Source organism: Euprymna scolopes, chromosome 9 (assembly GCF_053919585.1).
Source record: "Euprymna scolopes isolate OS-2025 chromosome 9, ASM5391958v1, whole genome shotgun sequence".
Classification (NCBI taxonomy): Eukaryota; Metazoa; Mollusca; class Cephalopoda; order Sepiida; family Sepiolidae; genus Euprymna; species Euprymna scolopes.
Window position 1 is genome coordinate 137,883,432 of NC_136490.1, and position 270,465 is coordinate 138,153,896.

At 35.3% G+C, this 270,465-nt stretch overlaps 1 protein-coding gene and 240 non-coding genes across 251 annotated transcripts in view; 120 read left to right on the plus strand and 121 right to left on the minus strand.

The window, feature by feature from the left end:
• Positions 1–6,801: 6,801 nt before the first annotated feature.
• On the plus strand, positions 6,802–6,874 carry Trnav-cac (transfer RNA valine (anticodon CAC)). Its single transcript has one exon. It is a non-coding gene; the product is annotated as a tRNA-Val (tRNA).
• A 408-nt stretch (positions 6,875–7,282) lies between these two features.
• Positions 7,283–7,355, minus strand: Trnav-aac (transfer RNA valine (anticodon AAC)). Its single transcript has one exon. It is a non-coding gene; the product is annotated as a tRNA-Val (tRNA).
• A 1,098-nt stretch (positions 7,356–8,453) lies between these two features.
• Positions 8,454–8,526, plus strand: Trnav-cac (transfer RNA valine (anticodon CAC)). The gene has a single exon. It is a non-coding gene; the product is annotated as a tRNA-Val (tRNA).
• Positions 8,527–8,934: 408 nt separating this feature from the next.
• Trnav-aac (transfer RNA valine (anticodon AAC)) lies at positions 8,935–9,007 on the minus strand. Its single transcript has one exon. It is a non-coding gene; the product is annotated as a tRNA-Val (tRNA).
• A 1,097-nt stretch (positions 9,008–10,104) lies between these two features.
• On the plus strand, positions 10,105–10,177 carry Trnav-cac (transfer RNA valine (anticodon CAC)). Its single transcript has one exon. It is a non-coding gene; the product is annotated as a tRNA-Val (tRNA).
• Positions 10,178–10,588: 411 nt separating this feature from the next.
• On the minus strand, positions 10,589–10,661 carry Trnav-aac (transfer RNA valine (anticodon AAC)). Its single transcript has one exon. It is a non-coding gene; the product is annotated as a tRNA-Val (tRNA).
• Positions 10,662–11,766: 1,105 nt separating this feature from the next.
• On the plus strand, positions 11,767–11,839 carry Trnav-cac (transfer RNA valine (anticodon CAC)). Its single transcript has one exon. It is a non-coding gene; the product is annotated as a tRNA-Val (tRNA).
• A 408-nt stretch (positions 11,840–12,247) lies between these two features.
• Positions 12,248–12,320, minus strand: Trnav-aac (transfer RNA valine (anticodon AAC)). The gene has a single exon. It is a non-coding gene; the product is annotated as a tRNA-Val (tRNA).
• A 1,106-nt stretch (positions 12,321–13,426) lies between these two features.
• Positions 13,427–13,499, plus strand: Trnav-cac (transfer RNA valine (anticodon CAC)). The gene has a single exon. It is a non-coding gene; the product is annotated as a tRNA-Val (tRNA).
• Positions 13,500–13,909: 410 nt separating this feature from the next.
• Trnav-aac (transfer RNA valine (anticodon AAC)) lies at positions 13,910–13,982 on the minus strand. The gene has a single exon. It is a non-coding gene; the product is annotated as a tRNA-Val (tRNA).
• A 1,097-nt stretch (positions 13,983–15,079) lies between these two features.
• Trnav-cac (transfer RNA valine (anticodon CAC)) lies at positions 15,080–15,152 on the plus strand. Its single transcript has one exon. It is a non-coding gene; the product is annotated as a tRNA-Val (tRNA).
• A 408-nt stretch (positions 15,153–15,560) lies between these two features.
• Trnav-aac (transfer RNA valine (anticodon AAC)) lies at positions 15,561–15,633 on the minus strand. The gene has a single exon. It is a non-coding gene; the product is annotated as a tRNA-Val (tRNA).
• Positions 15,634–16,739: 1,106 nt separating this feature from the next.
• On the plus strand, positions 16,740–16,812 carry Trnav-cac (transfer RNA valine (anticodon CAC)). Its single transcript has one exon. It is a non-coding gene; the product is annotated as a tRNA-Val (tRNA).
• Positions 16,813–17,220: 408 nt separating this feature from the next.
• Positions 17,221–17,293, minus strand: Trnav-aac (transfer RNA valine (anticodon AAC)). Its single transcript has one exon. It is a non-coding gene; the product is annotated as a tRNA-Val (tRNA).
• Positions 17,294–18,399: 1,106 nt separating this feature from the next.
• On the plus strand, positions 18,400–18,472 carry Trnav-cac (transfer RNA valine (anticodon CAC)). Its single transcript has one exon. It is a non-coding gene; the product is annotated as a tRNA-Val (tRNA).
• A 408-nt stretch (positions 18,473–18,880) lies between these two features.
• Positions 18,881–18,953, minus strand: Trnav-aac (transfer RNA valine (anticodon AAC)). The gene has a single exon. It is a non-coding gene; the product is annotated as a tRNA-Val (tRNA).
• A 1,096-nt stretch (positions 18,954–20,049) lies between these two features.
• Positions 20,050–20,122, plus strand: Trnav-cac (transfer RNA valine (anticodon CAC)). The gene has a single exon. It is a non-coding gene; the product is annotated as a tRNA-Val (tRNA).
• A 408-nt stretch (positions 20,123–20,530) lies between these two features.
• On the minus strand, positions 20,531–20,603 carry Trnav-aac (transfer RNA valine (anticodon AAC)). Its single transcript has one exon. It is a non-coding gene; the product is annotated as a tRNA-Val (tRNA).
• Positions 20,604–21,709: 1,106 nt separating this feature from the next.
• Trnav-cac (transfer RNA valine (anticodon CAC)) lies at positions 21,710–21,782 on the plus strand. The gene has a single exon. It is a non-coding gene; the product is annotated as a tRNA-Val (tRNA).
• A 408-nt stretch (positions 21,783–22,190) lies between these two features.
• On the minus strand, positions 22,191–22,263 carry Trnav-aac (transfer RNA valine (anticodon AAC)). The gene has a single exon. It is a non-coding gene; the product is annotated as a tRNA-Val (tRNA).
• A 1,095-nt stretch (positions 22,264–23,358) lies between these two features.
• Positions 23,359–23,431, plus strand: Trnav-cac (transfer RNA valine (anticodon CAC)). The gene has a single exon. It is a non-coding gene; the product is annotated as a tRNA-Val (tRNA).
• A 408-nt stretch (positions 23,432–23,839) lies between these two features.
• Positions 23,840–23,912, minus strand: Trnav-aac (transfer RNA valine (anticodon AAC)). Its single transcript has one exon. It is a non-coding gene; the product is annotated as a tRNA-Val (tRNA).
• Positions 23,913–25,008: 1,096 nt separating this feature from the next.
• On the plus strand, positions 25,009–25,081 carry Trnav-cac (transfer RNA valine (anticodon CAC)). Its single transcript has one exon. It is a non-coding gene; the product is annotated as a tRNA-Val (tRNA).
• Positions 25,082–25,489: 408 nt separating this feature from the next.
• On the minus strand, positions 25,490–25,562 carry Trnav-aac (transfer RNA valine (anticodon AAC)). The gene has a single exon. It is a non-coding gene; the product is annotated as a tRNA-Val (tRNA).
• Positions 25,563–26,668: 1,106 nt separating this feature from the next.
• Trnav-cac (transfer RNA valine (anticodon CAC)) lies at positions 26,669–26,741 on the plus strand. Its single transcript has one exon. It is a non-coding gene; the product is annotated as a tRNA-Val (tRNA).
• A 408-nt stretch (positions 26,742–27,149) lies between these two features.
• Trnav-aac (transfer RNA valine (anticodon AAC)) lies at positions 27,150–27,222 on the minus strand. The gene has a single exon. It is a non-coding gene; the product is annotated as a tRNA-Val (tRNA).
• Positions 27,223–28,328: 1,106 nt separating this feature from the next.
• Positions 28,329–28,401, plus strand: Trnav-cac (transfer RNA valine (anticodon CAC)). Its single transcript has one exon. It is a non-coding gene; the product is annotated as a tRNA-Val (tRNA).
• Positions 28,402–28,808: 407 nt separating this feature from the next.
• Trnav-aac (transfer RNA valine (anticodon AAC)) lies at positions 28,809–28,881 on the minus strand. Its single transcript has one exon. It is a non-coding gene; the product is annotated as a tRNA-Val (tRNA).
• A 1,106-nt stretch (positions 28,882–29,987) lies between these two features.
• On the plus strand, positions 29,988–30,060 carry Trnav-cac (transfer RNA valine (anticodon CAC)). The gene has a single exon. It is a non-coding gene; the product is annotated as a tRNA-Val (tRNA).
• A 407-nt stretch (positions 30,061–30,467) lies between these two features.
• On the minus strand, positions 30,468–30,540 carry Trnav-aac (transfer RNA valine (anticodon AAC)). Its single transcript has one exon. It is a non-coding gene; the product is annotated as a tRNA-Val (tRNA).
• Positions 30,541–31,646: 1,106 nt separating this feature from the next.
• Positions 31,647–31,719, plus strand: Trnav-cac (transfer RNA valine (anticodon CAC)). The gene has a single exon. It is a non-coding gene; the product is annotated as a tRNA-Val (tRNA).
• A 408-nt stretch (positions 31,720–32,127) lies between these two features.
• Trnav-aac (transfer RNA valine (anticodon AAC)) lies at positions 32,128–32,200 on the minus strand. The gene has a single exon. It is a non-coding gene; the product is annotated as a tRNA-Val (tRNA).
• A 1,097-nt stretch (positions 32,201–33,297) lies between these two features.
• Trnav-cac (transfer RNA valine (anticodon CAC)) lies at positions 33,298–33,370 on the plus strand. The gene has a single exon. It is a non-coding gene; the product is annotated as a tRNA-Val (tRNA).
• Positions 33,371–33,778: 408 nt separating this feature from the next.
• Trnav-aac (transfer RNA valine (anticodon AAC)) lies at positions 33,779–33,851 on the minus strand. Its single transcript has one exon. It is a non-coding gene; the product is annotated as a tRNA-Val (tRNA).
• Positions 33,852–34,957: 1,106 nt separating this feature from the next.
• Trnav-cac (transfer RNA valine (anticodon CAC)) lies at positions 34,958–35,030 on the plus strand. The gene has a single exon. It is a non-coding gene; the product is annotated as a tRNA-Val (tRNA).
• A 408-nt stretch (positions 35,031–35,438) lies between these two features.
• Positions 35,439–35,511, minus strand: Trnav-aac (transfer RNA valine (anticodon AAC)). The gene has a single exon. It is a non-coding gene; the product is annotated as a tRNA-Val (tRNA).
• Positions 35,512–36,607: 1,096 nt separating this feature from the next.
• Trnav-cac (transfer RNA valine (anticodon CAC)) lies at positions 36,608–36,680 on the plus strand. The gene has a single exon. It is a non-coding gene; the product is annotated as a tRNA-Val (tRNA).
• A 408-nt stretch (positions 36,681–37,088) lies between these two features.
• On the minus strand, positions 37,089–37,161 carry Trnav-aac (transfer RNA valine (anticodon AAC)). The gene has a single exon. It is a non-coding gene; the product is annotated as a tRNA-Val (tRNA).
• A 1,096-nt stretch (positions 37,162–38,257) lies between these two features.
• On the plus strand, positions 38,258–38,330 carry Trnav-cac (transfer RNA valine (anticodon CAC)). Its single transcript has one exon. It is a non-coding gene; the product is annotated as a tRNA-Val (tRNA).
• A 408-nt stretch (positions 38,331–38,738) lies between these two features.
• Positions 38,739–38,811, minus strand: Trnav-aac (transfer RNA valine (anticodon AAC)). The gene has a single exon. It is a non-coding gene; the product is annotated as a tRNA-Val (tRNA).
• A 1,097-nt stretch (positions 38,812–39,908) lies between these two features.
• Positions 39,909–39,981, plus strand: Trnav-cac (transfer RNA valine (anticodon CAC)). The gene has a single exon. It is a non-coding gene; the product is annotated as a tRNA-Val (tRNA).
• Positions 39,982–40,392: 411 nt separating this feature from the next.
• On the minus strand, positions 40,393–40,465 carry Trnav-aac (transfer RNA valine (anticodon AAC)). Its single transcript has one exon. It is a non-coding gene; the product is annotated as a tRNA-Val (tRNA).
• A 1,105-nt stretch (positions 40,466–41,570) lies between these two features.
• Trnav-cac (transfer RNA valine (anticodon CAC)) lies at positions 41,571–41,643 on the plus strand. The gene has a single exon. It is a non-coding gene; the product is annotated as a tRNA-Val (tRNA).
• A 409-nt stretch (positions 41,644–42,052) lies between these two features.
• On the minus strand, positions 42,053–42,125 carry Trnav-aac (transfer RNA valine (anticodon AAC)). Its single transcript has one exon. It is a non-coding gene; the product is annotated as a tRNA-Val (tRNA).
• Positions 42,126–43,231: 1,106 nt separating this feature from the next.
• Trnav-cac (transfer RNA valine (anticodon CAC)) lies at positions 43,232–43,304 on the plus strand. The gene has a single exon. It is a non-coding gene; the product is annotated as a tRNA-Val (tRNA).
• A 409-nt stretch (positions 43,305–43,713) lies between these two features.
• Trnav-aac (transfer RNA valine (anticodon AAC)) lies at positions 43,714–43,786 on the minus strand. Its single transcript has one exon. It is a non-coding gene; the product is annotated as a tRNA-Val (tRNA).
• Positions 43,787–44,892: 1,106 nt separating this feature from the next.
• Positions 44,893–44,965, plus strand: Trnav-cac (transfer RNA valine (anticodon CAC)). Its single transcript has one exon. It is a non-coding gene; the product is annotated as a tRNA-Val (tRNA).
• A 408-nt stretch (positions 44,966–45,373) lies between these two features.
• Positions 45,374–45,446, minus strand: Trnav-aac (transfer RNA valine (anticodon AAC)). The gene has a single exon. It is a non-coding gene; the product is annotated as a tRNA-Val (tRNA).
• A 1,117-nt stretch (positions 45,447–46,563) lies between these two features.
• Trnav-cac (transfer RNA valine (anticodon CAC)) lies at positions 46,564–46,636 on the plus strand. The gene has a single exon. It is a non-coding gene; the product is annotated as a tRNA-Val (tRNA).
• Positions 46,637–47,044: 408 nt separating this feature from the next.
• On the minus strand, positions 47,045–47,117 carry Trnav-aac (transfer RNA valine (anticodon AAC)). Its single transcript has one exon. It is a non-coding gene; the product is annotated as a tRNA-Val (tRNA).
• Positions 47,118–48,223: 1,106 nt separating this feature from the next.
• Positions 48,224–48,296, plus strand: Trnav-cac (transfer RNA valine (anticodon CAC)). Its single transcript has one exon. It is a non-coding gene; the product is annotated as a tRNA-Val (tRNA).
• A 409-nt stretch (positions 48,297–48,705) lies between these two features.
• Positions 48,706–48,778, minus strand: Trnav-aac (transfer RNA valine (anticodon AAC)). The gene has a single exon. It is a non-coding gene; the product is annotated as a tRNA-Val (tRNA).
• A 1,106-nt stretch (positions 48,779–49,884) lies between these two features.
• Trnav-cac (transfer RNA valine (anticodon CAC)) lies at positions 49,885–49,957 on the plus strand. Its single transcript has one exon. It is a non-coding gene; the product is annotated as a tRNA-Val (tRNA).
• A 408-nt stretch (positions 49,958–50,365) lies between these two features.
• Positions 50,366–50,438, minus strand: Trnav-aac (transfer RNA valine (anticodon AAC)). Its single transcript has one exon. It is a non-coding gene; the product is annotated as a tRNA-Val (tRNA).
• A 1,117-nt stretch (positions 50,439–51,555) lies between these two features.
• Trnav-cac (transfer RNA valine (anticodon CAC)) lies at positions 51,556–51,628 on the plus strand. The gene has a single exon. It is a non-coding gene; the product is annotated as a tRNA-Val (tRNA).
• A 408-nt stretch (positions 51,629–52,036) lies between these two features.
• Trnav-aac (transfer RNA valine (anticodon AAC)) lies at positions 52,037–52,109 on the minus strand. Its single transcript has one exon. It is a non-coding gene; the product is annotated as a tRNA-Val (tRNA).
• Positions 52,110–53,215: 1,106 nt separating this feature from the next.
• Positions 53,216–53,288, plus strand: Trnav-cac (transfer RNA valine (anticodon CAC)). Its single transcript has one exon. It is a non-coding gene; the product is annotated as a tRNA-Val (tRNA).
• A 408-nt stretch (positions 53,289–53,696) lies between these two features.
• Positions 53,697–53,769, minus strand: Trnav-aac (transfer RNA valine (anticodon AAC)). The gene has a single exon. It is a non-coding gene; the product is annotated as a tRNA-Val (tRNA).
• Positions 53,770–54,875: 1,106 nt separating this feature from the next.
• Positions 54,876–54,948, plus strand: Trnav-cac (transfer RNA valine (anticodon CAC)). The gene has a single exon. It is a non-coding gene; the product is annotated as a tRNA-Val (tRNA).
• A 408-nt stretch (positions 54,949–55,356) lies between these two features.
• Trnav-aac (transfer RNA valine (anticodon AAC)) lies at positions 55,357–55,429 on the minus strand. The gene has a single exon. It is a non-coding gene; the product is annotated as a tRNA-Val (tRNA).
• Positions 55,430–56,994: 1,565 nt separating this feature from the next.
• On the minus strand, positions 56,995–57,067 carry Trnav-aac (transfer RNA valine (anticodon AAC)). The gene has a single exon. It is a non-coding gene; the product is annotated as a tRNA-Val (tRNA).
• Positions 57,068–58,173: 1,106 nt separating this feature from the next.
• Positions 58,174–58,246, plus strand: Trnav-cac (transfer RNA valine (anticodon CAC)). The gene has a single exon. It is a non-coding gene; the product is annotated as a tRNA-Val (tRNA).
• A 408-nt stretch (positions 58,247–58,654) lies between these two features.
• On the minus strand, positions 58,655–58,727 carry Trnav-aac (transfer RNA valine (anticodon AAC)). Its single transcript has one exon. It is a non-coding gene; the product is annotated as a tRNA-Val (tRNA).
• A 1,099-nt stretch (positions 58,728–59,826) lies between these two features.
• Trnav-cac (transfer RNA valine (anticodon CAC)) lies at positions 59,827–59,899 on the plus strand. Its single transcript has one exon. It is a non-coding gene; the product is annotated as a tRNA-Val (tRNA).
• A 408-nt stretch (positions 59,900–60,307) lies between these two features.
• Positions 60,308–60,380, minus strand: Trnav-aac (transfer RNA valine (anticodon AAC)). The gene has a single exon. It is a non-coding gene; the product is annotated as a tRNA-Val (tRNA).
• A 1,104-nt stretch (positions 60,381–61,484) lies between these two features.
• Trnav-cac (transfer RNA valine (anticodon CAC)) lies at positions 61,485–61,557 on the plus strand. Its single transcript has one exon. It is a non-coding gene; the product is annotated as a tRNA-Val (tRNA).
• Positions 61,558–61,965: 408 nt separating this feature from the next.
• Positions 61,966–62,038, minus strand: Trnav-aac (transfer RNA valine (anticodon AAC)). Its single transcript has one exon. It is a non-coding gene; the product is annotated as a tRNA-Val (tRNA).
• Positions 62,039–63,138: 1,100 nt separating this feature from the next.
• Trnav-cac (transfer RNA valine (anticodon CAC)) lies at positions 63,139–63,211 on the plus strand. Its single transcript has one exon. It is a non-coding gene; the product is annotated as a tRNA-Val (tRNA).
• Positions 63,212–63,619: 408 nt separating this feature from the next.
• On the minus strand, positions 63,620–63,692 carry Trnav-aac (transfer RNA valine (anticodon AAC)). The gene has a single exon. It is a non-coding gene; the product is annotated as a tRNA-Val (tRNA).
• Positions 63,693–64,792: 1,100 nt separating this feature from the next.
• Positions 64,793–64,865, plus strand: Trnav-cac (transfer RNA valine (anticodon CAC)). Its single transcript has one exon. It is a non-coding gene; the product is annotated as a tRNA-Val (tRNA).
• Positions 64,866–66,444: 1,579 nt separating this feature from the next.
• Trnav-cac (transfer RNA valine (anticodon CAC)) lies at positions 66,445–66,517 on the plus strand. Its single transcript has one exon. It is a non-coding gene; the product is annotated as a tRNA-Val (tRNA).
• Positions 66,518–66,925: 408 nt separating this feature from the next.
• On the minus strand, positions 66,926–66,998 carry Trnav-aac (transfer RNA valine (anticodon AAC)). The gene has a single exon. It is a non-coding gene; the product is annotated as a tRNA-Val (tRNA).
• Positions 66,999–68,104: 1,106 nt separating this feature from the next.
• Positions 68,105–68,177, plus strand: Trnav-cac (transfer RNA valine (anticodon CAC)). Its single transcript has one exon. It is a non-coding gene; the product is annotated as a tRNA-Val (tRNA).
• A 408-nt stretch (positions 68,178–68,585) lies between these two features.
• Positions 68,586–68,658, minus strand: Trnav-aac (transfer RNA valine (anticodon AAC)). Its single transcript has one exon. It is a non-coding gene; the product is annotated as a tRNA-Val (tRNA).
• Positions 68,659–69,764: 1,106 nt separating this feature from the next.
• Positions 69,765–69,837, plus strand: Trnav-cac (transfer RNA valine (anticodon CAC)). Its single transcript has one exon. It is a non-coding gene; the product is annotated as a tRNA-Val (tRNA).
• Positions 69,838–70,245: 408 nt separating this feature from the next.
• Positions 70,246–70,318, minus strand: Trnav-aac (transfer RNA valine (anticodon AAC)). The gene has a single exon. It is a non-coding gene; the product is annotated as a tRNA-Val (tRNA).
• A 1,106-nt stretch (positions 70,319–71,424) lies between these two features.
• On the plus strand, positions 71,425–71,497 carry Trnav-cac (transfer RNA valine (anticodon CAC)). The gene has a single exon. It is a non-coding gene; the product is annotated as a tRNA-Val (tRNA).
• Positions 71,498–71,905: 408 nt separating this feature from the next.
• On the minus strand, positions 71,906–71,978 carry Trnav-aac (transfer RNA valine (anticodon AAC)). Its single transcript has one exon. It is a non-coding gene; the product is annotated as a tRNA-Val (tRNA).
• Positions 71,979–73,084: 1,106 nt separating this feature from the next.
• Trnav-cac (transfer RNA valine (anticodon CAC)) lies at positions 73,085–73,157 on the plus strand. Its single transcript has one exon. It is a non-coding gene; the product is annotated as a tRNA-Val (tRNA).
• A 408-nt stretch (positions 73,158–73,565) lies between these two features.
• On the minus strand, positions 73,566–73,638 carry Trnav-aac (transfer RNA valine (anticodon AAC)). The gene has a single exon. It is a non-coding gene; the product is annotated as a tRNA-Val (tRNA).
• A 1,097-nt stretch (positions 73,639–74,735) lies between these two features.
• Trnav-cac (transfer RNA valine (anticodon CAC)) lies at positions 74,736–74,808 on the plus strand. The gene has a single exon. It is a non-coding gene; the product is annotated as a tRNA-Val (tRNA).
• Positions 74,809–75,216: 408 nt separating this feature from the next.
• Positions 75,217–75,289, minus strand: Trnav-aac (transfer RNA valine (anticodon AAC)). Its single transcript has one exon. It is a non-coding gene; the product is annotated as a tRNA-Val (tRNA).
• Positions 75,290–76,389: 1,100 nt separating this feature from the next.
• Trnav-cac (transfer RNA valine (anticodon CAC)) lies at positions 76,390–76,462 on the plus strand. Its single transcript has one exon. It is a non-coding gene; the product is annotated as a tRNA-Val (tRNA).
• A 1,579-nt stretch (positions 76,463–78,041) lies between these two features.
• Trnav-cac (transfer RNA valine (anticodon CAC)) lies at positions 78,042–78,114 on the plus strand. Its single transcript has one exon. It is a non-coding gene; the product is annotated as a tRNA-Val (tRNA).
• A 408-nt stretch (positions 78,115–78,522) lies between these two features.
• Trnav-aac (transfer RNA valine (anticodon AAC)) lies at positions 78,523–78,595 on the minus strand. Its single transcript has one exon. It is a non-coding gene; the product is annotated as a tRNA-Val (tRNA).
• A 1,106-nt stretch (positions 78,596–79,701) lies between these two features.
• Trnav-cac (transfer RNA valine (anticodon CAC)) lies at positions 79,702–79,774 on the plus strand. Its single transcript has one exon. It is a non-coding gene; the product is annotated as a tRNA-Val (tRNA).
• Positions 79,775–80,182: 408 nt separating this feature from the next.
• Trnav-aac (transfer RNA valine (anticodon AAC)) lies at positions 80,183–80,255 on the minus strand. The gene has a single exon. It is a non-coding gene; the product is annotated as a tRNA-Val (tRNA).
• A 1,095-nt stretch (positions 80,256–81,350) lies between these two features.
• Trnav-cac (transfer RNA valine (anticodon CAC)) lies at positions 81,351–81,423 on the plus strand. The gene has a single exon. It is a non-coding gene; the product is annotated as a tRNA-Val (tRNA).
• Positions 81,424–81,831: 408 nt separating this feature from the next.
• On the minus strand, positions 81,832–81,904 carry Trnav-aac (transfer RNA valine (anticodon AAC)). Its single transcript has one exon. It is a non-coding gene; the product is annotated as a tRNA-Val (tRNA).
• A 1,097-nt stretch (positions 81,905–83,001) lies between these two features.
• Positions 83,002–83,074, plus strand: Trnav-cac (transfer RNA valine (anticodon CAC)). The gene has a single exon. It is a non-coding gene; the product is annotated as a tRNA-Val (tRNA).
• Positions 83,075–83,482: 408 nt separating this feature from the next.
• On the minus strand, positions 83,483–83,555 carry Trnav-aac (transfer RNA valine (anticodon AAC)). Its single transcript has one exon. It is a non-coding gene; the product is annotated as a tRNA-Val (tRNA).
• A 1,097-nt stretch (positions 83,556–84,652) lies between these two features.
• Trnav-cac (transfer RNA valine (anticodon CAC)) lies at positions 84,653–84,725 on the plus strand. The gene has a single exon. It is a non-coding gene; the product is annotated as a tRNA-Val (tRNA).
• A 408-nt stretch (positions 84,726–85,133) lies between these two features.
• Positions 85,134–85,206, minus strand: Trnav-aac (transfer RNA valine (anticodon AAC)). The gene has a single exon. It is a non-coding gene; the product is annotated as a tRNA-Val (tRNA).
• A 1,106-nt stretch (positions 85,207–86,312) lies between these two features.
• Positions 86,313–86,385, plus strand: Trnav-cac (transfer RNA valine (anticodon CAC)). The gene has a single exon. It is a non-coding gene; the product is annotated as a tRNA-Val (tRNA).
• Positions 86,386–86,793: 408 nt separating this feature from the next.
• Trnav-aac (transfer RNA valine (anticodon AAC)) lies at positions 86,794–86,866 on the minus strand. The gene has a single exon. It is a non-coding gene; the product is annotated as a tRNA-Val (tRNA).
• A 1,106-nt stretch (positions 86,867–87,972) lies between these two features.
• On the plus strand, positions 87,973–88,045 carry Trnav-cac (transfer RNA valine (anticodon CAC)). The gene has a single exon. It is a non-coding gene; the product is annotated as a tRNA-Val (tRNA).
• A 408-nt stretch (positions 88,046–88,453) lies between these two features.
• Positions 88,454–88,526, minus strand: Trnav-aac (transfer RNA valine (anticodon AAC)). Its single transcript has one exon. It is a non-coding gene; the product is annotated as a tRNA-Val (tRNA).
• Positions 88,527–89,623: 1,097 nt separating this feature from the next.
• On the plus strand, positions 89,624–89,696 carry Trnav-cac (transfer RNA valine (anticodon CAC)). Its single transcript has one exon. It is a non-coding gene; the product is annotated as a tRNA-Val (tRNA).
• A 408-nt stretch (positions 89,697–90,104) lies between these two features.
• Positions 90,105–90,177, minus strand: Trnav-aac (transfer RNA valine (anticodon AAC)). The gene has a single exon. It is a non-coding gene; the product is annotated as a tRNA-Val (tRNA).
• Positions 90,178–91,283: 1,106 nt separating this feature from the next.
• Trnav-cac (transfer RNA valine (anticodon CAC)) lies at positions 91,284–91,356 on the plus strand. The gene has a single exon. It is a non-coding gene; the product is annotated as a tRNA-Val (tRNA).
• A 408-nt stretch (positions 91,357–91,764) lies between these two features.
• On the minus strand, positions 91,765–91,837 carry Trnav-aac (transfer RNA valine (anticodon AAC)). The gene has a single exon. It is a non-coding gene; the product is annotated as a tRNA-Val (tRNA).
• Positions 91,838–92,943: 1,106 nt separating this feature from the next.
• Trnav-cac (transfer RNA valine (anticodon CAC)) lies at positions 92,944–93,016 on the plus strand. Its single transcript has one exon. It is a non-coding gene; the product is annotated as a tRNA-Val (tRNA).
• A 418-nt stretch (positions 93,017–93,434) lies between these two features.
• Trnav-aac (transfer RNA valine (anticodon AAC)) lies at positions 93,435–93,507 on the minus strand. Its single transcript has one exon. It is a non-coding gene; the product is annotated as a tRNA-Val (tRNA).
• Positions 93,508–94,604: 1,097 nt separating this feature from the next.
• Positions 94,605–94,677, plus strand: Trnav-cac (transfer RNA valine (anticodon CAC)). The gene has a single exon. It is a non-coding gene; the product is annotated as a tRNA-Val (tRNA).
• A 408-nt stretch (positions 94,678–95,085) lies between these two features.
• On the minus strand, positions 95,086–95,158 carry Trnav-aac (transfer RNA valine (anticodon AAC)). Its single transcript has one exon. It is a non-coding gene; the product is annotated as a tRNA-Val (tRNA).
• A 1,097-nt stretch (positions 95,159–96,255) lies between these two features.
• Positions 96,256–96,328, plus strand: Trnav-cac (transfer RNA valine (anticodon CAC)). The gene has a single exon. It is a non-coding gene; the product is annotated as a tRNA-Val (tRNA).
• Positions 96,329–96,737: 409 nt separating this feature from the next.
• On the minus strand, positions 96,738–96,810 carry Trnav-aac (transfer RNA valine (anticodon AAC)). The gene has a single exon. It is a non-coding gene; the product is annotated as a tRNA-Val (tRNA).
• Positions 96,811–97,916: 1,106 nt separating this feature from the next.
• On the plus strand, positions 97,917–97,989 carry Trnav-cac (transfer RNA valine (anticodon CAC)). Its single transcript has one exon. It is a non-coding gene; the product is annotated as a tRNA-Val (tRNA).
• Positions 97,990–98,397: 408 nt separating this feature from the next.
• Positions 98,398–98,470, minus strand: Trnav-aac (transfer RNA valine (anticodon AAC)). Its single transcript has one exon. It is a non-coding gene; the product is annotated as a tRNA-Val (tRNA).
• Positions 98,471–99,576: 1,106 nt separating this feature from the next.
• On the plus strand, positions 99,577–99,649 carry Trnav-cac (transfer RNA valine (anticodon CAC)). The gene has a single exon. It is a non-coding gene; the product is annotated as a tRNA-Val (tRNA).
• A 408-nt stretch (positions 99,650–100,057) lies between these two features.
• Positions 100,058–100,130, minus strand: Trnav-aac (transfer RNA valine (anticodon AAC)). The gene has a single exon. It is a non-coding gene; the product is annotated as a tRNA-Val (tRNA).
• A 1,106-nt stretch (positions 100,131–101,236) lies between these two features.
• Trnav-cac (transfer RNA valine (anticodon CAC)) lies at positions 101,237–101,309 on the plus strand. The gene has a single exon. It is a non-coding gene; the product is annotated as a tRNA-Val (tRNA).
• Positions 101,310–101,718: 409 nt separating this feature from the next.
• Positions 101,719–101,791, minus strand: Trnav-aac (transfer RNA valine (anticodon AAC)). The gene has a single exon. It is a non-coding gene; the product is annotated as a tRNA-Val (tRNA).
• A 1,106-nt stretch (positions 101,792–102,897) lies between these two features.
• Trnav-cac (transfer RNA valine (anticodon CAC)) lies at positions 102,898–102,970 on the plus strand. Its single transcript has one exon. It is a non-coding gene; the product is annotated as a tRNA-Val (tRNA).
• A 408-nt stretch (positions 102,971–103,378) lies between these two features.
• Trnav-aac (transfer RNA valine (anticodon AAC)) lies at positions 103,379–103,451 on the minus strand. The gene has a single exon. It is a non-coding gene; the product is annotated as a tRNA-Val (tRNA).
• A 1,100-nt stretch (positions 103,452–104,551) lies between these two features.
• On the plus strand, positions 104,552–104,624 carry Trnav-cac (transfer RNA valine (anticodon CAC)). Its single transcript has one exon. It is a non-coding gene; the product is annotated as a tRNA-Val (tRNA).
• Positions 104,625–105,032: 408 nt separating this feature from the next.
• On the minus strand, positions 105,033–105,105 carry Trnav-aac (transfer RNA valine (anticodon AAC)). The gene has a single exon. It is a non-coding gene; the product is annotated as a tRNA-Val (tRNA).
• A 1,106-nt stretch (positions 105,106–106,211) lies between these two features.
• On the plus strand, positions 106,212–106,284 carry Trnav-cac (transfer RNA valine (anticodon CAC)). Its single transcript has one exon. It is a non-coding gene; the product is annotated as a tRNA-Val (tRNA).
• Positions 106,285–106,692: 408 nt separating this feature from the next.
• Trnav-aac (transfer RNA valine (anticodon AAC)) lies at positions 106,693–106,765 on the minus strand. The gene has a single exon. It is a non-coding gene; the product is annotated as a tRNA-Val (tRNA).
• A 1,108-nt stretch (positions 106,766–107,873) lies between these two features.
• Positions 107,874–107,946, plus strand: Trnav-cac (transfer RNA valine (anticodon CAC)). The gene has a single exon. It is a non-coding gene; the product is annotated as a tRNA-Val (tRNA).
• Positions 107,947–108,357: 411 nt separating this feature from the next.
• Trnav-aac (transfer RNA valine (anticodon AAC)) lies at positions 108,358–108,430 on the minus strand. The gene has a single exon. It is a non-coding gene; the product is annotated as a tRNA-Val (tRNA).
• Positions 108,431–109,536: 1,106 nt separating this feature from the next.
• Positions 109,537–109,609, plus strand: Trnav-cac (transfer RNA valine (anticodon CAC)). The gene has a single exon. It is a non-coding gene; the product is annotated as a tRNA-Val (tRNA).
• Positions 109,610–110,017: 408 nt separating this feature from the next.
• Trnav-aac (transfer RNA valine (anticodon AAC)) lies at positions 110,018–110,090 on the minus strand. Its single transcript has one exon. It is a non-coding gene; the product is annotated as a tRNA-Val (tRNA).
• Positions 110,091–111,187: 1,097 nt separating this feature from the next.
• Trnav-cac (transfer RNA valine (anticodon CAC)) lies at positions 111,188–111,260 on the plus strand. Its single transcript has one exon. It is a non-coding gene; the product is annotated as a tRNA-Val (tRNA).
• Positions 111,261–111,678: 418 nt separating this feature from the next.
• Positions 111,679–111,751, minus strand: Trnav-aac (transfer RNA valine (anticodon AAC)). The gene has a single exon. It is a non-coding gene; the product is annotated as a tRNA-Val (tRNA).
• Positions 111,752–113,323: 1,572 nt separating this feature from the next.
• Positions 113,324–113,396, minus strand: Trnav-aac (transfer RNA valine (anticodon AAC)). Its single transcript has one exon. It is a non-coding gene; the product is annotated as a tRNA-Val (tRNA).
• Positions 113,397–114,963: 1,567 nt separating this feature from the next.
• On the minus strand, positions 114,964–115,036 carry Trnav-aac (transfer RNA valine (anticodon AAC)). The gene has a single exon. It is a non-coding gene; the product is annotated as a tRNA-Val (tRNA).
• A 1,106-nt stretch (positions 115,037–116,142) lies between these two features.
• On the plus strand, positions 116,143–116,215 carry Trnav-cac (transfer RNA valine (anticodon CAC)). The gene has a single exon. It is a non-coding gene; the product is annotated as a tRNA-Val (tRNA).
• Positions 116,216–116,623: 408 nt separating this feature from the next.
• On the minus strand, positions 116,624–116,696 carry Trnav-aac (transfer RNA valine (anticodon AAC)). The gene has a single exon. It is a non-coding gene; the product is annotated as a tRNA-Val (tRNA).
• A 1,106-nt stretch (positions 116,697–117,802) lies between these two features.
• On the plus strand, positions 117,803–117,875 carry Trnav-cac (transfer RNA valine (anticodon CAC)). The gene has a single exon. It is a non-coding gene; the product is annotated as a tRNA-Val (tRNA).
• A 408-nt stretch (positions 117,876–118,283) lies between these two features.
• Trnav-aac (transfer RNA valine (anticodon AAC)) lies at positions 118,284–118,356 on the minus strand. The gene has a single exon. It is a non-coding gene; the product is annotated as a tRNA-Val (tRNA).
• Positions 118,357–119,462: 1,106 nt separating this feature from the next.
• Trnav-cac (transfer RNA valine (anticodon CAC)) lies at positions 119,463–119,535 on the plus strand. The gene has a single exon. It is a non-coding gene; the product is annotated as a tRNA-Val (tRNA).
• A 408-nt stretch (positions 119,536–119,943) lies between these two features.
• Positions 119,944–120,016, minus strand: Trnav-aac (transfer RNA valine (anticodon AAC)). Its single transcript has one exon. It is a non-coding gene; the product is annotated as a tRNA-Val (tRNA).
• Positions 120,017–121,122: 1,106 nt separating this feature from the next.
• Trnav-cac (transfer RNA valine (anticodon CAC)) lies at positions 121,123–121,195 on the plus strand. The gene has a single exon. It is a non-coding gene; the product is annotated as a tRNA-Val (tRNA).
• Positions 121,196–121,603: 408 nt separating this feature from the next.
• On the minus strand, positions 121,604–121,676 carry Trnav-aac (transfer RNA valine (anticodon AAC)). The gene has a single exon. It is a non-coding gene; the product is annotated as a tRNA-Val (tRNA).
• Positions 121,677–122,781: 1,105 nt separating this feature from the next.
• Positions 122,782–122,854, plus strand: Trnav-cac (transfer RNA valine (anticodon CAC)). The gene has a single exon. It is a non-coding gene; the product is annotated as a tRNA-Val (tRNA).
• A 408-nt stretch (positions 122,855–123,262) lies between these two features.
• Trnav-aac (transfer RNA valine (anticodon AAC)) lies at positions 123,263–123,335 on the minus strand. Its single transcript has one exon. It is a non-coding gene; the product is annotated as a tRNA-Val (tRNA).
• A 1,097-nt stretch (positions 123,336–124,432) lies between these two features.
• On the plus strand, positions 124,433–124,505 carry Trnav-cac (transfer RNA valine (anticodon CAC)). The gene has a single exon. It is a non-coding gene; the product is annotated as a tRNA-Val (tRNA).
• Positions 124,506–124,913: 408 nt separating this feature from the next.
• Positions 124,914–124,986, minus strand: Trnav-aac (transfer RNA valine (anticodon AAC)). Its single transcript has one exon. It is a non-coding gene; the product is annotated as a tRNA-Val (tRNA).
• A 1,097-nt stretch (positions 124,987–126,083) lies between these two features.
• On the plus strand, positions 126,084–126,156 carry Trnav-cac (transfer RNA valine (anticodon CAC)). The gene has a single exon. It is a non-coding gene; the product is annotated as a tRNA-Val (tRNA).
• A 411-nt stretch (positions 126,157–126,567) lies between these two features.
• On the minus strand, positions 126,568–126,640 carry Trnav-aac (transfer RNA valine (anticodon AAC)). The gene has a single exon. It is a non-coding gene; the product is annotated as a tRNA-Val (tRNA).
• A 1,100-nt stretch (positions 126,641–127,740) lies between these two features.
• Trnav-cac (transfer RNA valine (anticodon CAC)) lies at positions 127,741–127,813 on the plus strand. The gene has a single exon. It is a non-coding gene; the product is annotated as a tRNA-Val (tRNA).
• Positions 127,814–128,221: 408 nt separating this feature from the next.
• On the minus strand, positions 128,222–128,294 carry Trnav-aac (transfer RNA valine (anticodon AAC)). The gene has a single exon. It is a non-coding gene; the product is annotated as a tRNA-Val (tRNA).
• A 1,097-nt stretch (positions 128,295–129,391) lies between these two features.
• On the plus strand, positions 129,392–129,464 carry Trnav-cac (transfer RNA valine (anticodon CAC)). The gene has a single exon. It is a non-coding gene; the product is annotated as a tRNA-Val (tRNA).
• Positions 129,465–129,875: 411 nt separating this feature from the next.
• Trnav-aac (transfer RNA valine (anticodon AAC)) lies at positions 129,876–129,948 on the minus strand. The gene has a single exon. It is a non-coding gene; the product is annotated as a tRNA-Val (tRNA).
• A 1,096-nt stretch (positions 129,949–131,044) lies between these two features.
• On the plus strand, positions 131,045–131,117 carry Trnav-cac (transfer RNA valine (anticodon CAC)). Its single transcript has one exon. It is a non-coding gene; the product is annotated as a tRNA-Val (tRNA).
• A 408-nt stretch (positions 131,118–131,525) lies between these two features.
• Trnav-aac (transfer RNA valine (anticodon AAC)) lies at positions 131,526–131,598 on the minus strand. The gene has a single exon. It is a non-coding gene; the product is annotated as a tRNA-Val (tRNA).
• A 1,097-nt stretch (positions 131,599–132,695) lies between these two features.
• Positions 132,696–132,768, plus strand: Trnav-cac (transfer RNA valine (anticodon CAC)). Its single transcript has one exon. It is a non-coding gene; the product is annotated as a tRNA-Val (tRNA).
• A 407-nt stretch (positions 132,769–133,175) lies between these two features.
• On the minus strand, positions 133,176–133,248 carry Trnav-aac (transfer RNA valine (anticodon AAC)). The gene has a single exon. It is a non-coding gene; the product is annotated as a tRNA-Val (tRNA).
• A 1,101-nt stretch (positions 133,249–134,349) lies between these two features.
• Positions 134,350–134,422, plus strand: Trnav-cac (transfer RNA valine (anticodon CAC)). The gene has a single exon. It is a non-coding gene; the product is annotated as a tRNA-Val (tRNA).
• A 407-nt stretch (positions 134,423–134,829) lies between these two features.
• On the minus strand, positions 134,830–134,902 carry Trnav-aac (transfer RNA valine (anticodon AAC)). Its single transcript has one exon. It is a non-coding gene; the product is annotated as a tRNA-Val (tRNA).
• Positions 134,903–135,995: 1,093 nt separating this feature from the next.
• Positions 135,996–136,068, plus strand: Trnav-cac (transfer RNA valine (anticodon CAC)). Its single transcript has one exon. It is a non-coding gene; the product is annotated as a tRNA-Val (tRNA).
• Positions 136,069–136,483: 415 nt separating this feature from the next.
• On the minus strand, positions 136,484–136,556 carry Trnav-aac (transfer RNA valine (anticodon AAC)). Its single transcript has one exon. It is a non-coding gene; the product is annotated as a tRNA-Val (tRNA).
• A 1,093-nt stretch (positions 136,557–137,649) lies between these two features.
• On the plus strand, positions 137,650–137,722 carry Trnav-cac (transfer RNA valine (anticodon CAC)). The gene has a single exon. It is a non-coding gene; the product is annotated as a tRNA-Val (tRNA).
• A 411-nt stretch (positions 137,723–138,133) lies between these two features.
• Positions 138,134–138,206, minus strand: Trnav-aac (transfer RNA valine (anticodon AAC)). Its single transcript has one exon. It is a non-coding gene; the product is annotated as a tRNA-Val (tRNA).
• Positions 138,207–139,310: 1,104 nt separating this feature from the next.
• On the plus strand, positions 139,311–139,383 carry Trnav-cac (transfer RNA valine (anticodon CAC)). Its single transcript has one exon. It is a non-coding gene; the product is annotated as a tRNA-Val (tRNA).
• Positions 139,384–139,794: 411 nt separating this feature from the next.
• Trnav-aac (transfer RNA valine (anticodon AAC)) lies at positions 139,795–139,867 on the minus strand. The gene has a single exon. It is a non-coding gene; the product is annotated as a tRNA-Val (tRNA).
• A 1,096-nt stretch (positions 139,868–140,963) lies between these two features.
• Trnav-cac (transfer RNA valine (anticodon CAC)) lies at positions 140,964–141,036 on the plus strand. Its single transcript has one exon. It is a non-coding gene; the product is annotated as a tRNA-Val (tRNA).
• Positions 141,037–141,454: 418 nt separating this feature from the next.
• On the minus strand, positions 141,455–141,527 carry Trnav-aac (transfer RNA valine (anticodon AAC)). Its single transcript has one exon. It is a non-coding gene; the product is annotated as a tRNA-Val (tRNA).
• Positions 141,528–142,624: 1,097 nt separating this feature from the next.
• Positions 142,625–142,697, plus strand: Trnav-cac (transfer RNA valine (anticodon CAC)). The gene has a single exon. It is a non-coding gene; the product is annotated as a tRNA-Val (tRNA).
• Positions 142,698–143,105: 408 nt separating this feature from the next.
• On the minus strand, positions 143,106–143,178 carry Trnav-aac (transfer RNA valine (anticodon AAC)). Its single transcript has one exon. It is a non-coding gene; the product is annotated as a tRNA-Val (tRNA).
• Positions 143,179–144,264: 1,086 nt separating this feature from the next.
• On the plus strand, positions 144,265–144,337 carry Trnav-cac (transfer RNA valine (anticodon CAC)). The gene has a single exon. It is a non-coding gene; the product is annotated as a tRNA-Val (tRNA).
• Positions 144,338–144,755: 418 nt separating this feature from the next.
• On the minus strand, positions 144,756–144,828 carry Trnav-aac (transfer RNA valine (anticodon AAC)). Its single transcript has one exon. It is a non-coding gene; the product is annotated as a tRNA-Val (tRNA).
• Positions 144,829–145,928: 1,100 nt separating this feature from the next.
• On the plus strand, positions 145,929–146,001 carry Trnav-cac (transfer RNA valine (anticodon CAC)). The gene has a single exon. It is a non-coding gene; the product is annotated as a tRNA-Val (tRNA).
• A 418-nt stretch (positions 146,002–146,419) lies between these two features.
• Positions 146,420–146,492, minus strand: Trnav-aac (transfer RNA valine (anticodon AAC)). The gene has a single exon. It is a non-coding gene; the product is annotated as a tRNA-Val (tRNA).
• Positions 146,493–147,592: 1,100 nt separating this feature from the next.
• Trnav-cac (transfer RNA valine (anticodon CAC)) lies at positions 147,593–147,665 on the plus strand. Its single transcript has one exon. It is a non-coding gene; the product is annotated as a tRNA-Val (tRNA).
• Positions 147,666–148,083: 418 nt separating this feature from the next.
• Positions 148,084–148,156, minus strand: Trnav-aac (transfer RNA valine (anticodon AAC)). The gene has a single exon. It is a non-coding gene; the product is annotated as a tRNA-Val (tRNA).
• Positions 148,157–149,256: 1,100 nt separating this feature from the next.
• Trnav-cac (transfer RNA valine (anticodon CAC)) lies at positions 149,257–149,329 on the plus strand. Its single transcript has one exon. It is a non-coding gene; the product is annotated as a tRNA-Val (tRNA).
• A 418-nt stretch (positions 149,330–149,747) lies between these two features.
• On the minus strand, positions 149,748–149,820 carry Trnav-aac (transfer RNA valine (anticodon AAC)). The gene has a single exon. It is a non-coding gene; the product is annotated as a tRNA-Val (tRNA).
• A 1,097-nt stretch (positions 149,821–150,917) lies between these two features.
• On the plus strand, positions 150,918–150,990 carry Trnav-cac (transfer RNA valine (anticodon CAC)). The gene has a single exon. It is a non-coding gene; the product is annotated as a tRNA-Val (tRNA).
• Positions 150,991–151,408: 418 nt separating this feature from the next.
• Positions 151,409–151,481, minus strand: Trnav-aac (transfer RNA valine (anticodon AAC)). Its single transcript has one exon. It is a non-coding gene; the product is annotated as a tRNA-Val (tRNA).
• A 1,100-nt stretch (positions 151,482–152,581) lies between these two features.
• On the plus strand, positions 152,582–152,654 carry Trnav-cac (transfer RNA valine (anticodon CAC)). Its single transcript has one exon. It is a non-coding gene; the product is annotated as a tRNA-Val (tRNA).
• A 418-nt stretch (positions 152,655–153,072) lies between these two features.
• Positions 153,073–153,145, minus strand: Trnav-aac (transfer RNA valine (anticodon AAC)). The gene has a single exon. It is a non-coding gene; the product is annotated as a tRNA-Val (tRNA).
• Positions 153,146–154,242: 1,097 nt separating this feature from the next.
• Positions 154,243–154,315, plus strand: Trnav-cac (transfer RNA valine (anticodon CAC)). Its single transcript has one exon. It is a non-coding gene; the product is annotated as a tRNA-Val (tRNA).
• Positions 154,316–154,733: 418 nt separating this feature from the next.
• Positions 154,734–154,806, minus strand: Trnav-aac (transfer RNA valine (anticodon AAC)). The gene has a single exon. It is a non-coding gene; the product is annotated as a tRNA-Val (tRNA).
• Positions 154,807–155,903: 1,097 nt separating this feature from the next.
• Positions 155,904–155,976, plus strand: Trnav-cac (transfer RNA valine (anticodon CAC)). The gene has a single exon. It is a non-coding gene; the product is annotated as a tRNA-Val (tRNA).
• Positions 155,977–156,387: 411 nt separating this feature from the next.
• On the minus strand, positions 156,388–156,460 carry Trnav-aac (transfer RNA valine (anticodon AAC)). Its single transcript has one exon. It is a non-coding gene; the product is annotated as a tRNA-Val (tRNA).
• Positions 156,461–157,557: 1,097 nt separating this feature from the next.
• Trnav-cac (transfer RNA valine (anticodon CAC)) lies at positions 157,558–157,630 on the plus strand. The gene has a single exon. It is a non-coding gene; the product is annotated as a tRNA-Val (tRNA).
• Positions 157,631–158,047: 417 nt separating this feature from the next.
• Positions 158,048–158,120, minus strand: Trnav-aac (transfer RNA valine (anticodon AAC)). Its single transcript has one exon. It is a non-coding gene; the product is annotated as a tRNA-Val (tRNA).
• Positions 158,121–159,170: 1,050 nt separating this feature from the next.
• Positions 159,171–159,243, plus strand: Trnav-cac (transfer RNA valine (anticodon CAC)). Its single transcript has one exon. It is a non-coding gene; the product is annotated as a tRNA-Val (tRNA).
• A 417-nt stretch (positions 159,244–159,660) lies between these two features.
• Positions 159,661–159,733, minus strand: Trnav-aac (transfer RNA valine (anticodon AAC)). The gene has a single exon. It is a non-coding gene; the product is annotated as a tRNA-Val (tRNA).
• A 1,050-nt stretch (positions 159,734–160,783) lies between these two features.
• Positions 160,784–160,856, plus strand: Trnav-cac (transfer RNA valine (anticodon CAC)). Its single transcript has one exon. It is a non-coding gene; the product is annotated as a tRNA-Val (tRNA).
• Positions 160,857–161,274: 418 nt separating this feature from the next.
• Positions 161,275–161,347, minus strand: Trnav-aac (transfer RNA valine (anticodon AAC)). The gene has a single exon. It is a non-coding gene; the product is annotated as a tRNA-Val (tRNA).
• A 1,097-nt stretch (positions 161,348–162,444) lies between these two features.
• Trnav-cac (transfer RNA valine (anticodon CAC)) lies at positions 162,445–162,517 on the plus strand. The gene has a single exon. It is a non-coding gene; the product is annotated as a tRNA-Val (tRNA).
• Positions 162,518–162,928: 411 nt separating this feature from the next.
• Trnav-aac (transfer RNA valine (anticodon AAC)) lies at positions 162,929–163,001 on the minus strand. The gene has a single exon. It is a non-coding gene; the product is annotated as a tRNA-Val (tRNA).
• Positions 163,002–164,098: 1,097 nt separating this feature from the next.
• On the plus strand, positions 164,099–164,171 carry Trnav-cac (transfer RNA valine (anticodon CAC)). Its single transcript has one exon. It is a non-coding gene; the product is annotated as a tRNA-Val (tRNA).
• Positions 164,172–164,588: 417 nt separating this feature from the next.
• On the minus strand, positions 164,589–164,661 carry Trnav-aac (transfer RNA valine (anticodon AAC)). Its single transcript has one exon. It is a non-coding gene; the product is annotated as a tRNA-Val (tRNA).
• Positions 164,662–165,711: 1,050 nt separating this feature from the next.
• Positions 165,712–165,784, plus strand: Trnav-cac (transfer RNA valine (anticodon CAC)). The gene has a single exon. It is a non-coding gene; the product is annotated as a tRNA-Val (tRNA).
• Positions 165,785–166,203: 419 nt separating this feature from the next.
• Positions 166,204–166,276, minus strand: Trnav-aac (transfer RNA valine (anticodon AAC)). The gene has a single exon. It is a non-coding gene; the product is annotated as a tRNA-Val (tRNA).
• A 1,050-nt stretch (positions 166,277–167,326) lies between these two features.
• On the plus strand, positions 167,327–167,399 carry Trnav-cac (transfer RNA valine (anticodon CAC)). Its single transcript has one exon. It is a non-coding gene; the product is annotated as a tRNA-Val (tRNA).
• Positions 167,400–167,817: 418 nt separating this feature from the next.
• Positions 167,818–167,890, minus strand: Trnav-aac (transfer RNA valine (anticodon AAC)). The gene has a single exon. It is a non-coding gene; the product is annotated as a tRNA-Val (tRNA).
• Positions 167,891–168,983: 1,093 nt separating this feature from the next.
• Trnav-cac (transfer RNA valine (anticodon CAC)) lies at positions 168,984–169,056 on the plus strand. Its single transcript has one exon. It is a non-coding gene; the product is annotated as a tRNA-Val (tRNA).
• A 418-nt stretch (positions 169,057–169,474) lies between these two features.
• Positions 169,475–169,547, minus strand: Trnav-aac (transfer RNA valine (anticodon AAC)). Its single transcript has one exon. It is a non-coding gene; the product is annotated as a tRNA-Val (tRNA).
• Positions 169,548–170,647: 1,100 nt separating this feature from the next.
• Trnav-cac (transfer RNA valine (anticodon CAC)) lies at positions 170,648–170,720 on the plus strand. Its single transcript has one exon. It is a non-coding gene; the product is annotated as a tRNA-Val (tRNA).
• Positions 170,721–171,138: 418 nt separating this feature from the next.
• On the minus strand, positions 171,139–171,211 carry Trnav-aac (transfer RNA valine (anticodon AAC)). The gene has a single exon. It is a non-coding gene; the product is annotated as a tRNA-Val (tRNA).
• A 1,100-nt stretch (positions 171,212–172,311) lies between these two features.
• Positions 172,312–172,384, plus strand: Trnav-cac (transfer RNA valine (anticodon CAC)). Its single transcript has one exon. It is a non-coding gene; the product is annotated as a tRNA-Val (tRNA).
• Positions 172,385–172,802: 418 nt separating this feature from the next.
• Trnav-aac (transfer RNA valine (anticodon AAC)) lies at positions 172,803–172,875 on the minus strand. The gene has a single exon. It is a non-coding gene; the product is annotated as a tRNA-Val (tRNA).
• A 1,093-nt stretch (positions 172,876–173,968) lies between these two features.
• Positions 173,969–174,041, plus strand: Trnav-cac (transfer RNA valine (anticodon CAC)). The gene has a single exon. It is a non-coding gene; the product is annotated as a tRNA-Val (tRNA).
• Positions 174,042–174,459: 418 nt separating this feature from the next.
• Trnav-aac (transfer RNA valine (anticodon AAC)) lies at positions 174,460–174,532 on the minus strand. The gene has a single exon. It is a non-coding gene; the product is annotated as a tRNA-Val (tRNA).
• Positions 174,533–175,629: 1,097 nt separating this feature from the next.
• Trnav-cac (transfer RNA valine (anticodon CAC)) lies at positions 175,630–175,702 on the plus strand. The gene has a single exon. It is a non-coding gene; the product is annotated as a tRNA-Val (tRNA).
• Positions 175,703–176,120: 418 nt separating this feature from the next.
• On the minus strand, positions 176,121–176,193 carry Trnav-aac (transfer RNA valine (anticodon AAC)). The gene has a single exon. It is a non-coding gene; the product is annotated as a tRNA-Val (tRNA).
• A 1,094-nt stretch (positions 176,194–177,287) lies between these two features.
• On the plus strand, positions 177,288–177,360 carry Trnav-cac (transfer RNA valine (anticodon CAC)). The gene has a single exon. It is a non-coding gene; the product is annotated as a tRNA-Val (tRNA).
• A 418-nt stretch (positions 177,361–177,778) lies between these two features.
• On the minus strand, positions 177,779–177,851 carry Trnav-aac (transfer RNA valine (anticodon AAC)). The gene has a single exon. It is a non-coding gene; the product is annotated as a tRNA-Val (tRNA).
• Positions 177,852–178,948: 1,097 nt separating this feature from the next.
• On the plus strand, positions 178,949–179,021 carry Trnav-cac (transfer RNA valine (anticodon CAC)). The gene has a single exon. It is a non-coding gene; the product is annotated as a tRNA-Val (tRNA).
• A 418-nt stretch (positions 179,022–179,439) lies between these two features.
• Trnav-aac (transfer RNA valine (anticodon AAC)) lies at positions 179,440–179,512 on the minus strand. Its single transcript has one exon. It is a non-coding gene; the product is annotated as a tRNA-Val (tRNA).
• A 1,096-nt stretch (positions 179,513–180,608) lies between these two features.
• Trnav-cac (transfer RNA valine (anticodon CAC)) lies at positions 180,609–180,681 on the plus strand. The gene has a single exon. It is a non-coding gene; the product is annotated as a tRNA-Val (tRNA).
• A 419-nt stretch (positions 180,682–181,100) lies between these two features.
• On the minus strand, positions 181,101–181,173 carry Trnav-aac (transfer RNA valine (anticodon AAC)). Its single transcript has one exon. It is a non-coding gene; the product is annotated as a tRNA-Val (tRNA).
• Positions 181,174–182,270: 1,097 nt separating this feature from the next.
• Trnav-cac (transfer RNA valine (anticodon CAC)) lies at positions 182,271–182,343 on the plus strand. The gene has a single exon. It is a non-coding gene; the product is annotated as a tRNA-Val (tRNA).
• A 418-nt stretch (positions 182,344–182,761) lies between these two features.
• Trnav-aac (transfer RNA valine (anticodon AAC)) lies at positions 182,762–182,834 on the minus strand. The gene has a single exon. It is a non-coding gene; the product is annotated as a tRNA-Val (tRNA).
• Positions 182,835–183,931: 1,097 nt separating this feature from the next.
• On the plus strand, positions 183,932–184,004 carry Trnav-cac (transfer RNA valine (anticodon CAC)). The gene has a single exon. It is a non-coding gene; the product is annotated as a tRNA-Val (tRNA).
• A 418-nt stretch (positions 184,005–184,422) lies between these two features.
• On the minus strand, positions 184,423–184,495 carry Trnav-aac (transfer RNA valine (anticodon AAC)). The gene has a single exon. It is a non-coding gene; the product is annotated as a tRNA-Val (tRNA).
• A 1,096-nt stretch (positions 184,496–185,591) lies between these two features.
• On the plus strand, positions 185,592–185,664 carry Trnal-caa (transfer RNA leucine (anticodon CAA)). Its single transcript has one exon. It is a non-coding gene; the product is annotated as a tRNA-Leu (tRNA).
• Positions 185,665–186,083: 419 nt separating this feature from the next.
• Positions 186,084–186,156, minus strand: Trnav-aac (transfer RNA valine (anticodon AAC)). Its single transcript has one exon. It is a non-coding gene; the product is annotated as a tRNA-Val (tRNA).
• A 1,097-nt stretch (positions 186,157–187,253) lies between these two features.
• On the plus strand, positions 187,254–187,326 carry Trnav-cac (transfer RNA valine (anticodon CAC)). Its single transcript has one exon. It is a non-coding gene; the product is annotated as a tRNA-Val (tRNA).
• A 418-nt stretch (positions 187,327–187,744) lies between these two features.
• Trnav-aac (transfer RNA valine (anticodon AAC)) lies at positions 187,745–187,817 on the minus strand. Its single transcript has one exon. It is a non-coding gene; the product is annotated as a tRNA-Val (tRNA).
• A 1,097-nt stretch (positions 187,818–188,914) lies between these two features.
• On the plus strand, positions 188,915–188,987 carry Trnav-cac (transfer RNA valine (anticodon CAC)). Its single transcript has one exon. It is a non-coding gene; the product is annotated as a tRNA-Val (tRNA).
• A 418-nt stretch (positions 188,988–189,405) lies between these two features.
• On the minus strand, positions 189,406–189,478 carry Trnav-aac (transfer RNA valine (anticodon AAC)). The gene has a single exon. It is a non-coding gene; the product is annotated as a tRNA-Val (tRNA).
• A 1,097-nt stretch (positions 189,479–190,575) lies between these two features.
• Trnav-cac (transfer RNA valine (anticodon CAC)) lies at positions 190,576–190,648 on the plus strand. The gene has a single exon. It is a non-coding gene; the product is annotated as a tRNA-Val (tRNA).
• A 418-nt stretch (positions 190,649–191,066) lies between these two features.
• Positions 191,067–191,139, minus strand: Trnav-aac (transfer RNA valine (anticodon AAC)). Its single transcript has one exon. It is a non-coding gene; the product is annotated as a tRNA-Val (tRNA).
• A 1,096-nt stretch (positions 191,140–192,235) lies between these two features.
• Positions 192,236–192,308, plus strand: Trnal-caa (transfer RNA leucine (anticodon CAA)). Its single transcript has one exon. It is a non-coding gene; the product is annotated as a tRNA-Leu (tRNA).
• A 419-nt stretch (positions 192,309–192,727) lies between these two features.
• Positions 192,728–192,800, minus strand: Trnav-aac (transfer RNA valine (anticodon AAC)). The gene has a single exon. It is a non-coding gene; the product is annotated as a tRNA-Val (tRNA).
• A 1,097-nt stretch (positions 192,801–193,897) lies between these two features.
• Positions 193,898–193,970, plus strand: Trnav-cac (transfer RNA valine (anticodon CAC)). Its single transcript has one exon. It is a non-coding gene; the product is annotated as a tRNA-Val (tRNA).
• Positions 193,971–194,388: 418 nt separating this feature from the next.
• Trnav-aac (transfer RNA valine (anticodon AAC)) lies at positions 194,389–194,461 on the minus strand. The gene has a single exon. It is a non-coding gene; the product is annotated as a tRNA-Val (tRNA).
• A 1,097-nt stretch (positions 194,462–195,558) lies between these two features.
• Trnav-cac (transfer RNA valine (anticodon CAC)) lies at positions 195,559–195,631 on the plus strand. The gene has a single exon. It is a non-coding gene; the product is annotated as a tRNA-Val (tRNA).
• Positions 195,632–196,049: 418 nt separating this feature from the next.
• Trnav-aac (transfer RNA valine (anticodon AAC)) lies at positions 196,050–196,122 on the minus strand. Its single transcript has one exon. It is a non-coding gene; the product is annotated as a tRNA-Val (tRNA).
• Positions 196,123–197,218: 1,096 nt separating this feature from the next.
• On the plus strand, positions 197,219–197,291 carry Trnav-cac (transfer RNA valine (anticodon CAC)). The gene has a single exon. It is a non-coding gene; the product is annotated as a tRNA-Val (tRNA).
• A 420-nt stretch (positions 197,292–197,711) lies between these two features.
• Trnav-aac (transfer RNA valine (anticodon AAC)) lies at positions 197,712–197,784 on the minus strand. The gene has a single exon. It is a non-coding gene; the product is annotated as a tRNA-Val (tRNA).
• Positions 197,785–198,889: 1,105 nt separating this feature from the next.
• On the plus strand, positions 198,890–198,962 carry Trnav-cac (transfer RNA valine (anticodon CAC)). Its single transcript has one exon. It is a non-coding gene; the product is annotated as a tRNA-Val (tRNA).
• Positions 198,963–199,370: 408 nt separating this feature from the next.
• On the minus strand, positions 199,371–199,443 carry Trnav-aac (transfer RNA valine (anticodon AAC)). The gene has a single exon. It is a non-coding gene; the product is annotated as a tRNA-Val (tRNA).
• A 1,227-nt stretch (positions 199,444–200,670) lies between these two features.
• Positions 200,671–200,743, plus strand: Trnav-uac (transfer RNA valine (anticodon UAC)). The gene has a single exon. It is a non-coding gene; the product is annotated as a tRNA-Val (tRNA).
• A 433-nt stretch (positions 200,744–201,176) lies between these two features.
• On the minus strand, positions 201,177–201,249 carry Trnav-aac (transfer RNA valine (anticodon AAC)). The gene has a single exon. It is a non-coding gene; the product is annotated as a tRNA-Val (tRNA).
• Positions 201,250–203,736: 2,487 nt separating this feature from the next.
• Positions 203,737–203,809, plus strand: Trnav-uac (transfer RNA valine (anticodon UAC)). The gene has a single exon. It is a non-coding gene; the product is annotated as a tRNA-Val (tRNA).
• A 431-nt stretch (positions 203,810–204,240) lies between these two features.
• Positions 204,241–204,313, minus strand: Trnav-aac (transfer RNA valine (anticodon AAC)). Its single transcript has one exon. It is a non-coding gene; the product is annotated as a tRNA-Val (tRNA).
• A 1,217-nt stretch (positions 204,314–205,530) lies between these two features.
• On the plus strand, positions 205,531–205,603 carry Trnav-uac (transfer RNA valine (anticodon UAC)). Its single transcript has one exon. It is a non-coding gene; the product is annotated as a tRNA-Val (tRNA).
• Positions 205,604–206,033: 430 nt separating this feature from the next.
• On the minus strand, positions 206,034–206,106 carry Trnav-aac (transfer RNA valine (anticodon AAC)). Its single transcript has one exon. It is a non-coding gene; the product is annotated as a tRNA-Val (tRNA).
• Positions 206,107–207,321: 1,215 nt separating this feature from the next.
• On the plus strand, positions 207,322–207,394 carry Trnav-uac (transfer RNA valine (anticodon UAC)). The gene has a single exon. It is a non-coding gene; the product is annotated as a tRNA-Val (tRNA).
• A 435-nt stretch (positions 207,395–207,829) lies between these two features.
• On the minus strand, positions 207,830–207,902 carry Trnav-aac (transfer RNA valine (anticodon AAC)). Its single transcript has one exon. It is a non-coding gene; the product is annotated as a tRNA-Val (tRNA).
• A 1,204-nt stretch (positions 207,903–209,106) lies between these two features.
• Trnav-uac (transfer RNA valine (anticodon UAC)) lies at positions 209,107–209,179 on the plus strand. The gene has a single exon. It is a non-coding gene; the product is annotated as a tRNA-Val (tRNA).
• Positions 209,180–209,603: 424 nt separating this feature from the next.
• Trnav-aac (transfer RNA valine (anticodon AAC)) lies at positions 209,604–209,676 on the minus strand. The gene has a single exon. It is a non-coding gene; the product is annotated as a tRNA-Val (tRNA).
• Positions 209,677–210,903: 1,227 nt separating this feature from the next.
• Trnav-uac (transfer RNA valine (anticodon UAC)) lies at positions 210,904–210,976 on the plus strand. The gene has a single exon. It is a non-coding gene; the product is annotated as a tRNA-Val (tRNA).
• A 52,530-nt stretch (positions 210,977–263,506) lies between these two features.
• The window catches only part of LOC145284872 (chymotrypsin-like protease CTRL-1), a 157,223-nt gene continuing 150,264 nt past the window's right edge, over positions 263,507–270,465 (minus strand). For all 11 annotated transcript variants that reach the window (XM_080133892.1, XM_080133883.1, XM_080133889.1 and 8 more), the window contains one exon: positions 263,507–264,653. In XM_080133892.1, the coding sequence (XP_079990018.1) occupies positions 264,330–264,653 (324 nt within the window). In that variant the 3' untranslated portion in view covers positions 263,507–264,329. The remainder of the gene's footprint in view (positions 264,654–270,465) is intronic.

A 270,465-nucleotide genomic window follows, 5' to 3' on the forward strand; every position in this document is an offset into this window, starting at 1 on the left:
TATTCTGCGATCATTATTTGATAAATACTATAATTTTCATTAAAATTAATTAATTTCCTGATTTTTGGTGAATTTTTAAGTAAAGGGAGGGGTCAAAATGTTTATACACTTTGACCGTCGGCATTCATTTTGTCTGTACCTACCATTTTTCGAAGAATATTTGATAGGAAAGCGACCACATGTGGTTAATTTAAATTTAATTTCAATCACATGGTTACATTACCAATAATCATGTGATTAAACCCATTGAAAACTTACCGATATTGTAAACACATTCTGTTTACATTAAGCCTGTAGTGTTGGGACCAAAATATCCTTTTCGTGATGCAGTGTTGGCAACTGAGATTTAAAAAAAAACCCGCGAGATCAGGAGAAAGAAATGTCCAGAAAATCGCTAGATTTTTAACTTTTATCATCTGAAATTTTCAAAAATCGCTAATTCTCCCCCCTCCAACTCCATATTTTAAGTTCCTACCATAAAAAAATTATAAATATAGTATATTCAATATATAAAATGTTCCGTTGAAGTGGTTAGCTCCCCAGAAGGCTTACATATTTTATCAGCTAGTTTTACCTGTTTTTTCAGAGAGGGTATTTTTTTTTGCAGGAAACAAATCGTAAACTCAAACTTTTTATAATAAAAGTTGAATTGAAATATACTGCAAATTAAACGTCACAACAATGGTGCAAAATATTTTGAAATTAGAAAAAAAAAACAAAAAAAAAAAAACTTTGTTTTAGCGTGTTAAAAGTATTTAGGTTGGTAGATAATTAAATTCTACTGTATTGGTATACGTTTTTTTTTGTTTGCTGTTGTTTCTTGCTTTTTACAATTTTCGACTAAATACTTCTAAATTAAGCGTGATTGCTTAGATTGCATTTTAAACTAAACTTCGGAGGTTGGAATGCCCCCAACCCCACCTAAAATGTACTTGGAAAAATCGATTTTATAGCGAGATTTAAGAATGGTTAGCCGAAAAAAGGTGAAAAACAGAAGAAATAATCAATAAATAATTGTTACCAAAGGAAATAAATGCTAATTTTTTTACTTACATGAATGAGTTTATTTTATGTTTTAAAGTAATTTCAAGCGCTTTTCTTTATTTTTTAATCTAAAATTGCGGGTGTGTGGGTGCGAAATATCTCCAGATTTTCTAGAATTCTCCACTAGATTGCAAACGAAATCTCCAGATCTAGCAGGAAAACCGCTAAATTGGAAACACTGGTCACGTGACAGGAAGCGGTAATAAATAATTGTCCCTAAATAAAAAAAATTGGTCTATCGGTACAAAGAAAACTACCTATTTATCATAGAAAAATTAAGTATAATGTTATAATTAAAAAGAACTATATAAAAACACACATGCATATAGTCAACATATTATACCAAAACGTGGAAGCCATCCGTCCAGTAGTTTTTTAGACTATTAATTGCGAACGAACCAAAAGTTACATTTTATATATATATATATATATATATATATATATATATATATATATATATATAGATAGATAGATAGATAGATAGATAGATAGATAGATAGATAGATAGATAGATAGATATATATATATAGATAGATAGATAGATATATAGTAGATAGTTATATAGATAGATTAAACAAAAATATATACGTATATAAATATATATGGAAACAATTTTGTGTTTGCTGTAACCTTTTTACGCAAATATTATGCAAGTATAAATCAAGTAGAATATCTGCATGAATATAACTACCCGTAATAGTTAACTAAATATGATCATCCCATTAGAACACCGAAAGAACTAATAGGGAATTAATTAAAATGAATGTTTAAAATAATATGCAAATTAGCTAAATCTTTTGCAGATGAATGCAATTCATCGACCCAGATATAAGCAAACTGTATTTCCTTTTTCAAAAAATGGAAAAGAGACTTGCCTTTTTTCTGTTGTTCTTGGCCTTCGGGTCGGGATCAAAGTGTAGTATCTGTTCCGGCAGATGCTGCAAGCTATGACTAGCTATGACTAGCTATGACTAGCAAAGACCAGATGTGGGGGCAACCCCACATGCCTGACCATTAACCAGCTCCCATTTCCCACCTCTCGGGAGCTGGTCCCCTTTTCCCCTCCCCCCTCCCTTCACTCCTCACATTAAAAATCGGCCTTGTGCCTAATTTGCTCGGTGGGGGAGCAAATAAATACCATCTGTTTCGGCAGATGCTGCACTTAAGATAATATGTACCAGTCAATGGAGGGGAAACCCTCTATACTGGGACAATTATTATTTTTGGTAACCAGAGTGCCCCCTTTTTGCCTACTTTTAGGGGAGCTGGTTTTTACCTCACATTAAAAACGGCCTTGTGCCTAATTTGCTCAGTGGGGGAGCAAATAAATACCATCTGTTTCGGCAGATACTGCAAGCAAAGACCAGATGTGGGGGCAACCCCACATACCTGATCTTTAACCAGCCCCTATTTCCCACCTCTTGGGAACTGGTCCCCTTTTTCCCTTCCCTCTCCCTTCATTCCTCACATTAAAAATTGGCCTTGTGCCTAATTTTCTCGGTGGGGGAGCAAATAAATACCTACTGCAAGCAAAGACCATATGTGGGGTTCCCCCCACATATAAGACCTTGGCCAATGTAGGGGAAACCCTTCATAGCAATTGTCACTATCCAGCTCCCCTACTCCCCGGGGAGTTGGTCCCCATTTCCCCTTCACATCTTTTTTTTAATGGAGAGTAGATAATGCAGTGGATGTGTTATCGGCAGCTCCAGTAACTCTCGCTTCTCCTTTTTTGTCCCTCAGTCCTCATTCAAGTGAGTGATTTTTCTGTCCCTCAGTCCTCATTCAAGTGAGTGATTTTTCTGACAAAGCTGCTTTAAAGGTCGGTAGTACTTGTTGAACAGTAGTCTGAGATGTCGGAAATTTTCTATCTCTATGTCTATCCTTGTGGCCATGTCACCAGTAAGGGTGCTGGAGATAAACGTTTTGTCTGGGCTGACGTTATCCGCCTGATAGTCAGGGACCTGAACCTTGAATTAATCACTAAGGAGGCTGTCCTATCAGCAGGCGCAAAGTACTGGGACTGCTGTATTGCCATTTGGTGAATGGATTCTGGACCATGCAGTAGTCTCTGGTGGGGCCTCTCGATGCCATATTAGTAGGTAATTGTTACGGCTTTACATTTTCATGTGCTACAAAAAAATCCTGTCTTTTTCTCTCTTACTTTCCCTCTCTGTACTGTTCTAACCAAGTATGCCAACCTGTTCCACAAATCCCAAAAGCTCAACATAAATTATCTCCAGAAAAAAAAAACTCGAATAAACCTAGAACCCAATCTTCCAACGTAGACCCCTACTACCAGGTCTCCTTCTCCAACATCAGGGGTCTACGTTCCAACCTTCCAGGGGTTGAAACACAATTACAGGAGACGAAACCGGACATATTCTTTCTAAGTGAAACTGGAATAGGGCTGACCACTTCCCTAGATGAGTTCATAATTAACGGATACTCTAACTTAACATCTAAGTCTGACCCCCAAGATCGCCATGGGCATGGAATATGTGCCTACATTAAGGATGGCTTCCCGTGTGGCAGGGGTATCTCTAGAGAAGATCCTAACTTACCCTATATGAGCTTCCGGGGTGCACTTGCTTACACCACTGCATTTATATTTGCACTCTATCGGCCCCATAACAGCAGAGTTACTATCTTTAAAAGTATATCTGAGAAAATAGACCACATCCTGGCTGCACATCCCTCAGCTAACATCCACATCTGTGGTGACTTCAACATGGAATGGCTGACCCATTCAAATAAGACAGATGACGAGGAGAGGTTTTGTCATGATTTTGCCATTGCCTATGACCTCACTCAGATTGTTCGCGAGCCCACCCGTGTGCCCGATACTACTGGTCAATATGCAAGCCTCCTAGACCTTTTTCTCTCAACTTCCCCTGAGCTATGTTCATGTTCCGTTCATTCTCCTCTAGGATCCTCCGACCACTCCGTCGTATCAGTTAAGATAAAAATTAAATATAATAAGTCCCCAGACGTACCTCTCCACCATACTGTATAGCGATACTCTATGGCTGACTGGGACAGCTCCCGTACATTCATATCTGATTTACCTCTGCATTCCATGTTTAAAAAGCATGTGTCCTCGCTAGTATCAGATCTGACCGAATGGTTAATTGTAGGCATAGACCAATTCATACCATCTAAAAAATTCCGACAAAAACCTAACAGCCAGCCATGGTTCTCCCCAGAATGTGCTGCTGCTATCGCGCACAGAAATCACTTTTTCAATAGCTACCAACATAATAGATGCACTGAGACTAAAGCTGCTTTCAGGAACGCCAGCAACCACTGTAAAAGAGTAATAAAAAATGCAAGAGAGCTATATGCCCAGTCTGTTAAATCCAAAGTAGCTGATCAGCGGCTTGGTTCCCACCAGTTTTGGCAAATAACAAATAGGATCCTGAACAGAAGTGTGCGTTCTATCCCAACCATTATCAATGGACCAGAGGTCATCTCGTCAGCATCAGACAAGGCCAAACAATTTGCCAAGAATTTTGCAGCTAATTCTACCCTATCCGACGAAGGCCATCAACTCCCCATATTTCCTCCTATAACACAGAAAACACTAGGTAACATACAAATATCTGTGCATGAGGTCGCCAAGCTAATCAAGAACCTTGATTCCAGTAAAGCAACTCGCCCTGACGGAATCCCAATTATAGTGTTAAAAAAGCTTCAACCAGAACTTGCTCCCATACTTACGACACTGTTTAAGCTTTGCCTTAAGGAGAAGTGCTTTCCGACTCCCTGGCAAACCTCATCAGTATGCCCTGTATTTAAGAATTCAGGTGATAAGTCATCTCCCTCTCAGTACAGACCAATAAGCCTCTTCTGTGTTATGAGTAACTTGCTGGAATCCATATTAAATAGAGAAATAGTCAACCACCTCAGCAGAAACAATCTTCTTAGTGACACACAATATGGTTTCGGTTCTGCAAGATCTACCGCAGATGTGCTAACGGTTATATCTCACAGGATTAGTGAATCTTTTGACAAAGGCTTCCTTTCTAGGGCAATTGCTCTTGACATATCAAAGGCCTTCGATAAGGTATGGCATAAGAGCCTACTTCACAAGATTTCCAGCTACGGTATAACAGGAAATGTTTTCTCAATCATTAAATCATTTCTCTCCGATAGGCTCATAAGAGTAGTGGTCGATGGACAAAAATCAGAAGCCTGCAGTATTAATGCTGGAGTCCCTCAAGGGTCAATCCTGGGCCCAACTCCCTTCCTGATCTACATCAATGACCTCCCTAAACACATACTTAAATCATTCATTGACATCTATGCTGATGGCACGACCATCTACGGCAACACATCAAAGGCTGTAAATGACAAAGTTCTCTCTGATTCTCTCTCCTCTAATCTCGAGCGCGTAGTTCAGTGGGGGAAGTCCTGGCTGGTTACCTTTAATGCATCTAAAACCAAACTCCTATCTTTACAACATCAACGCTCTGATCCCCATCTGGCATCAATTGAAATGGATGGCTCTCGTCTGGGTGAGACCCCGTGTTTTGACAAGCTTCTGGGTTTGTCCTTTACTCCTGATCTGAAATGGAACACGTACATCAAGTCTGTTGCCAAGGTCGCTGGAAAGATGGTGGGATCCTTCTACCGCTCCAGAAGATATCTCACTACTGATGCAATTCTCTATCTATATAAAAGCCAAGTGCGTCCAAGGATGGAATACTGTTGCCATATCTGGGCAGGACTGCCTAAAAACAGCCTATCCTGCCTTGACAGAGTACAAAATAGACTTCGTGGCTTAGTGAGAGATGCCCTTTTCTCTACCCTGCAACCTCTCTCCCACAGAAGAGACGTTGCGAGCCTATCCTTGTTTTATCGTTATTTCCATGGCAGGTGCTCGTCTGAACTCCAATCTCTGGCCCTCCTCGCCAATCTTTCACGAAAAACACCCGTCTAGCTGAATCCACTGTGAAAAATTTCCCCCACTCTTTATCTGTGCCTAAATCAAAACGTGGATTCCATGAACAAAGCTTCTTTCTTAGAACTGCACGCCTGTGGAACTCTGTTCCGTCCGCCTGCTTCCCACCACACTACAACTTGGATGTCTTCAAGTCAAAATTTAACAAATTCCTAATGAACCGCCCCCTTAAGTAAACACTTCATCAAATCTCCACACTAAAGTACTGAACTTGCAATCACCCTTATCCCTGAGTGGCTTCCGGGCCTTGATAAGTGGTGACCACCGTGTAAAAAAAACAAAACATTAAAAATCGGCCCAGTTCCTAATTTGTTCTCGGCCTTCGCACCGGGATCAAAGTGTAGTACCTGTTCAGGCAGATACTGCAAGCAAAGACAATATGTGGGGGTTATTTATTTATTATTATTACTATTATATATAGAATAACGGTAGATCTAAAAGAGTATATAGATCTAGAATAAATGTACACTCCTGCTATGTGTAGAAAACAACTGTTTGTAAATTGAACTTATACAGTTCTTATTCTATCGAACAAAGTATCGTATGTTGTGGTTTTGTTTTTATGATGCTGATTACTAGTGCTCATTTACATAGATAAGGACATGAGTTTATGCTTTTGATTTCGAAACACATTTAGAAAGAAAAGTTGATTTGTAAATACTTGAAAATATGCTAGTGTATGTGTGCATGTATGTGTCGATGTTGGTTCACTAAGTAGACGTAATCCTTGAGTAGTTCCTAGATATATTTTTGTAGAGAGGACATGAAAACTGTACATAACGGATGGTATGTCCGGTTCCGTAGTGTAGTGGTTATCACGTCTGCTTCACACGCAGAAGGTCGCGAGTTCGAAACTCGCCGGAACCTTGAACAGTGTCAATTATTGTATTTTTTTTTTCGATTATGACAGAATAATATTCGAACTACTATGATCCTAATGAAATGGGGACTGTGTAAGTTTACGTAATATATTGTTTATTAAGATTGAGTTAGCTTGAAAGAAATATTACAGCTTGATAACAAAAACAATTTTAGTTGTAAGCAATTGCAATGCGGTTGAATCGTTTGTTGAAATAATTTCTAACATCTTTCAACGTTTATAGATTATTGGAACCGTCGCGTTTGCAGTGATGTAACATCAGTCGTTAGCATAGTGTGTCTTTCTCAACGTGAGAATACTTACTGTAACTGGAGAACCGTTGTATTTTTGCGATCAACTTACAGAAAAACAAGAGTGTCGCGGAAGAGAATATCAAAATAAAATTTAATCGGTCTAGGTTCCGGCGAGTTTCGAACTCGCGACCTTCTGCGTGTTAAGCAGACGTGATAACCACTACACCACGAAACCTTAACACTTACAACGTATTGTATACACAATTCTAACTCTCGTATCGTGACCTCATTGTCTCACATTCATTTGTCTTTATACATTTACAATAGAGTACGTTAAGTACACGTTATTTCGAACTACAGGACGCCCGCCCCTTTCATAGCTGGTAAAAGTCGGCAAGGTCAACAACCTGCTGGCTGCACTCACGAAACTATTGTTACTAATTTTAGTTTGTATTTACTGTAAGTGTCCAAGTTCCTGTTGAAATGAAAGTGCAAAATGAAACGTTCAGCCCGTAAATTTGTTTTTGGATTAAAATCACAACTATTTTTACGTAAACTTCAATGAATTTATTTTATTTAATCAAGTGTGAAACCGGTGTGAAACCGGTGTAAAGCGAAGTTGTCCCGATTATTGTTTTATGCCCTGCGGTGATGACGGATGGAGTCATAGTAGTTAGAAGATAAAAGGGGGTACACCTTAACCTTCCTCTGAAATATGTTTGCAAAGAGATTACTCCAACCCGGACAAAAACGAAAAATCGAAGAAAGTGAGTACAATTAAGGTGTTGTATCCGAAGTCTACACAATCTCATGCGTCAGAAATCACAAAGTACAAAGCTTTGGCAATGTGATCTTTCTTATCGAAGCTATCATGCACCAAGGAAAAGTGGAACAACGTACTTAAATTTATAGATTTATTATTTTATTTATTTATTTATTACTATTACTATTATATATAGAATAACGGTAGATCTAAAAGAGTATATAGATCTAGAATAAATGTACACTCCTGCTATGTGTAGAAAACAACTGTTTGTAAATTGAACTTATACAGTTCTTATTCTATCGAACAAAATATCGTATGTTGTGGTTTTGTTTTTTATGATGCTGATTACTAGTGCTCATTTACATAGATAAGGACATGAGTTTATGCTTTTGATTTCGAAACACATTTAGAAAGAAAACTTGATTTGTAAATACTTGAAAATATGCTAGTGTATGTGTGCATGTATGTGTCGATGTTGGTTCACTAAGTAGACGTAATCCTTGAGTAGTTCCTAGATATATTTTTGTAGAGAGGACATGAAAACTGTACATAACGGATGGTATGTCCGGTTCCGTAGTGTAGTGGTTATCACGTCAGCTTCACACGCAGAAGGTCGCGAGTTCGAAACTCGCCGGAACCTTGAACAGTGTCAATTATTGTATTTTTTTTTTCGATTATGACAGAATAATATTCGAACTACTATGATCCTAATGAAATGGGGACTGTGTAAGTTTACGTAATATATTGTTTATTAAGATTGAGTTAGCTTGAAAGAAATATTACAGCTTGATAACAAAAACAATTTTAGTTGTAAGCAATTGCAATGCGGTTGAATCGTTTGTTGAAATAATTTCTAACATCTTTCAACGTTTATAGATTATTGGAACCGTCGCGTTTGCAGTGATGTAACATCAGTCGTTAGCATAGTGTGTCTTTCTCAACGTGAGAATACTTACTGTAACTGGAGAACCGTTGTATTTTTGCGATCAACTTAGAGAAAAACAAGAGTGTCGCGGAAGAGAATATCAAAATAAAATTTAATCGGTCTAGGTTCCGGCGAGTTTCGAACTCGCGACCTTCTGCGTGTTAAGCAGACGTGATAACCACTACACCACGGAACCTTAACACTTACAACGTATTGTATACACAATTCTAACTCTCGTATCGTGACCTCATTGTCTCACATTCATTTGTCTTTATACATTTACAATAGAGTACGTCAAGTACACGTTATTTCGAACTACAGGACACCCTCCCCTTTCATAGCTGGTAAAAGTCGGCAAGGTCAACAACCTGCTGGCTGCACTCACGAAACTATTGTTACTAATTTTAGTTTGTATTTACTGTAAGTGTCCAAGTTCCTGTTGAAATGAAAGTGCAAAATGAAACGTTCAGCCCGTAAATTTGTTTTTGGATTAAAATCACAACTATTTTTACGTAAACTTCAATGAATTTATTTTATTTAATCAAGTGTGAAACCGGTGTGAAACCGGTGTAAAGCGAAGTTGTCCCGATTATTGTTTTATGCCCAGCGGTGATGACGGATGGAGTCATAGTAGTTAGAAGATAAAGGGGGGTACACCTTAACCTTCCTCTGAAATATGTTTGCAAAGAGATAACTCCAACCCGGACAAAAACGAAAAATCGAAGAAAGTGAGTACAATTAAGGTGTTGTATCCGAAGTCTACACAATCTCATGCGTCAGAAATCACAAAGTACAAAGCTTTGGCAATGTGATCCTTCTTATCGAAGCTATCATGCACCAAGGAAAAGTGGAACAACGTACTTAAATTTATAGATTTATTATTTTATTTATTTATTTAATATTATTACTATTATATACAGAATAACGGTAGATCTAAAAGAGTATATAGATCTAGAATAAATGTACACTCCTGCTATGTGTAGAAAACAACTGTTTGTAAATTGAACTTATACAGTTCTTATTCTATCGAACAAAATATCGTATGTTGTGGTTTTGTTTTTATGATGCTGATTACTAGTGCTCATTTACATAGATAAGAACATGAGTTTATGCTTTTGATTTCGAAACACATTTAGAAAGAAAACTTGATTTGTAAATACTTGAAAATATGCTAGTGTATGTGTGCATGTATGTGTCGATGTTGGTTTACATAGTAGACGTAATCCTTGAATAGTTCCTAGATATATTTTTGTAGAGAGGACATGAAAACCGTACATAACGGATGGTATGTCCGGTTCCGTAGTGTAGTGGTTATCACGTCTGCTTCACACGCAGAAGGTCGCGAGTTCGAAACTCGCCGGAACCTTGAACAGTGTCAATTATTGTATTTTTTCTTTTTTCGATTATGACAGAATAATATTCGAACTACTATGATCGTAATGAAATAGGGACTGTGTAAGTTGACGTAATATATTGTTTATTAAGATTGAGTTAGCTTGAAAGAAATATTACAGCTTGATAACAAAAACAATTTTAGTTGTAAGCAATTGCAATGCGGTTGAATCGTTTGTTGAAATAATTTCTAACATCTTTCAACGTTTATAGATTATTGGAACCGTCGCGTTTGCAGTGATGTAACATCAGTCGTTAGCATAGTGTGTCTTTCTCAACGTGAGAATACTTACTGTAACTGGAGAACCGTTGTATTTTTGCGATCAACTTACAGAAAAACAAGAGTGTCGCGGAAGAGAATATCAAAATAAAATTTAATCGGTCTAGGTTCCGGCGAGTTTCGAACTCACGACCTTCTGCGTGTTAAGCAGACGTGATAACCACTACACCACGGAACCTTAACACTTACAACGTCATGTATACACAATTCTAACTCTCGTATCGTGACCTCATTGTCTCACATTCATTTGTCTTTATACATTACAATAGAGTACGTTAAGTACACATTATTTCGAACTACAGGACACCCTCCCCTTTCATAGCTGGTAAAAGTCGGCAAGGTCAACAACCTGCTGGCTGCACTCACGAAACTATTGTTACTAATTTTAGTTTGTATTTACTGTAAGTGTCCAAGTTCCTGTTGAAATGAAAGTGCAAAATGAAACGTTCAGCCCGTAAATTTGTTTTTGGATTAAAATCACAACTATTTTTACGTAAACTTCAATGAATTTATTTTATTTAATCAAGTGTGAAACCGGTGTGAAACCGGTGTAAAGCGAAGTTGTCCCGATTATTGTTTTATGCCCAGCGCCCCCAGCGGTGATGACGGATGGAGTCATAATAGTTAGAAGATAAAGGGGGGTACACCTTAACCTTCCTCTGAAATATGTTTGCAAAGAGATAACTCCAACCCGGACAAAAACGAAAAATCGAAGAAAGTGAGTACAATTAAGGTGTTGTATCCGAAGTCTACACAATCTCATGCGTCAGAAATCACAAAGTACAAAGCTTTGGCAATGTGATCTTTCTTATCGAAGCTATCATGCACCAAGGAAAAGTGCAACAACGTACTTAAATTTATAGATTTATTATTTTATTTATTTATTTATTATTATTACTATTATATATAGAATAACGGTAGATCTAAAAGAGTATATAGATCTAGAATAAATGTACACTCCTGCTATGTGTAGAAAAAAACTGTCTGTAAATTGAACTTATACAGTTGTTATTCTATCGAACAAAATATCGTATGTTGTGGTTTTGTTTTTATGGTGCTGATTACTAGTGCCCATTTTCATAGATAAGAACATGAGTTTATGCTTTTGATTTCGAAACACATTTAGAAAGAAAAGTTGATTTGTAAATACTTGAAAATATGCTAGTGTATGTGTGCATGTATGTGTCGATGTTGGTTCACTAAGTAGACGTAATCCTTGAGTAGTTCCTAGATATATTTTTGTAGAGAGGACATGAAAACTGTACATAACGGATGGTATGTCCGGTTCCGTAGTGTAGTGGTTATCACGTCTGCTTCACACGCAGAAGGTCGCGAGTTCGAAACTCGCCGGAACCTTGAACAGTGTCAATTATTGTATTTTTTTTTTCGATTATGACAGAATAATATTCGAACTACTATAATCCTAATGAAATGGGGACTGTGTAAGTTTACGTAATATATTGTTTATTAAGATTGAGTTAGCTTGAAAGAAATATTACAGCTTGATAACAAAAACAATTTTAGTTGTAAGCAATTGCAATGCGGTTGAATCGTTTGTTGAAATAATTTCTAACATCTTTCAACGTTTATAGATTATTGGAACCGTCGCGTTTGCAGTGATGTAACATCAGTCGTTAGCATAGTGTGTCTTTCTCAACGTGAGAATACTTACTGTAACTGGAGAACCGTTGTATTTTTGCGATCAACTTAGAGAAAAACAAGAGTGTCGCGGAAGAGAATATCAAAATAAAATTTAATCGGTCTAGGTTCCGGCGAGTTTCGAACTCGCGACCTTATGCGTGTTAAGCAGACGTGATAACCACTACACCACGGAACCTTAACACTTACAACGTATTGTATACACAATTCTAACTCTCGTATCGTGACCTCATTGTCTCACATTCATTTGTCTTTATACATTTACAATAGAGTACGTCAAGTACACGTTATTTCGAACTACAGGACACCCTCCCCTTTCATAGCTGGTAAAAGTCGGCAAGGTCAACAACCTGCTGGCTGCACTCACGAAACTATTGTTACTAATTTTAGTTTGTATTTACTGTAAGTGTCCAAGTTCCTGTTGAAATGAAAGTGCAAAATGAAACGTTCAGCCCGTAAATTTGTTTTTGGATTAAAATCACAACTATTTTTACGTAAACTTCAATGAATTTATTTTATTTAATCAAGTGTGAAACCGGTGTGAAACCGGTGTAAAGCGAAGTTGTCCCGATTATTGTTTTATGCCCAGCGCCCCCAGCGGTGATGACGGATGGAGTCATAATAGTTAGAAGATAAAGGGGGGTACACCTTAACCTTCCTCTGAAATATGTTTGCAAAGAGATAACTCCAACCCGGACAAAAACGAAAAATCGAAGAAAGTGAGTACAATTAAGGTGTTGTATCCGAAGTCTACACAATCTCATGCGTCAGAAATCACAAAGTACAAAGCTTTGGCAATGTGATCTTTCTTATCGAAGCTATCATGCACCAAGGAAAAGTGCAACAACGTACTTAAATTTATAGATTTATTATTTTATTTATTTATTTATTATTATTACTATTATATATAGAATAACGGTAGATCTAAAAGAGTATATAGATCTAGAATAAATGTACACTCCTGCTATGTGTAGAAAAAAACTGTCTGTAAATTGAACTTATACAGTTGTTATTCTATCGAACAAAATATCGTATGTTGTGGTTTTGTTTTTATGGTGCTGATTACTAGTGCCCATTTTCATAGATAAGAACATGAGTTTATGCTTTTGATTTCGAAACACATTTAGAAAGAAAAGTTGATTTGTAAATACTTGAAAATATGCTAGTGTATGTGTGCATGTATGTGTCGATGTTGGTTCACTAAGTAGACGTAATCCTTGAGTAGTTCCTAGATATATTTTTGTAGAGAGGACATGAAAACTGTACATAACGGATGGTATGTCCGGTTCCGTAGTGTAGTGGTTATCACGTCTGCTTCACACGCAGAAGGTCGCGAGTTCGAAACTCGCCGGAACCTTGAACAGTGTCAATTATTGTATTTTTTTTTTTTCGATTATGACAGAATAATATTCGAACTACTATAATCCTAATGAAATGGGGACTGTGTAAGTTTACGTAATATATTGTTTATTAAGATTGAGTTAGCTTGAAAGAAATATTACAGCTTGATAACAAAAACAATTTTAGTTGTAAGCAATTGCAATGCGGTTGAATCGTTTGTTGAAATAATTTCTAACATCTTTCAACGTTTATAGATTATTGGAACCGTCGCGTTTGCAGTGATGTAACATCAGTCGTTAGCATAGTGTGTCTTTCTCAACGTGAGAATACTTACTGTAACTGGAGAACCGTTGTATTTTTGCGATCAACTTAGAGAAAAACAAGAGTGTCGCGGAAGAGAATATCAAAATAAAATTTAATCGGTCTAGGTTCCGGCGAGTTTCGAACTCGCGACCTTATGCGTGTTAAGCAGACGTGATAACCACTACACCACGGAACCTTAACACTTACAACGTATTGTATACACAATTCTAACTCTCGTATCGTGACCTCATTGTCTCACATTCATTTGTCTTTATACATTTACAATAGAGTACGTCAAGTACACGTTATTTCGAACTACAGGACACCCTCCCCTTTCATAGCTGGTAAAAGTCGGCAAGGTCAACAACCTGCTGGCTGCACTCACGAAACTATTGTTACTAATTTTAGTTTGTATTTACTGTAAGTGTCCAAGTTCCTGTTGAAATGAAAGTGCAAAATGAAACGTTCAGCCCGTAAATTTGTTTTTGGATTAAAATCACAACTATTTTTACGTAAACTTCAATGAATTTATTTTATTTAATCAAGTGTGAAACCGGTGTGAAACCGGTGTAAAGCGAAGTTGTCCCGATTATTGTTTTATGCCCTGCGGTGATGACGGATGGAGTCATAGTAGTTAGAAGATAAAGGGGGGTACACCTTAACCTTCCTCTGAAATATGTTTGCAAAGAGATTACTCCAACCCGGACAAAAACGAAAAATCGAAGAAAGTGAGTACAATTAAGGTGTTGTATCCGAAGTCTACACAATCTCATGCGTCAGAAATCACAAAGTACAAAGCTTTGGCAATGTGATCTTTCTTATCGAAGCTATCATGCACCAAGGAAAAGTGCAACAACGTACTTAAATTTATAGATTTATTATTTTATTTATTTATTTATTACTATTACTATTATATATAGAATAACGGTAGATCTAAAAGAGTATATAGATCTAGAATAAATGTACACTCCTGCTATGTGTAGAAAACAACTGTTTGTAAATTGAACTTATACAGTTCTTATTCTATCGAACAAAATATCGTATGTTGTGGTTTTGTTTTTATGATGCTGATTACTAGTGCTCATTTACATAGATAAGGACATGAGTTTATGCTTTTGATTTCGAAACACATTTAGAAAGAAAAGTTGATTTGTAAATACTTGAAAATATGCTAGTGTATGTGTGCATGTATGTGTCGATGTTGGTTTACTAAGTAGACGTAATCCTTGAGTAGTTCCTAGATATATTTTTGTAGAGAGGACATGAAAACTGTATATAACGGATGGTATGTCCGGTTCCGTAGTGTAGTGGTTATCACGTCTGCTTCACACGCAGAAGGTCGCGAGTTCGAAACTCGCCGGAACCTTGAACAGTGTCAATTATTGTATTTTTTTTTTCGATTATGACAGAATAATATTCGAACTACTATGATCCTAATGAAATGGGGACTGTGTAAGTTTACGTAATATATTGTTTATTAAGATTGAGTTAGCTTGAAAGAAATATTACAGCTTGATAACAAAAACAATTTTAGTTGTAAGCCATTGCAATGCGGTTGAATCGTTTGTTGAAATAATTTCTAACATCTTTCAACGTTTATAGATTATTGGAACCGTCGCGTTTGCAGTGATGTAACATCAGTCGTTAGCATAGTGTGTCTTTCTCAACGTGAGAATACTTACTGTAACTGGAGAACCGTTGTATTTTTGCGATCAACTTACAGAAAAACAAGAGTGTCGCGGAAGAGAATATCAAAATAAAATTTAATCGGTCTAGGTTCCGGCGAGTTTCGAACTCGCGACCTTATGCGTGTTAAGCAGACGTGATAACCACTACACCACGGAACCTTAACACTTACAACGTATTGTATACACAATTCTAACTCTCGTATCGTGACCTCATTGTCTCACATTCATTTGTCTTTATACATTTACAATAGAGTACGTCAAGTACACGTTATTTCGAACTACAGGACACCCTCCCCTTTCATAGCTGGTAAAAGTCGGCAAGGTCAACAACCTGCTGGCTGCACTCACGAAACTATTGTTACTAATTTTAGTTTGTATTTACTGTAAGTGTCCAAGTTCCTGTTGAAATGAAAGTGCAAAATGAAACGTTCAGCCCGTAAATTTGTTTTTGGATTAAAATCACAACTATTTTTACGTAAACTTCAATGAATTTATTTTATTTAATCAAGTGTGAAACCGGTGTGAAACCGGTGTAAAGCGAAGTTGTCCCGATTATTGTTTTATGCCCAGCGCCCCCAGCGGTGATGACGGATGGAGTCATAGTAGTTAGAAGATAAAGGGGGGTACACCTTAACCTTCCTCTGAAATATGTTTGCAAAGAGATAACTCCAACCCGGACAAAAACGAAAAATCGAAGAAAGTGAGTACAATTAAGGTGTTGTATCCGAAGTCTACACAATCTCATGCGTCAGAAATCACAAAGTACAAAGCTTTGGCAATGTGATCTTTCTTATCGAAGCTATCATGCACCAAGGAAAAGTGCAACAACGTACTTAAATTTATAGATTTATTATTTTATTTATTTATTTATTATTATTACTATTATATATAGAATAACGGTAGATCTAAAAGAGTATATAGATCTAGAATAAATGTACACTCCTGCTATGTGTAGAAAACAACTGTCTGTAAATTGAACTTATACAGTTCTTATTCTATCGAACAAAATATCGTATGTTGTGGTTTTGTTGTTATGATGCTGATTACTAGTGCTCATTTACATAGATAAGAACATGAGTTTATGCTTTTGATTTCGAAACACATTTAGAAAGAAAACTTGATTTGTAAATACTTAAAAATATGCTAGTGTATGTGTGCATGTATGTGTCGATGTTGGTTCACTAAGTAGACGTAATCCTTGAGTAGTTCCTAGATATATTTTTGTAGAGAGGACATGAAAACTGTACATAACGGATGGTATGTCCGGTTCCGTAGTGTAGTGGTTATCACGTCTGCTTCACACGCAGAAGGTCGCGAGTTCGAAACTCGCCGGAACCTTGAACAGTGTCAATTATTGTATTTTTTTTTTCGATTATGACAGAATAATATTCGAACTACTATGATCCTAATGAAATGGGGACTGTGTAAGTTTACGTAATATATTGTTTATTAAGATTGAGTTAGCTTGAAAGAAATATTACAGCTTGATAACAAAAACAATTTTAGTTGTAAGCAATTGCAATGCGGTTGAATCGTTTGTTGAAATAATTTCTAACATCTTTCAACGTTTATAGATTATTGGAACCGTCGCGTTTGCAGTGATGTAACATCAGTCGTTAGCATAGTGTGTCTTTCTCAACGTGAGAATACTTGCTGTAACTGGAGAACCGTTGTATTTTTGCGATCAACTTACAGAAAAACAAGAGTGTCGCGGAAGAGAATATCAAAATAAAAGTTAATCGGTCTAGGTTCCGGCGAGTTTCGAACTCGCGACCTTATGCGTGTTAAGCAGACGTGATAACCACTACACCACGGAACCTTAACACTTACAACGTATTGTATACACAATTCTAACTCTCGTATCGTGACCTCATTGTCTCACATTCATTTGTCTTTATACATTTACAATAGAGTACGTCAAGTACACGTTATTTCGAACTACAGGACACCCTCCCCTTTCATAGCTGGTAAAAGTCGGCAAGGTCAACAACCTGCTGGCTGCACTCACGAAACTATTGTTACTAATTTTAGTTTGTATTTACTGTAAGTGTCCAAGTTCCTGTTGAAATGAAAGTGCAAAATGAAACGTTCAGCCCGTAAATTTGTTTTTGGATTAAAATCACAACTATTTTTACGTAAACTTCAATGAATTTATTTTATTTAATCAAGTGTGAAACCGGTGTGAAACCGGTGTAAAGCGAAGTTGTCCCGATTATTGTTTTATGCCCAGCGCCCCCAGCGGTGATGACGGATAGAGTCATAGTAATTAGAAGATAAAGGGGGGTACACCTTAACCTTCCTCTGAAATATGTTTGCAAAGAGATAACTCCAACCCGGACAAAAACGAAAAATCGAAGAAAGTGAGTACAATTAAGGTGTTGTATCCGAAGTCTACACAATCTCATGCGTCAGAAATCACAAAGTACAAAGCTTTGGCAATGTGATCTTTCTTATCGAAGCTATCATGCACCAAGGAAAAGTGCAACAACGTACTTAAATTTATAGATTTATTATTTTATTTATTTATTTATTATTATTACTATTATATATAGAATAACGGTAGATCTAAAAGAGTATATAGATCTAGAATAAATGTACACTCCTGCTATGTGTAGAAAACAACTGTTTGTAAATTGAACTTATACAGTTCTTATTCTATCGAACAAAATATCGTATGTTGTGGTTTTGTTTTTATGACGCTGATTACTAGTGCTCATTTACATAGATAAGAACATGAGTTTATGCTTTTGATTTCGAAACACATTTAGAAAGAAAAGTTGATTTGTAAATACTTGAAAATATGCTAGTGTATGTGTGCATGTATGTGTCGATGTTGGTTCACTAAGTAGACGTAATCCTTGAGTAGTTCCTAGATATATTTTTGTAGAGAGGACATGAAAACTGTACATAACGGATGGTATGTCCGGTTCCGTAGTGTAGTGGTTATCACGTCTGCTTCACACGCAGAAGGTCGCGAGTTCGAAACTCGCCGGAACCTTGAACAGTGTCAATTATTGTATTTTTTTTTTCGATTATGACAGAATAATATTCGAACTACTATGATCCTAATGAAATGGGGACTGTGTAAGTTTACGTAATATATTGTTTATTAAGATTGAGTTAGCTTGAAAGAAATACTACAGCTTGATAACAAAAACAATTTTAGTTGTAAGCAATTGCAATGCGGTTGCATCGTTTGTTGAAATAATTTCTAACATCTTTCAACGTTTATAGATTATTGGAACCGTCGCGTTTGCAGTGATGTAACATCAGTCGTTAGCATAGTGTGTCTTTCTCAACGTGAGAATACTTACTGTAACTGGAGAACCGTTGTATTTTTGCGATCAACTTACAGAAAAACAAGAGTGTCGCGGAAGAGAATATCAAAATAAAATTTAATCGGTCTAGGTTCCGGCGAGTTTCGAACTCACGACCTTCTGCGTGTTAAGCAGACGTGATAACCACTACACCACGGAACCTTAACACTTACAACGTAATGTATACACAATTCTAACTCTCGTATCGTGACCTCATTGTCTCACATTCATTTGTCTTTATACATTACAATAGAGTACGTTAAGTACACATTATTTCGAACTACAGGACACCCTCCCCTTTCATAGCTGGTAAAAGTCGGCAAGGTCAACAACCTGCTGGCTGCACTCACGAAACTATTGTTACTAATTTTAGTTTGTATTTACTGTAAGTGTCCAAGTTCCTGTTGAAATGAAAGTGCAAAATGAAACGTTCAGCCCGTAAATTTGTTTTTGGATTAAAATCACAACTATTTTTACGTAAACTTCAATGAATTTATTTTATTTAATCAAGTGTGAAACCGGTGTGAAACCGGTGTAAAGCGAAGTTGTCCCGATTATTGTTTTATGCTCTGCGGTGATGACGGATGGAGTCATAGTAGTTAGAAGATAAAGGGGGGTACACCTTAACCTTCCTCTGAAATATGTTTGCAAAGAGATTACTCCAACCCGGACAAAAACGAAAAATCGAAGAAAGTGAGTACAATTAAGGTGTTGTATCCGAAGTCTACACAATCTCATGCGTCAGAAATCACAAAGTACAAAGCTTTGGCAATGTGATCTTTCTTATCGAAGCTATCATGCACCAAGGAAAAGTGGAACAACGTACTTAAATTTATAGATTTATTATTTTATTTATTTATTTATTACTATTACTATTATATATAGAATAACGGTAGATCTAAAAGAGTATATAGATCTAGAATAAATGTACACTCCTGCTATGTGTAGAAAACAACTGTTTGTAAATTGAACTTATACAGTTCTTATTCTATCGAACAAAATATCGTATGTTGTGGTTTTGTTTTTATGATGCTGATTACTAGTGCTCATTTACATAGATAAGGACATGAGTTTATGCTTTTGATTTCGAAACACATTTAGAAAGAAAAGTTGATTTGTAAATACTTGAAAATATGCTAGTGTATGTGTGCATGTATGTGTCGATGTTGGTTCACTAAGTAGACGTAATCCTTGAGTAGTTCCTAGATATATTTTTGTAGAGAGGACATGAAAACTGTACATAACGGATGGTATGTCCGGTTCCGTAGTGTAGTGGTTATCACGTCTGCTTCACACGCAGAAGGTCGCGAGTTCGAAACTCGCCGGAACCTTGAACAGTGTCAATTATTGTATTTTTTTTTTCGATTATGACAGAATAATATTCGAACTACTATGATCCTAATGAAATGGGGACTGTGTAAGTTTACGTAATATATTGTTTATTAAGATTGAGTTAGCTTGAAAGAAATATTACAGCTTGATAACAAAAACAATTTTAGTTGTAAGCAATTGCAATGCGGTTGAATCGTTTGTTGAAATAATTTCTAACATCTTTCAACGTTTATAGATTATTGGAACCGTCGCGTTTGCAGTGATGTAACATCAGTCGTTAGCATAGTGTGTCTTTCTCAACGTGAGAATACTTACTGTAACTGGAGAACCGTTGTATTTTTGCGATCAACTTAGAGAAAAACAAGAGTGTCGCGGAAGAGAATATCAAAATAAAATTTAATCGGTCTAGGTTCCGGCGAGTTTCGAACTCGCGACCTTATGCGTGTTAAGCAGACGTGATAACCACTACACCACGGAACCTTAACACTTACAACGTATTGTATACACAATTCTAACTCTCGTATCGTGACCTCATTGTCTCACATTCATTTGTCTTTATACATTTACAATAGAGTACGTCAAGTACACGTTATTTCGAACTACAGGACACCCTCCCCTTTCATAGCTGGTAAAAGTCGGCAAGGTCAACAACCTGCTGGCTGCACTCACGAAACTATTGTTACTAATTTTAGTTTGTATTTACTGTAAGTGTCCAAGTTCCTGTTGAAATGAAAGTGCAAAATGAAACGTTCAGCCCGTAAATTTGTTTTTGGATTAAAATCACAACTATTTTTACGTAAACTTCAATGAATTTATTTTATTTAATCAAGTGTGAAACCGGTGTGAAACCGGTGTAAAGCGAAGTTGTCCCGATTATTGTTTTATGCCCAGCGCCCCCAGCGGTGATGACGGATGGAGTCATAGTAGTTAGAAGATAAAGGGGGGTACACCTTAACCTTCCTCTGAAATATGTTTGCAAAGAGATAACTCCAACCCGGACAAAAACGAAAAATCGAAGAAAGTGAGTACAATTAAGGTGTTGTATCCGAAGTCTACACAATCTCATGCGTCAGAAATCACAAAGTACAAAGCTTTGGCAATGTGATCTTTCTTATCGAAGCTATCATGCACCAAGGAAAAGTGCAACAACGTACTTAAATTTATAGATTTATTATTTTATTTATTTATTTATTATTATTACTATTATATATAGAATAACGGTAGATCTAAAAGAGTATATAGATCTAGAATAAATGTACACTCCTGCTATGTGTAGAAAACAACTGTCTGTAAATTGAACTTATACAGTTCTTATTCTATCGAACAAAATATCGTATGTTGTGGTTTTGTTGTTATGATGCTGATTACTAGTGCTCATTTACATAGATAAGAACATGAGTTTATGCTTTTGATTTCGAAACACATTTAGAAAGAAAACTTGATTTGTAAATACTTAAAAATATGCTAGTGTATGTGTGCATGTATGTGTCGATGTTGGTTCACTAAGTAGACGTAATCCTTGAGTAGTTCCTAGATATATTTTTGTAGAGAGGACATGAAAACTGTACATAACGGATGGTATGTCCGGTTCCGTAGTGTAGTGGTTATCACGTCTGCTTCACACGCAGAAGGTCGCGAGTTCGAAACTCGCCGGAACCTTGAACAGTGTCAATTATTGTATTTTTTTTTTCGATTATGACAGAATAATATTCGAACTACTATGATCCTAATGAAATGGGGACTGTGTAAGTTTACGTAATATATTGTTTATTAAGATTGAGTTAGCTTGAAAGAAATATTACAGCTTGATAACAAAAACAATTTTAGTTGTAAGCAATTGCAATGCGGTTGAATCGTTTGTTGAAATAATTTCTAACATCTTTCAACGTTTATAGATTATTGGAACCGTCGCGTTTGCAGTGATGTAACATCAGTCGTTAGCATAGTGTGTCTTTCTCAACGTGAGAATACTTACTGTAACTGGAGAACCGTTGTATTTTTGCGATCAACTTACAGAAAAACAAGAGTGTCGCGGAAGAGAATATCAAAATAAAATTTAATCGGTCTAGGTTCCGGCGAGTTTCGAACTCGCGACCTTATGCGTGTTAAGCAGACGTGATAACCACTACACCACGGAACCTTAACACTTACAACGTATTGTATACACAATTCTAACTCTCGTATCGTGACCTCATTGTCTCACATTCATTTGTCTTTATACATTTACAATAGAGTACGTCAAGTACACGTTATTTCGAACTACAGGACACCCTCCCCTTTCATAGCTGGTAAAAGTCGGCAAGGTCAACAACCTGCTGGCTGCACTCACGAAACTATTGTTACTAATTTTAGTTTGTATTTACTGTAAGTGTCCAAGTTCCTGTTGAAATGAAAGTGCAAAATGAAACGTTCAGCCCGTAAATTTGTTTTTGGATTAAAATCACAACTATTTTTACGTAAACTTCAATGAATTTATTTTATTTAATCAAGTGTGAAACCGGTGTAAAGCGAAGTTGTCCCGATTATTGTTTTATGCCCAGCGCCCCCAGCGGTGATGACGGATGGAGTCATAGTAGTTAGAAGATAAAGGGGGGTACACCTTAACCTTCCTCTGAAATATGTTTGCAAAGAGATAACTCCAACCCGGACAAAAACGAAAAATCGAAGAAAGTGAGTACAATTAAGGTGTTGTATCCGAAGTCTACACAATCTCATGCGTCAGAAATCACAAAGTACAAAGCTTTGGCAATGTGATCTTTCTTATCGAAGCTATCATGCACCAAGGAAAAGTGCAACAACGTACTTAAATTTATAGATTTATTATTTTATTTATTTATTTATTATTATTACTATTATATATAGAATAACGGTAGATCTAAAAGAGTATATAGATCTAGAATAAATGTACACTCCTGCTATGTGTAGAAAACAACTGTTTGTAAATTGAACTTATACAGTTCTTATTCTATCGAACAAAATATCGTATGTTGTGGTTTTGTTTTTATGACGCTGATTACTAGTGCTCATTTACATAGATAAGAACATGAGTTTATGCTTTTGATTTCGAAACACATTTAGAAAGAAAAGTTGATTTGTAAATACTTGAAAATATGCTAGTGTATGTGTGCATGTATGTGTCGATGTTGGTTCACTAAGTAGACGTAATCCTTGAGTAGTTCCTAGATATATTTTTGTAGAGAGGACATGAAAACTGTACATAACGGATGGTATGTCCGGTTCCGTAGTGTAGTGGTTATCACGTCTGCTTCACACGCAGAAGGTCGCGAGTTCGAAACTCGCCGGAACCTTGAACAGTGTCAATTATTGTATTTTTTTTTTCGATTATGACAGAATAATATTCGAACTACTATGATCCTAATGAAATGGGGACTGTGTTAGTTTACGTAATATATTGTTTATTAAGATTGAGTTAGCTTGAAAGAAATATTACAGCTTGATAACAAAAACAATTTTAGTTGTAAGCAATTGCAATGCGGTTGAATCGTTTGTTGAAATAATTTCTAACATCTTTCAACGTTTATAGATTATTGGAACCGTCGCGTTTGCAGTGATGTAACATCAGTCGTTAGCATAGTGTGTCTTTCTCAACGTGAGAATACTTACTGTAACTGGAGAACCGTTGTATTTTTGCGATCAACTTACAGAAAAACAAGAGTGTCGCGGAAGAGAATATCAAAATAAAATTTAATCGGTCTAGGTTCCGGCGAGTTTCGAACTCACGACCTTCTGCGTGTTAAGCAGACGTGATAACCACTACACCACGGAACCTTAACACTTACAACGTAATGTATACAAAATTCTAACTCTCGTATCGTGACCTCATTGTCTCACATTCATTTGTCTTTATACATTACAATAGAGTACGTTAAGTACACATTATTTCGAACTACAGGACACCCTCCCCTTTCATAGCTGGTAAAAGTCGGCAAGGTCAACAACCTGCTGGCTGCACTCACGAAACTATTGTTACTAATTTTAGTTTGTATTTACTGTAAGTGTCCAAGTTCCTGTTGAAATGAAAGTGCAAAATGAAACGTTCAGCCCGTAAATTTGTTTTTGGATTAAAATCACAACTATTTTTACGTAAACTTCAATGAATTTATTTTATTTAATCAAGTGTGAAACCGGTGTGAAACCGGTGTAAAGCGAAGTTGTCCCGATTATTGTTTTATGCCCTGCGGTGATGACGGATGGAGTCATAGTAGTTAGAAGATAAAGGGGGGTACACCTTAACCTTCCTCTGAAATATGTTTGCAAAGAGATTACTCCAACCCGGACAAAAACGAAAAATCGAAGAAAGTGAGTACAATTAAGGTGTTGTATCCGAAGTCTACACAATCTCATGCGTCAGAAATCACAAAGTACAAAGCTTTGGCAATGTGATCTTTCTTATCGAAGCTATCATGCACCAAGGAAAAGTGGAACAACGTACTTAAATTTATAGATTTATTATTTTATTTATTTATTTATTACTATTACTATTATATATAGAATAACAGTAGATCTAAAAGAGTATATAGATCTAGAATAAATGTACACTCCTGCTATGTGTAGAAAACAACTGTTTGTAAATTGAACTTATACAGTTCTTATTCTATCGAACAAAATATCGTATGTTGTGGTTTTGTTTTTATGATGCTGATTACTAGTGCTCATTTACATAGATAAGGACATGAGTTTATGCTTTTGATTTCGAAACACATTTAGAAAGAAAAGTTGATTTGTAAATACTTGAAAATATGCTAGTGTATGTGTGCATGTATGTGTCGATGTTGGTTCACTAAGTAGACGTAATCCTTGAGTAGTTCCTAGATATATTTTTGTAGAGACGACATGAAAACTGTACATAACGGATGGTATGTCCGGTTCCGTAGTGTAGTGGTTATCACGTCTGCTTCACACGCAGAAGGTCGCGAGTTCGAAACTCGCCGGAACCTTGAACAGTGTCAATTATTGTATTTTTTTTTTCGATTATGACAGAATAATATTTGAACTACTATGATCCTAATGAAATGGGGACTGTGTAAGTTTACGTAATATATTGTTTATTAAGATTGAGTTAGCTTGAAAGAAATATTACAGCTTGATAACAAAAACAATTTTAGTTGTAAGCAATTGCAATGCGGTTGAATCGTTTGTTGAAATAATTTCTAACATCTTTCAACGTTTATAGATTATTGGAACCGTCGCGTTTGCAGTGATGTAACATCAGTCGTTAGCATAGTGTGTCTTTCTCAACGTGAGAATACTTACTGTAACTGGAGAACCGTTGTATTTTTGCGATCAACTTACAGAAAAACAAGAGTGTCGCGGAAGAGAATATCAAAATAAAATTTAATCGGTCTAGGTTCCGGCGAGTTTCGAACTCGCGACCTTCTGCGTGTTAAGCAGACGTGGTAACCACTACACCACGGAACCTTAACACTTACAACGTATTGTATACACAATTCTAACTCTCGTATCGTGACCTCATTGTCTCACATTCATTTGTCTTTATACATTTACAATAGAGTACGTCAAGTACACGTTATTTCGAACTACAGGACACCCTCCCCTTTCATAGCTGGTAAAAGTCGGCAAGGTCAACAACCTGCTGGCTGCACTCACGAAACTATTGTTACTAATTTTAGTTTGTATTTACTGTAAGTGTCCAAGTTCCTGTTGAAATGAAAGTGCAAAATGAAACGTTCAGCCCGTAAATTTGTTTTTGGATTAAAATCACAACTATTTTTACGTAAACTTCAATGAATTTATTTTATTTAATCAAGTGTGAAACCGGTGTGAAACCGGTGTAAAGCGAAGTTGTCCCGATTATTGTTTTATGCCCAGCGCCCCCAGCGGTGATGACGGATGGAGTCATAGTAGTTAGAAGATAAAGGGGGGTACACCTTAACCTTCCTCTGAAATATGTTTGCAAAGAGATAACTCCAACCCGGACAAAAACGAAAAATCGAAGAAAGTGAGTACAATTAAGGTGTTGTATCCGAAGTCTACACAATCTCATGCGTCAGAAATCACAAAGTACAAAGCTTTGGCAATGTGATCTTTCTTATCGAAGCTATCATGCACCAAGGAAAAGTGCAACAACGTACTTAAATTTATAGATTTATTATTTTATTTATTTATTTATTATTATTACTATTATATATAGAATAACGGTAGATCTAAAAGAGTATATAGATCTAGAATAAATGTACACTCCTGCTATGTGTAGAAAACAACTGTCTGTAAATTGAACTTATACAGTTCTTATTCTATCGAACAAAATATCGTATGTTGTGGTTTTGTTGTTATGATGCTGATTACTAGTGCTCATTTACATAGATAAGAACATGAGTTTATGCTTTTGATTTCGAAACACATTTAGAAAGAAAAGTTGATTTGTAAATACTTAAAAATATGCTAGTGTATGTGTGCATGTATGTGTCGATGTTGGTTCACTAAGTAGACGTAATCCTTGAGTAGTTCCTAGATATATTTTTGTAGAGAGGACATGAAAACTGTACATAACGGATGGTATGTCCGGTTCCGTAGTGTAGTGGTTATCACGTCTGCTTCACACGCAGAAGGTCGCGAGTTCGAAACTCGCCGGAACCTTGAACAGTGTCAATTATTGTATTTTTTTTTTCGATTATGACAGAATAATATTCGAACTACTATGATCCTAATGAAATGGGGACTGTGTAAGTTTACGTAATATATTGTTTATTAAGATTGAGTTAGCTTGAAAGAAATATTACAGCTTGATAACAAAAACAATTTTAGTTGTAAGCAATTGCAATGCGGTTGAATCGTTTGTTGAAATAATTTCTAACATCTTTCAACGTTTATAGATTATTGGAACCGTCGCGTTTGCAGTGATGTAACATCAGTCGTTAGCATAGTGTGTCTTTCTCAACGTGAGAATACTTACTGTAACTGGAGAACCGTTGTATTTTTGCGATCAACTTACAGAAAAACAAGAGTGTCGCGGAAGAGAATATCAAAATAAAATTTAATCGGTCTAGGTTCCGGCGAGTTTCGAACTCGCGACCTTATGCGTGTTAAGCAGACGTGATAACCACTACACCACGGAACCTTAACACTTACAACGTATTGTATACACAATTCTAACTCTCGTATCGTGACCTCATTGTCTCACATTCATTTGTCTTTATACATTTACAATAGAGTACGTCAAGTACACGTTATTTCGAACTACAGGACACCCTCCCCTTTCATAGCTGGTAAAAGTCGGCAAGGTCAACAACCTGCTGGCTGCACTCACGAAACTATTGTTACTAATTTTAGTTTGTATTTACTGTAAGTGTCCAAGTTCCTGTTGAAATGAAAGTGCAAAATGAAACGTTCAGCCCGTAAATTTGTTTTTGGATTAAAATCACAACTATTTTTACGTAAACTTCAATGAATTTATTTTATTTAATCAAGTGTGAAACCGGTGTGAAACCGGTGTAAAGCGAAGTTGTCCCGATTATTGTTTTATGCCCAGCGCCCCCAGCGGTGATGACGGATGGAGTCATAGTAGTTAGAAGATAAAGGGGGGTACACCTTAACCTTCCTCTGAAATATGTTTGCAAAGAGATAACTCCAACCCGGACAAAAACGAAAAATCGAAGAAAGTGAGTACAATTAAGGTGTTGTATCCGAAGTCTACACAATCTCATGCGTCAGAAATCACAAAGTACAAAGCTTTGGCAATGTGATCTTTCTTATCGAAGCTATCATGCACCAAGGAAAAGTGCAACAACGTACTTAAATTTATAGATTTATTATTTTATTTATTTTTTTATTATTATTACTATTATATATAGAATAACGGTAGATCTAAAAGAGTATATAGATCTAGAATAAATGTACACTCCTGCTATGTGTAGAAAACAACTGTCTGTAAATTGAACTTATACAGTTCTTATTCTATCGAACAAAATATCGTATGTTGTGGTTTTGTTGTTATGATGCTGATTACTAGTGCTCATTTACATAGATAAGAACATGAGTTTATGCTTTTGATTTCGAAACACATTTAGAAAGAAAACTTGATTTGTAAATACTTAAAAATATGCTAGTGTATGTGTGCATGTATGTGTCGATGTTGGTTCACTAAGTAGACGTAATCCTTGAGTAGTTCCTAGATATATTTTTGTAGAGAGGACATGAAAACTGTACATAACGGATGGTATGTCCGGTTCCGTAGTGTAGTGGTTATCACGTCTGCTTCACACGCAGAAGGTCGCGAGTTCGAAACTCGCCGGAACCTTGAACAGTGTCAATTATTGTATTTTTTTTTCGATTATGACAGAATAATATTCGAACTACTATGATCCTAATGAAATGGGGACTGTGTAAGTTTACGTAATATATTGTTTATTAAGATTGAGTTAGCTTGAAAGAAATATTACAGCTTGATAACAAAAACAATTTTAGTTGTAAGCAATTGCAATGCGGTTGAATCGTTTGTTGAAATAATTTCTAACATCTTTCAACGTTTATAGATTATTGGAACCGTCGCGTTTGCAGTGATGTAACATCAGTCGTTAGCATAGTGTGTCTTTCTCAACGTGAGAATACTTACTGTAACTGGAGAACCGTTGTATTTTTGCGATCAACTTAGAGAAAAACAAGAGTGTCGCGGAAGAGAATATCAAAATAAAATTTAATCGGTCTAGGTTCCGGCGAGTTTCGAACTCGCGACCTTATGCGTGTTAAGCAGACGTGATAACCACTACACCACGGAACCTTAACACTTACAACTTATTGTATACACAATTCTAACTCTCGTATCGTGACCTCATTGTCTCACATTCATTTGTCTTTATACATTTACAATAGAGTACGTCAAGTACACGTTATTTCGAACTACAGGACACCCTCCCCTTTCATAGCTGGTAAAAGTCGGCAAGGTCAACAACCTGCTGGCTGCACTCACGAAACTATTGTTACTAATTTTAGTTTGTATTTACTGTAAGTGTCCAAGTTCCTGTTGAAATGAAAGTGCAAAATGAAACGTTCAGCCCGTAAATTTGTTTTTGGATTAAAATCACAACTATTTTTACGTAAACTTCAATGAATTTATTTTATTTAATCAAGTGTGAAACCGGTGTGAAACCGGTGTAAAGCGAAGTTGTCCCGATTATTGTTTTATGCCCAGCGCCCCCAGCGGTGATGACGGATGGAGTCATAGTAGTTAGAAGATAAAGGGGGGTACACCTTAACCTTCCTCTGAAATATGTTTGCAAAGAGATAACTCCAACCCGGACAAAAACGAAAAATCGAAGAAAGTGAGTACAATTAAGGTGTTGTATCCGAAGTCTACACAATCTCATGCGTCAGAAATCACAAAGTACAAAGCTTTGGCAATGTGATCTTTCTTATCGAAGCTATCATGCACCAAGGAAAAGTGCAACAACGTACTTAAATTTATAGATTTATTATTTTATTTATTTATTTATTATTATTACTATTATATATAGAATAACGGTAGATCTAAAAGAGTATATAGATCTAGAATAAATGTACACTCCTGCTATGTGTAGAAAACAACTGTCTGTAAATTGAACTTATACAGTTCTTATTCTATCGAACAAAATATCGTATGTTGTGGTTTTGTTGTTATGATGCTGATTACTAGTGCTCATTTACATAGATAAGAACATGAGTTTATGCTTTTGATTTCGAAACACATTTAGAAAGAAAACTTGATTTGTAAATACTTAAAAATATGCTAGTGTATGTGTGCATGTATGTGTCGATGTTGGTTCACTAAGTAGACGTAATCCTTGAGTAGTTCCTAGATATATTTTTGTAGAGAGGACATGAAAACTGTACATAACGGATGGTATGTCCGGTTCCGTAGTGTAGTGGTTATCACGTCTGCTTCACACGCAGAAGGTCGCGAGTTCGAAACTCGCCGGAACCTTGAACAGTGTCAATTATTGTATTTTTTTTTCGATTATGACAGAATAATATTCGAACTACTATGATCCTAATGAAATGGGGACTGTGTAAGTTTACGTAATATATTGTTTATTAAGATTGAGTTAGCTTGAAAGAAATATTACAGCTTGATAACAAAAACAATTTTAGTTGTAAGCAATTGCAATGCGGTTGAATCGTTTGTTGAAATAATTTCTAACATCTTTCAACGTTTATAGATTATTGGAACCGTCGCGTTTGCAGTGATGTAACATCAGTCGTTAGCATAGTGTGTCTTTCTCAACGTGAGAATACTTACTGTAACTGGAGAACCGTTGTATTTTTGCGATCAACTTACAGAAAAACAAGAGTGTCGCGGAAGAGAATATCAAAATAAAATTTAATCGGTCTAGGTTCCGGCGAGTTTCGAACTCGCGACCTTATGCGTGTTAAGCAGACGTGATAACCACTACACCACGGAACCTTAACACTTACAACTTATTGTATACACAATTCTAACTCTCGTATCGTGACCTCATTGTCTCACATTCATTTGTCTTTATACATTTACAATAGAGTACGTCAAGTACACGTTATTTCGAACTACAGGACACCCTCCCCTTTCATAGCTGGTAAAAGTCGGCAAGGTCAACAACCTGCTGGCTGCACTCACGAAACTATTGTTACTAATTTTAGTTTGTATTTACTGTAAGTGTCCAAGTTCCTGTTGAAATGAAAGTGCAAAATGAAACGTTCAGCCCGTAAATTTGTTTTTGGATTAAAATCACAACTTTTTTTACGTAAACTTCAATGAATTTATTTTATTTAATCAAGTGTGAAACCGGTGTGAAACCGGTGTAAAGCGAAGTTGTCCCGATTATTGTTTTATGCCCAGCGCCCCCAGCGGTGATGACGGATGGAGTCATAGTAGTTAGAAGATAAAGGGGGGTACACCTTAACCTTCCTCTGAAATATGTTTGCAAAGAGATAACTCCAACCCGGACAAAAACGAAAAATCGAAGAAAGTGAGTACAATTAAGGTGTTGTATCCGAAGTCTACACAATCTCATGCGTCAGAAATCACAAAGTACAAAGCTTTGGCAATGTGATCTTTCTTATCGAAGCTATCATGCACCAAGGAAAAGTGCAACAACGTACTTAAATTTATAGATTTATTATTTTATTTATTTATTTATTATTATTACTATTATATATAGAATAACGGTAGATCTAAAAGAGTATATAGATCTAGAATAAATGTACACTCCTGCTATGTGTAGAAAACAACTGTCTGTAAATTGAACTTATACAGTTCTTATTCTATCGAACAAAATATCGTATGTTGTGGTTTTGTTGTTATGATGCTGATTACTAGTGCTCATTTACATAGATAAGAACATGAGTTTATGCTTTTGATTTCGAAACACATTTAGAAAGAAAACTTGATTTGTAAATACTTAAAAATATGCTAGTGTATGTGTGCATGTATGTGTCGATGTTGGTTCACTAAGTAGACGTAATCCTTGAGTAGTTCCTAGATATATTTTTGTAGAGAGGACATGAAAACTGTACATAACGGATGGTATGTCCGGTTCCGTAGTGTAGTGGTTATCACGTCTGCTTCACACGCAGAAGGTCGCGAGTTCGAAACTCGCCGGAACCTTGAACAGTGTCAATTATTGTTTTTTTTTTTTCGATTATGACAGAATAATATTCGAACTACTATGATCCTAATGAAATGGGGACTGTGTAAGTTTACGTAATATATTGTTTATTAAGATTGAGTTAGCTTGAAAGAAATATTACAGCTTGATAACAAAAACAATTTTAGTTGTAAGCAATTGCAATGCGGTTGAATCGTTTGTTGAAATAATTTCTAACATCTTTCAACGTTTATAGATTATTGGAACCGTCGCGTTTGCAGTGATGTAACATCAGTCGTTAGCATAGTGTGTCTTTCTCAACGTGAGAATACTTACTGTAACTGGAGAACCGTTGTATTTTTGCGATCAACTTACAGAAAAACAAGAGTGTCGCGGAAGAGAATATCAAAATAAAATTTAATCGGTCTAGGTTCCGGCGAGTTTCGAACTCGCGACCTTATGCGTGTTAAGCAGACGTGATAACCACTACACCACGGAACCTTAACACTAACAATGTATTGTATACACAATTCTAACTCTCGTATCGTGACCTCATTGTCTCACATTCATTTGTCTTTATACATTTACAATAGAGTACGTCAAGTACACGTTATTTCGAACTACAGGACACCCTCCCCTTTCATAGCTGGTAAAAGTCGGCAAGGTCAACAACCTGCTGGCTGCACTCACGAAACTATTGTTACTAATTTTAGTTTGTATTTACTGTAAGTGTCCAAGTTCCTGTTGAAATGAAAGTGCAAAATGAAACGTTCAGCCCGTAAATTTGTTTTTGGATTAAAATCACAACTATTTTTACGTAAACTTCAATGAATTTATTTTATTTAATCAAGTGTGAAACCGGTGTGAAACCGGTGTAAAGCGAAGTTGTCCCGATTATTGTTTTATGCCCTGCGGTGATGACGGATGGAGTCATAGTAGTTAGAAGATAAAGGGGGGTACACCTTAACCTTCCTCTGAAATATGTTTGCAAAGAGATTACTCCAACCCGGACAAAAACGAAAAATCGAAGAAAGTGAGTACAATTAAGGTGTTGTATCCGAAGTCTACACAATCTCATGCGTCAGAAATCACAAAGTACAAAGCTTTGGCAATGTGATCTTTCTTATCGAAGCTATCATGCACCAAGGAAAAGTGGAACAACGTACTTAAATTTATAGATTTATTATTTTATTTATTTATTTATTACTATTACTATTATATATAGAATAACGGTAGATCTAAAAGAGTATATAGATCTAGAATAAATGTACACTCCTGCTATGTGTAGAAAACAACTGTTTGTAAATTGAACTTATACAGTTCTTATTCTATCGAACAAAATATCGTATGTTGTGGTTTTGTTTTTATGATGCTGATTACTAGTGCTCATTTACATAGATAAGGACATGAGTTTATGCTTTTGATTTCGAAACACATTTAGAAAGAAAAGTTGATTTGTAAATACTTGAAAATATGCTAGTGTATGTGTGCATGTATGTGTCGATGTTGGTTCACTAAGTAGACGTAATCCTTGAGTAGTTCCTAGATATATTTTTGTAGAGAGGACATGAAAACTGTACATAACGGATGGTATGTCCGGTTCCGTAGTGTAGTGGTTATCACGTCTGCTTCACACGCAGAAGGTCGCGAGTTCGAAACTCGCCGGAACCTTGAACAGTGTCAATTATTGTATTTTTTTTTTCGATTATGACAGAATAATATTCGAACTACTATGATCCTAATGAAATGGGGACTGTGTAAGTTTACGTAATATATTGTTTATTAAGATTGAGTGAGCTTGAAAGAAATATTACAGCTTGATAACAAAAACAATTTTAGTTGTAAGCAATTGCAATGCGGTTGAATCGTTTGTTGAAATAATTTCTAACATCTTTCAACGTTTATAGATTATTGGAACCGTCGCGTTTGCAGTGATGTAACATCAGTCGTTAGCATAGTGTGTCTTTCTCAACGTGAGAATACTTACTGTAACTGGAGAACCGTTGTATTTTTGCGATCAACTTACAGAAAAACAAGAGTGTCGCGGAAGAGAATATCAAAATAAAATTTAATCGGTCTAGGTTCCGGCGAGTTTCGAACTCGCGACCTTATGCGTGTTAAGCAGACGTGATAACCACTACACCACGGAACCTTAACACTTACAACGTATTGTATACACAATTCTAACTCTCGTATCGTGACCTCATTGTCTCACATTCATTTGTCTTTATACATTTACAATAGAGTACGTCAAGTACACGTTATTTCGAACTACAGGACACCCTCCCCTTTCATAGCTGGTAAAAGTCGGCAAGGTCAACAACCTGCTGGCTGCACTCACGAAACTATTGTTACTAATTTTAGTTTGTATTTACTGTAAGTGTCCAAGTTCCTGTTGAAATGAAAGTGCAAAATGAAACGTTCAGCCCGTAAATTTGTTTTTGGATTAAAATCACAACTATTTTTACGTAAACTTCAATGAATATATTTTATTTAATCAAGTGTGAAACCGGTGTGAAACCGGTGTAAAGCGAAGTTGTCCCGATTATTGTTTTATGCCCAGCGCCCCCAGCGGTGATGACGGATGGAGTCATAGTAGTTAGAAGATAAAGGGGGGTACACCTTAACCTTCCTCTGAAATATGTTTGCAAAGAGATAACTCCAACCCGGACAAAAACGAAAAATCGAAGAAAGTGAGTACAATTAAGGTGTTGTATCCGAAGTCTACACAATCTCATGCGTCAGAAATCACAAAGTACAAAGCTTTGGCAATGTGATCTTTCTTATCGAAGCTATCATGCACCAAGGAAAAGTGCAACAACGTACTTAAATTTATAGATTTATTATTTTATTTATTTATTTATTACTATTACTATTATATATAGAATAACGGTAGATCTAAAAGAGTATATAGATCTAGAATAAATGTACACTCCTGCTATGTGTAGAAAACAACTGTTTGTAAATTGAACTTATACAGTTCTTATTCTATCGAACAAAATATCGTATGTTGTGGTTTTGTTTTTATGATGCTGATTACTAGTGCTCATTTACATAGATAAGGACATGAGTTTATGCTTTTGATTTCGAAACACATTTAGAAAGAAAAGTTGATTTGTAAATACTTGAAAATATGCTAGTGTATGTGTGCATGTATGTGTCGATGTTGGTTCACTAAGTAGACGTAATCCTTGAGTAGTTCCTAGATATATTTTTGTAGAGAGGACATGAAAACTGTACATAACGGATGGTATGTCCGGTTCCGTAGTGTAGTGGTTATCACGTCTGCTTCACACGCAGAAGGTCGCGAGTTCGAAACTCGCCGGAACCTTGAACAGTGTCAATTATTGTATTTTTTTTTTCGATTATGACAGAATAATATTCGAACTACTATGATCCTAATGAAATGGGGACTGTGTAAGTTTACGTAATATATTGTTTATTAAGATTGAGTTAGCTTGAAAGAAATATTACAGCTTGATAACAAAAACAATTTTAGTTGTAAGCAATTGCAATGCGGTTCAATCGTTTGTTGAAATAATTTCTAACATCTTTCAACGTTTATAGATTATTGGAACCGTCGCGTTTGCAGTGATGTAACATCAGTCGTTAGCATAGTGTGTCTTTCTCAACGTGAGAATACTTACTGTAACTGGAGAACCGTTGTATTTTTGCGATCAACTTACAGAAAAACAAGAGTGTCGCGGAAGAGAATATCAAAATAAAATTTAATCGGTCTAGGTTCCGGCGAGTTTCGAACTCGCGACCTTATGCGTGTTGAGCAGACGTGATAACCACTACACCACGGAACCTTAACACTTACAACTTATTGTATACACAATTCTAACTCTCGTATCGTGACCTCATTGTCTCACATTCATTTGTCTTTATACATTTACAATAGAGTACGTCAAGTACACGTTATTTCGAACTACAGGACACCCTCCCCTTTCATAGCTGGTAAAAGTCGGCAAGGTCAACAACCTGCTGGCTGCACTCACGAAACTATTGTTACTAATTTTAGTTTGTATTTACTGTAAGTGTCCAAGTTCCTGTTGAAATGAAAGTGCAAAATGAAACGTTCAGCCCGTAAATTTGTTTTTGGATTAAAATCACAACTATTTTTACGTAAACTTCAATGAATTTATTTTATTTAATCAAGTGTGAAACCGGTGTGAAACCGGTGTAAAGCGAAGTTGTCCCGATTATTGTTTTATGCCCTGCGGTGATGACGGATGGAGTCATAGTAGTTAGAAGATAAAGGGGGGTACACCTTAACCTTCCTCTGAAATATGTTTGCAAAGAGATAACTCCAACCCGGCAAAAACGAAAAATCGAAGAAAGTGAGTACAATTAAGGTGTTGTATCCGAAGTCTACACAATCTCATGCGTCAGAAATCACAAAGTACAAAGCTTTGGCAATGTGATCTTTCTTATCGAAGCTATCATGCACCAAGGAAAAGTGCAACAACGTACTTAAATTTATAGATTTATTATTTTATTTATTTATTTATTATTATTACTATTATATATAGAATAACGGTAGATCTAAAAGAGTATATAGATCTAGAATAAATGTACACTCCTGCTATGTGTAGAAAACAACTGTTTGTAAATTGAACTTATACAGTTCTTATTCTATCGAACAAAATATCGTATGTTGTGGTTTTGTTTTTATGACGCTGATTACTAGTGCTCATTTACATAGATAAGAACATGAGTTTATGCTTTTGATTTCGAAACACATTTAGAAAGAAAAGTTGATTTGTAAATACTTGAAAATATGCTAGTGTATGTGTGCATGTATGTGTCGATGTTGGTTCACTAAGTAGACGTAATCCTTGAGTAGTTCCTAGATATATTTTTGTAGAGAGGACATGAAAACTGTACATAACGGATGGTATGTCCGGTTCCGTAGTGTAGTGGTTATCACGTCTGCTTCACACGCAGAAGGTCGCGAGTTCGAAACTCGCCGGAACCTTGAACAGTGTCAATTATTGTATTTTTTTTTTCGATTATGACAGAATAATATTCGAACTACTATGATCCTAATGAAATGGGGACTGTGTTAGTTTACGTAATATATTGTTTATTAAGATTGAGTTAGCTTGAAAGAAATATTACAGCTTGATAACAAAAACAATTTTAGTTGTAAGCAATTGCAATGCGGTTGAATCGTTTGTTGAAATAATTTCTAACATCTTTCAACGTTTATAGATTATTGGAACCGTCGCGTTTGCAGTGATGTAACATCAGTCGTTAGCATAGTGTGTCTTTCTCAACGTGAGAATACTTACTGTAACTGGAGAACCGTTGTATTTTTGCGATCAACTTACAGAAAAACAAGAGTGTCGCGGAAGAGAATATCAAAATAAAATTTAATCGGTCTAGGTTCCGGCGAGTTTCGAACTCACGACCTTCTGCGTGTTAAGCAGACGTGATAACCACTACACCACGGAACCTTAACACTTACAACGTAATGTATACACAATTCTAACTCTCGTATCGTGACCTCATTGTCTCACATTCATTTGTCTTTATACATTACAATAGAGTACGTTAAGTACACATTATTTCGAACTACAGGACACCCTCCCCTTTCATAGCTGGTAAAAGTCGGCAAGGTCAACAACCTGCTGGCTGCACTCACGAAACTATTGTTACTAATTTTAGTTTGTATTTACTGTAAGTGTCCAAGTTCCTGTTGAAATGAAAGTGCAAAATGAAACGTTCAGCCCGTAAATTTGTTTTTGGATTAAAATCACAACTATTTTTACGTAAACTTCAATGAATTTATTTTATTTAATCAAGTGTGAAACCGGTGTGAAACCGGTGTAAAGCGAAGTTGTCCCGATTATTGTTTTATGCCCTGCGGTGATGACGGATGGAGTCATAGTAGTTAGAAGATAAAGGGGGGTACACCTTAACCTTCCTCTGAAATATGTTTGCAAAGAGATTACTCCAACCCGGACAAAAACGAAAAATCGAAGAAAGTGAGTACAATTAAGGTGTTGTATCCGAAGTCTACACAATCTCATGCGTCAGAAATCACAAAGTACAAAGCTTTGGCAATGTGATCTTTCTTATCGAAGCTATCATGCACCAAGGAAAAGTGGAACAACGTACTTAAATTTATAGATTTATTATTTTATTTATTTATTTATTACTATTACTATTATATATAGAATAACGGTAGATCTAAAAGAGTATATAGATCTAGAATAAATGTACACTCCTGCTATGTGTAGAAAACAACTGTTTGTAAATTGAACTTATACAGTTCTTATTCTATCGAACAAAATATCGTATGTTGTGGTTTTGTTTTTATGATGCTGATTACTAGTGCTCATTTACATAGATAAGGACATGAGTATATGCTTTTGATTTCGAAACACATTTAGAAAGAAAAGTTGATTTGTAAATACTTGAAAATATGCTAGTGTATGTGTGCATGTATGTGTCGATGTTGGTTCACTAAGTAGACGTAATCCTTGAGTAGTTCCTAGATATATTTTTGTAGAGAGGACATTAAAACTGTACATAACGGATGGTATGTCCGGTTCCGTAGTGTAGTGGTTATCACGTCTGCTTCACACGCAGAAGGTCGCGAGTTCGAAACTCGCCGGAACCTTGAACAGTGTCAATTATTGTATTTTTTTTTTCGATTATGACAGAATAATATTCGAACTACTATGATCCTAATGAAATGGGGACTGTGTAAGTTTACGTAATATATTGTTTATTAAGATTGAGTTAGCTTGAAAGAAATATTACAGCTTGATAACAAAAACAATTTTAGTTGTAAGCAATTGCAATGCGGTTCAATCGTTTGTTGAAATAATTTCTAACATCTTTCAACGTTTATAGATTATTGGAACCGTCGCGTTTGCAGTGATGTAACATCAGTCGTTAGCATAGTGTGTCTTTCTCAACGTGAGAATACTTACTGTAACTGGAGAACCGTTGTATTTTTGCGATCAACTTAGAGAAAAACAAGAGTGTCGCGGAAGAGAATATCAAAATAAAATTTAATCGGTCTAGGTTCCGGCGAGTTTCGAACTCGCGACCTTCTGCGTGTTAAGCAGACGTGATAACCACTACACCACGGAACCTTAACACTTACAACGTATTGTATACACAATTCTAACTCTCGTATCGTGACCTCATTGTCTCACATTCATTTGTCTTTATACATTTACAATAGAGTACGTCAAGTACACGTTATTTCGAACTACAGGACACCCTCCCCTTTCATAGCTGGTAAAAGTCGGCAAGGTCAACAACCTGCTGGCTGCACTCACGAAACTATTGTTACTAATTTTAGTTTGTATTTACTGTAAGTGTCCAAGTTCCTGTTGAAATGAAAGTGCAAAATGAAACGTTCAGCCCGTAAATTTGTTTTTGGATTAAAATCACAACTATTTTTACGTAAACTTCAATGAATTTATTTTATTTAATCAAGTGTGAAACCGGTGTGAAACCGGTGTAAAGCGAAGTTGTCCCGATTATTGTTTTATGCCCAGCGGTGATGACGGATGGAGTCATAGTAGTTAGAAGATAAAGGGGGGTACACCTTAACCTTCCTCTGAAATATGTTTGCAAAGAGATAACTCCAACCCGGACAAAAACGAAAAATCGAAGAAAGTGAGTACAATTAAGGTGTTGTATCCGAAGTCTACACAATCTCATGCGTCAGAAATCACAAAGTACAAAGCTTTGGCAATGTGATCCTTCTTATCGAAGCTATCATGCACCAAGGAAAAGTGGAACAACGTACTTAAATTTATAGATTTATTATTTTATTTATTTATTTAATATTATTACTATTATATACAGAATAACGGTAGATCTAAAAGAGTATATAGATCTAGAATAAATGTACACTCCTGCTATGTGTAGAAAACAACTGTTTGTAAATTGAACTTATACAGTTCTTATTCTATCGAACAAAATATCGTATGTTGTGGTTTTGTTTTTATGATGCTGATTACTAGTGCTCATTTACATAGATAAGAACATGAGTTTATGCTTTTGATTTCGAAACACATTTAGAAAGAAAACTTGATTTGTAAATACTTGAAAATATGCTAGTGTATGTGTGCATGTATGTGTCGATGTTGGTTTACTAAGTAGACGTAATCCTTGAATAGTTCCTTGATATATTTTTGTAGAGAGGACATGAAAACCGTACATAACGGATGGTATGTCCGGTTCCGTAGTGTAGTGGTTATCACGTCTGCTTCACACGCAGAAGGTCGCGAGTTCGAAACTCGCCGGAACCTTGAACAGTGTCAATTATTGTATTTTTTCTTTTTTCGATTATGACAGAATAATATTCGAACTACTATGATCGTAATGAAATAGGGACTGTGTAAGTTGACGTAATATATTGTTTATTAAGATTGAGTTAGCTTGAAAGAAATATTACAGCTTGATAACAAAAACAATTTTAGTTGTAAGCAATTGCAATGCGGTTGAATCGTTTGTTGAAATAATTTCTAACATCTTTCAACGTTTATAGATTATTGGAACCGTCGCGTTTGCAGTGATGTAACATCAGTCGTTAGCATAGTGTGTCTTTCTCAACGTGAGAATACTTACTGTAACTGGAGAACCGTTGTATTTTTGCGATCAACTTACAGAAAAACAAGAGTGTCGCGGAAGAGAATATCAAAATAAAATTTAATCGGTCTAGGTTCCGGCGAGTTTCGAACTCACGACCTTCTGCGTGTTAAGCAGACGTGATAACCACTACACCACGGAACCTTAACACTTACAACGTATTGTATACACAATTCTAACTCTCGTATCGTGACCTCATTGTCTCACATTCATTTGTCTTTATACATTACAATAGAGTACGTTAAGTACACATTATTTCGAACTACAGGACACCCTCCCCTTTCATAGCTGGTAAAAGTCGGCAAGGTCAACAACCTGCTGGCTGCACTCACGAAACTATTGTTCCTAATTTTAGTTTGTATTTACTGTAAGTGTCCAAGTTCCTGTTGAAATGAAAGTGCAAAATGAAACGTTCAGCCCGTAAATTTGTTTTTGGATTAAAATCACAACTATTTTTACGTAAACTTCAATGAATTTATTTTATTTAATCAAGTGTGAAACCGGTGTGAAACCGGTGTAAAGCGAAGTTGTCCCGATTATTGTTTTATGCCCAGCGCCCCCAGCGATGATGACGGATGGAGTCATAATAGTTAGAAGATAAAGGGGGGTACACCTTAACCTTCCTCTGAAATATGTTTGCAAAGAGATAACTCCAACCCGGACAAAAACGAAAAATCGAAGAAAGTGAGTACAATTAAGGTGTTGTATCCGAAGTCTACACAATCTCATGCGTCAGAAATCACAAAGTACAAAGCTTTGGCAATGTGATCTTTCTTATCGAAGCTATCATGCACCAAGGAAAAGTGCAACAACGTACTTAAATTTATAGATTTATTATTTTATTTATTTATTTATTATTATTACTATTATATATAGAATAACGGTAGATCTAAAAGAGTATATAGATCTAGAATAAATGTACACTCCTGCTATGTGTAGAAAACAACTGTCTGTAAATTGAACTTATACAGTTGTTATTCTATCGAACAAAATATCGTATGTTGTGGTTTTGTTTTTATGGTGCTGATTACTAGTGCCCATTTTCATAGATAAGAACATGAGTTTATGCTTTTGATTTCGAAACACATTTAGAAAGAAAAGTTGATTTGTAAATACTTGAAAATATGCTAGTGTATGTGTGCATGTATGTGTCGATGTTGGTTCACTAAGTAGACGTAATCCTTGAGTAGTTCCTAGATATATTTTTGTAGAGAGGACATGAAAACTGTACATAACGGATGGTATGTCCGGTTCCGTAGTGTAGTGGTTATCACGTCTGCTTCACACGCAGAAGGTCGAGAGTTCGAAACTCGCCGGAACCTTGAACAGTGTCAATTATTGTATTTTTTTTTTTCGATTATGACAGAATAATATTCGAACTACTATGATCCTAATGAAATGGGGACTGTGTAAGTTTACGTAATATATTGTTTATTAAGATTGAGTTAGCTTGAAAGAAATATTACAGCTTGATAACAAAAACAATTTTAGTTGTAAGCAATTGCAATGCGGTTGAATCGTTTGTTGAAATAATTTCTAACATCTTTCAACGTTTATAGATTATTGGAACCGTCGCGTTTGCAGTGATGTAACATCAGTCGTTAGCATAGTGTGTCTTTCTCAACGTGAGAATACTTACTGTAACTGGAGAACCGTTGTATTTTTGCGATCAACTTACAGAAAAACAAGAGTGTCGCGGAAGAGAATATCAAAATAAAATTTAATCGGTCTAGGTTCCGGCGAGTTTCGAACTCGCGACCTTATGCGTGTTAAGCAGACGTGATAACCACTACACCACGGAACCTTAACACTTACAACGTATTGTATACACAATTCTAACTCTCGTATCGTGACCTCATTGTCTCACATTCATTTGTCTTTATACATTTACAATAGAGTACGTCAAGTACACGTTATTTCGAACTACAGGACACCCTCCCCTTTCATAGCTGGTAAAAGTCGGCAAGGTCAACAACCTGCTGGCTGCACTCACGAAACTATTGTTACTAATTTTAGTTTGTATTTACTGTAAGTGTCCAAGTTCCTGTTGAAATGAAAGTGCAAAATGAAACGTTCAGCCCGTAAATTTGTTTTTGGATTAAAATCACAACTATTTTTACGTAAACTTCAATGAATTTATTTTATTTAATCAAGTGTGAAACCGGTGTGAAACCGGTGTAAAGCGAAGTTGTCCCGATTATTGTTTTATGCCCAGCGCCCCCAGCGATGATGACGGATGGAGTCATAATAGTTAGAAGATAAAGGGGGGTACACCTTAACCTTCCTCTGAAATATGTTTGCAAAGAGATAACTCCAACCCGGACAAAAACGAAAAATCGAAGAAAGTGAGTACAATTAAGGTGTTGTATCCGAAGTCTACACAATATCATGCGTCAGAAATCACAAAGTACAAAGCTTTGGCAATGTGATCTTTCTTATCGAAGCTATCATGCACCAAGGAAAAGTGCAACAACGTACTTAAATTTATAGATTTATTATTTTATTTATTTATTTATTATTATTACTATTATATATAGAATAACGGTAGATCTAAAAGAGTATATAGATCTAGAATAAATGTACACTCCTGCTATGTGTAGAAAACAACTGTCTGTAAATTGAACTTATACAGTTCTTATTCTATCGAACAAAATATCGTATGTTGTGGTTTTGTTTTTATGGTGCTGATTACTAGTGCCCATTTTCATAGATAAGAACATGAGTTTATGCTTTTGATTTCGAAACACATTTAGAAAGAAAAGTTGATTTGTAAATACTTGAAAATATGCTAGTGTATGTGTGCATGTATGTGTCGATGTTGGTTCACTAAGTAGACGTAATCCTTGAGTAGTTCCTAGATATATTTTTGTAGAGAGGACATGAAAACTGTACATAACGGATGGTATGTCCGGTTCCGTAGTGTAGTGGTTATCACGTCTGCTTCACACGCAGAAGGTCGCGAGTTCGAAACTCGCCGGAACCTTGAACAGTGTCAATTATTGTATTTTTTTTTTTCGATTATGACAGAATAATATTCGAACTACTATGATCCTAATGAAATGGGGACTGTGTAAGTTTACGTAATATATTGTTTATTAAGATTGAGTTAGCTTGAAAGAAATATTACAGCTTGATAACAAAAACAATTTTAGTTGTAAGCAATTGCAATGCGGTTGAATCGTTTGTTGAAATAATTTCTAACATCTTTCAACGTTTATAGATTATTGGAACCGTCGCGTTTGCAGTGATGTAACATCAGTCGTTAGCATAGTGTGTCTTTCTCAACGTGAGAATACTTACTGTAACTGGAGAACCGTTGTATTTTTGCGATCAACTTACAGAAAAACAAGAGTGTCGCGGAAGAGAATATCAAAATAAAATTTAATCGGTCTAGGTTCCGGCGAGTTTCGAACTCGCGACCTTATGCGTGTTAAGCAGACGTGATAACCACTACACCACGGAACCTTAACACTTACAACGTATTGTATACACAATTCTAACTCTCGTATCGTGACCTCATTGTCTCACATTCATTTGTCTTTATACATTTACAATAGAGTACGTCAAGTACACGTTATTTCGAACTACAGGACACCCTCCCCTTTCATAGCTGGTAAAAGTCGGCAAGGTCAACAACCTGCTGGCTGCACTCACGAAACTATTGTTACTAATTTTAGTTTGTATTTACTGTAAGTGTCCAAGTTCCTGTTGAAATGAAAGTGCAAAATGAAACGTTCAGCCCGTAAATTTGTTTTTGGATTAAAATCACAACTATTTTTACGTAAACTTCAATGAATTTATTTTATTTAATCAAGTGTGAAACCGGTGTGAAACCGGTGTAAAGCGAAGTTGTCCCGATTATTGTTTTATGCCCAGCGCCCCCAGCGATGATGACGGATGGAGTCATAATAGTTAGAAGATAAAGGGGGGTACACCTTAACCTTCCTCTGAAATATGTTTGCAAAGAGATAACTCCAACCCGGACAAAAACGAAAAATCGAAGAAAGTGAGTACAATTAAGGTGTTGTATCCGAAGTCTACACAATCTCATGCGTCAGAAATCACAAAGTACAAAGCTTTGGCAATGTGATCTTTCTTATCGAAGCTATCATGCACCAAGGAAAAGTGCAACAACGTACTTAAATTTATAGATTTATTATTTTATTTATTTATTTATTATTATTACTATTATATATAGAATAACGGTAGATCTAAAAGAGTATATAGATCTAGAATAAATGTACACTCCTGCTATGTGTAGAAAACAACTGTCTGTAAATTGAACTTATACAGTTGTTATTCTATCGAACAAAATATCGTATGTTGTGGTTTTGTTTTTATGGTGCTGATTACTAGTGCCCATTTTCATAGATAAGAACATGAGTTTATGCTTTTGATTTCGAAACACATTTAGAAAGAAAACTTGATTTGTAAATACTTGAAAATATGCTAGTGTATGTGTGCATGTATGTGTCGATGTTGGTTCACTAAGTAGACGTAATCCTTGAGTAGTTCCTAGATATATTTTTGTAGAGAGGACATGAAAACTGTACATAACGGATGGTATGTCCGGTTCCGTAGTGTAGTGGTTATCACGTCTGCTTCACACGCAGAAGGTCGCGAGTTCGAAACTCGCCGGAACCTTGAACAGTGTCAATTATTGTATTTTTTTTTTCGATTATGACAGAATAATATTCGAACTACTATGATCCTAATGAAATGGGGACTGTGTAAGTTTACGTAATATATTGTTTATTAAGATTGAGTTAGCTTGAAAGAAATATTACAGCTTGATAACAAAAACAATTTTAGTTGTAAGCAATTGCAATGCGGTTGAATCGTTTGTTGAAATAATTTCTAACATCTTTCAACGTTTATAGATTATTGGAACCGTCGCGTTTGCAGTGATGTAACATCAGTCGTTAGCATAGTGTGTCTTTCTCAACGTGAGAATACTTACTGTAACTGGAGAACCGTTGTATTTTTGCGATCAACTTACAGAAAAACAAGAGTGTCGCGGAAGAGAATATCAAAATAAAATTTAATCGGTCTAGGTTCCGGCGAGTTTCGAACTCGCGACCTTATGCGTGTTAAGCAGACGTGATAACCACTACACCACGGAACCTTAACACTTACAACGTATTGTATACACAATTCTAACTCTCGTATCGTGACCTCATTGTCTCACATTCATTTGTCCTTATACATTTACAATAGAGTACGTCAAGTACACGTTATTTCGAACTACAGGACACCCTCCCCTTTCATAGCTGGTAAAAGTCGGCAAGGTCAACAACCTGCTGGCTGCACTCACGAAACTATTGTTACTAATTTTAGTTTGTATTTACTGTAAGTGTCCAAGTTCCTGTTGAAATGAAAGTGCAAAATGAAACGTTCAGCCCGTAAATTTGTTTTTGGATTAAAATCACAACTATTTTTACGTAAATTTCAATGAATTTATTTTATTTAATCAAGTATGAAACCGGTGTGAAACCGGTGTGAAACCGGTGTAAAGCGAAGTTGTCCCGATTATTGTTTTATGCCCAGCGCCCCCAGCGGTGATGACGGATGGAGTCATAGTAGTTAGAAGATAAAGGGGGGTACACCTTAACCTTCCTCTGAAATATGTTTGCAAAGAGATAACTCCAACCCGGACAAAAACGAAAAATCGAAGAAAGTGAGTACAATTAAGGTGTTGTATCCGAAGTCTACACAATCTCATGCGTCAGAAATCACAAAGTACAAAGCTTTGGCAATGTGATCTTTCTTATCGAAGCTATCATGCACCAAGGAAAAGTGCAACAACGTACTTAAATTTATAGATTTATTATTTTATTTATTTATTTATTATTATTACTATTATATATAGAATAACGGTAGATCTAAAAGAGTATATAGATCTAGAATAAATGTACACTCCTGCTATGTGTAGAAAACAACTGTCTGTAAATTGAACTTATACAGTTCTTATTCTATCGAACAAAATATCGTATGTTGTGGTTTTGTTGTTATGATGCTGATTACTAGTGCTCATTTACATAGATAAGAACATGAGTTTATGCTTTTGATTTCGAAACACATTTAGAAAGAAAACTTGATTTGTAAATACTTAAAAATATGCTAGTGTATGTGTGCATGTATGTGTCGATGTTGGTTCACTAAGTAGACGTAATCCTTGAGTAGTTCCTAGATATATTTTTGTAGAGAGGACATGAAAACTGTACATAACGGATGGTATGTCCGGTTCCGTAGTGTAGTGGTTATCACGTCTGCTTCACACGCAGAAGGTCGCGAGTTCGAAACTCGCCGGAACCTTGAACAGTGTCAATTATTGTATTTTTTTTTTCGATTATGACAGAATAATATTCGAACTACTATGATCCTAATGAAATGGGGACTGTGTAAGTTTACGTAATATATTGTTTATTAAGATTGAGTTAGCTTGAAAGAAATATTACAGCTTGATAACAAAAACAATTTTAGTTGTAAGCAATTGCAATGCGGTTGAATCGTTTGTTGAAATAATTTCTAACATCTTTCAACGTTTATAGATTATTGGAACCGTCGCGTTTGCAGTGATGTAACATCAGTCGTTAGCATAGTGTGTCTTTCTCAACGTGAGAATACTTACTGTAACTGGAGAACCGTTGTATTTTTGCGATCAACTTACAGAAAAACAAGAGTGTCGCGGAAGAGAATATCAAAATAAAATTTAATCGGTCTAGGTTCCGGCGAGTTTCGAACTCGCGACCTTATGCGTGTTAAGCAGACGTGATAACCACTACACCACGGAACCTTAACACTTACAACGTATTGTATACACAATTCTAACTCTCGTATCGTGACCTCATTGTCTCACATTCATTTGTCTTTATACATTTACAATAGAGTACGTCAAGTACACGTTATTTCGAACTACAGGACACCCTCCCCTTTCATAGCTGGTAAAAGTCGGCAAGGTCAACAACCTGCTGGCTGCACTCACGAAACTATTGTTACTAATTTTAGTTTGTATTTACTGTAAGTGTCCAAGTTCCTGTTGAAATGAAAGTGCAAAATGAAACGTTCAGCCCGTAAATTTGTTTTTGGATTAAAATCACAACTATTTTTACGTAAACTTCAATGAATTTATTTTATTTAATCAAGTGTGAAACCGGTGTGAAACCGGTGTAAAGCGAAGTTGTCCCGATTATTGTTTTATGCCCAGCGCCCCCAGCGATGATGACGGATGGAGTCATAATAGTTAGAAGATAAAGGGGGGTACACCTTAACCTTCCTCTGAAATATGTTTGCAAAGAGATAACTCCAACCCGGACAAAAACGAAAAATCGAAGAAAGTGAGTACAATTAAGGTGTTGTATCCGAAGTCTACACAATATCATGCGTCAGAAATCACAAAGTACAAAGCTTTGGCAATGTGATCTTTCTTATCGAAGCTATCATGCACCAAGGAAAAGTGCAACAACGTACTTAAATTTATAGATTTATTATTTTATTTATTTATTTATTATTATTACTATTATATATAGAATAACGGTAGATCTAAAAGAGTATATAGATCTAGAATAAATGTACACTCCTGCTATGTGTAGAAAACAACTGTCTGTAAATTGAACTTATACAGTTCTTATTCTATCGAACAAAATATCGTATGTTGTGGTTTTGTTTTTATGGTGCTGATTACTAGTGCCCATTTTCATAGATAAGAACATGAGTTTATGCTTTTGATTTCGAAACACATTTAGAAAGAAAAGTTGATTTGTAAATACTTGAAAATATGCTAGTGTATGTGTGCATGTATGTGTCGATGTTGGTTCACTAAGTAGACGTAATCCTTGAGTAGTTCCTAGATATATTTTTGTAGAGAGGACATGAAAACTGTACATAACGGATGGTATGTCCGGTTCCGTAGTGTAGTGGTTATCACGTCTGCTTCACACGCAGAAGGTCGCGTGTTCGAAACTCGCCGGAACCTTGAACAGTGTCAATTATTGTATTTTTTTTTTTCGATTATGACAGAATAATATTCGAACTACTATGATCCTAATGAAATGGGGACTGTGTAAGTTTACGTAATATATTGTTTATTAAGATTGAGTTAGCTTGAAAGAAATATTACAGCTTGATAACAAAAACAATTTTAGTTGTAAGCAATTGCAATGCGGTTGAATCGTTTGTTGAAATAATTTCTAACATCTTTCAACGTTTATAGATTATTGGAACCGTCGCGTTTGCAGTGATGTAACATCAGTCGTTAGCATAGTGTGTCTTTCTCAACGTGAGAATACTTACTGTAACTGGAGAACCGTTGTATTTTTGCGATCAACTTACAGAAAAACAAGAGTGTCGCGGAAGAGAATATCAAAATAAAATTTAATCGGTCTAGGTTCCGGCGAGTTTCGAACTCGCGACCTTATGCGTGTTAAGCAGACGTGATAACCACTACACCACGGAACCTTAACACTTACAACGTATTGTATACACAATTCTAACTCTCGTATCGTGACCTCATTGTCTCACATTCATTTGTCTTTATACATTTACAATAGAGTACGTCAAGTACACGTTATTTCGAACTACAGGACACCCTCCCCTTTCATAGCTGGTAAAAGTCGGCAAGGTCAACAACCTGCTGGCTGCACTCACGAAACTATTGTTACTAATTTTAGTTTGTATTTACTGTAAGTGTCCAAGTTCCTGTTGAAATGAAAGTGCAAAATGAAACGTTCAGCCCGTAAATTTGTTTTTGGATTAAAATCACAACTATTTTTACGTAAACTTCAATGAATTTATTTTATTTAATCAAGTGTGAAACCGGTGTGAAACCGGTGTAAAGCGAAGTTGTCCCGATTATTGTTTTATGCCCAGCGCCCCCAGCGATGATGACGGATGGAGTCATAATAGTTAGAAGATAAAGGGGGGTACACCTTAACCTTCCTCTGAAATATGTTTGCAAAGAGATAACTCCAACCCGGACAAAAACGAAAAATCGAAGAAAGTGAGTACAATTAAGGTGTTGTATCCGAAGTCTACACAATCTCATGCGTCAGAAATCACAAAGTACAAAGCTTTGGCAATGTGATCTTTCTTATCGAAGCTATCATGCACCAAGGAAAAGTGCAACAACGTACTTAAATTTATAGATTTATTATTTTATTTATTTATTTATTATTATTACTATTATATATAGAATAACGGTAGATCTAAAAGAGTATATAGATCTAGAATAAATGTACACTCCTGCTATGTGTAGAAAACAACTGTCTGTAAATTGAACTTATACAGTTCTTATTCTATCGAACAAAATATCGTATGTTGTGGTTTTGTTTTTATGGTGCTGATTACTAGTGCCCATTTTCATAGATAAGAACATGAGTTTATGCTTTTGATTTCGAAACACATTTAGAAAGAAAACTTGATTTGTAAATACTTGAAAATATGCTAGTGTATGTGTGCATGTATGTGTCGATGTTGGTTCACTAAGTAGACGTAATCCTTGAGTAGTTCCTAGATATATTTTTGTAGAGAGGACATGAAAACTGTACATAACGGATGGTATGTCCGGTTCCGTAGTGTAGTGGTTATCACGTCTGCTTCACACGCAGAAGGTCGCGAGTTCGAAACTCGCCGGAACCTTGAACAGTGTCAATTATTGTATTTTTTTTTTCGATTATGACAGAATAATATTCGAACTACTATGATCCTAATGAAATGGGGACTGTGTAAGTTTACGTAATATATTGTTTATTAAGATTGAGTTAGCTTGAAAGAAATATTACAGCTTGATAACAAAAACAATTTTAGTTGTAAGCAATTGCAATGCGGTTGAATCGTTTGTTGAAATAATTTCTAACATCTTTCAACGTTTATAGATTATTGGAACCGTCGCGTTTGCAGTGATGTAACATCAGTCGTTAGCATAGTGTGTCTTTCTCAACGTGAGAATACTTACTGTAACTGGAGAACCGTTGTATTTTTGCGATCAACTTACAGAAAAACAAGAGTGTCGCGGAAGAGAATATCAAAATAAAATTTAATCGGTCTAGGTTCCGGCGAGTTTCGAACTCGCGACCTTATGCGTGTTAAGCAGACGTGATAACCACTACACCACGGAACCTTAACACTTACAACGTATTGTATACACAATTCTAACTCTCGTATCGTGACCTCATTGTCTCACATTCATTTGTCCTTATACATTTACAATAGAGTACGTCAAGTACACGTTATTTCGAACTACAGGACACCCTCCCCTTTCATAGCTGGTAAAAGTCGGCAAGGTCAACAACCTGCTGGCTGCACTCACGAAACTATTGTTACTAATTTTAGTTTGTATTTACTGTAAGTGTCCAAGTTCCTGTTGAAATGAAAGTGCAAAATGAAACGTTCAGCCCGTAAATTTGTTTTTGGATTAAAATCACAACTATTTTTACGTAAATTTCAATGAATTTATTTTATTTAATCAAGTATGAAACCGGTGTGAAACCGGTGTGAAACCGGTGTAAAGCGAAGTTGTCCCGATTATTGTTTTATGCCCAGCGCCCCCAGCGGTGATGACGGATGGAGTCATAGTAGTTAGAAGATAAAGGGGGGTACACCTTAACCTTCCTCTGAAATATGTTTGCAAAGAGATAACTCCAACCCGGACAAAAACGAAAAATCGAAGAAAGTGAGTACAATTAAGGTGTTGTATCCGAAGTCTACACAATCTCATGCGTCAGAAATCACAAAGTACAAAGCTTTGGCAATGTGATCTTTCTTATCGAAGCTATCATGCACCAAGGAAAAGTGCAACAACGTACTTAAATTTATAGATTTATTATTTTATTTATTTATTTATTATTATTACTATTATATATAGAATAACGGTAGATCTAAAAGAGTATATAGATCTAGAATAAATGTACACTCCTGCTATGTGTAGAAAACAACTGTCTGTAAATTGAACTTATACAGTTCTTATTCTATCGAACAAAATATCGTATGTTGTGGTTTTGTTGTTATGATGCTGATTACTAGTGCTCATTTACATAGATAAGAACATGAGTTTATGCTTTTGATTTCGAAACACATTTAGAAAGAAAACTTGATTTGTAAATACTTAAAAATATGCTAGTGTATGTGTGCATGTATGTGTCGATGTTGGTTCACTAAGTAGACGTAATCCTTGAGTAGTTCCTAGATATATTTTTGTAGAGAGGACATGAAAACTGTACATAACGGATGGTATGTCCGGTTCCGTAGTGTAGTGGTTATCACGTCTGCTTCACACGCAGAAGGTCGCGAGTTCGAAACTCGCCGGAACCTTGAACAGTGTCAATTATTGTATTTTTTTTTTCGATTATGACAGAATAATATTCGAACTACTATGATCCTAATGAAATGGGGACTGTGTAAGTTTACGTAATATATTGTTTATTAAGATTGAGTTAGCTTGAAAGAAATATTACAGCTTGATAACAAAAACAATTTTAGTTGTAAGCAATTGCAATGCGGTTGAATCGTTTGTTGAAATAATTTCTAACATCTTTCAACGTTTATAGATTATTGGAACCGTCGCGTTTGCAGTGATGTAACATCAGTCGTTAGCATAGTGTGTCTTTCTCAACGTGAGAATACTTACTGTAACTGGAGAACCGTTGTATTTTTGCGATCAACTTACAGAAAAACAAGAGTGTCGCGGAAGAGAATATCAAAATAAAATTTAATCGGTCTAGGTTCCGGCGAGTTTCGAACTCGCGACCTTATGCGTGTTAAGCAGACGTGATAACCACTACACCACGGAACCTTAACACTTACAACGTATTGTATACACAATTCTAACTCTCGTATCGTGACCTCATTGTCTCACATTCATTTGTCTTTATACATTTACAATAGAGTACGTCAAGTACACGTTATTTCGAACTACAGGACACCCTCCCCTTTCATAGCTGGTAAAAGTCGGCAAGGTCAACAACCTGCTGGCTGCACTCACGAAACTATTGTTACTAATTTTAGTTTGTATTTACTGTAAGTGTCCAAGTTCCTGTTGAAATGAAAGTGCAAAATGAAACGTTCAGCCCGTAAATTTGTTTTTGGATTAAAATCACAACTATTTTTACGTAAACTTCAATGAATTTATTTTATTTAATCAAGTGTGAAACCGGTGTGAAACCGGTGTAAAGCGAAGTTGTCCCGATTATTGTTTTATGCCCAGCGCCCCCAGCGGTGATGACGGATGGAGTCATAGTAGTTAGAAGATAAAGGGGGGTACACCTTAACCTTCCTCTGAAATATGTTTGCAAAGAGATAACTCCAACCCGGACAAAAACGAAAAATCGAAGAAAGTGAGTACAATTAAGGTGTTGTATCCGAAGTCTACACAATCTCATGCGTCAGAAATCACAAAGTACAAAGCTTTGGCAATGTGATCTTTCTTATCGAAGCTATCATGCACCAAGGAAAAGTGCAACAACGTACTTAAATTTATAGATTTATTATTTTATTTATTTATTTATTATTATTACTATTATATATAGAATAACGGTAGATCTAAAAGAGTATATAGATCTAGAATAAATGTACACTCCTGCTATGTGTAGAAAACAACTGTCTGTAAATTGAACTTATACAGTTCTTATTCTATCGAACAAAATATCGTATGTTGTGGTTTTGTTGTTATGATGCTGATTACTAGTGCTCATTTACATAGATAAGAACATGAGTTTATGCTTTTGATTTCGAAACACATTTAGAAAGAAAACTTGATTTGTAAATACTTAAAAATATGCTAGTGTATGTGTGCATGTATGTGTCGATGTTGGTTCACTAAGTAGACGTAATCCTTGAGTAGTTCCTAGATATATTTTTGTAGAGAGGACATGAAAACTGTACATAACGGATGGTATGTCCGGTTCCGTAGTGTAGTGGTTATCACGTCTGCTTCACACGCAGAAGGTCGCGAGTTCGAAACTCGCCGGAACCTTGAACAGTGTCAATTATTGTATTTTTTTTTTCGATTATGACAGAATAATATTCGAACTACTATGATCCTAATGAAATGGGGACTGTGTAAGTTTACGTAATATATTGTTTATTAAGATTGAGTTAGCTTGAAAGAAATATTACAGCTTGATAACAAAAACAATTTTAGTTGTAAGCAATTGCAATGCGGTTGAATCGTTTGTTGAAATAATTTCTAACATCTTTCAACGTTTATAGATTATTGGAACCGTCGCGTTTGCAGTGATGTAACATCAGTCGTTAGCATAGTGTGTCTTTCTCAACGTGAGAATACTTACTGTAACTGGAGAACCGTTGTATTTTTGCGATCAACTTACAGAAAAACAAGAGTGTCGCGGAAGAGAATATCAAAATAAAATTTAATCGGTCTAGGTTCCGGCGAGTTTCGAACTCGCGACCTTATGCGTGTTAAGCAGACGTGATAACCACTACACCACGGAACCTTAACACTTACAACGTATTGTATACACAATTCTAACTCTCGTATCGTGACCTCATTGTCTCACATTCATTTGTCTTTATACATTTACAATAGAGTACGTCAAGTACACGTTATTTCGAACTACAGGACACCCTCCCCTTTCATAGCTGGTAAAAGTCGGCAAGGTCAACAACCTGCTGGCTGCACTCACGAAACTATTGTTACTAATTTTAGTTTGTATTTACTGTAAGTGTCCAAGTTCCTGTTGAAATGAAAGTGCAAAATGAAACGTTCAGCCCGTAAATTTGTTTTTGGATTAAAATCACAACTATTTTTACGTAAACTTCAATGAATTTATTTTATTTAATCAAGTGTGAAACCGGTGTGAAACCGGTGTAAAGCGAAGTTGTCCCGATTATTGTTTTATGCCCAGCGCCCCCAGCGGTGATGACGGATGGAGTCATAGTAGTTAGAAGATAAAGGGGGGTACACCTTAACCTTCCTCTGAAATATGTTTGCAAAGAGATAACTCCAACCCGGACAAAAACGAAAAATCGAAGAAAGTGAGTACAATTAAGGTGTTGTATCCGAAGTCTACACAATCTCATGCGTCAGAAATCACAAAGTACAAAGCTTTGGCAATGTGATCTTTCTTATCGAAGCTATCATGCACCAAGGAAAAGTGCAACAACGTACTTAAATTTATAGATTTATTATTTTATTTATTTATTTATTATTATTACTATTATATATAGAATAACGGTAGATCTAAAAGAGTATATAGATCTAGAATAAATGTACACTCCTGCTATGTGTAGAAAACAACTGTCTGTAAATTGAACTTATACAGTTCTTATTCTATCGAACAAAATATCGTATGTTGTGGTTTTGTTGTTATGATGCTGATTACTAGTGCTCATTTACATAGATAAGAACATGAGTTTATGCTTTTGATTTCGAAACACATTTAGAAAGAAAACTTGATTTGTAAATACTTAAAAATATGCTAGTGTATGTGTGCATGTATGTGTCGATGTTGGTTCACTAAGTAGACGTAATCCTTGAGTAGTTCCTAGATATATTTTTGTAGAGAGGACATGAAAACTGTACATAACGGATGGTATGTCCGGTTCCGTAGTGTAGTGGTTATCACGTCTGCTTCACACGCAGAAGGTCGCGAGTTCGAAACTCGCCGGAACCTTGAACAGTGTCAATTATTGTATTTTTTTTTTCGATTATGACAGAATAATATTCGAACTACTATGATCCTAATGAAATGGGGACTGTGTAAGTTTACGTAATATATTGTTTATTAAGATTGAGTTAGCTTGAAAGAAATATTACAGCTTGATAACAAAAACAATTTTAGTTGTAAGCAATTGCAATGCGGTTGAATCGTTTGTTGAAATAATTTCTAACATCTTTCAACGTTTATAGATTATTGGAACCGTCGCGTTTGCAGTGATGTAACATCAGTCGTTAGCATAGTGTGTCTTTCTCAACGTGAGAATACTTACTGTAACTGGAGAACCGTTGTATTTTTGCGATCAACTTACAGAAAAACAAGAGTGTCGCGGAAGAGAATATCAAAATAAAATTTAATCGGTCTAGGTTCCGGCGAGTTTCGAACTCGCGACCTTATGCGTGTTAAGCAGACGTGATAACCACTACACCACGGAACCTTAACACTTACAACGTATTGTATACACAATTCTAACTCTCGTATCGTGACCTCATTGTCTCACATTCATTTGTCTTTATACATTTACAATAGAGTACGTCAAGTACACGTTATTTCGAACTACAGGACACCCTCCCCTTTCATAGCTGGTAAAAGTCGGCAAGGTCAACAACCTGCTGGCTGCACTCACGAAACTATTGTTACTAATTTTAGTTTGTATTTACTGTAAGTGTCCAAGTTCCTGTTGAAATGAAAGTGCAAAATGAAACGTTCAGCCCGTAAATTTGTTTTTGGATTAAAATCACAACTATTTTTACGTAAACTTCAATGAATTTATTTTATTTAATCAAGTGTGAAACCGGTGTAAAGCGAAGTTGTCCCGATTATTGTTTTATGCCCAGCGCCCCCAGCGATGATGACGGATGGAGTCATAGTAGTTAGAAGATAAAGGGGGGTACACCTTAACCTTCCTCTGAAATATGTTTGCAAAGAGATAACTCCAACCCGGACAAAAACGAAAAATCGAAGAAAGTGAGTACAATTAAGGTGTTGTATCCGAAGTCTACACAATCTCATGCGTCAGAAATCACAAAGTACAAAGCTTTGGCAATGTGATCTTTCTTATCGAAGCTATCATGCACCAAGGAAAAGTGCAACAACGTACTTAAATTTATAGATTTATTATTTTATTTATTTATTTATTTATTTATTATTATTACTATTATATATAGAATAACGGTAGATCTAAAAGAGTATATAGATCTAGAATAAATGTACACTCCTGCTATGTGTAGAAAACAACTGTCTGTAAATTGAACTTATACAGTTGTTATTCTATCGAAAAAAATATCGTATGTTGTGGTTTTGTTTTTATGGTGCTGATTACTAGTGCTCATTTACATAGATAAGAACATGAGTTTATGCTTTTGATTTCGAAACACATTTAGAAAGAAAAGTTGATTTGTAAATACTTGAAAATATGCTAGTGTATGTGTGCATGTATGTGTCGATGTTGGTTTACTAAGTAGACGTAATCCTTGAATAGTTCCTAGATATATTTTTGTAGAGAGGACATGAAAACTGTACATAACGGATGGTATGTCCGGTTCCGTATGCTTCACACGCAGAAGGTCGCGAGTTCGAAACTCGCCGGAACCTTGAACAGTGTCAATTATTGTATTTTTTTTTTCGATTATGACAGAATAATATTCGAACTACTATGATCCTAATGAAATGGGGACTGTGTAAGTTTACGTAATATATTGTTTATTAAGATTGAGTTAGCTTGAAAGAAATATTACAGCTTGATAACAAAAACAATTTTAGTTGTAAGCAATTGCAATGCGGTTGAATCGTTTGTTGAAATAATTTCTAACATCTTTCAACGTTTATAGATTATTGGAACCGTCGCGTTTGCAGTGATGTAACATCAGTCGTTAGCATAGTGTGTCTTTCTCAACGTGAGAATACTTACTGTAACTGGAGAACCGTTGTATTTTTGCGATCAACTTACAGAAAAACAAGAGTGTCGCGGAAGAGAATATCAAAATAAAATTTAATCGGTCTAGGTTCCGGCGAGTTTCGAACTCGCGACCTTATGCGTGTTAAGCAGATGTGATAACCACTACACCACGGAACCTTAACACTTACAACGTATTGTATACACAATTCTAACTCTCGTATCGTGACCTCATTGTCTCACATTCATTTGTCTTTATACATTTACAATAGAGTACGTCAAGTACACGTTATTTCGAACTACAGGACACCCTCCCCTTTCATAGCTGGTAAAAGTCGGCAAGGTCAACAACCTGCTGGCTGCACTCACGAAACTATTGTTACTAATTTTAGTTTGTATTTACTGTAAGTGTCCAAGTTCCTGTTGAAATGAAAGTGCAAAATGAAACGTTCAGCCCGTAAATTTGTTTTTGGATTAAAATCACAACTATTTTTACGTAAACTTCAATGAATTTATTTTATTTAATCAAGTGTGAAACCGGTGTGAAACCGGTGTAAAGCGAAGTTGTCCCGATTATTGTTTTATGCCCAGCGCCCCCAGCGGTGATGACGGATGGAGTCATAGTAGTTAGAAGATAAAGGGGGGTACACCTTAACCTTCCTCTGAAATATGTTTGCAAAGAGATAACTCCAACCCGGACAAAAACGAAAAATCGAAGAAAGTGAGTACAATTAAGGTGTTGTATCCGAAGTCTACACAATCTCATGCGTCAGAAATCACAAAGTACAAAGCTTTGGCAATGTGATCTTTCTTATCGAAGCTATCATGCACCAAGGAAAAGTGCAACAACGTACTTAAATTTATAGATTTATTATTTTATTTATTTATTTATTATTATTACTATTATATATAGAATAACGGTAGATCTAAAAGAGTATATAGATCTAGAATAAATGTACACTCCTGCTATGTGTAGAAAACAACTGTTTGTAAATTGAACTTATACAGTTCTTATTCTATCGAACAAAATATCGTATGTTGTGGTTTTGTTTTTATGATGCTGATTACTAGTGCTCATTTACATAGATAAGGACATGAGTTTATGCTTTTGATTTCGAAACACATTTAGAAAGAAAAGTTGATTTGTAAATACTTGAAAATATGCTAGTGTATGTGTGCATGTATGTGTCGATGTTGGTTCACTAAGTAGACGTAATCCTTGAGTAGTTCCTAGATATATTTTTGTAGAGAGGACATGAAAACTGTACATAACGGATGGTATGTCCGGTTCCGTAGTGTAGTGGTTATCACGTCTGCTTCACACGCAGAAGGTCGCGAGTTCGAAACTCGCCGGAACCTTGAACAGTGTCAATTATTGTATTTTTTTTTTCGATTATGACAGAATAATATTTGAACTACTATGATCCTAATGAAATGGGGACTGTGTAAGTTTACGTAATATATTGTTTATTAAGATTGAGTTAGCTTGAAAGAAATATTACAGCTTGATAACAAAAACAATTTTAGTTGTAAGCAATTGCAATGCGGTTGAATCGTTTGTTGAAATAATTTCTAACATCTTTCAACGTTTATAGATTATTGGAACCGTCGCGTTTGCAGTGATGTAACATCAGTCGTTAGCATAGTGTGTCTTTCTCAACGTGAGAATACTTACTGTAACTGGAGAACCGTTGTATTTTTGCGATCAACTTACAGAAAAACAAGAGTGTCGCGGAAGAGAATATCAAAATAAAATTTAATCGGTCTAGGTTCCGGCGAGTTTCGAACTCGCGACCTTCTGCGTGTTAAGCAGACGTGATAACCACTACACCACGGAACCTTAACACTTACAACGTATTGTATACACAATTCTAACTCTCGTATCGTGACCTCATTGTCTCACATTCATTTGTCTTTATACATTTACAATAGAGTACGTCAAGTACACGTTATTTCGAACTACAGGACACCCTCCCCTTTCATAGCTGGTCGGCAAGGTCAACAACCTGCTGGCTGCACTCACGAAACTATTGTTACTAATTTTAGTTTGTATTTACTGTAAGTGTCCAAGTTCCTGTTGAAATGAAAGTGCAAAATGAAACGTTCAGCCCGTAAATTTGTTTTTGGATTAAAATCACAACTATTTTTACGTAAACTTCAATGAATTTATTTTATTTAATCAAGTGTGAAACCGGTGTGAAACCAGTGTAAAGCGAAGTTGTCCCGATTATTGTTTTATGCCCAGCGCCCCCAGCGGTGATGACGGATGGAGTCATAGTAGTTAGAAGATAAAGGGGGGTACACCTTAACCTTCCTCTGAAATATGTTTGCAAAGAGATACTCCAACCCGGACAAAAACGAAAAATCGAAGAAAGTGAGTACAATTAAGGTGTTGTATCCGAAGTCTACACAATCTCATGCGTCAGAAATCACAAAGTACAAAGCTTTGGCAATGTGATCTTTCTTATCGAAGCTATCATGCACCAAGGAAAAGTGCAACAACGTACTTAAATTTATAGATTTATTATTTTATTTATTTATTTATTATTATTACTATTATATATAGAATAACGGTAGATCTAAAAGAGTATATAGATCTAGAATAAATGTACACTCCTGCTATGTGTAGAAAACAACTGTCTGTAAATTGAACTTATACAGTTCTTATTCTATCGAACAAAATATCGTATGTTGTGGTTTTGTTTTTATGACGCTGATTACTAGTGCTCATTTACATAGATAAGAACATGAGTTTATGCTTTTGATTTCGAAACACATTTAGAAAGAAAAGTTGATTTGTAAATACTTAAAAATATGCTAGTGTATGTGTGCATGTATGTGTCGATGTTGGTTCACTAAGTAGACGTAATCCTTGAGTAGTTCCTAGATATATTTTTGTAGAGAGGACATGAAAACTGTACATAACGGATGGTATGTCCGGTTCCGTAGTGTAGTGGTTATCACGTCTGCTTCACACGCAGAAGGTCGCGAGTTCGAAACTCGCCGGAACCTTGAACAGTGTCAATTATTGTATTTTTTTTTTCGATTATGACAGAATAATATTCGAACTACTATGATCGTAATGAAATTGGGACTGTGTAAGTTTACGTAATATATTGTTTATTAAGATTGAGTTAGCTTGAAAGAAATATTCCAGCTTGATAACAAAAACAATTTTAGTTGTAAGCAATTGCAATGCGGTTGAATCGTTTGTTGAAATAATTTCTAACATCTTTCAACGTTTATAGATTATTGGAACCGTCGCGTTTGCAGTGATGTAACATCAGTCGTTAGCATAGTGTGTCTTTCTCAACGTGAGAATACTTACTGTAACTGGAGAACCGTTGTATTTTTGCGATCAACTTACAGAAAAACAAGAGTGTCGCGGAAGAGAATATCAAAATAAAATTTAATCGGTCTAGGTTCCGGCGAGTTTCGAACTCGCGACCTTCTGCGTGTTAAGCAGACGTGATAACCACTACACCACGGAACCTTAACACTTACAACGTATTGTATACACAATTCTAACTCTCGTATCGTGACCTCATTGTCTCACATTCATTTGTCTTTATACATTTACAATAGAGTACGTCAAGTACACGTTATTTCGAACTACAGGACACCCTCCCCTTTCATAGCTGGTCGGCAAGGTCAACAACCTGCTGGCTGCACTCACGAAACTATTGTTACTAATTTTAGTTTGTATTTACTGTAAGTGTCCAAGTTCCTGTTGAAATGAAAGTGCAAAATGAAACGTTCAGCCCGTAAATTTGTTTTTGGATTAAAATCACAACTATTTTTACGTAAACTTCAATGAATTTATTTTATTTAATCAAGTGTGAAACCGGTGTGAAACCGGTGTAAAGCGAAGTTGTCCCGATTATTGTTTTATGCCCAGCGCCCCCAGCGGTGATGACGGATGGAGTCATAGTAGTTAGAAGATAAAGGGGGGTACACCTTAACCTTCCTCTGAAATATGTTTGCAAAGAGATAACTCCAACCCGGACAAAAACGAAAAATCGAAGAAAGTGAGTACAATTAAGGTGTTGTATCCGAAGTCTACACAATCTCATGCGTCAGAAATCACAAAGTACAAAGCTTTGGCAATGTGATCTTTCTTATCGAAGCTATCATGCACCAAGGAAAAGTGCAACAACGTACTTAAATTTGTAGATTTATTATTTTATTTATTTATTTATTTATTATTATTACTATTATATATAGAATAACGGTAGATCTAAAAGAGTATATAGATCTAGAATAAATGTACACTCCTGCTATGTGTAGAAAACAACTGTTTGTAAATTGAACTTATACAGTTCTTATTCTATCGAACAAAATATCGTATGTTGTGGTTTTGTTTTTATGATGCTGATTACTAGTGCTCATTTACATAGATAAGGACATGAGTTTATGCTTTTGATTTCGAAACACATTTAGAAAGAAAAGTTGATTTGTAAATACTTGAAAATATGCTAGTGTATGTGTGCATGTATGTGTCGATGTTGGTTCACTAAGTAGACGTAATCCTTGAGTAGTTCCTAGATATATTTTTGTAGAGAGGACATGAAAACTGTACATAACGGATGGTATGTCCGGTTCCGTAGTGTAGTGGTTATCACGTCTGCTTCACACGCAGAAGGTCGCGAGTTCGAAACTCGCCGGAACCTTGAACAGTGTCAATTATTGTATTTTTTTTTTCGATTATGACAGAATAATATTTGAACTACTATGATCCTAATGAAATGGGGACTGTGTAAGTTTACGTAATATATTGTTTATTAAGATTGAGTTAGCTTGAAAGAAATATTACAGCTTGATAACAAAAACAATTTTAGTTGTAAGCAATTGCAATGCGGTTGAATCGTTTGTTGAAATAATTTCTAACATCTTTCAACGTTTATAGATTATTGGAACCGTCGCGTTTGCAGTGATGTAACATCAGTCGTTAGCATAGTGTGTCTTTCTCAACGTGAGAATACTTACTGTAACTGGAGAACCGTTGTATTTTTGCGATCAACTTACAGAAAAACAAGAGTGTCGCGGAAGAGAATATCAAAATAAAATTTAATCGGTCTAGGTTCCGGCGAGTTTCGAACTCGCGACCTTCTGCGTGTTAAGCAGACGTGATAACCACTACACCACGGAACCTTAACACTTACAACGTATTGTATACACAATTCTAACTCTCGTATCGTGACCTCATTGTCTCACATTCATTTGTCTTTATACATTTACAATAGAGTACGTCAAGTACACGTTATTTCGAACTACAGGACACCCTCCCCTTTCATAGCTGGTCGGCAAGGTCAACAACCTGCTGGCTGCACTCACGAAACTATTGTTACTAATTTTAGTTTGTATTTACTGTAAGTGTCCAAGTTCCTGTTGAAATGAAAGTGCAAAATGAAACGTTCAGCCCGTAAATTTGTTTTTGGATTAAAATCACAACTATTTTTACGTAAACTTCAATGAATTTATTTTATTTAATCAAGTGTGAAACCGGTGTGAAACCGGTGTAAAGCGAAGTTGTCCCGATTATTGTTTTATGCCCAGCGCCCCCAGCGGTGATGACGGATGGAGTCATAGTAGTTAGAAGATAAAGGGGGGTACACCTTAATCTTCCTCTGAAATATGTTTGCAAAGAGATAACTCCAACCCGGACAAAAACGAAAAATCGAAGAAAGTGAGTACAATTAAGGTGTTGTATCCGAAGTCTACACAATCTCATGCGTCAGAAATCACAAAGTACAAAGCTTTGGCAATGTGATCTTTCTTATCGAAGCTATCATGCACCAAGGAAAAGTGCAACAACGTACTTAAATTTATAGATTTATTATTTTATTTATTTATTTATTATTATTACTATTATATATAGAATAACGGTAGATCTAAAAGAGTATATAGATCTAGAATAAATGTACACTCCTGCTATGTGTAGAAAACAACTGTTTGTAAATTGAACTTATACAGTTCTTATTCTATCGAACAAAATATCGTATGTTGTGGTTTTGTTTTTATGATGCTGATTACTAGTGCTCATTTACATAGATAAGGACATGAGTTTATGCTTTTGATTTCGAAACACATTTAGAAAGAAAAGTTGATTTGTAAATACTTGAAAATATGCTAGTGTATGTGTGCATGTATGTGTCGATGTTGGTTCACTAAGTAGACGTAATCCTTGAGTAGTTCCTAGATATATTTTTGTAGAGAGGACATGAAAACTGTACATAACGGATGGTATGTCCGGTTCCGTAGTGTAGTGGTTATCACGTCTGCTTCACACGCAGAAGGTCGCGAGTTCGAAACTCGCCGGAACCTTGAACAGTGTCAATTATTGTATTTTTTTTTTCGATTATGACAGAATAATATTTGAACTACTATGATCCTAATGAAATGGGGACTGTGTAAGTTTACGTAATATATTGTTTATTAAGATTGAGTTAGCTTGAAAGAAATATTACAGCTTGATAACAAAAACAATTTTAGTTGTAAGCAATTGCAATGCGGTTGAATCGTTTGTTGAAATAATTTCTAACATCTTTCAACGTTTATAGATTATTGGAACCGTCGCGTTTGCAGTGATGTAACATCAGTCGTTAGCATAGTGTGTCTTTCTCAACGTGAGAATACTTACTGTAACTGGAGAACCGTTGTATTTTTGCGATCAACTTACAGAAAAACAAGAGTGTCGCGGAAGAGAATATCAAAATAAAATTTAATCGGTCTAGGTTCCGGCGAGTTTCGAACTCGCGACCTTCTGCGTGTTAAGCAGACGTGATAACCACTACACCACGGAACCTTAACACTTACAACGTATTGTATACACAATTCTAACTCTCGTATCGTGACCTCATTGTCTCACATTCATTTGTCTTTATACATTTACAATAGAGTACGTCAAGTACACGTTATTTCGAACTACAGGACACCCTCCCCTTTCATAGCTGGTCGGCAAGGTCAACAACCTGCTGGCTGCACTCACGAAACTATTGTTACTAATTTTAGTTTGTATTTACTGTAAGTGTCCAAGTTCCTGTTGAAATGAAAGTGCAAAATGAAACGTTCAGCCCGTAAATTTGTTTTTGGATTAAAATCACAACTATTTTTACGTAAACTTCAATGAATTTATTTTATTTAATCAAGTGTGAAACCGGTGTGAAACCGGTGTAAAGCGAAGTTGTCCCGATTATTGTTTTATGCCCAGCGCCCCCAGCGGTGATGACGGATGGAGTCATAGTAGTTAGAAGATAAAGGGGGGTACACCTTAACCTTCCTCTGAAATATGTTTGCAAAGAGATAACTCCAACCCGGACAAAAACGAAAAATCGAAGAAAGTGAGTACAATTAAGGTGTTGTATCCGAAGTCTACACAATCTCATGCGTCAGAAATCACAAAGTACAAAGCTTTGGCAATGTGATCTTTCTTATCGAAGCTATCATGCACCAAGGAAAAGTGCAACAACGTACTTAAATTTATAGATTTATTATTTTATTTATTTATTTATTATTATTACTATTATATATAGAATAACGGTAGATCTAAAAGAGTATATAGATCTAGAATAAATGTACACTCCTGCTATGTGTAGAAAACAACTGTTTGTAAATTGAACTTATACAGTTCTTATTCTATCGAACAAAATATCGTATGTTGTGGTTTTGTTTTTATGATGCTGATTACTAGTGCTCATTTACATAGATAAGGACATGAGTTTATGCTTTTGATTTCGAAACACATTTAGAAAGAAAAGTTGATTTGTAAATACTTGAAAATATGCTAGTGTATGTGTGCATGTATGTGTCGATGTTGGTTCACTAAGTAGACGTAATCCTTGAGTAGTTCCTAGATATATTTTTGTAGAGAGGACATGAAAACTGTACATAACGGATGGTATGTCCGGTTCCGTAGTGTAGTGGTTATCACGTCTGCTTCACACGCAGAAGGTCGCGAGTTCGAAACTCGCCGGAACCTTGAACAGTGTCAATTATTGTATTTTTTTTTTCGATTATGACAGAATAATATTCGAACTACTATGATCGTAATGAAATTGGGACTGTGTAAGTTTACGTAATATATTGTTTATTAAGATTGAGTTAGCTTGAAAGAAATATTCCAGCTTGATAACAAAAACAATTTTAGTTGTAAGCAATTGCAATGCGGTTGAATCGTTTGTTGAAATAATTTCTAACATCTTTCAACGTTTATAGATTATTGGAACCGTCGCGTTTGCAGTGATGTAACATCAGTCGTTAGCATAGTGTGTCTTTCTCAACGTGAGAATACTTACTGTAACTGGAGAACCGTTGTATTTTTGCGATCAACTTACAGAAAAACAAGAGTGTCGCGGAAGAGAATATCAAAATAAAATTTAATCGGTCTAGGTTCCGGCGAGTTTCGAACTCGCGACCTTCTGCGTGTTAAGCAGACGTGATAACCACGGAACCTTAACACTTACAACGTATTGTATACACAATTCTAACTCTCGTATCGTGACCTCATTGTCTCACATTCATTTGTCTTTATACATTTACAATAGAGTACGTCAAGTACACGTTATTTCGAACTACAGGACACCCTCCCCTTTCATAGCTGGTAAAAGTCGGCAAGGTCAACAACCTGCTGGCTGCACTCACGAAACTATTGTTACTAATTTTAGTTTGTATTTACTGTAAGTGTCCAAGTTCCTGTTGAAATGAAAGTGCAAAATGAAACGTTCAGCCCGTAAATTTGTTTTTGGATTAAAATCACAACTATTTTTACGTAAACTTCAATGAATTTATTTTATTTAATCAAGTGTGAAACCGGTGTGAAACCGGTGTAAAGCGAAGTTGTCCCGATTATTGTTTTATGCCCAGCGCCCCCAGCGGTGATGACGGATGGAGTCATAGTAGTTAGAAGATAAAGGGGGGTACACCTTAACCTTCCTCTGAAATATGTTTGCAAAGAGATAACTCCAACCCGGACAAAAACGAAAAATCGAAGAAAGTGAGTACAATTAAGGTGTTGTATCCGAAGTCTACACAATCTCATGCGTCAGAAATCACAAAGTACAAAGCTTTGGCAATGTGATCTTTCTTATCGAAGCTATCATGCACCAAGGAAAAGTGCAACAACGTACTTAAATTTATAGATTTATTATTTTATTTATTTATTTATTATTATTACTATTATATATAGAATAACGGTAGATCTAAAAGAGTATATAGATCTAGAATAAATGTACACTCCTGCTATGTGTAGAAAACAACTGTCTGTAAATTGAACTTATACAGTTCTTATTCTATCGAACAAAATATCGTATGTTGTGGTTTTGTTTTTATGACGCTGATTACTAGTGCTCATTTACATAGATAAGAACATGAGTTTATGCTTTTGATTTCGAAACACATTTAGAAAGAAAAGTTGATTTGTAAATACTTGAAAATATGCTAGTGTATGTGTGCATGTATGTGTCGATGTTGGTTCACTAAGTAGACGTAATCCTTGAGTAGTTCCTAGATATATTTTTGTAGAGAGGACATGAAAACTGTACATAACGGATGGTATGTCCGGTTCCGTAGTGTAGTGGTTATCACGTCTGCTTCACACGCAGAAGGTCGCGAGTTCGAAACTCGCCGGAACCTTGAACAGTGTCAATTATTGTATTTTTTTTTTCGATTATGACAGAATAATATTCGAACTACTATGATCGTAATGAAATTGGGACTGTGTAAGTTTACGTAATATATTGTTTATTAAGATTGAGTTAGCTTGAAAGAAATATTCCAGCTTGATAACAAAAACAATTTTAGTTGTAAGCAATTGCAATGCGGTTGAATCGTTTGTTGAAATAATTTCTAACATCTTTCAACGTTTATAGATTATTGGAACCGTCGCGTTTGCAGTGATGTAACATCAGTCGTTAGCATAGTGTGTCTTTCTCAACGTGAGAATACTTACTGTAACTGGAGAACCGTTGTATTTTTGCGATCAACTTACAGAAAAACAAGAGTGTCGCGGAAGAGAATATCAAAATAAAATGTAATCGGTCTAGGTTCCGGCGAGTTTCGAACTCGCGACCTTATGCGTGTTAAGCAGACGTGATAACCACTACACCACGGAACCTTAACACTTACAACGTATTGTATACACAATTCTAACTCTCGTATCGTGACCTCATTGTCTCACATTCATTTGTCTTTATACATTTACAATAGAGTACGTCAAGTACACGTTATTTCGAACTACAGGACACCCTCCCCTTTCATAGCTGGTAAAAGTCGGCAAGGTCAACAACCTGCTGGCTGCACTCACGAAACTATTGTTACTAATTTTAGTTTGTATTTACTGTAAGTGTCCAAGTTCCTGTTGAAATGAAAGTGCAAAATGAAACGTTCAGCCCGTAAATTTGTTTTTGGATTAAAATCACAACTATTTTTACGTAAACTTCAATGAATTTATTTTATTTAATCAAGTGTGAAACCGGTGTGAAACCGGTGTAAAGCGAAGTTGTCCCGATTATTGTTTTATGCCCAGCGCCCCCAGCGGTGATGACGGATGGAGTCATAGTAGTTAGAAGATAAAGGGGGGTACACCTTAACCTTCCTCTGAAATATGTTTGCAAAGAGATAACTCCAACCCGGACAAAAACGAAAAATCGAAGAAAGTGAGTACAATTAAGATGTTGTATCCGAAGTCTACACAATCTCATGCGTCAGAAATCACAAAGTACAAAGCTTTGGCAATGTGATCTTTCTTATCGAAGCTATCATGCACCAAGGAAAAGTGCAACAACGTACTTAAATTTATAGATTTATTATTTTATTTATTTATTTATTATTATTACTATTATATATAGAATAACGGTAGATCTAAAAGAGTATATAGATCTAGAATAAATGTACACTCCTGCTATGTGTAGAAAACAACTGTTTGTAAATTGAACTTATACAGTTCTTATTCTATCGAACAAAATATCGTATGTTGTGGTTTTGTTTTTATGATGCTGATTACTAGTGCTCATTTACATAGATAAGGACATGAGTTTATGCTTTTGATTTCGAAACACATTTAGAAAGAAAAGTTGATTTGTAAATACTTGAAAATATGCTAGTGTATGTGTGCATGTATGTGTCGATGTTGGTTCACTAAGTAGACGTAATCCTTGAGTAGTTCCTAGATATATTTTTGTAGAGAGGACATGAAAACTGTACATAACGGATGGTATGTCCGGTTCCGTAGTGTAGTGGTTATCACGTCTGCTTCACACGCAGAAGGTCGCGAGTTCGAAACTCGCCGGAACCTTGAACAGTGTCAATTATTGTATTTTTTTTTTCGATTATGACAGAATAATATTCGAACTACTATGATCGTAATGAAATTGGGACTGTGTAAGTTTACGTAATATATTGTTTATTAAGATTGAGTTAGCTTGAAAGAAATATTCCAGCTTGATAACAAAAACAATTTTAGTTGTAAGCAATTGCAATGCGGTTGAATCGTTTGTTGAAATAATTTCTAACATCTTTCAACGTTTATAGATTATTGGAACCGTCGCGTTTGCAGTGATGTAACATCAGTCGTTAGCATAGTGTGTCTTTCTCAACGTGAGAATACTTACTGTAACTGGAGAACCGTTGTATTTTTGCGATCAACTTACAGAAAAACAAGAGTGTCGCGGAAGAGAATATCAAAATAAAATGTAATCGGTCTAGGTTCCGGCGAGTTTCGAACTCGCGACCTTATGCGTGTTAAGCAGACGTGATAACCACTACACCACGGAACCTTAACACTTACAACGTATTGTATACACAATTCTAACTCTCGTATCGTGACCTCATTGTCTCACATTCATTTGTCTTTATACATTTACAATAGAGTACGTCAAGTACACGTTATTTCGAACTACAGGACACCCTCCCCTTTCATAGCTGGTAAAAGTCGGCAAGGTCAACAACCTGCTGGCTGCACTCACGAAACTATTGTTACTAATTTTAGTTTGTATTTACTGTAAGTGTCCAAGTTCCTGTTGAAATGAAAGTGCAAAATGAAACGTTCAGCCCGTAAATTTGTTTTTGGATTAAAATCACAACTATTTTTACGTAAACTTCAATGAATTTATTTTATTTAATCAAGTGTGAAACCGGTGTGAAACCGGTGTAAAGCGAAGTTGTCCCGATTATTGTTTTATGCCCAGCGCCCCCAGCGGTGATGACGGATGGAGTCATAGTAGTTAGAAGATAAAGGGGGGTACACCTTAACCTTCCTCTGAAATATGTTTGCAAAGAGATAACTCCAACCCGGACAAAAACGAAAAATCGAAGAAAGTGAGTACAATTAAGGTGTTGTATCCGAAGTCTACACAATCTCATGCGTCAGAAATCACAAAGTACAAAGCTTTGGCAATGTGATCTTTCTTATCGAAGCTATCATGCACCAAGGAAAAGTGCAACAACGTACTTAAATTTATAGATTTATTATTTTATTTATTTATTTATTATTATTACTATTATATATAGAATAACGGTAGATCTAAAAGAGTATATAGATCTAGAATAAATGTACACTCCTGCTATGTGTAGAAAACAACTGTCTGTAAATTGAACTTATACAGTTCTTATTCTATCGAACAAAATATCGTATGTTGTGGTTTTGTTTTTATGACGCTGATTACTAGTGCTCATTTACATAGATAAGAACATGAGTTTATGCTTTTGATTTCGAAACACATTTAGAAAGAAAAGTTGATTTGTAAATACTTGAAAATATGCTAGTGTATGTGTGCATGTATGTGTCGATGTTGGTTCACTAAGTAGACGTAATCCTTGAGTAGTTCCTAGATATATTTTTGTAGAGAGGACATGAAAACTGTACATAACGGATGGTATGTCCGGTTCCGTAGTGTAGTGGTTATCACGTCTGCTTCACACGCAGAAGGTCGCGAGTTCGAAACTCGCCGGAACCTTGAACAGTGTCAATTATTGTATTTTTTTTTTCGATTATGACAGAATAATATTCGAACTACTATGATCGTAATGAAATTGGGACTGTGTAAGTTTACGTAATATATTGTTTATTAAGATTGAGTTAGCTTGAAAGAAATATTCCAGCTTGATAACAAAAACAATTTTAGTTGTAAGCAATTGCAATGCGGTTGAATCGTTTGTTGAAATAATTTCTAACATCTTTCAACGTTTATAGATTATTGGAACCGTCGCGTTTGCAGTGATGTAACATCAGTCGTTAGCATAGTGTGTCTTTCTCAACGTGAGAATACTTACTGTAACTGGAGAACCGTTGTATTTTTGCGATCAACTTACAGAAAAACAAGAGTGTCGCGGAAGAGAATATCAAAATAAAATGTAATCGGTCTAGGTTCCGGCGAGTTTCGAACTCGCGACCTTATGCGTGTTAAGCAGACGTGATAACCACTACACCACGGAACCTTAACACTTACAACGTATTGTATACACAATTCTAACTCTCGTATCGTGACCTCATTGTCTCACATTCATTTGTCTTTATACATTTACAATAGAGTACGTCAAGTACACGTTATTTCGAACTACAGGACACCCTCCCCTTTCATAGCTGGTAAAAGTCGGCAAGGTCAACAACCTGCTGGCTGCACTCACGAAACTATTGTTACTAATTTTAGTTTGTATTTACTGTAAGTGTCCAAGTTCCTGTTGAAATGAAAGTGCAAAATGAAACGTTCAGCCCGTAAATTTGTTTTTGGATTAAAATCACAACTATTTTTACGTAAACTTCAATGAATTTATTTTATTTAATCAAGTGTGAAACCGGTGTGAAACCGGTGTAAAGCGAAGTTGTCCCGATTATTGTTTTATGCCCAGCGCCCCCAGCGGTGATGACGGATGGAGTCATAGTAGTTAGAAGATAAAGGGGGGTACACCTTAACCTTCCTCTGAAATATGTTTGCAAAGAGATAACTCCAACCCGGACAAAAACGAAAAATCGAAGAAAGTGAGTACAATTAAGGTGTTGTATCCGAAGTCTACACAATCTCATGCGTCAGAAATCACAAAGTACAAAGCTTTGGCAATGTGATCTTTCTTATCGAAGCTATCATGCACCAAGGAAAAGTGCAACAACGTACTTAAATTTATAGATTTATTATTTTATTTATTTATTTATTATTATTACTATTATATATAGAATAACGGTAGATCTAAAAGAGTATATAGATCTAGAATAAATGTACACTCCTGCTATGTGTAGAAAACAACTGTCTGTAAATTGAACTTATACAGTTCTTATTCTATCGAACAAAATATCGTATGTTGTGGTTTTGTTTTTATGACGCTGATTACTAGTGCTCATTTACATAGATAAGAACATGAGTTTATGCTTTTGATTTCGAAACACATTTAGAAAGAAAAGTTGATTTGTAAATACTTGAAAATATGCTAGTGTATGTGTGCATGTATGTGTCGATGTTGGTTCACTAAGTAGACGTAATCCTTGAGTAGTTCCTAGATATATTTTTGTAGAGAGGACATGAAAACTGTACATAACGGATGGTATGTCCGGTTCCGTAGTGTAGTGGTTATCACGTCTGCTTCACACGCAGAAGGTCGCGAGTTCGAAACTCGCCGGAACCTTGAACAGTGTCAATTATTGTATTTTTTTTTTCGATTATGACAGAATAATATTCGAACTACTATGATCGTAATGAAATTGGGACTGTGTAAGTTTACGTAATATATTGTTTATTAAGATTGAGTTAGCTTGAAAGAAATATTCCAGCTTGATAACAAAAACAATTTTAGTTGTAAGCAATTGCAATGCGGTTGAATCGTTTGTTGAAATAATTTCTAACATCTTTCAACGTTTATAGATTATTGGAACCGTCGCGTTTGCAGTGATGTAACATCAGTCGTTAGCATAGTGTGTCTTTCTCAACGTGAGAATACTTACTGTAACTGGAGAACCGTTGTATTTTTGCGATCAACTTACAGAAAAACAAGAGTGTCGCGGAAGAGAATATCAAAATAAAATGTAATCGGTCTAGGTTCCGGCGAGTTTCGAACTCGCGACCTTATGCGTGTTAAGCAGACGTGATAACCACTACACCACGGAACCTTAACACTTACAACGTATTGTATACACAATTCTAACTCTCGTATCGTGACCTCATTGTCTCACATTCATTTGTCTTTATACATTTACAATAGAGTACGTCAAGTACACGTTATTTCGAACTACAGGACACCCTCCCCTTTCATAGCTGGTAAAAGTCGGCAAGGTCAACAACCTGCTGGCTGCACTCACGAAACTATTGTTACTAATTTTAGTTTGTATTTACTGTAAGTGTCCAAGTTCCTGTTGAAATGAAAGTGCAAAATGAAACGTTCAGCCCGTAAATTTGTTTTTGGATTAAAATCACAACTATTTTTACGTAAACTTCAATGAATTTATTTTATTTAATCAAGTGTGAAACCGGTGTGAAACCGGTGTAAAGCGAAGTTGTCCCGATTATTGTTTTATGCCCAGCGCCCCCAGCGGTGATGACGGATGGAGTCATAGTAGTTAGAAGATAAAGGGGGGTACACCTTAACCTTCCTCTGAAATATGTTTGCAAAGAGATAACTCCAACCCGGACAAAAACGAAAAATCGAAGAAAGTGAGTACAATTAAGATGTTGTATCCGAAGTCTACACAATCTCATGCGTCAGAAATCACAAAGTACAAAGCTTTGGCAATGTGATCTTTCTTATCGAAGCTATCATGCACCAAGGAAAAGTGGAACAACGTACTTAAATTTATAGATTTATTATTTTATTTATTTATTTATTATTATTACTATTATATATAGAATAACGGTAGATCTAAAAGAGTATATAGATCTAGAATAAATGTACACTCCTGCTATGTGTAGAAAACAACTGTTTGTAAATTGAACTTATACAGTTCTTATTCTATCGAACAAAATATCGTATGTTGTGGTTTTGTTTTTATGATGCTGATTACTAGTGCTCATTTACATAGATAAGGACATGAGTTTATGCTTTTGATTTCGAAACACATTTAGAAAGAAAAGTTGATTTGTAAATACTTGAAAATATGCTAGTGTATGTGTGCATGTATGTGTCGATGTTGGTTCACTAAGTAGACGTAATCCTTGAGTAGTTCCTAGATATATTTTTGTAGAGAGGACATGAAAACTGTACATAACGGATGGTATGTCCGGTTCCGTAGTGTAGTGGTTATCACGTCTGCTTCACACGCAGAAGGTCGCGAGTTCGAAACTCGCCGGAACCTTGAACAGTGTCAATTATTGTATTTTTTTTTTCGATTATGACAGAATAATATTTGAACTACTATGATCCTAATGAAATGGGGACTGTGTAAGTTTACGTAATATATTGTTTATTAAGATTGAGTTAGCTTGAAAGAAATATTACAGCTTGATAACAAAAACAATTTTAGTTGTAAGCAATTGCAATGCGGTTGAATCGTTTGTTGAAATAATTTCTAACATCTTTCAACGTTTATAGATTATTGGAACCGTCGCGTTTGCAGTGATGTAACATCAGTCGTTAGCATAGTGTGTCTTTCTCAACGTGAGAATACTTACTGTAACTGGAGAACCGTTGTATTTTTGCGATCAACTTACAGAAAAACAAGAGTGTCGCGGAAGAGAATATCAAAATAAAATTTAATCGGTCTAGGTTCCGGCGAGTTTCGAACTCGCGACCTTCTGCGTGTTAAGCAGACGTGGTAACCACTACACCACGGAACCTTAACACTTACAACGTATTGTATACACAATTCTAACTCTCGTATCGTGACCTCATTGTCTCACATTCATTTGTCTTTATACATTTACAATAGAGTACGTCAAGTACACGTTATTTCGAACTACAGGACACCCTCCCCTTTCATAGCTGGTAAAAGTCGGCAAGGTCAACAACCTGCTGGCTGCACTCACGAAACTATTGTTACTAATTTTAGTTTGTATTTACTGTAAGTGTCCAAGTTCCTGTTGAAATGAAAGTGCAAAATGAAACGTTCAGCCCGTAAATTTGTTTTTGGATTAAAATCACAACTATTTTTACGTAAACTTCAATGAATTTATTTTATTTAATCAAGTGTGAAACCGGTGTGAAACCGGTGTAAAGCGAAGTTGTCCCGATTATTGTTTTATGCCCAGCGGTGATGACGGATGGAGTCATAGTAGTTAGAAGATAAAGGGGGGTACACCTTAACCTTCCTCTGAAATATGTTTGCAAAGAGATAACTCCAACCCGGACAAAAACGAAAAATCGAAGAAAGTGAGTACAATTAAGATGTTGTATCCGAAGTCTACACAATCTCATGCGTCAGAAATCACAAAGTACAAAGCTTTGGCAATGTGATCTTTCTTATCGAAGCTATCATGCACCAAGGAAAAGTGGAACAACGTACTTAAATTTATAGATTTATTATTTTATTTATTTATTTATTATTATTACTATTATATATAGAATAACGGTAGATCTAAAAGAGTATATAGATCTAGAATAAATGTACACTCCTGCTATGTGTAGAAAACAACTGTTTGTAAATTGAACTTATACAGTTCTTATTCTATCGAACAAAATATCGTATGTTGTGGTTTTGTTTTTATGATGCTGATTACTAGTGCTCATTTACATAGATAAGGACATGAGTTTATGCTTTTGATTTCGAAACACATTTAGAAAGAAAAGTTGATTTGTAAATACTTGAAAATATGCTAGTGTATGTGTGCATGTATGTGTCGATGTTGGTTCACTAAGTAGACGTAATCCTTGAGTAGTTCCTAGATATATTTTTGTAGAGAGGACATGAAAACTGTACATAACGGATGGTATGTCCGGTTCCGTAGTGTAGTGGTTATCACGTCTGCTTCACACGCAGAAGGTCGCGAGTTCGAAACTCGCCGGAACCTTGAACAGTGTCAATTATTGTATTTTTTTTTTCGATTATGACAGAATAATATTTGAACTACTATGATCCTAATGAAATGGGGACTGTGTAAGTTTACGTAATATATTGTTTATTAAGATTGAGTTAGCTTGAAAGAAATATTACAGCTTGATAACAAAAACAATTTTAGTTGTAAGCAATTGCAATGCGGTTGAATCGTTTGTTGAAATAATTTCTAACATCTTTCAACGTTTATAGATTATTGGGACCGTCGCGTTTGCAGTGATGTAACATCAGTCGTTAGCATAGTGTGTCTTTCTCAACGTGAGAATACTTACTGTAACTGGAGAACCGTTGTATTTTTGCGATCAACTTACAGAAAAACAAGAGTGTCGCGGAAGAGAATATCAAAATAAAATTTAATCGGTCTAGGTTCCGGCGAGTTTCGAACTCGCGACCTTCTGCGTGTTAAGCAGACGTGATAACCACTACACCACGGAACCTTAACACTTACAACGTATTGTATACACAATTCTAACTCTCGTATCGTGACCTCATTGTCTCACATTCATTTGTCTTTATACATTTACAATAGAGTACGTCAAGTACACGTTATTTCGAACTACAGGACACCCTCCCCTTTCATAGCTGGTCGGCAAGGTCAACAACCTGCTGGCTGCACTCACGAAACTATTGTTACTAATTTTAGTTTGTATTTACTGTAAGTGTCCAAGTTCCTGTTGAAATGAAAGTGCAAAATGAAACGTTCAGCCCGTAAATTTGTTTTTGGATTAAAATCACAACTATTTTTACGTAAACTTCAATGAATTTATTTTATTTAATCAAGTGTGAAACCGGTGTGAAACCGGTGTAAAGCGAAGTTGTCCCGATTATTGTTTTATGCCCAGCGCCCCCAGCGGTGATGACGGATGGAGTCATAGTAGTTAGAAGATAAAGGGGGGTACACCTTAACCTTCCTCTGAAATATGTTTGCAAAGAGATAACTCCAACCCGGACAAAAACGAAAAATCGAAGAATGTGAGTACAATTAAGGTGTTGTATCCGAAGTCTACACAATCTCATGCGTCAGAAATCACAAAGTACAAAGCTTTGGCAATGTGATCTTTCTTATCGAAGCTATCATGCACCAAGGAAAAGTGCAACAACGTACTTAAATTTATAGATTTATTATTTTATTTATTTATTTATTATTATTACTATTATATATAGAATAACGGTAGATCTAAAAGAGTATATAGATCTAGAATAAATGTACACTCCTGCTATGTGTAGAAAACAACTGTTTGTAAATTGAACTTATACAGTTCTTATTCTATCGAACAAAATATCGTATGTTGTGGTTTTGTTTTTATGATGCTGATTACTAGTGCTCATTTACATAGATAAGGACATGAGTTTATGCTTTTGATTTCGAAACACATTTAGAAAGAAAAGTTGATTTGTAAATACTTGAAAATATGCTAGTGTATGTGTGCATGTATGTGTCGATGTTGGTTCACTAAGTAGACGTAATCCTTGAGTAGTTCCTAGATATATTTTTGTAGAGAGGACATGAAAACTGTACATAACGGATGGTATGTCCGGTTCCGTAGTGTAGTGGTTATCACGTCTGCTTCACACGCAGAAGGTCGCGAGTTCGAAACTCGCCGGAACCTTGAACAGTGTCAATTATTGTATTTTTTTTTTCGATTATGACAGAATAATATTCGAACTACTATGATCGTAATGAAATTGGGACTGTGTAAGTTTACGTAATATATTGTTTATTAAGATTGAGTTAGCTTGAAAGAAATATTCCAGCTTGATAACAAAAACAATTTTAGTTGTAAGCAATTGCAATGCGGTTGAATCGTTTGTTGAAATAATTTCTAACATCTTTCAACGTTTATAGATTATTGGAACCGTCGCGTTTGCAGTGATGTAACATCAGTCGTTAGCATAGTGTGTCTTTCTCAACGTGAGAATACTTACTGTAACTGGAGAACCGTTGTATTTTTGCGATCAACTTACAGAAAAACAAGAGTGTCGCGGAAGAGAATATCAAAATAAAATTTAATCGGTCTAGGTTCCGGCGAGTTTCGAACTCGCGACCTTCCGCGTGTTAAGCAGACGTGATAACCACGGAACCTTAACACTTACAACGTATTGTATACACAATTCTAACTCTCGTATCGTGACCTCATTGTCTCACATTCATTTGTCTTTATACATTTACAATAGAGTACGTCAAGTACACGTTATTTCGAACTACAGGACACCCTCCCCTTTCATAGCTGGTAAAAGTCGGCAAGGTCAACAACCTGCTGGCTGCACTCACGAAACTATTGTTACTAATTTTAGTTTGTATTTACTGTAAGTGTCCAAGTTCCTGTTGAAATGAAAGTGCAAAATGAAACGTTCAGCCCGTAAATTTGTTTTTGGATTAAAATCACAACTATTTTTACGTAAACTTCAATGAATTTATTTTATTTAATCAAGTGTGAAACCGGTGTGAAACCGGTGTAAAGCGAAGTTGTCCCGATTATTGTTTTATGCCCAGCGCCCCCAGCGGTGATGACGGATGGAGTCATAGTAGTTAGAAGATAAAGGGGGGTACACCTTAACCTTCCTCTGAAATATGTTTGCAAAGAGATAACTCCAACCCGGACAAAAACGAAAAATCGAAGAAAGTGAGTACAATTAAGGTGTTGTATCCGAAGTCTACACAATCTCATGCGTCAGAAATCACAAAGTACAAAGCTTTGGCAATGTGATCTTTCTTATCGAAGCTATCATGCACCAAGGAAAAGTGCAACAACGTACTTAAATTTATAGATTTATTATTTTATTTATTTATTTATTATTATTACTATTATATATAGAATAACGGTAGATCTAAAAGAGTATATAGATCTAGAATAAATGTACACTCCTGCTATGTGTAGAAAACAACTGTCTGTAAATTGAACTTATACAGTTCTTATTCTATCGAACAAAATATCGTATGTTGTGGTTTTGTTTTTATGACGCTGATTACTAGTGCTCATTTACATAGATAAGAACATGAGTTTATGCTTTTGATTTCGAAACACATTTAGAAAGAAAAGTTGATTTGTAAATACTTGAAAATATGCTAGTGTATGTGTGCATGTATGTGTCGATGTTGGTTCACTAAGTAGACGTAATCCTTGAGTAGTTCCTAGATATATTTTTGTAGAGAGGACATGAAAACTGTACATAACGGATGGTATGTCCGGTTCCGTAGTGTAGTGGTTATCACGTCTGCTTCACACGCAGAAGGTCGCGAGTTCGAAACTCGCCGGAACCTTGAACAGTGTCAATTATTGTATTTTTTTTTTCGATTATGACAGAATAATATTCGAACTACTATGATCGTAATGAAATTGGGACTGTGTAAGTTTACGTAATATATTGTTTATTAAGATTGAGTTAGCTTGAAAGAAATATTCCAGCTTGATAACAAAAACAATTTTAGTTGTAAGCAATTGCAATGCGGTTGAATCGTTTGTTGAAATAATTTCTAACATCTTTCAACGTTTATAGATTATTGGAACCGTCGCGTTTGCAGTGATGTAACATCAGTCGTTAGCATAGTGTGTCTTTCTCAACGTGAGAATACTTACTGTAACTGGAGAACCGTTGTATTTTTGCGATCAACTTACAGAAAAACAAGAGTGTCGCGGAAGAGAATATCAAAATAAAATGTAATCGGTCTAGGTTCCGGCGAGTTTCGAACTCGCGACCTTATGCGTGTTAAGCAGACGTGATAACCACTACACCACGGAACCTTAACACTTACAACGTATTGTATACACAATTCTAACTCTCGTATCGTGACCTCATTGTCTCACATTCATTTGTCTTTATACATTTACAATAGAGTACGTCAAGTACACGTTATTTCGAACTACAGGACACCCTCCCCTTTCATAGCTGGTAAAAGTCGGCAAGGTCAACAACCTGCTGGCTGCACTCACGAAACTATTGTTACTAATTTTAGTTTGTATTTACTGTAAGTGTCCAAGTTCCTGTTGAAATGAAAGTGCAAAATGAAACGTTCAGCCCGTAAATTTGTTTTTGGATTAAAATCACAACTATTTTTACGTAAACTTCAATGAATTTATTTTATTTAATCAAGTGTGAAACCGGTGTGAAACCGGTGTAAAGCGAAGTTGTCCCGATTATTGTTTTATGCCCAGCGCCCCCAGCGGTGATGACGGATGGAGTCATAGTAGTTAGAAGATAAAGGGGGGTACACCTTAACCTTCCTCTGAAATATGTTTGCAAAGAGATAACTCCAACCCGGACAAAAACGAAAAATCGAAGAAAGTGAGTACAATTAAGGTGTTGTATCCGAAGTCTACACAATCTCATGCGTCAGAAATCACAAAGTACAAAGCTTTGGCAATGTGATCTTTCTTATCGAAGCTATCATGCACCAAGGAAAAGTGCAACAACGTACTTAAATTTATAGATTTATTATTTTATTTATTTATTTATTATTATTACTATTATATATAGAATAACGGTAGATCTAAAAGAGTATATAGATCTAGAATAAATGTACACTCCTGCTATGTGTAGAAAACAACTGTCTGTAAATTGAACTTATACAGTTCTTATTCTATCGAACAAAATATCGTATGTTGTGGTTTTGTTTTTATGACGCTGATTACTAGTGCTCATTTACATAGATAAGAACATGAGTTTATGCTTTTGATTTCGAAACACATTTAGAAAGAAAAGTTGATTTGTAAATACTTGAAAATATGCTAGTGTATGTGTGCATGTATGTGTCGATGTTGGTTCACTAAGTAGACGTAATCCTTGAGTAGTTCCTAGATATATTTTTGTAGAGAGGACATGAAAACTGTACATAACGGATGGTATGTCCGGTTCCGTAGTGTAGTGGTTATCACGTCTGCTTCACACGCAGAAGGTCGCGAGTTCGAAACTCGCCGGAACCTTGAACAGTGTCAATTATTGTATTTTTTTTTTCGATTATGACAGAATAATATTCGAACTACTATGATCGTAATGAAATTGGGACTGTGTAAGTTTACGTAATATATTGTTTATTAAGATTGAGTTAGCTTGAAAGAAATATTCCAGCTTGATAACAAAAACAATTTTAGTTGTAAGCAATTGCAATGCGGTTGAATCGTTTGTTGAAATAATTTCTAACATCTTTCAACGTTTATAGATTATTGGAACCGTCGCGTTTGCAGTGATGTAACATCAGTCGTTAGCATAGTGTGTCTTTCTCAACGTGAGAATACTTACTGTAACTGGAGAACCGTTGTATTTTTGCGATCAACTTACAGAAAAACAAGAGTGTCGCGGAAGAGAATATCAAAATAAAATGTAATCGGTCTAGGTTCCGGCGAGTTTCGAACTCGCGACCTTATGCGTGTTAAGCAGACGTGATAACCACTACACCACGGAACCTTAACACTTACAACGTATTGTATACACAATTCTAACTCTCGTATCGTGACCTCATTGTCTCACATTCATTTGTCTTTATACATTTACAATAGAGTACGTCAAGTACACGTTATTTCGAACTACAGGACACCCTCCCCTTTCATAGCTGGTAAAAGTCGGCAAGGTCAACAACCTGCTGGCTGCACTCACGAAACTATTGTTACTAATTTTAGTTTGTATTTACTGTAAGTGTCCAAGTTCCTGTTGAAATGAAAGTGCAAAATGAAACGTTCAGCCCGTAAATTTGTTTTTGGATTAAAATCACAACTATTTTTACGTAAACTTCAATGAATTTATTTTATTTAATCAAGTGTGAAACCGGTGTAAAGCGAAGTTGTCCCGATTATTGTTTTATGCCCAGCGCCCCCAGCGGTGATGACGGATGGAGTCATAGTAGTTAGAAGATAAAGGGGGGTACACCTTAACCTTCCTCTGAAATATGTTTGCAAAGAGATAACTCCAACCCGGACAAAAACGAAAAATCGAAGAAAGTGAGTACAATTAAGATGTTGTATCCGAAGTCTACACAATCTCATGCGTCAGAAATCACAAAGTACAAAGCTTTGGCAATGTGATCTTTCTTATCGAAGCTATCATGCACCAAGGAAAAGTGGAACAACGTACTTAAATTTATAGATTTATTATTTTATTTATTTATTTATTATTATTACTATTATATATAGAATAACGGTAGATCTAAAAGAGTATATAGATCTAGAATAAATGTACACTCCTGCTATGTGTAGAAAACAACTGTTTGTAAATTGAACTTATACAGTTCTTATTCTATCGAACAAAATATCGTATGTTGTGGTTTTGTTTTTATGATGCTGATTACTAGTGCTCATTTACATAGATAAGGACATGAGTTTATGCTTTTGATTTCGAAACACATTTAGAAAGAAAAGTTGATTTGTAAATACTTGAAAATATGCTAGTGTATGTGTGCATGTATGTGTCGATGTTGGTTCACTAAGTAGACGTAATCCTTGAGTAGTTCCTAGATATATTTTTGTAGAGAGGACATGAAAACTGTACATAACGGATGGTATGTCCGGTTCCGTAGTGTAGTGGTTATCACGTCTGCTTCACACGCAGAAGGTCGCGAGTTCGAAACTCGCCGGAACCTTGAACAGTGTCAATTATTGTATTTTTTTTTTCGATTATGACAGAATAATATTTGAACTACTATGATCCTAATGAAATGGGGACTGTGTAAGTTTACGTAATATATTGTTTATTAAGATTGAGTTAGCTTGAAAGAAATATTACAGCTTGATAACAAAAACAATTTTAGTTGTAAGCAATTGCAATGCGGTTGAATCGTTTGTTGAAATAATTTCTAACATCTTTCAACGTTTATAGATTATTGGAACCGTCGCGTTTGCAGTGATGTAACATCAGTCGTTAGCATAGTGTGTCTTTCTCAACGTGAGAATACTTACTGTAACTGGAGAACCGTTGTATTTTTGCGATCAACTTACAGAAAAACAAGAGTGTCGCGGAAGAGAATATCAAAATAAAATTTAATCGGTCTAGGTTCCGGCGAGTTTCGAACTCGCGACCTTCTGCGTGTTAAGCAGACGTGGTAACCACTACACCACGGAACCTTAACACTTACAACGTATTGTATACACAATTCTAACTCTCGTATCGTGACCTCATTGTCTCACATTCATTTGTCTTTATACATTTACAATAGAGTACGTCAAGTACACGTTATTTCGAACTACAGGACACCCTCCCCTTTCATAGCTGGTAAAAGTCGGCAAGGTCAACAACCTGCTGGCTGCACTCACGAAACTATTGTTACTAATTTTAGTTTGTATTTACTGTAAGTGTCCAAGTTCCTGTTGAAATGAAAGTGCAAAATGAAACGTTCAGCCCGTAAATTTGTTTTTGGATTAAAATCACAACTATTTTTACGTAAACTTCAATGAATTTATTTTATTTAATCAAGTGTGAAACCGGTGTGAAACCGGTGTAAAGCGAAGTTGTCCCGATTATTGTTTTATGCCCAGCGGTGATGACGGATGGAGTCATAGTAGTTAGAAGATAAAGGGGGGTACACCTTAACCTTCCTCTGAAATATGTTTGCAAAGAGATAACTCCAACCCGGACAAAAACGAAAAATCGAAGAAAGTGAGTACAATTAAGATGTTGTATCCGAAGTCTACACAATCTCATGCGTCAGAAATCACAAAGTACAAAGCTTTGGCAATGTGATCTTTCTTATCGAAGCTATCATGCACCAAGGAAAAGTGGAACAACGTACTTAAATTTATAGATTTATTATTTTATTTATTTATTTATTATTATTACTATTATATATAGAATAACGGTAGATCTAAAAGAGTATATAGATCTAGAATAAATGTACACTCCTGCTATGTGTAGAAAACAACTGTTTGTAAATTGAACTTATACAGTTCTTATTCTATCGAACAAAATATCGTATGTTGTGGTTTTGTTTTTATGATGCTGATTACTAGTGCTCATTTACATAGATAAGGACATGAGTTTATGCTTTTGATTTCGAAACACATTTAGAAAGAAAAGTTGATTTGTAAATACTTGAAAATATGCTAGTGTATGTGTGCATGTATGTGTCGATGTTGGTTCACTAAGTAGACGTAATCCTTGAGTAGTTCCTAGATATATTTTTGTAGAGAGGACATGAAAACTGTACATAACGGATGGTATGTCCGGTTCCGTAGTGTAGTGGTTATCACGTCTGCTTCACACGCAGAAGGTCGCGAGTTCGAAACTCGCCGGAACCTTGAACAGTGTCAATTATTGTATTTTTTTTTTCGATTATGACAGAATAATATTTGAACTACTATGATCCTAATGAAATGGGGACTGTGTAAGTTTACGTAATATATTGTTTATTAAGATTGAGTTAGCTTGAAAGAAATATTACAGCTTGATAACAAAAACAATTTTAGTTGTAAGCAATTGCAATGCGGTTGAATCGTTTGTTGAAATAATTTCTAACATCTTTCAACGTTTATAGATTATTGGAACCGTCGCGTTTGCAGTGATGTAACATCAGTCGTTAGCATAGTGTGTCTTTCTCAACGTGAGAATACTTACTGTAACTGGAGAACCGTTGTATTTTTGCGATCAACTTACAGAAAAACAAGAGTGTCGCGGAAGAGAATATCAAAATAAAATTTAATCGGTCTAGGTTCCGGCGAGTTTCGAACTCGCGACCTTCTGCGTGTTAAGCAGACGTGGTAACCACTACACCACGGAACCTTAACACTTACAACGTATTGTATACACAATTCTAACTCTCGTATCGTGACCTCATTGTCTCACATTCATTTGTCTTTATACATTTACAATAGAGTACGTCAAGTACACGTTATTTCGAACTACAGGACACCCTCCCCTTTCATAGCTGGTAAAAGTCGGCAAGGTCAACAACCTGCTGGCTGCACTCACGAAACTATTGTTACTAATTTTAGTTTGTATTTACTGTAAGTGTCCAAGTTCCTGTTGAAATGAAAGTGCAAAATGAAACGTTCAGCCCGTAAATTTGTTTTTGGATTAAAATCACAACTATTTTTACGTAAACTTCAATGAATTTATTTTATTTAATCAAGTGTGAAACCGGTGTGAAACCGGTGTAAAGCGAAGTTGTCCCGATTATTGTTTTATGCCCAGCGGTGATGACGGATGGAGTCATAGTAGTTAGAAGATAAAGGGGGGTACACCTTAACCTTCCTCTGAAATATGTTTGCAAAGAGATAACTCCAACCCGGACAAAAACGAAAAATCGAAGAAAGTGAGTACAATTAAGGTGTTGTATCCGAAGTCTACACAATCTCATGCGTCAGAAATCACAAAGTACAAAGCTTTGGCAATGTGATCTTTCTTATCGAAGCTATCATGCACCAAGGAAAAGTGGAACAACGTACTTAAATTTATAGATTTATTATTTTATTTATTTATTTATTATTATTACTATTATATATAGAATAACGGTAGATCTAAAAGAGTATATAGATCTAGAATAAATGTACACTCCTGCTATGTGTAGAAAACAACTGTTTGTAAATTGAACTTATACAGTTCTTATTCTATCGAACAAAATATCGTATGTTGTGGTTTTGTTTTTATGATGCTGATTACTAGTGCTCATTTACATAGATAAGGACATGAGTTTATGCTTTTGATTTCGAAACACATTTAGAAAGAAAAGTTGATTTGTAAATACTTGAAAATATGCTAGTGTATGTGTGCATGTATGTGTCGATGTTGGTTCACTAAGTAGACGTAATCCTTGAGTAGTTCCTAGATATATTTTTGTAGAGAGGACATGAAAACTGTACATAACGGATGGTATGTCCGGTTCCGTAGTGTAGTGGTTATCACGTCTGCTTCACACGCAGAAGGTCGCGAGTTCGAAACTCGCCGGAACCTTGAACAGTGTCAATTATTGTATTTTTTTTTTCGATTATGACAGAATAATATTCGAACTACTATGATCGTAATGAAATTGGGACTGTGTAAGTTTACGTAATATATTGTTTATTAAGATTGAGTTAGCTTGAAAGAAATATTACAGCTTGATAACAAAAACAATTTTAGTTGTAAGCAATTGCAATGCGGTTGAATCGTTTGTTGAAATAATTTCTAACATCTTTCAACGTTTATAGATTATTGGAACCGTCGCGTTTGCAGTGATGTAACATCAGTCGTTAGCATAGTGTGTCTTTCTCAACGTGAGAATACTTACTGTAACTGGAGAACCGTTGTATTTTTGCGATCAACTTACAGAAAAACAAGAGTGTCGCGGAAGAGAATATCAAAATAAAATTTAATCGGTCTAGGTTCCGGCGAGTTTCGAACTCGCGACCTTCTGCGTGTTAAGCAGACGTGGTAACCACTACACCACGGAACCTTAACACTTACAACGTATTGTATACACAATTCTAACTCTCGTATCGTGACCTCATTGTCTCACATTCATTTGTCTTTATACATTTACAATAGAGTACGTCAAGTACACGTTATTTCGAACTACAGGACACCCTCCCCTTTCATAGCTGGTAAAAGTCGGCAAGGTCAACAACCTGCTGGCTGCACTCACGAAACTATTGTTACTAATTTTAGTTTGTATTTACTGTAAGTGTCCAAGTTCCTGTTGAAATGAAAGTGCAAAATGAAACGTTCAGCCCGTAAATTTGTTTTTGGATTAAAATCACAACTATTTTTACGTAAACTTCAATGAATTTATTTTATTTAATCAAGTGTGAAACCGGTGTGAAACCGGTGTAAAGCGAAGTTGTCCCGATTATTGTTTTATGCCCAGCGCCCCCAGCGGTGATGACGGATGGAGTCATAGTAGTTAGAAGATAAAGGGGGGTACACCTTAACCTTCCTCTGAAATATGTTTGCAAAGAGATAACTCCAACCCGGACAAAAACGAAAAATCGAAGAAAGTGAGTACAATTAAGATGTTGTATCCGAAGTCTACACAATCTCATGCGTCAGAAATCACAAAGTACAAAGCTTTGGCAATGTGATCTTTCTTATCGAAGCTATCATGCACCAAGGAAAAGTGGAACAACGTACTTAAATTTATAGATTTATTATTTTATTTATTTATTTATTATTATTACTATTATATATAGAATAACGGTAGATCTAAAAGAGTATATAGATCTAGAATAAATGTACACTCCTGCTATGTGTAGAAAACAACTGTTTGTAAATTGAACTTATACAGTTCTTATTCTATCGAACAAAATATCGTATGTTGTGGTTTTGTTTTTATGATGCTGATTACTAGTGCTCATTTACATAGATAAGGACATGAGTTTATGCTTTTGATTTCGAAACACATTTAGAAAGAAAAGTTGATTTGTAAATACTTGAAAATATGCTAGTGTATGTGTGCATGTATGTGTCGATGTTGGTTCACTAAGTAGACGTAATCCTTGAGTAGTTCCTAGATATATTTTTGTAGAGAGGACATGAAAACTGTACATAACGGATGGTATGTCCGGTTCCGTAGTGTAGTGGTTATCACGTCTGCTTCACACGCAGAAGGTCGCGAGTTCGAAACTCGCCGGAACCTTGAACAGTGTCAATTATTGTATTTTTTTTTTCGATTATGACAGAATAATATTCGAACTACTATGATCGTAATGAAATTGGGACTGTGTAAGTTTACGTAATATATTGTTTATTAAGATTGAGTTAGCTTGAAAGAAATATTACAGCTTGATAACAAAAACAATTTTAGTTGTAAGCAATTGCAATGCGGTTGAATCGTTTGTTGAAATAATTTCTAACATCTTTCAACGTTTATAGATTATTGGAACCGTCGCGTTTGCAGTGATGTAACATCAGTCGTTAGCATAGTGTGTCTTTCTCAACGTGAGAATACTTACTGTAACTGGAGAACCGTTGTATTTTTGCGATCAACTTACAGAAAAACAAGAGTGTCGCGGAAGAGAATATCAAAATAAAATTTAATCGGTCTAGGTTCCGGCGAGTTTCGAACTCGCGACCTACTGCGTGTTAAGCAGACGTGGTAACCACTACACCACGGAACCTTAACACTTACAACGTATTGTATACACAATTCTAACTCTCGTATCGTGACCTCATTGTCTCACATTCATTTGTCTTTATACATTTACAATAGAGTACGTCAAGTACACGTTATTTCGAACTACAGGACACCCTCCCCTTTCATAGCTGGTAAAAGTCGGCAAGGTCAACAACCTGCTGGCTGCACTCACAAAACTATTGTTACTAATTTTAGTTTGTATTTACTGTAAGTGTCCAAGTTCCTGTTGAAATGAAAGTGCAAAATGAAACGTTCAGCCCGTAAATTTGTTTTTGGATTAAAATCACAACTATTTTTACGTAAACTTCAATGAATTTATTTTATTTAATCAAGTGTGAAACCGGTGTGAAACCGGTGTAAAGCGAAGTTGTCCCGATTATTGTTTTATGCCCAGCGCCCCCAGCGGTGATGACGGATGGAGTCATAGTAGTTAGAAGATAAAGGGGGGTACACCTTAACCTTCCTCTGAAATATGTTTGCAAAGAGATAACTCCAACCCGGACAAAAACGAAAAATCGAAGAAAGTGAGTACAATTAAGATGTTGTATCCGAAGTCTACACAATCTCATGCGTCAGAAATCACAAAGTACAAAGCTTTGGCAATGTGATCTTTCTTATCGAAGCTATCATGCACCAAGGAAAAGTGGAACAACGTACTTAAATTTATAGATTTATTATTTTATTTATTTATTTATTATTATTACTATTATATATAGAATAACGGTAGATCTAAAAGAGTATATAGATCTAGAATAAATGTACACTCCTGCTATGTGTAGAAAACAACTGTTTGTAAATTGAACTTATACAGTTCTTATTCTATCGAACAAAATATCGTATGTTGTGGTTTTGTTTTTATGATGCTGATTACTAGTGCTCATTTACATAGATAAGGACATGAGTTTATGCTTTTGATTTCGAAACACATTTAGAAAGAAAAGTTGATTTGTAAATACTTGAAAATATGCTAGTGTATGTGTGCATGTATGTGTCGATGTTGGTTCACTAAGTAGACGTAATCCTTGAGTAGTTCCTAGATATATTTTTGTAGAGAGGACATGAAAACTGTACATAACGGATGGTATGTCCGGTTCCGTAGTGTAGTGGTTATCACGTCTGCTTCACACGCAGAAGGTCGCGAGTTCGAAACTCGCCGGAACCTTGAACAGTGTCAATTATTGTATTTTTTTTTTCGATTATGACAGAATAATATTTGAACTACTATGATCCTAATGAAATGGGGACTGTGTAAGTTTACGTAATATATTGTTTATTAAGATTGAGTTAGCTTGAAAGAAATATTACAGCTTGATAACAAAAACAATTTTAGTTGTAAGCAATTGCAATGCGGTTGAATCGTTTGTTGAAATAATTTCTAACATCTTTCAACGTTTATAGATTATTGGAACCGTCGCGTTTGCAGTGATGTAACATCAGTCGTTAGCATAGTGTGTCTTTCTCAACGTGAGAATACTTACTGTAACTGGAGAACCGTTGTATTTTTGCGATCAACTTACAGAAAAACAAGAGTGTCGCGGAAGAGAATATCAAAATAAAATTTAATCGGTCTAGGTTCCGGCGAGTTTCGAACTCGCGACCTTCTGCGTGTTAAGCAGACGTGATAACCACTACACCACGGAACCTTAACACTTACAACGTATTGTATACACAATTCTAACTCTCGTATCGTGACCTCATTGTCTCACATTCATTTGTCTTTATACATTTACAATAGAGTACGTCAAGTACACGTTATTTCGAACTACAGGACACCCTCCCCTTTCATAGCTGGTAAAAGTCGGCAAGGTCAACAACCTGCTGGCTGCACTCACGAAACTATTGTTACTAATTTTAGTTTGTATTTACTGTAAGTGTCCAAGTTCCTGTTGAAATGAAAGTGCAAAATGAAACGTTCAGCCCGTAAATTTGTTTTTGGATTAAAATCACAACTATTTTTACGTAAACTTCAATGAATTTATTTTATTTAATCAAGTGTGAAACCGGTGTGAAACCGGTGTAAAGCGAAGTTGTCCCGATTATTGTTTTATGCCCAGCGGTGATGACGGATGGAGTCATAGTAGTTAGAAGATAAAGGGGGGTACACCTTAACCTTCCTCTGAAATATGTTTGCAAAGAGATAACTCCAACCCGGACAAAAACGAAAAATCGAAGAAAGTGAGTACAATTAAGGTGTTGTATCCGAAGTCTACACAATCTCATGCGTCAGAAATCACAAAGTACAAAGCTTTGGCAATGTGATCTTTCTTATCGAAGCTATCATGCACCAAGGAAAAGTGGAACAACGTACTTAAATTTATAGATTTATTATTTTATTTATTTATTTATTATTATTACTATTATATATAGAATAACGGTAGATCTAAAAGAGTATATAGATCTAGAATAAATGTACACTCCTGCTATGTGTAGAAAACAACTGTTTGTAAATTGAACTTATACAGTTCTTATTCTATCGAACAAAATATCGTATGTTGTGGTTTTGTTTTTATGATGCTGATTACTAGTGCTCATTTACATAGATAAGGACATGAGTTTATGCTTTTGATTTCGAAACACATTTAGAAAGAAAAGTTGATTTGTAAATACTTGAAAATATGCTAGTGTATGTGTGCATGTATGTGTCGATGTTGGTTCACTAAGTAGACGTAATCCTTGAGTAGTTCCTAGATATATTTTTGTAGAGAGGACATGAAAACTGTACATAACGGATGGTATGTCCGGTTCCGTAGTGTAGTGGTTATCACGTCTGCTTCACACGCAGAAGGTCGCGAGTTCGAAACTCGCCGGAACCTTGAACAGTGTCAATTATTGTATTTTTTTTTTCGATTATGACAGAATAATATTCGAACTACTATGATCGTAATGAAATTGGGACTGTGTAAGTTTACGTAATATATTGTTTATTAAGATTGAGTTAGCTTGAAAGAAATATTCCAGCTTGATAACAAAAACAATTTTAGTTGTAAGCAATTGCAATGCGGTTGAATCGTTTGTTGAAATAATTTCTAACATCTTTCAACGTTTATAGATTATTGGAACCGTCGCGTTTGCAGTGATGTAACATCAGTCGTTAGCATAGTGTGTCTTTCTCAACGTGAGAATACTTACTGTAACTGGAGAACCGTTGTATTTTTGCGATCAACTTACAGAAAAACAAGAGTGTCGCGGAAGAGAATATCAAAATAAAATTTAATCGGTCTAGGTTCCGGCGAGTTTCGAACTCGCGACCTTCTGCGTGTTAAGCAGACGTGATAACCACTACACCACGGAACCTTAACACTTACAACGTATTGTATACACAATTCTAACTCTCGTATCGTGACCTCATTGTCTCACATTCATTTGTCTTTATACATTTACAATAGAGTACGTCAAGTACACGTTATTTCGAACTACAGGACACCCTCCCCTTTCATAGCTGGTAAAAGTCGGCAAGGTCAACAACCTGCTGGCTGCACTCACGAAACTATTGTTACTAATTTTAGTTTGTATTTACTGTAAGTGTCCAAGTTCCTGTTGAAATGAAAGTGCAAAATGAAACGTTCAGCCCGTAAATTTGTTTTTGGATTAAAATCACAACTATTTTTACGTAAACTTCAATGAATTTATTTTATTTAATCAAGTGTGAAACCGGTGTGAAACCGGTGTAAAGCGAAGTTGTCCCGATTATTGTTTTATGCCCAGCGCCCCCAGCGGTGATGACGGATGGAGTCATAGTAGTTAGAAGATAAAGGGGGGTACACCTTAACCTTCCTCTGAAATATGTTTGCAAAGAGATAACTCCAACCCGGACAAAAACGAAAAATCGAAGAAAGTGAGTACAATTAAGGTGTTGTATCCGAAGTCTACACAATCTCATGCGTCAGAAATCACAAAGTACAAAGCTTTGGCAATGTGATCTTTCTTATCGAAGCTATCATGCACCAAGGAAAAGTGGAACAACGTACTTAAATTTATAGATTTATTATTTTATTTATTTATTTATTATTATTACTATTATATATAGAATAACGGTAGATCTAAAAGAGTATATAGATCTAGAATAAATGTACACTCCTGCTATGTGTAGAAAACAACTGTCTGTAAATTGAACTTATACAGTTCTTATTCTATCGAACAAAATATCGTATGTTGTGGTTTTGTTTTTATGACGCTGATTACTAGTGCTCATTTACATAGATAAGAACATGAGTTTATGCTTTTGATTTCGAAACACATTTAGAAAGAAAAGTTGATTTGTAAATACTTGAAAATATGCTAGTGTATGTGTGCATGTATGTGTCGATGTTGGTTCACTAAGTAGACGTAATCCTTGAGTAGTTCCTAGATATATTTTTGTAGAGAGGACATGAAAACTGTACATAACGGATGGTATGTCCGGTTCCGTAGTGTAGTGGTTATCACGTCTGCTTCACACGCAGAAGGTCGCGAGTTCGAAACTCGCCGGAACCTTGAACAGTGTCAATTATTGTATTTTTTTTTTCGATTATGACAGAATAATATTCGAACTACTATGATCGTAATGAAATTGGGACTGTGTAAGTTTACGTAATATATTGTTTATTAAGATTGAGTTAGCTTGAAAGAAATATTACAGCTTGATAACAAAAACAATTTTAGTTGTAAGCAATTGCAATGCGGTTGAATCGTTTGTTGAAATAATTTCTAACATCTTTCAACGTTTATAGATTATTGGAACCGTCGCGTTTGCAGTGATGTAACATCAGTCGTTAGCATAGTGTGTCTTTCTCAACGTGAGAATACTTACTGTAACTGGAGAACCGTTGTATTTTTGCGATCAACTTACAGAAAAACAAGAGTGTCGCGGAAGAGAATATCAAAATAAAATTTAATCGGTCTAGGTTCCGGCGAGTTTCGAACTCGCGACCTTCTGCGTGTTAAGCAGACGTGATAACCACTACACCACGGAACCTTAACACTTACAACGTATTGTATACACAATTCTAACTCTCGTATCGTGACCTCATTGTCTCACATTCATTTGTCTTTATACATTTACAATAGAGTACGTCAAGTACACGTTATTTCGAACTACAGGACACCCTCCCCTTTCATAGCTGGTAAAAGTCGGCAAGGTCAACAACCTGCTGGCTGCACTCACGAAACTATTGTTACTAATTTTAGTTTGTATTTACTGTAAGTGTCCAAGTTCCTGTTGAAATGAAAGTGCAAAATGAAACGTTCAGCCCGTAAATTTGTTTTTGGATTAAAATCACAACTATTTTTACGTAAACTTCAATGAATTTATTTTATTTAATCAAGTGTGAAACCGGTGTGAAACCGGTGTAAAGCGAAGTTGTCCCGATTATTGTTTTATGCCCAGCGCCCCCAGCGGTGATGACGGATGGAGTCATAGTAGTTAGAAGATAAAGGGGGGTACACCTTAACCTTCCTCTGAAATATGTTTGCAAAGAGATAACTCCAACCCGGACAAAAACGAAAAATCGAAGAAAGTGAGTACAATTAAGATGTTGTATCCGAAGTCTACACAATCTCATGCGTCAGAAATCACAAAGTACAAAGCTTTGGCAATGTGATCTTTCTTATCGAAGCTATCATGCACCAAGGAAAAGTGGAACAACGTACTTAAATTTATAGATTTATTATTTTATTTATTTATTTATTATTATTACTATTATATATAGAATAACGGTAGATCTAAAAGAGTATATAGATCTAGAATAAATGTACACTCCTGCTATGTGTAGAAAACAACTGTTTGTAAATTGAACTTATACAGTTCTTATTCTATCGAACAAAATATCGTATGTTGTGGTTTTGTTTTTATGATGCTGATTACTAGTGCTCATTTACATAGATAAGGACATGAGTTTATGCTTTTGATTTCGAAACACATTTAGAAAGAAAAGTTGATTTGTAAATACTTGAAAATATGCTAGTGTATGTGTGCATGTATGTGTCGATGTTGGTTCACTAAGTAGACGTAATCCTTGAGTAGTTCCTAGATATATTTTTGTAGAGAGGACATGAAAACTGTACATAGCTGATGGTATGTCCGGTTCCGTAGTGTAGTGGTTATCACGTCTGCTTCACACGCAGAAGGTCGCGAGTTCGAAACTCGCCGGAACCTTGAACAGTGTCAGCTACTGTTTTTTTAAATTTTTTTTCTTCCGATTATGACAGAATAATATTCGAACTACTATGATCCTAATGAAATTGGGACTGTGTAAGTTGACGTAATATATTGTTTATTAAGATTGAGTTAGCTTGAAAGAAATATTACAGCTTGATAACAAAAACAATTTTAGTTGTAAGCAATTGCAATGCGGTTGAATCGTTTGTTGAAATAATTTCTAACATCTTTCAACGTTTATAGATTATTGGAACCGTCGCGTTTGCAGTGATGTAACATCAGTCGTTAGCATAGTGTGTCTTTCTCAACGTGAGAATACTTACTGTAACTGGAGAACCGTTGTATTTTTACGATCAACTTACAGAAAAACAAGAGTGTCGCGGAAGAGAATATCAAAATAAAATTTAATCGGTCTAGGTTCCGGCGAGTTTCGAACTCGCGACCTTCTGCGTGTTAAGCAGACGTGATAACCACTACACCACGGAACCTTAACACTTACAACGTATTGTATACACAATTCTAACTCTCGTATCGTGACCTCATTGTCTCACATTCATTTGTCTTTATACATTTACAATAGAGTACGTTAAGTACACGTTATTTCGAACTACAGGACACCCGCCCCTTTCATAGCTGGTAAAAGTCGGCAAGGTCAACAACCTGCTGGCTGCACTCACGAAACTATTGTTACTAATTTTAGTTTGTATTTACTGTAAGTGTCCAAGTTCCTGTTGAAATGAAAGTGCAAAATGAAACGTTCAGCCCGTAAATTTGTTTTTGGATTAAAATCACAACTATTTTTACGTAAACTTCAATGAATTTATTTTATTTAATCAAGTGTGAAACCGGTGTGAAACCGGTGTAAAGCGAAGTTGTCCCGATTATTGTTTTATGCCCTGCGGTGATGACGGATGGAGTCATAGTAGTTAGAAGATAAAGGGGGGTACACCTTAACCTTCCTCTGAAATATGTTTGCAAAGAGATAACTCCAACCCGGACAAAAACGAAAAATCGAAGAAAGTGAGTACAATTAAGGTGTTGTATCCGAAGTCTACACAATCTCATGCGTCAGAAATCACAAAGTACAAAGCTTTGGCAATGTGATCTTTCTTATCGAAGCTATCATGCACCAAGGAAAAGTGCAACAACGTACTTAAATTTATAGATTTATTATTTTATTTATTTATTTATTATTATTACTATTATATATAGAATAACGGTAGATCTAAAAGAGTATATAGATCTAGAATAAATGTACACTCCTGCTATGTGTAGAAAACAACTGTTTGTAAATTGAACTTATACAGTTCTTATTCTATCGAACAAAATATCGTATGTTGTGGTTTTGTTTTTATGACGCTGATTACTAGTGCTCATTTACATAGATAAGAACATGAGTTTATGCTTTTGATTTCGAAACACATTTAGAAAGAAAAGTTGATTTGTAAATACTTGAAAATATGCTAGTGTATGTGTGCATGTATGTGTCGATGTTGGTTCACTAAGTAGACGTAATCCTTGAGTAGTTCCTAGATATATTTTTGTAGAGAGGACATGAAAACTGTACATAACGGATGGTATGTCCGGTTCCGTAGTGTAGTGGTTATCACGTCTGCTTCACACGCAGAAGGTCGCGAGTTCGAAACTCGCCGGAACCTTGAACAGTGTCAATTATTGTATTTTTTTTTTCGATTATGACAGAATAATATTCGAACTACTATGATCCTAATGAAATGGGGACTGTGTAAGTTTACGTAATATATTGTTTATTAAGATTGAGTTAGCTTGAAAGAAATATTACAGCTTGATAACAAAAACAATTTTAGTTGTAAGCAATTGCAATGCGGTTGAATCGTTTGTTGAAATAATTTCTAACATCTTTCAACGTTTATAGATTATTGGAACCGTCGCGTTTGCAGTGATGTAACATCAGTCGTTAGCATAGTGTGTCTTTCTCAACGTGAGAATACTTACTGTAACTGGAGAACCGTTGTATTTTTACGATCAACTTACAGAAAAACAAGAGTGTCGCGGAAGAGAATATCAAAATAAAATTTAATCGGTCTAGGTTCCGGCGAGTTTCGAACTCGCGACCTTCTGCGTGTTAAGCAGACGTGATAACCACTACACCACGGAACCTTAACACTTACAACGTATTGTATACACAATTCTAACTCTCGTATCGTGACCTCATTGTCTCACATTCATTTGTCTTTATACATTTACAATAGAGTACGTTAAGTACACGTTATTTCGAACTACAGAACACCCGCCCCTTTCATAGCTGGTAAAAGTCGGCAAGGTCAACAACCTGCTGGCTGCACTCACGAAACTATTGTTACTAATTTTAGTTTGTATTTACTGTAAGTGTCCAAGTTCCTGTTGAAATGAAAGTGCAAAATGAAACGTTCAGCCCGTAAATTTGTTTTTGGATTAAAATCACAACTATTTTTACGTAAACTTCAATGAATTTATTTTATTTAATCAAGTGTGAAACCGGTGTGAAACCGGTGTAAAGCGAAGTTGTCCCGATTATTGTTTTATGCCCTGCGGTGATGACGGATGGAGTCATAGTAGTTAGAAGATAAAGGGGGGTACACCTTAACCTTCCTCTGAAATATGTTTGCAAAGAGATAACTCCAACCCGGACAAAAACGAAAAATCGAAGAAAGTGAGTACAATTAAGGTGTTGTATCCGAAGTCTACACAATCTCATGCGTCAGAAATCACAAAGTACAAAGCTTTGGCAATGTGATCTTTCTTATCGAAGCTATCATGCACCAAGGAAAAGTGCAACAACGTACTTAAATTTATAGATTTATTATTTTATTTATTTATTTATTATTATTACTATTATATATAGAATAACGGTAGATCTAAAAGAGTATATAGATCTAGAATAAATGTACACTCCTGCTATGTGTAGAAAACAACTGTCTGTAAATTGAACTTATACAGTTGTTATTCTATCGAACAAAATATCGTATGTTGTGGTTTTGTTTTTATGGTGCTGATTACTAGTGCCCATTTTCATAGATAAGAACATGAGTTTATGCTTTTGATTTCGAAACACATTTAGAAAGAAAACTTGATTTGTAAATACTTGAAAATATGCTAGTGTATGTGTGCATGTATGTGTCGATGTTGGTTCACTAAGTAGACGTAATCCTTGAGTAGTTCCTAGATATATTTTTGTAGAGAGGACATGAAAACTGTACATAACGGATGGTATGTCCGGTTCCGTAGTGTAGTGGTTATCACGTCTGCTTCACACGCAGAAGGTCGCGAGTTCGAAACTCGCCGGAACCTTGAACAGTGTCAATTATTGTATTTTTTTTTTTCGATTATGACAGAATAATATTCGAACTACTATGATCCTAATGAAATGGGGACTGTGTAAGTTTACGTAATATATTGTTTATTAAGATTGAGTTAGCTTGAAAGAAATATTACAGCTTGATAACAAAAACAATTTTAGTTGTAAGCAATTGCAATGCGGTTGAATCGTTTGTTGAAATAATTTCTAACATCTTTCAACGTTTATAGATTATTGGAACCGTCGCGTTTGCAGTGATGTAACATCAGTCGTTAGCATAGTGTGTCTTTCTCAACGTGAGAATACTTACTGTAACTGGAGAACCGTTGTATTTTTGCGATCAACTTACAGAAAAACAAGAGTGTCGCGGAAGAGAATATCAAAATAAAATTTAATCGGTCTAGGTTCCGGCGAGTTTCGAACTCGCGACCTCATGCGTGTTAAGCAGACGTGATAACCACTACACCACGGAACCTTAACACTTACAACGTATTGTATACACAATTCTAACTCTCGTATCGTGACCTCATTGTCTCACATTCATTTGTCTTTATACATTTACAATAGAGTACGTCAAGTACACGTTATTTCGAACTACAGGACACCCTCCCCTTTCATAGCTGGTAAAAGTCGGCAAGGTCAACAACCTGCTGGCTGCACTCACGAAACTATTGTTACTAATTTTAGTTTGTATTTACTGTAAGTGTCCAAGTTCCTGTTGAAATGAAAGTGCAAAATGAAACGTTCAGCCCGTAAATTTGTTTTTGGATTAAAATCACAACTATTTTTACGTAAACTTCAATGAATTTATTTTATTTAATCAAGTGTGAAACCGGTGTGAAACCGGTGTAAAGCGAAGTTGTCCCGATTATTGTTTTATGCCCAGCGCCCCCAGCGGTGATGACGGATGGAGTCATAGTAGTTAGAAGATAAAGGGGGGTACACCTTAACCTTCCTCTGAAATATGTTTGCAAAGAGATAACTCCAACCCGGACAAAAACGAAAAATCGAAGAAAGTGAGTACAATTAAGGTGTTGTATCCGAAGTCTACACAATCTCATGCGTCAGAAATCACAAAGTACAAAGCTTTGGCAATGTGATCTTTCTTATCGAAGCTATCATGCACCAAGGAAAAGTGGAACAACGTACTTAAATTTATAGATTTATTATTTTATTTATTTATTTATTATTATTACTATTATATATAGAATAACGGTAGATCTAAAAGAGTATATAGATCTAGAATAAATGTACACTCCTGCTATGTGTAGAAAACAACTGTCTGTAAATTGAACTTATACAGTTCTTATTCTATCGAACAAAATATCGTATGTTGTGGTTTTGTTTTTATGATGCTGATTACTAGTGCTCATTTACATAGATAAGAACATGAGTTTATGCTTTTGATTTCGAAACACATTTAGAAAGAAAACTTGATTTGTAAATACTTAAAAATATGCTAGTGTATGTGTGCATGTATGTGTCGATGTTGGTTCACTAAGTAGACGTAATCCTTGAGTAGTTCCTAGATATATTTTTGTAGAGAGGACATGAAAACTGTACATAACGGATGGTATGTCCGGTTCCGTAGTGTAGTGGTTATCACGTCTGCTTCACACGCAGAAGGTCGCGAGTTCGAAACTCGCCGGAACCTTGAACAGTGTCAATTATTGTATTTTTTTTTTCGATTATGACAGAATAATATTCGAACTACTATGATCCTAATGAAATTGGGACTGTGTAAGTTTACGTAATATATTGTTTATTAAGATTGAGTTAGCTTGAAAGAAATATTACAGCTTGATAACAAAAACAATTTTAGTTGTAAGCAATTGCAATGCGGTTGAATCGTTTGTTGAAATAATTTCTAACATCTTTCAACGTTTATAGATTATTGGAACCGTCGCGTTTGCAGTGATGTAACATCAGTCGTTAGCATAGTGTGTCTTTCTCAACGTGAGAATACTTACTGTAACTGGAGAACCGTTGTATTTTTGCGATCAACTTACAGAAAAACAAGAGTGTCGCGGAAGAGAATATCAAAATAAAATTTAATCGGTCTAGGTTCCGGCGAGTTTCGAACTCGCGACCTCATGCGTGTTAAGCAGACGTGATAACCACTACACCACGGAACCTTAACACTTACAACGTATTGTATACACAATTCTAACTCTCGTATCGTGACCTCATTGTCTCACATTCATTTGTCTTTATACATTTACAATAGAGTACGTCAAGTACACGTTATTTCGAACTACAGGACACCCTCCCCTTTCATAGCTGGTAAAAGTCGGCAAGGTCAACAACCTGCTGGCTGCACTCACGAAACTATTGTTACTAATTTTAGTTTGTATTTACTGTAAGTGTCCAAGTTCCTGTTGAAATGAAAGTGCAAAATGAAACGTTCAGCCCGTAAATTTGTTTTTGGATTAAAATCACAACTATTTTTACGTAAACTTCAATGAATTTATTTTATTTAATCAAGTGTGAAACCGGTGTGAAACCGGTGTAAAGCGAAGTTGTCCCGATTATTGTTTTATGCCCAGCGCCCCCAGCGGTGATGACGGATGGAGTCATAGTAGTTAGAAGATAAAGGGGGGTACACCTTAACCTTCCTCTGAAATATGTTTGCAAAGAGATAACTCCAACCCGGACAAAAACGAAAAATCGAAGAAAGTGAGTACAATTAAGGTGTTGTATCCGAAGTCTACACAATCTCATGCGTCAGAAATCACAAAGTACAAAGCTTTGGCAATGTGATCTTTCTTATCGAAGCTATCATGCACCAAGGAAAAGTGGAACAACGTACTTAAATTTATAGATTTATTATTTTATTTATTTATTTATTATTATTACTATTATATATAGAATAACGGTAGATCTAAAAGAGTATATAGATCTAGAATAAATGTACACTCCTGCTATGTGTAGAAAACAACTGTCTGTAAATTGAACTTATACAGTTCTTATTCTATCGAACAAAATATCGTATGTTGTGGTTTTGTTTTTATGATGCTGATTACTAGTGCTCATTTACATAGATAAGAACATGAGTTTATGCTTTTGATTTCGAAACACATTTAGAAAGAAAACTTGATTTGTAAATACTTAAAAATATGCTAGTGTATGTGTGCATGTATGTGTCGATGTTGGTTCACTAAGTAGACGTAATCCTTGAGTAGTTCCTAGATATATTTTTGTAGAGAGGACATGAAAACTGTACATAACGGATGGTATGTCCGGTTCCGTAGTGTAGTGGTTATCACGTCTGCTTCACACGCAGAAGGTCGCGAGTTCGAAACTCGCCGGAACCTTGAACAGTGTCAATTATTGTATTTTTTTTTTCGATTATGACAGAATAATATTCGAACTACTATGATCCTAATGAAATTGGGACTGTGTAAGTTTACGTAATATATTGTTTATTAAGATTGAGTTAGCTTGAAAGAAATATTACAGCTTGATAACAAAAACAATTTTAGTTGTAAGCAATTGCAATGCGGTTGAATCGTTTGTTGAAATAATTTCTAACATCTTTCAACGTTTATAGATTATTGGAACCGTCGCGTTTGCAGTGATGTAACATCAGTCGTTAGCATAGTGTGTCTTTCTCAACGTGAGAATACTTACTGTAACTGGAGAACCGTTGTATTTTTGCGATCAACTTACAGAAAAACAAGAGTGTCGCGGAAGAGAATATCAAAATAAAATTTAATCGGTCTAGGTTCCGGCGAGTTTCGAACTCGCGACCTTCTGCGTGTTAAGCAGACGTGATAACCACTACACCACGGAACCTTAACACTTACAACGTATTGTATACACAATTCTAACTCTCGTATCGTGACCTCATTGTCTCACATTCATTTGTCTTTATACATTTACAATAGAGTACGTCAAGTACACGTTATTTCGAACTACAGGACACCCTCCCCTTTCATAGCTGGTAAAAGTCGGCAAGGTCAACAACCTGCTGGCTGCACTCACGAAACTATTGTTACTAATTTTAGTTTGTATTTACTGTAAGTGTCCAAGTTCCTGTTGAAATGAAAGTGCAAAATGAAACGTTCAGCCCGTAAATTTGTTTTTGGATTAAAATCACAACTATTTTTACGTAAACTTCAATGAATTTATTTTATTTAATCAAGTGTGAAACCGGTGTGAAACCGGTGTAAAGCGAAGTTGTCCCGATTATTGTTTTATGCCCAGCGCCCCCAGCGGTGATGACGGATGGAGTCATAGTAGTTAGAAGATAAAGGGGGGTACACCTTAACCTTCCTCTGAAATATGTTTGCAAAGAGATAACTCCAACCCGGACAAAAACGAAAAATCGAAGAAAGTGAGTACAATTAAGGTGTTGTATCCGAAGTCTACACAATCTCATGCGTCAGAAATCACAAAGTACAAAGCTTTGGCAATGTGATCTTTCTTATCGAAGCTATCATGCACCAAGGAAAAGTGCAACAACGTACTTAAATTTATAGATTTATTATTTTATTTATTTATTTATTATTATTACTATTATATATAGAATAACGGTAGATCTAAAAGAGTATATAGATCTAGAATAAATGTACACTCCTGCTATGTGTAGAAAACAACTGTCTGTAAATTGAACTTATACAGTTCTTATTCTATCGAACAAAATATCGTATGTTGTGGTTTTGTTTTTATGACGCTGATTACTAGTGCTCATTTACATAGATAAGAACATGAGTTTATGCTTTTGATTTCGAAACACATTTAGAAAGAAAACTTGATTTGTAAATACTTAAAAATATGCTAGTGTATGTGTGCATGTATGTGTCGATGTTGGTTCACTAAGTAGACGTAATCCTTGAGTAGTTCCTAGATATATTTTTGTAGAGAGGACATGAAAACTGTACATAACGGATGGTATGTCCGGTTCCGTAGTGTAGTGGTTATCACGTCTGCTTCACACGCAGAAGGTCGCGAGTTCGAAACTCGCCGGAACCTTGAACAGTGTCAATTATTGTATTTTTTTTTTTCGATTATGACAGAATAATATTCGAACTACTATGATCCTAATGAAATTGGGACTGTGTAAGTTTACGTAATATATTGTTTATTAAGATTGAGTTAGCTTGAAAGAAATATTACAGCTTGATAACAAAAACAATTTTAGTTGTAAGCAATTGCAATGCGGTTGAATCGTTTGTTGAAATAATTTCTAACATCTTTCAACGTTTATAGATTATTGGAACCGTCGCGTTTGCAGTGATGTAACATCAGTCGTTAGCATAGTGTGTCTTTCTCAACGTGAGAATACTTACTGTAACTGGAGAACCGTTGTATTTTTGCGATCAACTTACAGAAAAACAAGAGTGTCGCGGAAGAGAATATCAAAATAAAATTTAATCGGTCTAGGTTCCGGCGAGTTTCGAACTCGCGACCTTATGCGTGTTAAGCAGACGTGATAACCACTACACCACGGAACCTTAACACTTACAACGTATTGTATACACAATTCTAACTCTCGTATCGTGACCTCATTGTCTCACATTCATTTGTCTTTATACATTTACAATAGAGTACGTCAAGTACACGTTATTTCGAACTACAGGACACCCTCCCCTTTCATAGCTGGTAAAAGTCGGCAAGGTCAACAACCTGCTGGCTGCACTCACGAAACTATTGTTACTAATTTTAGTTTGTATTTACTGTAAGTGTCCAAGTTCCTGTTGAAATGAAAGTGCAAAATGAAACGTTCAGCCCGTAAATTTGTTTTTGGATTAAAATCACAACTATTTTTACGTAAACTTCAATGAATTTATTTTATTTAATCAAGTGTGAAACCGGTGTGAAACCGGTGTAAAGCGAAGTTGTCCCGATTATTGTTTTATGCCCAGCGCCCCCAGCGGTGATGACGGATGGAGTCATAGTAGTTAGAAGATAAAGGGGGGTACACCTTAACCTTCCTCTGAAATATGTTTGCAAAGAGATAACTCCAACCCGGACAAAAACGAAAAATCGAAGAAAGTGAGTACAATTAAGGTGTTGTATCCGAAGTCTACACAATCTCATGCGTCAGAAATCACAAAGTACAAAGCTTTGGCAATGTGATCTTTCTTATCGAAGCTATCATGCACCAAGGAAAAGTGGAACAACGTACTTAAATTTATAGATTTATTATTTTATTTATTTATTTATTATTATTACTATTATATATAGAATAACGGTAGATCTAAAAGAGTATATAGATCTAGAATAAATGTACACTCCTGCTATGTGTAGAAAACAACTGTCTGTAAATTGAACTTATACAGTTCTTATTCTATCGAACAAAATATCGTATGTTGTGGTTTTGTTTTTATGACGCTGATTACTAGTGCTCATTTACATAGATAAGAACATGAGTTTATGCTTTTGATTTCGAAACACATTTAGAAAGAAAACTTGATTTGTAAATACTTAAAAATATGCTAGTGTATGTGTGCATGTATGTGTCGATGTTGGTTCACTAAGTAGACGTAATCCTTGAGTATTTCCTAGATATATTTTTGTAGAGAGGACATGAAAACTGTACATAACGGATGGTATGTCCGGTTCCGTAGTGTAGTGGTTATCACGTCTGCTTCACACGCAGAAGGTCGCGAGTTCGAAACTCGCCGGAACCTTGAACAGTGTCAATTATTGTATTTTTTTTTTCGATTATGACAGAATAATATTCGAACTACTATGATCCTAATGAAATTGGGACTGTGTAAGTTTACGTAATATATTGTTTATTAAGATTGAGTTAGCTTGAAAGAAATATTACAGCTTGATAACAAAAACAATTTTAGTTGTAAGCAATTGCAATGCGGTTGAATCGTTTGTTGAAATAATTTCTAACATCTTTCAACGTTTATAGATTATTGGAACCGTCGCGTTTGCAGTGATGTAACATCAGTCGTTAGCATAGTGTGTCTTTCTCAACGTGAGAATACTTACTGTAACTGGAGAACCGTTGTATTTTTGCGATCAACTTACAGAAAAACAAGAGTGTCGCGGAAGAGAATATCAAAATAAAATTTAATCGGTCTAGGTTCCGGCGAGTTTCGAACTCGCGACCTTATGCGTGTTAAGCAGACGTGATAACCACTACACCACGGAACCTTAACACTTACAACGTATTGTATACACAATTCTAACTCTCGTATCGTGACCTCATTGTCTCACATTCATTTGTCTTTATACATTTACAATAGAGTACGTCAAGTACACGTTATTTCGAACTACAGGACACCCTCCCCTTTCATAGCTGGTCGGCAAGGTCAACAACCTGCTGGCTGCACTCACGAAACTATTGTTACTAATTTTAGTTTGTATTTACTGTAAGTGTCCAAGTTCCTGTTGAAATGAAAGTGCAAAATGAAACGTTCAGCCCGTAAATTTGTTTTTGGATTAAAATCACAACTATTTTTACGTAAACTTCAATGAATTTATTTTATTTAATCAAGTGTGAAACCGGTGTGAAACCGGTGTAAAGCGAAGTTGTCCCGATTATTGTTTTATGCCCAGCGCCCCCAGCGGTGATGACGGATGGAGTCATAGTAGTTAGAAGATAAAGGGGGGTACACCTTAACCTTCCTCTGAAATATGTTTGCAAAGAGATAACTCCAACCCGGACAAAAACGAAAAATCGAAGAAAGTGAGTACAATTAAGGTGTTGTATCCGAAGTCTACACAATCTCATGCGTCAGAAATCACAAAGTACAAAGCTTTGGCAATGTGATCTTTCTTATCGAAGCTATCATGCACCAAGGAAAAGTGCAACAACGTACTTAAATTTATAGATTTATTATTTTATTTATTTATTTATTATTATTACTATTATATATAGAATAACGGTAGATCTAAAAGAGTATATAGATCTAGAATAAATGTACACTCCTGCTATGTGTAGAAAACAACTGTTTGTAAATTGAACTTATACAGTTCTTATTCTATCGAACAAAATATCGTATGTTGTGGTTTTGTTTTTATGATGCTGATTACTAGTGCTCATTTACATAGATAAGGACATGAGTTTATGCTTTTGATTTCGAAACACATTTAGAAAGAAAAGTTGATTTGTAAATACTTGAAAATATGCTAGTGTATGTGTGCATGTATGTGTCGATGTTGGTTCACTAAGTAGACGTAATCCTTGAGTAGTTCCTAGATATATTTTTGTAGAGAGGACATGAAAACTGTACATAACGGATGGTATGTCCGGTTCCGTAGTGTAGTGGTTATCACGTCTGCTTCACACGCAGAAGGTCGCGAGTTCGAAACTCGCCGGAACCTTGAACAGTGTCAATTATTGTATTTTTTTTTTCGATTATGACAGAATAATATTTGAACTACTATGATCCTAATGAAATGGGGACTGTGTAAGTTTACGTAATATATTGTTTATTAAGATTGAGTTAGCTTGAAAGAAATATTACAGCTTGATAACAAAAACAATTTTAGTTGTAAGCAATTGCAATGCGGTTGAATCGTTTGTTGAAATAATTTCTAACATCTTTCAACGTTTATAGATTATTGGAACCGTCGCGTTTGCAGTGATGTAACATCAGTCGTTAGCATAGTGTGTCTTTCTCAACGTGAGAATACTTACTGTAACTGGAGAACCGTTGTATTTTTGCGATCAACTTACAGAAAAACAAGAGTGTCGCGGAAGAGAATATCAAAATAAAATTTAATCGGTCTAGGTTCCGGCGAGTTTCGAACTCGCGACCTTCTGCGTGTTAAGCAGACGTGATAACCACTACACCACGGAACCTTAACACTTACAACGTAATGTATACACCATTCTAACTCTCGTATCGTGACCTCATTGTCTCACATTCATTTGTCTGTATACATTTACAATAGAGTACGTTAAGTACACGTTATTTCGAACTACAGGACACCCGCCCCTTTCATAGCTGGTAAAAGTCGGCAAGGTCAACAACCTGCTGGCTGCACTCACGAAACTATTGTTACTAATTTTAGTTTGTATTTACTGTAAGTGTCCAAGTTCCTGTTGAAATGAAAGTGCAAAATGAAACGTTCAGCCCGTAAATTTGTTTTTGGATTAAAATCACAACTATTTTTACGTAAACTTCAATGAATTTATTTTATTTAATCAAGTGTGAAACCGGTGTGAAACCGGTGTAAAGCGAAGTTGTCCCGATTATTGTTTTATGCCCAGCGCCCCCAGCGATGATGACGGATGGAGTCATAGTAGTTAGAAGATAAAGGGGGGTACACCTTAACCTTCCTCTGAAATATGTTTGCAAAGAGATAACTCCAACCCGGACAAAAACGAAAAATCGAAGAAAGTGAGTACAATTAAGGTGTTGTATCCGAAGTCTACACAATCACATGCGTCAGAAATCACAAAGTACAAAGCTTTGGCAATGTGATCTTTCTTATCGAAGCTATCATGCACCAAGGAAAAGTGCAACAACGTACTTAAATTTATAGATTTATTATTTTATTTATTTATTTATTATTATTACTATTATATATAGAATAACGGTAGATCTAAAAGAGTATATAGATCTAGAATAAATGTACACTCCTGCTATGTGTAGAAAACAACTGTCTGTAAATTGAACTTATACAGTTCTTATTCTATCGAACAAAATATCGTATGTTGTTGTTTTGTTTTTATGATGCTGATTACTAGTGCTCATTTACATAGATAAGAACATGAGTTTATGCTTTTGATTTCGAAACACATTTAGAAAGAAAACTTGATTTGTAAATACTTGAAAATATGCTAGTGTATGTGTGCATGTATGTGTCGATGTTGGTTTAGTAAGTAGACGTAATCCTTGAATAGTGCCTAGATATATTTTTGTAGAGAGGACATGAAAACTGTACATAACGGATGGTATGTCCGGTTCCGTAGTGTAGTGGTTATCACGTCTGCTTCACACGCAGAAGGTCGCGAGTTCGAAACTCGCCGGAACCTTGAACAGTGTCAATTATTGTATTGTTTTTTTCGATTATGACAGAATAATATTCGAACTACTATGATCCTAATGAAATGGGGACTGTGTAAGTTTACGTAATATATTGTTTATTAAGATTGAGTTAGCCTGAAAGAAATATTACAGCTTGATAACAAAAACAATTTTAGTTGTAAGCAATTGCAATGCGGTTGAATCGTTTGTTGAAATAATTTCTAACATCTTTCAACGTTTATAGATTATTGGAACCGTCGCGTTTGCAGTGATGTAACATCAGTCGTTAGCATAGTGTGTCTTTCTCAACGTGAGAATACTTACTGTAACTGGAGAACCGTTGTATTTTTGCGATCAACTTACAGAAAAACAAGAGTGTCGCGGAAGAGAATATCAAAATAAAATTTAATCGGTCTAGGTTCCGGCGAGTTTCGAACTCGCGACCTTCTGCGTGTTAAGCAGACGTGATAACCACTACACCACGGAACCTTAACACTTACAACGTATTGTATACACAATTCTAACTCTCGTATCGTGACCTCATTGTCTCACATTCATTTGTCTTTATACATTTACAATAGAGTACGTCAAGTACACGTTATTTCGAACTACAGGACACCCTCCCCTTTCATAGCTGGTAAAAGTCGGCAAGGTCAACAACCTGCTGGCTGCACTCACGAAACTATTGTTACTAATTTTAGTTTGTATTTACTGTAAGTGTCCAAGTTCCTGTTGAAATGAAAGTGCAAAATGAAACGTTCAGCCCGTAAATTTGTTTTTGGATTAAAATCACAACTATTTTTACGTAAACTTCAATGAATTTATTTTATTTAATCAAGTGTGAAACCGGTGTGAAACCGGTGTAAAGCGAAGTTGTCCCGATTATTGTTTTATGCCCAGCGCCCCCAGCGATGATGACGGATGGAGTCATAGTAGTTAGAAGATAAAGGGGGGGGTACACCTTAACCTTCCTCTGAAATATGTTTGCAAAGAGATAACTCCAACCCGGACAAAAACGAAAAATCGAAGAAAGTGAGTACAATTAAGGTGTTGTATCCGAAGTCTACACAATCTCATGCGTCAGAAATCACAAAGTACAAAGCTTTGGCAATGTGATCTTTCTTATCGAAGCTATCATGCACCAAGGAAAAGTGCAACAACGTACTTAAATTTATAGATTTATTATTTTATTTATTTATTTATTATTATTACTATTATATATAGAATAACGGTAGATCTAAAAGAGTATATAGATCTAGAATAAATGTACACTCCTGCTATGTGTAGAAAACAACTGTCTGTAAATTGAACTTATACAGTTCTTATTCTATCGAACAAAATATCGTATGTTGTTGTTTTGTTTTTATGATGCTGATTACTAGTGCTCATTTACATAGATAAGAACATGAGTTTATGCTTTTGATTTTGAAACACATTTAGAAAGAAAACTTGATTTGTAAATACTTGAAAATATGCTAGTGTATGTGTGCATGTATGTGTCGATGTTGGTTTACTAAGTAGACGTAATCCTTGAATAGTTCCTAGATATATTTTTGTAGAGAGGACATGAAAACTGTACATAACGGATGGTATGTCCGGTTCCGTAGTGTAGTGGTTATCACGTCTGCTTCACACGCAGAAGGTCGCGAGTTCGAAACTCGCCGGAACCTTGAACAGTGTCAATTATTGTATTTTTTCTTTTTTCGATTATGACAGAATAATATTCGAACTACTATGATCGTAATGAAATAGGGACTGTGTAAGTTGACGTAATATATTGTTTATTAAGATTGAGTTAGCTTGAAAGAAATATTACAGCTTGATAACAAAAACAATTTTAGTTGTAAGCAATTGCAATGCGGTTGAATCGTTTGTTGAAATAATTTCTAACATCTTTCAACGTTTATAGATTATTGGAACCGTCGCGTTTGCAGTGATGTAACATCAGTCGTTAGCATAGTGTGTCTTTCTCAACGTGAGAATACTTACTGTAACTGGAGAACCGTTGTATTTTTGCGATCAACTTACAGAAAAACAAGAGTGTCGCGGAAGAGAATATCAAAATAAAATTTAATCGGTCTAGGTTCCGGCGAGTTTCGAACTCGCGACCTTCTGCGTGTTAAGCAGACGTGATAACCACTACACCACGGAACCTTAACACTTACAACGTATTGTATACAAAATTCTAACTCTCGTATCGTGACCTCATTGTCTCACATTCATTTGTCTTTATACATTTACAATAGAGTACGTTAAGTACACGTTATTTCGAACTACAGGACACCCGCCCCTTTCATAGCTGGTAAAAGTCGGCAAGGTCAACAACCTGCTGGCTGCACTCACGAAACTATTGTTACTAATTTTAGTTTGTATTTACTGTAAGTGTCCAAGTTCCTGTTGAAATGAAAGTGCAAAATGAAACGTTCAGCCCGTAAATTTGTTTTTGGATTAAAATCACAACTATTTTTACGTAAACTTCAATGAATTTATTTTATTTAATCAAGTGTGAAACCGGTGTGAAACCGGTGTAAAGCGAAGTTGTCTCGATTATTGTTTTATGCCCAGCGCCCCCAGCGGTGATGACGGATGGAGTCATAGTAGTTAGAAGATAAAGGGGGGTACACCTTAACCTTCCTCTGAAATATGTTTGCAAAGAGATAACTCCAACCCGGACAAAAACGAAAAATCGAAGAAAGTGAGTACAATTAAGGTGTTGTATCCGAAGTCTACACAATCTCATGCGTCAGAAATCACAAAGTACAAAGCTTTGGCAATGTGATCTTTCTTATCGAAGCTATCATGCACCAAGGAAAAGTGGAACAACGTACTTAAATTTATAGATTTATTATTTTATTTATTTATTTATTATTATTACTATTATATATAGAATAACGGTAGATCTAAAAGAGTATATAGATCTAGAATAAATGTACACTCCTGCTATGTGTAGAAAACAACTGTTTGTAAATTGAACTTATACAGTTGTTATTCTATCGAACAAAATATCGTATGTTGTTGTTTTGTTTTTATGATGCTGATTACTAGTGCTCATTTACATAGATAAGGACATGAGTTTATGCTTTTGATTTCGAAACACATTTAGAAAGAAAACTTGATTTGTAAATACTTGAAAATATGCTAGTGTATGTGTGCATGTATGTGTCGATGTTGGTTCACTAAGTAGACGTAATCCTTGAGTAGTTCCTAGATATATTTTTGTAGAGACGACATGAAAACTGTACATAACGGATGGTATGTCCGGTTCCGTAGTGTAGTGGTTATCACGTCTGCTTCACACGCAGAAGGTCGCGAGTTCGAAACTCGCCGGAACCTTGAACAGTGTCAATTATTGTATTGTTTTTTTCGATTATGACAGAATAATATTCGAACTACTATGATCCTAATGAAATGGGGACTGTGTAAGTTTACGTAATATATTGTTTATTAAGATTGAGTTAGCCTGAAAGAAATATTACAGCTTGATAACAAAAACAATTTTAGTTGTAAGCAATTGCAATGCGGTTGAATCGTTTGTTGAAATAATTTCTAACATCTTTCAACGTTTATAGATTATTGGAACCGTCGCGTTTGCAGTGATGTAACATCAGTCGTTAGCATAGTGTGTCTTTCTCAACGTGAGAATACTTACTGTAACTGGAGAACCGTTGTATTTTTGCGATCAACTTACAGAAAAACAAGAGTGTCGCGGAAGAGAATATCAAAATAAAATTTAATCGGTCTAGGTTCCGGCGAGTTTCGAACTCGCGACCTTCTGCGTGTTAAGCAGACGTGATAACCACTACACCACGGAACCTTAACACTTACAACGTATTGTATACACAATTCTAACTCTCGTATCGTGACCTCATTGTCTCACATTCATTTGTCTTTATACTTTTACAATAGAGTACGTCAAGTACACGTTATTTCGAACTACAGGACACCCTCCCCTTTCATAGCTGGTAAAAGTCGGCAAGGTCAACAACCTGCTGGCTGCACTCACGAAACTATTGTTACTAATTTTAGTTTGTATTTACTGTAAGTGTCCAAGTTCCTGTTGAAATGAAAGTGCAAAATGAAACGTTCAGCCCGTAAATTTGTTTTTGGATTAAAATCACAACTATTTTTACGTAAACTTCAATGAATTTATTTTATTTAATCAAGTGTGAAACCGGTGTGAAACCGGTGTAAAGCGAAGTTGTCCCGATTATTGTTTTATGCCCAGCGGTGATGACGGATGGAGTCATAGTAGTTAGAAGATAAAGGGGGGTACACCTTAACCTTCCTCTGAAATATGTTTGCAAAGAGATAACTCCAACCCGGACAAAAACGAAAAATCGAAGAAAGTGAGTACAATTAAGGTGTTGTATCCGAAGTCTACACAATCTCGTGCGTCAGAAATCACAAAGTACAAAGCTTTGGCAATGTGATCTTTCTTATCGAAGCTATCATGCACCAAGGAAAAGTGCAACAACGTACTTAAATTTATAGATTTATTATTTTATTTATTTATTTATTATTATTACTATTATATATAGAATAACGGTAGATCTAAAAGAGTATATAGATCTAGAATAAATGTACACTCCTGCTATGTGTAGAAAACAACTGTCTGTAAATTGAACTTATACAGTTCTTATTCTATCGAACAAAATATCGTATGTTGTGGTTTTGTTTTTATGATGCTGATTACTAGTGCTCATTTACATAGATAAGAACATGAGTTTATGCTTTTGATTTCGAAACACATTTAGAAAGAAAACTTGATTTGTAAATACTTGAAAATATGCTAGTGTATGTGTGCATGTATGTGTCGATGTTGGTTTACTAAGTCGACGTAATCCTTGAATAGTTCCTAGATATATTTTTGTAGAGAGGACATGAAAACTGTACATAACGGATGGTATGTCCGGTTCCGTAGTGTAGTGGTTATCACGTCTGCTTCACACGCAGAAGGTCGCGAGTTCGAAACTCGCCGGAACCTTGAACAGTGTCAGTTACTGTTTTTTTTAATTTTTTTTCTTCCGATTATGACAGAATAATATTCGAACTACTATGATCGTAATGAAATTGGGACTGTGTAAGTTGACGTAATATATTGTTTATTAAGATTGAGTTAGCTTGAAAGAAATATTACAGCTTGATAACAAAAACAATTTTAGTTGTAAGCAATTGCAATGCGGTTGAATCGTTTGTTGAAATAATTTCTAACATCTTTCAACGTTTATAGATTATTGGAACCGTCGCGTTTGCAGTGATGTAACATCAGTCGTTAGCATAGTGTGTCTTTCTCAACGTGAGAATACTTACTGTAACTGGAGAACCGTTGTATTTTTGCGATCAACTTACAGAAAAACAAGAGTGTCGCGGAAGAGAATATCAAAATAAAATTTAATCGGTCTAGGTTCCGGCGAGTTTCGAACTCGCGACCTTATGCGTGTTAAGCAGACGTGATAACCACTACACCACGGAACCTTAACACTTAGAGCGTATTGTATACACAATTCTAACTCTCGTATCGTGACCTCATTGTCTCACATTCATTTGTCTTTATACATTTACAATAGAGTACGTTAAGTACACGTTATTTCGAACTACAGGACACCCGCCCCTTTCATAGCTGGTAAAAGTCGGCAAGGTCAACAACCTGCTGGCTGCACTCACGAAACTATTGTTACTAATTTTAGTTTGTATTTACTGTAAGTGTCCAAGTTCCTGTTGAAATGAAAGTGCAAAATGAAACGTTCAGCCCGTAAATTTGTTTTTGGATTAAAATCACAACTATTTTTACGTAAACTTCAATGAATTTATTTTATTTAATCAAGTGCGAAACCGGTGTGAAACCGGTGTAAAGCGAAGTTGTCCCGATTATTGTTTTATGCCCAGCGCCCCCAGCGATGATGACGGATGGAGTCATAGTAGTTAGAAGATAAAGGGGGGTACACCTTAACCTTCCTCTGAAATATGTTTGCAAAGAGATAACTCCAACCCGGACAAAAACGAAAAATCGAAGAAAGTGAGTACAATTAAGGTGTTGTATCCGAAGTCTACACAATCTCATGCGTCAGAAATCACAAAGTACAAAGCTTTGGCAATGTGATCTTTCTTATCGAAGCTATCATGCACCAAGGAAAAGTGCAACAACGTACTTAAATTTATAGATTTATTATTTTATTTATTTATTTATTTATTATTATTACTATTATATATAGAATAACGGTAGATCTAAAAGAGTATATAGATCTAGAATAAATGTACACTCCTGCTATGTGTAGAAAACAACTGTCTGTAAATTGAACTTATACAGTTCTTATTCTATCGAACAAAATATCGTATGTTGTGGTTTTGTTTTTATGGTGCTGATTACTAGTGCTCATTTACATAGATAAGAACATGAGTTTATGCTTTTGATTTCGAAACACATTTAGAAAGAAAAGTTGATTTGTAAATACTTGAAAATATGCTAGTGTATGTGTGCATGTATGTGTCGATGTTGGTTTACTAAGTAGACGTAATCCTTGAATAGTTCCTAGATATATTTTTGTAGAGAGGACATGAAAACTGTACATAACGGATGGTATGTCCGGTTCCGTATGCTTCACACGCAGAAGGTCGCGAGTTCGAAACTCGCCGGAACCTTGAACAGTGTCAATTATTGTATTTTTTTTTTCGATTATGACAGAATAATATTCGAACTACTATGATCGTAATGAAATGGGGACTGTGTAAGTTTACGTAATATATTGTTTATTAAGATTGAGTTAGCTTGAAAGAAATATTACAGCTTGATAACAAAAACAATTTTAGTTGTAAGCAATTGCAATGCGGTTGAATCGTTTGTTGAAATAATTTCTAACATCTTTCAACGTTTATAGATTATTGGAACCGTCGCGTTTGCAGTGATGTAACATCAGTCGTTAGCATAGTGTGTCTTTCTCAACGTGAGAATACTTACTGTAACTGGAGAACCGTTGTATTTTTGCGATCAACTTACAGAAAAACAAGAGTGTCGCGGAAGAGAATATCAAAATAAAATTTAATCAGTCTAGGTTCCGGCGAGTTTCGAACTCGCGACCTTCTGCGTGTTAAGCAGACGTGATAACCACTACACCACGGAACCTTAACACTTACAACGTATTGTATACACAATTCTAACTCTCGTATCGTGACCTCATTGTCTCACATTCATTTGTCTTTATACATTTACAATAGAGTACGTTAAGTACACGTTATTTCGAACTACAGGACACCCGCCCCTTTCATAGCTGGTAAAAGTCGGCAAGGTCAACAACCTGCTGGCTGCACTCACGAAACTATTGTTACTAATTTTAGTTTGTATTTACTGTAAGTGTCCAAGTTCCTGTTGAAATGAAAGTGCAAAATGAAACGTTCAGCCCGTAAATTTGTTTTTGGATTAAAATCACAACTATTTTTACGTAAACTTCAATGAATTTATTTTATTTAATCAAGTGTGAAACCGGTGTAAAGCGAAGTTGTCCCGATTATTGTTTTATGCCCAGAGCGCCCCCAGCGATGATGACGGATGGAGTCATAGTAGTTAGAAGATAAAGGGGGGTACACCTTAACCTTCCTCTGAAATATGTTTGCAAAGAGATAACTCCAACCCGGACAAAAACGAAAAATCGAAGAAAGTGAGTACAATTAAGGTGTTGTATCCGAAGTCTACACAATCTCATGCGTCAGAAATCACAAAGTACAAAGCTTTGGCAATGTGATCTTTCTTATCGAAGCTATCATGCACCAAGGAAAAGTGCAACAACGTACTTAAATTTATAGATTTATTATTTTATTTATTTATTTATTTATTTATTATTATTACTATTATATATAGAATAACGGTAGATCTAAAAGAGTATATAGATCTAGAATAAATGTACACTCCTGCTATGTGTAGAAAACAACTGTCTGTAAATTGAACTTATACAGTTGTTATTCTATCGAAAAAAATATCGTATGTTGTGGTTTTGTTTTTATGGTGCTGATTACTAGTGCTCATTTACATAGATAAGAACATGAGTTTATGCTTTTGATTTCGAAACACATTTAGAAAGAAAACTTGATTTGTAAATACTTGAAAATATGCTAGTGTATGTGTGCATGTATGTGTCGATGTTGGTTCACTAAGTAGACGTAATCCTTGAATAGTTCCTAGATATATTTTTGTAGAGAGGACATGAAAACTGTACATAACGGATGGTATGTCCGGTTCCGTATGCTTCACACGCAGAAGGTCGCGAGTTCGAAACTCGCCGGAACCTTGAACAGTGTCAATTATTGTATTTTTTTTTTCGATTATGACAGAATAATATTCGAACTACTATGATCCTAATGAAATGGGGACTGTGTAAGTTTACGTAATATATTGTTTATTAAGATTGAGTTAGCTTGAAAGAAATATTACAGCTTGATAACAAAAACAATTTTAGTTGTAAGCAATTGCAATGCGGTTGAATCGTTTGTTGAAATAATTTCTAACATCTTTCAACGTTTATAGATTATTGGAACCGTCGCGTTTGCAGTGATGTAACATCAGTCGTTAGCATAGTGTGTCTTTCTCAACGTGAGAATACTTACTGTAACTGGAGAACCGTTGTATTTTTGCGATCAACTTACAGAAAAACAAGAGTGTCGCGGAAGAGAATATCAAAATAAAATTTAATCGGTCTAGGTTCCGGCGAGTTTCGAACTCGCGACCTTATGCGTGTTAAGCAGACGTGATAACCACTACACCACGGAACCTTAACACTTACAACGTATTGTATACACAATTCTAACTCTCGTATCGTGACCTCATTGTCTCACATTCATTTGTCTTTATACATTTACAATAGAGTACGTCAAGTACACGTTATTTCGAACTACAGGACACCCTCCCCTTTCATAGCTGGTAAAAGTCGGCAAGGTCAACAACCTGCTGGCTGCACTCACGAAACTATTGTTACTAATTTTAGTTTGTATTTACTGTAAGTGTCCAAGTTCCTGTTGAAATGAAAGTGCAAAATGAAACGTTCAGCCCGTAAATTTGTTTTTGGATTAAAATCACAACTATTTTTACGTAAACTTCAATGAATTTATTTTATTTAATCAAGTGTGAAACCGGTGTGAAACCGGTGTAAAGCGAAGTTGTCCCGATTATTGTTTTATGCCCAGCGCCCCCAGCGGTGATGACGGATGGAGTCATAGTAGTTAGAAGATAAAGGGGGGTACACCTTAACCTTCCTCTGAAATATGTTTGCAAAGAGATAACTCCAACCCGGACAAAAACGAAAAATCGAAGAAAGTGAGTACAATTAAGGTGTTGTATCCGAAGTCTACACAATCTCATGCGTCAGAAATCACAAAGTACAAAGCTTTGGCAATGTGATCTTTCTTATCGAAGCTATCATGCACCAAGGAAAAGTGGAACAACGTACTTAAATTTATAGATTTATTATTTTATTTATTTATTTATTATTATTACTATTATATATAGAATAACGGTAGATCTAAAAGAGTATATAGATCTAGAATAAATGTACACTCCTGCTATGTGTAGAAAACAACTGTTTGTAAATTGAACTTATACAGTTCTTATTCTATCGAACAAAATATCGTATGTTGTGGTTTTGTTTTTATGATGCTGATTACTAGTGCTCATTTACATAGATAAGGACATGAGTTTATGCTTTTGATTTCGAAACACATTTAGAAAGAAAACTTGATTTGTAAATACTTGAAAATATGCTAGTGTATGTGTGCATGTATGTGTCGATGTTGGTTCACTAAGTAGACGTAATCCCTGAGTAGTTCCTAGATATATTTTTGTAGAGAGGACATGAAAACTGTACATAACGGATGGTATGTCCGGTTCCGTAGTGTAGTGGTTATCACGTCTGCTACACACGCAGAAGGTCGCGAGTTCGAAACTCGCCGGAACCTTGAACAGTGTCAATTATTGTATTTTTTTTTTCGATTATGACAGAATAATATTCGAACTACTATGATCCTAATGAAATGGGGACTGTGTAAGTTTACGTAATATATTGTTTATTAAGATTGAGTTAGCTTGAAAGAAATACTACAGCTTGATAACAAAAACAATTTTAGTTGTAAGCAATTGCAATGCGGTTGCATCGTTTGTTGAAATAATTTCTAACATCTTTCAACGTTTATAGATTATTGGAACCGTCGCGTTTGCAGTGATGTAACATCAGTCGTTAGCATAGTGTGTCTTTCTCAACGTGAGAATACTTACTGTAACTGGAGAACCGTTGTATTTTTGCGATCAACTTACAGAAAAACAAGAGTGTCGCGGAAGAGAATATCAAAATAAAATTTAATCGGTCTAGGTTCCGGCGAGTTTCGAACTCGCGACCTTCTGCGTGTTAAGCAGACGTGATAACCACTACACCACGGAACCTTAACACTTACAACGTATTGTATACACAATTCTAACTCTCGTATCGTGACCTCATTGTCTCACATTCATTTGTCTTTATACATTTACAATAGAGTACGTCAAGTACACGTTATTTCGAACTACAGGACACCCTCCACTTTCATAGCTGGTAAAAGTCGGCAAGGTCAACAACCTGCTGGCTGCACTCACGAAACTATTGTTACTAATTTTAGTTTGTATTTACTGTAAGTGTCCAAGTTCCTGTTGAAATGAAAGTGCAAAATGAAACGTTCAGCCCGTAAATTTGTTTTTGGATTAAAATCACAACTATTTTTACGTAAACTTCAATGAATTTATTTTATTTAATCAAGTGTGAAACCGGTGTGAAACCGGTGTAAAGCGAAGTTGTCCCGATTATTGTTTTATGCCCAGCGCCCCCAGCGGTGATGACGGATGGAGTCATAGTAGTTAGAAGATAAAGGGGGGTACACCTTAACCTTCCTCTGAAATATGTTTGCAAAGAGATAACTCCAACCCGGACAAAAACGAAAAATCGAAGAAAGTGAGTACAATTAAGGTGTTGTATCCGAAGTCTACACAATCTCATGCGTCAGAAATCACAAAGTACAAAGCTTTGGCAATGTGATCTTTCTTATCGAAGCTATCATGCACCAAGGAAAAGTGCAACAACGTACTTAAATTTATAGATTTATTATTTTATTTATTTATTTATTATTATTACTATTATATATAGAATAACGGTAGATCTAAAAGAGTATATAGATCTAGAATAAATGTACACTCCTGCTATGTGTAGAAAACAACTGTTTGTAAATTGAACTTATACAGTTGTTATTCTATCGAACAAAATATCGTATGTTGTGGTTTTGTTTTTATGATGCTGATTACTAGTGCTCATTTACATAGATAAGGACATGAGTTTATGCTTTTGATTTCGAAACACATTTAGAAAGAAAACTTGATTTGTAAATACTTGAAAATATGCTAGTGTATGTGTGCATGTATGTGTCGATGTTGGTTCACTAAGTAGACGTAATCCCTGAGTAGTTCCTAGATATATTTTTGTAGAGAGGACATGAAAACTGTACATAACGGATGGTATGTCCGGTTCCGTAGTGTAGTGGTTATCACGTCTGCTACACACGCAGAAGGTCGCGAGTTCGAAACTCGCCGGAACCTTGAACAGTGTCAATTATTGTATTTTTTTTTTCGATTATGACAGAATAATATTCGAACTACTATGATCCTAATGAAATGGGGACTGTGTAAGTTTACGTAATATATTGTTTATTAAGATTGAGTTAGCTTGAAAGAAATACTACAGCTTGATAACAAAAACAATTTTAGTTGTAAGCAATTGCAATGCGGTTGCATCGTTTGTTGAAATAATTTCTAACATCTTTCAACGTTTATAGATTATTGGAACCGTCGCGTTTGCAGTGATGTAACATCAGTCGTTAGCATAGTGTGTCTTTCTCAACGTGAGAATACTTACTGTAACTGGAGAACCGTTGTATTTTTGCGATCAACTTACAGAAAAACAAGAGTGTCGCGGAAGAGAATATCAAAATAAAATTTAATCGGTCTAGGTTCCGGCGAGTTTCGAACTCGCGACCTTCTGCGTGTTAAGCAGACGTGATAACCACTACACCACGGAACCTTAACACTTACAACGTATTGTATACACAATTCTAACTCTCGTATCGTGACCTCATTGTCTCACATTCATTTGTCTTTATACATTTACAATAGAGTACGTCAAGTACACGTTATTTCGAACTACAGGACACCCTCCCCTTTCATAGCTGGTAAAAGTCGGCAAGGTCAACAACCTGCTGGCTGCACTCACGAAACTATTGTTACTAATTTTAGTTTGTATTTACTGTAAGTGTCCAAGTTCCTGTTGAAATGAAAGTGCAAAATGAAACGTTCAGCCCGTAAATTTGTTTTTGGATTAAAATCACAACTATTTTTACGTAAACTTCAATGAATTTATTTTATTTAATCAAGTGTGAAACCGGTGTGAAACCGGTGTAAAGCGAAGTTGTCCCGATTATTGTTTTATGCCCAGCGCCCCCAGCGGTGATGACGGATGGAGTCATAGTAGTTAGAAGATAAAGGGGGGTACACCTTAACCTTCCTCTGAAATATGTTTGCAAAGAGATAACTCCAACCCGGACAAAAACGAAAAATCGAAGAAAGTGAGTACAATTAAGGTGTTGTATCCGAAGTCTACACAATCTCATGCGTCAGAAATCACAAAGTACAAAGCTTTGGCAATGTGATCTTTCTTGTCGAAGCTATCATGCACCAAGGAAAAGTGGAACAACGTACTTAAATTTATAGATTTATTATTTTATTTATTTATTTATTATTATTACTATTATATATAGAATAACGGTAGATCTAAAAGAGTATATAGATCTAGAATAAATGTACACTCCTGCTATGTGTAGAAAACAACTGTTTGTAAATTGAACTTATACAGTTCTTATTCTATCGAACAAAATATCGTATGTTGTGGTTTTGTTTTTATGATGCTGATTACTAGTGCTCATTTACATAGATAAGGACATGAGTTTATGCTTTTGATTTCGAAACACATTTAGAAAGAAAACTTGATTTGTAAATACTTGAAAATATGCTAGTGTATGTGTGCATGTATGTGTCGATGTTGGTTCACTAAGTAGACGTAATCCTTGAGTAGTTCCTAGATATATTTTTGTAGAGAGGACATGAAAACTGTACATAACGGATGGTATGTCCGGTTCCGTAGTGTAGTGGTTATCACGTCTGCTACACACGCAGAAGGTCGCGAGTTCGAAACTCGCCGGAACCTTGAACAGTGACAATTATTGTATTTTTTTTTTCGATTATGACAGAATAATATTCGAACTACTATGATCCTAATGAAATGGGGACTGTGTAAGTTTACGTAATATATTGTTTATTAAGATTGAGTTAGCTTGAAAGAAATACTACAGCTTGATAACAAAAACAATTTTAGTTGTAAGCAATTGCAATGCGGTTGCATCGTTTGTTGAAATAATTTCTAACATCTTTCAACGTTTATAGATTATTGGAACCGTCGCGTTTGCAGTGATGTAACATCAGTCGTTAGCATAGTGTGTCTTTCTCAACGTGAGAATACTTACTGTAACTGGAGAACCGTTGTATTTTTGCGATCAACTTACAGAAAAACAAGAGTGTCGCGGAAGAGAATATCAAAATAAAATTTAATCGGTCTAGGTTCCGGCGAGTTTCGAACTCGCGACCTTCTACGTGTTAAGCAGACGTGATAACCACTACACCACGGAACCTTAACACTTACAACGTATTGTATACACAATTCTAACTCTCGTATCGTGACCTCATTGTCTCACATTCATTTGTCTTTATACATTTACAATAGAGTACGTCAAGTACACGTTATTTCGAACTACAGGACACCCTCCACTTTCATAGCTGGTAAAAGTCGGCAAGGTCAACAACCTGCTGGCTGCACTCACGAAACTATTGTTACTAATTTTAGTTTGTATTTACTGTAAGTGTCCAAGTTCCTGTTGAAATGAAAGTGCAAAATGAAACGTTCAGCCCGTAAATTTGTTTTTGGATTAAAATCACAACTATTTTTACGTAAACTTCAATGAATTTATTTTATTTAATCAAGTGTGAAACCGGTGTGAAACCGGTGTAAAGCGAAGTTGTCCCGATTATTGTTTTATGCCCAGCGCCCCCAGCGGTGATGACGGATGGAGTCATAGTAGTTAAAAGATAAAGGGGGGTACACCTTAACCTTCCTCTGAAATATGTTTGCAAAGAGATAACTCCAACCCGGACAAAAACGAAAAATCGAAGAAAGTGAGTACAATTAAGGTGTTGTATCCGAAGTCTACACAATCTCATGCGTCAGAAATCACAAAGTACAAAGCTTTGGCAATGTGATCTTTCTTATCGAAGCTATCATGCACCAAGGAAAAGTGCAACAACGTACTTAAATTTATAGATTTATTATTTTATTTATTTATTTATTATTATTACTATTATATATAGAATAACGGTAGATCTAAAAGAGTATATAGATCTAGAATAAATGTACACTCCTGCTATGTGTAGAAAACAACTGTTTGTAAATTGAACTTATACAGTTCTTATTCTATCGAACAAAATATCGTATGTTGTGGTTTTGTTTTTATGATGCTGATTACTAATGCTCATTTACATAGATAAGAACATGAGTTTATGCTTTTGATTTCGAAACACATTTAGAAAGAAAAGTTGATTTGTAAATACTTGAAAATATGCTAGTGTATGTGTGCATGTATGTGTCGATGTTGGTTCACTAAGTAGACGTAATCCTTGAGTAGTTCCTAGATATATTTTTGTAGAGAGGACATGAAAACTGTACATAACGGATGGTATGTCCGGTTCCGTAGTGTAGTGGTTATCACGTCTGCTTCACACGCAGAAGGTCGCGAGTTCGAAACTCGCCGGAACCTTGAACAGTGTCAATTATTGTATTTTTTTTTTCGATTATGACAGAATAATATTCGAACTACTATGATCCTAATGAAATGGGGACTGTGTAAGTTTACGTAATATATTGTTTATTAAGATTGAGTTAGCTTGAAAGAAATATTACAGCTTGATAACAAAAACAATTTTAGTTGTAAGCAATTGCAATGCGGTTGAATCGTTTGTTGAAATAATTTCTAACATCTTTCAACGTTTATAGATTATTGGAACCGTCGCGTTTGCAGTGATGTAACATCAGTCGTTAGCATAGTGTGTCTTTCTCAACGTGAGAATACTTACTGTAACTGGAGAACCGTTGTATTTTTGCGATCAACTTACAGAAAAACAAGAGTGTCGCGGAAGAGAATATCAAAATAAAATTTAATCGGTCTAGGTTCCGGCGAGTTTCGAACTCACGACCTTCTGCGTGTTAAGCAGACGTGATAACCACTACACCACGGAACCTTAACACTTACAACGTATTGTATACACAATTCTAACTCTCGTATCGTGACCTCATTGTCTCACATTCATTTGTCTTTATACATTTACAATAGAGTACGTCAAGTACACGTTATTTCGAACTACAGGACACCCTCCCCTTTCATAGCTGGTAAAAGTCGGCAAGGTCAACAACCTGCTGGCTGCACTCACGAAACTATTGTTACTAATTTTAGTTTGTATTTACTGTAAGTGTCCAAGTTCCTGTTGAAATGAAAGTGCAAAATGAAACGTTCAGCCCGTAAATTTGTTTTTGGATTAAAATCACAACTATTTTTACGTAAACTTCAATGAATTTATTTTATTTAATCAAGTGTGAAACCGGTGTGAAACCGGTGTAAAGCGAAGTTGTCCCGATTATTGTTTTATGCTCAGCGCCCCCAGCGGTGATGACGGATGGAGTCATAGTAGTTAGAAGATAAAGGGGGGTACACCTTAACCTTCCTCTGAAATATGTTTGCAAAGAGATAACTCCAACCCGGACAAAAACGAAAAATCGAAGAAAGTGAGTACAATTAAGGTGTTGTATCCGAAGTCTACACAATCTCATGCGTCAGAAATCACAAAGTACAAAGCTTTGGCAATGTGATCTTTCTTATCGAAGCTATCATGCACCAAGGAAAAGTGGAACAACGTACTTAAATTTATAGATTTATTATTTTATTTATTTATTTATTATTATTACTATTATATATAGAATAACGGTAGATCTAAAAGAGTATATAGATAAAAATGAATGTATACTCCTGCTATGTGTAGAAAACAACTGTTTGTAAATTGAACTTATACAGTTCTTATTCTATCGAACAAAGTATCGTATGTTGTGGTTTTGTTTTTATGACGCTGATTACTAGTGCTCATTTACATAGATAAGAACATGAGTTTATGCTTTTGATTTCGAAACACATTTAGAAAGAAAAGTTGATTTGTAAATACTTGAAAATATGCTAGTGTATGTGTGCATGTATGTGTCGATGTTGGTTCACTAAGTAGACGTAATCCTTGAGTAGTTCCTAGATATATTTTTGTAGAGAGGACATGAAAACTGTACATAACGGATGGTATGTCCGGTTCCGTAGTGTAGTGGTTATCACGTCTGCTTCACACGCAGAAGGTCGCGAGTTCGAAACTCGCCGGAACCTTGAACAGTGTCAATTATTGTATTTTTTTTTTCGATTATGACAGAATAATATTCGAACTACTATGATCCTAATGAAATGGGGACTGTGTAAGTTTACGTAATATATTGTTTATTAAGATTGAGTTAGCTTGAAAGAAATATTACAGCTTGATAACAAAAACAATTTTAGTTGTAAGCAATTGCAATGCGGTTGAATCGTTTGTTGAAATAATTTCTAACATCTTTCAACGTTTATAGATTATTGGAACCGTCGCGTTTGCAGTGATGTAACATCAGTCGTTAGCATAGTGTGTCTTTCTCAACGTGAGAATACTTACTGTAACTGGAGAACCGTTGTATTTTTGCGATCAACTTACAGAAAAACAAGAGTGTCGCGGAAGAGAATATCAAAATAAAATTTAATCGGTCTAGGTTCCGGCGAGTTTCGAACTCACGACCTTCTGCGTGTTAAGCAGACGTGATAACCACTACACCACGGAACCTTAACACTTACAACGTATTGTATACACAATTCTAACTCTCGTATCGTGACCTCATTGTCTCACATTCATTTGTCTTTATACATTTACAATAGAGTACGTCAAGTACACGTTATTTCGAACTACAGGACACCCTCCCCTTTCATAGCTGGTAAAAGTCGGCAAGGTCAACAACCTGCTGGCTGCACTCACGAAACTATTGTTACTAATTTTAGTTTGTATTTACTGTAAGTGTCCAAGTTCCTGTTGAAATGAAAGTGCAAAATGAAACGTTCAGCTCGTAAATTTGTTTTTGGATTAAAATCACAACTATTTTTACGTAAACTTCAATGAATTTATTTTATTTAATCAAGTGTGAAACCGGTGTGAAACCGGTGTAAAGCGAAGTTGTCCCGATTATTGTTTTATGCCCAGCGGTGATGACGGATGGAGTCATAGTAGTTAGAAGATAAAGGGGGGTATACCTTTACCTTCCTCTGAAATATGTTTGCAAAGAGATAACTCCAACCCGGACAAAAACGAAAAATCGAAGAAAGTGAGTACAATTAAGGTGTTGTATCTGAAGTCTACACAATCTCATGCGTCAGAAATCACAAAGTACAAAGCTTTGGCAATGTGATCCTTCTTATCGAAGCTATCATGCACCAAGGAAAAGTGGAACAACGTACTTTAATTTATAGATTTATTATTTTATTTTTTTTTTTAATATTATTACTATTATATATAGAAAAACGGTAGATCTAAAAGAGTATATAGATCTAGAATAAATGTACACTCCTGCTATGTGTAGAAAACAACTGTCTGTAAATTGAACTTATACAGTTCTTATTCTATCGAACAAAATATCGTATGTTGTGGTTTTGTTTTTATGATGCTGATTACTAGTGCTCATTTACATAGATAAGGACATGAGTTTATGCTTTTGATTTCGAAACACATTTAGAAAGAAAAGTTGATTTGTAAATACTTGAAAATATGCTAGTGTATGTGTGCATGTATGTGTCGATGTTGGTTCACTAAGTAGACGTAATCCTTGAGTAGTTCCTAGATATATTTTTGTAGAGAGGACATGAAAACTGTACATAACGGATGGTATGTCCGGTTCCGTAGTGTAGTGGTTATCACGTCTGCTTCACACGCAGAAGGTCGCGAGTTCGAAACTCGCCGGAACCTTGAACAGTGTCAATTATTGTATTTTTTTTTTCGATTATGACAGAATAATATTCGAACTACTATGATCGTAATGAAATGGGGACTGTGTAAGTTGACGTAATATATTGTTTATTAAGATTGAGTTAGCTTGAAAGAAATATTACAGCTTGATAACAAAAACAATTTTAGTTGTAAGCAATTGCAATGCGGTTGAATCGTTTGTTGAAATAATTTCTAACATCTTTCAACGTTTATAGATTATTGGAACCGTCGCGTTTGCAGTGATGTAACATCAGTCGTTAGCATAGTGTGTCTTTCTCAACGTGAGAATACTTACTGTAACTGGAGAACCGTTGTATTTTTGCGATCAACTTACAGAAAAACAAGAGTGTCGCGGAAGAGAATATCAAAATAAAATTTAATCGGTCTAGGTTCCGGCGAGTTTCGAACTCGCGACCTTCTGCGTGTTAAGCAGACGTGATAACCACTACACCACGGAACCTTAACACTTACAACGTATTGTATACACAATTCTAACTCTCGTATCGTGACCTCATTGTCTCACATTCATTTGTCTTTATACATTTACAATAGAGTACGTCAAGTACACGTTATTTCGAACTACAGGACACCCTCCCCTTTCATAGCTGGTAAAAGTCGGCAAGGTCAACAACCTGCTGGCTGCACTCACGAAACTATTGTTACTAATTTTAGTTTGTATTTACTGTAAGTGTCCAAGTTCCTGTTGAAATGAAAGTGCAAAATGAAACGTTCAGCCCGTAAATTTGTTTTTGGATTAAAATCACAACTATTTTTACGTAAACTTCAATGAATTTATTTTATTTAATCAAGTGTGAAACCGGTGTGAAACCGGTGTAAAGCGAAGTTGTCCCGATTATTGTTTTATGCCCAGCGGTGATGACGGATGGAGTCATAGTAGTTAGAAGATAAAGGGGGGTATACCTTTACCTTCCTCTGAAATATGTTTGCAAAGAGATAACTCCAACCCGGACAAAAACGAAAAATCGAAGAAAGTGAGTACAATTAAGGTGTTGTATCTGAAGTCTACACAATCTCATGCGTCAGAAATCACAAAGTACAAAGCTTTGGCAATGTGATCCTTCTTATCGAAGCTATCATGCACCAAGGAAAAGTGGAACAACGTACTTTAATTTATAGATTTATTATTTTATTTTTTTTTTTAATATTATTACTATTATATATAGAAAAACGGTAGATCTAAAAGAGTATATAGATCTAGAATAAATGTACACTCCTGCTATGTGTAGAAAACAACTGTCTGTAAATTGAACTTATACAGTTCTTATTCTATCGAACAAAATATCGTATGTTGTGGTTTTGTTTTTATGATGCTGATTACTAGTGCTCATTTAAATAGATAAGAACATGAGTTTATGCTTTTAATTTCGAAACACATTTAGAAAGAAAACTTGATTTGTAAATACTTGAAAATATGCTAGTGTATGTGTGTATGTATGTGTCGATGTTGGTTTACTAAGTAGACGTAATCCTTGAATAGTTCCTAGATATATTTTTGTAGAGAGGACATGAAAACTGTATATAACGGATGGTATGTCCGGTTCCGTAGGGTAGTGGTTATCACGTCTCCTTCACACGCAGAAGGTCGCGAGTTCGAAACTCGCCGGAACCTTGAACAGTGTCAATTATTGTATTTTTTCTTTTTTCGATTATGACAGAATAATATTCGAACTACTATGATCGTAATGAAATAGGGACTGTGTAAGTTGACGTAATATATTGTTTATTAAGATTGAGTTAGCTTGAAAGAAATATTACAGCTTGATAACAAAAACAATTTTAGTTGTAAGCAATTGCAATGCGGTTGAATCGTTTGTTGAAATAATTTCTAACATCTTTCAACGTTTATAGATTATTGGAACCGTCGCGTTTGCAGTGATGTAACATCAGTCGTTAGCATAGTGTGTCTTTCTCAACGTGAGAATACTTACTGTAACTGGAGAACCGTTGTATTTTTGCGATCAACTTACAGAAAAACAAGAGTGTCGCGGAAGAGAATATCAAAATAAAATTTAATCGGTCTAGGTTCCGGCGAGTTTCGAACTCACGACCTTCTGCGTGTTAAGCAGACGTGATAACCACTACACCACGGAACCTTAACACTTACAACGTAATGTATACACAATTCTAACTCTCGTATCGTGACCTCATTGTCTCACATTTATTTGTCTTTATACATTACAATAGAGTACGTTAAGTACACATTATTTCGAACTACAGGACACCCGCCCCTTTCATAGCTGGTAAAAGTCGGCAAGGTCAACAACCTGCTGGCTGCACTCACGAAACTATTGTTACTAATTTTAGTTTGTATTTACTGTAAGTGTCCAAGTTCCTGTTGAAATGAAAGTGCAAAATGAAACGTTCAGCCCGTAAATTTGTTTTTGGATTAAAATCACAACTATTTTTACGTAAACTTCAATGAATTTATTTTATTTAATCAAGTGTGAAACCGGTGTGAAACCGGTGTAAAGCGAAGATGTCCCGATTATTGTTTTATGCCCAGCGGTGATGACGGATGGAGTCATAGTAGTTAGAAGATAAAGGGGGGTATACCTTTACCTTCCTCTGAAATATGTTTGCAAAGAGATTACTCCAACCCGGACAAAAACGAAAAATCGAAGAAAGTGAGTACAATTAAGGTGTTGTATCCGAAGTCTACACAATCTCATGCGTCAGAAATCACAAAGTACAAAGCTTTGGCAATGTGATCTTTCTTATCGAAGCTATCATGCACCAAGGAAAAGTGGAACAACGTACTTAAATTTATAGATTTATTATTTTATTTATTTATTTATTTATTATTATTACTATTATATATAGAATAACGGTAGATCGAAAAGAGTATATAGATCTAGAATAAATGTACACTCCTGCTATGTGTAGAAAACAACTGTTTGTAAATTGAACTTATACAGTTCTTATTCTATCGAACAAAATATCGTATGTTGTGGTTTTGTTTTTATGATGCTGATTACTAGTGCTCATTTACATAGATAAGGACATGAGTTTATGCTTTTGATTTCGAAACACATTTAGAAAGAAAAGTTGATTTGTAAATACTTGAAAATATGCTAGTGTATGTGTGCATGTATGTGTCGATGTTGGTTCACTAAGTAGACGTAATCCTTGAGTAGTTCCTAGATATATTTTTGTAGAGAGGACATGAAAACTGTACATAACGGATTGTATGTCCGGTTCCGTAGTGTAGTGGTTATCACGTCTGCTTCACACGCAGAAGGTCGCGAGTTCGAAACTCGTCGGAACCTTGAACAGTGTCAATTATTGTATTTTTTTTTTCGATTATGACAGAATAATATTCGAACTACTATGATCGTAATGAAATGGGGACTGTGTAAGTTGACGTAATATATTGTTTATTAAGATTGAGTTAGCTTGAAAGAAATATTACAGCTTGATAACAAAAACAATTTTAGTTGTAAGCAATTGCAATGCGGTTGAATCGTTTGTTGAAATAATTTCTAACATCTTTCAACGTTTATAGATTATTGGAACCGTCGCGTTTGCAGTGATGTAACATCAGTCGTTAGCATAGTGTGTCTTTCTCAACGTGAGAATACTTACTGTAACTGGAGAACCGTTGTATTTTTGCGATCAACTTACAGAAAAACAAGAGTGTCGCGGAAGAGAATATCAAAATAAAATTTAATCGGTCTAGGTTCCGGCGAGTTTCGAACTCGCGACCTTCTGCGTGTTAAGCAGACGTGATAACCACTACACCACGGAACCTTAACACTTACAACGTATTGTATACACAATTCTAACTCTCGTATCGTGACCTCATTGTCTCACATTCATTTGTCTTTATACATTTACAATAGAGTACGTCAAGTACACGTTATTTCGAACTACAGGACACCCTCCCCTTTCATAGCTGGTAAAAGTCGGCAAGGTCAACAACCTGCTGGCTGCACTCACGAAACTATTGTTACTAATTTTAGTTTGTATTTACTGTAAGTGTCCAAGTTCCTGTTGAAATGAAAGTGCAAAATGAAACGTTCAGCCCGTAAATTTGTTTTTGGATTAAAATCACAACTATTTTTACGTAAACTTCAATGAATTTATTTTATTTAATCAAGTGTGAAACCGGTGTGAAACCGGTGTAAAGCGAAGTTGTCCCGATTATTGTTTTATGCCCAGCGGTGATGACGGATGGAGTCATAGTAGTTAGAAGATAAAGGGGGGTATACCTTTACCTTCCTCTGAAATATGTTTGCAAAGAGATAACTCCAACCCGGACAAAAACGAAAAATCGAAGAAAGTGAGTACAATTAAGGTGTTGTATCTGAAGTCTACACAATCTCATGCGTCAGAAATCACAAAGTACAAAGCTTTGGCAATGTGATCCTTCTTATCGAAGCTATCATGCACCAAGGAAAAGTGGAACAACGTACTTTAATTTATAGATTTATTATTTTATTTTTTTTTTTAATATTATTACTATTATATATAGAAAAACGGTAGATCTAAAAGAGTATATAGATCTAGAATAAATGTACACTCCTGCTATGTGTAGAAAACAACTGTCTGTAAATTGAACTTATACAGTTCTTATTCTATCGAACAAAATATCGTATGTTGTGGTTTTGTTTTTATGATGCTGATTACTAGTGCTCATTTACATAGATAAGAACATGAGTTTATGCTTTTAATTTCGAAACACATTTAGAAAGAAAACTTGATTTGTAAATACTTGAAAATATGCTAGTGTATGTGTGTATGTATGTGTCGATGTTGGTTTACTAAGTAGACGTAATCCTTGAATAGTTCCTAGATATATTTTTGTAGAGAGGACATGAAAACTGTATATAACGGATGGTATGTCCGGTTCCGTAGGGTAGTGGTTATCACGTCTCCTTCACACGCAGAAGGTCGCGAGTTCGAAACTCGCCGGAACCTTGAACAGTGTCAATTATTGTATTTTTTCTTTTTTCGATTATGACAGAATAATATTCGAACTACTATGATCGTAATGAAATAGGGACTGTGTAAGTTGACGTAATATATTGTTTATTAAGATTGAGTTAGCTTGAAAGAAATATTACAGCTTGATAACAAAAACAATTTTAGTTGTAAGCAATTGCAATGCGGTTGAATCGTTTGTTGAAATAATTTCTAACATCTTTCAACGTTTATAGATTATTGGAACCGTCGCGTTTGCAGTGATGTAACATCAGTCGTTAGCATAGTGTGTCTTTCTCAACGTGAGAATACTTACTGTAACTGGAGAACCGTTGTATTTTTGCGATCAACTTACAGAAAAACAAGAGTGTCGCGGAAGAGAATATCAAAATAAAATTTAATCGGTCTAGGTTCCGGCGAGTTTCGAACTCACGACCTTCTGCGTGTTAAGCAGACGTGATAACCACTACACCACGGAACCTTAACACTTACAACGTAATGTATACACAATTCTAACTCTCGTATCGTGACCTCATTGTCTCACATTTATTTGTCTTTATACATTACAATAGAGTACGTTAAGTACACATTATTTCGAACTACAGGACACCCGCCCCTTTCATAGCTGGTAAAAGTCGGCAAGGTCAACAACCTGCTGGCTGCACTCACGAAACTATTGTTACTAATTTTAGTTTGTATTTACTGTAAGTGTCCAAGTTCCTGTTGAAATGAAAGTGCAAAATGAAACGTTCAGCCCGTAAATTTGTTTTTGGATTAAAATCACAACTATTTTTACGTAAACTTCAATGAATTTATTTTATTTAATCAAGTGTGAAACCGGTGTGAAACCGGTGTAAAGCGAAGATGTCCCGATTATTGTTTTATGCCCAGCGGTGATGACGGATGGAGTCATAGTAGTTAGAAGATAAAGGGGGGTACACCTTAACCTTCCTCTGAAATATGTTTGCAAAGAGATAACTCCAACCCGGACAAAAACGAAAAATCGAAGAAAGTGAGTACAATTAAGGTGTTGTATCCGAAGTCTACACAATCTCATGCGTCAGAAATCACAAAGTACAAAGCTTTGGCAATGTGATCTTTCTTATCGAAGCTATCATGCACCAAGGAAAAGTGGAACAACGTACTTAAATTTATAGATTTATTATTTTATTTATTTATTTATTACTATTACTATTATATATAGAATAACGGTAGATCTAAAAGAGTATATAGATCTAGAATAAATGTACACTCCTGCTATGTGTAGAAAACAACTGTTTGTAAATTGAACTTATACAGTTCTTATTCTATCGAACAAAATATCGTATGTTGTGGTTTTGTTTTTATGATGCTGATTACTAGTGCTCATTAACATAGATAAGAACATGAGTTTATGCTTTTGATTTCGAAACACATTTAGAAAGAAAACTTGATTTGTAAATACTTGAAAATATGCTAGTGTATGTGTGCATGTATGTGTCGATGTTGGTTTACTAAGTAGACGTAATCCTGGAATAGTTCCTAGATATATTTTTGTAGAGAGGACATGAACACTGTATATAACGGATTGTATGTCCGGTTCCGTAGTGTAGTGGTTATCACGTCTCCTTCACACGGATAAGGTCGCGAGTTCGAAACTCGCCGGAACCTTGATTAGTGTAAATTATTCTATTTTTTTTTTTCGATTATGACAGAATAATATTCGAACTACTATGATCGTAATGAAATAGGGACTGTGTAAGTTGACGTAATATATTGTTTATTGAGATTGAGTTAGCTTGAAAGAAATATTACAGCTTGATAACAAAACAATTTTAGTTGTAAGCAATTGCAATGCGGTTGAATCGTTTGTTGAAATAATTTCTAACATCTTTCAACGTTTATAGATTATTGGAACCGTCGCGTTTGCAGTGATGTAACATCAGTCGTTAGCATAGTGTGTCTTTCTCAACGTGAGAATACTTACTGTAACTGGAGAACCGTTGTATTTTTGCGATCAACTTACAAAAAAACAAGAGTGTCGCGGAAGAGAATATCAAAATAAAATTTAATCGGTCTAGGTTCCGGCGAGTTTCGAACTCGCGACCTTCTGCGTGTTAAGCAGACGTGATAACCACTACACCACGGAACCTTAACACTTAGAGCGTATTGTATACACAATTCTAACTCTCGTATCGTGACCTCATTGTCTCACATTCATTTGTCTTTATACATTTACAATAGAGTACGTTAAGTACACGTTATTTCGAACTACAGGACACCCGCCCCTTTCATAGCTGGTAAAAGTCGGCAAGGTCAACAACCTGCTGGCTGCACTCACGAAACTATTGTTACTAATTTTAGTTTGTATTTACTGTAAGTGTCCAAGTTCCTGTTGAAATGAAAGTGCAAAATGAAACGTTCAGCCCGTAAATTTGTTTTTGGATTAAAATCACAACTATTTTTACGTAAACTTCAATGAATTTATTTTATTTAATCAAGTGTGAAACCGGTGTGAAACCGGTGTAAAGCGAAGATGTCCCGATTATTGTTTTATGCCCAGCGGTGATGACGGATGGAGTCATAGTAGTTAGAAGATAAAGGGGGGTACACCTTAACCTTCCTCTGAAATATGTTTGCAAAGAGATTACTCCAACCCGGACAAAAACGAAAAATCGAAGAAAGTGAGTACAATTAAGGTGTTGTATCCGAAGTCTACACAATCTCATGCGTCAGAAATCACAAAGTACAAAGCTTTGGCAATGTGATCTTTCTTATCGAAGCTATCATGCACCAAGGAAAAGTGGAACAACGTACTTAAATTTATAGATTTATTATTTTATTTATTTATTTATTACTATTACTATTATATATAGAATAACGGTAGATCTAAAAGAGTATATAGATCTAGAATAAATGTACACTCCTGCTATGTGTAGAAAACAACTGTTTGTAAATTGAACTTATACAGTTCTTATTCTATCGAACAAAATATCGTATGTTGTGGTTTTGTTTTTATGATGCTGATTACTAGTGCTCATTTACATAGATAAGAACATGAGTTTATGCTTTTGATTTCGAAACACATTTAGAAAGAAAACTTGATTTGTAAATACTTGAAAATATGCTAGTGTATGTGTGCATGTATGTGTCGATGTTGGTTTACTAAGTAGACGTAATCCTGGAATAGTTCCTAGATATATTTTTGTAGAGAGGACATGAACACTGTATATAACGGATTGTATGTCCGGTTCCGTAGTGTAGTGGTTATCACGTCTCCTTCACACGGATAAGGTCGCGAGTTCGAAACTCGCCGGAACCTTGATTAGTGTAAATTATTCTATTTTTTTTTTCGATTATGACAGAATAATATTCGAACTACTATGATCGTAATGAAATAGGGACTGTGTAAGTTGACGTAATATATTTTTTATTGAGATTGAGTTAGCTTGAAAGAAATATTACAGCTTGATAACAAAACAATTTTAGTTGTAAGCAATTGCAATGCGGTTGAATCGTTTGTTGAAATAATTTCTAACATCTTTCAACGTTTATAGATTATTGGAACCGTCGCGTTTGCAGTGATGTAACATCAGTCGTTAGCATAGTGTGTCTTTCTCAACGTGAGAATACTTACTGTAACTGGAGAACCGTTGTATTTTTGCGATCAACTTACAAAAAAACAAGAGTGTCGCGGAAGAGAATATCAAAATAAAATTTAATCGGTCTAGGTTCCGGCGAGTTTCGAACTCGCGACCTTCTGCGTGTTAAGCAGACGTGATAACCACTACACCACGGAACCTTAACACTTAGAGCGTATTGTATACACAATTCTAACTCTCGTATCGTGACCTCATTGTCTCACATTCATTTGTCTTTATACATTTACAATAGAGTACGTTAAGTACACGTTATTTCGAACTACAGGACACCCGCCCCTTTCATAGCTGGTAAAAGTCGGCAAGGTCAACAACCTGCTGGCTGCACTCACGAAACTATTGTTACTAATTTTAGTTTGTATTTACTGTAAGTGTCCAAGTTCCTGTTGAAATGAAAGTGCAAAATGAAACGTTCAGCCCGTAAATTTGTTTTTGGATTAAAATCACAACTATTTTTACGTAAACTTCAATGAATTTATTTTATTTAATCAAGTGTGAAACCGGTGTGAAACCGGTGTAAAGCGAAGTTGTCCCGATTATTGTTTTATGCCCAGCAGCGGTGATGACGGATGGAGTCATAGTAGTTAGAAGATAAAGGGGGGTATACCTTTACCTTCCTCTGAAATATGTTTGCAAAGAGATAACTCCAACCCGGACAAAAAACGAAAAATCGAAGAAAGTGAGTACAATTAAGGTGTTGTATCCGAAGTCTACACAATCTCATGCGTCAGAAATCACAAAGTACAAAGCTTTGGCAATGTGATCTTTCTTATCGAAGCTATCATGCACCAAGGAAAAGTGGAACAACGTACTTAAACTTATAGATTTATTATTTTATTTATTTATTTATTATTATTACTATTATAGATAGAATAACGGTAGATCTAAAAGAGTATATAGATCTAGAATAAATGTACACTCCTGCTATGTGTAGAAAACGACTGTCTGTAAATTGAACTTATACAGTTCTTATACTATCGAACAAAATATCGTATGTTGTGGTTTTGTTTTTATGATGCTGATTACTAGTGCTCATTTACATAGATAAGAACATGAGTTTATGCTTTTGATTTCGAAACACATTTAGAAAGAAAACTTGATTTGTAAATACTTGAAAATATGCTAGTGTATGTGTGCATGTATGTGTCGATGTTGGTTTACTAAGTAGACGTAATCCTTGAATAGTGCCTAGATATATTTTTGTAGAGAGGACATGAAAACTGTACACAACGGATGGTATGTCCGGTTCCGTAGTGTAGTGGTTATCACGTCTGCTTCACACGCAGAAGGTCGCGAGTTCGAAACTCGCCGGAACCTTGAACAGTGTCAATTATTGTATTTTGTTTTCGATTATGACAGAATATCATTCGAACTACTATGATCGTAATGAAATGGGGACTGTGTAAGTTTACGTAATATATTGTTTATTAAGATTGAGTTAGCTTGAAAGAAATATTCCAGCTTGATAACAAAAACAATTTTAGTTGTAAGCAATTGCAATGCGGTTGAATCGTTTGTTGAAATAATTTCTAACATCTTTCAACGTTTATAGATTATTGGAACCGTCGCGTTTGCAGTGATGTAACATCAGTCGTTAGCATAGTGTGTCTTTCTCAACGTGAGAATACTTACTGTAACTGGAGAACCGTTGTATTTTTGCGATCAACTTAGAGAAAAACAAGAGTGTCGCGGAAGAGAATATCAAAATAAAATTTAATCGGTCTAGGTTCCGGCGAGTTTCGAACTCGCGACCTTCTGCGTGTTAAGCAGACGTGATAACCACTACACCACGGAACCTTAACACTTACAACGTATTGTATACACAATTCTAACTCTCGTATCGTGACCTCATTGTCTCACATTCATTTGTCTTTATACATTTACAATAGAGTACGTTAAGTACACGTTATTTCGAACTACAGGACACCCGCCCCTTTCATAGCTGGTAAAAGTCGGCAAGGTCAACAACCTGCTGGCTGCACTCACGAAACTATTGTTACTAATTTTAGTTTGTATTTACTGTAAGTGTCCAAGTTCCTGTTGAAATGAAAGTGCAAAATGAAACGTTCAGCCCGTAAATTTGTTTTTGGATTAAAATCGCAACTATTTTTACGTAAACTTCAATGAATTTATTTTATTTAATCAAGTGTGAAACCGGTGTGAAACCGGTGTAAAGCGAAGTTGTCCCGATTATTGTTTTATGCCCAGCGGTGATGACGGATGGAGTCATAGTAGTTAGAAGATAAAGGGGGGTACACCTTAACCTTCCTCTGAAATATGTTTGCAAAGAGATAACTCCAACCCGGACAAACACGAAAAATCGAAGAAAGTGAGTACAATTAAGAAGTTGTATCCGAAGTCTACACAATCTCATGCGTCAGAAATCACAAAGTACAAAGCTTTGGCAATGTGATCTTTCTTATCGAAGCTATCATGCACCAAGGAAAAGTGGAACAACGTACTTAAATTTATAGATTTATTATTTTATTTATTTATTATTATTACTATTATATATAGAATAACGGTAGATCTAAAAGAGTATATAGATCTAGAATAAATGTACACTCCTGCTATGTGTAGAAAACAACTGTTTGTAAATTGAACTTATACAGTTCTTATTCTATCGAACAAAATATCGTATGTTGTTGTTTTGTTTTTATGATGCTGATTACTAGTGCTCATTTACATAGATAAGAACATGAGTTTATGCTTTTGATTTCGAAACACATTTAGAAAGAAAAGTTGATTTGTAAATACTTGAAAATATGCTAGTGTATGTGTGCATGTATGTGTCGATGTTGGTTTACTAAGTAGACGTAATCCTTGAATAGTTCCTAGATATATTTTTGTAGAGAGGACATGAAAACTGTACAAAACGGATGGTATGTCCGGTTCCGTAGTGTAGTGGTTATCACGTCTGCTTCACACGCAGAAGGTCGCGAGTTCGAAACTCGCCGGAACCTTGAACAGTGTCAATTATTGTATTTTTTCTTTTTTCGATTATGACAGAATAATATTCGAACTACTATGATCGTAATGAAATTGGGACTGTGTAACTTGACGTAATATATTGTTTATTAAGATTGAGTTAGCTTGAAAGAAATATTACAGCTTGATAACAAAAACAATTTTAGTTGTAAGCAATTGCAATGCGGTTGAATCGTTTGTTGAAATAATTCCTAACATCTTTCAACGTTTATAGATTATTGGAACCGTCGCGTTTGCAGTGATGTAACATCAGTCGTTCGTTAGCATAGTGTGTCTTTCTCAACGTGAGAATACTTACTGTAACTGGAGAACCGTTGTATTTTTGCGATCAACTTAGAGAAAAACAAGAGTGTCGCGGAAGAGAATATCAAAATAAAATTTAATCGGTCTAGGTTCCGGCGAGTTTCGAACTCGCGACCTTCTGCGTGTTAAGCAGACGTGATAACCACTACACCACGGAACCTTAACACTTACAACGCATTGTATACACAATTCTAACTCTCGTATCGTGACCTCATTGTCTCACATTCATTTGTCTTTATACATTTACAATAGAGTACGTTAAGTACACGTTATTTCGAACTACAGGACACCCGCCCCTTTCATAGCTGGTAAAAGTCGGCAAGGTCAACAACCTGCTGGCTGCACTCACGAAACTATTGTTACTAATTTTAGTTTGTATTTACTGTAAGTGTCCAAGTTCCTGTTGAAATGAAAGTGCAAAATGAAACGTTCAGCCCGTAAATTTGTTTTTGGATTAAAATCGCTACTATTTTTACGTAAACTTCAATGAATTTATTTTATTTAATCAAGTGTGAAACCGGTGTGAAACCGGTGTAAAGCGAAGTTGTCCCGATTATTGTTTTATGCCCAGCGGTGATGACGGATGGAGTCATAGTAGTTAGAAGATAAAGGGGGGTACACCTTAACCTTCCTCTGAAATATGTTTGCAAAGAGATAACTCCAACCCGGACAAAAACGAAAAATCGAAGAAAGTGAGTACAATTAAGAAGTTGTATCCGAAGTCTACACAATCTCATGCGTCAGAAATCACAAAGTACAAAGCTTTGGCAATGTGATCTTTCTTATCGAAGCTATCATGCACCAAGGAAAAGTGGAACAACGTACTTAAATTTATAGATTTATTATTTTATTTATTTATTATTATTACTATTATATATAGAATAACGGTAGATCTAAAAGAGTATATAGATCTAGAATAAATGTACACTCCTGCTATGTGTAGAAAACAACTGTTTGTAAATTGAACTTATACAGTTCTTATTCTATCGAACAAAATATCGTATGTTGTGGTTTTGTTTTTATGATGCTGATTACTAGTGCTCATTTACATAGATAAGAACATGAGTTTATGCTTTTGATTTCGAAACACATTTAGAAAGAAAAGTTGATTTGTAAATACTTGAAAATATGCTAGTGTATGTGTGCATGTATGTGTCGATGTTGGTTTACTAAGTAGACGTAATCCTTGAATAGTTCCTAGATATATTTTTGTAGAGAGGACATGAAAACTGTACATAACGGATGGTATGTCCGGTTCCGTAGTGTAGTGGTTATCACGTCTGCTTCACACGCAGAAGGTCGCGAGTTCGAAACTCGCCGGAACCTTGAACAGTGTCAATTATTGTATTTTTTCTTTTTTCGATTATGACAGAATAATATTCGAACTACTATGATCGTAATGAAATAGGGACTGTGTAAGTTGACGTAATATATTGTTTATTAAGATTGAGTTAGCTTGAAAGAAATATTACAGCTTGATAACAAAAACAATTTTAGTTGTAAGCAATTGCAATGCGGTTGAATCGTTTGTTGAAATAATTTCTAACATCTTTCAACGTTTATAGATTATTGGAACCGTCGCGTTTGCAGTGATGTAACATCAGTCGTTAGCATAGTGTGTCTTTCTCAACGTGAGAATACTTACTGTAACTGGAGAACCGTTGTATTTTTGCGATCAACTTAGAGAAAAACAAGAGTGTCGCGGAAGAGAATATCAAAATAAAATTTAATCGGTCTAGGTTCCGGCGAGTTTCAAACTCGCGACCTTCTGCGTGTTAAGCAGACGTGATAACCACTACACCACGGAACCTTAACACTTACAACGTATTGTATACACAATTCTAACTCTCGTATCGTGACCTCATTGTCTCACATTCATTTGTCTTTATACATTTACAATAGAGTACGTTAAGTACACGTTATTTCGAACTACAGGACACCCGCCCCTTTCATAGCTGGTAAAAGTCGGCAAGGTCAACAACCTGCTGGCTGCACTCACGAAACTATTGTTACTAATTTTAGTTTGTATTTACTGTAAGTGTCCAAGTTCCTGTTGAAATGAAAGTGCAAAATGAAACGTTCAGCCCGTAAATTTGTTTTTGGATTAAAATCACAACTATTTTTACGTAAACTTCAATGAATTTATTTTATTTAATCAAGTGTGAAACCGGTGTGAAACCGGTGTAAAGCGAAGTTGTCCCGATTATTGTTTTATGCCCAGCGGTGATAACGGATGGAGTCATAGTAGTTAGAAGATAAAGGGGGTATACCTTTACCTTCCTCTGAAATATGTTTGCAAAGAGATAACTCCAACCCGGACAAAAACGAAAAATCGAAGAAAATGAGTACAATTAAGGTGTTGTATCCGAAGTCTACACAATCTCATGCGTCAGAAATCACAAAGTACAAAGCTTTGGCAATGTGATCTTTCTTATCGAAGCTATCATGCACCAAGGAAAAGTGGAACAACGTACTTAAATTTATAGATTTATTATTTTATTTATTTATTTATTTATTTATTATTATTACTATTATATATAGAATAACGGTAGATCTAAAAGAGTATATAGATCTAGAATAAATGTACACTCCTGCTATGTGTAGAAAACAACTGTTTGTAAATTGAACTTATACAGTTCTTATTCTATCGAACAAAATATCGTATGTTGTGGTTTTGTTTTTATGATGCTGATTACTAGTGCTCATTTACATAGATAAGAACATGAGTTTATGCTTTTGATTTCGAAACACATTTAGAAAGAAAACTTGATTTGTAAATACTTGAAAATATGCTAGTGTATGTGTGCATGTATGTGTCGATGTTGGTTTACTAAGTAGACGTAATCCTTGAATAGTGCCTAGATATATTTTTGTAGAGAGGACATGAAAACTGTACATAACGGATGGTATGTCCGGTTCCGTAGTGTAGTGGTTATCACGTCTGCTTCACACGCAGAAGGTCGCGGGTTCGAAACTCGCCGGAACCTTGAACAGTGTCAATTATTGTATTTTTTCTTTTTTCGATTATGACAGAATAATATTCGAACTACTATGATCGTAATGAAATAGGGACTGTGTAACTTGACGTAATATATTGTTTATTAAGATTGAGTTAGCTTGAAAGAAATATTACAGCTTGATAACAAAAACAATTTTAGTTGTAAGCAATTGCAATGCGGTTGAATCGTTTGTTGAAATAATTTCTAACATCTTTCAACGTTTATAGATTATTGGAACCGTCGCGTTTGCAGTGATGTAACATCAGTCGTTAGCATAGTGTGTCTTTCTCAACGTGAGAATACTTACTGTAACTGGAGAACCGTTGTATTTTTGCGATCAACTTAGAGAAAAACAAGAGTGTCGCGGAAGAGAATATCAAAATAAAATTTAATCGGTCTAGGTTCCGGCGAGTTTCGAACTCGCGACCTTCTGCGTGTTAAGCAGACGTGATAACCACTACACCACGGAACCTTAACACTTACAACGTATTGTATACACAATTCTATGTCTCGTATCGTGACCTCATTGTCTCACATTCATTTGTCTTTATACATTTACAATAGAGTACGTTAAGTACACGTTATTTCGAACTACAGGACACCCGCCCCTTTCATAGCTGGTAAAAGTCGGCAAGGTCAACAACCTGCTGGCTGCACTCACGAAACTATTGTTACTAATTTTAGTTTGTATTTACTGTAAGTGTCCAAGTTCCTGTTGAAATGAAAGTGCAAAATGAAACGTTCAGCCCGTAAATTTGTTTTTGGTTTAAAATCACAACTATTTTTACGTAAACTTCAATGAATTTATTTTATTTAATCAAGTGTGAAACCGGTGTGAAACCGGTGTAAAGCGAAGTTGTCCCGATTATTGTTTTATGCCCAGCGGTGATAACGGATGGAGTCATAGTAGTTAGAAGATAAAGGGGGTATACCTTTACCTTCCTCTGAAATATGTTTGCAAAGAGATAACTCCAACCCGGACAAAAACGAAAAATCGAAGAAAGTGAGTACAATTAAGGTGTTGTATCCGAAGTCTACACAATCTCATGCGTCAGAAATCACAAAGTACAAAGCTTTGGCAATGTGATCTTTCTTATCGAAGCTATCATGCACCAAGGAAAAGTGGAACAACGTACCTAAATTTATAGATTTATTATTTTATTTATTTATTTATTATTATTACTATTATATATAGAATAACGGTAGATCTAAAAGAGTATATAGATCTAGAATAAATGTACACTCCTGCTATGTGTAGAAAACAACTGTCTGTAAATTGAACTTATACAGTTCTTATTCTATCGAACAAAATATCGTATGTTGTGGTTTTGTTTTTATGATGCTGATTACTAGTGCTCATTTACATAGATAAGAACATGAGTTTATGCTTTTGATTTCGAAACACATTTAGAAAGAAAACTTGATTTGTAAATACTTGAAAATATGCTAGTGTATGTGTGCATGTATGTGTCGATGTTGGTTTACTAAGTAGACGTAATCCTTGAATAGTGCCTAGATATATTTTTGTAGAGAGGACATGAAAACTGTACATAACGGATGGTATGTCCGGTTCCGTAGTGTAGTGGTTATCACGTCTGCTTCACACGCAGAAGGTCGCGAGTTCGAAACTCGCCGGAACCTTGAACAGTGTCAGTTACTGTTTTTTTAAATTTTTTTTCTTCCGATTATGACAGAATAATATTCGAACTACTATGATCGTAATGAAATTGGGACTGTGTAAGTTGACGTAATATATTGTTTATTAAGATTGAGTTAGCTTGAAAGAAATATTACAGCTTGATAACAAAAACAATTTTAGTTGTAAGCAATTGCAATGCGGTTGAATCGTTTGTTGAAATAATTTCTAACATCTTTCAACGTTTATAGATTATTGGAACCGTCGCGTTTGCAGTGATGTAACATCAGTCGTTAGCATAGTGTGTCTTTCTCAACGTGAGAATACTTACTGTAACTGGAGAACCGTTGTATTTTTGCGATCAACTTACAGAAAAACAAGAGTGTCGCGGAAGAGAATATCAAAATAAAATTTAATCGGTCTAGGTTCCGGCGAGTTTCAAACTCGCGACCTTCTGCGTGTTAAGCAGACGTGATAACCACTACACCACGGAACCTTAACACTTACAACGTATTGTATACACAATTCTAACTCTCGTATCGTGACCTCATTGTCTCACATTCATTTGTCTTTATACATTTACAATAGAGTACGTTAAGTACACGTTATTTCGAACTACAGGACACCCGCCCCTTTCATAGCTGGTAAAAGTCGGCAAGGTCAACAACCTGCTGGCTGCACTCACGAAACTATTGTTACTAATTTTAGTTTGTATTTACTGTAAGTGTCCAAGTTCCTGTTGAAATGAAAGTGCAAAATGAAACGTTCAGCCCGTAAATTTGTTTTTGGATTAAAATCACAACTATTTTTACGTAAACTTCAATGAATTTATTTTATTTAATCAAGTGTGAAACCGGTGTGAAACCGGTGTAAAGCGAAGTTGTCCCGATTATTGTTTTATGCCCAGCGGTGATGACGGATGGAGTCATAGTAGTTAGAAGATAAAGGGGGGTATACCTTTACCTTCCTCTGAAATATGTTTGCAAAGAGATAACTCCAACCCGGACAAAAACGAAAAATCGAAGAAAGTGAGTACAATTAAGGTGTTGTATCCGAAGTCTACACAATCTCATGCGTCAGAAATCACAAAGTACAAAGCTTTGGCAATGTGATCTTTCTTATCGAAGCTATCATGCACCAAGGAAAAGTGGAACAACGTACTTAAATTTATAGATTTATTATTTTATTTATTTATTTATTATTATTACTATTATATATAGAATAACGGTAGATCAAAAAGAGTATATAGATCTAGAATAAATGTACACTCCTGCTATGTGTAGAAAACAACTGTTTGTAAATTGAACTTATACAGTTCTTATTCTATCGAACAAAATATCGTATGTTGTGGTTTTGTTTTTATGATGCTGATTACTAGTGCTCATTTACATAGATAAGGACATGAGTTTATGCTTTTGATTTCGAAACACATTTAGAAAGAAAACTTGATTTGTAAATACTTGAAAATATGCTAGTGTATGTGTGCATGTATGTGTCGATGTTGGTTTACTAAGTAGACGTAATCCTTGAATAGTTCCTAGATATATTTTTGTAGAGAGCACATGAAAACTGTACATAACGGATGGTATGTCCGGTTCCGTAGTGTAGTGGTTATCACGTCTGCTTCACACGCAGAAGGTCGCGAGTTCGAAACTCGCCGGAACCTTGAACAGTGTCAATTATTGTATTTTTTTTTTCGATTATGACAGAATAATATTCGAACTACTATGATCGTAATGAAATGGGGACTGTGTAAGTTTACGTAATATATTGTTTATTAAGATTGAGTTAGCTTGAAAGAAATATTACAGCTTGATAACAAAAACAATTTTAGTTGTAAGCAATTGCAATGCGGTTGAATCGTTTGTTGAAATAATTTCTAACATCTTTCAACGTTTATAGATTATTGGAACCGTCGCGTTTGCAGTGATGTAACATCAGTCGTTAGCATAGTGTGTCTTTCTCAACGTGAGAATACTTACTGTAACTGGAGAACCGTTGTATTTTTGCGATCAACTTAGAGAAAAACAAGAGTGTCGCGGAAGAGAATATCAAAATAAAATTTAATCGGTCTAGGTTCCGGCGAGTTTCGAACTCGCGACCTTCTGCGTGTTAAGCAGACGTGATAACCACTACACCACGGAACCTTAACACTTACAACGTATTGTATACACAATTCTAACTCTCGTATCGTGACCTCATTGTCTCACATTCATTTGTCTTTATACATTTACAATAGAGTACGTCAAGTACACGTTATTTCGAACTACAGGACACCCTCCCCTTTCATAGCTGGTAAAAGTCGGCAAGGTCAACAACCTGCTGGTTGCACTCATGAAACTATTGTTACTAATTTTAGTTTGTATTTACTGTAAGTGTCCAAGTTCCTGTTGAAATGAAAGTGCAAAATGAAACGTTCAGCCCGTAAATTTGTTTTTGGATTAAAATCACAACTATTTTTACGTAAACTTCAATGAATTTATTTTATTTAATCAAGTGTGAAACCGGTGTAAAGCGAAGTTGTCCCGATTATTGTTTTATGCCCAGCGGTGATGACGGATGGAGTCATAGTAGTTAGAAGATAAAGGGGGGTACACCTGAACCTTCCTCTGAAATATGTTTGCAAAGAGATAACTCCAACCCGGACAAAAACGAAAAATCGAAGAAAGTGAGTACAATTAAGGTGTTGTATCCGAAGTCTACACAATCTCATGCGTCAGAAATCACAAAGTACAAAGCTTTGGCAATGTGATCTTTCTTATCGAAGCTATCATGCACCAAGGAAAAGTGGAACAACGTACTTAAATTTATAGATTTATTATTTTATTTATTTATTTATTATTATTACTATTATATATAGAATAACGGTAGATCTAAAAGAGTATATAGATCTAGAATAAATGTACACTCCTGCTATGTGTAGAAAACAACTGTCTGTAAATTGAACTTATACAGTTGTTATTCTATCGAACAAAATATCGTATGTTGTTGTTTTGTTGTTATGATGCTGATTACTAGTGCTCATTTACATAGATAAGAACATGAGTTTATGCTTTTGATTTCGAAACACATTTAGAAAGAAAACTTGATTTGTAAATACTTGAAAATATGCTAGTGTATGTGTGCATGTATGTGTCGATGTTGGTTTACTAAGTAGACGTAATCCTTGAATAGTTCCTAGATATATTTTTGTAGAGAGGACATGAAAACTGTACATAACGGATGGTATGTCCGGTTCCGTAGTGTAGTGGTTATCACGTCTGCTTCACACGCAGAAGGTCGCGAGTTCGAAACTCGCCGGAACCTTGAACAGTGTCAGTTACTGTTTTTTAAAATTTTTTTTCTTCCGATTATGACAGAATAATATTCGAACTACTATGATCGTAATGAAATTGGGACTGTGTAAGTTGACGTAATATATTGTTTATTAAGATTGAGTTAGCTTGAAAGAAATATTACAGCTTGATAACAAAAACAATTTTAGTTGTAAGCAATTGCAATGCGGTTGAATCGTTTGTTGAAATAATTTCTAACATCTTTCAACGTTTATAGATTATTGGAACCGTCGCGTTTGCAGTGATGTAACATCAGTCATTAGCATAGTGTGTCTTTCTCAACGTGAGAATACTTACTGTAACTGGAGAACCGTTGTATTTTTGCGATCAACTTACAGAAAAACAAGAGTGTCGCGGAAGAGAATATCAAAATAAAATTTAATCGGTCTAGGTTCCGGCGAGTTTCGAACTCGCGACCTTCTGCGTGTTAAGCAGACGTGATAACCACTACACCACGGAACCTTAACACTTACAACGTAATGTATACACAATTCTAACTCTCGTATCGTGACCTCATTGTCTCACATTCATTTGTCTGTATACATTTACAATAGAGTACGTTAAGTACACGTTATTTCGAACTACAGGACACCCGCCCCTTTCATAGCTGGTAAAAGTCGGCAAGGTCAACAACCTGCTGGCTGCACTCACGAAACTATTGTTACTAATTTTAGTTTGTATTTACTGTAAGTGTCCAAGTTCCTGTTGAAATGAAAGTGCAAAATGAAACGTTCAGCCCGTAAATTTGTTTTTGGATTAAAATCACAACTATTTTTACGTAAACTTCAATGAATTTATTTTATTTAATCAAGTGTGAAACCGGTGTGAAACCGGTGTAAAGCGAAGTTGTCCCGATTATTGTTTTATGCCCAGCAGCGGTGATGACGGATGGAGTCATAGTAGTTAGAAGATAAAGGGGGGTATACCTTTACCTTCCTCTGAAATATGTTTGCAAAGAGATAACTCCAACCCGGACAAAAACGAAAAATCGAAGAAAGTGAGTACAATTAAGGTGTTGTATCCGAAGTCTACACAATCTCATGCGTCAGAAATCACAAAGTACAAAGCTTTGGCAATGTGATCTTTCTTATCGAAGCTATCATGCACCAAGGAAAAGTGGAACAACGTACTTAAATTTATAGATTTATTATTTTATTTATTTATTTATTATTATTACTATTATATATAGAATAACGGTAGATCTAAAAGAGTATATAGATCTAGAATAAATGTACACTCCTGCTATGTGTAGAAAACAACTGTCTGTAAATTGAACTTATACAGTTCTTATTCTATCGAACAAAATATCGTATGTTGTGGTTTTGTTGTTATGATGCTGATTACTAGTGCTCATTTACATAGATAAGAACATGAGTTTATGCTTTTGATTTCGAAACACATTTAGAAAGAAAACTTGATTTGTAAATACTTGAAAATATGCTAGTGTATGTGTGCATGTATGTGTCGATGTTGGTTTACTAAGTAGACGTAATCCTTGAATAGTTCCTAGATATATTTTTGTAGAGAGGACATGAAAACTGTACATAACGGATGGTATGTCCGGTTCCGTAGTGTAGTGGTTATCACGTCTGCTTCACACGCAGAAGGTCGCGAGTTCGAAACTCGCCGGAACCTTGAACAGTGTCAGTTACTGTTTTTTAAAATTTTTTTTCTTCCGATTATGACAGAATAATATTCGAACTACTATGATCGTAATGAAATTGGGACTGTGTAAGTTGACGTAATATATTGTTTATTAAGATTGAGTTAGCTTGAAAGAAATATTACAGCTTGATAACAAAAACAATTTTAGTTGTAAGCAATTGCAATGCGGTTGAATCGTTTGTTGAAATAATTTCTAACATCTTTCAACGTTTATAGATTATTGGAACCGTCGCGTTTGCAGTGATGTAACATCAGTCATTAGCATAGTGTGTCTTTCTCAACGTGAGAATACTTACTGTAACTGGAGAACCGTTGTATTTTTGCGATCAACTTACAGAAAAACAAGAGTGTCGCGGAAGAGAATATCAAAATAAAATTTAATCGGTCTAGGTTCCGGCGAGTTTCGAACTCGCGACCTTCTGCGTGTTAAGCAGACGTGATAACCACTACACCACGGAACCTTAACACTTACAACGTAATGTATACACAATTCTAACTCTCGTATCGTGACCTCATTGTCTCACATTCATTTGTCTGTATACATTTACAATAGAGTACGTTAAGTACACGTTATTTCGAACTACAGGACACCCGCCCCTTTCATAGCTGGTAAAAGTCGGCAAGGTCAACAACCTGCTGGCTGCACTCACGAAACTATTGTTACTAATTTTAGTTTGTATTTACTGTAAGTGTCCAAGTTCCTGTTGAAATGAAAGTGCAAAATGAAACGTTCAGCCCGTAAATTTGTTTTTGGATTAAAATCACAACTATTTTTACGTAAACTTCAATGAATTTATTTTATTTAATCAAGTGTGAAACCGGTGTGAAACCGGTGTAAAGCGAAGTTGTCCCGATTATTGTTTTATGCCCAGCAGCGGTGATGACGGATGGAGTCATAGTAGTTAGAAGATAAAGGGGGGTATACCTTTACCTTCCTCTGAAATATGTTTGCAAAGAGATAACTCCAACCCGGACAAAAACGAAAAATCGAAGAAAGTGAGTACAATTAAGGTGTTGTATCCGAAGTCTACACAATCTCATGCGTCAGAAATCACAAAGTACAAAGCTTTGGCAATGTGATCTTTCTTATCGAAGCTATCATGCACCAAGGAAAAGTGGAACAACGTACTTAAATTTATAGATTTATTATTTTATTTATTTATTTATTATTATTACTATTATATATAGAATAACGGTAGATCTAAAAGAGTATATAGATCTAGAATAAATGTACACTCCTGCTATGTGTAGAAAACAACTGTCTGTAAATTGAACTTATACAGTTCTTATTCTATCGAACAAAATATCGTATGTTGTGGTTTTGTTGTTATGATGCTGATTACTAGTGCTCATTTACATAGATAAGAACATGAGTTTATGCTTTTGATTTCGAAACACATTTAGAAAGAAAACTTGATTTGTAAATACTTGAAAATATGCTAGTGTATGTGTGCATGTATGTGTCGATGTTGGTTTACTAAGTAGACGTAATCCTTGAATAGTTCCTAGATATATTTTTGTAGAGAGGACATGAAAACTGTACATAACGGATGGTATGTCCGGTTCCGTAGTGTAGTGGTTATCACGTCTGCTTCACACGCAGAAGGTCGCGAGTTCGAAACTCGCCGGAACCTTGAACAGTGTCAGTTACTGTTTTTTAAAATTTTTTTTCTTCCGATTATGACAGAATAATATTCGAACTACTATGATCGTAATGAAATTGGGACTGTGTAAGTTGACGTAATATATTGTTTATTAAGATTGAGTTAGCTTGAAAGAAATATTACAGCTTGATAACAAAAACAATTTTAGTTGTAAGCAATTGCAATGCGGTTGAATCGTTTGTTGAAATAATTTCTAACATCTTTCAACGTTTATAGATTATTGGAACCGTCGCGTTTGCAGTGATGTAACATCAGTCATTAGCATAGTGTGTCTTTCTCAACGTGAGAATACTTACTGTAACTGGAGAACCGTTGTATTTTTGCGATCAACTTACAGAAAAACAAGAGTGTCGCGGAAGAGAATATCAAAATAAAATTTAATCGGTCTAGGTTCCGGCGAGTTTCGAACTCGCGACCTTCTGCGTGTTAAGCAGACGTGATAACCACTACACCACGGAACCTTAACACTTACAACGTAATGTATACACAATTCTAACTCTCGTATCGTGACCTCATTGTCTCACATTCATTTGTCTGTATACATTTACAATAGAGTACGTTAAGTACACGTTATTTCGAACTACAGGACACCCGCCCCTTTCATAGCTGGTAAAAGTCGGCAAGGTCAACAACCTGCTGGCTGCACTCACGAAACTATTGTTACTAATTTTAGTTTGTATTTACTGTAAGTGTCCAAGTTCCTGTTGAAATGAAAGTGCAAAATGAAACGTTCAGCCCGTAAATTTGTTTTTGGATTAAAATCACAACTATTTTTACGTAAACTTCAATGAATTTATTTTATTTAATCAAGTGTGAAACCGGTGTGAAACCGGTGTAAAGCGAAGTTGTCCCGATTATTGTTTTATGCCCAGCAGCGGTGATGACGGATGGAGTCATCGTAGTTAGAAGATAAAGGGGGGTATACCTTTACCTTCCTCTGAAATATGTTTGCAAAGAGATAACTCCAACCCGGACAAAAACGAAAAATCGAAGAAAGTGAGTACAATTAAGGTGTTGTATCCGAAGTCTACACAATCTCATGCGTCAGAAATCACAAAGTACAAAGCTTTGGCAATGTGATCTTTCTTATCGAAGCTATCATGCACCAAGGAAAAGTGGAACAACGTACTTAAATTTATAGATTTATTATTTTATTTATTTATTTATTATTATTACTATTATATATAGAATAACGGTAGATCTAAAAGAGTATATAGATCTAGAATAAATGTACACTCCTGCTATGTGTAGAAAACAACTGTTTGTAAATTGAACTTATACAGTTCTTATTCTATCGAACAAAATATCGTATGTTGTGGTTTTGTTGTTATGATGCTGATTACTAGTGCTCATTTACATAGATAAGAACATGAGTTTATGCTTTTGATTTCGAAACACATTTAGAAAGAAAACTTGATTTGTAAATACTTGAAAATATGCTAGTGTATGTGTGCATGTATGTGTCGATGTTGGTTTACTAAGTAGACGTAATCCTTGAATAGTTCCTAGATATATTTTTGTAGAGAGGACATGAAAACTGTACATAACGGATGGTATGTCCGGTTCCGTAGTGTAGTGGTTATCACGTCTGCTTCACACGCAGAAGGTCGCGAGTTCGAAACTCGCCGGAACCTTGAACAGTGTCAGTTACTGTTTTTTAAAATTTTTTTTCTTCCGATTATGACAGAATAATATTCGAACTACTATGATCGTAATGAAATTGGGACTGTGTAAGTTGACGTAATATATTGTTTATTAAGATTGAGTTAGCTTGAAAGAAATATTACAGCTTGATAACAAAAACAATTTTAGTTGTAAGCAATTGCAATGCGGTTGAATCGTTTGTTGAAATAATTTCTAACATCTTTCAACGTTTATAGATTATTGGAACCGTCGCGTTTGCAGTGATGTAACATCAGTCGTTAGCATAGTGTGTCTTTCTCAACGTGAGAATACTTACTGTAACTGGAGAACCGTTGTATTTTTGCGATCAACTTACAGAAAAACAAGAGTGTCGCGGAAGAGAATATCAAAATAAAATTTAATCGGTCTAGGTTCCGGCGAGTTTCGAACTCGCGACCTTCTGCGTGTTAAGCAGACGTGATAACCACTACACCACGGAACCTTAACACTTACAACGTAATGTATACACCATTCTAACTCTCGTATCGTGACCTCATTGTCTCACATTCATTTGTCTGTATACATTTACAATAGAGTACGTTAAGTACACGTTATTTCGAACTACAGGACACCCGCCCCTTTCATAGCTGGTAAAAGTCGGCAAGGTCAACAACCTGCTGGCTGCACTCACGAAACTATTGTTACTAATTTTAGTTTGTATTTACTGTAAGTGTCCAAGTTCCTGTTGAAATGAAAGTGCAAAATGAAACGTTCAGCCCGTAAATTTGTTTTTGGATAAATATCACAACTATTTTTACGTAAACTTCAATGAATTTATTTTATTTAATCAAGTGTGAAACCGGTGTGAAACCGGTGTAAAGCGAAGTTGTCCCGATTATTGTTTTATGCCCAGCGGTGATGACGGATGGAGTCATAGTAGTTAGAAGATAAAGGGGGGTATACCTTTACCTTCCTCTGAAATATGTTTGCAAAGAGATAACTCCAACCCGGACAAAAACGAAAAATCGAAGAAAGTGAGTACAATTAAGGTGTTGTATCCGAAGTCTACACAATCTCATGCGTCAGAAATCACAAAGTACAAAGCTTTGGCAATGTGATCTTTCTTATCGAAGCTATCATGCACCAAGGAAAAGTGGAACAACGTACTTAAATTTATAGATTTATTATTTTATTTATTTATTTATTATTATTACTATTATATATAGAATAACGGTAGATCTAAAAGAGTATATAGATCTAGAATAAATGTACACTCCTGCTATGTGTAGAAAACAACTGTCTGTAAATTGAACTTATACAGTTCTTATTCTATCGAACAAAATATCGTATGTTGTGGTTTTGTTTTTATGATGCTGATTACTAGTGCTCATTTACATAGATAAGAACATGAGTTTATGCTTTTGATTTCGAAACACATTTAGAAAGAAAACTTGATTTGTAAATACTTGAAAATATGCTAGTGTATGTGTGCATGTATGTGTCGATGTTGGTTTACTAAGTAGACGTAATCCTTGAATAGTTCCTAGATATATTTTTGTAGAGAGGACATGAAAACTGTACAAAACGGATGGTATGTCCGGTTCCGTAGTGTAGTGGTTATCACGTCTGCTTCACACGCAGAAGGTCGCGAGTTCGAAACTCGCCGGAACCTTGAACAGTGTCAGTTACTGTTTTTTTAAATTTTTTTTCTTCCGATTATGACAGAATAATATTCGAACTACTATGATCGTAATGAAATTGGGACTGTGTAAGTTGACGTAATATATTGTTTATTAAGATTGAGTTAGCTTGAAAGAAATATTACAGCTTGATAACAAAAACAATTTTAGTTGTAAGCAATTGCAATGCGTTTGAATCGTTTGTTGAAATAATTTCTAACATCTTTCAACGTTTATAGATTATTGGAACCGTCGCGTTTGCAGTGATGTAACATCAGTCGTTAGCATAGTGTGTCTTTCTCAACGTGAGAATACTTACTGTAACTGGAGAACCGTTGTATTTTTGCGATCAACTTACAGAAAAACAAGAGTGTCGCGGAAGAGAATATCAAAATAAAATTTAATCGGTCTAGGTTCCGGCGAGTTTCGAACTCGCGACCTTCTGCGTGTTAAGCAGACGTGATAACCACTACACCACGGAACCTTAACACTTACAACGTATTGTATACACAATTCTAACTCTCGTATCGTGACCTCATTGTCTCACATTCATTTGTCTTTATACATTTACAATAGAGTACGTTAAGTACACGTTATTTCGAACTACAGGACACCCGCCCTTTTCATAGCTGGTAAAAGTCTGCAAGGTCAACAACCTGCTGGCTGCACTCACGAAACTATTGTTACTAATTTTAGTTTGTATTTACTGTAAGTGTCCAAGTTCCTGTTGAAATGAAAGTGCAAAATGAAACGTTCAGCCCGTAAATTTGTTTTTGGATTAAAATCACAACTATTTTTACGTAAACTTCAATGAATTTATTTTATTTAATCAAGTGTGAAACCGGTGTGAAACCGGTGTAAAGCGAAGTTGTCCCGATTATTGTTTTATGCCCAGCAGCGGTGATGACGGATGGAGTCATCGTAGTTAGAAGATAAAGGGGGGTATACCTTTACCTTCCTCTGAAATATGTTTGCAAAGAGATAACTCCAACCCGGACAAAAACGAAAAATCGAAGAAAGTGAGTACAATTAAGGTGTTGTATCCGAAGTCTACACAATCTCATGCGTCAGAAATCACAAAGTACAAAGCTTTGGCAATGTGATCTTTCTTATCGAAGCTATCATGCACCAAGGAAAAGTGGAACAACGTACTTAAATTTATAGATTTATTATTTTATTTATTTATTTATTATTATTACTATTATATATAGAATAACGGTAGATCTAAAAGAGTATATAGATCTAGAATAAATGTACACTCCTGCTATGTGTAGAAAACAACTGTCTGTAAATTGAACTTATACAGTTCTTATTCTATCGAACAAAATATCGTATGTTGTGGTTTTGTTGTTATGATGCTGATTACTAGTGCTCATTTACATAGATAAGAACATGAGTTTATGCTTTTGATTTCGAAACACATTTAGAAAGAAAACTTGATTTGTAAATACTTGAAAATATGCTAGTGTATGTGTGCATGTATGTGTCGATGTTGGTTTACTAAGTAGACGTAATCCTTGAATAGTTCCTAGATATATTTTTGTAGAGAGGACATGAAAACTGTACATAACGGATGGTATGTCCGGTTCCGTAGTGTAGTGGTTATCACGTCTGCTTCACACGCAGAAGGTCGCGAGTTCGAAACTCGCCGGAACCTTGAACAGTGTCAGTTACTGTTTTTTAAAATTTTTTTTCTTCCGATTATGACAGAATAATATTCGAACTACTATGATCGTAATGAAATTGGGACTGTGTAAGTTGACGTAATATATTGTTTATTAAGATTGAGTTAGCTTGAAAGAAATATTACAGCTTGATAACAAAAACAATTTTAGTTGTAAGCAATTGCAATGCGGTTGAATCGTTTGTTGAAATAATTTCTAACATCTTTCAACGTTTATAGATTATTGGAACCGTCGCGTTTGCAGTGATGTAACATCAGTCGTTAGCATAGTGTGTCTTTCTCAACGTGAGAATACTTACTGTAACTGGAGAACCGTTGTATTTTTGCGATCAACTTACAGAAAAACAAGAGTGTCGCGGAAGAGAATATCAAAATAAAATTTAATCGGTCTAGGTTCCGGCGAGTTTCGAACTCGCGACCTTCTGCGTGTTAAGCAGACGTGATAACCACTACACCACGGAACCTTAACACTTACAACGTAATGTATACACCATTCTAACTCTCGTATCGTGACCTCATTGTCTCACATTCATTTGTCTGTATACATTTACAATAGAGTACGTTAAGTACACGTTATTTCGAACTACAGGACACCCGCCCCTTTCATAGCTGGTAAAAGTCGGCAAGGTCAACAACCTGCTGGCTGCACTCACGAAACTATTGTTACTAATTTTAGTTTGTATTTACTGTAAGTGTCCAAGTTCCTGTTGAAATGAAAGTGCAAAATGAAACGTTCAGCCCGTAAATTTGTTTTTGGATAAATATCACAACTATTTTTACGTAAACTTCAATGAATTTATTTTATTTAATCAAGTGTGAAACCGGTGTGAAACCGGTGTAAAGCGAAGTTGTCCCGATTATTGTTTTATGCCCAGCGGTGATGACGGATGGAGTCATAGTAGTTAGAAGATAAAGGGGGGTATACCTTTACCTTCCTCTGAAATATGTTTGCAAAGAGATAACTCCAACCCGGACAAAAACGAAAAATCGAAGAAAGTGAGTACAATTAAGGTGTTGTATCCGAAGTCTACACAATCTCATGCGTCAGAAATCACAAAGTACAAAGCTTTGGCAATGTGATCTTTCTTATCGAAGCTATCATGCACCAAGGAAAAGTGGAACAACGTACTTAAATTTATAGATTTATTATTTTATTTATTTATTTATTATTATTACTATTATATATAGAATAACGGTAGATCTAAAAGAGTATATAGATCTAGAATAAATGTACACTCCTGCTATGTGTAGAAAACAACTGTCTGTAAATTGAACTTATACAGTTCTTATTCTATCGAACAAAATATCGTATGTTGTGGTTTTGTTTTTATGATGCTGATTACTAGTGCTCATTTACATAGATAAGAACATGAGTTTATGCTTTTGATTTCGAAACACATTTAGAAAGAAAACTTGATTTGTAAATACTTGAAAATATGCTAGTGTATGTGTGCATGTATGTGTCGATGTTGGTTTACTAAGTAGACGTAATCCTTGAATAGTTCCTAGATATATTTTTGTAGAGAGGACATGAAAACTGTACAAAACGGATGGTATGTCCGGTTCCGTAGTGTAGTGGTTATCACGTCTGCTTCACACGCAGAAGGTCGCGAGTTCGAAACTCGCCGGAACCTTGAACAGTGTCAGTTACTGTTTTTTTAAATTTTTTTTCTTCCGATTATGACAGAATAATATTCGAACTACTATGATCGTAATGAAATTGGGACTGTGTAAGTTGACGTAATATATTGTTTATTAAGATTGAGTTAGCTTGAAAGAAATATTACAGCTTGATAACAAAAACAATTTTAGTTGTAAGCAATTGCAATGCGTTTGAATCGTTTGTTGAAATAATTTCTAACATCTTTCAACGTTTATAGATTATTGGAACCGTCGCGTTTGCAGTGATGTAACATCAGTCGTTAGCATAGTGTGTCTTTCTCAACGTGAGAATACTTACTGTAACTGGAGAACCGTTGTATTTTTGCGATCAACTTACAGAAAAACAAGAGTGTCGCGGAAGAGAATATCAAAATAAAATTTAATCGGTCTAGGTTCCGGCGAGTTTCGAACTCGCGACCTTCTGCGTGTTAAGCAGACGTGATAACCACTACACCACGGAACCTTAACACTTACAACGTATTGTATACACAATTCTAACTCTCGTATCGTGACCTCATTGTCTCACATTCATTTGTCTTTATACATTTACAATAGAGTACGTTAAGTACACGTTATTTCGAACTACAGGACACCCGCCCTTTTCATAGCTGGTAAAAGTCTGCAAGGTCAACAACCTGCTGGCTGCACTCACGAAACTATTGTTACTAATTTTAGTTTGTATTTACTGTAAGTGTCCAAGTTCCTGTTGAAATGAAAGTGCAAAATGAAACGTTCAGCCCGTAAATTTGTTTTTGGATTAAAATCACAACTATTTTTACGTAAACTTCAATGAATTTATTTTATTTAATCAAGTGTGAAACCGGTGTGAAACCGGTGTAAAGCGAAGTTGTCCCGATTATTGTTTTATGCCCAGCGGTGATGACGGATGGAGTCATAGTAGTTAGAAGATAAAGGGGGGTATACCTTTACCTTCCTCTGAAATATGTTTGCAAAGAGATAACTCCAACCCGGACAAAAACGAAAAATCGAAGAAAGTGAGTACAATTAAGGTGTTGTATCCGAAGTCTACACAATCTCATGCGTCAGAAATCACAAAGTACAAAGCTTTGGCAATGTGATCTTTCTTATCGAAGCTATCATGCACCAAGGAAAAGTGGAACAACGTACTTAAATTTATAGATTTATTATTTTATTTATTTATTTATTATTATTACTATTATATATAGAATAACGGTAGATCTAAAAGAGTATATAGATCTAGAATAAATGTACACTCCTGCTATGTGTAGAAAACAACTGTCTGTAAATTGAACTTATACAGTTCTTATTCTATCGAACAAAATATCGTATGTTGTGGTTTTGTTTTTATGATGCTGATTACTAGTGCTCATTTACATAGATAAGAACATGAGTTTATGCTTTTGATTTCGAAACACATTTAGAAAGAAAACTTGATTTGTAAATACTTGAAAATATGCTAGTGTATGTGTGCATGTATGTGTCGATGTTGGTTTACTAAGTAGACGTAATCCTTGAATAGTGCCTAGATATATTTTTGTAGAGAGGACATGAAAACTGTACATAACGGATGGTATGTCCGGTTCCGTAGTGTAGTGGTTATCACGTCTGCTTCACACGCAGAAGGTCGCGCGTTCGAAATTCGCCGGAACCTTGAACAGTGTCAATTATTGTATTTTTTCTTTTTTCGATTATGACAGAATAATATTCGAACTACTATGATCGTAATGAAATTGGGACTGTGTAAGTTGACGTAATATATTGTTTATTAAGATTGAGTTAGCTTGAAAGAAATATTACAGCTTGATAACAAAAACAATTTTAGTTGTAAGCAATTGCAATGCGGTTGAATCGTTTGTTGAAATAATTTCTAACATCTTTCAACGTTTATAGATTATTGGAACCGTCGCGTTTGCAGTGATGTAACATCAGTCGTTAGCATAGTGTGTCTTTCTCAACGTGAGAATACTTACTGTAACTGGAGAACCGTTGTATTTTTGCGATCAACTTACAGAAAAACAAGAGTGTCGCGGAAGAGAATATCAAAATAAAATTTAATCGGTCTAGGTTCCGGCGAGTTTCGAACTCGCGACCTTCTGCGTGTTAAGCAGACGTGATAACCACTACACCACGGAACCTTAACACTTACAACGTATTGTATACACAATTCTAACTCTCGTATCGTGACCTCATTGTCTCACATTCATTTGTCTTTATACATTTACAATAGAGTACGTTAAGTACACGTTATTTCGAACTACAGGACACCCGCCCCTTTCATAGCTGGTAAAAGTCGGCAAGGTCAACAACCTGCTGGCTGCACTCACGAAACTATTGTTACTAATTTTAGTTTGTATTTACTGTAAGTGTCCAAGTTCCTGTTGAAATGAAAGTGCAAAATGAAACGTTCAGCCCGTAAATTTGTTTTTGGATTAAAATCACAACTATTTTTACGTAAACTTCAATGAATTTATTTTATTTAATCAAGTGTGAAACCGGTGTGAAACCGGTGTAAAGCGAAGTTGTCCCGATTATTGTTTTATGCCCAGCGGTGATGACGGATGGAGTCATAGTAGTTAGAAGATAAAGGGGGGTATACCTTTACCTTCCTCTGAAATATGTTTGCAAAGAGATAACTCCAACCCGGACAAAAACGAAAAATCGAAGAAAGTGAGTACAATTAAGGTGTTGTATCCGAAGTCTACACAATCTCATGCGTCAGAAATCACAAAGTACAAAGCTTTGGCAATGTGATCTTTCTTATCGAAGCTATCATGCACCAAGGAAAAGTGGAACAACGTACTTAAATTTATAGATTTATTATTTTATTTATTTATTTATTATTATTACTATTATATATAGAATAACGGTAGATCTAAAAGAGTATATAGATCTAGAATAAATGTACACTCCTGCTATGTGTAGAAAACAACTGTCTGTAAATTGAACTTATACAGTTCTTATTCTATCGAACAAAATATCGTATGTTGTGGTTTTGTTTTTATGATGCTGATTACTAGTGCTCATTTACATAGATAAGAACATGAGTTTATGCTTTTGATTTCGAAACACATTTAGAAAGAAAACTTGATTTGTAAATACTTGAAAATATGCTAGTGTATGTGTGCATGTATGTGTCGATGTTGGTTTACTAAGTAGACGTAATCCTTGAATAGTGCCTAGATATATTTTTGTAGAGAGGACATGAAAACTGTACATAACGGATGGTATGTCCGGTTCCGTAGTGTAGTGGTTATCACGTCTGCTTCACACGCAGAAGGTCGCGAGCTCGAAACTCGCCGGAACCTTGAACAGTGTCAGTTACTGTTTTTTTAATTTTTTTTCTTCCGATTATGACAGAATAATATTCGAACTACTATGATCGTAATGAAATTGGGACTGTGTAAGTTGACGTAATATATTGTTTATTAAGATTGAGTTAGCTTGAAAGAAATATTACAGCTTGATAACAAAAACAATTTTAGTTGTAAGCAATTGCAATGCGGCTGAATCGTTTGTTGAAATAATTTCTAACATCTTTCAACGTTTATAGATTATTGGAACCGTCGCGTTTGCAGTGATGTAACATCAGTCGTTAGCATAGTGTGTCTTTCTCAACGTGAGAATACTTACTGTAACTGGAGAACCGTTGTATTTTTGCGATCAACTTACAGAAAAACAAGAGTGTCGCGGAAGAGAATATCAAAATAAAATTTAATCGGTCTAGGTTCCGGCGAGTTTCGAACTCGCGACCTTCTGCGTGTTAAGCAGACGTGATAACCACTACACCACGGAACCTCAACACTTACAACGTATTGTATACACAATTCTAACTCTCGTATCGTGACCTCATTGTCTCACATTCATTTGTCTTTATACATTTACAATAGAGTACGTTAAGTACACGTTATTTCGAACTACAGGACACCCGCCCCTTTCATAGCTGGTAAAAGTCGGCAAGGTCAACAACCTGCTGGCTGCACTCACGAAACTATTGTTACTAATTTTAGTTTGTATTTACTGTAAGTGTCCAAGTTCCTGTTGAAATGAAAGTGAAAATGAAACGTTCAGCCCGTAAATTTGTTTTTGGATTAAAATCACAACTATTTTTACGTAAACTTCAATGAATTTATTTTATTTAATCAAGTGTGAAACCGGTGTAAAGCGATGACGGATGGAGTCAAAGTAGTTAGAAGATAAAGGGGGGTATACCTTTACCTTCCTCTGAAATATGTTTGCAAAGAGATAACTCCAACCCGGACAAAAACGAAAAATCGAAGAAAGTGAGTACAATTAAGGTGTTGTATCCGAAGTCTACACAATCTCATGCGTCAGAAATCACAAAGTACAAAGCTTTGGCAATGTGATCTTTCTTATCGAAGCTATCATGCACCAAGGAAAAGTGGAACAACGTACTTAAATTTATAGATTTATTATTTTATTTATTTATTTATTATTATTACTATTATATATAGAATAACGGTAGATCTAAAAGAGTATATAGATCTAGAATAAATGTACACTCCTGCTATGTGTAGAAAACAACTGTCTGTAAATTGAACTTATACAGTTCTTATTCTATCGAACAAAATATCGTATGTTGTGGTTTTGTTGTTATGATGCTGATTACTAGTGCTCATTTACATAGATAAGAACATGAGTTTATGCTTTTGATTTCGAAACACATTTAGAAAGAAAACTTGATTTGTAAATACTTGAAAATATGCTAGTGTATGTGTGCATGTATGTGTCGATGTTGGTTTACTAAGTAGACGTAATCCTTGAATAGTGCCTAGATATATTTTTGTAGAGAGGACATGAAAACTGTACATAACGGATGGTATGTCCGGTTCCGTAGTGTAGTGGTTATCACGTCTGCTTCACACGCAGAAGGTCGCGAGCTCGAAACTCGCCGGAACCTTGAACAGTGTCAGTTACTGTTTTTTTAATTTTTTTTCTTCCGATTATGACAGAATAATATTCGAACTACTATGATCGTAATGAAATTGGGACTGTGTAAGTTGACGTAATATATTGTTTATTAAGATTGAGTTAGCTTGAAAGAAATATTACAGCTTGATAACAAAAACAATTTTAGTTGTAAGCAATTGCAATGCGGCTGAATCGTTTGTTGAAATAATTTCTAACATCTTTCAACGTTTATAGATTATTGGAACCGTCGCGTTTGCAGTGATGTAACATCAGTCGTTAGCATAGTGTGTCTTTCTCAACGTGAGAATACTTACTGTAACTGGAGAACCGTTGTATTTTTGCGATCAACTTACAGAAAAACAAGAGTGTCGCGGAAGAGAATATCAAAATAAAATTTAATCGGTCTAGGTTCCGGCGAGTTTCGAACTCGCGACCTTCTGCGTGTTAAGCAGACGAGATAACCACTACACCACGGAACCTCAACACTTACAACGTATTGTATACACAATTCTAACTCTCGTATCGTGACCTCATTGTCTCACATTCATTTGTCTTTATACATTTACAATAGAGTACGTTAAGTACACGTTATTTCGAACTACAGGACACCCGCCCCTTTCATAGCTGGTAAAAGTCGGCAAGGTCAACAACCTGCTGGCTGCACTCACGAAACTATTGTTACTAATTTTAGTTTGTATTTACTGTAAGTGTCCAAGTTCCTGTTGAAATGAAAGTGAAAATGAAACGTTCAGCCCGTAAATTTGTTTTTGGATTAAAATCACAACTATTTTTACGTAAACTTCAATGAATTTATTTTATTTAATCAAGTGTGAAACCGGTGTAAAGCGATGACGGATGGAGTCAAAGTAGTTAGAAGATAAAGGGGGGTATACCTTTACCTTCCTCTGAAATATGTTTGCAAAGAGATAACTCCAACCCGGACAAAAACGAAAAATCGAAGAAAGTGAGTACAATTAAGGTGTTGTATCCGAAGTCTACACAATCTCATGCGTCAGAAATCACAAAGTACAAAGCTTTGGCAATGTGATCTTTCTTATCGAAGCTATCATGCACCAAGGAAAAGTGGAACAACGTACTTAAATTTATAGATTTATTATTTTATTTATTTATTTATTATTATTACTATTATATATAGAATAACGGTAGATCTAAAAGAGTATATAGATCTAGAATAAATGTACACTCCTGCTATGTGTAGAAAACAACTGTCTGTAAATTGAACTTATACAGTTCTTATTCTATCGAACAAAATATCGTATGTTGTGGTTTTGTTTTTATGATGCTGATTACTAGTGCTCATTTACATAGATAAGAACATGAGTTTATGCTTTTGATTTCGAAACACATTTAGAAAGAAAACTTGATTTGTAAATACTTGAAAATATGCTAGTGTATGTGTGCATGTATGTGTCGATGTTGGTTTACTAAGTAGACGTAATCCTTGAATAGTGCCTAGATATATTTTTGTAGAGAGGACATGAAAACTGTACATAACGGATGGTATGTCCGGTTCCGTAGTGTAGTGGTTATCACGTCTGCTTCACACGCAGAAGGTCGCGAGTTCGAAACTCGCCGGAACCTTGAACAGTGTCAGTTACTGTTTTTTAAAATTTTTTTTCTTCCGATTATGACAGAATAATATTCGAACTACTATGATCGTAATGAAATTGGGACTGTGTAAGTTGACGTAATATATTGTTTATTAAGATTGAGTTAGCTTAAAAGAAATATTACAGCTTGATAACAAAAACAATTTTAGTTGTAAGCAATTGCAATGCGGTTGAATCGTTTGTTGAAATAATTTCTAACATCTTTCAACGTTTATAGATTATTGGAACCGTCGCGTTTGCAGTGATGTAACATCAGTCGTTAGCATAGTGTGTCTTTCTCAACGTGAGAATACTTACTGTAACTGGAGAACCGTTGTATTTTTGCGATCAACTTACAGAAAAACAAGAGTGTCGCGGAAGAGAATATCAAAATAAAATTTAATCGGTCTAGGTTCCGGCGAGTTTCGAACTCGCGACCTTCTGCGTGTTAAGCAGACGTGATAACCACTACACCACGGAACCTTAACACTTACAACGTATTGTATACACAATTCTAACTCTCGTATCGTGACCTCATTGTCTCACATTCATTTGTCTTTATACATTTACAATAGAGTACGTTAAGTACACGTTATTTCGAACTACAGGACACCCGCCCTTTTCATAGCTGGTAAAAGTCGGCAAGGTCAACAACCTGCTGGCTGCACTCACGAAACTATTGTTACTAATTTTAGTTTGTATTTACTGTAAGTGTCCAAGTTCCTGTTGAAATGAAAGTGCAAAATGAAACGTTCAGCCCGTAAATTTGTTTTTGGATTAAAATCACAACTATTTTTACGTAAACTTCAATGAATTTATTTTATTTAATCAAGTGTGAAACCGGTGTGAAACCGGTGTAAAGCGAAGTTGTCCCGATTATTGTTTTATGCCCAGCGGTGATGACGGATGGAGTCATAGTAGTTAGAAGATAAAGGGGGGTATACCTTTACCTTCCTCTGAAATATGTTTGCAAAGAGATAACTCCAACCCGGACAAAAACGAAAAATCGAAGAAAGTGAGTACAATTAAGGTGTTGTATCCGAAGTCTACACAATCTCATGCGTCAGAAATCACAAAGTACAAAGCTTTGGCAATGTGATCTTTCTTATCGAAGCTATCATGCACCAAGGAAAAGTGGAACAACGTACTTAAATTTATAGATTTATTATTTTATTTATTTATTTATTATTATTACTATTATATATAGAATAACGGTAGATCTAAAAGAGTATATAGATCTAGAATAAATGTACACTCCTGCTATGTGTAGAAAACAACTGTCTGTAAATTGAACTTATACAGTTCTTATTCTATCGAACAAAATATCGTATGTTGTGGTTTTGTTTTTATGATGCTGATTACTAGTGCTCATTTACATAGATAAGAACATGAGTTTATGCTTTTGATTTCGAAACACATTTAGAAAGAAAACTTGATTTGTAAATACTTGAAAATATGCTAGTGTATGTGTGCATGTATGTGTCGATGTTGGTTTACTAAGTAGACGTAATCCTTGAATAGTGCCTAGATATATTTTTGTAGAGAGGACATGAAAACTGTACATAACGGATGGTATGTCCGGTTCCGTAGTGTAGTGGTTATCACGTCTGCTTCACACGCAGAAGGTCGCGAGTTCGAAACTCGCCGGAACCTTGAACAGTGTCAATTATTGTATTTTTTCTTTTTTCGATTATGACAGAATAATATTCGAACTACTATGATCGTAATGAAATAGGGACTGTGTAAGTTGACGTAATATATTGTTTATTAAGATTGAGTTAGCTTGAAAGAAATATTACAGCTTGATAACAAAAACAATTTTAGTTGTAAGCAATTGCAATGCGGTTGAATCGTTTGTTGAAATAATTTCTAACATCTTTCAACGTTTATAGATTATTGGAACCGTCGCGTTTGCAGTGATGTAACATCAGTCGTTAGCATAGTGTGTCTTTCTCAACGTGAGAATACTTACTGTAACTGGAGAACCGTTGTATTTTTGCGATCAACTTACAGAAAAACAAGAGTGTCGCGGAAGAGAATATCAAAATAAAATTTAATCGGTCTAGGTTCCGGCGAGTTACGAACTCGCGACCTTCTGCGTGTTAAGCAGACGTGATAACCACTACACCACGGAACCTTAACACTTACAACGTATTGTATACACAATTCTAACTCTCGTATCGTGACCTCATTGTCTCACATTCATTTGTCTTTATACATTTACAATAGAGTACGTTAAGTACACGTTATTTCGAACTACAGGACACCCGCCCCTTTCATAGCTGGTAAAAGTCGGCAAGGTCAACAACCTGCTGGCTGCACTCACGAAACTATTGTTACTAATTTTAGTTTGTATTTACTGTAAGTGTCCAAGTTCCTGTTGAAATGAAAGTGCAAAATGAAACGTTCAGCCCGTAAATTTGTTTTTGGATTAAAATCACAACTATTTTTACGTAAACTTCAATGAATTTATTTTATTTAATCAAGTGTGAAACCGGTGTGAAACCGGTGTAAAGCGAAGTTGTCCCGATTATTGTTTTATGCCCAGCGGTGATGACGGATGGAGTCATAGTAGTTAGAAGATAAAGGGGGGTATACCTTTACCTTCCTCTGAAATATGTTTGCAAAGAGATAACTCCAACCCGGACAAAAACGAAAAATCGAAGAAAGTGAGTACAATTAAGGTGTTGTATCCGAAGTCTACACAATCTCATGCGTCAGAAATCACAAAGTACAAAGCTTTGGCAATGTGATCTTTCTTATCGAAGCTATCATGCACCAAGGAAAAGTGGAACAACGTACTTAAATTTATAGATTTATTATTTTATTTATTTATTTATTATTATTACTATTATATATAGAATAACGGTAGATCTAAAAGAGTATATAGATCTAGAATAAATGTACACTCCTGCTATGTGTAGAAAACAACTGTCTGTAAATTGAACTTATACAGTTCTTATTCTATCGAACAAAATATCGTATGTTGTGGTTTTGTTTTTATGATGCTGATTACTAGTGCTCATTTACATAGATAAGAACATGAGTTTATGCTTTTGATTTCGAAACACATTTAGAAAGAAAACTTGATTTGTAAATACTTGAAAATATGCTAGTGTATGTGTGCATGTATGTGTCGATGTTGGTTTACTAAGTAGACGTAATCCTTGAATAGTGCCTAGATATATTTTTGTAGAGAGGACATGAAAACTGTACATAACGGATGGTATGTCCGGTTCCGTAGTGTAGTGGTTATCACGTCTGCTTCACACGCAGAAGGTCGCGAGCTCGAAACTCGCCGGAACCTTGAACAGTGTCAGTTACTGTTTTTTTAATTTTTTTTCTTCCGATTATGACAGAATAATATTCGAACTACTATGATCGTAATGAAATTGGGACTGTGTAAGTTGACGTAATATATTGTTTATTAAGATTGAGTTAGCTTGAAAGAAATATTACAGCTTGATAACAAAAACAATTTTAGTTGTAAGCAATTGCAATGCGGCTGAATCGTTTGTTGAAATAATTTCTAACATCTTTCAACGTTTATAGATTATTGGAACCGTCGCGTTTGCAGTGATGTAACATCAGTCGTTAGCATAGTGTGTCTTTCTCAACGTGAGAATACTTACTGTAACTGGAGAACCGTTGTATTTTTGCGATCAACTTACAGAAAAACAAGAGTGTCGCGGAAGAGAATATCGAAATAAAATTGAATCGGTCTAGGTTCCGGCGAGTTTCGAACTCGCGACCTTCTGCGTGTTAAGCAGACGTGATAACCACTACACCACGGAACCTCAACACTTACAACGTATTGTATACACAATTCTAACTCTCGTATCGTGACCTCATTGTCTCACATTCATTTGTCTTTATACATTTACAATAGAGTACGTTAAGTACACGTTATTTCGAACTACAGGACACCCGCCCCTTTCATAGCTGGTAAAAGTCGGCAAGGTCAACAACCTGCTGGCTGCACTCACGAAACTATTGTTACTAATTTTAGTTTGTATTTACTGTAAGTGTCCAAGTTCCTGTTGAAATGAAAGTGAAAATGAAACGTTCAGCCCGTAAATTTGTTTTTGGATTAAAATCACAACTATTTTTACGTAAACTTCAATGAATTTATTTTATTTAATCAAGTGTGAAACCGGTGTAAAGCGATGACGGATGGAGTCATAGTAGTTAGAAGATAAAGGGGGGTATACCTTTACCTTCCTCTGAAATATGTTTGCAAAGAGATAACTCCAACCCGGACAAAAACGAAAAATCGAAGAAAGTGAGTACAATTAAGGTGTTGTATCCGAAGTCTACACAATCTCATGCGTCAGAAATCACAAAGTACAAAGCTTTGGCAATGTGATCTTTCTTATCGAAGCTATCATGCACCAAGGAAAAGTGGAACAACGTACTTAAATTTATAGATTTATTATTTTATTTATTTATTTATTATTATTACTATTATATATAGAATAACGGTAGATCTAAAAGAGTATATAGATCTAGAATAAATGTACACTCCTGCTATGTGTAGAAAACAACTGTCTGTAAATTGAACTTATACAGTTCTTATTCTATCGAACAAAATATCGTATGTTGTGGTTTTGTTTTTATGATGCTGATTACTAGTGCTCATTTACATAGATAAGAACATGAGTTTATGCTTTTGATTTCGAAACACATTTAGAAAGAAAACTTGATTTGTAAATACTTGAAAATATGCTAGTGTATGTGTGCATGTATGTGTCGATGTTGGTTTACTAAGTAGACGTAATCCTTGAATAGTGCCTAGATATATTTTTGTAGAGAGGACATGAAAACTGTACATAACGGATGGTATGTCCGGTTCCGTAGTGTAGTGGTTATCACGTCTGCTTCACACGCAGAAGGTCGCGAGTTCGAAACTCGCCGGAACCTTGAACAGTGTCAGTTACTGTTTTTTTAAATTTTTTTTTCTTCCGATTATGACAGAATAATATTCGAACTACTATGATCGTAATGAAATTGGGACTGTGTAAGTTGACGTAATATATTGTTTATTAAGATTGAGTTAGCTTAAAAGAAATATTACAGCTTGATAACAAAAACAATTTTAGTTGTAAGCAATTGCAATGCGGTTGAATCGTTTGTTGAAATAATTTCTAACATCTTTCAACGTTTATAGATTATTGGAACCGTCGCGTTTGCAGTGATGTAACATCAGTCGTTAGCATAGTGTGTCTTTCTCAACGTGAGAATACTTACTGTAACTGGAGAACCGTTGTATTTTTGCGATCAACTTACAGAAAAACAAGAGTGTCGCGGAAGAGAATATCAAAATAAAATTTAATCGGTCTAGGTTCCGGCGAGTTTCGAACTCGCGACCTTCTGCGTGTTAAGCAGACGTGATAACCACTACACCACGGAACCTCAACACTTACAACGTATTGTATACACAATTCTAACTCTCGCATCGTGACCTCATTGTCTCACATTCATTTGTCTTTATACATTTACAATAGAGTACGTTAAGTACACGTTATTTCGAACTACAGGACACCCGCCCCTTTCATAGCTGGTAAAAGTCGGCAAGGTCAACAACCTGCTGGCTGCACTCACGAAACTATTGTTACTAATTTTAGTTTGTATTTACTGTAAGTGTCCAAGTTCCTGTTGAAATGAAAGTGAAAATGAAACGTTCAGCCCGTAAATTTGTTTTTGGATTAAAATCACAACTATTTTTACGTAAACTTCAATGAATTTATTTTATTTAATCAAGTGTGAAACCGGTGTAAAGCGATGACGGATGGAGTCATAGTAGTTAGAAGATAAAGGGGGGTATACCTTTACCTTCCTCTGAAATATGTTTGCAAAGAGATAACTCCAACCCGGACAAAAACGAAAAATCGAAGAAAGTGAGTACAATTAAGGTGTTGTATCCGAAGTCTACACAATCTCATGCGTCAGAAATCACAAAGTACAAAGCTTTGGCAATGTGATCTTTCTTATCGAAGCTATCATGCACCAAGGAAAAGTGGAACAACGTACTTAAATTTATAGATTTATTATTTTATTTATTTATTTATTATTATTACTATTATATATAGAATAACGGTAGATCTAAAAGAGTATATAGATCTAGAATAAATGTACACTCCTGCTATGTGTAGAAAACAACTGTCTGTAAATTGAACTTATACAGTTCTTATTCTATCGAACAAAATATCGTATGTTGTGGTTTTGTTTTTATGATGCTGATTACTAGTGCTCATTTACATAGATAAGAACATGAGTTTATGCTTTTGATTTCGAAACACATTTAGAAAGAAAACTTGATTTGTAAATACTTGAAAATATGCTAGTGTATGTGTGCATGTATGTGTCGATGTTGGTTTACTAAGTAGACGTAATCCTTGAATAGTGCCTAGATATATTTTTGTAGAGAGGACATGAAAACTGTACATAACGGATGGTATGTCCGGTTCCGTAGTGTAGTGGTTATCACGTCTGCTTCACACGCAGAAGGTCGCGAGTTCGAAACTCGCCGGAACCTTGAACAGTGTCAGTTACTGTTTTTTTAAATTTTTTTTCTTCCGATTATGACAGAATAATATTCGAACTACTATGATCGTAATGAAATTGGGACTGTGTAAGTTGACGTAATATATTGTTTATTAAGATTGAGTTAGCTTAAAAGAAATATTACAGCTTGATAACAAAAACAATTTTAGTTGTAAGCAATTGCAATGCGGTTGAATCGTTTGTTGAAATAATTTCTAACATCTTTCAACGTTTATAGATTATTGGAACCGTCGCGTTTGCAGTGATGTAACATCAGTCGTTAGCATAGTGTGTCTTTCTCAACGTGAGAATACTTACTGTAACTGGAGAACCGTTGTATTTTTGCGATCAACTTACAGAAAAACAAGAGTGTCGCGGAAGAGAATATCAAAATAAAATTTAATCGGTCTAGGTTCCGGCGAGTTTCGAACTCGCGACCTTCTGCGTGTTAAGCAGACGTTATAACCACTACACCACGGAACCTTAACACTTACAACGTATTGTATACACAATTCTAACTCTCGTATCGTGACCTCATTGTCTCACATTCATTTGTCTTTATACATTTACAATAGAGTACGTCAAGTACACGTTATTTCGAACTACAGGACACCCGCCCCTTTCATAGCTGGTAAAAGTCGGCAAGGTCAACAACCTGCTGGCTGCACTCACGAAACTATTGTTACTAATTTTAGTTTGTATTTACTGTAAGTGTCCAAGTTCCTGTTGAAATGAAAGTGCAAAATGAAACGTTCAGCCCGTAAATTTGTTTTTGGATTAAAATCACAACTATTTTTACGTAAACTTCAATGAATTTATTTTATTTAATCAAGTGTGAAACCGGTGTGAAACCGGTGTAAAGCGAAGTTGTCCCGATTATTGTTTTATGCCCAGCGGTGATGACGGATGGAGTCATAGTAGTTAGAAGATAAAGGGGGGTATACCTTTACCTTCCTCTGAAATATGTTTGCAAAGAGATAACTCCAACCCGGACAAAAACGAAAAATCGAAGAAAGTGAGTACAATTAAGGTGTTGTATCCGAAGTCTACACAATCTCATGCGTCAGAAATCACAAAGTACAAAGCTTTGGCAATGTGATCTTTCTTATCGAAGCTATCATGCACCAAGGAAAAGTGGAACAACGTACTTAAATTTATAGATTTATTATTTTATTTATTTATTTATTATTATTACTATTATATATAGAATAACGGTAGATCTAAAAGAGTATATAGATCTAGAATAAATGTACACTCCTGCTATGTGTAGAAAACAACTGTCTGTAAATTGAACTTATACAGTTCTTATTCTATCGAACAAAATATCGTATGTTGTGGTTTTGTTGTTATGATGCTGATTACTAGTGCTCATTTACATAGATAAGAACATGAGTTTATGCTTTTGATTTCGAAACACATTTAGAAAGAAAACTTGATTTGTAAATACTTGAAAATATGCTAGTGTATGTGTGCATGTGTCGATGTTGGTTTACTAAGTAGACGTAATCCTTGAATAGTGCCTAGATATATTTTTGTAGAGAGGACATGAAAACTGTACATAACGGATGGTATGTCCGGTTCCGTAGTGTAGTGGATATCACGTCTGCTTCACACGCAGAAGGTCGCGAGTTCGAAACTCGCCGGAACCTTGAACAGTGTCAGTTACTGTTTTTTTAAATTTTTTTTCTTCCGATTATGACAGAATAATATTCGAACTACTATGATCGTAATGAAATTGGGACTGTGTAAGTTGACGTAATATATTGTTTATTAAGATTGAGTTAGCTTGAAAGAAATATTACAGCTTGATAACAAAAACAATTTTAGTTGTAAGCAATTGCAATGCGGTTCAATCGTTTGTTGAAATAATTTCTAACATCTTTCAACGTTTATAGATTATTGGAACCGTCGCGTTTGCAGTGATGTAACATCAGTCGTTAGCATAGTGTGTCTTTCTCAACGTGAGAATACTTACTGTAACTGGAGAACCGTTGTATTTTTGCGATCAACTTACAGAAAAACAAGAGTGTCGCGGAAGAGAATATCAAAATAAAATTTAATCGGTCTAGGTTCCGGCGAGTTTCGAACTCGCGACCTTCTGCGTGTTAAGCAGACGTGATAACCACTACACCACGGAACCTTAACACTTACAACGTATTGTATACACAATTCTAACTCTCGTATCGTGACCTCATTGTCTCACATTCATTTGTCTTTATACATTTACAATAGAGTACGGTAAGTACACGTTATTTCGAACTACAGGACACCCGCCCCTTTCATAGCTGGTAAAAGTCGGCTAGGTCAACAACCTGCTGGCTGCACTCACGAAACTATTGTTACTAATTTTAGTTTGTATTTACTGTAAGTGTCCAAGTTCCTGTTGAAATGAAAGTGCAAAATGAAACGTTCAGCCCGTAAATTTGCTTTTGGATTAAAATCACAACTATTTTTACGTAAACTTCAATGAATTTATTTTATTTAATCAAGTGTGAAACCGGTGTGAAACCGGTGTAAAGCGAAGTTGTCCCGATTATTGTTTTATGCCCAGCAGCGGTGATGACGGATGGAATCATAGTAGTTAGAAGATAAAGGGGGGTATACCTTTACCTTCCTCTGAAATATGTTTGCAAAGAGATAACTCCCACCTGGACAAAAACGAAAAATCGAAGAAAGTGAGTACAATTAAGGTGTTGTATCCGAAGTCTACACAATCTCATGCGTCAGAAATCACAAAGTACAAAGCTTTGGCAATGTGATCTTTCTTATCGAAGCTATCATGCACCAAGGAAAAGTGGAACAACGTACTTAAATTTATAGATTTATTATTTTATTTATTTATTTATTATTATTACTATTATATATAGAATAACGGTAGATCTAAAAGAGTATATAGATCTAGAATAAATGTACACTCCTGCTATGTGTAGAAAACAACTGTCTGTAAATTGAACTTATACAGTTCTTATTCTATCGAACAAAATATCGTATGTTGTGGTTTTGTTGTTATGATGCTGATTACTAGTGCTCATTTACATAGATAAGAACATGAGTTTATGCTTTTGATTTCGAAACACATTTAGAAAGAAAACTTGATTTGTAAATACTTGAAAATATGCTAGTGTATGTGTGCATGTATGTGTCGATGTTGGTTTACTAAGTAGACGTAATCCTTGAATAGTGCCTAGATATATTTTTGTAGAGAGGACATGAAAACTGTACATAACGGATGGTATGTCCGGTTCCGTAGTGTAGTGGATATCACGTCTGCTTCACACGCAGAAGGTCGCGAGTTCGAAACTCGCCGGAACCTTGAACAGTGTCAGTTACTGTTTTTTTAAATTTTTTTTCTTCCGATTATGACAGAATAATATTCGAACTACTATGATCGTAATGAAATTGGGACTGTGTAAGTTGACGTAATATATTGTTTATTAAGATTGAGTTAGCTTGAAAGAAATATTACAGCTTGATAACAAAAACAATTTTAGTTGTAAGCAATTGCAATGCGGTTGAATCGTTTGTTGAAATAATTTCTAACATCTTTCAACGTTTATAGATTATTGGAACCGTCGCGTTTGCAGTGATGTAACATCAGTCGTTAGCATAGTGTGTCTTTCTCAACGTGAGAATACTTACTGTAACTGGAGAACCGTTGTATTTTTGCGATCAACTTACAGAAAAACAAGAGTGTCGCGGAAGAGAATATCAAAATAAAATTTAATCGGTCTAGGTTCCGGCGAGTTTCGAACTCGCGACCTTCTGCGTGTTAAGCAGACGTGATAACCACTACACCACGGAACCTTAACACTTACAACGTATTGTATACACAATTCTAACTCTCGTATCGTGACCTCATTGTCTCACATTCATTTGTCTTTATACATTTACAATAGAGTACGGTAAGTACACGTTATTTCGAACTACAGGACACCCGCCCCTTTCATAGCTGGTAAAAGTCGGCTAGGTCAACAACCTGCTGGCTGCACTCACGAAACTATTGTTACTAATTTTAGTTTGTATTTACTGTAAGTGTCCAAGTTCCTGTTGAAATGAAAGTGCAAAATGAAACGTTCAGCCCGTAAATTTGCTTTTGGATTAAAATCACAACTATTTTTACGTAAACTTCAATGAATTTATTTTATTTAATCAAGTGTGAAACCGGTGTGAAACCGGTGTAAAGCGAAGTTGTCCCGATTATTGTTTTATGCCCAGCAGCGGTGATGACGGATGGAATCATAGTAGTTAGAAGATAAAGGGGGGTATACCTTTACCTTCCTCTGAAATATGTTTGCAAAGAGATAACTCCCACCTGGACAAAAACGAAAAATCGAAGAAAGTGAGTACAATTAAGGTGTTGTATCCGAAGTCTACACAATCTCATGCGTCAGAAATCACAAAGTACAAAGCTTTGGCAATGTGATCTTTCTTATCGAAGCTATCATGCACCAAGGAAAAGTGGAACAACGTACTTAAATTTATAGATTTATTATTTTATTTATTTATTTATTATTATTACTATTATATATAGAATAACGGTAGATCTAAAAGAGTATATAGATCTAGAATAAATGTACACTCCTGCTATGTGTAGAAAACAACTGTCTGTAAATTGAACTTATACAGTTCTTATTCTATCGAACAAAATATCGTATGTTGTGGTTTTGTTGTTATGATGCTGATTACTAGTGCTCATTTACATAGATAAGAACATGAGTTTATGCTTTTGATTTCGAAACACATTTAGAAAGAAAACTTGATTTGTAAATACTTGAAAATATGCTAGTGTATGTGTGCATGTATGTGTCGATGTTGGTTTACTAAGTAGACGTAATCCTTGAATAGTGCCTAGATATATTTTTGTAGAGAGGACATGAAAACTGTACATAACGGATGGTATGTCCGGTTCCGTAGTGTAGTGGATATCACGTCTGCTTCACACGCAGAAGGTCGCGAGTTCGAAACTCGCCGGAACCTTGAACAGTGTCAGTTACTGTTTTTTTAAATTTTTTTTCTTCCGATTATGACAGAATAATATTCGAACTACTATGATCGTAATGAAATTGGGACTGTGTAAGTTGACGTAATATATTGTTTATTAAGATTGAGTTAGCTTGAAAGAAATATTACAGCTTGATAACAAAAACAATTTTAGTTGTAAGCAATTGCAATGCGGTTGAATCGTTTGTTGAAATAATTTCTAACATCTTTCAACGTTTATAGATTATTGGAACCGTCGCGTTTGCAGTGATGTAACATCAGTCGTTAGCATAGTGTGTCTTTCTCAACGTGAGAATACTTACTGTAACTGGAGAACCGTTGTATTTTTGCGATCAACTTACAGAAAAACAAGAGTGTCGCGGAAGAGAATATCAAAATAAAATTTAATCGGTCTAGGTTCCGGCGAGTTTCGAACTCGCGACCTTCTGCGTGTTAAGCAGATGTGATAACCACTACACCACGGAACCTTAACACTTACAACGTATTGTATACACAATTCTAACTCTCGTATCGTGACCTCATTGTCTCACATTCATTTGTCTTTATACATTTACAATAGAGTACGTTAAGTACACGTTATTTCGAACTACAGGACACCCGCCCCTTTCATAGCTGGTAAAAGTCGGCAAGGTCAACAACCTGCTGGCTGCACTCACGAAACTATTGTTACTAATTTTAGTTTGTATTTACTGTAAGTGTCCAAGTTCCTGTTGAAATGAAAGTGCAAAATGAAACGTTCAGCCCGTAAATTTGCTTTTGGATTAAAATCACAACTATTTTTACGTAAACTTCAATGAATTTATTTTATTTAATCAAGTGTGAAACCGGTGTGAAACCGGTGTAAAGCGAAGTTGTCCCGATTATTGTTTTATGCCCAGCGGTGATGACGGATGGAGTCATAGTAGTTAGAAGATAAAGGGGGGTATACCTTTACCTTCCTCTGAAATATGTTTGCAAAGAGATAACTCCAACCCGGACAAAAACGAAAAATCGAAGAAAGTGAGTACAATTAAGGTGTTGTATCCGAAGTCTACACAATCTCATGCGTCAGAAATCACAAAGTACAAAGCTTTGGCAATGTGATCTTTCTTATCGAAGCTATCATGCACCAAGGAAAAGTGGAACAACGTACTTAAATTTATAGATTTATTATTTTATTTATTTATTTATTATTATTACTATTATATATAGAATAACGGTAGATCTAAAAGAGTATATAGATCTAGAATAAATGTACACTCCTGCTATGTGTAGAAAACAACTGTCTGTAAATTGAACTTATACAGTTCTTATTCTATCGAACAAAATATCGTATGTTGTGGTTTTGTTGTTATGATGCTGATTACTAGTGCTCATTTACATAGATAAGAACATGAGTTTATGCTTTTGATTTCGAAACACATTTAGAAAGAAAACTTGATTTGTAAATACTTGAAAATATGCTAGTGTATGTGTGCATGTGTCGATGTTGGTTTACTAAGTAGACGTAATCCTTGAATAGTGCCTAGATATATTTTTGTAGAGAGGACATGAAAACTGTACATAACGGATGGTATGTCCGGTTCCGTAGTGTAGTGGTTATCACGTCTGCTTCACACGCAGAAGGTCGCGAGTTCGAAACTCGCCGGAACCTTGAACAGTGTCAGTTACTGTTTTTTTAAATTTTTTTTCTTCCGATTATGACAGAATAATATTCGAACTACTATGATCGTAATGAAATTGGGACTGTGTAAGTTGACGTAATATATTGTTTATTAAGATTGTGTTAGCTTGAAAGAAATATTACAGCTTGATAACAAAAACAATTTTAGTTGTAAGCAATTGCAATGCGGTTGAATCGTTTGTTGAAATAATTTCTAACATCTTTCAACGTTTATAGATTATTGGAACCGTCGCGTTTGCAGTGATGTAACATCAGTCGTTAGCATAGTGTGTCTTTCTCAACGTGAGAATACTTACTGTAACTGGAGAACCGTTGTATTTTTGCGATCAACTTACAGAAAAACAAGAGTGTCGCGGAAGAGAATATCAAAATAAAATTTAATCGGTCTAGGTTCCGGCGAGTTTCGAACTCGCGACCTTCTGCGTGTTAAGCAGACGTGATAACCACTACACCACGGAACCTTAACACTTACAACGTATTGTATACACAATTCTAACTCTCGTATCGTGACCTCATTGTCTCACATTCATTTGTCTTTATACATTTACAATAGAGTACGTTAAGTACACGTTATTTCGAACTACAGGACACCCGCCCCTTTCATAGCTGGTAAAAGTCGGCAAGGTCAACAACCTGCTGGCTGCACTCACGAAACTATTGTTACTAATTTTAGTTTGTATTTACTGTAAGTGTCCAAGTTCCTGTTGAAATGAAAGTGCAAAATGAAACGTTCAGCCCGTAAATTTGCTTTTGGATTAAAATCACAACTATTTTTACGTAAACTTCAATGAATTTATTTTATTTAATCAAGTGTGAAACCGGTGTGAAACCGGTGTAAAGCGAAGTTGTCCCGATTATTGTTTTATGCCCAGCGGTGATGACGGATGGAGTCATAGTAGTTAGAAGATAAAGGGGGGTATACCTTTACCTTCCTCTGAAATATGTTTGCAAAGAGATAACTCCAACCCGGACAAAAACGAAAAATCGAAGAAAGTGAGTACAATTAAGGTGTTGTATCCGAAGTCTACACAATCTCATGCGTCAGAAATCACAAAGTACAAAGCTTTGGCAATGTGATCTTTCTTATCGAAGCTATCATGCACCAAGGAAAAGTGGAACAACGTACTTAAATTTATAGATTTATTATTTTATTTATTTATTTATTATTATTACTATTATATATAGAATAACGGTAGATCTAAAAGAGTATATAGATCTAGAATAAATGTACACTCCTGCTATGTGTAGAAAACAACTGTCTGTAAATTGAACTTATACAGTTCTTATTCTATCGAACAAAATATCGTATGTTGTGGTTTTGTTGTTATGATGCTGATTACTAGTGCTCATTTACATAGATAAGAACATGAGTTTATGCTTTTGATTTCGAAACACATTTAGAAAGAAAACTTGATTTGTAAATACTTGAAAATATGCTAGTGTATGTGTGCATGTATGTGTCGATGTTGGTTTACTAAGTAGACGTAATCCTTGAATAGTGCCTAGATATATTTTTGTAGAGAGGACATGAAAACTGTACATAACGGATGGTATGTCCGGTTCCGTAGTGTAGTGGTTATCACGTCTGCTTCACACGCAGAAGGTCGCGAGTTCGAAACTCGCCGGAACCTTGAACAGTGTCAGTTACTGTTTTTTTAAATTTTTTTTCTTCCGATTATGACAGAATAATATTCGAACTACTATGATCGTAATGAAATTGGGACTGTGTAAGTTGACGTAATATATTGTTTATTAAGATTGAGTTAGCTTGAAAGAAATATTACAGCTTGATAACAAAAACAATTTTAGTTGTAAGCAATTGCAATGCGGTTGAATCGTTTGTTGAAATAATTTCTAACATCTTTCAACGTTTATAGATTATTGGAACCGTCGCGTTTGCAGTGATGTAACATCAGTCGTTAGCATAGTGTGTCTTTCTCAACGTGAGAATACTTACTGTAACTGGAGAACCGTTGTATTTTTGCGATCAACTTACAGAAAAACAAGAGTGTCGCGGAAGAGAATATCAAAATAAAATTTAATCGGTCTAGGTTCCGGCGAGTTTCGAACTCGCGACCTTCTGCGTGTTAAGCAGACGTGATAACCACTACACCACGGAACCTTTAACACTTACAACGTATTGTATACACAATTCTAACTCTCGTATCGTGACCTCATTGTCTCACATTCATTTGTCTTTATACATTTACAATAGAGTACGTCAAGTACACGTTATTTCGAACTACAGGACACCCGCCCCTTTCATAGCTGGTAAAAGTCGGCAAGGTCAACAACCTGCTGGCTGCACTCACGAAACTATTGTTACTAATTTTAGTTTGTATTTACTGTAAGTGTCCAAGTTCCTGTTGAAATGAAAGTGCAAAATGAAACGTTCAGCCCGTAAATTTGCTTTTGGATTAAAATCACAACTATTTTTACGTAAACTTCAATGAATTTATTTTATTTAATCAAGTGTGAAACCGGTGTGAAACCGGTGTAAAGCGAAGTTGTCCCGATTATTGTTTTATGCCCAGCGGTGATGACGGATGGAGTCATAGTAGTTAGAAGATAAAGGGGGGTATACCTTTACCTTCCTCTGAAATATGTTTGCAAAGAGATAACTCCAACCCGGACAAAAACGAAAAATCGAAGAAAGTGAGTACAATTAAGGTGTTGTATCCGAAGTCTACACAATCTCATGCGTCAGAAATCACAAAGTACAAAGCTTTGGCAATGTGATCTTTCTTATCGAAGCTATCATGCACCAAGGAAAAGTGGAACAACGTACTTAAATTTATAGATTTATTATTTTATTTATTTATTTATTATTATTACTATTATATATAGAATAACGGTAGATCTAAAAGAGTATATAGATCTAGAATAAATGTACACTCCTGCTATGTGTAGAAAACAACTGTCTGTAAATTGAACTTATACAGTTCTTATTCTATCGAACAAAATATCGTATGTTGTGGTTTTGTTGTTATGATGCTGATTACTAGTGCTCATTTACATAGATAAGAACATGAGTTTATGCTTTTGATTTCGAAACACATTTAGAAAGAAAACTTGATTTGTAAATACTTGAAAATATGCTAGTGTATGTGTGCATGTGTCGATGTTGGTTTACTAAGTAGACGTAATCCTTGAATAGTGCCTAGATATATTTTTGTAGAGAGGACATGAAAACTGTACATAACGGATGGTATGTCCGGTTCCGTAGTGTAGTGGTTATCACGTCTGCTTCACACGCAGAAGGTCGCGAGTTCGAAACTCGCCGGAACCTTTAACCGTGTCAGTTACTGTTTTTTTAAATTTTTTTTCTTCCGATTATGACAGAATAATATTCGAACTACTATGATCGTAATGAAATTGGGACTGTGTAAGTTGACGTAATATATTGTTTATTAAGATTGAGTTAGCTTGAAAGAAATATTACAGCTTGATAACAAAAACAATTTTAGTTGTAAGCAATTGCAATGCGGTTGAATCGTTTGTTGAAATAATTTCTAACATCTTTCAACGTTTATAGATTATTGGAACCGTCGCGTTTGCAGTGATGTAACATCAGTCGTTAGCATAGTGTGTCTTTCTCAACGTGAGAATACTTACTGTAACTGGAGAACCGTTGTATTTTTGCGATCAACTTACAGAAAAACAAGAGTGTCGCGGAAGAGAATATCAAAATAAAATTTAATCGGTCTAGGTTCCGGCGAGTTTCGAACTCGCGACCTTCTGCGTGTTAAGCAGACGTGATAACCACTACACCACGGAACCTTAACACTTACAACGTATTGTATACACAATTCTAACTCTCGTATCGTGACCTCATTGTCTCACATTCATTTGTCTTTATACATTTACAATAGAGTACGGTAAGTACACGTTATTTCGAACTACAGGACACCCGCCCCTTTCATAGCTGGTAAAAGTCGGCAAGGTCAACAACCTGCTGGCTGCACTCACGAAACTATTGTTACTAATTTTAGTTTGTATTTACTGTAAGTGTCCAAGTTCCTGTTGAAATGAAAGTGCAAAATGAAACGTTCAGCCCGTAAATTTGCTTTTGGATTAAAATCACAACTATTTTTACGTAAACTTCAATGAATTTATTTTATTTAATCAAGTGTGAAACCGGTGTGAAACCGGTGTAAAGCGAAGTTGTCCCGATTATTGTTTTATGCCCAGCGGTGATGACGGATGGAGTCATAGTAGTTAGAAGATAAAGGGGGGTATACCTTTACCTTCCTCTGAAATATGTTTGCAAAGAGATAACTCCAACCCGGACAAAAACGAAAAATCGAAGAAAGTGAGTACAATTAAGGTGTTGTATCCGAAGTCTACACAATCTCATGCGTCAGAAATCACAAAGTACAAAGCTTTGGCAATGTGATCTTTCTTATCGAAGCTATCATGCACCAAGGAAAAGTGGAACAACGTACTTAAATTTATAGATTTATTATTTTATTTATTTATTTATTATTATTACTATTATATATAGAATAACGGTAGATCTAAAAGAGTATATAGATCTAGAATAAATGTACACTCCTGCTATGTGTAGAAAACAACTGTCTGTAAATTGAACTTATACAGTTCTTATTCTATCGAACAAAATATCGTATGTTGTGGTTTTGTTGTTATGATGCTGATTACTAGTGCTCATTTACATAGATAAGAACATGAGTTTATGCTTTTGATTTCGAAACACATTTAGAAAGAAAACTTGATTTGTAAATACTTGAAAATATGCTAGTGTATGTGTGCATGTATGTGTCGATGTTGGTTTACTAAGTAGACGTAATCCTTGAATAGTGCCTAGATATATTTTTGTAGAGAGGACATGAAAACTGTACATAACGGATGGTATGTCCGGTTCCGTAGTGTAGTGGTTATCACGTCTGCTTCACACGCAGAAGGTCGCGAGTTCGAAACTCGCCGGAACCTTGAACAGTGTCAGTTACTGTTTTTTTTAATTTTTTTTCTTCCGATTATGACAGAATAATATTCGAACTACTATGATCGTAATGAAATTGGGACTGTGTAAGTTGACGTAATATATTGTTTATTAAGATTGAGTTAGCTTGAAAGAAATATTACAGCTTGATAACAAAAACAATTTTAGTTGTAAGCAATTGCAATGCGGTTCAATCGTTTGTTGAAATAATTTCTAACATCTTTCAACGTTTATAGATTATTGGAACCGTCGCGTTTGCAGTGATGTAACATCAGTCGTTAGCATAGTGTGTCTTTCTCAACGTGAGAATACTTACTGTAACTGGAGAACCGTTGTATTTTTGCGATCAACTGACAGAAAAACAAGAGTGTCGCGGAAGAGAATATCAAAATAAAATTTAATCGGTCTAGGTTCCGGCGAGTTTCGAACTCGCGACCTTCTGCGTGTTAAGCAGACGTGATAACCACTACACCACGGAACCTTAACACTTACAACGTATTGTATACACAATTCTAACTCTCGTATCGTGACCTCATTGTCTCACATTCATTTGTCTTTATACATTTACAATAGAGTACGTTAAGTACACGTTATTTCGAACTACAGGACACCCGCCCCTTTCATAGCTGGTAAAAGTCGGCAAGGTCAACAACCTGCTGGCTGCACTCACGAAACTATTGTTACTAATTTTAGTTTGTATTTACTGTAAGTGTCCAAGTTCCTGTTGAAATGAAAGTGCAAAATGAAACGTTCAGCCCGTAAATTTGCTTTTGGATTAAAATCACAACTATTTTTACGTAAACTTCAATGAATTTATTTTATTTAATCAAGTGTGAAATCGGTGTGAAACCGGTGTAAAGCGAAGTTGTCCCGATTATTGTTTTATGCCCAGCGGTGATGACGGATGGAGTCATAGTAGTTAGAAGATAAAGGGGGGTATACCTTTACCTTCCTCTGAAATATGTTTGCAAAGAGATAACTCCAACCCGGACAAAAACGAAAAATCGAAGAAAGTGAGTACAATTAAGGTGTTGTATCCGAAGTCTACACAATCTCCGGCGTCAGAAATCACAAAGTACAAAGCTTTGGCAATGTGATCTTTCTTATCGAAGCTATCATGCACCAAGGAAAAGTGGAACAACGTACTTAAATTTATAGATTTATTATTTTATTTATTTATTTATTATTATTACTATTATATATAGAATAACGGTAGATCTAAAAGAGTATATAGATCTAGAATAAATGTACACTCCTGCTATGTGTAGAAAACAACTGTCTGTAAATTGAACTTATACAGTTCTTATTCTATCGAACAAAATATCGTATGTTGTGGTTTTGTTTTTATGATGCTGATTACTAGTGCTCATTTACATAGATAAGGATATGAGTTTATGCTTTTGATTTCGAAACACATTTAGAAAGAAAACTTGATTTGTAAATACTTGAAAATATGCTAGTGTATGTGTGCATGTATGTGTCGATATTGATTTACTAAGTAGACGTAATCCTTGAATAGTTCCTAGATATATTTTTGTAGAGAGGACATGAAAACTGTACATAACAATGGTATGTCCGTTTCCGTAGTGTAGTGGTTATCACGTCTGCTTCACACGCAGAAGGTCGCGAGTTCGAAACTCGCCGGAACCTTGAACCGTGTCAGTTACTGTTTTTTTTAAATTTTTTTTCTTTCGATTATGACAGAATAATATTCGAACTATTATGATCGTAATGAAATAGGGACTGTGTAAGTTGACGTAATATATTGTTTATTAAGATTGAGTTAGCTTGAAAGAAATATTACAGCTTGATAACAAAAATAATTTTAGTTGTAAGCAATTGCAATGCGGTTCAATCGTTTGTTGAAATAATTTCTAACATCTTTCAACGTTTATAGATTATTGGAACCGTCGCGTTTGCAGTGATGTAACATCAGTCGTTAGCATAGTGTGTCTTTCTCAACGTGAGAATACTTACTGTAACTGGAGAACCGTTGTATTTTTGCGATCAACTTACAGAAAAACAAGAGTGTCGCGGAAGAGAATATCAAAATTACATTTAGTCGGTCTAGGTTCCGGCGAGTTTCGAACTCGCGACCTTCTGCGTGTTAAGCAGACGTGATAACCACTACACCACGGAACCTTAACACTTACAACGTATTGTATACACAATTCTAACACTCGTATCGTGATCTCATTGTCTCACATTCATTTGTCTTTATACATTTACAATAGAGTACGTCAAGTACACGTTATTTCGAACTACAGGACACCCGCCCCTTTCATAGCTGGTAAAAGTCGGCAAGGTCAACAACCTGCTGGCTGCACTCACGAAACTATTGTTACTAATTTTAGTTTGTATTTACTGTAAGTGTCCAAGTTCCTGTTGAAATGAAAGTGCAAAATGAAACGTTCAGCCCGTAAATTTGTTTTTGGATTAAAATCACAACTATTTTTACGTAAACTTCAATGAATTTATTTTATTTAATCAAGTGTGAAACCGGTGTGAAACCGGTGTAAAGCGAAGTTGTCCCGATTATTGTTTTATGCCCAGCGGTGATGACGGATGGAGTCATAGTAGTTAGAAGATAAAGGGGGGTATACCTTTACCTTCCTCTGAAATATGTTTGCAAAGAGATAACTCCAACCCGGACAAAAACGAAAAATCGAAGAAAGTGAGTACAATTAAGGTGTTGTATCCGAAGTCTACACAATCTCAGGCGTCAGAAATCACAAAGTACAAAGCTTTGGCAATGTGATCTTTCTTATCGAAGCTATCATGCACCAAGGAAAAGTGGAACAACGTACTTAAATTTATAGATTTATTATTTTATTTATTTATTTATTATTATTACTATTATATATAGAATAACGGTAGATCTAAAAGAGTATATAGATCTAGAATAAATGTACACTCCTGCTATGTGTAGAAAACAACTGTCTGTAAATTGAACTTATACAGTTCTTATTCTATCGAACAAAATATCGTATGTTGTGGTTTTGTTGTTATGATGCTGATTACTAGTGCTCATTTACATAGATAAGAACATGAGTTTATGCTTTTGATTTCGAAACACATTTAGAAAGAAAACTTGATTTGTAAATACTTGAAAATATGCTAGTGTATGTGTGCATGTATGTGTCGATGTTGGTTTACTAAGTAGACGTAATCCTTGAATAGTGCCTAGATATATTTTTGTAGAGAGGACATGAAAACTGTACATAACGGATGGTATTTTCGGTTCCGTAGTGTAGTGGTTATCACGTCTGCTTCACACGCAGAAGGTCGCGAGTTCGAAACTCGCCGGAACCTTGAACAGTGTCAGTTACTGATTTTTTAAATTTTTTTTCTTCCGATTATGACAGAATAATATTCGAACTACTATGATCGTAATGAAATTGGGACTGTGTAAGTTGACGTAATATATTGTTTATTAAGATTGAGTTAGCTTGAAAGAAATATTAAAGCTTGATAACAAAAACAATTTTAGTTGTAAGCAATTGCAATGCGGTTGCATCGTTTGTTGAAATAATTTCTAACATCTTTCAACGTTTATAGATTATTGGAACCGTCGCGTTTGCAGTGATGTAACATCAGTCGTTAGCATAGTGTGTCTTTCTCAACGTGAGAATACTTACTGTAACTGGAGAACCGTTGTATTTTTGCGATCAACTTACAGAAAAACAAGAGTGTCGCGGAAGAGAATATCAAAATAAAATTTAATCGGTCTAGGTTCCGGCGAGTTTCGAACTCGCGACCTTCTGCGTGTTAAGCAGACGTGATAACCACTACACCACGGAACCTTAACACTTACAACGTATTGTATACACAATTCTAACTCTCGTATCGTGACCTCATTGTCTCACATTCATTTGTCTTTATACATTTACAATAGAGTACGTTAAGTACACGTTATTTCGAACTACAGGACACCCGCCCCTTTCATAGCTGGTAAAAGTCGGCAAGGTCAACAACCTGCTGGCTGCACTCACGAAACTATTGTTACTAATTTTAGTTTGTATTTACTGTAAGTGTCCAAGTTCCTGTTGAAATGAAAGTGCAAAATGAAACGTTCAGCCCGTAAATTTGCTTTTGGATTAAAATCACAACTATTTTTACGTAAACTTCAATGAATTTATTTTATTTAATCAAGTGTGAAACCGGTGTGAAACCGGTGTAAAGCGAAGTTGTCCCGATTATTGTTTTATGCCCAGCGGTGATGACGGATGGAGTCATAGTAGTTAGAAGATAAAGGGGGGTATACCTTTACCTTCCTCTGAAATATGTTTGCAAAGAGATAACTCCAACCCGGACAAAAACGAAAAATCGAAGAAAGTGAGTACAATTAAGGTGTTGTATCCGAAGTCTACACAATCTCAGGCGTCAGAAATCACAAAGTACAAAGCTTTGGCAATGTGATCTTTCTTATCGAAGCTATCATGCACCAAGGAAAAGTGGAACAACGTACTTAAATTTATAGATTTATTATTTTATTTATTTATTTATTATTATTACTATTATATATAGAATAACGGTAGATCTAAAAGAGTATATAGATCTAGAATAAATGTACACTCCTGCTATGTGTAGAAAACAACTGTCTGTAAATTGAACTTATACAGTTCTTATTCTATCGAACAAAATATCGTATGTTGTGGTTTTGTTGTTATGATGCTGATTACTAGTGCTCATTTACATAGATAAGAACATGAGTTTATGCTTTTGATTTCGAAACACATTTAGAAAGAAAACTTGATTTGTAAATACTTGAAAATATGCTAGTGTATGTGTGCATGTATGTGTCGATGTTGGTTTACTAAGTAGACGTAATCCTTGAATAGTGCCTAGATATATTTTTGTAGAGAGGACATGAAAACTGTACATAACGGATGGTATTTTCGGTTCCGTAGTGTAGTGGTTATCACGTCTGCTTCACACGCAGAAGGTCGCGAGTTCGAAACTCGCCGGAACCTTGAACAGTGTCAGTTACTGATTTTTTAAATTTTTTTTCTTCCGATTATGACAGAATAATATTCGAACTACTATGATCGTAATGAAATTGGGACTGTGTAAGTTGACGTAATATATTGTTTATTAAGATTGAGTTAGCTTGAAAGAAATATTAAAGCTTGATAACAAAAACAATTTTAGTTGTAAGCAATTGCAATGCGGTTGCATCGTTTGTTGAAATAATTTCTAACATCTTTCAACGTTTATAGATTATTGGAACCGTCGCGTTTGCAGTGATGTAACATCAGTCGTTAGCATAGTGTGTCTTTCTCAACGTGAGAATACTTACTGTAACTGGAGAACCGTTGTATTTTTGCGATCAACTTACAGAAAAACAAGAGTGTCGCGGAAGAGAATATCAAAATAAAATTTAATCGGTCTAGGTTCCGGCGAGTTTCGAACTCGCGACCTTCTGCGTGTTAAGCAGACGTGATAACCACTACACCACGGAACCTTAACACTTACAACGTATTGTATACACAATTCTAACTCTCGTATCGTGACCTCATTGTCTCACATTCATTTGTCTTTATACATTTACAATAGAGTACGTTAAGTACACGTTATTTCGAACTACAGGACACCCGCCCCTTTCATAGCTGGTAAAAGTCGGCAAGGTCAACAACCTGCTGGCTGCACTCACGAAACTATTGTTACTAATTTTAGTTTGTATTTACTGTAAGTGTCCAAGTTCCTGTTGAAATGAAAGTGCAAAATGAAACGTTCAGCCCGTAAATTTGCTTTTGGATTAAAATCACAACTATTTTTACGTAAACTTCAATGAATTTATTTTATTTAATCAAGTGTGAAACCGGTGTGAAACCGGTGTAAAGCGAAGTTGTCCCGATTATTGTTTTATGCCCAGCGGTGATGACGGATGGAGTCATAGTAGTTAGAAGATAAAGGGGGGTATACCTTTACCTTCCTCTGAAATATGTTTGCAAAGAGATAACTCCAACCCGGACAAAAACGAAAAATCGAAGAAAGTGAGTACAATTAAGGTGTTGTATCCGAAGTCTACACAATCTCATGCGTCAGAAATCACAAAGTACAAAGCTTTGGCAATGTGATCTTTCTTATCGAAGCTATCATGCACCAAGGAAAAGTGGAACAACGTACTTAAATTTATAGATTTATTATTTTATTTATTTATTTATTATTATTACTATTATATATAGAATAACGGTAGATCTAAAAGAGTATATAGATCTAGAATAAATGTACACTCCTGCTATGTGTAGAAAACAACTGTCTGTAAATTGAACTTATACAGTTCTTATTCTATCGAACAAAATATCGTATGTTGTGGTTTTGTTTTTATGATGCTGATTACTAGTGCTCATTTACATAGATAAGGATATGAGTTTATGCTTTTGATTTCGAAACACATTTAGAAAGAAAACTTGATTTGTAAATACTTGAAAATATGCTAGTGTATGTGTGCATGTATGTGTCGATGTTGATTTACTAAGTAGACGTAATCCTTGAATAGTTCCTAGATATATTTTTGTAGAGAGGACATGAAAACTGTACATAACAATGGTATGTCCGGTTCCGTAGTGTAGTGGTTATCACGTCTGCTTCAAACGCAGAAGGTCGCGAGTTCGAAACTCGCCGGAACCTTGAACCGTGTCAGTTACTGTTTTTTTTAAATTTTTTTTCTTTCGATTATGACAGAATAATATTCGAACTATTATGATCGTAATGAAATAGGGACTGTGTAAGTTGACGTAATATATTGTTTATTAAGATTGAGTTAGCTTGAAAGAAATATTACAGCTTGATAACAAAAATAATTTTAGTTGTAAGCAATTGCAATGCGGTTCAATCGTTTGTTGAAATAATTTCTAACATCTTTCAACGTTTATAGATTATTGGAACCGTCGCGTTTGCAGTGATGTAACATCAGTCGTTAGCATAGTGTGTCTTTCTCAACGTGAGAATACTTACTGTAACTGGAGAACCGTTGTATTTTTGCGATCAACTTACAGAAAAACAAGAGTGTCGCGGAAGAGAATATCAAAATTAAATTTAGTCGGTCTAGGTTCCGGCGAGTTTCGAACTCGCGACCTTCTGCGTGTTAAGCAGACGTGATAACCACTACACCACGGAACCTTAACACTTACAACGTATTGTATACACAATTCTAACACTCGTATCGTGATCTCATTGTCTCACATTCATTTGTCTTTATACATTTACAATAGAGTACGTCAAGTACACGTTATTTCGAACTACAGGACACCCGCCCCTTTCATAGCTGGTAAAAGTCGGCAAGGTCAACAACCTGCTGGCTGCACTCACGAAACTATTGTTACTAATTTTAGTTTGTATTTACTGTAAGTGTCCAAGTTCCTGTTGAAATGAAAGTGCAAAATGAAACGTTCAGCCCGTAAATTTGTTTTTGGATTAAAATCACAACTATTTTTACGTAAACTTCAATGAATTTATTTTATTTAATCAAGTGTGAAACCGGTGTGAAACCGGTGTAAAGCGAAGTTGTCCCGATTATTGTTTTATGCCCAGCGGTGATGACGGATGGAGTCATAGTAGTTAGAAGATAAAGGGGGGTATACCTTTACCTTCCTCTGAAATATGTTTGCAAAGAGATAACTCCAACCCGGACAAAAACGAAAAATCGAAGAAAGTGAGTACAATTAAGGTGTTGTATCCGAAGTCTACACAATCTCAGGCGTCAGAAATCACAAAGTACAAAGCTTTGGCAATGTGATCTTTCTTATCGAAGCTATCATGCACCAAGGAAAAGTGGAACAACGTACTTAAATTTATAGATTTATTATTTTATTTATTTATTTATTATTATTACTATTATATATAGAATAACGGTAGATCTAAAAGAGTATATAGATCTAGAATAAATGTACACTCCTGCTATGTGTAGAAAACAACTGTCTGTAAATTGAACTTATACAGTTCTTATTCTATCGAACAAAATATCGTATGTTGTGGTTTTGTTGTTATGATGCTGATTACTAGTGCTCATTTACATAGATAAGAACATGAGTTTATGCTTTTGATTTCGAAACACATTTAGAAAGAAAACTTGATTTGTAAATACTTGAAAATATGCTAGTGTATGTGTGCATGTATGTGTCGATGTTGGTTTACTAAGTAGACGTAATCCTTGAATAGTGCCTAGATATATTTTTGTAGAGAGGACATGAAAACTGTACATAACGGATGGTATTTTCGGTTCCGTAGTGTAGTGGTTATCACGTCTGCTTCACACGCAGAAGGTCGCGAGTTCGAAACTCGCCGGAACCTTGAACAGTGTCAGTTACTGATTTTTTAAATTTTTTTTCTTCCGATTATGACAGAATAATATTCGAACTACTATGATCGTAATGAAATTGGGACTGTGTAAGTTGACGTAATATATTGTTTATTAAGATTGAGTTAGCTTGAAAGAAATATTAAAGCTTGATAACAAAAACAATTTTAGTTGTAAGCAATTGCAATGCGGTTGCATCGTTTGTTGAAATAATTTCTAACATCTTTCAACGTTTATAGATTATTGGAACCGTCGCGTTTGCAGTGATGTAACATCAGTCGTTAGCATAGTGTGTCTTTCTCAACGTGAGAATACTTACTGTAACTGGAGAACCGTTGTATTTTTGCGATCAACTTACAGAAAAACAAGAGTGTCGCGGAAGAGAATATCAAAATAGAATTTAATCGGTCTAGGTTCCGGCGAGTTTCGAACTCGCGACCTTCTGCGTGTTAAGCAGACGTGATAACCACTACACCACGGAACCTTAACACTTACAACGTATTGTATACACAATTCTAACTCTCGTATCGTGACCTCATTGTCTCACATTCATTTGTCTTTATACATTTACAATAGAGTACGTTAAGTACACGTTATTTCGAACTACAGGACACCCCCCCCTTTCATAGCTGGTAAAAGTCGGCAAGGTCAACAACCTGCTGGCTGCACTCACGAAACTATTGTTACTAATTTTAGTTTGTATTTACTGTAAGTGTCCAAGTTCCTGTTGAAATGAAAGTGCAAAATGAAACGTTCAGCCCGTAAATTTGCTTTTGGATTAAAATCACAACTATTTTTACGTAAACTTCAATGAATTTATTTTATTTAATCAAGTGTGAAACCGGTGTGAAACCGGTGTAAAGCGAAGTTGTCCCGATTATTGTTTTATGCCCAGCGGTGATGACGGATGGAGTCATAGTAGTTAGAAGATAAAGGGGGGTATACCTTTACCTTCCTCTGAAATATGTTTGCAAAGAGATAACTCCAACCCGGACAAAAACGAAAAATCGAAGAAAGTGAGTACAATTAAGGTGTTGTATCCGAAGTCTACACAATCTCAGGCGTCAGAAATCACAAAGTACAAAGCTTTGGCAATGTGATCTTTCTTATCGAAGCTATCATGCACCAAGGAAAAGTGGAACAACGTACTTAAATTTATAGATTTATTATTTTATTTATTTATTTATTATTATTACTATTATATATAGAATAACGGTAGATCTAAAAGAGTATATAGATCTAGAATAAATGTACACTCCTGCTATGTGTAGAAAACAACTGTCTGTAAATTGAACTTATACAGTTCTTATTCTATCGAACAAAATATCGTATGTTGTGGTTTTGTTGTTATGATGCTGATTACTAGTGCTCATTTACATAGATAAGAACATGAGTTTATGCTTTTGATTTCGAAACACATTTAGAAAGAAAACTTGATTTGTAAATACTTGAAAATATGCTAGTGTATGTGTGCATGTATGTGTCGATGTTGGTTTACTAAGTAGACGTAATCCTTGAATAGTGCCTAGATATATTTTTGTAGAGAGGACATGAAAACTGTACATAACGGATGGTATTTTCGGTTCCGTAGTGTAGTGGTTATCACGTCTGCTTCACACGCAGAAGGTCGCGAGTTCGAAACTCGCCGGAACCTTGAACAGTGTCAGTTACTGATTTTTTAAATTTTTTTTCTTCCGATTATGACAGAATAATATTCGAACTACTATGATCGTAATGAAATTGGGACTGTGTAAGTTGACGTAATATATTGTTTATTAAGATTGAGTTAGCTTGAAAGAAATATTAAAGCTTGATAACAAAAACAATTTTAGTTGTAAGCAATTGCAATGCGGTTGCATCGTTTGTTGAAATAATTTCTAACATCTTTCAACGTTTATAGATTATTGGAACCGTCGCGTTTGCAGTGATGTAACATCAGTCGTTAGCATAGTGTGTCTTTCTCAACGTGAGAATACTTACTGTAACTGGAGAACCGTTGTATTTTTGCGATCAACTTACAGAAAAACAAGAGTGTCGCGGAAGAGAATATCAAAATAAAATTTAATCGGTCTAGGTTCCGGCGAGTTTCGAACTCGCGACCTTCTGCGTGTTAAGCAGACGTGATAACCACTACACCACGGAACCTTAACACTTACAACGTATTGTATACACAATTCTAACTCTCGTATCGTGACCTCATTGTCTCACATTCATTTGTCTTTATACATTTACAATAGAGTACGTTAAGTACACGTTATTTCGAACTACAGGACACCCGCCCCTTTCATAGCTGGTAAAAGTCGGCAAGGTCAACAACCTGCTGGCTGCACTCACGAAACTATTGTTACTAATTTTAGTTTGTATTTACTGTAAGTGTCCAAGTTCCTGTTGAAATGAAAGTGCAAAATGAAACGTTCAGCCCGTAAATTTGCTTTTGGATTAAAATCACAACTATTTTTACGTAAACTTCAATGAATTTATTTTATTTAATCAAGTGTGAAACCGGTGTGAAACCGGTGTAAAGCGAAGTTGTCCCGATTATTGTTTTATGCCCAGCGGTGATGACGGATGGAGTCATAGTAGTTAGAAGATAAAGGGGGGTATACCTTTACCTTCCTCTGAAATATGTTTGCAAAGAGATAACTCCAACCCGGACAAAAACGAAAAATCGAAGAAAGTGAGTACAATTAAGGTGTTGTATCCGAAGTCTACACAATCTCAGGCGTCAGAAATCACAAAGTACAAAGCTTTGGCAATGTGATCTTTCTTATCGAAGCTATCATGCACCAAGGAAAAGTGGAACAACGTACTTAAATTTATAGATTTATTATTTTATTTATTTATTTATTATTATTACTATTATATATAGAATAACGGTAGATCTAAAAGAGTATATAGATCTAGAATAAATGTACACTCCTGCTATGTGTAGAAAACAACTGTCTGTAAATTGAACTTATACAGTTCTTATTCTATCGAACAAAATATCGTATGTTGTGGTTTTGTTGTTATGATGCTGATTACTAGTGCTCATTTACATAGATAAGAACATGAGTTTATGCTTTTGATTTCGAAACACATTTAGAAAGAAAACTTGATTTGTAAATACTTGAAAATATGCTAGTGTATGTGTGCATGTATGTGTCGATGTTGGTTTACTAAGTAGACGTAATCCTTGAATAGTGCCTAGATATATTTTTGTAGAGAGGACATGAAAACTGTACATAACGGATGGTATTTTCGGTTCCGTAGTGTAGTGGTTATCACGTCTGCTTCACACGCAGAAGGTCGCGAGTTCGAAACTCGCCGGAACCTTGAACAGTGTCAGTTACTGATTTTTTAAATTTTTTTTCTTCCGATTATGACAGAATAATATTCGAACTACTATGATCGTAATGAAATTGGGACTGTGTAAGTTGACGTAATATATTGTTTATTAAGATTGAGTTAGCTTGAAAGAAATATTAAAGCTTGATAACAAAAACAATTTTAGTTGTAAGCAATTGCAATGCGGTTGCATCGTTTGTTGAAATAATTTCTAACATCTTTCAACGTTTATAGATTATTGGAACCGTCGCGTTTGCAGTGATGTAACATCAGTCGTTAGCATAGTGTGTCTTTCTCAACGTGAGAATACTTACTGTAACTGGAGAACCGTTGTATTTTTGCGATCAACTTACAGAAAAACAAGAGTGTCGCGGAAGAGAATATCAAAATAAAATTTAATCGGTCTAGGTTCCGGCGAGTTTCGAACTCGCGACCTTCTGCGTGTTAAGCAGACGTGATAACCACTACACCACGGAACCTTAACACTTACAACGTATTGTATACACAATTCTAACTCTCGTATCGTGACCTCATTGTCTCACATTCATTTGTCTTTATACATTTACAATAGAGTACGTTAAGTACACGTTATTTCGAACTACAGGACACCCGCCCCTTTCATAGCTGGTAAAAGTCGGCAAGGTCAACAACCTGCTGGCTGCACTCACGAAACTATTGTTACTAATTTTAGTTTGTATTTACTGTAAGTGTCCAAGTTCCTGTTGAAATGAAAGTGCAAAATGAAACGTTCAGCCCGTAAATTTGCTTTTGGATTAAAATCACAACTATTTTTACGTAAACTTCAATGAATTTATTTTATTTAATCAAGTGTGAAACCGGTGTGAAACCGGTGTAAAGCGAAGTTGTCCCGATTATTGTTTTATGCCCAGCGGTGATGACGGATGGAGTCATAGTAGTTAGAAGATAAAGGGGGGTATACCTTTACCTTCCTCTGAAATATGTTTGCAAAGAGATAACTCCAACCCGGACAAAAACGAAAAATCGAAGAAAGTGAGTACAATTAAGGTGTTGTATCCGAAGTCTACACAATCTCATGCGTCAGAAATCACAAAGTACAAAGCTTTGGCAATGTGATCTTTCTTATCGAAGCTATCATGCACCAAGGAAAAGTGGAACAACGTACTTAAATTTATAGATTTATTATTTTATTTATTTATTTATTATTATTACTATTATATATAGAATAACGGTAGATCTAAAAGAGTATATAGATCTAGAATAAATGTACACTCCTGCTATGTGTAGAAAACAACTGTCTGTAAATTGAACTTATACAGTTCTTATTCTATCGAACAAAATATCGTATGTTGTGGTTTTGTTTTTATGATGCTGATTACTAGTGCTCATTTACATAGATAAGGATATGAGTTTATGCTTTTGATTTCGAAACACATTTAGAAAGAAAACTTGATTTGTAAATACTTGAAAATATGCTAGTGTATGTGTGCATGTATGTGTCGATGTTGATTTACTAAGTAGACGTAATCCTTGAATAGTTCCTAGATATATTTTTGTAGAGAGGACATGAAAACTGTACATAACAATGGTATGTCCGGTTCCGTAGTGTAGTGGTTATCACGTCTGCTTCAAACGCAGAAGGTCGCGAGTTCGAAACTCGCCGGAACCTTGAACCGTGTCAGTTACTGTTTTTTTTAAATTTTTTTTCTTTCGATTATGACAGAATAATATTCGAACTATTATGATCGTAATGAAATAGGGACTGTGTAAGTTGACGTAATATATTGTTTATTAAGATTGAGTTAGCTTGAAAGAAATATTACAGCTTGATAACAAAAATAATTTTAGTTGTAAGCAATTGCAATGCGGTTCAATCGTTTGTTGAAATAATTTCTAACATCTTTCAACGTTTATAGATTATTGGAACCGTCGCGTTTGCAGTGATGTAACATCAGTCGTTAGCATAGTGTGTCTTTCTCAACGTGAGAATACTTACTGTAACTGGAGAACCGTTGTATTTTTGCGATCAACTTACAGAAAAACAAGAGTGTCGCGGAAGAGAATATCAAAATTAAATTTAGTCGGTCTAGGTTCCGGCGAGTTTCGAACTCGCGACCTTCTGCGTGTTAAGCAGACGTGATAACCACTACACCACGGAACCTTAACACTTACAACGTATTGTATACACAATTCTAACACTCGTATCGTGATCTCATTGTCTCACATTCATTTGTCTTTATACATTTACAATAGAGTACGTCAAGTACACGTTATTTCGAACTACAGGACACCCGCCCCTTTCATAGCTGGTAAAAGTCGGCAAGGTCAACAACCTGCTGGCTGCACTCACGAAACTATTGTTACTAATTTTAGTTTGTATTTACTGTAAGTGTCCAAGTTCCTGTTGAAATGAAAGTGCAAAATGAAACGTTCAGCCCGTAAATTTGTTTTTGGATTAAAATCACAACTATTTTTACGTAAACTTCAATGAATTTATTTTATTTAATCAAGTGTGAAACCGGTGTGAAACCGGTGTAAAGCGAAGTTGTCCCGATTATTGTTTTATGCCCAGCGGTGATGACGGATGGAGTCATAGTAGTTAGAAGATAAAGGGGGGTATACCTTTACCTTCCTCTGAAATATGTTTGCAAAGAGATAACTCCAACCCGGACAAAAACGAAAAATCGAAGAAAGTGAGTACAATTAAGGTGTTGTATCCGAAGTCTACACAATCTCAGGCGTCAGAAATCACAAAGTACAAAGCTTTGGCAATGTGATCTTTCTTATCGAAGCTATCATGCACCAAGGAAAAGTGGAACAACGTACTTAAATTTATAGATTTATTATTTTATTTATTTATTTATTATTATTACTATTATATATAGAATAACGGTAGATCTAAAAGAGTATATAGATCTAGAATAAATGTACACTCCTGCTATGTGTAGAAAACAACTGTCTGTAAATTGAACTTATACAGTTCTTATTCTATCGAACAAAATATCGTATGTTGTGGTTTTGTTGTTATGATGCTGATTACTAGTGCTCATTTACATAGATAAGAACATGAGTTTATGCTTTTGATTTCGAAACACATTTAGAAAGAAAACTTGATTTGTAAATACTTGAAAATATGCTAGTGTATGTGTGCATGTATGTGTCGATGTTGGTTTACTAAGTAGACGTAATCCTTGAATAGTGCCTAGATATATTTTTGTAGAGAGGACATGAAAACTGTACATAACGGATGGTATTTTCGGTTCCGTAGTGTAGTGGTTATCACGTCTGCTTCACACGCAGAAGGTCGCGAGTTCGAAACTCGCCGGAACCTTGAACAGTGTCAGTTACTGATTTTTTAAATTTTTTTTCTTCCGATTATGACAGAATAATATTCGAACTACTATGATCGTAATGAAATTGGGACTGTGTAAGTTGACGTAATATATTGTTTATTAAGATTGAGTTAGCTTGAAAGAAATATTAAAGCTTGATAACAAAAACAATTTTAGTTGTAAGCAATTGCAATGCGGTTGCATCGTTTGTTGAAATAATTTCTAACATCTTTCAACGTTTATAGATTATTGGAACCGTCGCGTTTGCAGTGATGTAACATCAGTCGTTAGCATAGTGTGTCTTTCTCAACGTGAGAATACTTACTGTAACTGGAGAACCGTTGTATTTTTGCGATCAACTTACAGAAAAACAAGAGTGTCGCGGAAGAGAATATCAAAATAGAATTTAATCGGTCTAGGTTCCGGCGAGTTTCGAACTCGCGACCTTCTGCGTGTTAAGCAGACGTGATAACCACTACACCACGGAACCTTAACACTTACAACGTATTGTATACACAATTCTAACTCTCGTATCGTGACCTCATTGTCTCACATTCATTTGTCTTTATACATTTACAATAGAGTACGTTAAGTACACGTTATTTCGAACTACAGGACACCCCCCCCTTTCATAGCTGGTAAAAGTCGGCAAGGTCAACAACCTGCTGGCTGCACTCACGAAACTATTGTTACTAATTTTAGTTTGTATTTACTGTAAGTGTCCAAGTTCCTGTTGAAATGAAAGTGCAAAATGAAACGTTCAGCCCGTAAATTTGCTTTTGGATTAAAATCACAACTATTTTTACGTAAACTTCAATGAATTTATTTTATTTAATCAAGTGTGAAACCGGTGTGAAACCGGTGTAAAGCGAAGTTGTCCCGATTATTGTTTTATGCCCAGCGGTGATGACGGATGGAGTCATAGTAGTTAGAAGATAAAGGGGGGTATACCTTTACCTTCCTCTGAAATATGTTTGCAAAGAGATAACTCCAACCCGGACAAAAACGAAAAATCGAAGAAAGTGAGTACAATTAAGGTGTTGTATCCGAAGTCTACACAATCTCAGGCGTCAGAAATCACAAAGTACAAAGCTTTGGCAATGTGATCTTTCTTATCGAAGCTATCATGCACCAAGGAAAAGTGGAACAACGTACTTAAATTTATAGATTTATTATTTTATTTATTTATTTATTATTATTACTATTATATATAGAATAACGGTAGATCTAAAAGAGTATATAGATCTAGAATAAATGTACACTCCTGCTATGTGTAGAAAACAACTGTCTGTAAATTGAACTTATACAGTTCTTATTCTATCGAACAAAATATCGTATGTTGTGGTTTTGTTGTTATGATGCTGATTACTAGTGCTCATTTACATAGATAAGAACATGAGTTTATGCTTTTGATTTCGAAACACATTTAGAAAGAAAACTTGATTTGTAAATACTTGAAAATATGCTAGTGTATGTGTGCATGTATGTGTCGATGTTGGTTTACTAAGTAGACGTAATCCTTGAATAGTGCCTAGATATATTTTTGTAGAGAGGACATGAAAACTGTACATAACGGATGGTATTTTCGGTTCCGTAGTGTAGTGGTTATCACGTCTGCTTCACACGCAGAAGGTCGCGAGTTCGAAACTCGCCGGAACCTTGAACAGTGTCAGTTACTGATTTTTTAAATTTTTTTTCTTCCGATTATGACAGAATAATATTCGAACTACTATGATCGTAATGAAATTGGGACTGTGTAAGTTGACGTAATATATTGTTTATTAAGATTGAGTTAGCTTGAAAGAAATATTAAAGCTTGATAACAAAAACAATTTTAGTTGTAAGCAATTGCAATGCGGTTGCATCGTTTGTTGAAATAATTTCTAACATCTTTCAACGTTTATAGATTATTGGAACCGTCGCGTTTGCAGTGATGTAACATCAGTCGTTAGCATAGTGTGTCTTTCTCAACGTGAGAATACTTACTGTAACTGGAGAACCGTTGTATTTTTGCGATCAACTTACAGAAAAACAAGAGTGTCGCGGAAGAGAATATCAAAATAAAATTTAATCGGTCTAGGTTCCGGCGAGTTTCGAACTCGCGACCTTCTGCGTGTTAAGCAGACGTGATAACCACTACACCACGGAACCTTAACACTTACAACGTATTGTATACACAATTCTAACTCTCGTATCGTGACCTCATTGTCTCACATTCATTTGTCTTTATACATTTACAATAGAGTACGTTAAGTACACGTTATTTCGAACTACAGGACACCCGCCCCTTTCATAGCTGGTAAAAGTCGGCAAGGTCAACAACCTGCTGGCTGCACTCACGAAACTATTGTTACTAATTTTAGTTTGTATTTACTGTAAGTGTCCAAGTTCCTGTTGAAATGAAAGTGCAAAATGAAACGTTCAGCCCGTAAATTTGCTTTTGGATTAAAATCACAACTATTTTTACGTAAACTTCAATGAATTTATTTTATTTAATCAAGTGTGAAACCGGTGTGAAACCGGTGTAAAGCGAAGTTGTCCCGATTATTGTTTTATGCCCAGCGGTGATGACGGATGGAGTCATAGTAGTTAGAAGATAAAGGGGGGTATACCTTTACCTTCCTCTGAAATATGTTTGCAAAGAGATAACTCCAACCCGGACAAAAACGAAAAATCGAAGAAAGTGAGTACAATTAAGGTGTTGTATCCGAAGTCTACACAATCTCATGCGTCAGAAATCACAAAGTACAAAGCTTTGGCAATGTGATCTTTCTTATCGAAGCTATCATGCACCAAGGAAAAGTGGAACAACGTACTTAAATTTATAGATTTATTATTTTATTTATTTATTTATTATTATTACTATTATATATAGAATAACGGTAGATCTAAAAGAGTATATAGATCTAGAATAAATGTACACTCCTGCTATGTGTAGAAAACAACTGTCTGTAAATTGAACTTATACAGTTCTTATTCTATCGAACAAAATATCGTATGTTGTGGTTTTGTTTTTATGATGCTGATTACTAGTGCTCATTTACATAGATAAGGATATGAGTTTATGCTTTTGATTTCGAAACACATTTAGAAAGAAAACTTGATTTGTAAATACTTGAAAATATGCTAGTGTATGTGTGCATGTATGTGTCGATGTTGATTTACTAAGTAGACGTAATCCTTGAATAGTTCCTAGATATATTTTTGTAGAGAGGACATGAAAACTGTACATAACAATGGTATGTCCGGTTCCGTAGTGTAGTGGTTATCACGTCTGCTTCACACGCAGAAGGTCGCGAGTTCGAAACTCGCCGGAACCTTGAACCGTGTCAGTTACTGTTTTTTTTAAAATTTTTTTTCTTTCGATTATGACAGAATAATATTCGAACTATTATGATCGTAATGAAATAGGGACTGTGTAAGTTGACGTAATATATTGTTTATTAAGATTGAGTTAGCTTGAAAGAAATATTACAGCTTGATAACAAAAATAATTTTAGTTGTAAGCAATTGCAATGCGGTTGAATCGTTTGTTGAAATAATTTCTAACATCTTTCAACGTTTATAGATTATTGGAACCGTCGCGTTTGCAGTGATGTAACATCAGTCGTTAGCATAGTGTGTCTTTCTCAACGTGAGAATACTTACTGTAACTGGAGAACCGTTGTATTTTTGCGATCAACTTACAGAAAAACAAGAGTGTCGCGGAAGAGAATATCAAAATAAAATTTAATCGGTCTAGGTTCCGGCGAGTTTCGAACTCGCGACCTTATGCGTGTTAAGCAGACGTGATAACCACTACACCACGGAACCTTAACACTTACAACGTATTGTATACACAATTCTAACTCTCGTATCGTGACCTCATTGTCTCACATTCATTTGTCTTTATACATTTACAATAGAGTACGTTAAGTACACGTTATTTCGAACTACAGGACACCCGCCCCTTTCATAGCTGGTAAAAGTCGGCAAGGTCAACAACCTGCTGGCTGCACTCACGAAACTATTGTTACTAATTTTAGTTTGTATTTACTGTAAGTGTCCAAGTTCCTGTTGAAATGAAAGTGCAAAATGAAACGTTCAGCCCGTAAATTTGTTTTTGGATTAAAATCACAACTATTTTTACGTAAACTTCAATGAATTTATTTTATTTAATCAAGTGTGAAACCGGTGTGAAACCGGTGTAAAGCGAAGTTGTCCCGATTATTGTTTTATGCCCAGCGGTGATGACGGATGGAGTCATAGTAGTTAGAAGATAAAGGGGGGTATACCTTTACCTTCCTCTGAAATATGTTTGCAAAGAGATAACTCCAACCCGGACAAAAACGAAAAATCGAAGAAAGTGAGTACAATTAAGGTGTTGTATCCGAAGTCTACACAATCTCCGGCGTCAGAAATCACAAAGTACAAAGCTTTGGCAATGTGATCTTTCTTATCGAAGCTATCATGCACCAAGGAAAAGTGGAACAACGTACTTAAATTTATAGATTTATTATTTTATTTATTTATTTATTTATTATTATTATTACTATTATATATAGAATAACGGTAGATCTTAAAGAGTATATAGATCTAGAATAAATGTACACTCCTGCTATGTGTAGAAAACGACTGTCTGTAAATTGAACTTATACAGTTCTTATACTATCGAACAAAATATCGTATGTTGTGGTTTTGTTTTTATGATGCTGATTACTAGTGCTCATTTACATAGATAAGAACATGAGTTTTATGCTTTTGATTTCGAAACACATTTAGAAAGAAAACTTGATTTGTAAATACTTGAAAATATGCTAGTGTATGTGTGCATGTATGTGTCGATGTTGGTTTACTAAGTAGACGTAATCCTTGAATAGTTCCTAGATATATTTTTGTAGAGAGGACATGAAAAATGTACATAACGGATGGTATGTCCGGTTCCGTAGTGAAGTGGTTATCACGTCTGCTTCACACGCAGAAGGTCGCGAGTTCGAAACTCGCCGGAACCTTGAACAGTGTCAATTATTGTATTTTTTTTTTCGATTATGACAGAATAATATTCGAACTACTATGATCGTAATGAAATGGGGACTGTGTAAGTGGACGTAATATATTGTTTATTAAGATTGAGTTAGCTTGAAAGAAATATTACAGCTTGATAACAAAAACAATTTTAGTTGTAAGCAATTGCAATGCGGTTGAATCGTTTGTTGAAATAATTTCTAACATCTTTCAACGTTTATAGATTATTGGAACCGTCGCGTTTGCAGTGATGTAACATCAGTCGTTAGCATAGTGTGTCTTTCTCAACGTGAGAATACTTACTGTAACTGGAGAACCGTTGTATTTTTGCGATCAACTTACAGAAAAACAAGAGTGTCGCGGAAGAGAATATCAAAATAAAATTTAATCGGTCTAGGTTCCGGCGAGTTTCGAACTCGCGACCTTCTGCGTGTTAAGCAGACGTGATAACCACTACACCACGGAACCTTAACAGCTGCATTGTCTTCTATATAAAATTCTATCCCTTCTATCGTGACCTTATTTTCTCACATTCATTTCTCTTTGTACATTTACAACAGAGTACATAAGATCGACGTTAGCTGGTAAAAGTCAGCGAGGCAAACAACCTCCTGCCTCCACTCACGAACCCATGTTACTAATTTTACTTTCTATTTTCTCTAAGTGTCCAAGTTCAAGTTTTAATTAAAGTGCAAATTAAAACGTTCTGTTGTAAAGCTTCAACGATGTCAGTGGGTTTTTATCCCAGTAACTCTCTGTAAATCAGCCATTTCCGAACTTACCACATTCCTTTTTGTTTATTAATAGAACGACGGACTATTTAATCCACCCTAAAGAAGTTTTTCGATTTGACTCACAACTATTTCTATGCAAACGCCGATGAATTAATATTTGGTCAAGTGTGAAACCGGTGTAAAGCAAAATTTCACCTATTTTTTATGTGCAGCAGCGGTGATGATAAGTTGGGTCATAGTAGATAAAAAATAAAGAGGGGTAGACCTTCACCTTCCTCTGAAATGTGTTAGCAAAGAGATGACTCCAACCCGGACTAAAATGTAAAATCAAAGAAAATGAGTAGAACTAAACTTTTGTTTCCCAATCCACAGAATTTTATGCGCTAGAAATAAAAAAAAAAGTACAAAGCTTTAGCTATGTGATTTTCCTTAACGAAGCTATACTGCACCAAGGAACAGGCGAATAACATACTTTATTTTATATATTATAAATTAAATAATAATATTATTTTGATTGTTACTACTACTACTACTACTAATAATAATAATAATAATGATAATAATAATAATAATGCTACTACTACAACTACTACTACATATGGGATAATGGTCGATCTAGAAGACTATATAGATATAGATGACAATTTACACACCTGCTATATTGTAAAATAACTGTTTTCGAATTGAAATTATGCAGTTCTTATTATATTGTACAAAATAATATATGTTGTTGTTTTCTTTTTATGATGGTGATTACTTGTGCTTATGAACATAGATACGAACATGTTTTTATACTGTTTAAAAAGTAGTTTTAGAAAGATACTCGATTTGTAATTACTTGAAAATATGTTCATGTATGTGATCATGTCCGTGTCGATGATGTCTTACTAACTTGACAAAATCCTGGAATAGTTTACAGATTTGTTTTTGTAAAGCATACATGAAAGCTGATGACATGTCTGGTTCCGTAGTGTAGTGGTTATCACGTCTGCTTTACACGCAGAAGGTCGCGAGTTCGAAACTCGCCGGAACCTTGGATAGTCCATACATTGTTTTAATGAAGATTATTACAGAAGGATAATGGAACTAATGTGACCTTAAGGAAAGGGGCACTGTCTCAACTGACATCATATATTGTTTATGGAGATTCAGCCAGCTTAAAAAATATTTCCGCTTGATGGAAACGACTTTCGTTGTAACCAATAACAATTCAGTGAATCGTGTGATCAAATAATTTCTACCAAAGTTGCAAGTTTGTAGATTATCTGTACCGTGGCGTTCTCAATGATGTAATGTCCTGCTGTAGTAAAGTTTGTTTTTCTCAATTTGGGAATATTTACTTTTAGTGGAGAGCACTTTTTTTTGTTTTGTTTTTTCTTTTTTTTCCGCGATACACTTTGGTCTGTATATGTTCAGAAAAATGAGAACGTTGCGAAAGAGAATATAAAAATAAAATTCGATCGTAGTAGGTTCCGGCGAGTTTCGAACTCGCGACCTTCTGCGTGTTAAGCAGGCGTGATAACCACTACACCACGGAACCTTAACAGCTGCATCGTCTTTTATATAAAATTCTATCCCTTCTATCGTGACCTTATTTTCTCACATTCATTTCTCGTTGTGCATAAGATCGACGTTAGCTGGTAAAAGTCAGCGATGCAAACAACCTCCTGCCTCCACCCACGAAGCCCATGTTACTAATTTTACTTTCTATTTTATCTAAGTGTCCAAGTTCAAGTTTTAATGAAAGTGCAAATTAAAACGTTCTGTTGTAAAGCTTCAACGATGTCAGTGGGTTTTTATCCCAGTAACTCTCTGTAAATCAGCCATTTCCTAACTTACCACATTCCTTTTTGTTTATTAATAGAACGACGGACTATTTAATCCACCCTAAAGAAGTTTTTCGATTTGACTCACAACTATTTCTATGAAAACGCCGATGAATTAATATTTGGTCAAGTGTGAAACCGGTGTAAAGCGAAATTTCACCTATTTTTTATGTGCAGCAGCGGTGATGATAAGTGGGGTCATCTATATATATAACAGCGAAAATATATGTATGTATGAATGTATGTGTACTGACCAAAGATTTAGGCCACAAAAGCAAAATTAATACTGCCATTCCCTTTTGCATTATATTAAACCTTCCTTTCCCTACAGTGAAAAAGAGACAATTCTGATTCTTTGGCCTTCCTCTCGCCGGGTGGTCCTGCTAGCTGACTCCTCCCCCACCGCCTGCTATCGTCCAGAGAGACGAGGGTAGGTGTGGGTGTCCTTTATAACGACTACAGTCAGAGAGTTCATGCGACTAAGTCCAGTACGCACGCGTTTATAAAAACTGCTACATAATGTATCTTACCAATGCTTCGCAGTGTTAACTTAAAAATAAAATAATCATTCAAGTTAGTATTTGTGTTGTGTCTTATTCCTATGAGATAACAGCAACTATAAACATATGCATGTATGTTTGTGTGTCTGCTAAAAACATTTTGGGACGCGACGAAAATTCACAAACTCGGTATGATATCGAAGCCCCATCCTTCGCTTGAAAAATATCAAAAAATTGGCAAAAAACGTTAACTTTTTCACCCGGAATCGACAATTTTCGACAGGGGGGGTAAACAAAAACGGGTTTCTCGTAACAATGACCGATTATAAGCATGCGTCACATGACGTCATGACGTAGTGACCTGATTTACTTTAAATAGTTTAAAAACTGAACCTATTTCGTCTACGTCGCTTTAGCGCAGTTGATTAGCTTGTTTGTTAATTATCTAGATGTGTTGGGTTCGAATCGTGGTGTGTGATGTTTTTTTCTCGATTTTTTTAATTTAAATATTGAACCCTGTGTTATTTAAGCCATCTTTCACTTAACGCTCGTTTTCCTGTTTTTTTTTTTTTTGTTTTTTTTTTGTTTTTTTTTACTTCGCTTATTCGTAGCGACACCCCAAAACACCCGGGTATCCACCGATTTTTTAAATTTTAATATCGAAACAGGCTTATTTCAGCCATTTTTACCGTGTTCGTGCTGTTTTCATCGTTCGTATTCCTTACGTTAGATTTTTTGTGTTTTTTTATGTTTTGATTACCCCCCCCCCCGCTTAATTAAGAAGTTGAATGCTTACATCGTCATCGTCGTCGATGTCGTCGTCATCGTAACGCTGGACGATTTTCAAACATCTTTCACTAACTCATTCTGGCTGACCGATTTTATTTTCAAACTTCGCCTCAGGGCTTCGGTTTCATCCTACCCCGCCCCCGGTTTCTTTTTTATTTAACACCACACACATCTACAAACACCCGTGCAACGCAGGGTTCCCCTGCTAGTAGTACATAAAAGATAAAGGGGAGTAAACCTTCACCTTCCTCTGAAATGTGTTAGCAAAGAGATGACTCCAACCCGGACTAAAATGTAAAATCAAAGAAAATGAGTAGAACTAAACTTTTGTTTCCCAATCCACAGAATTTTATGCGCTAGAAATAAAAAAAAAGTACAAAGCTTTAGCTATGTGATTTTCCTTAACGAAGCTATACTGCACCAAGGAACAGGCGAATAACATACTTTATTTTATATATTATAAATTAAATAATAATATTATTTTCATTGTTACTACTACTACTACTACTAATAATAATAATAATGCTACTACTACAACTACTACTACATATGGGATAAAGGTCGATCTAGAAGACTATATAGATATAGATGACAATGTACACTCCTGCTATGTTGTAAAATAACTGTTTGTAAATTGAAATTATGCAGTTCTTATTATATTGTACAAAATAATTTATGTTGTTGTTTTCTTTTGATGATGTTGATTACTAGTGCTTATTTACATAGATACGAACATGTTTTTATACTGTTTAAAAAGTATTTTTAGAAAGATACTCGATTTGTAATTACTTGAAAATATGCTCATGTATGTGATCATGTCCGTGTCGATGATGTCTTACTAACTTGACAAAATCCTGGAATAGTTTACAGATTTGTTTTTGTAAAGCATACATGAAAGCTGATGACATGTCTGGTTCCGTAGTGTAGTGGTTATCACGTCTGCTTTACGCGCAGAAGGTCGCGAGTTCGAAACTCGCCGGAACCTTGGATGGTCCATACATTGTTTTAATGAAGATTATTACAGAAGGATAATGGAACTAATATGACCTTAAGGAAAGGGGCACTGTCTCAACTGACATCATATATTGTTTATGGAGATTCAGCCAGCTTAAAAAATATTTCCGCTTGATGGAAACGATTTTCGTTGTAACCAATAACAATTCAGTGAATCGTGTGATCAAATAATTTCTACCAAAGTTGCAAGTTTGTAGATTATCTGTACCGTGGCGTTCTCAATGATGTAATGTCCTGCTGTAGTAAAGTGTGTTTTCTCAATTTGGGAATATTTACTTTTAGTGGAGAGTACTTTTTTTCTGTTTTTTTTTTTCTTTTTTTTCCGCGATAAACTTTTGTCTGTATGTTCAGAAAAATAAGAGCGTTGCGAAAGAGAATATAAAAATAAAATTTAATCGTAGTAGGTTCCGGCGAGTTTCGAACTCGCGACCTTCTGCGTGTTAAGCAGACGTGATAACCACTACACCACGGAACCTTAACAGCTGCATTGTTTTCTATATACAATTGTATCCCTTTTATCGAGACCTTATTTTCTCACATTCATTTCTCGTTGTACATAAGATCGACGTTAGCTGGTAAAAGTCAGCGAGGCAAACAACCTCCTGCCTCCACTCACGAAGCCCATGTTACTAATTTTACTTTCTATTTTCTCTAAGTGTCCAAGTTCAAGTTTTAATGAAAGTGCAAATTAAAACGTTCTGTTGTAAAGCTTCAACGATGTCAGTGGGTTTTTATCCCAGTAACTCTCTGTAAATCAGCCATTTCCTAACTTACCACATTCCTTTTTGTTTATTAATAGAACGACGGACTATTTAATCCACCCTAAAGAAGTTTTTCGATTTGACTCACAACTATTTCTATGCAAACGCCGATGAATTAATATTTGGTCAAGTGTGAAACCGGTGTAAAGCGAAATTTCAACTATTTTTTATGTGCAGCAGCGGTGATGATAAGTGGGGTCATAGTAGATAAAAAATAAAGAGGGGTACACCTTCACCTTCCTCTGAAATGTGTTAGCAAAGAGATGACTCCAACCCGGACTAAAATGTAAAATCAAAGAAAATGAGTAGAACTAAACTTTTGTTTCCCAATCCACAGAATTTTATGCGCTAGAAATAAAAAAGAAAGTACAAAGCTTTAGCTATGTGATTTTCCTTGCCGAAGCTATACTGCACCATGGAAAAGGCGAATAACATACTTTATTTTATATATTATAAATTAAATAATAATATTATTTCATTGTTACTACTACTACAACTACTACTACTACTACTACAAATACTACTACTAATAATAATAATGCTACTACTACAACTACTACTACATATGGAATAAAGGTCGATCTAGAAGACTATATAGATATAGATGACAATGTACACTCCTGCTATGTTGTAAAATAACTGTTTGTAAATTGAAATTATGCAGTTCTTATTATATTGTACAAAATAATTCATGTTGTTGCTGTTTTCTTTTGATGATGTTGATTACTAGTGCTTATTTACATAGATACGAACATGTTTTTATACTGTTTAAAAAGTATTTTTAGAAAGATACTCGATTTGTAATTACTTGAAAATATGCTCATGTATGTGATCATGTCCGTGTCGATGATGTCTTACTAACTTGACAAAATCCTGGAATAGTTTACAGATTTGTTTTTGTAAAGCATACATGAAAGCTGATGACATGTCTGGTTCCGTAGTGTAGTGGTTATCACGTCTGCTTTACACGCAGAAGGTCGCGAGTTCGAAACTCGCCGGAACCTTGGATGGTCCATACATTGTTTTAATGAAGATTATTACAGAAGGATAATGGAACTAATATGACCTTAAGGAAAGGGGCACTGTCTCAACTGACATCATATATTGTTTATGGAGATTCAGCCAGCTTAAAAAATATTTCCGCTTGATGGAAACGACTTTCGTTGTAACCAATAACAATTCAGTGAATCGTGTGATCAAATAATTTCTACCAAAGTTGCAAGTTTGTAGATTATCTGTACCGTGGCGTTCTCAATGATGTAATGTCCTGCTGTAGTAAAGTGTGTTTTCTCAATTTGGGAATATTTACTTTTAGTGGAGAGTACTTTTTTCTGTTTTTTTTTTTCTTTTTTTTCCGCGATAAACTTTTGTCTGTATGTTCAGAAAAATAAGAGCGTTGCGAAAGAGAATATAAAAATAAAATTTAATCGTAGTAGGTTCCGGCGAGTTTCGAACTCGCGACCTTCTGCGTGTTAAGCAGACGTGATAACCACTACACCACGGAACCTTAACAGCTGCATTGTTTTCTATATACAATTGTATCCCTTTTATCGAGACCTTATTTTCTCACATTCATTTCTCGTTGTACATAAGATCGACGTTAGCTGGTAAAAGTCAGCGAGGCAAACAACCTCCTGCCTCCACTCACGAAGCCCATGTTACTAATTTTACTTTCTATTTTCTCTAAGTGTCCAAGTTCAAGTTTTAATGAAAGTGCAAATTAAAACGTTCTGTTGTAAAGCTTCAACGATGTCAGTGGGTTTTTATCCCAGTAACTCTCTGTAAATCAGCCATTTCCTAACTTACCACATTCCTTTTTGTTTATTAATAGAACGACGGACTATTTAATCCACCCTAAAGAAGTTTTTCGATTTGACTCACAACTATTTCTATGCAAACGCCGATGAATTAATATTTGGTCAAGTGTGAAACCGGTGTAAAGCGAAATTTCAACTATTTTTTATGTGCAGCAGCGGTGATGATAAGTGGGGTCATAGTAGATAAAAAATAAAGAGGGGTACACCTTCACCTTCCTCTGAAATGTGTTAGCAAAGAGATGACTCCAACCCGGACTAAAATGTAAAATCAAAGAAAATGAGTAGAACTAAACTTTTGTTTCCCAATCCACAGAATTTTATGCGCTAGAAATAAAAAAGAAAGTACAAAGCTTTAGCTATGTGATTTTCCTTGCCGAAGCTATACTGCACCAAGGAAAAGGCGAATAACATACTTTATTTTATATATTATAAATTAAATAATAATATTATTTTCATTGTTACTACTACTACAACTACTACTACTACTACAAATACTACTAATAATAAAAATAATGCTACTACTACAACTACTACTACATATGGAATAAAGGTCGATCTAGAAGACTATATAGATATAGATGACAATGTACACTCCTGCTATGTTGTAAAATAACTGTTTGTAAATTGAAATTATGCAGTTCTTATTATATTGTACAAAATAATTCATGTTGTTGCTGTTTTCTTTTGATGATGTTGATTACTAGTGCTTATTTACATAGATACGAACATGTTTTTATACTGTTTAAAAAGTATTTTTAGAAAGATACTCGATTTGTAATTACTTGAAAATATGCTCATGTATGTGATCATGTCCGTGTCGATGATGTCTTACTAACTTGACAAAATCCTGGAATAGTTTACAGATTTGTTTTTGTAAAGCATACATGAAAGCTGATGACATGTCTGGTTCCGTAGTGTAGTGGTTATCACGTCTGCTTTACACGCAGAAGGTCGCGAGTTCGAAACTCGCCGGAACCTTGGATGGTCCATACATTGTTTTAATGAAGATTATTACAGAAGGATAATGGAACTAATATGACCTTAAGGAAAGGGGCACTGTCTCAACTGACATCATATATTGTTTATGGAGATTCAGCCAGCTTAAAAAATATTTCCGCTTGATGGAAACGACTTTCGTTGTAACCAATAACAATTCAGTGAATCGTGTGATCAAATAATTTCTACCAAAGTTGCAAGTTTGTAGATTATCTGTACCGTGGCGTTCTCAATGATGTAATGTCCTGCTGTAGTAAAGTGTGTTTTCTCAATTTGGGAATATTTACTTTTAGTGGAGAGTACTTTTTTCTGTTTTTTTTTTTTTTTCTTCTTTTTTCCGCGATAAACTTTTGTCTGTATGTTCAGAAAAATAAGAGCGTTGCGAAAGAGAATATAAAAATAAAATTTAATCGTAGTAGGTTCCGGCGAGTTTCGAACTCGCGACCTTCTGCGTGTTTAGCAGACGTGATAACCACTACACCACGGAACCTTAACAGCTGCATTGTTTTCTATATACAATTGTATCCCTTTTATCGAGACCTTATTTTCTCACATTCATTTCTCGTTGTACATAAGATCGACGTTAGCTGGTAAAAGTCAGCGAGGCAAACAACCTCCTGCCTCCACTCACGAAGCCCATGTTACTAATTTTACTTTCTATTTTCTCTAAGTGTCCAAGTTCAAGTTTTAATGAAAGTGCAAATTAAAACGTTCTGTTGTAAAGCTTCAACGATGTCAGTGGGTTTTTATCCCAGTAACTCTCTGTAAATCAGCCATTTCCTAACTTACCACATTCCTTTTTGTTTATTAATAGAACGACGGACTATTTAATCCACCCTAAAGAAGTTTTTCGATTTGACTCACAACTATTTCTATGCAAACGCCGATGAATTAATATTTGGTCAAGTGTGAAACCGGTGTAAAGCGAAATTTCACCTATTTTTTATGTGCAGCAGCGGTGATGATAAGTGGGGTCATAGTAGATAAAAAATAAAGAGGGGTACACCTTCACCTTCCTCTGAAATGTGTTAGCAAAGAGATGACTCCAACCCGGACTAAAATGTAAAATCAAAGAAAATGAGTAGAACTAAACTTTTGTCCACAGAATTTTATGCGCTAGAAATAAAAAAGAAAGTACAAAGCTTTAGCTATGTGATTTTCCTTGCCGAAGCTATACTGCACCAAGGAAAAGGCGAATAACATACTTTATTTTATATATTATAAATTAAATAATAATATTATTTTCATTGTTACTACTACTACAACTACTACTACTACTACAAATACTACTACTAATAATAATAATGCTACTACTACAACTACTACTACATATGGAATAAAGGTCGATCTAGAAGACTATATAGATATAGATGACAATGTACACTCCTGCTATGTTGTAAAATAACTGTTTGTAAATTGAAATTATGCAGTTCTTATTATATTGTACAAAATAATTCATGTTGTTGTTTTCTTTTGATGATGTTGATTACTAGTGCTTATTTACATAGATACGAACATGTTTTTATACTGTTTAAAAAGTATTTTTAGAAAGATACTCGATTTGTAATTACTTGAAAATATGCTCATGTATGTGATCATGTCCGTGTCGATGATGTCTTACTAACTTGACAAAATCCTGGAATAGTTTACAGATTTGTTTTTGTAAAGCATACATGAAAGCTGATGACATGTCTGGTTCCGTAGTGTAGTGGTTATCACGTCTGCTTTACACGCAGAAGGTCGCGAGTTCGAAACTCGCCGGAACCTTGGATGGTCCATACATTGTTTTAATGAAGATTATTACAGAAGGATAATGGAACTAATATGACCTTAAGGAAAGGGGCACTGTCTCAACTGACATCATATATTGTTTATGGAGATTCAGCCAGCTTAAAAAATATTTCCGCTTGATGGAAACGACTTTCGTTGTAACAATTCAGTGAATCGTGTGATCAAATAATTTCTACCAAAGTTGCAAGTTTGTAGATTATCTGTACCGTGGCGTTCTCAATGATGTAATGTCCTGCTGTAGTAAAGTGTGTTTTCTCAATTTGGGAATATTTACTTTTAGTGGAGAGTACTTTTTTCTGTTTTTTTTTTTTCTTTTTTTTCCGCGATAAACTTTTGTCTGTATGTTCAGAAAAATAAGAGCGTTGCGAAAGAGAATATAAAAATAAAATTTAATCGTAGTAGGTTCCGGCGAGTTTCGAACTCGCGACCTTCTGCGTGTTAAGCAGACGTGATAACCACAACACCACGGAACCTTAACAGCTGCATAGTTTTCTATATACAATTGTATCCCTTTTATCGAGACCTTATTTTCTCACATTCATTTCTCGTTGTACATAAGATCGACGTTAGCTGGTAAAAGTCAGCGAGGCAAACAACCTCCTGCCTCCACTCACGAAGCCCATGTTACTAATTTTACTTTCTATTTTCTCTAAGTGTCCAAGTTCAAGTTTTAATGAAAGTGCAAATTAAAACGTTCTGTTGTAAAGCTTCAACGATGTCAGTGGGTTTTTATCCCAGTAACTCTCTGTAAATCAGCCATTTCCTAACTTACCACATTCCTTTTTGTTTATTAATAGAACGACGGACTATTTAATCCACCCTAAAGAAGTTTTTCGATTTGACTCACAACTATTTCTATGCAAACGCCGATGAATTAATATTTGGTCAAGTGTGAAACCGGTGTAAAGCGAAATTTCAACTATTTTTTATGTGCAGCAGCGGTGATGATAAGTGGGGTCATAGTAGATAAACAATAAAGAGGGGTACACCTTCACCTTCCTCTGAAATGTGTTAGCAAAGAGATGACTCCAACCCGGACTAAAATGTAAAATCAAAGAAAATGAGTAGAACTAAACTTTTGTTTCCCAATCCACAGAATTTTATGCGTTAGAAATAAAAAAGAAAGTACAAAGCTTTAGCTATGTGATTTTCCTTGCCGAAGCTATACTGCACCATGGAAAAGGCGAATAACATACTTTATTTTATATATTATAAATTAAATAATAATATTATTTTCATTGTTACTACTACTACAACTACTACTACTACTACTACTACTACTACAAATACTACTACTAATAATAATAATGCTACTACTACAACTACTACTACATATGGAATAAAGGTCGATCTAGAAGACTATATAGATATAGATGACAATGTACACTCCTGCTATGTTGTAAAATAACTGTTTGTAAATTGAAATTACGCAGTTCTTATTATATTGTACAAAATAATTCATGTTGTTGCTGTTTTCTTTTGATGATGTTGATTACTAGTGCTTATTTACATAGATACGAACATGTTTTTATACTGTTTAAAAAGTATTTTTAGAAAGATACTCGATTTGTAATTACTTGAAAATATGCTCATGTATGTGATCATGTCCGTGTCGATGATGTCTTACTAACTTGACAAAATCCTGGAATAGTTTACAGATTTGTTTTTGTAAAGCATACATGAAAGCTGATGACATGTCTGGTTCCGTAGTGTAGTGGTTATCATGTCTGCTTTACACGCAGAAGGTCGCGAGTTCGAAACTCGCCGGAACCTTGGATGGTCCATACATTGTTTTAATGAAGATTATTACAGAAGGATAATGGAACTAATATGACCTTAAGGAAAGGGGCACTGTCTCAACTGACATCATATATTGTTTATGGAGATTCAGCCAGCTTAAAAAATATTTCCGCTTGATGGAAACGACTTTCGTTGTAACCAATAACAATTCAGTGAATCGTGTGATCAAATAATTTCTACCAAAGTTGCAAGTTTGTAGATTATCTGTACCGTGGCGTTCTCAATGATGTAATGTCCTGCTGTAGTAAAGTGTGTTTTCTCAATTTGGGAATATTTACTTTTAGTGGAGAGTACTTTTTTCTGTTTTTTTTTTTTCTTTTTTTTCCGCGATAAACTTTTGTCTGTATGTTCAGAAAAATAAGAGCGTTGCGAAAGAGAATATAAAAATAAAATTTAATCGTAGTAGGTTCCGGCGAGTTTCGAACTCGCGACCTTCTGCGTGTTATGTGATCATGTCCGTGTCGATGATGTCTTACTAACTTGGCAAAATCTTGGAATAGTTTACAGATTTGTTTTTGTAAAGCATACATGAAAACTGTTCATAACTGTTGACATGTCAGGTGTCGTAGTGTAGTAGTGCTTATCACATCTGCTTTTTACAAGATCTGGTTAAGGCCTACCATCAGATCCCGGTGAATCCGGCCGACATACCCAAGACTGCGGTTACAACTCCATTTGGAGTGTTTGAATTTTTAACTATGCCCTTCGGTTTGCGAAATGCGACTAGTACATTTCAGCGCTTCATGGACCAAGTAGTGCGCGACTTAGACTTTGTCTATAATTATATAGATGACATTCTCGTGGCAAGCGCCTCATCTGAGGAACATGTCACTCACCTCCGCCTACTGTTCGAACGGTTTCATAAATACCAGGTGAGGATTAACCCTGGTAAATGCGTTTTCGTTGCTTCGTCGCTAGTTTTCCTGGGCCACATTATCAGCCCAGATGGCATATCTCCGTTACCAGAAAAGGTGAAGGCTCTACATGACCTTCAACCACCTACTTCACTTCGCCAACTAAGGCACTTTCTTGGTCTGTTGAACTATTACAGACGTTTCATCCCACACTGTGCGGATCTTCTAGCTCCTCTTTCCGACCTGTTATGCAACAGGAAGAAGAAAAACGAGCAAATATCACTTAATGAGGTCCAACTAGAAGCGTTCAACGAAGTGAAAACAACGCTAGCACTGACATCCTTACTTGCACACCACGTACCTGATGCCCAGTATTCTCTGGTCGTTGATGCATCAGGCACAGCTGTAGGTGCAGTGTTGCAACAGCAGCACCAACAACAATTACAACCTCTCGCATACTTTTCGAGACAGCTGAAACCGGCAGAACAACGTTACAGCATGTTTGGCCATGAACTCCTAGCAATGTACCTTGCAGTGAAACACTTCCAACATTCACTCGAGAGCCGTCAATTCGTGATCTACACCGATCACCGTCCGCTTACATACGCACCGCGTGCTAAGCCGGACAAATATTCTCCCCATGAAACTCGCCACTTGGATTTTGTTTCACAATTTACTAGCGATATCCGACATATTTCCGGTGAACAGAATGCTGCGGCAGATGCTTTGTCTCGCCTTCCCATTAATTCTTTGTTCTCACCATCGGATATCGACTTACAGCAAATGGCCCTAGACCAGCCAAGTCTGGACACTTTGGATCCGTCGTCACCTGAATTTGCAACTTGCAAATTCGCATACCTGCCTGTGCCCACTTCAGACACACAGATCATTTGTGACACCGCAACGGATTCACCTCGACCACTAGTTCCAATGACTCATCGTAGAGTTGTTTTTGACACCCTACACAATCTGGCACACCCCGGATGCAAAGCCACAGTGAAGCTGATTACAGCTAGATTTTTCTGGCCAAATATGAGGCGTGATATCACTGCCTGGACACGTTCCTGTGTATCCTGCCAAAAGTCAAAGGTGCACAAGCATATCCGTGCACCCCTAGGAACATTCAGCACCCCAGACTCTCGGTTCAGCCATGTTCACATAGATCTGGTTGGACCATGGCCGCTCAGTCAGGGATTTACTTATCTCCTGACCTGCATAGACCGTTTCACACGGTGGCCTGAGGCCATTCCCCTCATAGACATTTCGGCTTAGTCCGTAGCGCGAGCCCTTATATCAGGCTGGATATCGCGTTACGGAGTTCCCACCACTGTAACCACGGATCGTGGTGCACAGTTTGAATCCCACCTATTCCAGGAACTTTCCAGAATTCTAGGGATCCAACGTATTCACACGACAAGCTATCACCCAGCTTCGAACGGGATGATAGAGCGCTTCCATTGCCAATTAAAAGCTGCACTACGTGCTTATCCTGACCAACAGAGATGGAACGAATACATACCTGTTGTTCTCTTAGGCTGTCGTGCTGCCATTAAAGAGGACCTGGGATACTCTCCAGCCGAACTAGTTCATGGTGCACCTCTATCGTTGCCAGGTCAAATGCTGAGCCCGATAGAGTCTGCACAAATGGATTCAGCTCTGTACGTTGACAGACTGCGAGCTTATTTCAATAAGCTCCCACCTATGCATACTAGGGAACAGACCATAAAATCTTCGGTCCCAAAGGACATTTCGTCTTGGATTCACGTTTTCCTTAGGAAGGACTCTGTGAAAGCCCCTCTTACTCCACCTTATACCGGTCCTTATCGCGTGCTCTCACGTACTAACAAACTTTTCACCATAGACATCAGTGGTAAAAGAGAAACTGTCTCTTTTGACAGAATAAAAAAAAGCCTTTCTGGACACGAAAACGCAAGAGCCACACATTCCCCCTACATACATGCATCATCAACATACACCTGAAGCAAGTACTCCCAATGTAGACAACTACGTTACTACCATGTGTAGTGGTCGTAGAGTGCATTGTCCAAAGAAGTTGTGCAAGACTTTATATATATATAAAAAAAAAAAAATTTTTTTCCTCACACAAAATTATTTTTGCACAAAGACATTTTCTTCTTTTATAAAAAAAATAAAATAAAATCCTTTTTCTTCATCCTCAGCATGAAAACCCAGCTTTTCACTGAAAAGCAAGAACATTTTCTCATAAAAAACAACTTTTGTGAACATTTTTTTCTCTCTTAACAACTGCTACATTTCTTCTTTATCGGCTTTCCGCCTAAGCAGGGGGTGATGTAGCAACCCCCCCCCCCAATGAACTATACTCTCTGGCGGATCAATGCTTCCCTGTAAATTCTTCGGCCATAGACTGGCCAATCGACAGGCAGGGCGCATTGATCCTACTGTCCCCAAAAACAGTGCAGGGGACATCCAACAGTCAGCACAGAGCCGCGAACGAAGACACACCTTCCTCTCCTCCTCACCCAGCACCAACAGTCCGACTTGGACCTGACTCAATAACTTCGAGCTCCACCACTATTATCCCGTTGAATAAATACTTGCAAATGTTTAATGTTAAAAGGAGTTTGTCGTTTTTATTGGGAGTTCTAAATTAGCTGGGGTACAACTACCCCACTAAAAGTTCGCGAGTTCGAGATTTAAATGAATGTGCAGTAATCAGGTGGCAATGTAGTAGAATGTTCTACCGAAAAGTTCTTCTTAAAATAATTTCTTTTAATTTTTGTTTCTGCCAATATGCTATTTAATCGCTAATCTATGATTATTATCCAAGAAGGTTTTAAAATGTGGAAAATACGCATTTTCTTGAGATGTGCACTCTAGTACAGATCCGCTAATGTATGTAACTTTTTCATATATTGATATCTTATGAGTTTAATTACTATCGTTGAAATAATATCATAAAACTGATAGTTTTTGTTCTTTTTTTTTTTTTTTTTTTTTTTTTTTTTGCAGGGACTAATCCTTTGTTTCTCTGGACTTGAAATTTTAATTTTTTCTGTTAATCTTTCAAACACAATAAAAATTCAGGCATAAACTAAAAAATAATTATGATAACCCTCGTTTAAAAAGCATAGGGCTCCCTTTGTTCATCTTTTTTTTTTTTTTTTAAGTTATTTTTACTCTTACTTAGACGATTCTGTGGCGTAGTTGTAATCAAGTCCGCATCCCCTGCAAAAGGCGGTTTGTTCGAAACTGAACGAACATTAAATGATATTTCTCTTTATTTTAATGTAAGTTTTTCGAACTACTATTCCTTTAATGATATGAAAGAGACATGTTCAAGCAAGCACATATGACAGCATTGTATATGCGATTAATGACATTTTATCGCAGTGATAACGATGATTAATGCTCATCTCAAATATTCCGAACATTCGACAAGTATTTTTTTCAGTTAATCATATGTGTAAATGGGTGAACAAGCAAGAGTATAAAAATACAAATAAACGAACATTTGTAGGTTGCGACGAGTTCCGAACTCATGGCTTCCTTTTATCCTAACAAACGTGAATCCACCATGGGGTCTTCGTGGATTTTCTTGCTATGTTGCAAACTCCTCATATATTAAGCTTAATGTAGGGGTTTACATTGTACTTCTCAACCAAAACCGTATGTTATGTTATGGGGTGGGTGGGTATCAAATAGAATGGTTGCGATATTGAATGGATATGGCGAGAGTTGATTCATCATATGCTTTATTTATGAAACGCCATTACAATAAAAATATGAATAAAATCTAAGGGGATAACTCTTCCCTACATCGGGATTATACAAGGGACATAAATACCACAACAGTAACACCATATATTTTATGTGACTACTTTTTAGGTTCTCCAGTACGAGACGTTTCCCCGAACTACTTTCGCTTTTTCTTGCTCACATACCCCTATTCTGAATTCGTAACAGCTGGCCGATATTAGCGGACTTTCTTTTTTAAAGTTTAACACATTTCAAACTGATATAAATTATTGCACAGTAAAAATAATTACATTAAAACAAAAATCATTCTTTTTTTGTCGAATTATTTCCGTTTTTTACTTGATTACTAATTTAAAAACTTATTCTAGCAAATTACCTAACAATTTAATAGACAAAGATATCGAAAAAACTGAATTTGACTTGAAAATACAATAAAGAAAATAGTCTTGTAAATTTAGTAATCGAGGAAAAAATGGCATTTTTACTTGATTAAATAATTCGAAATAAGAAAACTTAGTTTTGTTTTAATTATTTTATCGTGCAATAATCTATATCAGTGTGAAATAGGTAAACTAAAAACACAAAAAACAAAAAGAAACATTGTTAATGGCGGTTTTGGTAGAAAAAATAAAACGGCGACTGATATAAGCCTGCTACTACAAATTCTGAATAGGAGCGTGTGAGCGAGAAAAAGCGAAAGTAGTTCAGGGAGATATCCCCTACAGGAGAACCTCTTTTTATTATAGGAAAAATGATCAGAGTGCTATGTAAATTCATACTCTTACGACTTTTCCTATGCATTAAAATGATAATATCTATTATATTTATTTTATGCCAACATATTCGGAATTCAATCAAAATAATTCTAATTATTAATATTTCTCTATAAATTTTTGAAAAGTACAAAATGAAGCCTTTTCTTTTCAGCTTTTTTTTTTTTTTTCAAATATTTGTGTAAATAACCATTATGAAGCCAGGTAGTTAATTTAGGGGAGATACCTGGCATTGACTAATATAATATGCCTAATTTGCAAAGGAATATTAAATGTCGGTCGCAGAGAAGTAGATTTATTTATCGCGCGTGAGTACAAACATGACGGCCAGTGAATTACAGTACATAATACAGGTCTTTATATTTCGAAAACTACTCGTCTCTCCAAAATTTAAATAAGATTTTTTTATTCAGCATAGTGTAAAACTTTTATAAGTCGTCATTTTAAAGAAAATTGTGGAGGTGGAAAAATGTAAAAAGAACATTTTCATTGTTTATTTATTTGAAAGGCCTGGAGGAGAGAGACGTCTTAAGGCATTACCATCACTGATGTAGTGAATTGTCATCATACAGACGAATTCACTGTTTTTGGAACAGTCGAAGGGAGATAACTTTGTCAAAACTATTTCAACGCGTTCTCTGTCTCAATGCAGACTAGTTCTTTGTCTTTGTGTGTATGCATATTGTAAACAGTCCAGAACTTTCGAGAATGTTGTAATCCCGAATATAAATAATGTTTCATAGGAAAAACAAATCAGTTAGAGACTTTCTTTATTTGCCCGTAGCTTTATCGTAAGATGTAAAAATGTTTTACCATGGATTTTGTGCTCCCCAGAATAAATGCACGTAAACGACTAAACGACTACTTTTTTTTTTCCTTATCAAGTAACTATGAACAATTTTCTGCCAAGTTTTTCTCTTTTATCCTGACACAGAATTAGCTACTTCTACAGTTTATCGCCGAAAATGGAGACACCGTTTTTTTTTCGGGCACCTGTCGGTAAAATCAGAGGGAGAAATCAGTATTTTAAACTATGACCGAAATAGGAAATCACAAAAAAAATTCCAAATTGTTTTATTACAGTTATATTTTCTTACGCAAACTTTTCAATAAATGTTTTTACAACTATATTTTGATACATTTTTATACAATAAATGTTTTGGTTTTTAAATAGCGCTCGCTCGCCCAGTTTAAACAATTATGAATATGTGATTTTAATTTTCTGTTTTTAATAACAATGTCTTTTTTCTGTTTTTAATAATAATAATAATAATAATAATAATAATAATAATAATATATATATATATATATATATATATGTATATATATGTGTATATATATATGTGTGTATATATATATGCATATATATATGTGAATATATATGTATATATATGTATATATATGTGTGTATATATATGTATATGTATATATATATATGTATATATGTATATATATATATATATATATATATATATATATATATATATATACATTTCATGAAAAACTTTCCCGTTTTTATTAATTAAATCGAAACATTTCCAATGAAACAATTACGGATATATGTTTTCTTTCACTTTCTTTATTTACTTTTTTTTCATAGTTCTTTCCTTAAGCAATTGATACCTAGTTTAATTTTTTTGTTATTCATTTTCTACTTCGACCATAGTTTAAAATACTGATTTCTCCCTCTGATTCTAATGACAGGTGTCCGAAAAAATGACGTCTCCATTTTTGGTGATAAACTTGTTGTGGGGCCAAATGTCGGTGGCAATCGATCCTACAACTAAAAGATGACACAGGCAAGAAAAAGATGAAAACGTCAATGGCAAAAAAAAAAAAAAAAAAAAAAAAAAGAGATGAGAAACGCATTAGATATCGTCGTGATATAAATCCGTTCAGGTTTATTTTTCAAAAAGAAACTGAATGGTGGTAGGAGGTTTCGAATTGAGGGTCGGAGTCTAGTTGGTGTTTGAACTGGAACAGCTACAAGGTCGTCGCCAGTTGCTACTGGAATTATGGACTGACTTGAGGGGCTGGCCAGCTTGGAATCGAGTGCGTCGACAACGAGTGGCTGTGGCTATCAAGGGAGAGATGGCAAGAGGGTGTTGCTTGCTACTGCTGGGCTGAGGCCGCCGAGATATTATTAACATTAAGGCCAATCCATTCAAATATAAAGTCATCATAAGAAGATCATTCATTAACGAGTTGAAGGGAGATAATTCTAAAGGGAGGTAACTCAAGATACTAAAATGCTGTTAAAAGCAAAAAGATAAAACAAGTGTATAAAAAAAAAAATACAATAACAAATGATAATTTTAGTGAAAGGTTTGTAATTTTTTTTTATGTTAAGAATTTATTTTATTGTTTTCTACGCCACAAAAATTTTTTAGGAGAGAATTTGTTGATGACCATAGGAACATTTTTTCTAGTTTTTTTATTTGATGCTTTTCACCACAAATGTCAAATTCAAATAGAAGTTCATTATCTGACAAAACCTCTAATGTTGTTGTAACTGCTGTCTTTGGTGCATAGACTGTAGAAAAGAAGAGTGTTCTAGTAATTTTTTTATAACGACATTAAATTATAAAGAACAAAATTTGCAGTAGTGTCATTCGGATGAAATAAAGCACCTCTATTAATCCCTTGGAAATAATTATTCATTTCAGGTTTTTGTTCCATATCATCTGTTAGTGTACCTGTCATTAGATCTTTGCAGCTGTTACATTTTATTTTCTTGAAAACTGCATGGCAACAATAACCCGATAAATATATTATAATCAGGAAAACTTCTCTACATTTATTAAGATCATCATCTGTTATATCGATGTCATAGTTATGGTCTGCTATTTGTACCTCATCCATTCCTTCCCAGTTAGTGTCTCCTATATCTGTGAGATCGATACTTGTGTTGTGTATTGGTAAATTTAATTTCAATACTGACAGCATTCTAGTTTTCTTTTCGCATTCGAAAATTGACGTACACTTATATTATATTGTCCACTAGAAAATTACCGATACTGTCCAAATCTTGACTCAAAATAATCTGTCTGGAATTTGCCTGGTAAAATATATTTCATGTTTAAGTCTTCTATGCAATAATCAGTTCTAAAATTGCATGAGTGGTGTGATGTAAGGCTGTATATGTTTCCGTAGTTAGTTTTCGAGAATTTCCTGAAATATTGTTCCAATGTTCTAACAAATTATAGAATTTTTTGAGAAATATATAACTCTCATCATATTTTGTGTTTGTAAGTGGATATGAATATTTATTGTTAAGTCGATGGCCTTTAAATGGTGTTTTTACATTTAATATTGTCCACCAAGTATTAATAATATTTATGTATTCTGCAACTTCTTCACATTTAGATATACTTTTCTCTTTACCTAAGGTTAACAATCCTTGAATTGTGTAGTCATTAAAAATTTGTATGACTAAATTTACTTTTTGTTTTTCTAGATTTGTAGGTGAAAGGGCCTTTGTAGTTAATTTGTAGCAATATTTTAAGATTGATTGAGCTTCAAATTTTTGAATGTCTTGCAAAGTTGTAAATGGGGCGTCTAAAATATCATTTGTTTGATTTCATTAAAGCTAAGAAATATCATGCATTTGTTGGCATCTTTTTGACCGAGCCAGTTATTTCTTATACCCTTTAAAATGTGCACAGAATCAAATATAAAGAAAAGAGGCCGAGACTTCAAAACTGGATGTGCATATACTATTGACAGTCTTGGTGGATAAGTGAATAATGACATGGCTTTCTTATTAATAGCATTGTTATCTGTTATAACAGATATTACTTTAAACCCAATCTCCTCTAATCCAATTATAATTTCTTTTAGAATTTCAAATAAAGATTGTGCTTTTAGGCATTTAGTAGGCATAATATGCACAACGTCTTTGTATTTGGAACAGATACTGCTCACCATGAAAGCAAAAGCACTTGTTGCAGCTTCACAAGTATTATATGCTGATCCAACAATATTCCCTCCTTTAAAGTCAAAGTATGGCTTTAAATAAATTTCATCAACAAGTAACGATACTGTCTCATCTTGTTGTGATAACAATTTAAATTTATTCTTAATGTACATCAAGAATTTGTCATGTTGCTCAACTACAGGATCAATGTATTTTGATAAAGTTAACCTCCTGATGGTAGAAGGACAGGTAAGATGAGTTTATTGCTGTCTCTTAAAAGTCTGTATCTTTTTGGAGAGAAATTATAAAATAGTGAACAAAATATCAACATTTCTGCAGAATAATCAAACCTCACAACGGCTCGGTCGCCAGAGAACTGCCGCCCGAGCTTACTTAATAAGAGAGCGAAGGGTAGATAACTCTTAGGGTTATGTCCCTTTACTTGTGGACACACATCCCTCCACATCTGTCTTATTTTACTTTTTACTATTTTTTATTTATTTCTATTTTATTTTATTTATTTATTTTTTTAACTTACATTATGAAGTCTTTGAGTCTGGCTGGGGACAGTCTTTTCTGAGATGGATGTCGTCTCGGTCAGCTATTTGTGTTTTGGGCGTCTCCAGGTCTTCTGGGGTGTGTGGATTGTACTCACCTTCAGAGTCAGAATCGGAGTCTGGGTTTCATCCCTAAGTGTTATGCGTTTTAGCAAAGAAGAGTTTCTAGTCACTTGGTGATTTCCTCTCTAAACAGTTATCATACTTCCCTTCATTTTTGTAATGGTATATGGTTTAGGATTGTATGGTGGTGACAGTTTGTTTTGCCTCTTCTGTCTGATCAAGACCTTATCACTCAGACTGAGAGCTGTTGTTTTTGTCTTCCTATCGGCGTACCCCTTCATCTTCTCCTTTCCTTTGGAGTCATTTTATTTTATTTTTCCATGCATCGGCCCTGTTACTGGGCTTTCAATACCATTTAGTATGCCAATGTTAATTTTTCGGCCCGTACAAGCTTCAAATGGAGATTTTTGTGGTGGTATGGAGGGGTGGCTTTATATTGCCTTAGGAAATGTGGTAAATGGGTCTTCCAGTTGTGGCCTTCCACCGTGGCTGCAAGAACATATTTTTTTAGGGTGCGCATAGAGGTGTAATGTGTCTATGTTTGAAACCTGCTTGTGCCGCTAAGTCTCTAAAGTCTTGTCCTTGAAATGGCGGACCGTTATTGGATTTTAGAATGGTCGGATATCCTTGTCTAGCAAAGATCATGTTTAGATGGGGAATAATTGTACATGCAGATATTGAGGGTATTACCTCTACTTCAGGAAATCGGCTGTAATCGTCGATTATGACTAACACATAGTCACCTGATGGGAACGGACCTGCAAAATCGACTGAGATTTCAGTCCATGGTGCAACTGGTAGTGGTGAGGAGTGTATGGGTTCGTGCCTCATATGCCTTGAGTCTGAGGCTTGGCAGGGAATGCATCCGTGTATTGTTTCCTCCACCAGTTCATCGATTCCTGGGAACCACACCTTTTCCCTTATTAGTTGCTTGGTTTTGACCATGCCCTGGTGAGATTGATGGGCTATATCGACTGATCTCTTCCTTAATTTTGAGGGAATTACAAGCTGGTGTCTTCGAAGGACGAGACCATTGTGTATTGAAATTTCATCCTTGACTGGGGAAAAGCTTGACAGCTGGGGGTCATTCCACCATCTATCTTTAACAGCAACGATGACCTTTTGTAACTGGGGGTCCTGTTTTGTGGCTTGTTTGACTTCTTCAAGAGTTAACGATTTTGCCATTGTATTCTGAGCGACATACCTTATGTCTGTTTCAGATACATTGTCTTTAGATGGTATGTGTTGTGGGTGGCGACTCAGATAGTCCGCAGGGTTTTGGACATCTTTCCCAGGACGGTATACCAGGTTGTACTGGTAGGGCATGAGACGAATGCGCCAGTGTTCAATCGTTGTTGATGTCGGTTTAAGACTTTTCACAATCCCAAGAAGAGGACAATGGTCGGTGGTGATTTTGAATCCAGCTCCATATAAATAGAGATGAAAATGTTCAGCTACATATACAACGGCTAACATCTCTCTCTCAGTTTGAGAGTATCGCTGTTCTACATCTGTGAGGGCACGGCTGGCATAGCATAGCATCTTCCCATCTTGTGTCAGAACTGCACCTAATCCGACTGGGTTTGCATCTACCAGGATGTCGGTGTCTTTCTTCGGGTTGAAGTACGCCATCACCTCAGTTCCAGATATGATGTTGGGGATTCCCGTCTGGCAGAAATCAAACAGCATGAAAGGAAGACAATGCAGACATAGGTATTAACAATGGCTCGGTCGCCAGAAAACTGCCATCCGAGCTTACTTTATTAGAGAGCGAAGGGTAGATAACTCTTAGGGTTATGTCCCTTTACTTGTAGACAGAATTCATTTCGAACTGTCTTCACTAAATTTTTATTAAATATTTCTGAACATTTAAAAAAAAAATTGGATCTTTAGGGTTCGTGCTTTTGGAGGCACAACGTAAGAAAATAAATAATTCAACACAAGCTCCTGAAACAACGAACACAACAACTTCAATAAATGTAACAAAGAAAAAGTTTATTCAGGCGATTTTTCACAGGGAGATATTATTCCTGGGTAAAAACTGGACTCTGGCCACCTGGTGCTATCACAGTGGTTATCCCAGTGGGAATTATCGATACTGGATTAAATAACACAGAGAGGGAGAGAGAGCGAGGAAAAGGGTCCGATCAGCTTGGCGTTTCTCTCGGTAAGAAAGAATTTCTTTCCTTCAAACCGGAAGTTGTCCGATTTCCTTAGGGGAGAGAAAGGATCAATGCACCGCACCTCTGATTGATCAATATGTGACCAAATAGCACAGAGGAGAGGTATTGATTTGCAACAGAAAAAAGTTCCATTTGTTTTTGTTACAGACCTTAATTACACGTTCATAAACTGACTTCCTTAACTGACTTCATAATGGTATGGACCACCAAAAAAGTCTATACTTTATCCCTATATCCAATAATTACTGCCGCAAATAAAAATCATTTTCTCATGCATGTAAACAAGGTAGTTCGAGTTGATTGACATTCATTGGTATTGTTCTCGAATATTGCATTTTATTATTATTTTATTAAATTATAAAGGAGTGTACCATTAGCGTGGTGGCAGGGGGGGCCGGGGGGGGGCAGGCCCCCCAGCCAAGGTTTCTGGGGGGCGCCAAAATGGGGTTTTAGGGGGCGCACCCTTTGTAGGAGACCCAAGCTGTTGATATTGGATTGCATGTTTAGTGTAATACAACAGTGAGTGACTCGCTCTCCGATCCAAACCTCTCCTCTAGCTGACCTTTCTTCTCGACATGTCCTAAAACAAGTTTAATGATCAAATACTAGAATTTAGCACTGTTTATTGGAGCAGATTAAGGGAAAAAACAAGTCTGGAAGGCCATTTACCTGCCATCTGGGATTTTGAAGATCAAAATTTTCTCCACAGCACCCTCCCATGGTGGGCACCGCTGACAGAGGAGGGGGAGAAGAAGTTAATACCATCGGGCAGGCACAGCTCCAAGGGGGCATTGTCCCCCCCCCCACACACACAAAAGATGATTTTTGTTCCATAATGCCCCGGGGAGGGGGGCATACCATCGGTGCCAGACAGGTGAGAATGGTTAACAGTTTCACATGAATATTTTATTGACCTTTATTAAATAAAGCCTGACCACTCCATCAGCCAGATTGCACTTAATGGACACATATGATAATAATTGAATGAATATGAATGAATAAATGAATATGCTGATTTTATTCTGGTTGGTCCCAAAAAACTGCAGTAACGTCAACAAAATCATAAAGTTTGTGCCGAAGAAAAGTTAGCTGTTATATTTGGTCAAAATATTAGTTGCATGTTGCTACAGGTACCCAATATACTGATTAAATTTGATTTTTCGAACACCAAACCTGCAGTTAGTACCAATTGTACTAAGTGTATTTTCAAATTGCAAGAAAGGACCACCCAGAATGCCACAGTACCATTTGTACTAAGTGTATTTTCCAAACTTGGGAGGGGACCACCACGGTACTAACCGGCATACTGTCTGACAATGATGGTATGACCCCCCCCTAAATGCTCCCCAAAAAATCGAGAGAAAGGCAATTCTTTAACATAAAGTAATGCATTTTAGTGCTAAAAATGCATCAACGGGGGCATCTGGAGGCCTTAAAATGGCAAAATGTTCCGGGGCTCGCCCCGTACCCTGCTGGGGGGGTTACAGCGCCTCCCAGACGCTCAGCTGCATTTTTTCGTGACTTCGTCGCTCATATCCGGCTTCACTTGGCCGTTTGGGGGGGGAGGCGCCAAATCAGTGATTGGTCCCTGCAGCCATCAACCTCCCACCACGTGTTTGGAGTGTACGATATTTGAATGAATATTTAAATGTTATCGATAACCCCTTTATAAATTGATGACTCCCAACTTCTTTATAAAATGATGACCCTCAACTTCTTTATAAATTGACTAGCCTAGGTGCCCGGCGTTGCCTGGGTGTTTGGAGGTATGTGTTAAGCAGAAAAAAAAAATGGTAGTATGCAGGCGGGCAGGCTCGAACCTATACTGCAAAGGAGGAAAAGAATGTAAAAAAACAAAACATGACGTTTTTGCCGTTGTGTCAATTGCCAAACCGGATGTGGCAGAGGTTTAAATTAAGGGTAGTCAATCTAAAAGATAGGATGACTTTCGAAAATATCGGCGAACAAAAAAAAGACAACCCCCTCCTTGTTGAAAAGTGCCTAGTTGAGGGTGACGGAATTAATGTTTTTAGCCAATTTTTTTATATTTGTCGTCCGTCAATATTTTGTGAAAATCCATCACCTCTGTCGAATGTTTTAGGCATATATACATACAAAAATGTTTTAAAATGGCTTCTTTCAGTCTTGACAGGCTATGGATACCCTTGAAAGAGTGCCTGCGCATAACATTATTGTGGCAAGAGTTGCACAATCTCCAACCACACCTTACCTGAGTTGACATTGTTGAATCCTAGTGGCAAATGGAGGTTCAGGACGACTGGAAACAATGTTGAGATAAGCGGAAAGCATGTACAGTGCATAGAATTCCCAAACGGTCAGCCATCTGGTACTAGCCAGGCTCAACGTTGGTTAACTTCGGTGATCTAACGAGAACCGGTACATTAACGTAATTATGCCGTACATACATACATACATTTAAACAACAGGTGAGATTTATATTATTGAAGATGGCTCCAATCTATATTATCTATCTATATAGCTATAAAAGTGAAAGTGTGTGTGTGTGTGTGTGTACATTTCCCTACGCTGTCAATTTTAAGTCTACAGACTCGAAATTTGATATACAGAGTACTGAGATTTGGGAAAATCGATGTGATCGGTTTTCGGCTAGAAATTTGGCGATTAATGGGTCAAAGTTCAACGATTTGACCTATGAGAACTTTACCAAACTCCTCCGACAATTTTCGGTCTAAACACTTGAAATTTGAAATATAGGTTCATTGGACATGGATCTAACTTAATAACTCAATTTGAGCCCAAAACAATAAATTTTAAGGGGTCATAATAGGGTCAAAGTTTTAAAAAATTGACCACTTTTTTTTTTTTTTGCTCAACATACATCTCCAAATACCCGGGCAACGCCGGGCACCCATGCTAGTTCCATTATAAATTGGTGACTGCACGTCAATACTGAAGTGATATCAATTTTTAGCCATCATTCTTTTAATAGAAAATATGAAAAATGATGACTTGTCCTCAACTACATTCACTCAAGCAATGTTGAAAATTCCACCATTTTGAACTGACAATCCAACATTGTTGTTTGCTCATGTGGAAACAATATTTTATGCAGCACATACACAGAAAATTCACAAAATTGAATCATGTTGTAGGTTCATTAATTCATGAAATAATGGTTGAAGTCCGTGTTGCATGAGGGACTGAACAGGAGTTTTCACCGGCTGGAGTTACGCCCCCTTACCGGTGTACTCATGTTTGGCGGATGTAAATAAAGACGCCATTTTTATAGAATCTGATCTGTCATTATGTCTTATTCAATCTATTGACATCCTCGATAATGACACATGGTGGCCGCGAGTGGGATAAAGATATGTTTAAGTAAGATGTACAAAAGGATAAGAAGCGGAAAGTTATTTGCAGAAACAGATAAGTAACTTTATTGTTCTTGTTTAAAATTGTAATTTGTACGTACGTCACGTGGAGGAAAAAAAAAATGTCGGAAGGAAGCATGGAAGAAACAAACAGACCAGTGGCTGGCATAAGACCACCAGCGCCCTTATGTATGGAAGATAATTTATCGGCGAACTGGAAGTTGTTTAAACTGAAATGGCATAACTACGCCATTATTACGTGTTTGATGAGACAGTCATTACAATATCAAACGGCACTTTTGCTTCACACGTTGGGAGATGACGCATTGAAAGTTTACTACGGATTTCAATTTCTAACACCTGAGGATGAAAGAACACCCACCGAAATTATTCAGGCATTCGATAAATACGCTATAGGGGAAACGAATGAGACCTATGAGCGTTACGTATTTCATTCTAGAAAGCAAGGAGGATCAGAAACTGTGGAATCCTTTATTACGGCACTTCGGACGTTAGTAAAAACGTGCAATTTTTGTGACAATTGCGTTTCATCAGTACTCAGAGATCAGGTAGTGCTGGGAATACACAACCCCCAGACACAAGCTGAATTATTGAAAATAAGACAGTTAGACTTACAAAAATGTATTGACATTTGTAAGCTGTCTGAAAATGCCACGGTCCAGTCCAGAATCCTAAGGCCTGAAGGAGTGAATAAGGTTGATTTTAAACCGAGGAGAAAGACATCGGCACAAACTGACAGAGATTGCTGGGTGTGTGCACTGCAGCATGAACCGAGAAAAGAGTTATGTCCTGCATTTGGCAAGACCTGTTATCAATGTAATGGGAAAAAGCACTTTGCCGTGAAATGCAAAGTATCTAGGAAAAAGAAGGTGCAGGCTGTCAAAACCCAATATGAGGACCAGGAAAACGACAGTAGTAGTTCAGACTATGAACAAGTAGACAACATAACGATTAAGGAAAAGGTGAATGCTGTGAGTCAAGAGGTGATAAAGGGGGAAATGATGGTGAAAGGAAAACCAATTGCTTTTCAGCTCGATAGTGGAGCATCCGTGAACATATTGAATGTGAAACACTTGATTGGAAAAACACTGGAACATTCAAATAAGACCCTTGTCATGTGGAATGGAGCAGAAGTGAAGCCGTTAGGAGAGTGTCGAGTTAAAATGATAAACCCCAAAACTGGACAGAAATATGCAGTTAAGTTTGTCATTGTGAAAGAGGATTTCCATCCCTTACTGGGAGCAAATGCAATCCAGAAAATGGAACTCGTCACAATCAATAATGACAAATTCAAAATGGTCGCCAAAGTTTCCCAAATGAATGAATCCAGCACCCAGTACTCGGACAGCACTATCAACGACTTCAGAGATGTATTCAAGGAAGAATTGGGTCAATTACCAGGAGAGGTACATTTGCAGGTGGATCCAGGAGTAACACCAAATGTTGCAGCAACACGGAGAATACCAGTGGCACTTAAAGACAAGCTAAAAGTCGAGTTGGAAAAACTGGTTAAGAAGAATGTTATTGAACCAGTGAGCGACCCAACACCATGGGTAAGTGCGTTAGCACTGGTAACTAAGAAAAATGGAAGCCTGCGGATATGTATAGACCCAAGACCACTGAATAAGGCTCTGAAGAGGGAACATTTTCAGTTACCTACACTGGACGATTTACTACCAGAACTGGCTGACAACAAGGTATTTTCTACCCTGGATCTACGAGATGGATTCTGGCATGTAAAATTAGACAAAGTCAGCAGTCGCTTAACAACATTTGCTACACCATACGGTAGGTTTCGGTGGAAGGTTTTACCTTTTGGTATTTCTCCAGCTCCAGAGATATTTCAAAAGACCCTTTTTAACAATGTGTCCGATTTGGAGGGGGTGGTTAACAAAGCGGATGATCTTCTGGTGATTGGGAAGGGTAAAACGATGGAAGAAGCAACAATTGGTCATGACCTAAAACTCAGGAAACTGTTGCAGAGATGTCGTGATCGCGGGATGCGATTGAATGCTGGAAAATTGAACTTACGACAAACGTCTATATCTTTCCTGGGACACATAATAACCAGTGATGGTTTACTTCCTGATCCTGGGAATGTAATAGCCATAAAAGAGATGCCGTGTCCAACAGATGTGAAAGGAGTGCAACGATTGGTTGGATTCGTGAATTACCTGGCAAAATTTCTACCATACATATCTGATGTGATGACCCCAATTCGAAATTTAGTGAAGGCAGATGTGCCATGGACATGGTCCCAAATCCATGAAGAGGCTTTTGGGAAAATTAAAGAGTTAGTGAGTGAGGCACCAGTGTTGAGGTACTATGACCCCAACAAATCTTTGGTCATCCAATGCGATGCAAGTGAGAAGGGCATGGGGGCTGCACTACTACAAGAAAGTCAACCCCTAGCCTATACTAGCCGTGCACTGACCGACACAGAAACTCGGTATGCACAGATTGAAAAGGAACTACTAGTAGTAGTCTATGCATGTGAACGGTTTCATCAATATACGTTTGGTCGACAGATAACAGTGCTAACCGATCATAAGCCACTGGAGGCGATTATGAAAAAAGAATTGGTGAAATGCCCAAAACGACTTCAAAACATGCTGATGCGACTACAGGCTTACGATGCTACAGTTCTGTACCATCCAGGTAAGAAAATGTTCCTTGCAGACACGCTATCAAGAGCATACATTTATGCATTGAGCAGTGAAGATATGGACGATGAAGATGATGTCAAGGAAGCAGAATATATTCCTGTAACAGAGAGAAGGCTGCTTGAACTGCGCCCAGCCACGAAGGAAGACAGAAGCATGCAGCAGTTACAGCAAGTAATTCTGGAAGGATGGCCAGAAGAAAAAATACATCTTGACCCAGAGGTGAGACCATATTTTAACATGCGGAATAAAATGACGGTGCAAGATGGTTTAATTTTCAGAGGAAAACGGGTAGTGGTTCCACTGACACAGCGGGCGGTGTTGAAAGAAAAGCTGCATTCCACACACCTGGGAGTAGAAGGATGTTGCAGAAGAGCAAGAGAATGCTTGTATTGGCGAAATATGAACAGTGACATCAAAGACTATGTGTCAAAGTGCCCCACATGTAGAAAATATGAAGTGGCCAACCCGGCAGAACCATTAATGGTCCATGAAGTTCCTGACAGACCCTGGGCGAAAGTGCGAGTAGATCTGTTTAAGTTTGCAGATAGAGACTATCTGTGCACAGTTGATTATATGAGCAACTTCTGGGAAATCGATCATCTTCTCAATACACAAGCAAAGACAGTGATAACTAAACTTAAACACCATTTTGCACGACATAGAATACCAGATCAGGTCGTAACTGATAATGGGCCTCAGTTTAGTAGCCAGGAATTTTCTACCTTTGCAAAAAAGTGGTGTTGTACACATAGCAAGGCAAATGGCAAAGTGGAATCTGCGGTAAAGATGGCAAAGAACCTTTTCCGGAAAGCGATGGATGATAAGGCTGATCCATACCTAGAAATGTTGGATCACAGGAATACGCCAGCCAAAGGTCTCTTATCACCAGCTCAGAAGCTGATGTCAAGGAGAACAAAAACACTTCTCTCAACCAGGGAGGATTTACTCAAGCCAGAATTGCCCAAAAATCTGAGAAAATCAGTGAAGCAAGACCGCAGGAGGCAAGAACATTCTTTCAACCACAAAGTAAAACCACTTAAACCATTGTATCCTGGAGATGTAGTACGGATGAAACCACACATAAATGGTCAAAAAGAGTGGAGGAAAGCTGTTGTATGGAGGAGACTGGATGAGCGATCATACTATGTAAAAGTGGATGGGGACTTATATCGACGGAATAGAGTAGATTTGAAGAAAACTGCAGAGACACCCCCACTCACATCAGGAATACACCAGCCATATGAAGTGCAGAGCGAGTTACCCAAGAATACAGGGCAGAGTACAGAAGAGATATGTAACTCAGAACCACCTCAATATGAAGGTGAAATAAGAGAAAACCTCAACCCGACCCCATCCCCAACAAAACCAAGTCCGGAAAGGTTGCGGACAACACGGTCAGGAAGAATAATAAGAGATCCTGTGAGATTCAAGGATTTCACAACATAAGTGAAAGGGCAGAATAATCCCTGTTAGGTAGGAGGGTAGTCAGCCCAAGGAATGCCTAGATCACTGTGTTTTGTAGACTGTTTTAATTCTTATCAGACTTTTTGTTGTGTGTGTTTTTTGTTTTTATTTTTTTGTTTTGTTTGTCTTTATCTTCTGTTTTTATTATTGAGAAAAGGGAAGATGTTGCATGAGGGACTGAACAGGAGTTTTCACCGGCTGGAGTTACGCCCCCTTACCGGTGTACTCATGTTTGGCGGATGTAAATAAAGACGCCATTTTTAAAGAATCTGATCTGTCGTTATGTCTTATTCAATCTATTGACATCCTCGATAATGACACAGTCCGATAGGGAATGCCAAACGATTGTGAAGATTGAACCGCATGTTTCCGTGACGTCAGATTTGTGTTATCTATACGAACTATGGAAAAGCAGAAGCGATTTAATGATTTTTTAAAACCTTTGTTTATCTTCTTCAAACTGCAATTAATAATTAATCTTTGTTATAATTTTGTTAGGTTTTAAGATTTACACAGTTTAACGATTAATAATATTATAAACATTTGTATATTAAATATGAAATACGGTTTTACTGAATGTTCTTTTGTTTACCTACAGGCTTCCATATTTTGTTCGGTAAAAAGAGACAAACAAAATATGAGGGGGGGCCTACAAAATGCTTAATATTTGTGCAATAATATTTTCAAATCGGTTTTAATCTGGCGATAAAATAGCTGACAAGAATCATGTTTATATTAAAACTTAATATTAAAAAAATAAATAAATACAATTAATTAAAAATCTATGTTGTAACAGAACATTTTGAAATAATGAAATTTTAATCGTTTTAATCTTTTAAAAATTAATTAATGTTTACGAAGTTTCTTTTTCTTGGCAATTCAACTGATTATAGTATATATTAATTCGAAAAAACGCTATTTAAAAAAAACATAATAATATTAAGTTTATATCAATTTTTTAATTGCAACTGCAAGGTAAAGTTTTGTTCAATTGTGTATTTAAATTTTTAAAAAAGAAATATTTTTTTTTTACTTATTTGAACTATTATGTTTCATAATAAATAGAAATTTCGATAGATTTAAATATATTTTGTTCGAATTTCGAAAAAATAAATATGGAGGGGGGGGGCACGCACTAAAAAAAAAATATTTCCCCTCGTATATTTTAGGAAAACTGTATTTTATACGTAATTTCATTCTAAAATGGATAAGAATGGAAAATTTCACGAAAATCTGACCATTAGTTGATTTTTGCTAGATTTCTTAAATACGGGTATGTTTTCACGTTCAGAATGTCTACTACATGGGAACGTTATTTTAAAGTGCCAATTATGTAAACAGGATTTTTGTCTTGCAATTTTATTATTTTCGTTCGATGAAAAAATTATTTTTTTTAATTATTACTGGTTTATTTTGCCCTTCTTTTAAAAGTTATACTGATAATATTAATTTATAATAAAGTTACATCGTGTTACATATAGGGTTGGGTAACTCAACTCTCTGTGGTGACTTTTGGCAGTCCTTAAAGTCCGAGATATAATAATGACTTCTCCTGGATCAATTGATACTTTTAGAGCTGAATTAACAAAAAGATCATCGCACTCTCAACAGAAACATCTTCGTCAACTGTTTGTTGAGGAAGAATTAGATGACAGGTAGCATTCTCAACTCCTAAAAAAGGAAAAAGCAGTTGATAAGAGAGGACCCACTCAAGCCTGACATTTAAAAATAAATTTTCATCAACCAATTACTGTTGAATGCTCATATAATATGAGCGTATGCAAAGGAAACCATTTTGGTTAATTTGGCCGAAATATATATATATATATATATATACATATATATATATATGGTGGGGTAACTCATATATATACACTTGTGCCCGATATTATTCATACCCCTCGGATCTTTGAGATTTCTATAAGAATATTGCTCAAACCAGAAGGTAGACAATATTAAAGGGATTTCAAACAATTAATCAAGCATAAGCATTTAATTTAAACTCAACAAATAAATAAATTATGCAAGTTTGAAACAGTATACAAAGAAAAACAATAATGGCACTAGTTCAAAATTATTCATACCTCTCTTACTAATAGTCAATAGCATGCCCTTTATTCTTAATAACTGCCTGTAACCGTTTTGGATATTTATCAACAAGGTTTTTACAAGCATCAACACTGATTTTTTTACCATTCTTCAATGCAGTAGTTCTCCAAATCCCTCAAATTTCTAGGTTTCCGCTTTTTAACATTAGTTTTCAATATGTGCCAGAGGTTTTCGATAGGGTTCAGGTCGGGACTCTGGCTAGGCCATTCCAAAATATTAATTTGATTATCCTCAAACCATTTCTTGACTATTTTGGCAGTATGTTTTGGATCATTATCCTGTTGAAGGACCCAGTTTGGTCCTAAATGGAGCTTCTCCGCATCCTGTCTAATGTTTTTCTGGAGTATCTCCAAATATTGCTCCTTCTTCATGGTTCAATCTATCTTGACCAAACTACCTGGACCACTAGCCGAAAAGGAGCCCCAAAACATTAGGCTACCACCACCATGTTTCACCGTGGGTATGGTGTTCTTTGGGTTGTAAGCTTCTCCTTTCTTCGTCCAAACGTAAGAAGCATCCATATGGCCAAACAATTCAATTTTTGTTTCGTCAGTCCACAAAATACTTGAGAAAACGGACTCTGAAGAATTCACATGGGTCCTAGCAAACTTTAGACGTGCTGCAAGGTGTTTTCCGGTGTGCAATGGAGTCCTTCTTGGTCTTCTTCCTTTCAGACCATTTTCATGCAGAGTCCTTTGCAATGTTTGCCTTGATATTTTTATGCCAGAAGACTCCAGATTTTCTAAAATGTCCTTAGTAGTGGTGGTTGGATTTGCATTAACACTGCTTACAATATCCCTGGTGGCTCTAGCAGACAGTTTCCTTTTCCTTCCTCTACCAATCAAGTTGTTTGTTGTGTGGTGGCTCTGGAATTTTTTGATGATGCTCTGTACTGTTGCTGTAGGGACCTCAAATTTCTTGGAAATTGACTTGTAACCTAAACCATCCTTATGTGAATTCACAATTTTAGTCCTAAGATCATTACTAAGCTCTTTTTTCTTCCCCATTCTAATAATTTTTATTCTTTTATTGGTTTTCAGTTGATATCATTTTAATTTCTGAAAAATGCAAAAAACGAAATGAAATTAATCAAAGGTTGTATAAAAGCATTCAAAATAAGAATCAAACAGGAAACAAACAGTCAGAAACTCGATTAATACTGAAAAAATAAGGGGGTATGATTATTTTTGAACATTGCAGATTTTATAAATAGCTGTATATTTCTTTTATTACAAGTATCCCGAGATTTTAAAATGACGAAAATGATCAGAAGAGGTTTATTAAGAATATGTATCAATATGGACGTAAACAATAAATTCTTACAAAGTTACACCTAATAAACTCAATTTTCAAGGAGGGGTATGAATAATATCGGGCACAAGTGTATATATATATATATATGGTGGGGTAACTCATATATATATATGTATATATATATATATATATAAAATATATTTTAGTCATCGACATACAGACCTGTTTCGTTGTTTCACAACTCATCAGTGCCGCTAGACTAACACCTCTCCCAAGCCGAGGATCGAACCTAGAACCGTCGTGATGACAGTCGGCAGTCCTACCCCTTGACTACGGAATCGGTGGCCGAAATTAACCTGTCCGAACGATTATTTAAATAAACATCGGTCCGCTATGGTGGGGTAACTATATATATATATATATATATATATATATATATATATATATATATATATATATATATATATATATATATATATGTTAATTCAACTCTAAAAGTATCAATATATATATATACATATATATATATATATATATATATATATATATATATATATATATATATATATATATATATATATATGAAAAGATATGCAGGGGAGGTAATCGTCGATAAAAAAGGATTATCTCCCTTTCACCGCATTAATTATGTGCTGAAAATAAAAAAAAATATGAAATATCTTTTTTTTATTTTATCATACGGTTAGACATTTTTTTTAATGGCACTCATGAATACCTTTTTTAATTTTTCTATAAAAATTGAAGATTGGATAAGTCCATATTACATGAACAATATTAATATTTTTGAGGAGAATAAGACGCAAATATTTGGAAGCTAAACTCTTCAATATATGAATGCATCAAGTTAAAACATCGCCAATCTACACAAGCATACAAAAATAACAATAATGATGTAAAAAAAATTTTTTTTTAATTAAAAATTTTTTTTTTTAAATATTATAAATTTCGCTAACATGCTGGAGAAATGTTCCTTGATTTTCCATCCCGTTGTCAATTTTCATATCGTACGCCTCGTGATACAATATGAGTTGGGGCAATAATAAAAAAAGACAATTATTAACTTCCGTGTTTAGAAAAAAAAAACAAAAAAAAAAAACATGGGTGACCAATTTACCATAACGTTGTATTTAAAAAGTGAGCACGCCTTTCAAATGTTGAAATAATGATTTTTGTTTTCAATTTTTTTTTTTTTCATAATTTTGTTAATTAGTGTCCAATCAATAATAATCCAGTAAAAAAAAAACATGTCAAAAAACCTATCAGTATACAAATTACGCACGGGGTGATCATTGTACAACTCCGCCTCATATTTCATCTTTTATAATGAGTTTTTTTTTTTAAGTTAAAATTTATTAAAAAAAAAAAGATTAAGTTGCGTAAGATTCAGTGTCCTAAATTCTCATATGAAAAAAAAAAAAAATGAACATATCTCTTAGTATAATAGAGTTCTTCCCCTAAAAACCCATTACAAGGTATAAAAAAACGCCTTTTTACACAAAAAAATAAAATAAAAAAAGATTTGTTTATTCTTATTTTCTTCTCGTCTAAAACAAACTCACAACGGATACCAATTGAGACACATAGTGAAAATCAATTTCGAAAAATGAAGAAACGTTACAAAAAGTGTTGGTTAAAAAAAAAAACCCAAAAAACAAAACAAAACAAAAAGCGTACACGTTGTAGAAGACTAGGATATATAAATCCTAATCCCGTTACAAAAGAAAAATAATGAAACGAATGAAATTGAAGGAAACAAAAACTCAATTGATGGGTAAGATAAACGTGTCATTTATTTACTGTTGAAAGAATGAATGTTTTAGATATAACACGTGTTCATGTCTGAAAAAGATAGAGGGTTGACATCAGTTAAACTGTGCGCCATGTTAACCGTCAGCTACGCGGTGGTGTTCTCTGGCACAAGTAGTAGATAGAGTAGATAGAGAGAGAAAGAGTGAGAATGAGAAAAAGTCAATCCAGGCCATGGAGAGAGAAAGCGTATAAAGTGTACTTACGGTCTGATAGCTTTTTGTCCCACATAGTAGCAAGTGGTGTGAGGTACGCGCATGCGCGCATGCCGAAAAGGCACGCTGTCGGTCTGTAGACTGCCCAGCTAGGAAGCTGGTCTGAAAAGAAAGGATTGGAAACAGCTTGTCTCTTCCTTTTCCGTTTCCGGTGTGTCTTTTGCAAGGGGAAGTGACGTTGTCCATGCGTGCGTGTTTGTGAGTACATGTGTGTGTATATACACATGAATGTGAGTGTATGTACGCGAACGTGAATATATGTATATGTATATATATTCATGTATATATGTACGTGTGTGGACGTGGGCACGTATGTTTGTGTGCGCGTATGTATTTGACAAGTAATATAGCTTGAAATGTGAACGCATGTTTTTGTGTGAAACTAGAAAAGGCTCGCGCAACGTTGAAGCACCAAATTAAATAGAGGGGGGGAATTATATATACATATATATAATGGTTTAGAATATTCATTGATTCTGATTATATCCTGAGCAACGGCAAGTCTTCTGCTAGTGTGTGCATGTATATATATATATAACATTTGCTAGTGTATTTAGTAATTGTCTATTGTCTGTATTTTTGAGATGAGGTGTTTTCATTTATTGAGATTGTCAGACTGACTTCCTCATCTTGGTTGTTATAGTCACAACGTTTCGGCCGTTTTGCCCTCCGGCCTTCATCAGGTGTTTTGTATCGAACTGGGGAACCGTTAGTTAGGAGTCTCGAACCCAACCCTTTATTATTATTACGGGGATACCTGGGACATAGTTGCTGATTCTCTGTTTTGAATGTTACTTTTCACTGCCGTTGTTCAGGATCGAACTCAGCACCTTTGGGTAACTGTAAACTTTGATACAACAACGTCTAGGACCACTCGGCCATATGTCATCGTATGTGTGTGTATCTCAATTTTTCGTATATCGAGCAATTCCTATTTAGATGGGATAATACTTATAGAATATTACTGCCAGTAATATTTTGTAAATCACAGGTTTCCATACCAGCTGATTGTTGGATAATTTTAATCTGAAGAATATATATATATATAGAGAGAGAGAGAGAGAGAAAGAGAGAGACGAATATGGGCTGAAGAGAGCTTGATAAGATACCTTAAACGGTCTTTATTATCGAGCTTGAAACCGACGGTACCAATGATTTGTCTCATCTAACAACTTTCTGTAAACAATATATATATATATATATATATATATATAATTATATATTGCAATTAGGAAGGGGAGACTTTTATGATTCATCATTAAAAGTAAATTTGTATATATATAAATGGTTCAAGTAAAGATTAGATACCCCGTAGCAGACGACAAAATTAGGCGAACAATTCAAGGGGCAGTTGTTTCTAAACTTGTAAACCGGTCAAATAGCAGACATATTTGAATGTTCATAAGCAAGACTTTTTAAAAATATATTTACAAAACTTTTAAAGGTTTAAAAGAAAAAATATATATATTTACAAAACATTTTCTTTATATTAAATATTTACAAAACTTTTAAGGATAAAGAAAAACAAAACTTTTTTCTATTTACGCAAAACTTTTTAATGTAAGTTATAAAACAAATGTATTTAAACAAAATATATTTAAATAAATGGGTGTCTTTCTGAGTGCGTTCTTTTTATATATTTACAGAACTTTTAATAAAACTATTATTATTATTAATAATAATAATAATAATAATAATAATAATAATATAAATATAATTATAAATAATATAACTGCCATTGCTCAAAAGCAGCATGCATACCGCAGATTTAACCGACATAAGTCCAGTTCAAACAGACTGAAGTATATAGAAGCTAGAAATAACGTTAAGAAAGAAATAGCAACAGCTAAGAGAGAATTTACAGAAACCACTAAAAAAACGCATCGAAGCACAAAAACTAGGAACGCGTGACTTCTGGAAAATCTACAACAGTGTAGTAAATAATGGGCAAACAACAATTCCCCCACTAACTAACAATCACGAGGTTGTCTCCTCAGCAACCGAGAAGACTAACATGCTTGCCAGTCGGTTTGCCTCAAACTCCACACTGGACCCTTCCAACCACCCCTACCTGACTTTCCTATGCGGATAGACGCCACGCTAGACGATCTGAAAATCACCCCTGCTCAGGTGCATGCCATCATAAAAAACCTTGACACTTCTAAAGCATGTGGACCCGATCTCATCCCAGCTGTGCTATTAAAAAAGTGCTCAGCCGAAGTAGCTCCAGTTCTCTCCAAACTCTACAACAAATGCCTTAATGAAGCTTGCTTTCCTGGCAGTTGGAAAACTGCTTCTGTTGTACCAGTATTCAAGAATTCTGGCGAAAGAATTGACCCATCAAATTATCGTCCCATTAGCTTCCTCCCACTTTTTGCCAAAATATTTGAGACCTTAATTAACCATGCTCTAGTCCATCACCTTACAGATGCTAAACTTCTGACTGACCAACAATATGGATTTAGACAAGCCCGTTCCACAGCAGACATCCTAATTGTAATCTCTGAATGTATATACGATTCACTGGATAAAGCAGGGGAGGGCAGAGCGGTAGCTCTAGATATATCTAAGGCTTTTGACAGGGTATGGCATGAGGGTAACCTCAGGAAAAGTAGATCATATGGTATCATTGGTAGAATACTTAACATAATTAAATTCTTCTTAGATAAGAGAAAAATCCAGGTTGTCCTCAACGGTCGTACATCTAAACAATATGATATAAATGCGGGAGTGCCCCAGGGGTCTATCCTTGGACCTCTATTGTTCCTGATATTCATAAATGACCTCCCCGACAAAATTACCTCTGAGATGGGTATATATGCTGATGACACTACACTCTATGGCAGGCATGACAGGAAGACGAATGAACACATTTCTAAAGAAATGGCAGAAACACTAGAGGAAGACCTCCAATCTGTGGTGGAATGGGGACAAAAGTGGTTGGTCACGTTCAATGCCGCCAAGACTAAACTAGTTTCATTCAATAACTACAAGAAACCCTCTCTACCACTTATAGCAATGGCCAACGACTCTTTATCTGAGAGTACATCTTTCAAACTCCTTGGCCTAACGTTCACAGGAAACATGAGTTGGAACAATTACATTGAAGGCAATGCCAGGGCCGCTGCAAGAAAGGTGGGCTCTCTCTACCGTGCTAGACAACTACTAACACCCGAAAGTATCCTGTACCTCTATAAGGCCACCATTCGCCCATGTATGGAGTATTGCTGCCACATCTGGGCTGGTGCATCTGCTACTAGTCTCTCACTCCTAGACAAGGTTCAAAAGAGAGTCACAAACCTGATAGGCCCTGAACTGGCATCTAAGCTTCAGCCTCTGTTCCATCGATGAAATGTTGCATCCATCTGCTTGTTCTGCAAGTATTTTAGTGGTGAATGCTCTGACGAACTGCAATCACTTGTGCCCCCACGACGTGAGCACCCTCGACAAACCCGACAGGCTGCTAAATCCCACCCCCACACTGTAGAGATCCCTAGATGTAAAAGATCTTTCTACTCCAATAGTTTCTTCCCCAGAACCGCTAGACTCTGGAATTCCATTCCAGGTCCCTGCTTCCCCAACAGTACTGATGTGCAGAAGTTCAAGTGTAACATGAACCGACATCTTGCTGCCCAAATCCCTACATAGTACCCCAGTAGTTGTTGCCCCTGATAGTAGCCCCCCCCCCCCTACACCAAAGTGGCAATTTGCCTTGTTTGGGGTGAAAATGTAATAAAAAAAAAAAATATATATATATAAATGGTAAATTTTTACAACGTGCCCCAGCATATTATAAACACTTCAACCTCCCTATGTTAAGAACGGCTTTCGGAAAAAAACATCTCTAACCTCAAAAGCCGTTCTTAACATGGGGAGGTTGGGGTGTTTATAGTACGCTTGGACAGGTTGTAAAATAATACCAAATAAATAAATAAATAAACCGACGTTATAACTGAGAATTTCGGATGGTGTCAATTAAAAAATACATAATCAAAAAAAAAAAAATTGAAATAAAATTATTATAACCAAACTTTTTAATAGCAGAAACAAATATAAAATAACTGAATTGTTCGGATTTTTGCGACCAAGATTAATTTTTATGTACAGTGTGTGTGTACGCGTGTGTGCGTATGTTTATCTTTCTTCGTGCGTTTTTAATACAATTCAATATTTATTAAAAGTGCGATGTATGTAGGTGGTCAGTGGAGAAGAAATCCTTCTAGACCGAGGCAATTTTTATGCATAATAAAACCACAAGTATAAACAATCGAGATTTAAAACATATATTTTATTCACACATCTTTTATAATTTATTTTTATGAAGATGAAGTGCAGTATCACAAGATATAAATCTTTTTATAATTTTCATTTTTATTTAAAAAAAAAAAGAAAAATACTTGCTATTTGCTTACTTCTCCATAAAGACAAATTAAGTGCAAGTAAGTGTAGCGTCCGAAATTTTCAGTTTCTAATGTTTTGCAATTAATATAGGTCATTCATTTTATTTTTTAAAATATCTATTATAATTATAATTATCATCATTAGTTTTATTAAAGTTCTGTAAATATATTTAAAAAAACGTACCCAGAAAGACACCCATTTATTTGAATATATTTTGTTACATTTACATTCGTAATATTAAATATCATAATATTAAAGAAAATGTTTTGTAAATATATACTTTCTTTTAAATCTTTAAAAGTTTTGTAACTATATTTTTAAAAAAATCTTGCTTGCGAACATTCGTATATGTCTGCTTTTTGACCGGTTTACAAGTTTAGAAACAACCAACTGCAATGTCAAGGTCGAACAAACTCCTTGAATTGTTCACCTATTTTTGTTGTCTGCTACGGGGTATCTAATCTTCACTTGATCCATATGAATATATATATATATATATATATTCATTTGATCTTCTCTCCAAAAAGGGGGGGAACAGGAGAGGAAAGAAAGAGAAATGGGGAGCCAGCTGACCGCTTTCGACGCTCGCTTCTCAAAGTTGTATCGAGGGAATTTGTTAAAACAGAGAATGAAAAAGTGATTAAAATTGCGTTTTATTCAATTCACGGAGAGAAAAAAAGTGGGGAAACGATTAAAATAAAACAGCATTATGGTCGAATACCCTAGAGATTAACCATGTTCAAACCCAGTTTGCAAAGGGAAGGTTTTCTAAGTCAAACGTGGATAGTCTCCAAGATCTTAAGGTGATATAGTGAATGAGCACGACTAAGAATAGAAAAAGAGTCCGTGCTAACGTTCGCTGCACAAGACGGGCTTTTCTTGGTTGGATACAGTAAGTGAGAAATTTGCCAAACAAATAAGTTCAGCAGTTCATGGATGTTATTTTGCTGCCAATGTGCGTGTTGTGTTCTCTACGAGAAGGTTATTACCATCATCTCGAAAAAACGTTCTACCCCCTCCCAACCATAATAATAATAATAATAATAATAATAATATATATATATATATATATATATATATATATATATATATATATATATATATATATATATATAGAGAGAGAGAGAGAGAGAGAGAGAGATAGATATATAGATAGATATATAGATATATAGATGTGTATAAAGATATCCAGGGGACATAAAGAAAAAAAGGATTATCTCCCTTCCACCGCATTAATTATATGTTAAAAGAAAATGAAAACTACATTATTCAAACCATTACATTAATTGAGCCAAATATCAAGAAAACTGGGACCGACAAACACACAAAGAGAAATATAATAGAGAAAAATTTACAGATCATCTAAGATTCAGCTTGGCCTACTGAGTTGTTGCAGCCGGCACAGCAATACATGATTGATCAACTCACGATTTCCAATGATCTGAATGTATCACTCAGATATTTCCCCATCACCATGACATCCATTCTCTTTGAAGAATTCTCCGATATACATCTCTTGATCTTTTTTGTGCCATTTTACTTCAGTTCCCCAAAACTAAGAGGGCCCCTTATTAGGGCTAAACTTGATCTCTGTATCAGATGCATTCAATGCCGTATTTGAGTCTCGAAAGACAAAGGATACCCCCTGTAGGAGCAGCTGCATATGTAATTGTGAGGCAAATGTTGTGCAATCTCCAACCACACCTTCCCTGAATCAATACTGTTTGAGTCCAGTGTCAAGCAGAAGTCTAGGACGACTAGAAACAATGCTGATATAAGCGGAGAGCATCTGGAAGTCCCAAATAATCACCTGTTTAGTACTGACCGGGTTCAACATTGCTTAACTTCGGTAATCCAATGGGAACCGATGTGTCAATGTTATTATTTGTATTATTATTATTATTATTATTATTATTACGAGATGCATACATATTCCGATATTCCGTCACAGTCCTCTTTATCTCTCAAACGTTGAATTAGTTATGAAGTTAACAATATTAATTTTCTTGTCTCTTATTGATTAGTTAAATGCGTTATAACATATCTTCATTTTGGTCTCTTAGTCATACTAGATTCCAGGAATTTGTTTACTTTCATGGAGTATCCAACTTAGTGTAGTATTATAGATAGCATCACTTGGAGACGGTGCACCAATCCTCGTATAAGCCAGAGTAGGATAGCCATAAAGAGGGCAACTTTTTTTTTTTTAATTGCATTTTCACTGCAAGCAAGACACAGCTCTACTTTAATATACAGGGATACCATCTGAGACACAATTTGCAGGGATACTATGTAGGGAGTTGAGTAGCAAGATGTCTGTTTACATTCTGCATGTCAGTATAGTTGGGGAAGCCGAACCTGAAATGTATTGCTGTGCCGGCTGCAACAATTCAGTAGGCCAAGCTAAATCTTAGATGATCTGTAAATTTTTCTCTATTATATTTCTCTTTGTGTATTTGTCGGTCCCAGTTTTCTTGAAAACTACTGGGCCGATCTGGGTGAAATTCTGTATGGACCTTTGTTATAATGAGATTGAGTTAATTAAGTATAACATATCCGTTGAGTGTACAGTTAGGGATTATAGTGATTGATAATTAATGCAAAAATTTGCACAAATTTAACCATATTCAACCATCAATTTATCAAAAAGCACTAATTCTAAATAAACGGGCTATAACTTTGTCGAGTTATGTCTAGTTTATTTATAACAACCCATTACATATTTGGCTCAATTAATGTAATGGTTTGAATAATGTAGTTTTCATTTTCTTTTAGCATATAATTAATGCGGTGGAAGGGAGATAATCCTTTTTTTCTTTTGACGATTATGTCCCCTGGATATCTTTATACACATCTATATATCTATCTATCTATCTATCTATCTATCTATCTATATATATATATATATATATATATATATATATATATATCTATATATATATATCTATATATATATATATATATATATATTATTATAATTATTATTATTATTATTATTATGGTTGGGAGGGGGTAGAACGTTTTTTCTTTTGACGATTATGTCCCCTGGATATCTTTATACACATCTATATATCTATATATATATCTATATATCTATCTATCTCTCTCTCTCTCTCTCTCTCTCTTTCTCTTTCTCTCTCTCTTTCTCTCTCTCTCTCTCTCTCTCTCTCTATATATATATATATATATATATATATATATATATATTATTATTATTATGGTTGGGAGGGGGTAGAACGTTTTTTCGAGATGATGGTAATAAACTTCTCGTAGAGAACACAACACGCACATTGGCAGCAAAATAACATCCATGAACTGCTGAACTTATTTGTTTGGCAAATTTCTCACTTACTGTATCCAACCAAGAAAAGCCCGTCTTGTGCAGCGAACGTTAGCACGGACTCTTTTTCTATTCTTAGTCGTGCTCATTCACTATATCACCTTAAGATCTTGGAGACTATCCACGTTTGACTTAGAAAACCTTCCCTTTTGCAAGCTGGGTTTGAACATGGTTAATCTCTAGGGTATTCGACCATAACGCTGTTTTATTTTAATCGTTTTCCCACTTTTTTTTTCTCCACGTAAATTGAATAAAACGCAATTTTAATCGCTTTTTCATTTGTTTTAAAAAATATCTTCGATACAGCTTTGGGAAGCGAGAGTCGAAAGTGGTTAGCTGGCTCCCCATTTCTATTTCTTTTCTCTCCTGTTCCCCCTTCCCCCCTTTTTGGAGAGAAGATTAAAGGAATATGTATATATATACAAATTTACTTTTAAGCATGAATCATAAAAGTCTTCCCTTCCTAATTGCAATATTTAAATTTTGTATCTCTAAAAACATTATGAAATATTTGAAGACGAGGTACAATTCGAGTTTAATTATGAAATTAAACTCTATTCTAAAAATTAAAAGTAGAATTAGATTGACGCAAAATAATATAACATTCTTGTGTCAATATGTGTATCCTTCGTTTATTTTATTTAAAATAAAAAAAAAAGCGAATTTGCAATCTGGACACAAAATCGAGAATGCGTTCATCCATAATTTTTGGATAAACTAGCATTGAATTTAGAGAAATATAAGAGTGAAAATGTTCAATTATGGAGGGAAGTAGTGAGCATTCTTTCGTGCTTTGATAAAGTTCGCTTTGCACGATATGTTGTAATTTTACAAGAACGAGATATTAAAAAGTTAGTTCTTAAATCAAATAACAAATTGCAACACTTAATATATAAAAAGTTTGGGTGTACTACTAACCCAAATATTGGAAGTAACGTTAATTTATCTTCCCATGACTTGTCACCTTCAGAACTAATGGTACTTGATCATGGGTTAGATTTTTGTATTCCTTTGCCCGGTGTTAAACGAGATTTTCGGAAATTGAAATCCTCAATGCCCAAGCAGAGAGACTTGCACCAGTCTCTGAAAACAAACTAGGGATCTCAAGGCAAAACTGAATGACCTTGCTCACAGTTACGCCAGTACACCAGTGTTGCATTCTGAATTTAAATGGCGCAAAGAGTATTTTGCAGTTATTGAAACCCTACGACAAGACCCATCATTAGTCATTACTAGGCCAGATAAAGCGTCAGGTGTGGTTATACTAAATCATCATGAGTACGTTGACAAAATGTCAGTAATACTAGATGACAAAGACAAATTTGAAAAATTGGACCCTGTCGCAACTCATGATTCAACCGCCTCCTTGGAAACCAAATTTCAAAAGAAACTGGTCAAGTGGGTCAAAAACGGTGTACTTCCGACGAACGTAGCTAGTGATTTAAGACCCTCTGGATCTATCTGCTCAAGTTTTTTTTTTTTTTTTTTTTTATACAGTGATCACCACTTATCAAGGCCCGGAAGCCACTCACGGATAAGGGTTATTGGAAGTACATTACGTTAGTGTGGAGATTTGATGAAGTGTTTACTTAAGAGGGCGGTTCATTGGGAACTTGTTAACATTGGACTTGAAGACATCCAAGTTGTAGTCCGGTGGGAAGCAGGCAGACGGAACAGAGTTCCACAGGCGTGCAGTTCTAAGAAAGAAGCTTTGTTCATGGAATCCGCATTTTAATTTAGGCACAGATATAGAGTGGGGGAAATTTTTCACAGTGGATTCAGCTAGACGGGTGTTTTTCGTGAAAGATTAGCGAGGGGGGGAACCAGAAATTGGAGTTCAGACGAGCACCTGCCATGGAAATAACGATAAAACAAGGATAGCCACGAAGTCTATTTTGTACTCTGTCAAGGCAAGATAGGCTGTTTTTAGCAGCTCCTGCCCAGATATGGCAACAGTATTCCATCCGTTATCCCCAGGCTTTTTCCAATTGACCATTTCTACTTGTTTCTTTTTTCAAAGATAAAATTCCACTATCATCAGGCTGATCCAGAGAAGATTATTGCAGAGGGAGTGAAAGGTGATAAAACCAATCGAATATATATAATTAAGAATATTAAGACACAGAGGCAAAAAAAGAACAACAGTAGCAAAAGGAAGAATGAAAAAAAGATTAAGTTTAAAGACAACGAATCGGCTTTTATTTTTGAAAAAAGAAACAAGTTGAAATGGTCAATTGGAAAAGGCCTGGGGATTATGGTCAGTTCGAATAAATCAGGATCAGCCTGATGATGGTGGGCACTGGAAGGTAGGTGTCTGCAGGATGCTGGGCTGGACATCAGTGGACTCTTGAAGGTGAGCATCAGCGGGCTGCTGAGCTGGACGTCAGTGAGCACTGGTATAAGTAACCGGACGTTGACAGGCTCTAAATGAGTAGTCTGACGTCGACGGCACTGGCAAAACTGCTGAGGGTGGCAGGAGTTGCTAGAAAAGGCTGCAGGAAGCTGTGACAGGTTGCAGGTGACGCTGGAAACCACAGGAGTGAGCTGAACTTTGCTGGTTGAAGAAGGGTAGTCTCAGGGAGCAGAAAGGCAGTAGTAGTAACATGGTAGTAGTTTGTGGTTCGCATAAGATTAGTTTGTGGTTCGCATAAGATTAGTTTGTGGTTTGCATAAGATTAGTTTGTGGTTCGCATAAGATTAGTTTGTGGTTCGCATAAGATTAGTTTGTCATTCGCATAATTAATGTGGAAAAAGGTAGCTCTAAAAAGAGCTGCTTAAATACTGCTTGTGCTGAGATTGACTTGACTGGGACTGCGGGAGGTTTCCTGCTCCCCAGCTGCAGGGAAGCTTTTGGCCACAAACATGCTGAATTTATGAGAAGGTATTGTTACAGCAGACGTCGCTCTCAGTAAAAAAACAAACAAAAAAAAATGAATAGAATTAATTCCTCACCGAATCAATCGCAATAAAATGTAACTTTATTGTGTTCGATTCAGCTCAAAATCAAAGCCTCTTCCTTTTTGCTTCCTGGAGAAAGGGTTGAATTTACATTTCTTTCTCTCTAATTTGAAACAAGAAAAGGGGTTTTGCTATTTTTAGCACTCGACAATAATGCCACCTGTTTTTCTGCTAGGTGGCATATATGAGATTGTTTACAAATGAAAAATGGCCGTAGTAGTAAAATACACACCACGACATAAGCACACCGTGACAAGATCTTACTTTGGCTGCAAATTGTTTGTGATTTTGAATTTTTGTCAGCGTTTACTTATAGGTTGCAAGTTGTACTGACAATGTAGTTTGTACTGACAATGTAGTTTGTACTGACAATCCCCTGTACAGATAAACCTTAGACACTCTAGTTGGCATTCAAGTTCTCTCTTATCATATCTCTTCATATTGTGTGTTTTTTGTCACTTAACCATGTTGATGATCAAGTCTACAGACAAACCAAGTTCTTCTTGTATGTCTCTATTTGTCTTCTGCTGGCTTTAAGATATACTTAGGAGTTTCCTGTAATACTTTTTCTTTACACAGGAATCACCACTTATCAAGGCCCAGAAGCCACTCGAGAATAAGGGTTAATGGGTATACATTAGTCAACATGATTATAGCGCAGTAAACATAAGTAGTGGAAATTTTGTAACTTGGATTACTTAGGGGGACAGTTCATCAAGAACTTGTTTACGTTGGACTTGAAGACAATCAGATTGTAGTCAGCTGGAAAGCAGGCAAACAGAATAGAGTTCCACAGGTGTGCAATTCTAAGAAAGAAGCCCTGTTCATGGAATCTACATTTAGGTTTAGGCACAGATAAAGAGTGTGGGAAATTATTGATAGTGGTTTTGGCTAGACGAGTGTTTTTCGTGAAAGTTTGTTGGGGGGGGGATTAGATTGAAGCTCAGACGAGCACTTCCTATGAAAATAACGATAAAGTAGAGATAGGCTCGAACGTTTCTTAAAGAACTCAAGTGATAAGTCATCTCCCTCTCAGTACAGACCAATAAGTCTCCTGTGTGTGATGAGTAAGTTTCTGGAATCCATATTAAATAGAGAAATAGTCAACCACCTCAGCAGAAATAACCTTAGTGACACACAATATGGTTTCCGTTCTGCAAGATCTACTGCAGATGTGCTAACGGTTATATCTCACAGGATTAGTGAATCTCTTAACAAAGGCTTAATTTCTAGGGCAATTGCTCTTGACATATCAAAGGCCTTCGACAAGGTATGGCATAAGGGTCTACTTCACAAGATTTCCAGCTACAGTATAACTGGAAATGTTTTCTCAATCATTAAATCATTTCTCTCCGATAGGCTCATAAGAGTAGTGGTCGATGGACAAAAATCAGAGGCCTGCAGTATTAATGCTGGAGTCCCTCAGGGGTCCATCCTGGGTCCAACTCCCTTCCTGATCTGCATGAATGATCTCCCTAAACACATATTTAAATCATTCGTTGACATCTATGCTGATGACACGACCATCTACGGCAACACATCAAAGGCCGTAAATTCTCTCTCCTCTGATCTCGAGCGTGTGGTTCAGTGGGGGAAGACGTGGCTGGTTACTTTAATGCATCTAAAACCAAACTCCTATCCTTACATCATCAACGCTCTGATCCCCATCTGGCATCAATTGGGATGGATGGCTCTCGTCTGAGAGACACCTCGTGTTTTGACAAGCTTCTGGGTTTGACCGTTACTCCTGATCTGAAATGGAACATGTACATCAAGTCTGTTGCCAAGGTTGCTGGAAAGATGGTGGGATCCTTCTACCGCTCCAGAAGATATCTCACTACTGATGCAATTCTCTATCTATATAAAAGCCAAGTACGTCCAAGGATGGAATACTGCTGCCATATCTGGGCAGGAGCTGCTAAAAACAGCCTATCCTGCCTTGACAGAGTACAAAATAGACTTCGCGGCTTAGTGGGGGATGCCCTTTTCTCTACCCTGCAACCTCTCACCCACAGAAGAGACGTTGCGAGCCTATCCTTGTTTTATCGTTATTTCCATGGCAGGTGCTCGTCTGAACTCCAATCTCTGATCCCCCCTCGCCAATCTTTCACGAAAAACACCCATCTAGCCGAATCCACTGTGAAAAACTTCCCCCATTCTTTATCTGTACCTAAATCAGGGATCAGATTTAGATGTTAAGTTAGAGTATCCTTTAATTATGAACTCATCTAGGGAGGTGGTCGGCCCTATTCCAGTTTCACTTCGAAAGAATATGCCCGGTTTCGTCTCCTGTAATTGTGTTTCAACCTCTGGAAGGTTAGAACGTAGACCCCTGATGTTGGAGCAGGAGACATGGTAGTAGGGGTCTACATTGGAGAATGGGGTTCTAGGTTTATTCGTGTTTTTTTTTTTGAGATATTTCATGTTGAGGATTTTGGGATTTGTGGAACAAGTCAGCATACTTGGTTAGAGCAGAACAGAGAGGGAAAGTAAGAGAGGAAAGACAGGATTTTTTTTTGTAACAATTACCCACTAATATGGCATCGAAAGGCCCTACCAGAAACTACTGCATGGTCCAGAATCCATTCACCAAATGGCAATACAGCAGCCCCAATACTTTGCACCTGCTGATAGGACAGCCTACTTAGTGGTTATTCCAACGTTCGGGTCCCTGACTATCAGGCAGTTAACGTCAGCCCAGATGAAAACGTTTACCTCCTGCACCCTTACTAGTGACATAGCTGCAAGGATAGACATAGAGACAGAAAGCCATTTTCAGAACTGCCAGCAACCACTGTAAAAAAGTGATGAAGAATGCAAGAGAGTTGTATGCTCAGTCCATCAAGTCCAAAGTAGCTAAGCAGCAGCTTCGTTCCCACCAGTTTTGGCAAATAGCAAACAGAATCCTGAACAGAAGCGTGTGCTCTATCCCAACTCTCATAAATGGATCTGAGGTAATCTCGTCAGCATCAGATAAAGCCAAACTCTTTGCCAAGAACTTTGCAGCTAATTCTAACCTTTGCGACCAAGGCTGCCAACCTCCAATATTTCCTCCTGTATCAGAAAACATGCTATGTGATATACAAATATCTGTACGTGATGTTGCCAAGCTAATCCAAAATCTTGATTCCAGTAAAGCAACTGGCCCTGACGGTATTCCAATTATAGTACTCAAAAGACTTCAACCAGAACTTGCGCCCATCCTTACAAAACTGTTTAAACGTTGTCATAAGGAAAATTGCTTCCCAACACCCTGGAAAATCTCATCAGTATGCCCTGTATTTAAGAATTCAGGTGATCGCTCATCTCCCTCACACTACAGGCCAATACGTCTCCTGTGCGTCATGAGTAAGTTGCTGGAATCTGTGTTAGATAGAGAAGTAATCAACCATCTCAGCAAAAATAACCTTTTTAGTGACACGCAGTATGGTTTCCGTTCTGCTAGATCTACAGCAGATGTGCTTACAGTTATATCGTATAGGATTAGCAAATCTCTTGACGGAGGCTACCTTTCCAGGGCATTTGCTCGTGACATATCAAAGGCCTTTGATAGAGTATGGCATAAAGGTTTACTTCACAAGATCTCTAGCTACAGGATAGCTGGAAATGTCTTCTCAATTATTGAATCATTTCTCTCTGATAGGTTCATAAGAGTAGTAGTTGATGGGCAGAAATCAGAAGCTCTTAGTAGTAATGCTGGAGTCTCCCAGGGGTCCATCCTGGGCTCAACACTCTTCCTGATTTATATTAATGATCTTCCAAATCACATCCTTATATCATTCATAGACATCTATGATGATGACACTACTATCTATGGTAGCACATCTAAGACCGTAAACGACCAAGTTCTCTCTGATTCTCTTTCCTCTGATCTTGAGCAAATGGTACAATGGGGAAAGATGTGGCTTGTTACTTTTAATGCATCTAAAACCAAGCTTTTATCTTTACATCATCAACGCTCTGATCCCCGTCTGGCATCAATTGAAATAAATGACTCTCGTCTTGGGGAGGCCTCATGTTTTGACAAGCTTCTGGGCTTGACCTTTACTCCTGATCTGAAATGGAACACATACATTAAATCCGTTGCCAAGGCCGCTGGAAAAATGGTGGGATCCTTCTATCGATCCATAGATATTTCACTGCTGCTGCAATTCTCTATCTATATAAAAGCCAGGTCCGTCCAAGGATGGAGTACTGTTGCCACATTTGACCAGGAGCTGCTAGAAAGGATTTATCCTGCCTTGATAGAGTTCAAAATAGACTTTATAGCCTCGTAGGAGATGTCCTTTTCTCTTCTCTGCAACCTCTTTCTCACAGAAGAGATGTTGCGAGTTTGTTTTTGCTTTATCGTTATTTTCATGGCTAGTGCTCGACTGAGCTGCATCCTATGTCTTCCCCCATCCCAAACTTTCACAAGAATCACCCGTCTAGCAGAAAACACTATCACTAATTTCCCCCACTCTTTATCTGTGCCTAAACATAAGCGTAGATTCCATGAATAAAGCTTCTTTCTTAGAACTGTACGCCTATGGAATGTGTTCCATTTTTCTGCTTTCCAGCTGACTACAATATGGTTGTCTTCAAGTCCAATGTAAACGAGTTTTAGATGACCTGTTCCATATAAGTTAACAAATTTACCGAATCTCCATTACTAACGGTTTCTATATTGTCCAATTTCTACTGTACACTCTTTAACCCTTATCCTCAAGTGGCCTCTTGGCCTTGATAAGTGGTGATGCCTGTGTAAAAAAAAACCTGGTTAATATAAACAACTTCTTGTTAAGCCTTCTCCTTAAATAATCAAATTCTAGCCTATTTCCACCACTTAAATACCTCGTTGTCTTGCTGACCACCGTTTGTGTGTGTTTCGCTTCTTTTAACAAAATTTACCTACAGAAGCCCATCCAATGTCTTTTGTCTTAATGGCCCAATATGGAAAAGGAAATAACAATAAAAATTAAGCTCTCGTCTAGCTATAACCACTATCAACAATTTCTCCCACTCTTTATCCGTGCCTAAATCTAAATGCATATTCCATGAAAAAAGATTCTTCCCGAGAACTGCCCGCCTGTGAAACTCTGTATCGTGGGCATGTTTTCTAGATGACTACAACATGGTTGATTTCAAGTCTAATGTAAACAAGTTCTTGAGCCGCCCTTTTATTTATCATTCTATCATTAGTACCATAAATGGAAAATTAAGTTTTGAATAAAAACAAATCAAAAATAAACAATTACAAGAATAGTTTTTGCCAACAGAAAAATAGGCGATTCCGATACCCTCTAAAATTCCTATTTTTACGATTCCCGATTCTGAGTAATCGTTTAAACGCTAGTTATTAATTGACCTGGATTATTTCTAGACGTTGCCCACCTAATTGATGGTTGAGTCGAGACTTTCGATATCAATGCCATTTTCTGTTACTTGGGTGGCCTGATGAATATTAGTGGTGGTTTGCGAACATCCTATCACTGCTGTTATATTCACAAAGGAATGTTTGCGAATCCTTAAATCTAGTTGCTTGAGACCCGTGTTATATGGAAGTAAAACCTCTTATTTTTTATTTTAAATCAAAAAGGTAAAGAGCTACAAAGACGGGAGTGGTACGATTAAAACGATCAACCTTTTGTGCTTCATGGTCTCACCGGCCAGGGATGATTGTTTGCAGAATAGAATAAATCAATCTTCCATAACATATAAATAAATGTACTTCCCCCTCGTCTTCAAGTAAATGCATTCTTCTTCTTCTCTCTGTTCTAGCATGTAATCCCATCACGTAAGTAAGAAACGTGAAAGAACACACAGAATACCAATTCTTAGTATGTTCGTCTTTTGTTTTGGTGCCGGGTTATTTTCTTCTTTTTATCTCTTCACCAACAAAAGATAAGACGTTTGTTCTTAGTAGCAGCAGCAACCGTACTCGTCAAAATTTAACTAAGTGGCAGCCCAAATTGAACAACAATTCAAACACACGCCATTGTTTCCTTGCAGTGTGTGCATGCTAGTCATGACCGATTCTGTTTTAAATTCCCAAACTCCAATACAATTACAGATTCCGATTCTTTTAAAATCTCTAAATATTTAGCTGTACATTTGTTGCATTTTTATCAAATTAACATAAAAGCCCATGTAATATATTTTCGAAAGCATGAAAATACACTTATGAGGTTGATCTATAGATTTTAATTTTATCAGTACTTTAAAATAAATAAATATGTCAATTTTGTTAGTCATTTAAAATCAATAAATATTTATCATTCTATCATTAATACCATAAATGGAAAATCTTAAAACGTTTTAAAAAAGTAAACAATTGAATTTATGCGATTCCGATACCCTCCAAAATTTCTATTTTTACGATTTTCGATTTTACCTGCACAATTGATGGTTGAATGAATGCCAACCGTTAGTATGTTGGCTTTTTGTTTTGGTGCTGGGTTATTTTCTTTTTTCTTCTCTTCACCAAAAAAGATAAGCCTTTATTTTTAGTAGAAACAACAGTACTCGCCACAATTCAAATGGCCGCTATAAACGAAATAATGTTGGTGACGATAATCCAAACAAACACGAACAAAGATTATCAGTGTGGCGTCCAAAAAAGATCTCTCCTTCCCTCCAACAAATATTTCACTACTTTTCTTTCAGACTGCCAAAAGCGGCTACTTTTGCATAACCCCGACGATAACCTTGAAACTAGCCAATTGCAGGTTCAATCCCGCACGCAGCCACTGCATCCTTGCAGCATGTGCATTTTAGTAGTGGCCGATTATCTTTCGACTTCTCCACACCGTCATCACACTTGTACATACGGTTAAAGTAAGCAAGGAAAATTCCCTTAAAAGTAACACATTAGAATTAGGTTCAATTTGAAATAGTTGACTCATTAGATTGTGATACACCGCTCCCACCACCATATTTTCACATTAGGTTAAATTAAGCATGTAAAATTCCTTTAAAAGTAAAACAGTAAAATTAGGGCTGTGTATCAGATATGACATCATGGATAAAATATCCCGAGTAATCAACTTGAAAGAAAAAGGAAAGGTGTATTTTCTTGATCGGTTTTGGGTATATTTTAGAGCTTTACTTTTGGTCGCTCCTCTCCAGAAATGAGTATATATATATATATATATATATATATATATATATATATATATATATATATATATATATATATATATGTATGTGTGTGTGTGTGTGTGTGTATGTGTGTGTGTGTGTGTGGAACGATAAAGTTGTCACCCTAAAGAAAACAACACTACAGCTTTATTTAAAAAAATTTATTGAAAAATCAATTCAGGAAACTTAATTATGTAGTAGAGTTGATATCTATTCAATCATCACCTCGATACGGGATTGGAACTTGGAGTATGCATTTTCCACAGTTGCTGGAAGGAGCTTGCCGAATACCCAGCAGATGGCTGGGGAGGCCATGTTAGTGATCTCGACATATGACCGAACATATCCAGTCGGTTCAGGTCAGAGGAGGAGGAGAACAGTGAGAGAAGGGTACAAAGTCGTAGCACTCTTTCTGAAGCCAAGCCTGAGTCTCTTCGGACATTTGAGTCAGCGCCGAGTCTTGCTGCCATACCCAGGATCTGCTAGCGGCCACCTAATTGCACCACGGGATTACCACACTTTTCAGTACATCCAGGTACACTTTGGTGTTGACTTTGAAGCCGATAACGAAGATGTGAGGTGGCATGATGAAGCCCACACTTGAAACCGCACCAAATACCATAACCGTGGCCGGAAACTTTGTTTTCATCACCCTGGGCATGTCCCTGATATTCGTGGCAATCCACCGATTCATTTTTAGGGTGCTGCCAATGGTCCTGTTATCATAACTTTGATCGGTATAGAGAATGAGTTGAACAACGGCACATCTCCGATCTTGCTTGTTGAACATTGTGCCACTTTCAGACATGATAAAAAATTCCCATTGGGAAATTAAATTAAAATTTGTACACAACAAGCCCACTAGTAGATGGTCTGTAACAAAAAAGGAAAACCTGCTTTCATCGAACGGAAATGGAATCATGTCGTCTTTTCTATGGCGACAATTTTATCGTTCCTCCTGTAGAATGTTGCTAACGCTCTTGGGATTTGTACACAATTTGCCAACTAGTAGATGGTCTGTAGCAAAAATATAAAACGAGAAAACCTGCTTTCATCAAACGGAAATGGAATTATGTCATCTTTTCTAGTGCGACAATTTTATCGCCCCACCCTGTACATATTCCATTTCACGTTGCCGGAGAATGCAAGGCAAAGGTGTTAGACTCCTGGGAAGGGTGCCATCGTCTATGACAATCAATGTTTGAAAATGTTTCTCATAGTTTTTAAAGGAAATGAGCTTTTTGGTGCATAGAAAAATGATCACGTGTCCAGGGACAGAAAAGGGTTTCTAGCAGTTCGAGTTAGAAAACGGACATAAAGCCGTCTTCAACAATGTAGAAATCTGTTTGAACATTTCATCAAGACTGCCCATTCGTTGGTCATTTTAAGACTAGGCAAGAAAATTAAGTAAGAAGTAATTTATGTGGTCTCTCCCCAAAAGAGAAAACTCTCTAAATAAAACCTTTAAACTCCAAAAAGTTTATATTGTTTTCAAACATGATTTTTATTCGCCTAAGTTAAACAGCCGATCCACAGAATCTGGACGGCGCAATCAGATTGACTCATGGAAAAGCGACGATCGGAGAATGAAGACTAGTGACCGCGTATGTATGTAAAAATACTTTTTTCTTTGATACGTATTTTGATTGCCCACTGGAAAAACTCTACAGTTGTCCAGGTACACGCGTGTATGAAAAGACTATGTGCGAACGGTCGTTAACGTTTATTCAATGTTTGTTTAATGTTAAAATGTTAGGCCAGAATGAGGAGATAGATTGTTTCTCAGGAACAAGCAGATCATACTCCATTCGCACAAAATGTCAGATCCTCGTGTCAGAATGTGCAAAGATTTATCCGTTACTTGTTCCTCATTTTCCTCTTCTTAATAAAGTAGTTAAACCTAATATATTTTCATGATTGAAGTATTCCGATTTACGTATATTTTATTTTAATCTTGTTGTACTTTCATGTGTATACATTATAATCATGTTGACACGCCGGTTTTCGTTAGATCAGCGAAATTAAGCGACGTTGAGTCTGGTCAGTACTAAATTGGACAACTATTTGGTAATACTAGGTGCTGTATGTGCTCTGAAACCTAGGCGTCGCCAGACTAGTCTTGCCCAAGACATGCTGCATGATAGTTCTTTCCCACTGCCAGAACTTAGACACCAAGGTCGGAAAGTAGGATTGAGAAGTCAACGCTCTCAAGGAGTGCGACTCTGATCGGCAAAAAATACCTGGGCAGCCCTGTAAGCATTAAACTAATCCCTTTTCAAAGAGAGAAGGCAAATCCTAGGTGGATGGACCTCCTAAAACTCCACAGTATGGAATAGTGGACATCCTAAAACTGCACAGAACTTAACTCCCACTGCAAAATCAATAGAGACCGGATCATTACAGGAATGGCCTAATCTTTGTTGAATTTGGGGACCCAAGATAAAAGTCCCATGAAATAGTGGAGCGATTCTCCGAGTCCGAAAGGTTAAGGGAATCATCCATCATTCATCCACTCCTCATGCAAAAAGCAATAAAAAGTAAACACAATTACTACGTACATAAATCAATCACTGAATAACTTTATTTAGAATATTCCCATTCAAATTAGCGACTATTTTATCCATATGATTGATCACAAGAAAAGGCCATTAAACTAAATCCAATTCACCCATTTATTGAAAAAGTAGATATAAACATGATATTCAACATCAAAAGAAAGTTCCCTAATCCAAATTGACCAGTTTATTTGTAATTTAACAATGTTATAATCCAGTGACGGCTCATTACCTTGGGTTTTGAGGTTAGTGTTTCATAAAATGTAAAAAAAAAAAAAAAAATTAAAACTGTGCTTCTTGGCATAACAATCTTTGGTAATTATTGTAATTACGATTCTAATTGTTACTGTGTAAAAAAAACGTAATATTTAAATTATACTAGCTGTACCGACCCGGCGTTGCCCGGTACCCATTACACTCAAATTAGTTTTTGTAAATACTTCCATGTTGTTTAACCGCATCTTTTCTGTTTGGTTCAGTATTGAACTAAAAAGTAAATAAAGAACGTTAAATCTCACGTAAAAATGTTAGTTGATTTTTCTTTTTAGCTGTTTATTTAATAATGCATTAAATAATGAATTTATTTAAGAATGTATCCATAGCATCAAAAATGTCGAACCTGATTAAGCATGATATTTTTAATTATTAAATATTAAATTGTAGCAAAGTATATTAGCTTATTATTATACATAATATAACGACAACAAATGAAAATTGGCTAGTGAGAATCACAGTTACATTTTTTTCTATGGAAAAAGCTTGTAAATCACAGTTACATTTTTTTCTATGTCAAAAGCTTGTAAATATAAGTATTACATTGAACCGATTCTGACTCAGACAACAGCAATTATTCCCTCTTAGTAAGAAACATCGCTTACGGAATAGGAGGACTAAAGAACAAAATAGGGAAGCTAGAATTCCGAGGTTGTCGAAAATAAACCCAAGATGCACTTTCTACTCTCCTTGTCAGCTTAAATGCTATTTAGGTATATTGTTTAGAATTCAACCGACATAAGATTATATATTAGATATATTCTATATTAGATATAGTAGATTTTAGTGAAAACAAACAAGTACTTTGCTTTTTATCTAACATATATATAAATGGTTATATTACACTACTATATGCCCCCTCTCTCTAGCTATGTTTTTTTATCTCTCTCTCGCTCTCTCTCTCTCTCTCTCTCTCTCTCTCTCTCTCTCTCTCTATCACTGTCTCTGTATTTTTCTCTCTTTCGTTTGGCACTTAATCTTTAGAAATTTTGAGCTCAGACAACGCCGAGTAAAAAAGAATGATTTTAGTAAATTCCTAATTTCGTCTATCCTTCCATTTAAAGCATATAAGGAATATTTGTTATTTTGATCAAGCCAATAGTCCGAAAAGAGTTTATTTATTTCAATTACTAAAATTTACAATTTTAGCTCCTAGACGAGTAGAATCGATAAAAACAATAGTCTAAGGAATGTTTATATATATATATATATATATATATATATATATATATATATATATATATATATATATATATATATATATATATAATTCCTTATGTTTGATACAGATTCCTATTATTCCTCTATTTCACCAAATATCTTCGAGGAAGCACTAGAACTAGCTAGAAAACTAACAAAGATAACAAAATTAGAATGAGACATTATAAGATTAGTAAGAAGAACTCTAATTAAATATGATAACAAACTATGGACCAGAAAGAACAGAAATCTCAACTTTGACATCACAATGGGGACTGGATAGTGCACAAGTAACCGACCTTGTAGGCCTTTATATACTAAATGAACTATATAAAATGATTCAAGGACTAAGAGGAAAACTATACCGGGATGATGCATTATTCTACATGAACTCAACAAATAAATCCAACCAAACGCTATTCTACATATATCACAAGTCCAACCATCCGAATAGTATGAAAAAAGCACTTATACCTAGCATCTCAAAAAGAATATCCAAAATATCACAAAATGAAGAATTATTCAATAAAAACAAAGAATATTACAACCAAGCCTTAGCTAGATGAGGATATAAAGAACAAATTAAATTTGTTAAGGAAACTCAAAACAATAACATAGGTACAGAAAGAACAATAAACAATGCAAATGTAATATCTTACAACATGTCGATGAGAAAATATAAAAAAGGAAAAAAAGAAGAAAAACAAAGGGAAAAATAAAACATACAATAAACACGAAAAAATAAAAATGAAAAGACAGATCATAATAAAACTGAAAGAGAAGTTAAAAAGAAAAATAGAAGGAAGAGCCAGACGTGGCTTAATCCACCGTTCAGTCACCACATAAAAAATAACATTCCAAGGGAATTTTACCAAATTATAAACAAAAATTTCCCGCAATATAGTAAAGTAAGTAAGATAATTAGCAAAAACACTGTTAAGCTATCGTTCTCAACATCTGCTAATTTAACAAATACCATAATTGGCTCAAATAACATAAAATTTAACAAATTTTTGAAAAATAGAGATAGGACAGAAAATGAATCTAGCAACGTAAAAGAATGTAACTACAGGGACCCTACTGAATCTCACATGGGGGTTGGGTGTGGGGAGAACTGTTTAACTTCAAACGTAGTATACAAATTTGAAGTTATAACAAATAATGAAACTAAAGTATATCTGGGGAGCACCGGTACTTGCTTTAAGGACATATATCGTAATCACCTAGCATCGTTTAAAAGTGAAACTGAGAAAGGAAATAACACCACAAATAACGATAACAACAATAATGTGGATAAAATGAAAACAACAGTAGAAAGGATCATAACAATAGTGACAACTAAAACTAATATAACGGAAATAGAAAGAGAACCAATAGTAATAACGAAAACAACCGGTAAAAAACATAGAAAATCTCAACCGTTTTAGCTGTATGGATTAAGGAATTAAAGAAAAATAAAACTGAATATAAATTAAGATGGTCAATAATTGATAAAGAGGAAAATATAAACCTAGTAAATCGAAAAGATGCAACTTATGTATATTAGAATCATACCATATACTAATATCAACAGAAAAAGTATTAAACAAACGACTAGATGTAATCCACGGATGTTTGCACAGAAGCAGATATTTAATTTCACGCACTAGAGTAGATTAGGAAAAAATAGTAAAAACGAAACGTATAATATAAGGAAAGATAAAAGATGCAAGGGAGGTAATCCTAGATATAAAAATGATACCATGAGAGTGACCCCCTTTAAACAGAAGGATCGAGTAATAATACGAATTAAAACACCAAGCAAGAAAGAAATATTAAAATAAACACGCATAAATGTAGAAATAAAATTATATAAAATTATATGATAATTGGAAAAAGCAAATGAAAAAAAGGGGAAATTAAAACAAAAATAAATAATTAATAAATAAAAATAAATAAAAAATAAAAATACGAAACTACGGGTTAAAACGGAAAACTATCTTTACATAACACCAAAAGATGGAGGAAGTGAGGAGGCATGGCTTTGGAAATCTTTTTACCCAAATACGATGTTCAGCATGTTAAAAATATACCTTTTGTTGTAAAAATCTAATGGATAAACATCTGAAGAAGTTGGTAGGGACAGGATATTTTTATGGACACATAAATCGTAAAATTGCCTACCCACTAATGAAACAACTGTAATGGAAAAATCCAGGGAATAAACGAAGGTTATAAAAAAGAAAACGTGAGTCTTTGAATTTTCAACAAGATTTTACACTATATATATATATATATATATATATATATATATATATATGTGTGTGTGTGTGTGTGTGTGTGTGTGTGTGTGTGTGTGTAGGGCTACACGAATATCGAGTTATTTAAAGGACTTTCTAAAGGATTTTACGACATCAGAAATAATGGATGACCAAATATACATGACTTGGATTGTACCTTCAAGCCTGGAATATGCTATTAAAAAACGCAATTCATTCTGGAATATGCCAGTAATTATTGGATTTTATAAATGTTCCTGTATTTTCATTATTTCAACTTTGGGTATCCTTTTTACACAATCACCTCAATTTTAATTCTCAATTCATGTGCTTATAAGCAAAACATATAATTACCCACATCTATTTTTTAATTACATTTTCTTTGATGTAATGAGCCATTCATCCAGGGATTATGAAAATGCTTTAATAATTATTTGTAATCCTTTGACAAACAATAAATTTTGTTGTAATTCTACAAAATTTAACTCAGAATTTCCATTTATATTATTGCTCTACCTTGCATATTGAGCTTTTTTATCTGCTTGGGATCGTCTTATAATTATTAATATGAATAATAATTTTGACTTTATGTTTACCGTAATATACAATCTGTAATTTTACGGCATTTCAGTATTTCATTTAAATTATATATATATATATATATATATATATATATATATATATGAAATTGCCTTTTTTATTCTTCATGTACACTGAATTTTTTAAATCGAAAGCTCAATGTTTACAATATTACAAAAGAGCACATGTAAATAAATAACAAAGTCCAATATTTTATACATCTTACAAATCATTATTCATGAACACACCGAGAACAGAAAACACAAGGCATACCTCCACGAAGAGGACTGGGACCCTGAAGAAACTTGTTGCCATTTAAATTCCAATGAAGACCAATGAGTGTTGCCAGAGAGAAGTCAATTGCAAACAGTTCTTGCGATAACACGAATTCATTTGCAAAAAGGTAGAAACTACTAGAAATCTGAGGAAACTTGTTTTTATCCAGACTCCAGGGAACACTACTGGTTATTGTCAGTGAGTAATCTCTGATTATGACCTGTGTAAGAACTCCTAGTGAGTACAAATAATAATACATATACACAGATTTTCTGAAAATGTACGTTTTTACAAATATTTACTTGGCTTTGCTCGGGCCCTATGTACTGATTATAACTTTATGTATATATATATATATATATATATATATATATATATATATATATATATATATATATATATATATATTAAAAAAGTTTGACTCATGTCCAAGTAACCTACATTCAAAATCTCAAATGGGTAGACCCAAAATTGGCGGAGGAGTTTGGTAGAGTCTGCAAAGTCAACTCTTTTAACTTTGATCTCTTGGCAGCCAAAGTTTCACCAAAAACTGATTAAAAAGCTTGCTGCATGAATACCCTTTATGAAAAAACATTAAATTTTTAGACCCAGAATTGGCTGAATAGTTTGCTAGAGATCGTAAATGTCAAATCTTTTGAATTTTGACCCCTTGGCAGCCAAATTTTCGGCCAAACAACCTATTAAATAGCTTGCCCTATGTCTGAATATATTTTATGTAAAATTTCAAATGTTTAGACCAAGAATTGGCTCAGAAATTTGGTAGAGACCGCAAAGGTTATTTTTTTAAACTTTAACCCCTTAATATTTATGGTTTTGGGCTCAAATCAAATTTAACAAGTTTAATCCATGTCCAAGTAACCTACATCTAAAATTTCAACTATTTAGACCCAAAATTGGCGGAGGAGTTTGGTAGAGTTTTAAAAGGTCGAATCGTTGAACTTTGACTCCTTGACAGCCAAATTACTAGCCCAAAACCGATTAAAAAGATTTCTCAATGCCCCTTGTGTCAAATCTCGAGTTTGTAGACTGAAAATTCACAGAGTAATTTGTTAGAGAAATGTGCACACACAGACACACAAACAGACAATTTTACTTTTGTAGATAGATTTTTAAATCAAAAGCTCTATGCTTGCTAAGATATAAAAACAAAGCCTGTATAAATAACAATTTTGCTATGTGATAGAGTTATTCATCTTACCAATTGTTTTTCCCAAAATAAAAAAAATCGGTACATTTTGCAGATTTGTTCCGTTCACGATATTTGTATGTCCATATTGGATATTTTCTCCATGGACTAAACCTTATACAGTAACCTTACATATTTTTTTATCTTAGACAATGACGCGCCGACCGAATGGTCCAAGTAAATTCCTAATTCCCAGCCTTCTTCATATGAATATATTAAAAAGATAGGTTACAACGCTGACGTTATACACATATAACATATAAGAATAAATTCCATATATATTGTATAGATATATACATATATATATATTTATATATATACAGTAGCATATAGTCAAAGATGTGCAGCTGTCATTGAGAGTAATTACTAAATATTGATTGTACATGTATTTTTATTGCTTTTTTTGGCTATTTACATTGTTTTTCTCAATTTTGTCCCTTACTTTTGGACGTTCCTATTTTGAAAATAAATAAATAATTGTTATAAATCTTTTTCTATCCTTTGCAAATGATTCACATTTTAGTATGTTATTATGGATAATAACAACTACCAGTTGTCAAAATTTCAGCTTTTCACAGTTGTTATTTCAAAGAAATATTAGGTTTTAAAATGTCGTCTCTTAGTTTTGGACGCTACTGTATATATACATACAGTATATATATATATATACAGTATATATATATATATATATATATATATATATATATATATATATGTATATATATATATACAGTATATATATGTATATATATACAGTATATATATAGTATATATATATACAGTATATATATATACAGTATATATATACAGTATATATATATATATATATATATATATATATACTGTATATATATATACAGTATATATATACAGTATATATATATATATATATATATATATATATATATATATATATATATATATATATATACAGTATATTGTGTATTGTAAAGCTGAATCCGCATAAATTACTCCACTGTTATACCTCTTAATTGGCTTGATTTTTGTCTATTTATTACACTTCTGCATTGTACCGTCTTCTATAAATTTCCTATATATACACGTTCAACAATGCTTCAAGAAAACTACATTGATCTCAGAAGATACTTGTTTGTTTTTGCTAAAAGTGTAAATATTCTTTTTGAAAAGCTCGTGAGAAATAAGATTAGAATCGTATTATAATATCCTTTTTTTGTCTACCAATCTCTGAAATCATCAAGTAAAATAAAAAAAAATGTATTATTCTTTCTCCCTGATTATAGAAATAGTGAAGCTAAACATCAACTTTTCAAAGAAACTAAAATATTCATTTTTAAAAACAATAAATAAAAAGTAAAACAAGGAGTAATTACATTTTATTTTATTGTACTGTATGTAAATATGTGATTTGTTATATAACATATAAACTTATCCTGCCGGACTTTCAAAGTTAGACTCAGATAGCTTTTAAGCTGACAAATCTTTCTTTGCTTCCCACTAGTCATTTTTATTCGTTATTTCTATGCCATGTTATTAACAATATAATGATGCACTTGGCTATACTTTATTTTAAATCTTACCTAGTCTACTCTAGAGGAATATTAAGATGAAATATATTCAATAATTTCCTAGAACTGTCAGTCTCTGGATCACAATAGCGTGGGGCTGCTTTCCAACTGACTATAACATGGTTGTTTTTAAGTCTAATGTAAATAAGTTCTTGTTGAGCCGTTCTCTTATATAATTAAACCATACTCGAGTTCCACCATTACTGATTATCATGGTGTTGTCTCACCGTCTACATAACACTTATCAACCCTTATCCTCGAATAGCCTGCAGGCCTTGATAAGCGTAGATTTCCATGTAAAAAATAAATTAATAGGGGAGAATAACCCCTATTTTCAATTTAAGTCTATAATAAGGATTCTCTACCTTACAAATAAAATGTTTTTGTCTAATTTGTAAAAATGTCCCAAAAAAGAATAACTGAAACTTAAAATAATTTCACTGAATCCCGGACAACACCATGTGGATAAAGCTAGTACAATGTACATATCTGCCAGTGACAATTAATAATGGGTGTGTTACAGTTTTATAGTTCCATTCTTCCTAGTGATGAGCTGTCACTGCGAGATGTATTGTATTCTAATTAACAAACTGTTTTATTTTCACTGCTCCATTTCATGACTATACCCCCATGGGTATAGGCATGTCTAAAAGTGGATACGGTCTCCTGACAAGAACAAAATTGTAGTAAGGATAGGCGTTAAACAGCGCCGGAATCTGGGCAAATCGGTTCTGATAGTATTGCGCCATGATACGATTTCTTCGTTTCATATTCTCACTTGCTCTTGTTTTTTGCTGGTCCTCTCTTATGACCCTTATTATCCAGTTCGCATAAGATGACACGCGAGTGAAGACGCCTGGACACTTCGCGATTGTGAAAGAGATGATACCTGAAAGAACCCACTTTCGGTCCTCTCGACAAATCAAAGGACCGCCGCTGTCACCCTGCATTTGAAAAAAAATACATATAAAATATAGTTAACTAATTTGAAATAAAGTATGAAAATAATATGAACATGCGTTATGTCAAAATAGTAAATAATAATAGGATAACAGGTAAACTAAATTTAGAAAGAAAATGTAACTGTAGAATACCTAACGAATGCCCATTAAATGACAACTGCTTAATTGCTGAAAGCGTATACAAATGTGAAGTAAAGGCGGATAGTAGTAGAAAGATATACCTCGGAGGAAGTGAATGTTTTTTTAAAGACAGATACCGAAAGACAAAACCAAATCGGGATGAGGATAATGATAGATATAAGGATAGAACAAAAACAAAAAAAAAAAATTATTAAAAATAAGAAGAGAAACACAACTGCATTATGTGACTTTGTTAGGGAACTACGTAAAAATAAAAAAGAATTTGAATTAAAATGGTCAATAGTAGATGAGTATAAAAAGTACAAACTAAGTAAATCAAAAAGATGCAATCTATGTTTACTTGAGGCATACCACGTAGTGAATTTTAAAGAGGATGATTTAAACAAAAAGTTAGATGTTATACAAAGCTGTTTTCATAGAAATAAATTCCTGTTATCACGCCTAAAACCTGATTAAAATAAACTAAAAAAAAAAAGAAAAATTTACAGAATATGTTGAGGGTGAAATGTAAGTGCGAAAAGAGAATGTTAAATTTAATTCTAAGATTTTAAAATACAATAATTATTGGATCATCAACATAACATATAGAAACTAAAATAATTATAACTCAAATAGGAGAAATAGAAGCTGTTTTAATTTTAATAATCGTTAGGAGTAATAAAATAACACCTGGGTAATTTGAATAACATAAGAATGAAAAGAATCTAACATTAAGTAACTGCAAGATAAGGAGACAAACAGATTAGGATGGATTAAAATAAATTTAATCAAAATATAAAGTTGAGGAAAACTAAGTGAGAAATTAATTAATAAACACTAAGTCTAAATATTGAAATATGAATGGCTGGAATTTCGATAAATTGATAAATTGATAAAAATTGACAAAACAGAGTTATACTTATTAAAAGTAAAGTATTACGAGTGATAATAGTGAGAAAGATAAAAAATACTAAGATAATGATAAGAATTGAAAAGATAAATTTAAAATTTAAATTATTGACATAACCAGTATGGGATGAAGATATTTTTTTAATTAATACTATTTAAATTAACTATTTAATTACAATCCTTTTAAAGAAATAGCCTGTAAAGCAAAATTAATCAATAGATCGTAATATGTAAGCAAAGTTTATACGAAACTATCGTAGATTGAGAAAGTAATAGTGGAACATTTAAGTTTAAACTAGAATTTGAAGGTGTAGATTAGTACTTTTTGGGAAATAAATCAAATAAATAAATAAATTGGGGAAGAAAAACAATTATGAGAATAAAAAAACCATACAAAAAGATTAAGTAGAAATACGAAAATGGAGCAATCACTAAATTCGAAGGCTATCGAAAAATAGAAATGTAAAGAAAATATAAGAGTGTTGAGCAGGTAGGTCCAACTGCTTGATCTCTTAAAATAGAGATTATGAATGTATTCATATATGTATAAATATTATACTTTGCCGTCTGAAGAGTAGCTGTTTTGGAATATTTTTAAGTGATATAATATTTAAAATTGTCCAGATGGTTATGAAACAATTGTAACGCATAAGTAAATACAAAATATGATGTTCTCATTTTATATTTTGTTGTCTTGATTTTTTGTGAAAACATAACTGTATTGTCGAAATAAGTGATAATATTAGGGAGCTAAGCCAGGACAATATGCAGGATGGAGTAAGATGTCCCAATCAAATTTCCATAGATTATTAGTCAGTAGTGTTGTATCAGGACGAACATTATCATGATGTAAGAATACTTTCTTCATATTGACTAAAGAAGGTTGTTTTCGGGTCAATGAGAACATTGCAAAAACATATGAATGATCCTTTATTAATCTGAAAAAAAGTTTTAAATTAATCATAGTGATATGTTTAAATAATAGAAATATGTATAAAATAAATTAAAAATGTTTAAAATGTCCTTCTACAAACCGGCAAAAACTTTTGCAATGGGCTGATATGTATGCATGTATGTATGTATGTATTTATCTTTTTTTACTTTGGAGGTCATCACTTATCAAGGCCCGAAGGCCACTCGAGGATAAGGATTAATGAATATAAGGTGGTAGTATAATAATTATTAATGGTGTAAATTGGATAGAATTTGATTATTTATGGGGACGGTATAAAGATTCCTGAGAGATTTTCTATTTATACATACATGTGTGTGTGTGTGTGTGTGTGTGTGTGTTTGTTTGTGTATTCATAAATTTCTTGCTTCAGATAAGAACTGATTTTCTCATGGAAATGATTGTTAGTTTTAAGGTTAATTCTGGTAGTATTAGCTTTAGATCGCGGCATCTGCTTAGGAATGTGTCGTGGTTAGTCATTCTTGCCAGTTTTTTTGTATCGTTTTTCGAGATCTTTCCATCTTAATATTAAAAAAAAATGGTTAAGCCGCACAAAATGATCGCCATTGCAAACTACAAGAGACAACATTGGATTATGAAGATGTCGATATCTTCAAAACTACTTGGCGGCCCCAATTTTGAATATGATATTCGTTTGTAGCATACCCGAAAATCTTTTTAAATGGACATTGTAAAGGTGTGCATTTTGTGTATTATCGACAGTGACAAAAAAAAAAAAAATAATTAACCAAAAATTATTTATTACAAAATTATTTTCTTATCTTTCTTACTAAAATGTTTCTTTATCCTTATTAATAAAATACCATTGTCAATTCTTTCAGTTTTTCCATGCGCACCTTCTAATTAATTTAACTGTTTTTACTATACAAAAATACAATGTTACTTTCATTACGAAATTGTTTGATAAAAATTATATTTTCGATACTTGTGCATAATTTGAACCAGACGTAACTCAGCGTCTGATCGGCTTTCATATCGGAACATGACGTAAAAAATGCTTATGTTTTTGGGGTTTTTGTTTATTTTTTCTGTTAAAATTATTATGGTTACATGCTTCCTTCATTTTGGGCGGAGTAGCGTTTGTTACGCTTTCATAATCGGCGACGTTCGGCGAAGCTCGGCGGTTGCCGTCATGTTCCGAGCAAAGCCGATCGAACGCTGAGTTACGTCTGATTCAAATTATGCACAAGTGCCATATTTTATATTTTTATTTTCAGACTTTTAAATAGATGTTTATACAATTATTAATTGATATTGCCACTTTTGGATACAATAAATGTTTTCGTTTGCAAATATCTTCTGTTATTACTTAGTTATCGTGTTATTTGAGGCATTGCCAAACGAATGTGAAAAAAATACGCATGATTCCGTGACGTCAGATTTGTGTTAACTATACGAACTATGGAAAAGCAGAAGCGACTTAATGATTTTCTAAAACCTTTGTTTATTTTCTTCAAACTGCAATTAATAATTAATCTTTGTTATAATTTTGTTAGGTTTTAAGATTTACACAGTTTAATGATTAATAATATTATAAACATTTGTATATTAAATATGAAATACGGTTTTACTGAATGTTCATTTTGTTAACTTCCGACTTCCATATTTCGTTCAGTGAAAAGAGGCAAACAAAATATGAGTGGGGCTTACAAAATGATTAATATTTGTGCAATAATATTTTCAAATTGGTTTTAATCTGGTGATAAAATAGCTGACAAGAGCCATGTTTATATTAAATCTTAATATTTAAAAAAAATTAAACATAATTAAACATCTATGTTGTAATGGAACATGTTGAAATAATGGAATTTTAATCGTTTTAATCGTTTAAAAATTAATTAATTTTTAGGAAATTTCTTTTTCTTGGAAATTCAACTGATTATAGCATATATTAATCTGAAAAAAAAAACGCTATTTTAAAAAAAACATAATAATATTAAATTTATATCATTTTTGAAATTGAAACATCAAGGTAAGTTTTTGTTCAATATGCGCATTTAAAATTTTCAAAAAATAAATATGTTTCACTTATTTGAACTCTTATGTTTCATAATATATAGAAATTTCGATAGATTTGAATATATTTTGTTCAAATTTCGAAAAAATAAATATGGGGGGGGGCACGCACTAAAAATATTTCCTCTCGTATATTTTACGGAAACTGCATTTTATATATAATTTCATTCTAAAATGGATAAATATCGAAAATTTCAAGAAAATCTGACCATTAGTTGATTTTTGATAGATTTATTAAACAAGGGTATGTTTTCACGTTTGAAATGCTTACTACATGGGAACGTTATTTTAAAGCGCCAATTATATAAACACGATTTTCGTGTCGCAATTTCATTATTTTCGTACGATGAAATGTTTTTTTATTATTATTACTAGTTTATTTTGCCCTTCTTCTTTTAAATGGTACAAAAGTTATATTGATGATATTAATTTATAATAAAGTTACATCGGGGTTATTTCTGTGGTGACTTTTGGAGGTGCCTAAGTGACAGATAATCATAAAAAAAAGAATTCGTAATTATATTTTATTTTCGTAAGATAGATAACTATATAGTAATTTGTTTTAATATTCATAGAAACGCATGAGATAAAACATTCGTTTCCTTTTGTTTCCGAGTTTCCGCTTCGCTGAGTTTTTTACGTCTTTTTACAATAGAAATGTTTCACAAACTTTAATTGGGTAAAATTTAATTACGCTATTATTTCACATGTGAGGATGTGATTAAAATTTAATTTAAATTAACCACGTTGTTTAACAAATATAACAAGACATAATGCAAGATAAAGTTTTAAAATGAGTAAATGTTTGTTTTTTTTTAAATTTTTAATTAAAAGCGTTGAACAAGTTATTTTAGCCTTGGGGGGGGGGCATTGTTTCTTAGTATTTCTTAAGATTTTTTTTCATTAGGCCAATTGCTCCTATCACAACTGGTTTAATATTGCTTTCTTTAAGGGACCATGTCGTTTTTAAATCATTCTTTAGTTCCTGATATTTTGTTATCTTTTCCCGTTCAACTCTATTAATGCCATAGTCGTTCGGGAAAGTGACATCGATTAGTTTTGTGATATTAACATAATTAAAAACACTAATTAAAATAACAATATAAATATGTCACAAAAATAATGATAAACTAATTTAAATAATAAGAACATCACAAAATAATTAAAATAATACAAGAACTAATTAAAATAATAATGACATGTCATAAAACTAATTGAAATAATAATAATAATAAACTAATAAAAATTGACTGGTTTTAAGGCGGATTAGATGTTTTGTGAGTTGTTGTTATGTAAGGTTTTGGAAGAAAAACGGAACTCGATAATTTGTGGAAACAAAACGTATTGAAAAAAATATCAAGTGCAACAAATAAATAAATGTGGTTATACGTCAGTCTGACTGCTACACACGGAGGGCTCATATGCTATAAACATATTTCCCCAGTTTTAAGAATAAGTGGAAGAGTTCATTTTTATCCGTAGGTTGGTCACATCACAACAGTCGATAAAAGCAAAAAATGAGTCAAATGAAAATATATTAGGAAGAATTAGATAAATACGTGAATATAGCTCAGGAATAGCTATAACGCTTTGCAAAAGTTAAAATGAGACAATAAAGTAGAAAATGAAAAGGACTAGACAACATATTGGGGCCCTGACTCCACAAAAACTGGGCAGGAGCTGATAGAAAGGACTTATCCTGCCTTGATAGAGTTCAAAATAGACTTCCTAGCCTTGCGAGGGATGTCGTTTTCTCTTCCCTGCAACCCTTTTCTC